Source organism: Prionailurus viverrinus, chromosome D4 (assembly GCF_022837055.1).
Source record: "Prionailurus viverrinus isolate Anna chromosome D4, UM_Priviv_1.0, whole genome shotgun sequence".
NCBI lineage: Eukaryota > Metazoa > Chordata > Mammalia > Carnivora > Felidae > Prionailurus > Prionailurus viverrinus.
The window spans coordinates 84952827-85189101 of NC_062573.1; the positions used below are offsets into that span (position 1 = coordinate 84952827).

Consider the following 236275-nt stretch of genomic DNA (forward strand, 5'->3'; position numbering starts at 1 on the left):
ACGCTTGTGCTTTCAGGCCCTAAAGTCGTTCGAAATCCGCATTTTGCCCCTGGGACCTAGAACCTGCAGCGGGTCGCGTCTCCGACCAACTGACTCCCAGGTGCGGAGAGCGCCCACACGGACGCCTGGTTTCCCCTCTGAGCCTCGTTCCACAGTCACTGGTACTGTCGTTATGGGGGTGGGACCCTTTGGAACAAGAGGGGCTTCTCTTGTTGAATTTGGCCAGCAGTGAACGCTGAGACGCCCGGGGCCATGAGCCTGAGCTGCGGGCCCCCAGCGGCAGGGACGGTCCCTGCAGCGGCCGCAAGCCCCCGGGAGGCAGGACCCCTGAGAGACGGTGCCCGACCATCTGGGCCGTGAGGCATATGTGCTGTCTGCTGCTTCCTCGCTCCTCTGGGCACTGCCTCCTCTTTCTCAGACCCGAAGCCCCGGGGAAGCAGACGCCTGATGTCCCTCCACACCCTCGGGATCCCAGGCTCCCCGAACACGGCGGGTGCACAGAGACGTCTCCCCCCTGCTCATTGCTCCCCCTCTGCCGCTCCCCCGTGCACCTGCTCTCCTCCAGCCATCCCAGCCCCACAGTACACTTAGCTAGCGGTCATTACCTGTGGAAGCAGATTTTCACAATAGCGGCTGTGAGTTTGGTCATTTTTCAATTTTACCACTTACGCTTTGTATTGTCTGTAATCTTTTTCCATGAAGAAAATAGCTTCTCCTCTGATGTCAGAGGCCTTGGTACGTTAGCTTGTCCCCTTGAGGACAGCTAGAAAAGCTGAGAAAACTGAAAAGTGGGGCCCGGGCAACACAAAGCAAATGTGTTGGTGAACACCTCGATGGAGCTCAGCCCGCAGGAGGCTGCCCGTAGTGCTGGGCTCGGCTTTTCCACCAGGCTCTGCGACCCCTCGGAAGCAGCGTATCCCGGGTGGGGTGTAGCATAGCCCATGCCTTGGAAGGGACCCTCCCAGGCAGTCTGGTGCCCCTCTAGACCTGGACCCCAGCTCCCAGTACATCTCAGACCCCGCAGGACACCGCGATCCCGGTCTTCAGAGCCAAAGAAAGGGCCAGAACTGAACCTTGGCCAGTAGTCACGGGAGAGACATCCTCTCTGCGGGAGGCTGGTATCATCTTCTACCTCTGTGTCGATTCTCTGGTTTCCAAATAGAGAATTCAGCACACAGGTGCAGCAGCAGCAGGGGAGGGAGGGGTGAGTCCCCGAAGGAGAGGGCAGGGGCTGGAGCACCAGGTGAGGCTGTGTGCCCACTGGGCTCACAGGAGGACACTCTCTGCGCTGGGCTGTGGGGTGTGGGGGGTCGTGTAGGGTGGTCAGCCGGCCCTGAGTTCCCCGACGACTGGAAAACCTCCTCCCAAATCCTGATCAATCACATGTCCTTGCTGTCACCTACACAGGTGACCAGAGGAAACCACTGTCATCCTCTAAGGCATTAGCATCTTCAGGATGAAGCGAGTCAAGGTAACGGCGAGGCCAATGGCTGCCTTCTTAGAAATCCTCAGGACAGCGTGTTGATGAGCAAACCCCTCGCATGTGAGTGTGGTCAGTTCCTGCCGACCTCACCGAGAGCTCTCACTGGGGCTGCGGGACAGGACTGGGGCTGGGCCCCGAGTCAGCCAGGCTCATGGTACCTGGAGCACGTTAGCTTATTAACTAGCGGGGAGAAGAGTCGGGGTGGGGACCCTCCTCGCCAAAGCGGGAGCGGGTGCCACAGCCTGACTGCCCACGGCCCCTGCCCTGCCTGCTTCTTTCCCCCCCCCTCCCCCACCTCCTCCGTCTCTCCGTCCCTCTCTAGAACGCTTGCGTTCTGGCCCTTGCCCTGGTGTGAGTCAGAGTGCACGGCCAGGCAAGTGGGTGCCTTGGGGAAGGGGCGGAGGGTGCTGTCCAGGAGACCGTGCAGGGCACACCCCTGAGCGGGCAGGGTCCTTCACTGTCCTGCTCCCCGACAAGTTCTAAACCCTGTGAGCAGGACCCAGCTCACCGTGAGTGCTTAAAGATTTTTGGCGAATAGATGAGTATAGTCTTAGATCGATTTACCTGGGTCATCAGCTCAGATTATATATATTTACTAATTTCCCTTTATATGTACTAATTAAACATACTTGCTAATTTATAATTACTAGCCAAACCTTATCATCTCTTCACCCAAGAGTGTTTACCCTCATGACATACCCCCAGTGGTCGATACTGGGGGTAAGATTTGATTTGGGGACTTGCAATGTTAGACTAGGACATTCAATCCAATCTTTCCAACGAAGGCAAGGGGAAAAGCTGGGCCAATTATTTCTAAAGGTCTGAAGGCATCAGAGAGCTGGCCAGGAAGGGAGCAAGTAGGAGACAGAGTCAAGAGAAGCCATATTTGCAGGGACATAGGCCTGGATTCGGGCGCTTTTGCCCCAGACGTGACTGAGTGGGTCAGCAGTGCCTTTGACGTCCTGAAGGGGGGGGGGGACATGGGAGTACGAGGACCGGGGGCACCCATGGTGATCTCCTGCATGTGGATTGGAACCCTGGGAGTAACACTGAATCACCAGTAAATGGCAGGAAAAGCAAAGACACCCCGAGGAGACCGTAGCCGGTGCAGAGACATCTGGGGGCTTGGAGAGTCACGGTTTCTGAAGTTGGGGTTAGGTGGTCTGGATTGCTAGTCAGGCCCCCCTCCGGGGGACCTGTGGGCCTCATATTATTTCTAGAAGGAATTTTTAAGGCAATGTCTAGGAAACGCTCAAATCTAGCCTGACATGGGAGGAGACCAGATGACATTAAAAGAACAAGCAGAAAGAACCAATGACAGAAATAGGCCCCCGGGGGATCTGAGATTAGAATTCCAATCTGCAGGGACAGACACCTGGGTGGCTCTGTCGGTTGACCGCGTGACTCTTGATTTCAACTCGGGTCATGATCTCGGGGTTGTGAGGTTGGGCCCTGCGTCCAGCTCCACGCTGAGCACGGGGCCTGCTTGGGATTCTCCCTCTCCCTCCCTCTCTCTCTGCCCTTTGCCCACTACGCACGCGTGCACGCACATGCCCTCTCTGTCTCTTTCTCTCAAAATAAATAAATGAAACATCAAAATAACAGGAATTAGAATATGCATCCTTGACTTCAGTCCAGGTCTTTGCCCCCCTGGACAGGACAGCCTGGCGAGACAGTCTATGGACACCTAGTAGTGGACCCCTTCACACAAAATGTGAGCAGGTGTAACTTAGCAACGACATTCCACACCACTCCCCTGCTGTCTCTCATGCTCCCATGACCATACGTCTATCTTCTACAATAGCCAAGCACTTCTGCAAAGGGTTTATGCCATTCTTCTTTATCTCTCCCTTTCTCCTCCTTTATTTCTCTTTATTTCTGCTGTGAACTGAATGTTTACGTCCGCACAGATTCCCATGTTGCAGCCCCCCCCCCCAACAAGTGGGATGGTGTCTGGAGGGGCCTTTGGGAGGTAATCAAGATAAGATGAGGTGTGCCAGCGGAGAGCCCTCACCAGAAGCGACCCTGCAGCACGCTGACCTCCAGGACCAGGATGAATAACCGTGTCGTCTGACCAGCTCAGTCTGCGGTGTTAGTTATGGTGGCCTGAGCCAAGACACCTTTTCAAACCTTTCTTTCTCTCCTTCTCATCTTTTCCCTCCTCCACCCTTCTTCTCCTTAATATTCCATCCGGTCTTACGCTCCCTTGCTCCTAATTATCTCAGCACGTTTCCATAGGTACGGCTGTCTCTGGGCCTGTGTGGGCCAGGGGTGGGGGGGGTCCCCCACATGCATGCACCTCCTTGGCTTCCAGAATCTGTCCCTATTTGGACTGGACCTGACTTGCTTTAACTCGAGTGTGTCCCACCCGATTTTCTAGATCGGACCCCAGCTGTCCAAGCATGATTCGCTCTGGGCGTTGAGTACTGCTTCCTTTTTGAGCATGGCTCAGGTCCTAACCAACGTCTGCGGTCCACGTCTGTGTCCTTGTTAGAAGGTCGATTTTAAATGGGCGGCGATCACTTTAGAGAGCATCCCACCGTTTGCCCATTTCTTCTCTCACTTGGACTCGAAGACCAGGGTGTGAGAGAGGCGCCCATATCCTCATTTCCAGGGCGGGAGCGCCAAGGTTTGCAGACCTGAAGGGCACGTGCTCAGGGTGAACAGGCAGCTCGGGCTGGAGTGGGGAGGAGCACCGGGTCTCCTCCAGCTGATGAGGAAGAAGCGTCTCAGTGAATCACACTGGTCCCCCCAGAGCCAGCATTGGCCAAAAAAGGTGCGATACTTGCCTATATTTGCCAAGAGCCTAGAACGTGGAGTTTTAAAGAAGACCTGTTGTCACGTTGTTCTGTGACCGGAGGATCAGTGCTGTGGCGGTAAACCTCCAGTAACTGCCTGGACGGGAGCCCTGACGCCCAGATTCCTGTGGTGTAAACGCTCCCTCCGTGGCCCACCCCAAGCTGCCTTCATGACGTCACTGGGGCCGAGGGGGGCAGAGAGGCAAATAGCCCATCGTTGTATTCTTTCTATCCCACTAATCCAACGGAGGCGAACATCCCCAGGAGCATGGATAATAGTAAAACAATTGCGAAGACATGAGTTTGAGTGTTTATTACCTTGGTTTTCATACGATTTAATTCTAAGTTTATACCATCTGTTTTTTCATGACAGGGGTGTTTTAACAGCCGACTCGTGACTTTCCTGAGAATTCCACCACGAGCCGGCCCCGCCACGCCATTGGCTCTGAGGTCAGCACGAGCCAGCCCCGGCACGCCATTGGCTCCACGGGCAGCACGAGCCGGCTCTGGCACGCCATTGGCTCTGAGGTCAGCACGAGCCGGCCCCGGCACACCATTGGCTCCGCGGGCAACACGAGCTGGCCCGACACGCCATTGGCTCCCCCCGCAGCACGAGCCGGCTCCGTCACGCCATTGGCTCTGAGGTCAGCACGAGCCGGCTGCGGCACACCATTGGCTCTGAGGTTAGCACGAGCCGGCCCCGGCACGCCATTGGCTCCACGGGCAGCACGAGCCGGCTCCGGCACGCCATTGGCTCTGAGGTCAGCACGAGCCGGCCCCGGCACGCCATTGGCTCCACGGGCAGCACGAGCCGGCTCCGGCACGCCATTGGCTCTGAGGTCAGCACGAGCCGGCCCCGGCACGCCATTGGCTCCGCGGGCAACACGAGCCGGCCCGACACGCCATTGGCTCCCCCGGCAGCACGAGCCGGCTCCGTCACGCCATTGGCTCTGAGGTCAGCACGAGCCAGCCCCGGCACGCCATTGGCTCTGAGGTCAGCACGAGCCGGCCCCGGCACGCCATTGGCTCTGAGGTCAGCACGAGCCGGCTGCGGCACACCATTGGCTCCGTGGGCAGCACGAGCCGGCCCGGCACACCATTGGCTCCGCGGGCAGCACGAGCACGAGCCAGCCCCAGTGCTCTCTCCGCTGTGTTGTCGGGACGAGCCAGCTCCAGCGCTCCGTGGGCTGCGTTAAGGTGCTCGGAACCAGGAGACACGGGAGCAAAGGTTAGGTCACAGAAGTCGACACCAGTCCAGTTGTTTGGGTTGGTAGTTTGGGCGGTTTCTGCTGCAGCGCACCACGTGTAAACGCACAGGGCGGGCGCTCCTGCAGGGGAATGGCTCAGGGCGCCTCCCAGGCGACACACGCCCAACGCCTGCACAGCTCCCCCTGGGAGCCTGGGCGCCACCCGCAGCCTCTCTGGCCTCAGGCTCCGAGGTTGCGCCCCCTCGCTCGGGAAGGGGTGGAAAACTGCGCCCCGGGGGAAAATGAGGACAGAAATTATCGACGTAGAAATCAGACCTGGAATAGAAGCTCATGAAAAAGCCGATTGAGAGGCATGAATTGCCACTTAGGTAAATATTTACCCATCGTGCGCTGCTTATGTTTGTGATCACCGTGATTGCGTGTGGAAGGGCTTCACCGGGTGTTTATGTAAAACACTCAAGAGCTAGTGATACAGCCATTTGTGATTTTAATGAAGTGTTCAGAAGCGTTTGAGTTTGCAATCAGCGTTTCAAATTTTAGGGACACCTGATCTTTGATGCACCAGCTGGAGAGTGGTGCGTATGGAGAGAGGTGGTTCCCAAAGTCTGGTCTCCGGACCAGCAGCGTCAGCATCACCCGGGAACCGTTAGAAATACAAACTCTCAGGTTCTGCCCCAGACTTGCTGACCCGGAACCCCCCGCCGAACCCCCGCCGGTGTGTTTCAGCGAGCCTTGGGGGTTCCAGTGCATGCTCGAGCTTGAGAACCGTTGCTCCGTGGGGGGTTGATGATGACTTTAGGTAAGTAAACTAGATGTTAGGTAAAGCGCAAAAGGTACGGGACGGCCCTTTTCATGCACTTAGCCTCTGGGACGTTAAGGGGTCCGCTATGGTCACCTGGAGATTTCTCCCAAGCCTTTGGTTCTCTGTTAGCCCTCATGACATGTTTCCTGACATCCATAAAGTGCAGGATGGAGCACATACCACAGCGGCTTCCTCCCCAGCTTTGGGGAGTGGTGGCGCTCCGCCGGGAAGGGCCAGCACTCAGACCCCCTCAGGGCTTGGTCCCCCTCCACCTCCCTCAGCCTGCTCAGAGCACGGCGAGCCCTTAGGTGCCCTCAGCACCTCGCAAGGGGCGCCGGGCACTGTGGAAAGTCAGTGTTTCGCTGTGTGCAAAGGGTGTATAGCTGTTTTGTGTGTGAGTGTGCGGGGAGGGGTGTGTGTGTGGCTCCTGGTGCGTAGGATGGTGTGTGTGCATACGTGCGTGCGTGCGTGGCGTGTGCATACGTGTGTGTGGTGTCTGTTTTAAACCCTGTGTCCTTGGAGAGGTGCTGCTGGGCAGACTGGTGGAAGGGGAGACCCAGGACAGAAGAGGACACAGCGGGTCTGAGGGCCGTGATTCGGTGACCACCGTGCTTGCCGTGACGGTGCCCTGCGGAGTGACACGGTCCCCAGGGGAGCGGCCTGTGTTGCAGGCAGACGGCTTCCATCCTCAGTCAGGGGCCGGGGTGGGTGCTGGGCAGGACATCCGTGTGTGCCCCAGCATCCCCGAGACCTCGACACGGCCCCACGTGGCAGGAGAGGGGGACTGAGGGCCGGTTCAGGGCCAGGTCCACGTGGTTTCCTTGCATGTCCGTGAGGGCATCTGGACTTCTGCCAGCCTTGGTTGGTTCTTGGGGCCTGGCCTCCTCGCGGCCACACACCTCGTCTTGCTTCTCTGCCCAAAGCGGGCACCCTGGGCATGCCCTGCGCCGGGCGGCTCTCCTCCCTCTCGTTCTGGACGGGGCATCGCAGACTCACGCGTGAGTGAAGACACCCTTAGTGGCTGCAAACCCCGCCCTCAGCGACTTGCTGCTTCTCCCCTGCAGGTTGGCGGGGCAGAGCACTGATTCCCAGGGCGAGGGTCTCCAGGAGAGCACGGACCCCGTGGCCAACAGCCTCGGGGCTCATTCCCACAGCCCCGCACGCGGTGTTGGCTGAGCCCCAAGTGACCTGTGTGTGTGCAGGAGACTCTGGGCCCGCTAGCGTTTTACTCATCGGTTCCTATCCTTAAGCTTTGGAGAAGTGAGCCCCCCCTGCCACAATCGGAGCAAAATTCTGTTTGGGGCTTGCCCTCTGTCTTCTCCCCGGATTGGCTGTGTCCTGAGTGCATGGGGCAGACTAAGCCAAATCAGCCTCGCTTTCCCTGCGTGGACTTTCCCACCGCTCTTGTTCTCAGACAGCCTTTCCCCACACCGAAATCGGTGATCTATTAACTGCTTGTCCTTCTAATCGTTTTGTGGTGTGGCTAATACACAACTAGGCTTATTTTGGTGTGCGCAGCACAAGACAGAACTCAGACGGATCTCCTTTGCCTGACTACGTGGCCGACACCCTCACATCATTTGTCAAATGACCCACTTTTTGTTCCTTTCTTTACCATTTTTTTTTTCTGGAAGACCAGCATAACGCACACACCACACAGTTCACCCGTGCCAAGCATACTGTTCAACGCATTTTAGTAAGTTTGTGGATTTATGTAATTCTCACCAAATTGCAGGTTGAGAACATTTCCCCCCCCCCCCACCAGACATGCCCTGTGTCTACCTGCTGCCTGTCCTCGCTGACACCCGCACCCCCAGGCAACCCCTGGTCTGCTCTCTGTGTCTGTGAATCTGTCTTTTCTGGGCGTTCTGTGGCCGTGCAGTCATGCTGTACCCAGCCCTGTGGTCCTGGCCTCTCCCACGTTGCATTACCATTTTTCAGGTTTATCTGCATTGTAGCGGTCTGTTCCTTTTATTTTTTTTTAATTTTTTTTTAATGTTTATTTATTTTTGAGACAGAGACAGAGCATGAACAGGGGAGGGTCAGAGAGAGGGAGACAGAATCTGAAAGAGGCTCCAGGCTCTGAGCTGTCAGCACAGAGCCCGACGCGGGGCTCGAACTCATGGACGGCGAGATCATGACCTGAGCCAAAGTCGGCCCCTTAACCGACTGAGCCACCCAGGCGCCCCGGTCTGTTCCTTTTAAATGTGGAATAGTATTCCAGTTTTTGGATAAGCCAGATTTACCTCCTCATCGGTTTGTTGGGCATTTGGGTCGTTTCCGCCTTTTGGCTGTTGTGAATAGCGATGCTGGGAATAGTCACGTACAGGTCTTCGCGTGGACGGATTTTTTTTATATCTCTGCAGTGAGTTCCCGGCAGTAGAATTCCTGGGTCATATGGCAAGTTTATGTTTAACTTTTCACAGGAACTGCCAAGTTGTTTTCCAAAGCCTCTGCGCCCTGCTACGTCCCTGCGTGGGTGAGGGCTGGAGTCGCTCTGTGTGCTCATCGGCACTTACTGCTGTGCACCTATGAGAAACGTTTGCACCCGGGGCTCCTGGGGGGTTCAGTCGTTTAAGCGTCCGACTTCAGCTCAGGCCATGACCTCTTGGTTTGTGAGTTCAAGCCCCGTGTCGGGCTCTGTACTGACAGCTCAGAGCCTGGAGCTGCTTTGGATTCTGTGTCTCCTTCTCTGTCTGCCCCGCCCGTGCTCTCTCTCTCTCTCATTCTCTCTCTCTCTCTCTCTCTCTCCCTCTCTCTCTCTCTCTCAAAAATAAACATTGAAAAATATGTTTGCACCTGTTTCTTTTTTATACTTTACGTTAGCGTGAGGGACATCGATTTCAAGTTATGGTCTGAGAGGTCCTGTATTTTCAAATCCTTCCCTGGCAGGGCACCAGGGGCCTTCCCCACCTAATGCATTCTTGTCTCAGGCGGTGCTAACTCTCATGGAGTGTATGTCCCTTAGAAGATGAAGAAATGTTAAGTATTTATTTCTCACGCCTTGCCCAATGCCTGAAAACATAATTTGAATTCGGAACCAAGTACATTTTGACTTTGACCCTTGAGCTTACTTCTTTGGGCTCTGGAGATGACAGAAATATCACCAAAGTATCCTGAGTCTTAATGCCACAACGTCCTTTTGGACACTGGGGTCTGAGCAAGACGTTCCTCCCTGTTAATCATTCAGGGGGTGCTCCATCGAGCCTGTTGTTCTGGGACCTTGACCCCAGCTTTGGAGCTGCCTGCCAGGCCCTCGGGCTGCTCGGAACAGGTCCTGGGAGGCTGGTGTCCACGCAGAGACGCGGGCGCCCTGGCCACACCCAGCTCCCAGCCAGCTCTCGGCGTCTGCTGGAGTGCCTCGCCTGGGCTCCGCCACGCTGCCCTTTAACAAAACACTGTCTCTCCGGCGAGGGATGGAACTTTCTGTTCCCTTTGATCTCCCGTCCACAGACTATGTGCCACCTGACTGGAAGGGTCAGGCACAGAGCGCCCTGCCCGATGCCTGTCCCTTGGTCGCTGTTTCTTGCCGAGAGCTGTCTCTCCAGGACGCGTAGGTGTCTCCCTCACAGCAGGCTCACAGAGAGCGAGGCGGATCAGTCAAGAGCAGGCATGTGTCACTTGGGAAGCTGCTCTTTATTTCTGCAAAGTCCTGTGAACACCAGTCAGACGGCATAAGTGGGGCAAGAGGTGTTGAACGGTGGGTCCTCCTCCTGCGTAGCCCTGAGCTGGAAGCCCGGGTCCCCGGATCGCACAGCGGGCAGCCCCGCTCTTTCCAGAGCATCCTGTAGGCAAGTGTTAGAGACGGTGAAGAAGCTTTTCTGCTCTTAAAAATACAGCTCTTGGGGCACCTGGGTGGCTCAGTCAGTTGAGCGTCCGACTTCGGCTCAGGTCATGATCTCGCCGTCCGTGAGTTCGAGCCCCGCGTCGGGCTCTGTGCTGACAGCTTGGAGCCTGGAGCCTGTTTCAGATTCTGTGTTTCCCTCTCTCTCTGCCCCTCCCCTGCTCATGCGCTATCTCTCTGTCTCAAAAATAAACATTTAAAAAATAAAAAGACAGCTCACTTATCATTACCATCTATTTAAAAACAATAAGCCACTTCATCCATGGTTGCAGGATTTTTTAAAGTATCATACAGCTGACCCTTGAAAAAGACGGGTTTAAATTGCATGGGTCCACTTCTACACAGTTGTTGTTTTGATAATTACAGGACAGTACTGTAAATGTACTTATTCTGATTTTCTTAATACCATTTTCTTTCCTCTAGCTTCCTTTATAATAAGAGAACAGGACATACATGTACAAACTATGTGTTAGTCGACTGTTTATGTTAAATCAGTAAGGCTTCTGGTCAACAGTCAGCCATTGGTAGTTGAACTTCGGGGAAGTCAAAAGTTATACTTGGATTTTTGACCACACTACGGGGGGCGGCTCCCCAACCCCTGGGGTTGCTCAGGGGTCAACTGTGTATGTATTTTCACATCTTCCTGTTGGGGAATAAGATACGCATCCAGAAAAGTTGAGAACACTCAGGACCTGTGGCTTCACCGCTTAGTGTAAACCGACCCCCTGTGTCAACACCTCCAGTTCGGGAAGCTGCAGGCGGCCAGCGCAGTGCCCCTCCGCGTCCCTGTCTCCTGGTTACCCCACAGGCTGCTCAGGTGGACGTGGCGATGACTTGTCACCTCCCCAGCTGCAAACTCCAGTCACCCGTTGGTGCTTTCTCAGTGGTCAGTACTGAGGACCAGAAGGCTTCATTTCAACACAGGGAAGATTTCTCAGCATCTTCTCTGGTGCTTGCTGCTGCTTCTGTGTGGTTCGAGAAGTCCTTGCCGACCCGAGGCCTTGAAGGTAGGCCCACGACCCCTAGAAGCTCCCGTTGGGCCCCTTTGCAGGTAGACGCCCGCCCCCTGGAGGCACGTGAAGCAGGGACCATGGCTGGGGCTTGATCCCGCCACTTGCTGTCCCCCCCCCCCCCCCCCCCCAGTGCTCTACGACCCCCTGCCCGGGACAAAGTGCGGCCTCACTCAACCCTTCTGTCTCTTCCAAGCCCCAAGCTCATATCTCAAGGTGTTAGTTCCTGAGCCCTTCTCACAAATCCCGCGGTCCTGTCAAACAGGTTCTCCCGCCCACGGGCCCTGCCGCTCTTCTTCCCCACACCACTGCTCTCCTTCCTCAATTCTAGAACCAGCCCGGCAAGTGCCACATGCAGGTGGTGAGGTGGTGTGGAACCACGCTGACTTCACAGCGTGTTGAGAACTGACATCTCCCTGCACTTACTTAGGACGTCTTCAAATTCGTAACGTTGTTTTTGCTTCACTGTCTGGATTCTTGCTCCTCGGGGTGTGTCTACGGGCGCCCTCTGGGGGCTGAGCGCGGCCCCGGAGCCCCCACCCCACTTGTAGGGTTGCCCCTCTCGTTTCCTTCTCTCCCCTTCCCACCCTGACTTGGGTATGAGTCTTGACTAAGAAGGCTGAGGACAGGGCAGACTCCTGGCCCCTCCAGGCCTCGGTTTCCCTGGCTGTAAGATGCAGAACCTAATGCCTGAGTGGCGGACACGGGAGGGTAAGTGTTTAGTTCAGAGTGTGGAATGCGAGACGCACTCAGTTATTGCTAATCAAAATAACACAAGACATGACCAGGGAAACAGGCGATCTGTAGGGTGGGCACCATTCAAAGGGAACCGGCCCCGCGTGAGGACACAGAGATGTCTGGGGGCCACTTTCCAGAGGACGTGGTCCCGGAAGGATGGATGGATTGGCACGTGGGACTGAGGGGGGAGCAGTCCAGGGCCAGGGCCTCCAGTCCGCACCCTCAGCCCTGAGGAGGGCTGTGGCTGCAGCCGCCGTGGCGAGCAGAGCCGTGGGGTGGGTGGGTTGTCCCGTCGCAGGAGGGTGGCAGCCGGCGCTGGGCGTTCTGACCCTGCACAGGTCGGGGACCTGCTGATGTCACCGTGCACCCCCTTAGTCCTGCAGGGGCAAGGAGGGTTTCAGTAACCACAGGGGAACCGAGTCACGGACTGTCTGGGACGCTCTCAAGCCCCACTCCTCACGCAGAGAAGGAGCCGGAAACTCTGGCCTGGCTTCACGGCATTTCCCAACTTGCCAGGGGATTTTACAGGCAACGCTTAAGCTCACGGTCATAATGATGATTCTGAAACAGAGGGCGTTTTATAGCAGGAGAAATGGAAGGGCGCGTCGTGGGGGGCGGAGCTTGAGCTGGAGCTCGTGAGTCCAGGGTGGTCCCCTGACAGCGTGGCTGCCCAGCCCCAGCAGGTGTGTGCCCCCCAGGGCAGGCCCTGTCCCAGCAGACCCCTGCTTGTGCCCCCCCAGGACACCTCCTGTCTGTGCCCCGCCCCCCGCAGAACCTCTGCCCCCAGCCTCCCAGACAGAACCTCCTACTGCTCCTCATGGTGTGAAGGTTCCAGGCACCCCATGGTGTCGAGGGGTCTCAGGAGTGGCTGCTTTGGCTTCCAGATGAGAAATGTCGACTCGGGGACAGCGTGACCCCCGCCTGAAATGGCGCGGGGAACGCAAGTGATTCCCATCCAGGCAGGGGGCGGGGAATCTGTCTCCACTCACTCCTAGGGACCTGAGGCTGGCTCAGTGTGTGAGAAGAGGGACTTGGCGATGCTAAGGCTTTAGGGGAAACTTGGCGAGTGGGCCAGCTGGCCTCGGGCAGCCATCCCTGCACCACAGACCCCCGGGGCACCCCCGTGCCAGACGGGCTGGTGAGCACTGGGATGTGGTCCCCAGCCCCCGGCAGATGGCCACCCTGCGTGTCCTGACTCCCGTGGCGTGACAGCTCACAGAACAAGCGATACACAAGGGCAGATGAGGAGAAAAACAGCCAAGGGAAGAGGCCAGCGGTGTGCCGAGTTGCTATTCAGGAGCCCCGAGAGGGGGCAAATTGACAAGTGCGCGCACTTGACAACAGAGCCCTGAGTCTGTCTCCGGTCTCTGGACCCGGGCATCTCTCCCAGGAGAGGCACAGGTTCCGGCCATCGGGAGCCTGCAGGGGGAGCCTGGAGAAAGGTGAGTGCACAGGGTCCACGCAAACGTCCCCACTGTGTGCCCAGGGGTCAACACGCCTTGGGAAGCCAGTTCCCTCCTTTGACACATTTACAAACAAAACCCAGTTGTGGACAGATGCCCATGTCCTGGACCCAAGGTCGGAAGGGACCAGAGAAGCGACTTCATTCTCAGACGTCCTGGAATCTGTCTGACTTTCCGAGCCAGGCAGGACACCAGACAGCCTCTCAAGTCAGCAGACACCGAGGGACCGTGGGATCCAGGGGGGATGGCGAATGACACAGCAGATGTCCTGCCCGGGGCTCGGAGCACCCCCCCACCTCGGAGCCCCCCCACCTCGGAGCCCCCCACTGAGCTGTGACATGTAGGCAGGCGTTCTTGACGTATTCTTGAACACAGTCCTTTGTCAGATACGAAGGATCTTCACTGTGTGTGGATTCCACATCTGAGAGTTCACTTGCTCACTTTAACGAATCTAACCCCAAATTAATCCCTCGGGTCTTACCCCAGTCACTTGTGAACATGCACAGAGCAGGGAAAATCGGTCCCTTGACACGCAGTTCATACTGCCTGTGTCCCTTTTATGGTCTGTTTATTGCCTCTGTGTGTGTGTGAGATTTTGTGCCTTTTCTCGGTGACACTCAAGGACTGTGGTGCAGTGCTGTCCCGTGTCCCTAAGCTCCAGAAGGCTGTCATGGGTCTCGTGCAGATACGTGTGTTTCTCACATAAGCTTCCTGCGGGCATGAGTGTCGTGGACCCTGAGATTAACATTCACGAATCGTCAACAGTCATTAAATCAGGCGTCCTTAAACAGAAACACACATGAAACGAGGCCACGCGTGTGAACTCGGCGTTCGAATGACCTGATAGACCACAGCTACTGTGGGTCCCAGGAATCAACTGTGTCTCCCAAATGTTTTCTCCCCATAGGCGACTTACCTGTTCTTTCTTTACTGATGTCCCCTGATGAACGGTGGCTTTGCATTCTGATGGAGGCTGATTCACCAATATTTTCTTCTGTGGTTTTGCTTTGTGTGTCTTGAGAGGTCTCTGTCTACACCTTCTCTTCTAGAAGCCTTATGGTTTCGGTTTTACTTGGGGCCTAGAAGCCATCACACGCTTACCACCGTGTGTGTGTGAGGCAGTGTCCACACTGAAACAATGCCATGATCCCACTCTTTCCCCCGGACACACGAGGACGCACAACCCACTGAATGCACCTCCTGTTACTGAATGCCTCTGACTGTGGCCTGTAGGATCAACAGCACATTTCATTGGGAAGAGCTGGGCCCCATGCTTGTGACGTCCCCTTTGCCAGACATTAACCCCCCTCTAATATGCATGCTGGAATCAGGCTGTTAACTTGTTCATTGATTTAACCAATATTTATTCATCTCCTACTACGTGCCAGGCACTCCACTGGTTCTGGGGGTCATCTAGGAGCTCCCATTCCTGTGGGAGGGTGAGACACCAGGTGGTGAATGATCTGACTTATGATCTATGTTAAAATAGTGATAAGTGGTTTGGAGAAGCGCAGAGAGCCACGTTCTGGTCCTGCGGGGAAGGCAGGGGAACCTCAGAGGCAGTGACAACCAAAACTAAGCTCTAAAGGGAGGTGAGGGATTAGCTAGATAGGGCAGAGCATGTGCAAAGGCCCTGGGGTGGGAAGGGATCCTGAGCACTAAGGATTAGAGTACTAAGGAGGAATGATGGCTGTGGGTGTGAGGAGCACTGGCAGAGGGTGGCTTGGAGAGGCTGGTACTGTCCGGCAGAAGGGAGCGGTCCACATCGATGACATCCAGCACGGTAGCCATCAGCCACATCAAGCTGCAAGCCCTCGAGGTGTGGCTAGTGGGACCGAGGAGCTGAGGTTTCGATTTTAAGTAAGATTTAAGGAGCGTGCGTGATGCGCTGGTTTCCGAGCAACAGCGGACAGTCAGGAGCTCAGAGCGGGCGGATGACACGATCTGACCTGCACCTCACGTGTTGCTTGTCTCTGGCGCCAACGTGAGCAGCGAGCGGACCTGCGGGAACGTAACCGTGGCTGTCTGGGGAGAAACGGCGGCTTCCTGACCTCAGAAATGGGTAAATAAGTTCAGGGGTGGATTGGAGAGAAATGGGTAGATTCGTGCGTGGACACGGCCCGCTGACCAAGCGGCAGGAGGAGGGGCTGTCCGGCCCCTTGCCAGGCTGCTGACCACGAGGACCAGGAGATCCCCATGGGCCGGGACACTCAGTGTCCATGTGGAACAGGCTGTCGAGCTCTGAGGCAAGGCTGAGGCTGCAAACTCTCTAAGCGTTCAGCAGAAGCTCGGTGCTGATGCATCAGCGTGGAGGTCACATGAACACAAAAAAGTGCGCTGCAAAATCCAGACTCCTTGTTCCCCGGATTCCTGGGCAGCGCCGGCTGTGTGCTCACATGCTGTGCCCCCGGCTCCGTGGTAGGCAGTTGCCGGAGTCCCGTTCGAGGCTCCGAAACACCCAGACCCACGCAAGAGCCTCGCGGTGCTAACGGCACGTTTCCACAGAGCTGGGCTCCACACCACTGCTCCCTTCACGGTGTCCGAGTGTCCCGTGTGTGCCCGTCAGATTGCCTCGGGCTCCTCCTCCCGCTGGGGCGCTTGACCCTCCCCAGCACCGTGTCCCCACGCGGGGCAGGCAGTTGACAGGGCAGTTGGCGAGCCCGTCATTCACAGCTGTGGGAATCATTCACAGTGGTGACCCCTCAATGCAGGGCCAGGGCATTGTCCCAAAGACCGACGGGAAGCGAACGTCGACTGCAGGCAGAGGCTCGCCGTGGCCCATCTGTGACAGGGACGCTTCCACCGGCTGGCCCAGCATGCACTGGGGCAGCCCGAGTGCACACCGGACTGCAGGGGACAGAGGGACTTGCAGGACCCTGGAACCACATGGCAAAATGCCCTCACATCGCCAGGGACACGGGAAGCAGCCCCACGATTACAACCGTCTCTCAGGGGTCCTGCCTCCCGGGGGCTTGCGGCCGCTGCAGGGACCGTCCCTGCCGCTGGGGGCCCGCAGCTCAGGCTCATGGCCCCGGGCGTCTCAGCGTTCACTGCTGGCCAAATTCAACAAGAGAAGCCCCTCTTGTTCCAAAGGGTCCCACCCCCATAACGACAGTACCAGTGACTGTGGAACGAGGCTCAGAGGGGAAACCAGGCGTCCGTGTGGGCGCTCTCCGCACCTGGGAGTCAGTTGGTCGGAGACGCGACCCGCTGCAGGTTCTAGGTCCCAGGGGCAAAATGCGGATTTCGAACGACTTTAGGGCCTGAAAGCACAAGCGTGTGCAACTGGAAGGGCGGGGACCGCACGTTTGTCCCCTGCACGGTGGCGCTGTGATAAAGAGGACGTGGCCAGCGGACCGGCCGCGGGGAGCCTGAGCCGGCACATGCTCCTTCCCGTCCTGGCCACAAACGGCTTGCGCTCACAGCCCAAGGACCCGGCCCTTTCTTTGGCTCTGAAGAGAGGAAGCGAGAGGGACATGGGTTGATCGCTCACCGCCCCGCAGAGGCTTGTCCGCCACCCGCAAAGTGGGGCCTCTTCTACGGCTTTGTCCCAGTTTGGGACCCGACTGCCGACAGCCCCTCATCACGGCCAGTGAGCGCAGGGGGCAGAGACATCCTCTGGACGAGACCGAGCCCCGCGTTGTGGCCTCAGCTCCCCGATGTAGACGGCGGGCAGACAATCCCCCCGAAGGGTCTGCATCCTCCCAGACCCCGCACAGCCTGCAGGCATGAAGCAGCTGGGGGCTCAGAAATGCCCAGGTAACGGGGCTGCGGTGTCCCTACCATGTGGAGATGACACTGAGCTGGCCTTCTCCCCAGATTCTCCCCCCTCCCTTGGACCTCAGACCTGCTCGGACCCTGCATCTCCTGTGGTTCTTTGAAGTCAAACACCTGATGACGTCCTGGTGGCCACTGTCACCACCTCCTGCCTGCCATGCTGAGGGACAGCCTGTTGGCCATTTGGGGCTCCCTGGGCAGGGGGGCATGGGTGTCCCTGGGGGCTCACGGCCTGCAGCCCGGGCAGGAGTTCCTCACACCCCTGAGCCTGCCCTGAGCATGACACGGGCTTGGCCGTGACACCAACGCAGCTCCCCGGGAACAGAAATGTGCCCGTTATCATTGGAACAACCGTCAACGATGTGTCAAAGCTCGGTGTCCATTGTGAGGCGTACCGAGAGTTCTGCACACACACACGCCCTACACACCCATCGGGCTCAATCCAGGCCCGTGCTTCCCGCAGTGTGAGCAATGGTGTGCAGCCCATGCCCCGTCGGGAACACCCAGGACCCTCAGGAGCTGCCCCCGTGGGCCCGAGCGTCACTGACTTGCTCCCTGTGACCACAGCCTGGGGGGGGGGGGCGGGGCTGTTCCTGGTGGGGGTGAGGGTGAGCCATCACGAGGGCGCCTGGAACAGGAAGAGACACTGTCCTGACCCAGGGGTGAGTGCTGGGGGCCCAGGAGACTGAGGCCTTGCCGGAGATGGACATCTGGGTGAAACGGAGCCCTAGAGATGAGTGTGTCGTGAGGAAGGCGACGTTTTCGGTCTCCACCGTTGTCTCTGGCGTTGTCCGTATGACCCATCATAAATTGTGCAAACTTGTGCAGAGTTATGGTGCAAACATATGTTTATGTAGATCCTGGGAGGACCACACACACAGGGAGAGATTAGCATCTACGTAGGGGGCTTTGCTTCCTTACCATCCTATCCCGGGAGACTGTGATCTAGGCAAACAGCTTCATCGTTCGTGACGAGAACTTTGCCAGAAGACCCATCGACTCTTCAGTGGAAAACGTCCAGACAGTTTGGACACTAAGATCCTGAGATTGTTCGGCTTGCTGTTCCCCGGATCCCTGCCTGTCACCCAGTCCTAACCGAAGCCACCTCACCCTGGATGACCGATTCTCCACGGACTCTGACCTCACCGCTCCTTGGAGACATCTTTGAAGCCCTGGGGTCTCCTTCCCCGAGCAGGACGCTCGGCTCTCCTCACCTGCAGGTACTGGTGAGACATCTGGGGTCTGGCCCTCAATGCTCGCGTGCAGATCAGGGGCCTGGCTGTGGCCGGCTGTCTCAGGATCCAGCATCACCATCCTGGGCTGCTGGGCGTGGGGTACCGTGTGCCCCACATGAAGGTGACCCACCCCGCCTGACCCAGTGCCCTGGGGGGGTGGGGCAGCCTCGGGGGTGATGGGGGACACCTGCTTCGCTAACTGCCTTTCAGGTGTGTGCGTGCCCATGGCAGGTGGCCGTGTCGATGACATGAACACTCACGGAGGGCTTGTGTGCCAAGCAAAACTTCCGGGTCAGAATTCAAATTACAAGTGGCCACCTGTGTCGTCAGCATCGTGACAAGCCATCCTGTGCCTGCTCAGATGGGCGGTCGTGTTCCACTGCCCTGGACCGCAGTATCTCCCCAGGAGCCCAGGCTCAGCCGGGACGTCCTCACCAGCCCCGTGTTACCACCGTGACAGCAGGGTCCTACCCAGGGGCCTCCGTCCCACATCTTCCTCTGGGACCCCCTTGCCCGGGTTACAGGGCGCTGCAGTTGGAGGGAAGAGATGCGAGGCCGAGCTCTGGCGGGGAGAGCCGGTGCACCTGCAGGGAAGGACCCCGGGCGCCACCTCCCAGGGAGGAAGAAGAGGTGCCCAGGCCTGCGGCAGGTGCGGCGAGCCCCTGACACCCTGAGAGGCTGCACAACACGACTGGAGCCGGAGAGGCTCTCGTCCAAGTTGGATCATGACGGGGAGAGTTTCCCTCGGGATCCATCTGGATTCAAGCCCTACGTTGCTGGAGGTTTATCTCAGCGAAGAGCCCGTGAGTGAACTTGTGACTTGTCCCATAACGTCCTCCCTGGAGGAGAGGAGCAGTCTGCACGGCTGACAAGATGGTTCTTCCCCGTGGCGGTGGGGGCTGTGGGGCCTCCAGGCGGGCGCTGCTCTGCCCTCGTGGTGTCCCTGCCCCCTCCCACCCTCCCTTCTCCTGGTGTCCATGCAACAAGCAGAGACGTGGAAGAGGCCGCGTCCCCCTTACGTGCTCGGTGCCGTCAGACCTGACGCACAGGTGATCGCGACCGTGCGTGTGGTCAGAGGAAACGCCCACGGACCCTCACGGGCTGTGGCGCGGATCATTACTGACGATCAACCGTCGGCAGCTTCAGGGTCTGGAGCGGGTCCCCCTGAGACACACCGACGTGTCTGATGGCCTGCTGCCCGCCAACGTTCACGGCGGCTGGGAAGGCGCACGTGGCAGGGGCCCGGGAGGAAGCCTGGAGACCTGGCGCCCGACTCGGTGACGTGCCGACGGCCCTGGACCGAGTGTGCGTGACCTCGGGTGCCGTGACCCCACGCAGACGGTCACCGAGTGGGGAGAAGGCGGGTCCAGAGCTGGGCTCCAGCCATCACGTCGCTGGTCCGTGTGCCTCACGTCACTGTGCGAACACCGTCCGCAGACGCGGTTCTCGCTAAAATGTTTTAAGCTTTCAAAGTGAAACGAACCAAGCAGCCTGTGTGGGGATTTTAGGGGCACAGGTGCCAAGTCCAAACGTCAGGCCCTCGAGAGTATGTCTCTCGCGCTCACTTCCGTGCCGAAGGTGTCCCGAACAGGCGGTGCCGTTGCCGCCCTGCAGGGACTCCAGATAGCCAGGGAGACGTGGGTCGATGCAAAGGCAGGGCTGTCACCTCCTAGGACTGGAGTCACCCGTGAGCTTCTGTATGCTGAGCTGGGGGTGACGGGAGGGAGCGGGCACCCCATCCCGGCCCTCCTGGAGATCCACCTGCGCTGGACCAGATGTGGACCAGATGGGCCGCGGATTCCGCCTCAGCAGGCGCGTCACCTGTGCTGGTCCCCGCACTGGCTCCTCGGATGGGAGGGGGCCCAGGGGACACCCCCCCCCCGAGACCCCTGCTGTGTGGGGAAGCTTGGAACTGGAGACCCCTTGCGGGGAGTTCCTGACATGTGCGGGGCCCCTGACACCCCACTCAGGCCTGCCAGGGTCCGGGGGAAATCGGCGGGGACCCGCTTGCCACATACAGAATCGTGCAAAACAGATCGTGCCATTTGCTTCCACCTGGGCATTTCGGTGGTTTGGATGCCGTGGTGAGTGACCCCGGGAAAGCCCAGTTCGGGGGTTCCAGCTCAGCTGCCCTCGATGGCATACGTCCCTGTGGCTCTCTCACCAGCCCTGCCCCCACCAGAGCAGCTTCCAGATGCCTAGAGGGCGGGCTGAGGGGGGAGGGCCGCGTGATGGATCAGCTATCTTTGCTCCACTAGCATCGGGACCCCCAACAGCCCGAGATGATTCTCGGCGCGGTGGCCCCAGCAGCCCCCCGGGACACAACACCACGTCCCCGGTCAGCAGGAGCAGCCACCTGTGTGTCTCTCTCAGTCTGTCTCTGTCTCTATCTCTCCTTATGGTCCCTCTGCTGGTGCCCGCAGAATCCAGCTTGTCACATGGACAACTACCCGATCAGGTGTCCCAAAGGAAGCAGGCACAGCCGCAGGGCCTCGTCAATGGAGCCTCAGGAGTCCCACGGGCCACAGAGCCCGCCTGGGGAGCTGTGGGGGGGATCCAGGAAGAGGTTGGCCGTCCCAAAACCCTGCCCCCCCCCCCCCCGCCCCAGCACACAGCTGTCTGGTTACATCCTCCCCCACCTGCAGGTGGATTCTGCAATCCACAGGGCCTGCGGACAGCTTCCCGGTCCTCCTGCATCTGGAGGTGACACCCCCAGGTCCCCTGCTCCTGCCCTGTCTGCTGACAAACGATGTTTACAGGATGAGGGATGGAAAACGCAGCAGTTCTACCTGGTTGGACAGGAATGAATACGTCTGTGTGAAGCAACACGTACTCAGGCTAATGTTTTGTAAAGCCATTTCCAAACAAGAGGTTTGGGCTGCAAATACGAGAAAGCCCATCTCAGAGGGGCTCTTACAGCAATGGCATTTAGTGGTGTCACAGAAGAAGCAGACTGAGGCCGGAGATGAACGACGCCCCACAGCCGGACACGTCCTGACCTTCTGTTTCGATTCCCAGCACAAGGACTCTTAACCGTCATGCTGGCTGCCTCCTAGTTACAAAATAGCTACCAGAGTTCCAGGCATGACACCAACATCCCACACTGGAAGGAAGGGGCAGGGGGAAAGTTGATGGAGTCCCCAGGTGATTTTTTTTTTTTTTTTACCACGCTCGGTCCCTTTCACCCCTGGAACAATCGGTGGCAAAAGAAAGGGGCATTATTGCTGTGACTAATTTACACTAAAGGGATGTGGGAACCTTCTCTGAGCTCAAGGGCTCTTTGCCAGCTACATAAATGCAGAATTGGGTTCTTCTGGTAGGTGAAGAAGTGGGGAGCCAGTGAGTAGGAAAAGGATGGTTCTTCCATGAGTGTAGGCTTGGGTGGGGAGGGTCCCAGATACGGCTTCTTATGTTAGGCAGGGCCTATGTTCAGAGCTCGTAAATAGGTCCAATCTCGACTCTGTTTGGATTAGAGAAGGAAGAACGTGGAAACGTGAGCAGTGAAGCCAACGGTAGCCTCTCATTTGAATCCCGCGTCCCGCACTTTGTCTTTGAAACAAAAGCGACCCAAGGAGTTCGTGCCCAGTCTCCCCCGACCAGAATCCTGCTGAGGCATCGATGGCCTTGCAGACCCTCTCCGGAGGGTAAGATGAGGCCAGGTGGATGCAGGCAGGGCCAGCTGTGAGGACAGCTTCTCCGGGAGCTCCCCAAAATGGGGATCAGCCAGCACATCAACTTCCAGCCAATCTGGGTCAGAACCCTGTGCAGACGGGTCCGAGACTCGGATCCACCTGTCAGCAGGGTATGCCAGGCTGGTACGTTTTCTCCCACCGCAACTGTGAAAATTTCCGTCACCATATACAGTTGGGAAATGCCAGGGGCCTCTCCCCGGACGTAAGCCCCAGCACGGATGGACGTGGGGCAAGCCAACAGCAGGTGCACTGGCCAGGACCCAGCAGCGGAAGCCGAGTGCGGATGTGAGTGTAAGCGGTCGGGCCACCCGGCAAACAGCTGGCAGCTTCCCCTGGAGGGAAGGGCTCACCTGGCCTGTTAACCGGGAAAAATGAAAATACGTGCCCCCCCCGACCCCTGCCAAAGACTCAGGTAAGAAAACGTAGAGCAGCTGTCCTTGTAGGAGCGAAGACGTGGAAACATCCCGAGCCTCCAGGTAAATGGGAAATGTTTCTGAGTATCTCAAAACGTGCAGGCCAGGATGCTGAGCAGGGAGCTATAAATGCCCCAGTAGGCGGCAGCTCCATGGGGAGGCCCCAGGGCAGGACACGGGCCCCCCTGACAGGTGCCGGAAACGGTCTACTGGTCTACCTTGGCTGTCTCGGATGCTGGGACGCACAGACGCTCGTGTGTATGCGAGACTGGCTGGAAAAGTCTCGAAACTCGGCCCCAGATAACAAGCATGCACTTCAGTAGGACCTCCTGGGACGTAATTCCTGAGCAATGCTGGCCGCCCACAGCTGTGCTTCCCAATTCCAGGGCTCCTGGGGGGCGGGTCCCACTGGGGCGTCCTCCCCAGCCGTGCGGCAGCCTGATGGTCTTCTGTGGTCTTTTCTCTCCGGGCTCTTCTTCATTTCCTCGCTCTGGTCTCTCTTCCACTCCCGAAAGGACCTTTCTAGGACCCTTGTAGGTTACGTGATCCCGAGAAGGCACTGGGATGAACTCACGGTAGAGATGAAGTCGTCCGCAGAGCACACACGTTTTCCTCGTCTGCACGGGCTTGTGGGAGAGGAGAGAAGCCTCAGATGCAAAAGGGAGAGGGCTCCAGCCCGTCCCTCTCCTAGTGCCCCCCGAGCATCCGTTGTCCCAGACCCTCCTCAGAGCCACCGAGAGGGGGTAAGATCCCGGCACAGATGCACTCAGAATCGCTGGCGCTGTTTGCATCAGAGCCCGAGCCCTGAGGACATGCGCTCCGCAGGGTGGAGGAGGCCTTCCCGGCTGCCCTAAACCGGCCACCTCGAATCCGGGACCCCCAGAGAGGCCAAGGGCTGCTCCCTGGCCCTGGCAGAAGAGCCCCCGCAGGCTGCGGTCAACGTGCTGGGCCCCCCTCGGCACGGAGGGAGGGAGGAGGAAGAGGAGCATCCCCAATGAGGGCATCTCGCCTCAGGAAACCGGAAGGAGCGAGTCCCGAGCAGCAGGAAAGCAGCAAACCCTAAGGGCAGCAGGACCCTTGGTCTCAAGGGTCACCACCCCCCCCCCCACTGATCTCAGGGACAGCACGGCCTTTGGGCATAGAAACGGGATGGGGGCAGGAAGAGAGGGGACGCAGTTCCAGCTCGGGCCAGCGGCACGCTCTCAGTTACAGGGGCGCAAGAGTTGGTAATGACCAACGAGATTAAACGTGCAAACCGTCCGAGCAAGTTCGCCCAGAAAGTGTGTGTTTTACAGACCACGGATGGGTCTGTCTTTTGCCCCCAAAGTGGAACCAGCATGCCACTACAAGGTGACCTTTGTACAGGGAGCAACACTGCAGGTGGCGGCATCTGGGGACCCTCGTCACCTGCAGGGCTAGTCGGGGCGGGGCCGCGGGGACCGCCGTGGGGGCTGGAGCAGGTCCCCGAGCCGTGAGGAAGCCCCCCTCATGTGTCCCTGGAAAACACATTTAGAAGGAGGGCTGCCCCCGTCGAACTGGATTTGCTCCTGAACAACCTTTGCAGTGAATAGACCTGCAGCCTCGTCTGTGACAACAGTCACCGGGCCTCTGCTGGGCCGGCCCCGCCCAGCTGGGCTCCACTGTCCCGGGGCCGGGGACGCTCAGACCATCAGCACATCCACTTGGCGGCTCTGCAGACTGCTTTCCATGCCTCTGCACACAGGAGCAGCTCAACCCCAGGCAGCCCGCAATCCCCCATCTGTCCTGAAATGTTTCCAGTTTGCACCTGCAAAGATTCAGTTGTGTGGTGTAAGCCAGTGCGGTAAACCCTTGGATCGCAAGTAACTTGTTCTGTGAGCGTTCCGGGAGGGCAAACGTTTCCGATATATTTTAACTTGATAAACAATTGATCCCTTGAAATACAAGTAGTACGTGATGCTGAATGTCACCGGATCACAACTGGGCCAATGGTTCCTCTCTCTCTCTCTCTCTCTCTCTCTCTCTCTCTCCCCCCCTCTCTCTCCAGGATTGTGATTGTCTCCCATGCTTGGATGCTTGGTCTCAGGCTATAGTGTTTGGCAGAAATCGGTGGTTTTTCAGAACATTAGAAGGTGCCCCCAACTGGCACTGGTGTATTTTTTGTCACTTCAGAGCACTTATGGACAGCCCTTTGCTTTTCCATACAAGAGTGAGCTTAGGAATGCTTTGCTTCATTCTAGGTCAGGCTGCCTGCAGATAGAGACCCTTTCCTCTGCTGCCTTATTGCCAGTTACATTAAATACAGAATATGACAAGAGCTTATCAATGCTGTAATGTAGTCAACATTCGTGCTAGCGTGCGAGCGTATACATCGGCCCCCACGCAGAGAAAGACTCCATTGAGCCGACAGATAGCAGTGATTCCGTTAGTGATAGTGAAAGTCGTTCGGCACAGTAACCCTCCTCCCTTGTCTCCCATCACACCAGCCATGAAGGTTTTCGAAGGGAAGTGCAGGTTAATTTGTTTATTTTTCTTTGTATTTTCTTTATTATTTTGTTTCATCATATTGTAGTCATTTTTATATGAAGATTTTTGGGTTGTGAACGCACAAATCTTCTGAGTCTCCATCACAGTGAAACCTTGGACTGAGAGGAACTTGTTCCACGAGTGTTCCTCAAGGCGAGCAAACATTTCTAATAAATTTTGACTTGGTAAACGAGCGACGTCTTGCAATACGAGTCGTTCGTGACTCTGAACATCACGCGATCCCAACTGAGGCAATGATTCTTGAAATTCGCCTTGATGGATGAGTGCTTTGGATTACAAGCATGTTTCCAGGACGAATTATGCTCGAAAACCAAAGCACTTGTGTACTTTAATTTTTTCTCTATCTGCTAAAAAACAGCTTTTGTTGAAAAAGAGAGGCTGGGGCTGAGAAGCATCTTCACTAAATATTATTTACTAGAGGGGAGAATATTTTGAGGTTCAGGACTTAGTCTTGCCTGGGCCTTGATAGTTACTTCTACGTCACTCACGATGGGCATCAGAGAAAACATCAAGCATCCTGAGCTCAACAGTGTATAACCAAGAGCCCCAGTACAGCACCGTGGACCAGAACCCTGTCCGTAGGAAGTCTGGCGAGGGCACATTCGTCTCCCTTTTTGGGCTCTACAGTTTCCCGAGAGCTCTCGGAATGTGACAGTTTGAACAGATTGTGACAACAGATGGGGAAAAAATCACCATCTGATTTTGGCGTGACGTGGAGAAATGGGAGGTGGTGAACAGTAATTAGAGAGGCCGCGTGCAGCCAGAAGAGGCCGTCTACAGACAGTGAGGTTCCCCAAGGCTCACAGGAGGCTTGAACACTGTGAAGGAGGAAGGGAATGACGTCTGCCTTGCCACCTTTCACACCCAGGTCCCACTGACGTCCCCAGAGAACCCCCGAGCTGTTTTTATACAGTTCAAAACCTCCCCAAGAATGCAAGAGCCCCAGGGGGCGCACAGACCCTCAGCCCTGATCACACAGCAGCACAGGAGACAGGCCTCCCCCGAGTTACCTGGGGGAGGAGAGAGGACAGGGAGGCAGGGAGGCAGGGGCTCCTGGGGTGGCCGTGGCCGTGCTGGCAGCCTTTGTCCTGCACGCAGGTACCGGCTGCGTCCTTTTTCAATACCGTTTGTATGTTGTAAACGCTTAGTGGTGACATTTAAATCTTTGGACACGGAGTTTACTCCGGCGTGTGGACCCTGCGTGCACTCCGTGGAAACGGTGCTTTCGGCTGTCATCAGTCTTTCACATGCAGGTGTGCAAAGGCACAGGCCACCTGAACTCCTCAGACACTCAGGAAAACCCTCGGCGTGGGCGCTCGTGGCTCCGGAATCCGGAGGGAGCACAGAGGAGGAGTGGAGCTCCCCGGTGTCCAGGGCAGGGCGTGACAGGGACAGGCAGTGCTTGTCCAGACTCGCAGGAGCTTGGAGCCAAGACCCAGGTCTGCGGAGTGTGATGAGGGCCGCCACTACTTGAGCGAAGCCCCGGTTTCACTGGGCAGGCAAGTAAGTACCCTGACTCATTAAGTAGCGGGAGGTGCATTCACTTAACACAGCAGGCGTGCCACCATCCGTACCGTGTCCAGAAACGAACACGTGGGAACCGGGAGACTGAATAGAGGCATCCCTGTAAAAGTGAGTTCAAACTCTCTAGGTGGTCACATCGGTGGGCGCGTGGGGGGCGGGGAGGGGGCTGCGTCAGGAGCACAGGACCCCGGGGGCGGCAGGCAGGCACTGTGGTTTTGCCTCTTCTGGGAGAGCGCGAGGACAGTCACGGTCTTTGGAGCCCGGCAGGTGCATGTGACGGGGGTGTGCGGCAAGCTGCAAGCCCGGGGTGGGCTGGCCCACGACCTGCCCTCCCCACCCGGGGACAGATAAGCCGAGGGAGCATCCGGCCAGGGAAGTGAGACCAGGGAGGACGGGTGAGCTGCGGCGAGGGGCGTCCTCCACCCCTCGGAGCCTCGCGCTCTCCGTGCCTCACTCTGCCCCCCCCCCCCAGCGGTGTGGCCCACGCTCACCCGCGCGGTGTGGGGGGGCCTAGCCGTGGGGACTGCATTGTGCCGCCCACCCCGCGGTCTGGTGGAGTCCAGCCGCCTCCCTCCCCGCCGCCCCGCTTGCACACCCCCAGCCTGGCCCGAACGGCACCCCAGGAACCTCCCCACCGGGAAGGCTGACCCACGTGCCGGAGGACAAAGGAGGCCACGCCAGCCGCGGACACGTGTCACCCTCCTCTTCTGCTGACAGACGACAGACGACGGAGGCTCACTGGGCAGCAGGGAAGACCCCCAACCCCCCGCCCCCAGAGAGGAGCTGCTGGAGCCTGGAGGAACCCTGAGAACTGGAGAGACGGAGGAGAACGTGCGTCCCGACCGGCTTCCTCAGACGCGGGAGACGTACCGAGACCACGACGGGACACAAGCTGAACTGGAAACCTGGGGGGCAGTGCAGCGCATCCTTAGTTCAAAACGCGGGTTTGAAAACCGGACGGGCTGGCGGCCGGAGACGCGGCTGCAGGGAGGCGCGACCCAGCAGGCGTGGTGGCGACTGCGGACGAGGAATTCCCGGGATCGCTGTCCAGCTCCTGCGGCTTCTCCGTCGGTCTGGAGGTTCTCCCGCGCGAGAAAGGGGCAGTCAGGGTGTGAGAGAAGAGCTGACGGCAGTTGAAACACCAACGGCTTTTTGGGAGCTGGAAACAGCTGGATACGAGTCGCCAACGTGCAGGCCGGGCGAGCGGAGGGCCAGAGTCACGTGGTTTGGCCGCAGAGTCGAGGAAAGTGTTGGGGATCGCAGGTCCCTGAGCACGGAGACAGGGGAGGCCCGTGGCTGGGGGCTGGGTCAAATGGACGAAGCAGTGGGACTGCCCACGTGCACTCAGAGACACGGAAAACGGGGCGTGGAGGTGACAGTCCGCTGTGGGGGGCGGGGCTTCCTGCCCAGGCTGCGGCGGCGGGCTGACCCCACCGCCGTCCCCGGGCAAATCACGGCCGCGGAGGAAAGACACAGCGTTGGGCCCGAGGAGTGGCCGGCCCCTGCCTGAGTGCGGCACTGTGGGTCCTTGGTCACCAGTCAGGACGTCAGGGCTCACGCCTGATGCCCCGGGTGAGCGCAGGGTCGCCGTGAGGCGCTGCTTACGGCTGAAAGAGAGAAACAAATCAGCCCGCTAGGGAAGGAACTTGGAGGAGATAAAGAAGGTCACGTGGAATTTAAAAACCTCCCCAATGAGGAAAATGAAAACCCTCGGAGGAAAGAGATGGAGTGTGTCTGTGACATTAAAACCAGACACAAGAAAAGGGCACCTTCGAAAGCAAGAAGGACTCTTGGAAATTGAGACTCGGATCTCGGAATGACAAGGTGGCAGAAAGCTGGAGGAGGAAACAGGAGTGCACGAAAGGTCGGGCGGCAGACGGAGAGGCGGCCGCGAAAGCAGAGCATCGTCTCCCGGGGACCAGCATCTGAGCAACGGCAGCCACAGAACGACGGGCCCGGGGGGAGGAAATCAGGAAAGGAGCGATCCAGGAGGTCTGCCTAGAGACAAACGCATGGCAGGAGCCACCCACCCCTGATGTGTCACGGGACAGGACCTCACGGAACTGGGGACAGATAGAGGACCCCGAGCAGTTCCATCAGGAACCAGATGACAGTAACTGCACTGTCAGAGCAGGCGGTCACCCCTTGAGTGTGTCCACCGAGGATTCTGCCCTGGGCATGCCCTGGGGGTGGGGCGCTCCGTCCAAACCAGCGAGCCAGCTAGGAAGGGGCAAGATGGGCTCCAGCCAACAGGGGAAACAACCCCGGACAGGGGCAGTCTGTCCAGGGTGGCCCTGCCAGGAGCGTGACAGGGCGCAGCAGGTCTCCAGGACGACTCGGGGTCACAGGTCAGGCGCGGTCTCAAATTGATGGGACAGAAAATCTCCACTGGGTGGAGGCGTGCGCTCGAGTCCAGGAGAACAAAGAGGCAAGCACAGAACAGCTTCCGGGGCGACCCCAGGGGGCGTGGGGGAGGGTCAGGAGCCCTGCCGCCCTGGCGGGGGGACACCCCTTCGCAGCCCAGGTCGGTGGCCCAGGGCCGCCACTTCCTTCCCCGCTTCCCTGGATGGTTCTGGCCCTCCCCCTTTCTGCAGGCGTGGTGGCTGCGAACGAGTGATCCCGCACGTGTTTTTTCCCACGTTGTGTTTTTATAGACACTTCAAGACACGTTGTGTTTTGCAGACACTTCAAGATCCAAAAGCGACCCTGTGGCAGGTGGATGGGGTCAAGGGAAGGTGAGCGTATCAGAGGGCAGCTCTGGTCTGTCACCTCATTCGGCGAAGCTGCCGTGGGGGGAGAAAGCACCCGTTGGGCCCAGGATTGGACAATGACACACACATATGTTCTAAAATGTAGGGGGGACCAGAGACGTGAGCCGCTGGGTGTGAGGTCGCGTCTCGTCCCAGGATGCGGTCAGCTCCTGTCTGAGGCTGACGCCCCAGGGAACACAGACGGCACCTTCTGTCGGGCGTCCCCGGCATGGAAAAGGGGCTCCCCCGGAGCATGGCTGGCAGGCAGGGTGAGAGGCGCTTCTCACGGTACTCAGGGCGTCGGGTTGAACCGTTCTTTTCCCCGTGCGCGTGGTTTGCCCTGAATCCAGAAGGCATGGAGCAGAGCCGTGTGGCTCACTGACGGGTGAATTGCAGGGTGAAGTTCAAATCAGACCGTCTCACTGTTCAAACGAACAACAGACGGAGGGAGAGAAATTGAGGCCAGCCCCGTGGAGGGCAGGGGGACGCTGACACCTCGTCTGCGGGGCAGCGTGGGCTGGAGGAAACGCACCAGGCGTCTCAGATTGCTCATCCCGGGAAGCGCGGGGAGGAGGGCTGGCCTCTCTGGGCCTGCTCACGTCTGACGCGTGGGTGAGAACGGTGACGCGTGCGCAGATGGGTTCCACGCGGGACACAGGGCGATTCCTGTCGAAACCGAGGCTTTCCCCAGCATCTCCTCGCAGATGTCTCCTTTACTCTCACTTGTGTTTTGCCTCCACAGTAGAGAACCGCACCTTAATTCTGCTTTAAACTCAATCTTCGCGAAAATACTCTTTCAAAATGACTTTGGCCGGGGCCCCCGGGTGGCTCAGTCAGTTGAGTGTCTGACTCGTGATTTTGGCTCAGGTCACGATCCCAGGGTCGTGGGTTTGAGCCCCGCATCGGGCTCCACACTGACAGCGCAGAGCCTGCTTGGGCTTCTCCCTCTCCCTGTCTCTCTGCCCCTCCCCTGCTCATGCATGCTCTCTCTCTCTCTCTCTCTCAAAATGAATGAACTTAAAAAAAAAAAAATGACTTTGGCTCTGTTTGAGTAAAATGCCAGTCAAGCGTTTGCAAGGAAGCGCAGAGAGCTGACCCCTGCAGAGGTGTCCTATCCCCGAGGGAACCAGGCCCGGGGCCGCGGAGGGGGCCGGGCCATTGTCCACGCCACTACGACAGTGGCCTGACTCGGAAGTCGCTTACTTCTGCAGGCAATCCCAGAGTCCGTACAGCGCGCTCCATCAGCCGGGCTTCTTCGTAAAACCCTCCTTCGGGGGCGCCTGGGTGGCGCAGTCGGTTAAGCGTCCGACTTCAGCCAGGTCACGATCTCGCGGTCCGTGAGTTCGAGCCCCGCGTCAGGCTCTGGGCTGATGGCTCAGAGCCTGGAGCCTGTTTCGGATTCTGTGTCTCCCTCTCTCTCTGCCCCTCCCCCGTTCATGCTCTGTCTGTCTCTGTCCCAAAAATAAATAAACGTTGAAAAAAAAAATTAAAAAAAAAAAAACCCTCCTTCGGAACAGGATCGGAACAGGCAGGCTGGGGTCGTTTGCGGGCATGCGGCGTTTCCATTCGAGGCTGCTTCTTCCTCTCCTCCTCCTCTGTGCCGGGGAAACGAGCCACACAGCGTTCTCAGCGGACGGTCGGCGCCTCCACCAATATGACTGAGCATCTCGAAGGGAAGGAAAACGGCAGGTGCAGAGACCCCTGGGACGGGTACGAAGTGAGCTCGGCCGTGCGAGGCGAAGGCTGTGTCTCAGTGCGAGGTCATAGCAGTGGTGCAGAGGCCTCCGGTTTTCTCTTGGGAGAACCCGGTTCCTCGTGCTGTCCAAGCCCTGCTGAACCAGAGGGGAGTCTGGGTCACTGAGGTTGCTGTCCCCGGGGTCCGCTGACCCACTGGTGGCCGAGGCGGGTGCGAGGTTGCGGGGCAGCCTGCGGTCCCTGGGCAGGAGACTTTACTAGCACGTGGTCCCATCATTGTCCACGTTTGCACAAACCCTCCGATGTGTCTGTGTGCAGAGAGGCACCAGCAGGAGGTCTGAACACCGGGGTCCAGATCCTGCCTCAAAAGGGCACAAACGATGCAGAATAAACGCAGGCCACCCGCCCCCCGTCTGGACAATCACCCGACAACGAGGCCAGCACGCCTGCCTGCGTGCGGGGTCACGGGGTCGCAGGGAAACCCAGCCCTGGGATGTCGGGCACAGTGCCGGCTGCCCACCGGGAGCGCTCTAGTCGGGGTCGGGCCTCTAACGAGACGCGATGGACGTGCAGACTGCACCTTCGGGTGGGACTCCTCACACTCAGAACCGCGTCTCAGAGGTTCCTCCGTTTCCTGGCGTGGACCCTTCCTTTTCCGCTGCTGAGCGGTGCTCCACCGTGTGGACGCCTTTCTGCTGTCGTCACTTGGATGGTTCTTAATTTGAGGCTACGATAAAGCCTCTACGAGCATTCTTGCACACGCCCCGTGGTGAACGTGTGCCCTCAGTTTTGCGGGGGAAACACCCAGAAGAGGGACTGCCGGGTTAGAGAGCACGTGCCCGTCTGCCTCGGAGGGAGCTGCCGAAGCGGTTTCCAAAGCGGGCGGCCGTTTCACGCCCCCACCAGCTGCTTCACAGCCTCGCCAGCACGCGGTATCGTCAGCTCTAGAATTCTCGTGGGCCAGCAGTTTCAACGTATGTTTGTCACAGCGCTAATTACACTAACGTGCGGGGGGGCAGTTCCTAATTGTGCCCTCGGATCTATTTCCCCTTCCTTAAGGCAGTGTCCTTGTAGCCGGGCTCGCGGTCACTCAGCTCGCGACCGCACGGCCCAGCTTCCCTTTCAGCTGCAAGCGGCCCCATGACTAAGTTCTGGTCGCTGGTGTGTGACAGAGCTGATGCGTGCCACTTCCTGTCCCACTGAATCGGTGAGCCTGCCCTTCCCCCCACAGGTGCCCACGCTGCCCACGGTCGGCCTGTCCACCCTGGCAATGTTATGTTAGGAGTAAAGAGGGGCGGGGGCGCCTGCGTCGCTCAGTCGGTTAAGCGTCGGACTTCAGCTCAGGTCATGATCTCACGGTTGGTGGGTTCCAGCCCCACATCGGGCTCTGGGCCGACGGCTCAGAGCCTGGAGCCTGCTTCTGTTTCTGTGTCTCCCTCTCTCTCTGTCCCTTCCCCATTCGCACTCTGTCTCTCTCTCTGCCTTTCAAAAATGAATAAGTGTTTAAAAAATGTATATATATGGGGCGCCTGGGTGGCACAGTCGGTTAAGCGTCCGACTTCAGCCAGGTCACGATCTCACGGTCTGTGAGTTCGAGTCCCGCGTCAGGCTCTGGGCTGATGGCTCAGAGCCTGGAGCCTGTTTCCGATTCTGTGTCTCCCTCTCTCTCTGCCCCTCCCCCGTTCATGCTCCGTCTCTCTCTGTCCCAAAAATAAATAAACGTTGAAAAAAAAAATTAAAAAAAATGTATATATATATATACACATATAAAGAAGTAAAGAGACGTCCACCTTCGTTAAGCCCCTGTATACACTTCAGGTCTATTACGGCAGTAAACCGTGCCCCCAGAGGGTGCACTGTGCTTGCACGTTCGGCCTCTGGCTCTAACACAGTGGGACCCGTGCTCGTTCTGTCTGCTCAGCACCATCCGTTCACCAGGGTGCTGCTCCCACCCAGCCCCGAGGTTCTGTGAGATGGTGGACACACCCTGCCCGGGCGCAGGCAGGTGGCCCAGGTCTGACCGGTCATGGCTCCCCATCCTGTTCAGGGTTATAAGTTCGTGCGTGGGGCCTGAGACCCAACCCTAGCCCTCCCATGAGACTCTCAGTATGGTGATGAGAGTCTTTGTCATTATTGTGGATTGCGGCGGGAGAGGGAAACCAACACCCCAGCAGAACCAGAGGCAATCAAAGAGAGGGGAGGAGGAAGCCTCACAGAGAGGGGAGTCTCAGCCCCCGCGTCTAGCTGTACCTGCAGCACCTTTAGACGTAAGTGATCCACGACTGTGAGCTGAACTTCTGTCTCTTGTGACCAAGAGTCACATCTCCTTCACTAATAATAATATAAACACGTTTGGGAGTGATTTTGTGTAAGCATTGTGCTAGGTGGGTATATAAAGTCTGGGGATACCTTTGAAATGGTCGTTCCTTTTTTTTTTTAACGTTTATTTATTTTTGAGACAGAGACAGAGCATGAACGGGGGAGGGTCAGAGAGAGAGAGGGAGACACAGAATCTGAAACAGGCTCCAGGTTCTGAGCCGTCAGCACAGAGCCCGACGCGGGGCTTGAACTCACGAACCGTGAGATCATGACCTGAACCGAAGTCGGACACTTAATCGACTGAGCCACCCAGGTGCCCCACCTTTTTTTTTTTTTTAATGTTTATTTATCTATTTTGAGAGAGCCAGAGTATGAGCCAGGGAGAAGGCAGAGGTAGAGAGAGAATCCCAAGCAGGCTCCACACTCAGCACGGAGCCCGACTCTGGGCTCGATCTCAAGACTCTGGGGTCATGACCTGAACTGAAATCAAGAGTCTGATGCTCAACCGAGTGAGCCACCCAGGCGCCCCTAAAATAGCAGTTCTTAATCTGGAGAGACTTTGGAAGGTCTACACAGATGGAATGGATGGGGGAAGAGAGCTATATTTTTACCCCCTACTAACCCTAACTAAAATTAAGCATTTCCTTTGAGTGTCGATGTGGCGACAGAGCCCAGCCACGTCAGCGGGACGTGTGGCCTGCCCCCGGCAGGAGTCACAGGTATCTTCACGTCACATCTCAAAACACCGAGGAGCTCACTCCCACTGCAAAATTACAGGTTATCACACCCGATCGCTGCTAGAGTGTGTTACTCAACCTGTAAACAAAGAAGCAAGTCTGTCACCGTTTAACACATGCTGATAACCGGATTTCAGTATAACAGGTTTGCTTTCCAATCCTGCGTTTTATCTTATACATTTAAGACCATTATTCTGAAAAGAGGTCCACAGAGGTCACTAGGCTCTAGAAGCTTAGAAAAAGACCAGACGACAAAGAACACACCAGGACTCGGTCGTTGCGGCCCCTGGCGCAGGCCGTGATGGAGAGGGGTGATGACGTGGCCGTGAGCGGTGCGCTGCCCCGCCCGGGCCGTGGTGGGATCGGGCTGGGGACACGATGCTGGGGCTGAGTCTTGGCGCTCAGTAACAGCGGGCGGGCCTTGGCAGGAGGGAGGGACACAGGGAAGCGTCACAGCTCTGTTGCTGGCTCAGCAGGCGGCTCTGGGGGTTCAGGAAGGCACGGCTGGTGCAGGTCAACCGAGGACAGCGGCTCTGGTGAGGCGACCGGTCAGCTAGGGCAGCACGCCAGTGGCCTGTTCAACTGTCCCCGGTTCCCACTCTCTCGGATCCAGCTGGAGAAGTGCTGGGCAATCTGCGAGCCCCGCTCCCTGGAAGGTTTACGCCGTGTGCGCATGACAACGGAGTGAAAAGTGTGCTTGCGCGAAGGCTGGATTATATACTCCTTCACCAGAGGAGGCTGGCGCTCGGTGGTCGGACAGCTAAAACACCGGGGGCGCCCGAAACAACTGCGAGGGTTCAGCAAGGCTTTCATTTTACGCGGCTGCCTGAACGCAGCCTTCTAGAAAAGAACCCTTGCATCCGGTGTGGTCCTCTTCCGCTGAAAAGGGTGCTCTGACAGTGAGGTGACCGGTGGAGACCCCGGAGGATCCTTTGCCTTATGGGGGGGGGCACCGGGGAGGTGGGCCTGATGGGCGGAGGGGGATGGGCAGGGAGGGGTGGGGTGGCCATCATGGCGTCTGCAGTCAGCACTTATCTGCACCGAGGGCCCGTCTCCGCAGGGCCCACGCGTAAGCCCTGGCTCACGGCCCCGGCGGGGGATACACCTGCAGGCACAGGTGGGCCACAGCGCACCAGCCCTTCCAAAACACCTCCTCCCTCGCTCGAACATTCCCCGCGTGGCCGGCTTCAACCTGCTCGGAGACGACTGCATCCGCGTTCTGCTGTGCCTGGAGGCACTGAGGTGGAGGGGAGGGTGGATCCCCTCACGTCCACACCGGCCAGGGTGGAAGCCCAGCAGAGCCCGTGATACTTGAGCAGCCGCCAGGGACCTCTCTTCATAGAGGATGTCATATCATCTGTGCCGTCGCCATGCTTCCCCCACAGAGATGGTGCTCCCCCACGTAGACGATGCTCCCCCCCATGGAGATGATGCCCCTCCATGGAGATGGTGCTCCCCCCCACGTAGACGGTGCTCTCCTCACGTAGATAGTGCTCCCCCCACGTAGACGGTGCCCCCCCCCACGGAGATGGTGCTCCCCCACGTAGACGGTGCTTCCCCTCCGGAGACAGTGCTCCCCCCCCATGGAGATGATGCCCCCCCATGGAGATGGTGCTCCCCCCACGTAGACGGTGCTCCCCCCCACGGAGATGGTGCTCCCCCACGTAGACGGTGCTCCCCCCACGTATATGGTGCTTCCCCCCTTGGAGACGGTGCTCCCTCCCCCCATGGAGATGATGCCCCCCCGCATGGAGACGGTGCTCCCCCCACGTAGACGGTGCTTCCCCCCTTGGAGGCGGTGCTCCCTCCCCCCATGGAGATGCTGCTCCCCCCCACCACGTAGACGGTGCTCCCCCCACGGAGACGGTGCCCCCCCACGGAGACGGTGCCCCCCCACGGAGACGATGCTCCCCCACGTAGACGGTGCTCCTCCCACGTAGACGGTGCTTCCCCCCTTGGAGATGGTGCTCCCTCCCCCCGTGGAGATGATGCCCCCCCATGGAGATGGTGCTCCCCACCTCAGAGATGGTGCCCACCCCCCCTCCATGGAGACGGTGCCGGGGAAACGCACAGATGCTCCACACTCCGTGACCTACGTGTCCAAGCCCTACATTTCTGGAGACGCTCCAAACACATTGGTGGGGAATGGAGAAGGTGTCAGTGATTCGCTTCAGATTAGCACTGGGGGGGCAGAGGTGGGGCAGAGGGGACACAGGATCGCTACCCTGTGCACAAGGCTCATTTGGCTACTCTCACGCACAGGTTTAAGATGTCCCATAACGGGGGGCGCCTGGGGGGCTCAGTGGGTTCAGCGTCTGATTCTTGATTCCGGCTCAGGTCATGGTCTCACGGTTCGTGGTATTGAGCCCCGCATTGGGCTTCTCGCCGAGCATGGAGCCTGCTTGGGATTCTCTCTCTCTCTCTCTCTCTCTCTCTGCCCCTCTCCGCCACTCATGCTCTCTCTCTGAAATTTAAAAAAAAAAAAAAAAAGAGTGTAAACTGGTGACAAGAACAAAAAGACAAAGTGGGTCACTCCACGTGCCCCCGGCGGGGCCGCTGGGACCGGAGGCCCTCTGGGGGCCGGGTGGTGGGGAGTGACGGTGCTCACGCTGTATCCTCCCCTCTCCCCCCACACAAATGAGGACACAGGCCGCAGAGGGTCACCACATGCGGTGCTGACCCGGACGCACCCGCTCCAGGTCAGGGCGCTAACGAGAGCGTGGCACGGGTCAGCGGCTGGGACAGGCTCCGGAGGTCACCCCGATGCAGGCCCATCCGGCAGGCTCAGGCGGTGGTGGCCCCAGGTCCCGTCTAGACGGCCGCCCCTCTGGCGGGCGGATCGGCCAGCAAGCCCTCACAGTGAGCGGAAATCTACGCTCTAATCTAATTTCCATCCATCTGTCCTCCTCGTCCTCCTCCTGCCCTTCATAACCCCACAGGGTAATCCTTCTTCCCGGACGGTTTCGCAAATATTTGGATTCCGCCCTCTCGTGCTCACACATCCATTTTTCAGGCGGAAGGCTCCTGATGTGGCGACTCCCCTCCTGCGGCCTGCTGGTGGCTGTCCTTGGGCGCCAAGCAAGGGCATCATGTTCCAGACGTGTCCAATGAGTCAGGGATACAGGGGAGCGTCGCCCCCACTTCTGAGTGGGCCCCTGCTCAGCCCCTGGGATGCTGTCAAGACAGGCCCACCCGAATCCCTTCCTGCCGAGCTTTAACCCCGATGGGAAGCGGACCTAGATTCACGCCCCCTCCAGCCAGAAGGAGCTTGGAAAGGACGTCTCCCCACTTCCCCGTACTGTCACCAGCACTGAACGTGGATCACGCGGGGCCGTTCTCTCGGCAATGCCCGGCCAACCTCGGGGATGGCCACCCTATCCTCACCTTAGGGAAGGCGGGACAAGGCTCCCAAGGTCACCTTAGAAGCATGGAAGGAAAGAACTAGAAACTATCAGATTCCAGGACATGACCCCCGCCACCACTCCAGAGGGAGGGGGGCGAGGTCCCACCCACCCCCGCCTGCACCCTCAGCACTGGCCTCACCGTCTTAGCCTTTGCTGGCCCTCATGGGTCCACTGGTCCTAAGGCCAGGCTCCTGGGGCCCCTGCTGGGAAAGGCAAGAGGCCCGTGAAGGGGACTGAGGCTCTTGGGCTGTTGCTAATGGTTCAGGAAAGGGTTCGTTTTGTAACTGTCACTCTGGCTCTCTGCAGCAGGTGGTTCCCTGGAGAGCCGGCTCTGGTTCCCTCGTAGGGTGCTGCAGCCCAGGCAGCTCCGGCCAAGCCCGGGGAGGGAGCCCGACTCCTACGGGTGGCGAAATCCCCGCTGTTTCACGGGGAGCGGTGTTCCTCTCTCTGGAAAGCGTCCCTCGGCAGTCCTGCTGACCCCGCCAGCCACCTTCCCAAGGTCACGTCTCCCTCCAGGGCAGAAGGGAGCAGCCTTCTGAGGGTGCCCAGGGAACCACACCCCTGCATTAGTACAAACGTGTCACCAGGGGCCACACTGGGGAACTCTTTGCCAATCGGCGCACAAGACAGTGGACGCTTGGCAAACGGGGCACGGGGCACAGAAGGGCTGTGGAAAAACCTAGATTGGAGAAGGTGACTGCCCACCTCACCCTGGGGAAATGCGGGGTGACCTGTTTGGAACCTTCTTGCCCATAGATTTACTAAGAAGCAAAGGAACAACCACACCCGCCTGGGGGCCCACATAGCTTGTCCACACATCTGTGCACGCCAGGTTCCCAGCAGAGCCACAAGAGGGCCCCCGGGGGTGCAGGAAACCTCGGGGGTCTGGGGGGCCTGGAAAGGGTGGGGTCGGGCCAGGCTCCCAGAAGGGGCAAGCTGGTCCATTAACAGGTGGGGAGGTGGAGGGTAACCCGGCACTGGGTCAGAACTGGTGCCGCACCCTGCAGAGGCCTGGCCGGAGCCGGAGCCGGGGCCGGCCTCCGGGGCCCCGCGGGCGGAGGAGGAGGGAGGGAAGAGGAGAGGTGGGAGGAGGGAGAGGAGGAGTGGAGGAAGGTGAAGAAAGGGGAGGGCAGAGGGGAGGGAACGAGACGTGGGGGAGGAGGAGTCGGACGGGAGTCGGGCGGGGAGGAGGCGGCGGCGGGAAGGGGGGGCGGGGAGCGGGGGAGGGGCCTGCGCGCGGCCCCGCGCCCTCCCTCCCGCGCCGGCCTCCGCGCCCTCGCGCGCCGCAGCATCCCCGAGTCGCCGGCCTCGCTGCCCCTCCGAGCCCGGCCCGAGCCGCCGGCAGCCCCCGCCCCGCCGCCGCCACCGCCACCGCCGCCGCCGCCGCCGCCGCCATTCCTGCGTCCGCGCTCGCCGGGCCGGGCTCCGCCGGGACGCGCCACGCCAGGTAAGGGCCGGCGGGCGGCGGGAGCGCGCGGGCCCGGCAGGTGCGCGGGGGCGACGGGCCCTCCCGGAGACTGCGGGTCCCCGGTGGCCCCCCCGGAGCCCCCCCCCACCTCGCCAGACCCTCCCGGAGTCCCCGCTCCGGAGCCCCCTGACTCCTCCCCGGACCCCCGGACCCTCCCGGAGTCTCCCTCGTCGGACCTTCCCAGAGTCCCAGCCCGGGACCCCGGGACCCCCGGACCCCTCCCGGGACCTTCAGGGCCCCTCCCCTCCCCGGCACCCTCCGGGCCCGGCGCGCAGGTGGCCCCGGGGGGCGCAGGGCGCGCAGCCGACCCTGGCTGGCAGCGGGGGCGGCGCGCGGACCAGGCCCGCCGCGCCCCTGGCCCCCGGGCCCCCGCCGGCTCCGGCCACTTCGGCCTGGCCCGGCCTCCGCGGGCTTCTATTTCGGTCCGGGGGCCGCGTCCCCCGTGAGCCGACCGGAGGCGCGCACTCAGACAGGTGGGGCAGGTCAGGGCCCTGGCGGTGTGAGTGCTGCAGGCCTCGCCTTCCTTCAGGGTTTTGGCAGTGTGATTCTAGAACAGCCAAGGAGACTCCCCAGCCTTAGCTGGGGCTGCACCTGTTGCAGCCGCCTGGTGAGCTGCAGGGAGCTGAATCCACTGGGGTTTTGCCAATGCACGCATGGACAGGAGACTTGGGTGGTGGTCGTTCTGTTCATTTGCTGGATTTAGTGTGTGTGTGTGTGTGTGTGTGTGTGTGTATGTGTGTGTGTTGGGGGGGGAGGTGCATGTCAGTCTGTAGGTGGGCAGTGCCCTGGAAACAAGGCCTGTTGTCAAGGGCCAGGCCCTGCTTTCCAGCCCTTTGCCATCCAGAGCTGCTCTGCTTTTGTTTTAAAAATCTCCCCTTACCTTGAGCATGTCCAGGCCAGTGGGTGGCCAGGCCCCTGCAGGCCAGGCCGGACCTGGGGCGTGTGGCCAAGCAGCTGGCCCTCCTGTTCTGAGTCTATTCAGATCCACCAGGCGTCACCGAGAGGAAGTTTCCTTTGCAGGGGGTGAAGTGACATCGTGGCCTGTCACCTCCTATCTGCCCCAGGCCTGGGGCCAGCCTGCTGGCTGCCTGGGCACCGTTATTTGGGAACGTTGACTGTGTCCCAGAAACAGGCTGCCTCAGCCAGCGCCGGGGCCAGGATTCTGGTGGAGATAATGCCCCGATTGTCACTTGAACGGTTGGTGTCTGTGCACATCGTCTGCAAAAATAAAGAAGTATAAAGCCGGCCCGCTCCGAGTGTCTTCGGCACCATGCGTTCCCAGGGATGAAACCCCACGAATGAGGGGACGGTGGGGGGACACACGGGGCTGTTTCTGTGGGCAGGGGCTGGCCGCCTGGGACCCTGACCTTCACTTCAGACTGAAGTTTGTCTGCACCTGCAGATGAATCGAATGAGGGGATGGAACTAATCAGCGACGCTGAGAGGTAGCTCTGCTGGGTCCCTCCCTTGCACGGTGTGGAAGGACCATGAGCTGGGTGCCGGTGGGGGTGCCCAGGCCCCCTTATGGCCTTTGTCATCTATTCGTCTGCCTTTGAGACAGCACCATGGAGCCCAGTTCCCTGCTCAGGGCCCTGGCAGGTGGCGTGCTCGCTCGGGCTGGGGTGTGGGGTGCAGCACCACACCACACAGCTGTCCAGTGGCTCCTGGGAGGCGGGAAGATGACCTTAATGACATCGTTCTCTTGTGATCCCCACCGCGAGGGTTATCTGAGGCAGATTGCATCTCGACGGCCTTCCCCGCACCAGGCAGGGCTGTCTAGGCCGGTCTTGGGAGTGCACACTAATGGCCGTCTCTGGTGCCAGAGCATACAGCAAAATCAATAATGCATTGCAAAGACCGAGAGCCCTCTGTGCTTCTGGAGAGAGTCCACCTCTCCCACACCCAGTGTGGACGGGCCCAGGCCTCCGGCCCCTCCCTCTGGGCCCCGTTTCTGGTCGTGGGGGAGGGACGGGCAGGGCTGCGGGGTGGCTGCAGGGCCTTCCCTAGACGCTGTGTCCTGTGTGGTGAGTCTGGGGCAGAGCTCCCAGGTTGGCAGCTGGGACCCCGTCCCCGGGCATCCCCACTGCCAGCTGGGGTAGGCCCCTGCTGTTGTGGCAGTGAATTCACTTCCTGATGGTTCATAATTTACAGTGACTTTCCTTTTCGTGCTAAGACTTTGCCTGGTTGAAAGAACTCCCGGAGGTCAGGTAGGAGGCGGCGGCTCCTAGAGCCCCTGCGCCCCCAGGCTCCTCGGGGAGCAGCCGCGGTGGGCCGTTCACTGGCCAGGCATGCAGGGTGGCTGCGCAGGGAGGCTGGCCACGCAAAACGTGCAGGTTAATTTGCTGTCGGCCGATGGTCGAGGGCCGGCGCTGGGAGAAAGGCAGGCTTTGCAGTCCTGAGGGTGGCGGGGGGTGGGGGGCAGTGATTTCTCTCTGGACCTGTCACTGTGGCGGAAGGGAGAATGGAAGGTAAGAAGGAAAATGACCGAGCAGAAATGATGGGGCCCCGGAGGGAGGTCCCGTCTTGGGTCTGCCCCAGGCTGGGCGGGTACAGCTGCCACAGTTCTCCCGCACCACCGGGCCGTGGCCGTCTGGGGACATCTCGGGGCGTCGCCCGAGAGCAGGGCCAGTCAGGCAGGCTCCTTGGCACCTGAGACTGGGCACAGCTCACGGCCATTTCCAGGCCACTGGCTTTCAAGGGGCTGACTCGGGGAAGCCAGGATTTACTAGGAGGAAATACCTGCTGATTCGAAAGGGCGCGTGAGCGGACCCTGCCTGGAGCTGGGGTGGTGTTTGTCGGCCCCACGATTAAGGTGATTTGGGGCTGAGCGAATTGGCCCATCCCAGGTCTTTGATGGCTCACTTTCCAGCTTGCCCGGCCCTCTCTGAGCGCACAGACGATTTTGCTGGCGGTGCTGTGACCCGGCCGGCTCTCCGCTGCCCTGTCACAGCCCCTGGGCATTGCAGCGGCCCGGGGCTGTCCTGGGTGCCTGGGTACGCCTCCACTGGGCTGGGGTCCCGGATCTGGTGGAAAAGTCTCAGATGCTGCCCACGAAGGCACAGACTGCCTCTGCCCGGTTACTTCTAAGCAGCATCCTGGGATTGCGGGTGGTCAGACCAGCATTTGACTCAAGAATCGTTCCTTTCAAGAGTTACGGTGTTTATGAGACAGTTGATGTTTTTTGAGTGAATGAGTTTTAAAGAATGATCATGTTCCTTAATAACAGTGCTGTGGTTTTATGCTGAGATGACCTTCACCTGTTAGCACTGGGCTCAGGAGTGTGCGTGGGGCGGGGGGTGGGGGGGGGGGAAGAGAAGGTGCTTGGGGTCGGCTTCCATTAGCATGGCGGGGGGAGTGAGTGGGCGTTGAGGGGCCCCCTTGTCTGTGGGTGGATGGTTGTTGGGTCTGGGGAGGGTGCCTTACGGTTTGCCGTTCTGTTGTGTCCACTTCCGTTTATTTTCAGAATTCTCAGTGATAAAAAGTTAATGGTAATCTAAGAACTATAAGTCCCCTCTCGGAGAGACGCCGAAGGGTTCTTCCCTTCATGAAATAGCTCAGGGGTTTACTTCAAAAGAAGTGCCCACATGTGAAGTAAGAACACTGCTTCTTAGCATAGAACGTATAGAAGGAGCCGGTTTTCGAGTGCGTAGCTGCCGAGAATTATCTGGAAGAGGACACGGCGTTTGTGGAACAGATAATTATGGAGCGAGGGCTACGGACAGCAGTGCTCCAGGCCCTGGGGCCAGGGGTGGGGGCGGGCGTGTGCGTGTGTGTGGACTTGTGCGTGTCGTGTGCGCATGTGTGTGTGCATGAGTACATCGTGCATATGTGTGTGTGTGCGTGTGCACGTGTGTGTGTCGGAGGAGGAAGTGTGTGTGAGTTTTGAGGGAGGGGCCGGCGGAGGAAGGGGGGCCTGCACTCTTCCCTTCTATATACTTCCGTGCGGTTCATTTCTCCTATAAAGGAATTATTTTTGCAGTTTAGGAGTTAATTTTTAAGAAGGGCGTCTCCATTAGGTAGTATAATATAGCCTCTTGTAAATGTTCTCAATTTCTAAATCTAAATTTTTAAAAAATGGGATGTGATTTGTTGCAATCCACGTTCCTCCACAACGTAATAGGTGGTGTGGCTTACGTGAGACACTCCTGAGTCAGTGGTCAGCAGCCCCTGAATGTGTGCTGGGTGGGCCATGAAAAGACAGACCTCAATGCCTTGCCCTCGGCAATAGGGGAGACAAGACCCAAACCCTGAATCCTAAACACCAGCAGACCACCCGGCAATGCCAGAGCTCAGCAGAGGTTAGTCTGTGTGGTCCTGGGTGCTGAGTGCTGGCTGGGTCCTGAGTCGTGGGTGCTGGGTACTGAGTGCTAGGTCCTGGGTGCCGGGTGCCGGGTGCCGGGCCCTGGGCCCGGGGGAAGAAGGACCTCGGCTCAGGCCAGGCCCAGTCCTGGTTCAGGTGGAGAAGATTGTTCCCCTCCGTGGCCCAGAAACAAAATCAAAGAGAGTCGAGAGCCTTTACCAGCAGGTGTCCACGGCTGGTGGATGCCCGGCCACTGTGGACAGTTCCACTCGTGTTTGGTGGTGGCTTGTTTTTTTCTTTTCATTTAGTAGAGGGCATGTTAAATAACTTCCGTCTATGCTAACAAAACAGCATCAAGAGTGGAAAGCCTGCAAAGTAAAAAGTACAAATTGCCTGGCATTCTAAAGTTGTTTTCTTTTCCCTATTTTCCTAGTAGAGAAATTCCAGTGGCTTTAACAGCCAGAACAGAGTTTGCTTTGATCTGGCAATTGGGGCGGCGTTTGGCTCTGACGGGCATGTGTTTTGATTGTGCACAGAAGGCCGCTGGTCCCGGGGCCTGCCATCTGTAAGGCCGGTGCTGCCCCCACCCCCCCGCCATGTTCCCACCGCGTGTTCCAGAGTGCTGTTTATTTGCCAGTGTTCTCTGGGGCCGAGGGGGTGCATGGCAGCGGGGGTGGGGGGTGCCGCTCTGCGCCCAAGGTGGTGTCTGTGGGGCTGGGAGCTGCCGCTGTCGCTCTGGACGAGGCCTGACCCCTTCTGTCCTTTGGATCGGTCCGCTTGCACATCCGTCCGCTTACGGAGCGCGTCCCCCGGCAGGTGTTTATTGAGCACCAATTAATTGCAGGGAGAGAGCGAGACACAGGGCTCCTGCCACTTGGAGCTTGCGGTCAGGTGGGGGGTGGGGGAAGCCAACAAGGGAAGGAAGGGATCGGTGCTGAAGGGTGCTTGGAACAACGGAGGGGTCGGGGTCCGGGTGACCCCGAGATTCTAGGTTCAGGCGACCGGAGGGGAGCAGTTGTGGGGCTCCGGGGGGGGGGGGCAGCAGGCCCCACGGGTGGCGCTGTGAGCGCGTGCCCTGCAGGTGGAGGTGACGAGCCTGCTGGGCGGGCGGCCAGGGCACAGGCATGAACCGTGAGTGAGCGCGGGGGCAGAGATACGTGGGCAGGAGACTCATGGACCTCATGGGATGGAGGGCGAGGCGGGAGGGAGGCTGTCTAGCTCGAGGGGCCCGGGGCACAGGGACTCAGGACTGACGGTGGCAACCTGGAGGTCACGGGTGACCTGACTGATGGCTGTCTGGGGGTGGGGGGTTCACGAGGCAGGAGGGGACCTGGCCCCTGTCTGCCAGCTGGTCTTGCGGGGCCTGATAATGGGGGACGAGAGGGGGGTGGCCAGGGTGACATTCAGGTCTCTGTCCCAGAGGGAGGGATGGCCATGAAGGCAGTGTGGATGGGGCCCTCCAGGGGGGCCAAGGAGGTGGCCGGGGCCCTGGGAGTCTCCCTGCCAGGGCAGCTGGGCCCCTGCAAGTCCGTGGTGTGGCCCGAGGTGTGCAGCGTGCCTCTGTTTGGGCCCGGGGTGCCAGAGGCTGCCGTGGGGGCTGGTGACGCCTCATCTGTGAGCAGGGCAGGTGCGCACGGGTTCCCTGGAAGGCCGCCTCCCAGGCTCTCGGGCAGCGTGGGCTGCCCTCCAACTGTGCGGGGCAGGACAAGGGAGAGGGGTCAGGTCTCGGGGTGGCGGTGTGGCCGCAGGCAGACTGTGAACATCCTTCCGGGCGTAACCTGGCATTCGTACGGGTGGGCGCAGCCGCCGGCGACTTAATCCCAGGTCACCTGAGCTGGGTGAGAACAGGTGTCTGAGGGCGTGTCCCCGGAGCACATCAGGTGCACCCCGGACCACCAGTCCGCAACTCTGTGTTTCCCAGGCGGCCCAGGGGCTCGGACTGGCCTCGTGGTGGAAAAGCCGCCGCGCTGAGGCAGGGCCTGTCCCCGGGCGAGCGCTGGGGTGGACGGGACGGCCGAGACAGGTGCGCGCCCCCCAGGCCAGCGTCTCCTTCCCAGCTTTAGTGAGGCGTGGTTTCCATATGGGAACCGGTGCTCGTTTTCAGTGCGCGGGTGAGAGAGTGAGAGCTGGGCACAGCTAAGCACCTGTGCCGCGATGGTGACACAGGCTCTGGGTCGCTGTCCTCGCTTCCCACCCCCCACCCCCCGCCGTCAGACCTGCCACGCCCACGCAGGCACTCACACGAGCGCCCAGCCACGGGGTCGCGTGGGGGCGACCGAGACCGTTCGGCCCGTGAGCGCTCCCCACATTCCCTCTTTCCCTTTGCACTCAACCCAGGCAGTCACTCGTCCGCGGAGGTTAGATGGTGGCCCGTGAGATTTGTTTCTTGAAGGGTACCAAGACGGGGGCACGGGTTACACGTTCTGTGTGTAGCTGCCTTCGCTCAGCGCGGTGTCTGGGAGGTTCGTACGTGTTGGGCACGGGAGACCTTCACGTCTGTTTGTTGCCGAGTTCTGTGGGATTGTGGGGTGTCCCGGGGTTTGTTGATTTGTCCACCTGTTGCTGGATGTTTGGATGGCTTCCGGTCTGGGGTTATGGTGAGTAAAAGTGCCCTGGGCTGCAGCCGACGCACAAGGAGAGGGAGCCCGTGAAACAGGAGCACCCGTGTCTCCAGAGAAGATCCAGAAATGACGGGAAGCGCGTGGAAGGGTGTTCACCGTCATCCGCCACTAGGGAAGTGCAAAGCAAAGCCGCGATGAGACACCACCCCCCACCCACCAGAAGGGCTTTTACCCAGAGAGGAAAATAACGAAGGTTGGGGAGCGTGTGGAGACCTTACAACCCCCGGGGCTTGCTGGGGGGAACGGGAAATGGCGCAGCTACTCTGGAAAGCAGTGTGGCGATTCCTCGAGGCGTGAAATGTAGGGTGACCCTGTGATGTCTGGAGCGGGCAGGTCCCCGGAGACAGAACAGCAGCAGTTGCCTGTGGCTCGGGGGGGGGGGGGGGGGACGGGGAAACTGTATAAGGCGTGTGCGGTTCCTTCTGGGGTGAAGACAGTGGTGATGCTTCCTGGGCGCTGTGAAGGTACTCAGTGTCACTGAATCGTACACTTTGAAATGGTGAATGTCGGGGCGCCTGGGGGGGCTCAGTCGGTTGAGCGTCTGACTTTGGCTCAGGTCATGATCTCGCCATTCGTGAGTTTGAGCCCCGCGTCGGGCTCTGTGCTGACGGCTCGGAGCCTGGAGCCCGCTTCGGATTCCGTGTCTCCCTCTCTCTCTGCCCCTCCCCCGCTCACGCTCCGTCTCTCTTTCTCTCAAAAATAAATGCACATTAAAAAAAAATAATTAAAAACATAAAGTGGTAAATGTTAACACCATGTGTACTCTGTAGCAAAAACCGATACGCAATGCTTGTGTGCGTGTGCACGTCTTGCTGCTGACGTGTGCTTTCTTCCTCCTGGGCAGCTCCGCACGGGTGCAGCATCTGTTTAACCGTCTGAGGAACAGGCAGACGTGTCATTTCACATCCCCGCGCTGACGTGCCAAGGGACGGTTTCCCAGCCCTGCCGACGCTGGCTGTCACCATCTTTAATCTTCGCTCTTCTGGTGTGTTGTGTGCTGTATGCTTAAGATTTTGGTGGAACAGCTTTACCTGCGTTTACTAGCTAGCCGTGAATATTCATTTAAGTACCTGCGCAAAACTCCTGCCCGCTTTTGAGTGGGGTTGTGTTCTTATATTCTGAGAGTTGTTTACATACTCTGGATTCAGGTATTTTATTTGTATTGCAGATATTTTCCCTGCCTTTAGCTTGCCTTTTTTTTTTTAAGTTTTTAAAAATGTTTATCTATTTTTGAGAGAGACAGAGCATGAGCAGGAGAGGGGCAGCGAGAGAGGGAGACACAGAATCCGAAGCAGGCTCCAGGCTCTGAGCTGTCAGCACAGAGCCCCACGTGTGGCTTGAACCCACGGACCGTGAGATCGTGACCTGAGCCGAAGTCGGATGCTTAACCGACTGAGCCCCCGAGGCACCTCACTTTTTTTTTTATTCATGAACTCTTTCGAAGGGCACATGTTTTCAGTTCTGATTAAATCCAATTTTATCTGTTGTTTGTAGTAATTTGTGTCCTGTTGACGAAATCTTTGCCAAAGGCGTGGTCAGGAAGATTTTTCTCCTGGGTTGTCTTCTGAAAACATTATGGTTTTATCTCCTGCGTTTGGGTCTCATCCATTGTGAGTTAGTGTTTAATTGGAAAGGGCTGAGGATTGGGGTTCGCTGCTTTCCACGTTGGATAACTGGCTGCTCCAGCTCTTTGGAAGAAACGGCCCTTGTCGTGGTGTTCTCTTGGCATGTTGGGAGGTGACTGAGTTTATCCGAGTCGTTTTGTTTCTGGCCTTGATTCTGGCCCATTATGGCTTATTCCTCATCAGCCCCCAGCCGCTGTGTCTTTATGATTGCTGCCTTATAAAAAGTCCTGAAGTTGGGTAGTCTCCCAACTGGGCTTTGTTTCCAGGATGGTTTTGTCTTCTTCTAGACCCTTTGCATTTCCATGTGAATTTAAAATCAGCTTGTCAACTTCTGTAAAAACGCGTGCTTGGATTTTTAGGTGATTGCCTGAACTCCTTAGAGCGAGTTGGAGGAGATTGACATCTTAACAGGACCGAGTCTCCCAGCCGGCAGGTATGGCCGCCCTTCTGTCTGTGCGCACCTCCCCTCGTGTCTCTAGTGACCTGCCGTGGCCCAGGTGCGGGTTTTATACGTGTTTTATCAGATTTGTTCATAAGTAGTCCATGTTGAATGCTATTATGAATGGATTTCTTAAGGTTTTATTTTCCAGTTTCTTGCGAGTGTATGGAAATATAGTTGATATTTTTATATTGTTTGTCCTGTGACCTTTCTAAGTTTACTTGAGTAGCTTTTCACGGAGCCCCTTAAGATTATGCACGTAGATAATCCTGACGGTTACGAAGAGGCACCGTTTTGCCTCTTTCTTTCCAGTTGGAATGCTTTTTGTTTTTCTCTTTTTATTCTGTTGTCTGGGGTTTTCAGTATAATGTTTCGCAGCAGTGACGGAAGTGGATGTTGTTCCCAGTTCCCAATTATGGGAAGAAAGAACTTAACGCCTTTTTCGTGAAATATGATGTTAGGTGAAGATTTTATGTAGACGCCTTTTATGAGGGTGAAGAAGGTTTCTCATTTGCTGAGTTTCTATCGTAAATGGATGTTGAATTTTGTCATATGCTTTTTCTGTATCTTGGAGATGACTGTGTGGGTTTTCTTTTTTTTTTCCATAATTATGGTGAATTATGTTGATTAATTTTTGCATGTTAAACAACCATGCCTTCCTGTTACAAACTCCAGATGGTCATGATGTATTATCTTTTTTATATATTGCTGGATTCAGTTTGCTACAATTTTATTAAGGACGTTTTTAACTATACTCATGAGGTATCAGTATCGTGTTCTTTTTTTGTAATACCTGTCTGGTTTCAGTATTAGGGTAATGTTGAACCTACACAATGATTTAGGAAGAATTCCTTTTTCATTTATTTATTTATTTAAGTTTATTTATTTATTCTGAGAGAGAGAGAGAGAGCGGGGGAGGGACAGAGAGGAAGACAGAATCCGAAGCAGGTTCCAGGCTCCAAGCTGTCAGCACAGAGCCTGACGTGGCACTCGAACTCACGAACTGCGAGATTGCGACCTGAGCCGAAGTCGGATGCTTAACCGACTGAGCCACGCAGGTGCCCCTTTATTATTTATTTATTTATTTGAATGTTTATCCAGTTTTGAGAGAGAAAGGGAGAGCATGAGCAGGGGAGGAGTGGAGAGAGAGAGAGGGAGACACAGAATCGGAAGCAGGCTCCAGGCTCCGATCTGTCAGCACAGAGCCCGAGGTGGGGCTCGAACTCATGGACCGCGAGATCATGACCTGAGCAGAAGTCGGACGCTTAGCTGACTGAGCCACCCAGATGCCCCTATTTATTTTTTTAACAAAGAGCTTGCATGGGGCAGTGTTGTTTCTTCCTTCAATGTTTGATAGGATTTACTAGCAAAGCCACCTGGGGTTCTCTTTTCAGGTATGAATTTGGTTTCCTGACCTAGGGCTGATGACATTTTCTGTAGGTGAGTCCTGGTGATTTGTGTGTTTCAAGGAGTCTGTCCATTTCCTGCAAGCTGTCAAATTTGTTGGAGTCGAGTTGCCCACAGTATTCCTTTATTATCCTTCGAATGTCTGTAGAATCTGCATGAGGCTCCCTGTCCGGTTTGAGCCCGGAGACTTCCGGTGCCGGGCCCCGCACCCACCCAGTCACATCCGAGTCCCGATGGGAGGGAGGGCACGGGCCAGTGGTTTTGCCCAGCTGCTCGGGTCATTCTGACACGCGGCCGGAGTTGAGCACCTTAAGGAGGAGGGATTCGTCTATAGTTCCCGGTGGTCCAGCAGGTGTCCCAGAGTGGGAGAAGGCAGAGCTGAGAGAGCCGAGCGGGACACGGGGCCCTCTCTCTGCACACGGGTTCTGTCTGGAGAGCGCCAGCAGAAGTGGCCTTGGGGGGCGGGGGGGGGGGGGGGGCGTTGGGCTGGGGCCTCGGGTGAGGAGTGTGTTCAGGACGTGCCAGACCCTGGAGGCCACAGGAGTGGGTGCCGAGGCCTGTGCTGCTGGGTGCTGGTTTGTGTTTTTAAGTCAGATTTCCTGACGTGTAATTTGTCTGGAGCAGAATTCACCCCTTGCCGCGTCCTGTCGTGTGAGTTCTGATGCACAGTCATGTAACCGCCACCGAATCAGGATGTGGAAAATCTCCTTCCGCAGACTTCCTCGTGCCCTCTGGAGTCAGATCTTTCTCCCCCCGCCCCTGACCCCCTGCAGATCCATTTCCTGTGCCCGTAGACTTTTCCGGAACATCACGTAGGTGGACTCATACAGTTAGGTTGCAGGCGTCAGAGCAGGGATTGGTGCCATCAGGCCCAAGTGGAGGGGTGCATCTGGCGCCCCTGACTGATGCATTGGAAAGGCGGGGATGGGCACGGGAGGCCGTTACGGGAGGCGTTATGGCTGTTTCCGTGAGAACCACATTGTGAGCGATGTGCCGGATGCATTCTGTCCCCATCTCGCGGAATCCTGGCCACAGGACTCCCCTTTTTTATAGGTGAGGCCCTGGAGAACAGAGAGAAGGAGAAAGTTTTCACGGGGTCACTCAGCCAGGAGGTGGCGAACCCCCGATGCAGGCCCAGGGACTGGGACTTGAAGCCTGCAGGGACGTGTGCTTTCTGCACACAGCGTCTGAGGCATTTATTGGAGAGGGCATTTGCCAGTGTTTGTAAAAGCAGAAGCCACCGAGGGAGGGTCAGAGATGAGCAGTTACAGCGAAACCAGCGAGTCTCCAGAAATCACAGTGTGGAACGTGGCCACGGGATGGGAGATCAGCAAACACGTCACATGGTACGACCCGCCCGTTCCAGGGCCGTAGATGCAGTGAGGGTCTGTGGTTCACCCTGGAAGTCATGGCCTGTGCTTTTGAAAATATCATAAATGCGCCTCGACCTCTCTAAAGCTTGGTTTTCAACATGACACTGAGTTCCCCGCGCCTCCCGTTTCCAAGTTTGCCAAGAAGGGGCCTTGCACTGTTGTCATTCCGTGGAGCTGTGGCCACAAGGTGGGTCTCGACGTCCTCCTGTGTTGCCCTTGGTGTGTGTCACCTGTCTCCCATTTCTCTTGAGCGTGTTACACACACACACACACACACACACACACACACACACCAGTCCCGAGAGCCCAGCGCTATTCTCGTAGGCTCGTCATACCTGCCTCGCTGAAAGAGCAGGTGGGTGTTTTACTGTTTGTCGAACTCTTAAGTGGCGAACATACTGTGGGAAGCCGAGCGGCCACATCGGCTGGTGGGTGAGGGCCGGCTCCCGAGCGGGAGCGTGCGGTGACCGTGAAAGATCTCTTCTTGGCAAACTTGGAAGTGGGAGGCATGTGGCACTCGGTGTCATGTTTGAAAAGGAGCTTTGGAGAGGTTGCAGTATCTGTAGTATTTTCAAAAACATTTTCTGTTAGAACATTAAGGGGCGCCTGGGTGGCTCAGTCGGTTGAGCGTCCGACTTCGGCGCAGGTCACGATCTCGCGGTCCGTGAGTTCGAGCCCCGCGTCGGTCTCTGGGCTGACGGCTCAGAGCCTGGAGCCTGCTTCCGATTCTGTGTCTCCCTCTCTCTCTGCCCCTCCCCGACTCACACTCTCTTTCTCTCTCTCTCTCAAAAATAAACATGCAAAAAAAAGTTTAAAAAAAAAAAAGAGCATTAAAACTTCACGGCAGTCAGGAAGCCTGGCTGCATTCAGACCCTGACGGTGACTCACGGGTAAGACGTGCATTTTATACTGTGACCAGTGCACAGGTGTGCACGCACAGCACACCCATGCACACAGTACATGTGCACATGTGCATACCTGACACGCACACACGTGCACACACAACACGGATGCACACAACACACACGTGTGTACAGCCGCCACCAGAACCAAAGTTTTCCTCGACAGAGCACTCGCCCTTCACTGCAGACAATACCTCTGATGTTTGCTCGGTCGCATCTTCTTTAGAAGCTGCTTCTGCCCACCCCCCGGATTGAAGACGCCCCCCTGGTGTCCGACTCGGGGTGCGACTGCGTGGACGGTTAACACGCTGGCATGACGTAATCTACGTATTTCTCATTATCGTTGGTCTGTCTGTGTCTGTGGCCAGGCGTGGGTTGGGACCACTGGCCACCGTGGAGCTGCACGCTCGGGAGCCACAGGGCTGGGAAACTGGGTCACGGCTGGGTCCCGGAGCTGAGCAGGCAGAACCAGACTCCCGGCAGGCCTCTGAAACCCGAGGGAGAGGCTTGGGTTTCAAATGTGGGATCCCGCGACTGCTCCCGGTTCCCTCGGGCCTCCTGTGTGGGGCCCACGGTCCCCTGGCTCTGTGGACAAGACCACACGGGGACGGGCTTGGTTTCCACAGCAACCCCAGGAGGTGGTGGGAATGTGATTTTTAAAATCGATTCTGAGTGCTGAGGTCCTGGAGAGTGGCCTCTGGGGAGAGGCAGGTCTCCGTCACCTGCACGGGCCCCGTGACAAGCCCCGAGCCAGGCGCGGGCCTGCCGGGAGCAGAAAAGAGCTCCATGTCCGATGAGCACACCTCTTTGTGCGGAAGGAATAGCCAGCTCCGCCCTCGTCCCCTTGTCGCCAGAGCTAATGCTGTCCCTCCTCTCGGCCAGAGAGGAAGCCGCCGGCACCCCGTGCGCCTCGTCCCGGGTGAGCGGGAGGCTCCTGCAGAGATTCGGGCCACGGCTGTTTGCAGGCCTTTGCTAGCACTCACTAGGTTGCAGATGCTAAACCAGACAGGAAGCTGTTTTCCAAACACAGCAGCTGTCGGGCTCCCCGGACCCCGGGCCAGCAGGAGGGGCAGCGGCCTGGCTCGTTCGTCCAGAGCTGCCTCTGGAAGGGGCTTTGCCGGAAGCTGATGGACTTTGCGTGGCGGGGGCTCCCCGGAGACAGGAGCTGGGGCGACGCTGGTAAATGGTCTTTGCCCCTGGAAGGTGCAGACGCCTGTGTGCTCGGAGACGAAGGGGGATCGGTCTTGGAGGGAAACGTGGCCGTGGCCTGGGTCGTCGTCTTCGCCCTCAGAGTGACCTCCTCCTGGCCATCCTGCTGTGGGGCAGCGAGAAGCAGCAGCCGCCCACGGACAGCAGGAGAGCTCGTTCCCCCAGCAGGGGCCCCCGCCCTCCAGCCACCCCTGCCCGCGGCCACCCACGCCGCCTTGTGGTGCGTCCCCTGCCCAGCTTGGTGGCGGCCTGTCCCCGCTTCCTGGCTTGACTTGAAATGCAAGGGAAGGTCACACCAACAGAGAGGGGCAGCCGCAGAACCATCCGACTGCCCTGCTTCCCTCTCTCTCCACCTCCCTCCGCGGGGAGAGGTTTGCACGCTTTACGGTAACACGCACACAGCCTGGCTTTGCTCCAAAAGGAGCCCTGCCGTGCGGTGCCCAGAACGCCCTTGGGCTTTGCTCCTTGTGGCCTCTGCAACGCACACCCCCGCGTGTCGCCCTGCCCCCTGGCTCTGTCCCGTTGCTTGTGTGTGTCCCCGTTTCCGCGTCCGCTGGGTGGCCGTTACAGTGTGGCCGGCGGGTGTGAGTGGGGACTCGCGCAGAAGCCGCAGGGCGCTGCGTGGGGACGAGAGCTGCGGTTGTACCTCCGCCGTCGCTGCCGGTGCGGGCCCGCGGTCTCCGTCCTCCCTGCGGGTCTGTGGCCTCGTGCCCGCTCAGAGCCTGGAGCACTGAGATGCCACACGAGGGGCCCGCGGCCCTGTGGCTGCCGTGGCCTGAAGGCCACGCCGTGGGGGACAGCGTGGCGCGCCGTCCTGGCCTCCGCGCCCTCCCTGCCGGGGCCTGCCTGACACACGAGGGGACCAGCCGGCACGGACCGCAGCCCTCGGCGGGCGGATCTCCCAGCAGGGGCCTCACACGTGGGAGCCCGGACGGATGTCCCTGCTGTGGCCCACGGAGCCGCGAGCCCACGCGGGTTTCAGGGTCGGGGGTCCTCGGTCGTGCCGCGGAGTGGCGGAGGCACGGGCTCCTGGGAGAGGGCGGCGGCCGGGGGGTGCGGTGCCCCGGGAGGAGTGGAGCGTGGCCCTGACAGGTGCCGGGAACGCGATACTGTGGGTTCATCCCGCACGCTCCCCGGCTCTGGTGAACCGGCAGTGAGGGAACCGTGCCCACGCCTCCTGGAATCACGTGCACACACGCGTGGTCCCGGGGCCACCGTAGCAAGGCGTCACCAACGTGGAGGCTTAGAGGACAGAAATGAATGCTCCCCCACCCCCAGTTCTGAGGCCAGAAATCCAAATCAAGGTGGGGGCAGGGCCACGCTGCCTCTGGGGACCTAGGGGAGGGTCCTCCCTGCCTCTTCCAGCTTCCGGAGGCTCCAGACGTCCCTTCGCATGGCCCACAGCCTGTGTCTCCGTCCTCAGCCGGCCACCTCCCCTGTGTCTGTCCCCTGCGTGTCTCCCGTCAGGACACTTGTCAGTAGATTCGGTGACCACCCCGATGACCCAGGATGCTCTCATCGTAACTCCCTGATCTTGACCTAATTTCCCGTGCAAAGACCCGCATCCACGGGCTCTGGGTGGGTGCTCTTGGCGACCTTCCGTCGCCCACCAGAAGGCCAGGGAGACGGTCGTGGGGCTGGTGGCCCCGGGCTGGCCGCCCTTCACTTTCTCCAGGATGTATTTCTGCGGGGCTTTATCAGCAGGAAAATGGAAACCGCGGCTGCTTTCTGCACCCGGGGGGCGGAGGGGGGGGGGGGGGTTCTACCAGCGAGAGCGCCGTGGAAAGTCGTTGTTTCATTGACTCAGAGGGGAAACAGGAAAGGGCCTCTTGTCTTTTGATGCGAGTTTTATCTCTGCCGGTGGGGCCTTTTCTGTTAAGTGGCGTTTCTGCAGAAACACTTGTTGAATTTTTGGTGTGAACAGGAAGTCAGATATGCTGACTAACTTTTCCTTTATTTTAATGACATTTTTCTTCTCTGGAAAACGAAGCAAGACCGCGCCTCCTCGGGCCCAGGGTGTGTGCCGTTGACAGCTGCGTTTCAGAGTTCTGGCCCGTCACACACGTGTGTCTTCCCTGTCACACACGTGTGTGTGTGTACACGTGCGTTCATACAACATGGCGGTTTCCTGAAGGTGTGGTCACACCCTGGAGGGCGCGGCGCTGTGGTGTAGACAAGCGTGCTCGGAGACCTGCCGGGAAGCCGTGCGTGGCGCCGTGAGGGCCCTGCGCTTGGCGTCCCTCCCCCATGGTGGAGATTTGGGAGTTTCCCAGTCTGCCACATCCTTGACCACTTTTCTTCGTGTACCTCGGTGAGTGTTGTCCTAGGGAAGAGTCTTCTGGGAAAGCAAGCAAAGCCTGTTTTTTTTTTTAATGTTTATTTATTTTTGAGAGAGGGAGAGAGGGGAAAAACTCAAGTGGGGGGGGAGGGGCAGAGAGAGAGGGAGACACAGAATCCGAAGCAGGCTCCAGGCTCTGAGCTGTCAGCACAGAGCCTGATATGGGGTTCGAGCCCACAGACTGGGAGATCATGACCTGAGCGGAAGTCAGACACTTGCTTGACCGACTGAACCACCCAGGCGCCCCAGAAGCAAAGCCTGTTTGAAGGCCGTTCACCTGGAAGTTGTTTAACAAACACAGATGAGTCCAGATTGGAGACCAGCAGGGCCATTGCCTGCTTCCTGTGGCCCATCGGGGTGGGGTGTCCCGAGGGTACAGAGCCCCTCATGTCCAGTGCTCTCCGGCAGGCTACGGTCAGCCTTGGCTGTGCGGGCTGGGCCCCGTGGATGGTGGGGCCCAGAGAAAGGAGTTGGTGTTTGTCGTTGGCTGTGTGCGCGTGTGTGTGCATACGTGTGGGCATATGTGTGTGCGGGCACGTGTGTGCTCCTGGAAATTAGGGCGCAGCACATCTTGACTGCGTTGGAAGAGGCCTTCACAGGTTGAGGGGTGTCTGCCTGATAGGAGGCTCGTGGAACTTGTTTTCGTCCGTCTCAATTATATTTTAGCCCCATGATAAAACTCATTGCCCACTTGCCTCCGTGCCTCTCGCTTGTCTGGAGGGATAGAGAATTGATCTCGACATTGTACGTGATGCAGCATGTCTTTCTGGGGGACAGCCGTGCGCCCACACGCTGGGTTGTGAGTCCCCTGTGGTCCACACACGCGGCTGTTCCTGGAACCGTTCATGGGGCGCCGGGTGCTCACAGGGGTGAGGTTCTACTTGGGAGTGGGGTGGCTCAGGCTGGGTGGCATCTGGAGGGCTGTGTCCCATTATATCAGTCAGTCAGGGTTCTTTAGAGAAAAGGAACTGACGGTGTGTGTGTGAGAGTGTGTGTGTGTGTGTGTGTGTGTGTGTGTGTGTAGAGAGAGAGAAAGAAGCAGAGAGAAATGTGTTTTTAGGGAGAGGCTTACGTGATCAGGGAGGCTGGCAAGTCTGAAATCTGCTGGGCAGGCCAGCAGGTGGAGACCCTGGATGCCTGGAGGCAGAATCCCTCTCTTCGTGTGTGTGTGTGTGTGTGTGTGTGTGTGTGTGTGTGTGTGTGTGTGTAGGGGGAGGGGGGAAGGACTCTTTTTTCTGCTAAGACCTTCAACTGATTGGACAAGGCCCACTCACATTCTTGAGGGTGATCTGCTTTACTCAAAGCGTCCTGATTTAAATGTTAACTCCAATCCAAACATCCCTTCCCAGAAGCCCTTGGAATTGCTTGACCAAGTATCGGGCACCGTGGTCCAGCCAAACTGACACATAAAATTAGCCACTGCGCCAATCAGTATCCCCAAGTGCCTCAACCCCGTGGCAGGCCACAGGTATGGTGAGTGAGCTTGCTCGGGGTGCTCACCGGGATGACCTACCTGAGTGGGTGCAACCCAGGGCTCATCCCCAGACGCCAGGGGAGCAGCCAGCCCTGGCGTGGAAGAAGGTGACATTTCTAGTCTGTGGGTGTTGGGAGCAGGCCGAGCCCGCGCTCACTGACCCGGGGCCTCCCTGGGCCTGAGCTTATTCGGGCTGGCGCTGAGGGCCTCCCCGTGAGCCTCCGGGGATGATTCCTGTCCACCTCCCTCCAGAACGCGCCGCACTCCCCACATGGACACGGGGAGGCGTGTACTAACCAAAGGCCTCACTCCCCATGTGGACTCGGGCAATCCTCGAGAACACGCCTCACTCCCTGCTTGGACGCGGGCGGGGTGTGTACTAGCTGGAGGCTTTGGTGCTGTGCCTTCTGGTACTTTCTTTTTCTGTGAAAAACCTTTGTTCAGGTTGAGGTCTTGCCGTTCTGTCCCCACCCCTCGTGAGCTTCGGAGGCTGGCCTCCTGTCCTCCTGGCCCCCTCTTATCCGGCCTCTTGACCAGCCTGCTAATTTGATGATAAATAATCAGGGTCAAACAGAAGACAAGCAGTGTGGTGTCCTGGGGCGGGCACGGCTGGCCATTTTTGTGGGTTTGGAACTGACCCCGCCTGGCGGGGAAGTGGAGGAAAGCAGGGAGCGGTGCTCCGGGCCCCCCCAGAATGGTAAAGGAGGTGATTTCTCCCTCTCTTCCGTCAGGTCTGGTGTTGGAGGGGAGCAAGTGAGAGAGTGGATGGCAGAGGGAGGAGGCCGGTCCCGGAGCCTGGAGGGGCTCAGCGGGGCAGGCAGTGCGGCGGGCACAGGTGTCGGGGCCCGGCGCTCGGCGTGTGGCTCGGCTCCCCCACGGGCGAGGCTCAGAGAGGAGGGTCCCCCGACACCCAGGTCCACAGGCCCCCCTCACTCCTGGGTCTGCGAGGTCACCGTGTGGGTGCCGCGTGCCCCGGCCTCGGACGCGTCCCGCGAAGCCTCTGCTCTCCCTGTTTCCCGGCGGCCGGGGTGTACCTGTTTGTGGCTGCTCTGGGGTCCACGGGCGCGGACCCTGGTCCTTCTGCAGGGCTGGTGGGCCGCCCCGTGGGCACCTGAACCTGCCCCTGCCCGCTGCGGGGGGCTGATTAGAATGTGCCGGCCCCGGCGCTGGGGGACAGGGGCCGATGGTGACAGCAGGTGCCTGAGCGAGACGGCAGCTCCAGGCCTGCCCCCAGGGTCTAACGCCCTGGCTACTCCTCTCAGGAGTGCCTTCTGGAGTTTTCCAGGGTGGTCTGGCGGGGCATCCGGGGCTCCACAGCCGGCACCCCTGGGGGCACACCGGGACAGACCTGAGACCTGACATCAGCCCCCAAATTTCACCGGGAAAGGTTCAGCAGGAGGAACGGGGCAAATTAAGTGAAAACGCCTCCTGAGTCTTGCTCCTCTTTGAGGGACACACGTCTGTGCGGACGTGTGCCTGCTGGTTCCCATGCTTTCTGCCCCAGTCTCGTCCAGGATGTTCTGGGCAAGGTAAAACCTGGAGGGGCTGACGGTGGGTGAGCTGGTCCACGTGCTCTGAAGCTGGGGTTCTGCGGGGAGGTCTCGGGGAGAGCGGCCTCGCCCCCCCGGAAAGGAGGGAACCAGATGCAGTTTACAGAGATTATTTGCTGGGCCCTCTCTGTGTACGCAGGGGCGGGTGGGGGGGGTGGTATTCCTGGAAATGAAGAACTTGGAGACGTTCGGATCAGTGTGTGTCCAGCACAATGTTTGTGATGTTCTTATTTGGATTAAAAGGACGCGATTTCTTGACTCGGGCACCAACGCAGAGTTTAAGGGGAGGTTGATTCCTGCAGAAGGCTTGCACCACACAGAGCTGGATGCATGAGTCATACTGTGTTTATCCGTCGCTGGTTCTTGGTACCAGGGGTCCGTATGCTGCAGTTCGCATTTGCCCATCTTTGGGGCTAAGTTTCTCGGCAGCCAGTGGGGCGACAGGAGGGCTCACGCCCAGAGGCTGGCGCCCGGGGGTCTACAAAGTGGCTGCAGGTTTTCCAAATCTGGAGTGTGGGCCACACCACACGGTGAGGCTGCTGGGGGTCCGGACCTGCTGCGGTGGGGGCACCACCCACCTGCTTTCTCTGCCCCCTCCCCTGGGGAGAGCCCCAGGAGGAGAGGACGCAGAGGGTCCGACCATCTGTCACGGACTGATTTGCCCGGAGTCTCTGTGGCCGTGTGTGTCTGCATGAGGTTCCGTGTTCTGGTCCGCCCAGTCGTGGCTGAAAGTGCAGGCTGGTTCGTCAGACCTCGGATGTGTTTTACTTAGGTTTTGGTTGCCTCCTGTAGGGAGCAAAGAGTGAGTCTTTGAAAATCCAGAGGATTGGACAGAGTGACCACCGGTCTCTGCTTTGGTCCTGGTGACCGTGTGAGCAGACCCCGTCCCGTGCGTAAGGGAGCCTGCCGGCTGGACAGAACAGCGATGCGTCTCCAGCGAGAGCTGCCTTCAAGTCTCTTCCTGCTTGCTTTTATGACTCGCTGTATTGTTTTATTTTTATGCAAGTACAGTTTGTAAACCTGCCATTGTAGCCATTTTTTTTTAGTTTTAGTTATTTATTGAGAGGGAGAGAGAGAGATGGCAGGGAACGAGGGACGGGGAGAGAGTTTCTGAAGCTCTGGGCTGAAAGCAGAAAGCCCACCACGAGGCTCAAACTCAAGAGCCGTGAGATCACGGCCAGAGCCAAAGTCGGACACTTAACGGACTGAGTCACCCAGACGCCCCTCTAACCATCTTCAAGGGTACAGTTTGGTGACATTAAGGACGTTCACGTTGTTGTGAAACCACCGCCACCATCTGTCCCCAGAACTTTCTCATCTTCCTGAAACTCTGTCCGCATTACATAATAAGTCCCCAGCCCTTCCCCGGCCCCTGGCGCCCACCATGTCTCCGTCTCTGTGAGCTTGACCCTCAGGGGACCTCGAACAGATGGAATTACAAAGTATTCGTCCTTCTGTGTCAGGCTAAGAAACGAAAGCGTTTCTGAAAACATCACAATCCCACGTGCACACAGGCACACCTCCTTTTATTGCACTTTATTTTCGCGTGCTTTGCCGATAACCGCGTTTTTTACAGACTGAAGGTCTGTGGCAAGCCTGCGTCCCACGGTATCTCCCGCCCTTTCCTTATCATGATATGTGTCACGGTGATCCGTGGTCCGTGCCTGCAACTCACCAAAAGCTCGGATGACGGTTAACGGTTTTCAGCAGTAACGCGTTTGTGACTAAGGCGTGTGTGTCGTTTTTAAATTAAAAAAAAAAAAATTTTAACGTTTATGTATTTTTGAGACAGAGAGAGACAGAGCATGAACGGGGGAGGGTCAGAGAGAGAGGGAGACACAGAATCGGAAACAGGCTCCAGGCTCTGAGCTGTCAGCCCAGAGCCTGACGCGGGGCTCGAACTCACGGACCGCGAGATCGTGACCTGAGCCGAAGTCGGACGCTTAACCGACTGCGCCACCCAGGCACCCCTGTTGGGTGGCTTTTTTTAAATTTTTATTTTAAATTTTTATTTATTTTGAGAGAGCTAGAGAGCAAGCAGGGGAGGGACAGAGAGGGGGAGGCAGAATCTGAAACAGGCTCCAGGCTCCGAGCTGTCAGCACAGAGCCCGACACGGGGGCTCGAACCCACGACCTGCGAGATCGTGATCTGAGCCGAAGTCGGAGGCTCAACCGACTGAGCCCCCCAGGCACCCCGAGGGGTACAGTTCTATTATGAGCGTTAGAGCATGTATAGACCTGTGTGACCACCACCATGGTTGGACACAGAACAGTTCCATACCTCCCCCCGCCCCCAACCTATCCTGTTCTCTCCCTTTGTGTTCACCCATAACTACCCACTATACCTGATCTTCTCGGTCCCTGAGTTAACCTTTCAGGAACAGCTAATACGTGGAGCCGTGTGGTGGGTTGCCTTCCGCGCTGGCCCCTTCCACTCAGCATCGTGCTGCGTGAGGGACAGTGCATCTGTTTCACTATAGCATTCCATCGCATGCTTGAACACTTGTGGGTTCCCTGAAGGCACAGCTTTGTTTCCTTGGGATGAATGCCCAGGAGTAGAATTACTAGATCATAGGGTAAGCACGTGTGTTACTCTATCAGAAAGCACCAGAACGTCTCCTGGAGTGGTTGCAGCATCTTACGGCACGACGGCATAGTTGTTCAGTCTGCAGACCCAGCAACCATTCAGTAGCTCCACATCCTCACCTGCACTTGGTGTCGCTACTTATTGCCTTTTCGGCCATCCCCGCGTGTGGACGGTGTGTCTCATTGTGGCTTTCATTGGCACGTCCCCATGGCTGATGACGTTGGCCATCTTCCCACGTGCTCCTTTGCCATTTGTACATCCACGCCGACCCAGTGTCTGTCTGGGGTCTTTCGCTCACGTTTTAACTGGATCGTTTGTTTTCTTCCTGTCGAGTGCTGAGAGTTTGTCACGTGTTCCGAATACAAGTTCTTTATCGGATACACGACTTGCAGGTGCTTTCTCTGTGTTTGTCTTTTAATTCTTGTAACTGGATCTTTTACAGAGCATAGCGTTCTAATGGCGGTTAAGTTCAGCTTAGCAGTTTACTATCATCGTGGAGCACGCAGATGCAGGGCTCATTTCACATTGGGGACCTCGTGTCCTGTGACTTTGCTAAACTTTCTTGTTGATTCAGAGAGCTCCTTTTTAGAGATTCCTTAGGCTTTCCAACATGAGATAATAAGGAGATGCCACAGACAGCCCTGTGCACACACGGCCCACACCGTGGAGGGGGTACCCCGATTTCTCAGTAACCGCAGACCGCCAGAACTCACCCGCGAGGAAACAGACAGCCTGCCCGGTACCGTAAGCGCCAGAGCATCTGAATTCACGGTGAGGAACCTTCTGAAAAAGCCATCTCCAGACCCGGATGGGTTTACCGGAAAATTCCACCAAACATTTAAGGAGTAACAGCCATTTCACACAGTCTCTTCCAGAAAACCAAAGAGGAAAAAAATAAAAGAGGCAATCCTTCTGTCTCTTTATTTCATCTTTGCTAACTTGTATGTATTGTATATATTTTTCTTGCCCCCTTCCCTGGCCAGGCCTCTGCTGCAGAGTCAGGCAGGGGCAGGGAGAGGGGACACCCGGTTGTCCCTGTCTCGGGGGAGAGCGTTCAGTCTCCCCACTGCGGTCCTTGTTGGCTGTGGGTTTCTTCACAGACGCCCTTTATCAGGGTGTGGGGTCCCCGCCTTTCTGTGCCTCGCTCGCTGATTTTATCTTGAGTGAACACCGAATTATTTCTGGGGCTTTTTCTACATCAGTCGATACACTCGGGTGGTTTTTCGTACGTGGACTCCCAGCAAGCTGTGTTACATTTACTGATTTGCATATGGAGCCAGCCTCGCGTCCGGGGATGAACTCTATTTGGTTGTGGCGTACCTTTACGTACACATCGGATTCTGTTTATGGATATTTTCTTGAGGATTTTTGCATCTGTGTGTGAGGGATACAGGTCGGCAGTCTTTCCGTGCAGTGTTCGTCTGGTTTTGTTATCAGAGTGATCCCGGCCTCATCTAGGTTGGAAACCTTTTCTTCCTCTTCTGTTTTCTGGAAGAGATTGTGTGAAATGGCTGTTACTCCTTAAATGTTTGGTGGAATTTGCCGGTAAAGCCATCCGGGTCTGGGGATGGCTTTTTCAGAAGGTTCCTCACCGTGAATTCAGATGCTCTGGCGCTTACGGTACCGGGCAGGCTGTCTGTTTCCTCGCGGGTGAGTTCTGGCCGTCTGCGGTTACTGAGAAATCGGGGTACCCCCTGCACGGTGTGGGCCGTGTGCGCACAGAGCTGCCTGCATTTCCTCAACTGTTCGTGTGTCTCTGGAGTCCGCAGTGATGACACCTCTTTCTCCAGATACTGGGAATGGGAGCGTATTCGATCTCGTGTTTGAAATGCAGCCTCTGGAAGGAGGCGTCATCGCAGCCGGGGGCATTGCCCCATCTCCCTCAGCGCGGTTCCCTGGGCCCTCAAGATGTCCCCCGGGAGTAGCAAATGAGGGGCGGCAGGAGGAACAGGAAGGCTGTTAAGCCGCTGGGGCAGCAGTTGGTGCCCAGGGGCAGAAAGTGCATACGCGCCCCCCAGTGACCTGCACGTCCTCGTGTGTTTCCAGAAGCGTCAGGCTGCTCCCGGGGAGAGTCTCCCCAAAGGACGGGGGACGCTCTGCGCCTGGTTCATGATGCTCAAGGGGACCCTTCCGGGCGCGGTGGCTGCAGAGCTCATCAGTTCCTATTTCATCCGTTTCCGATCAAGGCTCACGAGCTGGGTTGCTCTTGAAACCCTGGCGAAGTCAGTCCACGTGGAGCTTTCTCTCCGGGTTCACGCAGAGCTTGCTGGTGGTGCTGGCTCACCCGGCAGGGCCAGGAGCCAGGGTGTCTGCAGCACGTCCTCCCTTATGGGATGCCTCGTGAGCCCTAGAGTAGACGTTTCTAGGCTGACGGGCTGTGGGTTGGGGCTCAGTCCGCTCGCGCCGCTGTAACCAAGCCCCACAGGCCGGCGGCCTCTGAACAACACAGCCTTGTTTCTCATGGTTCTGGAGGCTGGAGGCCCGAGACCAGGGTGCTGGCCCGGCCGGGCCAGGGCCTGCTTCCAGGTCTCAGGTCACAAGCTTCATTCACGCTGCATCTTCACATGGGGGCGGAGACCTGGGGCTCCCGGGGTCTCTTCTAGAGGGTACTAGTCCCTCTGCTGGGGCTCCACCCTCACGACCCAGTCACCTCCCAAAGGCCCGCCTCCTGACGCCATCACATTGGGGGGCAGGATCTGACACGTGAGTTCTGGAGGACACAGACCTTCCTCCAGTAGATGCTGATATTGTAGCATCTTCCTATATGAGGGAAAAGGTCAGAGCTGGGGAGCGAGTCACAGAGCAAGATTAATTTTGCTTCATTTAATTAAACAGTCTGTGTCTCGGGGCTTTAGAGTAGGAGAGGGATTTATAAGCAGTCGAGGGAACGTGTTTTGCGCGTGCGGAAAGACTGCTCCGGGCACGCCAAAGCACTGTCCTGCGTGCGTGTGCAGTTTCCTACGTGATTTCATGGCCGGGCGACCACCCTGGTTGCTGGGTTTGGGCCGCCGTTGGCCTCGCTGTCCCGTGGCAGGTGCATCCTCCTGCCGCCCGTCTGCTGTAGGCTGCGTGTGTGGCGTCTGGGGCGGGGACGTTCCAGGCGGGGCGCCGGGAGGGCCGTGCGGGGTGCGGGGCGCCCCCTGCGACCTTGTCCCTGCAGCAGCTGATAGGACTTACCGCCCTTCTGGGTGTGATTTCCGGCCTTATTCTAAGGTAGCACATGTTTCCCGCACAAGTGCAGAAAGGAGAGAAATTAACATCGGCTCCTTGGCCAAGAGCGTCGGGGGGGAGGGGCATTCCTTTGGTGCCCACAGCCCCCATGTCTTTGGGGCTGAATTGTAGGCACTGAACGCCGGCCTGCTGCCTCGAGGGGCGTCCATGGGGGTCTGAGGTCTCAGAAGACGGGCAGGAGGACCGAGAGGGTGTGGAAGTGCGTGGGGGGCACACACTCCCAGGAAGGGGCTCCGTGTCCGCGTCCATGCGTGGCCACCAGGAGGGAAGCAGGCAAGGGCCGTGGGTGGCGGTCTCTCCAGGAGAGGAGGGCCCACGCCAGGTGCGGTTAACTCTGGGGATTAATAATTCACCCTCTTTCCAGCAGGTCGGCGACATTTTAGTCTTGTGTTGTGATTGCTTGTTAAAGAGGAAGGGAGCCCGCCGTAAGGCCGAGCTTTCTGGAGCTTGTGCCTTAGAACCTCGTGGTTCCATAGTAACGAGAGGGCTGGGGGCCGTGGAGACAGAGCCCCATCTTGAGGAAAGTTCCAGTCGCTGACGTCGGATTCACATTTGTCAGCGCCCTCCGACACACCCCGGAAGGCAGCCGCCCCCCTCAGCATCCCAGGAGGACGGAACTCGTGGGAACGCACCTGCCGTGGGGGCCCCGTTCCGGGTATGGATGAGCACACACAGCGCGGTGGGGGGTGCCGTCTGGCTGTGTCCTGGAGGGGTGCCCGCACGCACCGGCCAGCTCGGGCCCTGACACGGACGTTCCTCAGCGTGGCCCCACACAGAGGAAGCCCCCGCCGTCCCAGCCAGACCCTTGTGTGTGTTCTGGACAGGAGTGACCTCTCTGTTCCCCAGACGGCCTCCGGGGTGAGCGTGTGCCCCGCTGGAGCGTGCTCACCGTTGTCATGCGGTCCGTAGCTGTCAGCGTGTCTGGGGAGATGCACTCACGCTGGCGAGGTCTTAGGGGTGTGGGGACCCGGGCGAACGCATGTGGCTTCCCTGGCAGTGGTCTCACAGAAGGGGAAGCCCTCCCTCTGCTGTGCAGGGCTCTTAGAGATGTAACCTGGCGGAGAGTCACAGATTGGCGGGAAGAGAAGGCCTTGAGCCGCCACTGTGTTTGTGTGAGAAAGAGAGATCTTTCCTTTTGTTCATGCCATTTAGCCTTTTATGTGTCTGGTCCCAGGCAGCTCAAGGCGGGGGGAGGGGCTGGTCCCCAGCTCCCCACCCCGACTCCCCTGCAGAAACACAGGAGTCCTTCTCGACCCCACCCCTCCCCATCTCCCCCTGCACCATCGCCTGGCTGGAGACCCCTTTCCTCCCGGGTCTCAGAGCCCCGCCCCTCCCCACCCCCGACCTGAGACTTGGGAATGAGCAGCTTTCTGGGGGAGCCTCTGGGGTGAGTGTTTGCACAGTTTGGTGCGATGCAAGAAATCAATAGCCACAAGGACAGCCCTCCTTGGCAGGTTGCAGATGAATTCTGTCCTCTGACCGCACAGTTGACTCCGTCCCGTGGGAAAAGCCATTCTGGGCCTGTCGGAGATCATTCCAGTATATTCCTTTACTCCACGTAATGTTTTATGGAGCTGAGATTCACATAACATAAAATGGGCCACGCTGCCGTGAACAACCCAGGGGCATCCAGGACATTCACAGCGTGGGGCGACCTCCACCTGGGTCTGGTACCAGGACACTTGTCACCCCAGGGGAGCCCCGTCCCCATTAGGCAGTCACCCCCCCCGCCCTCCCCCACCCAGCTCTCCACTTCTCCTTCGAAGAGAAGTAACACCTCGTTGGTTCCTCATGAATAATGAGTCAAATAACATTCTTCACATGTCATTTTTTTTACAACGACCTTTTAACAACCGTCCTGCCCTTGGCTGAGCCTCAGTGCCCTCCATGGGGTGCGGGGGCTGAGAATCTGGTCATGGTGGGGGGGAGGGGGTTGGTGAGCTTCCCACGTGGGCTTTCCCCGTCTTGTCGCCTGGGTGAAACTGAGTCACCGTCCTGGCTGGGGCTCTGCCCCCCCAGGCGATGCGCACTGGTTCATCTTCCCGTGACCGGTGGCGTGTAGTGTGTGAGAGGTTCACAGCTGTGGAGAGGGCTCAGTGCCAAGAACAGAAATATATCTGAAAACAAGAAAGAAATCCCATAGCGTTCGGAGCCCACGGGCGTGCGCTGTAGCCATACGCGGCCGCCGAGCAGGGCAGAACCTCGCCGCGGAACGGTCTTGGCCCCCGTGGTGGTGGCCGGGACGTGGCCCGGCCTGTCCCCAGAAGGCTGCGGGCCGCCTGCACCCCCTGCTCCCGGCAGACTCAACATGAAGCGTGATTTTATTTAAAGCCTCCACTTGGTGAGGGCTGAACCTGTAAGTGGCCCGAGTCACGATTAGTCTGACTCGTGGGCCCTCGCCCTAGCGGGACCGGCAGGTTTTGAACTCTGTCATCCACGACCCTGGCTTTTCCCACCCCTGCAGCCGTGTGGGGACGTGGGGACGGGCCTGTCCCAGCTCTGCAAAACCGGCAGCTGCGGGCGGGGGGGTGCCGACTTGGAGCAGGAAGAGAAAGCCCCCGGGGAGCCCCACGGAGTAGATCCGGCGTTCCGGGAGACGGAGCCTGTCTGTGAGTCGGGCCGGCTCGTTCGGAGGACAGACGGCTGGCGTGAACTTCAGGGCCATCCTCAGCTCAGCGCGGGCTGTGGCTGCATCGTGGGCGGCCGTGGAGGGCGACGTTGGTCTGCGGCCCTGAGTGACCCGTGTCGCCGTTAGCCAAAGCCCGGGATCTTAGGACATGTTCGTTTCTTCAGGTTTTAAAGAAAAAAAGTTTATTTATTTTGAGAGAGAGAGAGAGAGAGAGAGTGAGCGGGGGAGGAGCAAAGAGAGAGAGGGAGCGAGAATCCCAAGCAGGCTCCGTGCTGTCAGTTCAGAGCCCAATGCAGGGCTCGAACCCACGAACTATGAGATCATAACCTGAGCCGAAAGCAAGTGTCAGACGCTCCACCAGCTGAGCCACCCAGGCGCCCCGTTCCTTCACTTTTCACGCATTCTGTCATCTTGTAAAAACCTGTTTTGTAGGAAAAACAGGGCTCACGTTATGCAGGTGTGCCCCAGAGAAAGGCATCTCCAGGCCGCGTGACTGCTCCTGCGAGCTTAAGGGGAGACCGTGGGTGTCAGCTTCCCAGCTTTGCAGGAGACACAAGGACCACAGGGCTCGTGACCCTCCCTCTGGGAGTTAGGAAGGCACCCTGTCGGAGTCATGGAGCGGAGTTCCCCACGCGTCCCGGCGTCTACACCAGCGAGAAGCTGAGTTTCCGGGATTTGCGACTCAGCGTGGCCGAGCCGTTTCTAGGCTTGTCCGGACCAAACCGAGTCCGGCCAGCTGCTGGGAGAGGCGGGTTGCTGAAACTCACCCCACCCTCTCTTAAATCCAACCCGCTAATCCACGGCTGCTGCAGAAACACACATCAGCCCCAGGGCCAGCGGGACTCCTGGGTCAGAGAGGCTGAAGACAAGTGGTTTCTGTGCACAGGCCACTCCCCACGGGAGGAGGCAGATGGGGGCGGGGCAGCTTTTCCAGGTTTGTTTTGACAGCTTTCTTGTGTGGACGCGTCTCGTGGAGGCTGGCGGGCGTGCCCGTTGTCCCTTGGCTACTGGACAAGGTACGGCGGCCCAAAGGACACACACCCACAATTTGGTGGCACTGTGGTCTTTATGTCCCCTTATATATTTAATTCTTTGGGGACGTTGTTAGTTTAAGCTGTCGAGGGTCTGCTGGGAAGGGAGTTTCGCTGTGAACACCTGCCCGTGTCCCATCCTCATCCATAGCTAACACAGGCCTCTGGAAGGTCCCGGATGGTCGTTGGCCATGTTCCTTCTAGAAAATGCTTCCCGCTGACAGTGGGGAGCCCTGGGTTAGAGGCTCGTGCACATGTGTCTGCCTGAGCGGGAGCCCCAGAAGTTTTCCATCTGTGGGATATTTAAGTCACCCACCACGTCCTCCTCAGAAAGCCTGTCATGTGGACTGCACCACGTTCGGGGAGAGAGCGTTCTGCGGTCCCAGGGATCCTGGCCAGGCCTTCCCTGCCTCCGGGGGCCCAGGGAGCTCCCCTTCCGTGTCAGGAAACCCCCACCGTTGTTACCTTTCACACTGTACGTAGTCTGCTTGCAAAAGGCAAATGAAAAGGAAATGCTTAAGAAGATTTAAAAGCATATTCTAGAATGTGTGTCGAGGTGGAAAATCAGCTCATTTAAGGGATCACCTTTTCCAGTTTGGAGCGGTTCGTGAGTTCCTTGCGCGGACGCAGAGCGGTTGTGCTCTTCTGTTCCCGCTGCGGCCCATCCGTGGTGAGGGTCCGGGGGACGTGGCCTGAACCCAGGAGGCCTCTGTGAGTCGCTGACCGCTGGCTGGGGTGTCCTCCCCGTGAGGGCAGGGACCGGGCTGTCCGCGAGGCTGGCTTCGAGGCTCGGATGGTCGGGGTCACTCACTCGTGCTTCAGACCTGTGCCCTCTGGCGCTGTGTCGACACCCTCCAGGCGCAGGCGGTCCACGTGTGGCTGGTCAGAGCCGCGGGTGTGGACATGTGCCTGCCACAGGCTGGGAAGACCTGGGCTCAGGAGGGGCTGTTCACTACCCTGTTCGTGGCTGTGAGTTGCTTGTGATTGTCTTCGGATTTGCGTTGGGCTGAGTGAAAGATACTGTAAGAACTAATTTCAGCTGTTTGTTTTTACTCTTTCCACATGACTTCTGGAAACATCTGAAATTGCACACTTGGCTTGAATGTGGCTCACCGGGCGTCTCGGTCGGCAGCACGGATCCAGCAGGGGGACCCTGTTTCTTTCGGTTCCTGCATCTGCCAGGCCCGGCCCGGGGGGCTGGGAGGCCCTGACTAGAAACAGACACTCAGGCTTTGAGAAAACCACTAGACCCGCGTTAAGCGCCACCGTTTCCCCTTTTCTGTGGACATTTACGGACAGATGGCCGGCCCTTATCAGACAAGTGGGATCGGTGCTCGTTTGTGTTTCTCCGGCCCGGGGGACCCAGCACTCTGCTTGGCGAGCGCGCTTGGGCCCCGAAAGGCCCCCCAGGTTCCCTGTTCTCCAAGCCTCCGTATCCCTGTTTCCCGTGGACGCAGAAACGTGCGGCGCGGTGGCCCGACGCCCCCCGCCAGCTGTATCCTGCACGCAGCTGTTGGTGAGCCGAGCCCACGCGGCAGTGACGGAGGGACCTCCGTTTAACCCTGTCCTGCCCCCAGATGCGCGGCTGCGTGGGCTTCCCTGGGTCCTGCTGACGGGGGCCACCGTGGGGGCCGCTGTGGGCCGCGTGGGAGTCCCGGGAAGAGGCCCGTGGGCGTTCCCACATCTGGCTGGGCTATTTATATCCCACAAAGGCCCGTTTTCCTCTGAAAGCGTGGGCATGTGGCAATGCTGTCATGCACACGGGCAGAGCCAGTGAAACGAGCCTTTCATTAAATGACTAGCTGGTGCGTCCAACACGTTCTCATCCATGTGCCCCGGCCTCGGGGCGTCACATCTGCCCTGCTGCGTGCTGCTGGCACGTGTACTGGGCGTGGGCGGAGTGCGGCCCCCCGGGGGGCCCCACTCCCAGTGTCCTGTGTCTCGATGGCATGCCCACGCCCCCCCCCCCCCAGGGGGAGGACAGGCCCCTGCAGACCCCCTGTCTGCACTGCAGTCCCGTGCAGGGCAGCGAGATGGTCCGGGGTGCACGGGAGGGAAATCCAGTGGGGAGGGGTGCGGAGAGGAAGAGCCTCATTGAGAAGGGCGGCTGAGGAAGGGAAGACAGCACCATGCCTGGGTTGGGGAGGAGCACTCCAGGCAGAGGGGACAGCAGCTGCAAAGGCCCTGAGGCAGCAGTGCGCCTCCTGTGTTCAGAGGACGCGGGGAGCCTGGGGGCTTCTTGGCGCTGGGGGCCCTGAGATGGGAGCCGTGGAGCCAAGAGTTTGGAAAGGCCCGCAGACTTCCGGGGAAAATGGAGCACCTGGGGTGCAGGGTGCCCGCGTGGGAGGCCGTGAGGTGGTCTGGAAAGAGGATGGAGACACAGGCGAGGGTGCAGCAGCCGGGCTGGGACGATGGCCCGATTGCCTCTTGCTGAAAGGTGGAGCCTGGGGTGGGTGGGGGTCAAGGATGCCCTTAGGTCTGGCCGACCGACTGGAGAGTGGAGGCCAGCCCCCCACTCCCCCAGGAGGTGTCGGTGGACCAGCCGGGACAGAGGGCCAGTCTTCCGGAGGGTGGGCAGCCTGCCTGGGGAAAAGCCTCATTCGTTCGTCCATCAGCTGAGGTTGGCTGTGCGGGACGCGGGACGGGCCAGCCCCCGGGGAGCCCCCGCCACAACTGGAGAGACGGGTCAGGTGCATGAAGGTACGAAGGTGGGGAGTGGCAGGGTTCCCAGGGGTCTCAGCAGGTGGCTGTGCGCCGGGTGGGGGCGGGGGTGCGGCAGAGGTCCTAACGGGCACCCACTGAGCTCTGCAGGGTGCTGGCCGCCAAGGCATCTAGAAGCAGGGCTGGGAGTGTGGGAGAGGCAGAGGCCACCCATGGGGAGCCCTGGCCTGGTTTTCGGAGTCTGTGCAGCCTATGTGGTTGGGGACAGGAGTGGCTTTAGGAAGGAGGTGCCTCCCTCCTCCAGTGTAGACCTCCTACCCTACCCTCCTCATGCCTGTCCCCCCCCCACCCCCCGGGAAGGGCAAGTCACCACCCAGGGGCATGGACGGCCCCACCTTTGGGTCAAGCGGGACCCTCCTTTCTGCAGGCACATCTGTCTGCTGCCTCACTGTAAACCAGGAGGGGCCAGGTTGTGTTCATCACAGAGGAGAGTTCGTGTGTCTTGTGGTCTCGGCCGTATTTGAGGGAGGGGATAATTACTGACCGGCCCGGGCTCCCTCGTGAACTTGGACCGGGTCCCACTTGGAGCCGCCCACCCAGGCTCCGGGATTGGTGTTGTGGTCCCTTGTAGCATGCTGAAGAGTGGCCCCCAAAGAAGTCACGTCCCAGGCCCTGGAACTTGAGTGCCACCTTGTCTAGAAACAGGCTCTATGCCGACGTGATTCAGTTATGGATGTTGTGGGGAGGTGACCCTCGGTTGCCGGGTGGGCCTGAAATGCCATCACAGTGGCCTTCTGGGAGGAGGTGGCAGGGGCGGGCAGGGAGGCTGAAACACAAGAGAAGGTGACGTGAACACAGGAGCTGAGATTAGAGTGGTTTGGGCACAAAGGCCGGTTTTAGGTGGCAGCTTGATGGGCCGCCGGTGCCCACGTACTTGGTCTGGCAGCCTTCTGGGCATGACTGTGAGGGTGTTTCTGGATGAGATTAGCGCTTGAATCAGAGGGCCCAGGAAAGCAGACTCCTCCTCAGTGGGGGTGGGCCTTGTCCAATCAGGTGAGGGCCTGGATGGAGCAGAGAGGCAGAGTAAGGGAGAACGCCCTCTGTGCTAGGCTGCTTTGGGCTGGGTCGTGGTTCTGTCCCGCGTTCAGGACTGGACTGGAGCTGGGACTCACACCATCTACCCTCCCGGGTCTCCAGCTTGCCGACTGCACATCTCAGGGCCGATCAGCCTGCACGACTGTGTGATCTGATTTATTATACTAAATCTCTTTACATGTACACGTCCTGTCGATGCTTTTCCTCTGGGGACCCCGACTAACCCAGTGGCCACAGATTAAGGGATGCGGGCAGCCACCAGACGCTGGCAGGGGCAAGGGAGGGTCCCGTCCGGAGCCTGTGGAGGGGCCGCGGCCCTGCTGACACCATCGTCTCAGCCCGGTGAAACCGATTTCAGACTCGTGACCTCCAGAACAGCAAGAGAATAGATTTCTGTTGTTCTGAGCCACCCAGTTTGCGGTCCTCTGTTCGAGCTGCCACAGGAAAAGAAGCCAGTATACACAGCCAGTATAAACAGTGCTCCCCTAAATACCCTGGCCACACGCACAGGCTGTTATTCCGTGCGTGGATTTCAGGGAGCGGGACCACTGGGTCAGGGCATGTGTCTCTTTGTTTTGGAGATCTTGCCAGAGAGGTTTGCCAGCATATCTAACGGCGGGTCTTTTCCCCGTGAGGACGCGCGCCTGCCCTGAGCCAGGCCTGCGTTCTCAGCAGTGGGCGAGCAGGGTCTGTCCGACTGTCAGTGCGCAGGGGACGCGGCCGCGGCTTTGCTACGTGACGCGTGTGTCCCTGCGTGCTGGTGAGGTAGGGTCTCTGCGTTCTTGTTCCTCCCGGGCTGTGTCTGTGTCGCCCATTTGTAGGGCTGTTTGTTACAGGGACTGGTGATCTCTTGCCGCCTTGAACATGCTTGTTCCCTGCCCTGCTGTTCGCTGCTCACTGTCGTCGGTGTGTCCTTCATCATCAGGATCAAGTCCTTTTACGCTTGACTGTGTCTGCGTGTCTTCTACGACTTCTGGCTCTGGCGTCTGGGAGGCGGATCACACGGCTGTCCCTTGATTGCCTGGCTCGCACCGTATCGTCTTGTGTACTTGGGTCCAGCCCTCGAGCGTGTCTAGGATGCTTCTGTACAACGTGGAATGAGGTTTTCGAGGGAGGGGAGTCTGTGTTTATGTCCTTCCGGTGTCCCGGCACGAATCGATAATCCACCCTTCCACCTGTGAATCGAGCTTCCGCTCTGCTCTGCGTCACTCCCCCGTCAGCGGGGCCCCTCTGGGGACTGTCCATCCACCCCCCCACCCCCGCCCCCAAGCCGTGCGCCGGCACCTGACGGGTAGCAGCCGTACCAGGTGTTTCCGTGCGGGTGAAGGAACCCCCTTCCCTGCGCTCCGTGACACGAGGGGGCGTCGCATGAGTGCGTGTGCACGTTGACGCGTTTCTCGTGGCCTCTGGGCGGATGGCGGTCCGGGTGGACGTACGATAGTGCGGCCAGGGGCAGCAAGGAGGACGGTGTGGTGGCGATGGGAGGGAGAGCCAGGCAGAAAGGGACACGGAAACTGTCGCGTCGTGTACGATTACCCCTCTGTGCACACAGGTTATTGAGCAAGGGGAATAGTATCTGAGGAACGAGGCATCAGACAGGCAGCAGGGTTATCCTGGGGGAGAGACAAGACAGCACATCCCACTGGCTCCGCCACTGTATCCGGATGTGCCGTGGCGTGGGTTTCCTCTGGGTGTGGGTGTTCTTACTTTGTGCACGGTGAGGTGTGCGTGTGGATGGTACGGGTGTGTGGGGGGGGGGGGAGTGCACGTGCACCATGAGGGTGTGTGTGCAGGAGCGTGCGTGCATGGTGGGGTGCGTGTGTGGGAGCGTGCGTGCATGGTGTGAGGGGAGTAGTGCACGTGCACAGTTGAGGAGTGCGCATGCACGTGAGGGTACATGTGCGGGTGCATGGTAGGGGGTGTGGGGGGGAGTGCGTGTGCACCATGAGGGTGCGTGTGCAGGAGCGTGCGTGCACGGTGGAGGAGTGCGCATGCACGTGAGGGTGCGTGTGCGGGTGCATGGTGGGGGGTGTGGGGGGGAGTGCGTGTGCACAGTGAGGGTGGGGGGGGACTGCATGTGCACCATGGGTGTGTGTGTGCATAGTGGAGGGCTGACGTGCACGGTGGGGCGTGTGCGTGCACGTTGTGTGTGCAGATGTACCATGTCGTACACAGGTACCACGTGTGTGACTTTGGCTGCCCTCGCAAACTCATACCCAGGCACTGACTCAGAGCCTGTGAACAACGGTTCCTTGCTTCCCCGGATGCCCTCTGTGCCCTGCTGTACTGCCCGAGCTGGGAAGGCCCCACCCCTGCTGGGAGCCCGGTGAGGTCAAGGCCGGCACTTACCCGCCCGTGACCCCGGCCCCACCCACAGCACAGGGGCAGGGGTGCCTTGAGCATCATGCCCGGCACCCACAGGGCTGAAAGCTGGCAGGTCCGCAGGAAGACACCGGCCTGAGCAGGCGTGGGGCGGGGTGGGTACGGGTGCCGCAGGCCAGGGCTGTCCAGTCCCGCTCTGCCCCCGCAGGCCCTCCTTTGGTGGCTGCTGGTGGCCCAGCCTGCTCCACAGGTGGCAGGCACTGGTGGGTGGGGACCAGGGTACACATGCCAGGCAGGCTTATTTCTTTCCCAAATACCCGTGTGACAGAGTCTCCACAGGAGCAGATTGTGGTACATCTGCTCCAAGGTCAGTGGAAGGTGACCTGGGAGCCTCCCTAGGGAGAAAGATGGGGAGCAGGCCCCGTGGGCAGGAGAGGAGGATGGGGGGCAGACCCCATGGGCAGGAGGGGAGGATGGGGAGCAGGCCTCCCAGGGAGGAGGAGAGGACAGGGAGCAGGCTCTCTGGGGAGGACGGAGAGCAGAACCCCGTGGTCAGGAAGGGAGGGTGGAGAGCAGACCCTCTGGGCAGAAGGGGAGGATGAGAGGACAGGGAGGAGGCCCTCTGGGGAGGAGGGGAGGGCGAGGAGTAGGCTCTCTGGGAGGAGGAGAGGATGGGGAGGACGTTCTCTGGGGCGGGGATGGAGAGCAGGCCCTCTGGAGAGGAAGGGAGGATGAGGAGTAGGCTCTCTGGGAGGAGGAGAGGATGGGGAGGACGTTCTCTGAGGAAGAGGGGAGGGTTTTGTGCAGGCCCAGGAGGGAAAGCCAGGAGCAGGAATCACTAGACTGGAGTCTGAGATGAGAAGGGCTGTGATCAGTGATCAGGAAGCAGCCGTGAACACAGGGGGTGCCTCGGGAGCCGGCATTCGGGACCCTACGGCCCTGAGGAGGAGCCCCCAGGCCTGAGGGGTTGGTAGCATTTCCCCTCTCCTCTGGGTTCCCCGTACCCCCTTGTCCAGCCAGAGAGCTGTCCAGGCTGTGCCCAGAGCCCAGGGTCCCCCTTGAGATCAGTACCCCGGCCACGTGGTCCCCGGCCCTGCTGTGCTGGGCTCTCTCACCTCAGGGCCTCTGGGTTCTGTGCCTGGGAACTCACGTTCTGGCACGTGACTGGACGACGGCCCACCCACCACACAGACCCCCTGGAACATCCCCCGCGATGGCCCCTCCATCGAGGCCTTGGATTTCCTGGGGGGTCAGGGGCATGGTACTCGGAAGGGCCTGGGCTGTGTTTGAAGGGTGTGGAGCATGGCTCGCGTGCATGATGTGTGGAGGGTGCCCCAGCAGAGGGCAGGGACGAGGGGGAGGGGGGTCCACGTGGCCGAGAACGGCAGTGGCGCTGCATGGGCTTTGTGCAGGGGAGGGGTCTCCGGGAGAGAAGCCTGTGCCCTGGGTGGGCCCAGTGAAGGTCAGGTTCAGAGAGAGGGTGATGGCCCATTGTCTGTCTGAACTGTTCTTGGGGACGCTGAGGCAGGATGTGCTTTGGGGCCGTGACTAAGACCAGAATTATATATGGTGTGTTGATGGGCCAAGTAGGTTGAATTAATGTTTAAGATTGATACTGAGATGTGGTGAACCCGAACACAAGTCTGTTTTCATTTGGCCAAAATTTGTGCAGTGAGTTCTTTGCTACTTTTTTTGTAAAGGAAAGTCAGTACAGTACCTGGCCTGCAAATATGCTTTTAAACAGTAGACACTTATGGGGCGCCTGGGTGGCTCAGTCGGTTGAGCGTCCAACTTTGGCTCAGGTCATGATCTCGCGGGCGGTGGGTTCGAGCCCCGCAGTGGGTTCGAGCCCCGCGTCGGGCTCTGTGCTGACAGCTCGGAGCCTGGAGCCTGTCTTCGGATTCTGCGTCTCCCTCTCTCCCTGCCCCTCCTCCGTTCATGCTCTGTTTGTCTCTCAAAACATAAATAAACGTTAAAAAAAATTAATAGTAGACACTTCTCTTGCTTCTTACTGAGCTCCGGGTGAACTCCGGGGCCGGCAGTCGTCCTGAGATGTGCCTGCTGAGCTAGCCTGGAGTCAAGTGCACTTTTTCAATGGAAATGGGATCCAGTTCAAAACATCCTGTTCTTTAAGTAGCCAGCGCAGGACTGTAAGTCTGAAAACATCCTCAAATTGCAACGCATACTGCAGACCTCATAAACGTCTCAAGATAGGTAAATTGTATGCAATTGCAGTCAAAGAACATAATTCTGGAGTTCGTTGTCTCAAAATAGCTTTGAGGCCAGAAACATTCTTGGTCTGTCACAAATGACAGGATAAAGCATGTTCTTAACGCAGGTGTCCCTGGGGCCTCTGTCAGCCTGCGATGCGGGGGTTTGCGTCTGGTTTCCTTGCGTCTGGTTTCCAGACCTGCTCAGCGCCCCCAGCTCCCCGGGCACCCGCCGTGGAGTGCGCCTTCTTGGACTTCCCACGCGTGCCGTCATGAGACCGGGGAGGCCGTGAAAGTTGCCCCAAACCCACGGGAGCCCGTGTGAGCTGCACCTGCTGTGGCCACCCTGCCTTTCCTTCTCCTCCCCCTCCCCCTCTCCCTCCCCCCCTCCTCTTCCTCCTCCTCCTCCTCCTCCTCTTCCTCCTCCTCCTTCTTCGCCTGGTGCTGGGGGTGTGGTCACCCAGGCTCTGGGAGGGCGGTGGAGGAGGGAGAGGTCCCGGGGACAGGGGCCTGGAATCAGGCGGCCTGTTCTGTGCAGGGCCTGCCTCCTTCTCATCACCATCTTACTGCGTCTCCTGCCCCGGCTGCCTCGTGGGTTCCTAGGCGCCCAGTTAGAAGGGGCAAGGGCCGTCCGCTTCCCGGCTGGGAGGGACCTCATCTTCGTGTGCTGGGCACAGGGATCTTAGACCCGGAGGTGGGGACCCAGCACGTGTCTGTCCTGCCAGGCTGCACCCTGCACCTGTAGCACGGCGTCCGTCCATCGCGCAGACGTGGCCAACCCCTTTCTTGCTCATAACCAAGGCTCGAGCACTCGGCGTGTTGTGATGGTCACCTGTGCCCGCCCAGGTCACATTTCTGCTTCCTTCAGCGCTGGACACGTCAGCCAGACCTCCGTCCTGGTGACCGCTGTGACGGGAGTCAGCACAGGCTGTAGGGGGCACACGCAGGTCAGTGTCCAATGTCACCGAGCACCGCTGTGTCCCAGGCCCGCGTCCTCCTCTTGTGGAGGGTGGGGTTGCCCGCGGCTTCTGTGGGAGCCTGCCCGCCCACTGCCCATGTCCTTGGGCTTGTTCGAGACCAGGGTGGGCGCCACCGTCCCCTCCGGGTGCCTCTCTCCAGGCCTGCAGGGTCACACGGGCGCCAGTGCTGTGGGTGAGGTGCACCCACAGGGGCCAGGAGGCGGCGCTGGTCCCTCGCCAGCACTTGGTTTGGTTCCCCGGGTGAGTCGCGCTCTGCCCAGCTGTGCCGTGGCCCGCAATGTGCAGGTGCTCTGCCTACGTCCCTGCCTCATCTGCCCTGACTGCAAACCCAGGCGCCCCGACCCTCCCCGTTTCCAAGGCCGGATGCTCGGAGGGGCCGAGGGGCTTCCTCAGGGCCCCTCAGAGCCTGCATGCTCGCCTGTCCTCGTCCCGGAGCCCCAAGTCCTCGGTAACCGCGGTGGCCTGGCCTGCAGGACCCTCGGGCACTTACTGTGTGTCCTCACGTGGCTCTAAGTGGCCTTTCTCCTGGGGGAAGCACACCCCTTCTCCTTCCTCGGCCTGGGCCCTGAATGGGCCCACACACAAGAACAATCGAGCCCACATCGTGCACAGCCCGCCATTGATAGGGACGAGAATGGGGCAAGCGTGTTCCACGGCCCGAGGGAGGCTCACCGCACCGCCTTGTCCCGCTGCTGAAGGGCGCCTTGTGGTCCCCGAGGCTGGTCCCAGCGGCCCCGCCCAGGCTCGTCCCCGAGACTCCCCCTCCTCCGCGTCAGGACCGAAGCCCCTGCAGCAGAGGTCCGCGGAGGCGCCGAGGGCTGGGCCGGCGGGGTCCTGAGCGTCGTCCTCCCGTGGCCAGTGCCCGGGAGAGGTGAGGCTGGCCGGGCGGGCGGCAGGGGTTTGGCGGGCGGCCAGACGTCCAGTGTGCTTCCTTTTTTCCTGTTTTACAGAGGACATGACTTGTCACGTTCCAGTAGAAAACCCAGAGCTCGCTCAAAGCCCTGGGTACGAGAATGTGTGAAAATCCGAGCTCTATCTTGCTGAGTGTTTGCCGCCTGTGGTGGTGTTTGACCCCTCCCCGAGGAACGGGGGTGCTAGCGGCCAGCCCCGCCTGGCTGGCCGGGGACTGTGCACAGGGCGGCTGGGTCCCTGGCGCACCTGTGTGTGTCATCAGCCCTGCGGACGGACGGACGGACGACGGGCTCTCGTTTTCCCGGCTGTCGTGGCTCAGGGGAGGAGGAGGAGACAGCTGAGTTAAGGAGGCCGGCATCCTTCTGGCCCCCGTGACCGAGGCACGAATGGCCAGCCACCCTTCCCGAGGACCGGAGGAGCCTGTCCGTGAGAAGTCCGTTTGTCTGTCCCGCTGGCCAGCAGGCGTGATTCTGGGCGGGCGCTCTGCTGGCCTGGACGTTGTCCCGGGTCCCCGCCTGGGGGGCTGATTCAGGTCCCCGTGGACGCATCTCGTGCATACTCTTCAAGGAAGCTGGTGAAGGCCGTGGGCGCCGTGGGAGTGGCCGGGGGCAGGGGACACCAGGCCTGGCTGTCCGGGGACGGCGCTGGGGAGGGCCGGTGTGGGTGGAATGTGTAGGCCAGGCTCCCGACGCTGGCAGCTCTGTGCAGGGGAGCGGTGCGGCTGCCGTGCAGGGTCTGGGCTGGGTCGTGGTGGGCACAGCCACGTGCACGCCAGGCGCCCTGTCCAGTCTGGCCTGGAGACCTGGGGCAGGTGCAGTCCCTGGGGGGGCGGGGCTGTGGGACAGGGCCAGAAGCACCAGGAAACCCGCAGCGCCTGCTTGAAGAGGCCGCCGGTGTTTAGGGGCCTCCTGAAAAGATGCTGTGCGGGGAGAGCCCGGGGTCTGGGAGCTGCTGGAGCTTGTTCTGAGCTTGGAATTCAGGCTGGAGGGGCTCTCCACAGGGTGCTTGTTAGCCTTCTAGAATTGGGGTAAAATTTGCATTTGAATGACCGCTCTGGCCAAGATTGCCTTGGAATGTGTCGGTTTCCTGGTTGTTTTGCATTTCAAGTGAAGAGTCTCTTAGATCTTTATCCTACCAGCAGTTCTTAAAGCTAACAAACCCTACCTGAAGGTTGTCCTTCTCCTGATCTCCCTGCGTGCCCATCTGTGTTGGCACCTCCCACGCAGTGCAGGAACCCCTCCCCACCGTCCTGCAGGGAGCCCCCGGGGGGCTCAGAGCTCTCAGAAGGCAGACCGGTTATGTTTGGACTTCCCAGAATGAAAAATCACGTGTTGATTACCTCTCAGCATCAAGAAATCAGAAGTCCACCAAAAAAAGTAATTTGTTTTCTAGAAACAGAACCCAGGAGGTGTGCCCGTACGGGGCCACATTACCAAAGAGCAGGAGGGGTCTGTAGGGGCCTGCAGGAGGCAGAAGATTGGCTCCTGTGGACATCCATGTCCAAATCCCTGGAACCTGTGACTACAGTTCACCCTTGAACAACGTGGGGGTTGGGGGCACCGACCCCCGCACGGTTGGAAATCTGTGTAGAACGTTCGTCTCTGCAAAGGCTTAACCACTAATATACTGAGCGTTGACCAGAAACCTGACTGATAACCATCAACAGCCAATTAACACTTACGTTGCACGTTGCTTGTATCCCTGTGCTGTGTTCCTAGAGTAAAGGAAGCTGGAGAAAAACCGTCATTAAGGAAATGGTAAGGAAGAGAAAAGACATTTACAGGAGGAGACTGTATCTATTGAAAAAAATGCACGTGTAGGTGGACGGTGCGATTCAAGCCCGTGTTGTTGAAGGGTCAACTGTATGTTGCCAGTGGAGGGACTTCACATGTGTGATTAAGTTCAGGCTCTTGAGATGGGGAGATTATCCTGGATTCTCTGGGCGGGGCCTAAGTGTAATCACAAGGTTCCTAAATGAGAGAGAGTCAGGAGGGCAGAGAGGAGAGGGGGGGCTGCTGGTGAAGGGAGAGAGAAGCTTTTCCTCTACTCTCTTAGGTCCTGTCAGTGGGGCCTGTGAATTAAACTGACAAATGACAGATTAACAGGAAAAAAGGCACCTACGTTTTAATACCGTCACATGCGCAGGAGCTTTTCAGAAAAGAAGTAAAAACCCAAGGAAGCAGTTAGACTTGGGGTTTGTGTAGGGTTGTAACCAAGGGCAATAAATTGGTAAGCGACGAGATAAAGGGAAGGCGGTTTGGGCTCCTAGGGGCCGTAAATTGTGGGCAGGTGACTAGGAAACTGGTAAGTAAGGGATGTTTCGTAAGGTCCGGTCTGCAGAGTCATCTTGGTGCCTTCTCAGGGACGCTTTTACGAAGGGAAATCTGTGTCCGGCTTTTATGCAGGATGCTTTTTTCTCAGTTGCCTTCAGCTGAAAACAATCCTTCTGCCAAAGTGGCCTGCCTGGGCGTGGCCTGTTCTGACCCTCTTCACTGGCTCCTGAAGACAGAGGAAGGGACGAGATGAGCCCAGGAAGGTGGTGGCCTCAGGAAGCTGGAAAGCCAAGGGAATGGATTCCCCCCGGAGCCTCCAGAAGGACCCAGCCGATTCGTGGGTGCTGGCCCAGCAAGGCCCACGTCAGGCTTGTGAGCTCGGAACTGCTGTGTAACAGATTTATGTCGTGTGAAGCCACTGAGGTGGTGGTGATTTTCAGCCGTAGGAAACCAACGAGGCCCCTCGGGGTGCGGTCTTGCGCTCAGAGAAGCTTCGCGTCCATTTACAGGGACACGGCCACGAACGTGGCCACGCAGCGGAGAAGACGCGAAGGCCAGCGTGCAAGTGCATCCTGCGGGCCGGTGGTGCTCGGACCGTAGCGTGTCTCAGGATCACCTGGAGGGCTTGTGCAGACGGGGGCCGTGGGGGGCGACCCATGTGCGTGTGCCCCCAGGACCCCGCTCGCTCCTGCTGCTGGTCTGGGACGGAGCTCTGAGCCACTCCCTGTAGGCGTGGGCGCAGCTGGTGCGTAGAGCGGCGGCAGCAGCTCGGGAGGAGCCGACGTCCCGCCTGTGGAGGACTGTACCCCGGGAGGGGACGGCGTGTGTCTTGGGACGTGTGTGGGGCTCGGCTTCTCTGAGAGGGATGGGGCGGGAGGGCGGGCCGTCGCTGGGCCAGGCCGGCCAGACCCCTTCCTGCCCCAGGGACCGGCCAGCGCTGTGCACGGGGTGTCGTGCCGTCAGGGTCAGTTGGACGGGCAGGCCCCCCCCCCCCCCCCCGCGTGCACGCGCAGAGGAGGTGTGAGCCGGGCCTGGGAGAGCGCTTCCCCGGGGCCACACGGGCAGCGGCCGATCCGGGCAGACGCAGCCAGCAGCCCCCGGTGCGCGTGAGGGCGGCTGTGGGTTCCAGATGCAAGAGCCCGCGGCCGACCCTGGGCGCCCCGCTGCTGCCACACTGCCCTGGTCGGATTGTGCCCCGTCACGGGTCCCCGTGTGTCCTCGCCCGTGAGGCCGGCTGGCTTGTACGTCCGTCAGCGCATCCTGACCTTTCAGTTCCACACGCAACCCCAGTCGGACCCCAGATGTCGGACCCCCTCCTTCCTCGGCCACGGTTCACGACTTGGGGTGCCTGTTTTCCAGCTCCATGTTTGCGGGGGACACGTGGGGGCTGCCATCCTTGCGGCTGAGGACTAGCTCTGTGTCAGCAAGGCCAGCGGATTTATTTCCTTTACGGTTGCTTCCGGCTTCTTCTGGAATGTCCTGAAAGCCAGATGGTTGGAGCCTTTCTCCAGCACCCGGCCCCCGACCCCCTCCTGCGGGCCCGATCGCAGGACGCGGGACCCCCACTGTCCCCGAACTCGGGTCTGGGGGGAAGTGCTATGCGTAGGGTACGATCTGAACCTCGAGTTTGGGGGAGGTGGCATCATATAGGAGCGAGAAACGTGACACTTCCTGCCAGTCACTGTTGATGTCCCCACGGGGCCTTCGGGGGAAGCCCACGTCAGCTGCCTCTCCCAGACCCGTGGAGAACCACGGCTCAGCTGTCCCCCAGCTCTGACCCTGGACTCCCCTTGCTTGTCAGCTCCCGCCCGCTTCCAGAACACGCACACACAGAGGCACAGACCCATGCCACACACACACCCCACACACCTCCCACACGGCCACCGCGCACATGCACACCAAGCACACATATAGTGGCCGACCTCCCCTCAGGGCTCTTCTGGACCTCACCCTGGAGTGTGTGGCCGGGAATCTTGGTGGGAAGAAGGGTTCTTGTTCCCGAAAGCAGCCAGCACCCTCCTGATGGCCTCACTTCCTGGAGTCCGGCCTACACGGGGGCGGAGACCCTGACCCGCCCTCCACTGGGCGTCCCTGGGGGTGGTGGGGTGGTGGGAGGGGCAGCCATGGGGCAGGAACCAGGTGGACGAGGCTGACTGTGACTGACCAGGCGGGCAGCCCAAGTGATTTTTCAGAAGTCTTAACTGTGTCTCCCGGCCAGGGTCTGCCAGTCCGGAAACTCAAACGGCTGGCGACAGGTGTCAGCCCTGGCCCCCGAGGGCAGTGCTGTGTGCGTTCTCCACTCACGGAGTTGGCCCTGGCGGAAGGGCAGAGTCACCGGGAGCAGAAGGTTCTAGAAGGGAGCAGACCCCGCTGGACCCTGCCCCTCGCTCCACGTGCAGGGAGCCGTGTGACCTTCCTGCCACTCCTGTGTCCCCTCGAGACAAGTCATGGAGAGGTCAAGGGCTGAGTGCTGGGCCCTGGGTGCCTGGTGCAGGCTGTGGAGCCCGGTCACCTTGGAGGGCACGGGAGGCACCTCTGACGCGGGGTGCCCGTTCCTGCAGGAGGGGACATGATGCTCCAGCGATCTAGAATCGGCAGAAGACGTGTCAACAGGAGGAAAGCAAGTGGAATTTCGTGAACAGGGGAGCCCCAAGGATCTGAGACGCTAAGAAGTGACCGAAGCAGCCTGGACAAAGAAACGGGGGGCTTGGGCTCTGGGAGCACCGTCCCGCTCTGCAGCCTTCTAGGCCCCGTTCCCGGTCTCCGGCGACGCGGGTGCCTTCCACCTCCTGGAGGCGGGGGGGGGGGGGGGGGGGGGGGGGTCCTTCACACGGGGAGTGCATTTCCCGCTTCAGAGGACAAGGGGCCAGAGTGTCTTTCTCGCGAGGGCGGTTTCTCAAGCCCCTTGAATTCAATGTGTGCGGACGCCCTCACCTTGTGTTTCTGCCTCCCGGAACGTGGGAGTGCCAGCACCCGTCTGAGCCCGTGTCCGCTTCTTCCGGCGGGCTCTCCACCTGTCTCGACTTGGGGCGCCGAACCCCGAATGGGGGCAGGAGCTGCGGGGAGGAAGCACTGACGGCCGCGGTCTCGGGGCTGCACCTGCTGTGGTCCGGGCGTGTATTTCTGTCTACACGGCCGGGCTCACCTGTCACGGGGTACGCGGTCAGCCCGGCTGGCTTTTTGTTTGCTCGCGGTGCTGTCGTTAGGAAAGGCCCCCACCGCGTGTGCCTTAGTGTTTTGGGCTCTCACTGAGGCGGCTGTGATTGTGCCCCCTGTTAACAGCACCCCCTCAGATCTGGGCCCCCAGGTCCCCCTTAGGGTCCCCTCCTGGCTCTCCTCCGGGTGTGCGAAGCAGCAGCCCAGAGCATCACGGAGAGGCCACCCGGTCTGCTCTGACCACAGTCTGCCGGCCTGACCCCTGATTCTGCCTTGTTTGCAAAGGCCAGTGTGTACCCGGGTCCTCCCGTGATGGCCATTCAGGGCTCCCTCCCCCGACTGCAAGTGTTAGGGGTGGGGGGTCAAGCCTGCCTCAGGTGGGTAGGCCGGCGTGGGCCTCGGCAGATGTGGGTGGAGGGATGGAGAAACCAAGGCAGGGCAGGAGCTGTGCCTGGCCAGCCTGGGGCAGCCCTGGGCCTGGCTGTTGGGGATGGCCCTGTGCCAGCCCGCTGGCTGTGTGGGTGCTGGTGACACTTTCTCTCTTCCGAGGCTCACGGTCCAACCACTGACCAATTCCGAGATCCCGTGGCAGCCACGCCTGAGAGTGGGGAGGGCCCTTTGCTTTATAGCCCCCGAGAGACTGCCACGTCCCGGGGAGCCGGCCGGCTCATGCCCGTTACTAGACGTCTCAGGAACGTGCCTTCTGGGGAGTGCAGCGTCCGAGGCAGCCGGCTCTGCTCCCGCAGGCCTCACTTTCCGGGCCCCGGGGCCTGTGCAGGGTGCGCCCACGGGGGACCTCCCTCCTGGCCTCGGCCTCCACTTGGCTTCCTGTGTGACCCCGACCACCCACCCCACCCCACCCCCGGGTCTTCTCCCTCTTTCTGCCTTAGAGTGTGAATGTCAGGTCCCTGCCTGGGTCAGTATTCACGCCAGCATCTCCGGCTGTCAGGGCCCCTGAGTGAGCAGGTGCCGCTCTGCCCGGTGACATCCCTTAGGACTGGACCTGAGGGTCAGAAGCGGAGACAGGAGCACACAGAAGCGTGATGACGAGGTGGCTTTCCTTGGCACTGAGGGCAAGCTCTTCCGCTCTGAGCTCTTTCCTGGGGGTGGGGGGGGCGGGCAGGGAGGTATACAAAGAGCTCAACCTGAAACCTGGCAGGTGGTCATTTTGCAGCTCTGCTGCGATGGGACCCTCTCCCCAGAGGCTCAGCAGACCCCGTTTTGTGCTGGGTCTGAATCACGTCATCACGGACAGCAGCAGTTCCGTCCTCTGTGCCGAGTGAGGGGTCTTGTAAAAGCCTGCACACGCGTGAGGCCAGCTCTGTCTTACAGCTCAGAACCTGAGGGCCAGAGCACGTAGGTGGCCAGGGTCACACGGCTCGAACCTGGGTGGCGGCCAGGCTCTGATGCCCTGGCTCCTGTTCATCCCTCTTGGCGGGTAAATGGGTGGCCAGCCCTCGGCGGGCGGGGCAGGGCACACAGACGTGGAGGAGGAGGAGGCGTTGACCACGGAGAGATGAAGCCGTGAATGCCCCCTCCCGGCAGAGGGGGCCACGGGGACAGAGGTGTCCCTGAATGTGGCGGGAATGCGCTCCTGGGAGCTCAGGCCACCTCCCCATTCACTGCAGGGTAGCCTGAGAGGCTGAGAGACAGTATCTGGGGACACTGCAGATGTTTGCAAACAGCATGGTTGTTCTGGAGGAGAAACGCTGAAAAGTGCATTTTCGAATATAAGAGAAATCAGGAGGTAGAGTCCGAAGAAGGTATCAACGTTTATTTATTTTTGGGACAGAGAGAGACAGAGCATGAACGGGGGAAGGGCAGAGAGAGAGGGAGACACAGAATCGGAAACAGGCTCCAGGCTCTGAGCCATCAGCCCAGAGCCAGACGCGGGGCTCGAACTCACGGACCGCAAGATCGTGACCTGGCTGAAGTCGGAAGCTTAACCGACTGCGCCACCCAGGCGCCCCCGAAGAAGGTATCTAGAAATGCCCCTGAGGTCGCTGGCCCAGAACTAGGTGCTGCTTGCAGCTGGCACCCATCCCCGTGACAGGTGGTCTCGCCTGGCGCCGGGCCCGGAGATCAGGTGCACCTGGCCGCGGCGGGCTCACCTGAAAAGCAGGTAGCGCCGCCCCGGCGGGATCGCGGAGTCTGCGTGAGTGGGTGCTGGGTGCTTGGGGCGGGGGCCAGCCCGGGCCACGCAGGGCGTGAGCCTCCCCGACCGCTTTTGACGTGAGTAAGCAGACGTTCGGTGCTGTTGTATCCTGTTCTCCGTGCATTTAATAATACATTGTGTCCATCCGTCCTCGTCCGTAAGCGTTGACCGGATGGTTTGTGTCGCCTGCATAGCGTGCTATGATGTTACTTACTTAGCCGGGTCCTGACGGCTACGCATTTAGATGATAAGTCTTCGCTGATGAGGCCGCGTGGACGTCAGCGTTCCCGGCTGGCGTCCTTCTGAACTGCTGAGGCCGAGGACACAGGCCTCCGGCGCTTGTCGGAGTCCTCGGGAGAGCCTGGCCGCCGCTCCGCCCTCACCGGGTGGGTTTTACAGCCTGGCGGCAGGCACCCCCAGACAGGCAGTAACTTGTTTCCCACTCAAGATTGAGGGGCCCTTGGGGCGCCTGGGTGGCTCAGTTGGTTAAGCGTCTGACTTCGGCTCAGGTCATGAACTCCAGGTTTGTGGGTTCGAGCCCCGCTTTGGGCTCTGTGCTGACGGCTCGGAGCCTGGAACCTGCTTCAGATCCTGTCTGTCTCTCTCTCTCTCCCCCCACTCTCTCTCTGCCCCTCCCTTGCTCACGCTCTGTCTCTGTCTCTCTCTCAAACATAAATATTTAAAAAAAAAAAAGATTGAGGGGCCCCAGTTCACTGACACAGGGTCCATGCAGGTGTGTGTGTGAGGAGCCGCCCAGCGTGCCTCTCCTCTGGCTTTTCAGGGCAGAGGAGATGCGGCCCCAGGGACTGGATCGGGGGAGGGGTGGAGAGGGGGGTCGGGCAAGCTCGGGCAGGTGCTTCACATTTGTCTGTAAGGTGACAGGCTATTGTGGAAAAATCCATCCGGCTCTGAAATTTTGCGACGAGTGCCCTCTCTGTGGCTGGGATTGCCATCCCAAGCCTGGGCCTTTCCTGGGCAGCAAGGCGTGCCCACCTCCCTCAGGGCCACCCTCTCGGCCGCCCCCCCGCCCCCCGGCCCCCCGCCACCACCACCAGGCCGTCAGGGAGGAGCGGCAGCCTTGGAGGCGCTGATACAGCGTTTGTTTTAATGAGGGTTTATTGTCATCTGAGCGTACGTCCCCGTCTTGAGACAGCTTGGCATCGAGCACACACCTGGGGACCTCGTTCTGAGCACGAGACCTGTTACCCTTCATTCCCTGTGCGGTCGGTCATCTGTTGGGGTCACTTACTTGGTCGTGCGGTGCCTGGTGTTTATTTGGAAAGGCACGCTTCCCAGACTCCCGGGCGGGGGGGGCCCTGGTGCGCCGGCCGCGCTCAGGCGGTCTTTTATTTATTTATTTGTCGTTATTTTTTTAATCTTTATGTTTGAGAAACAGCACGAGCGGGGGAGGGGCAGAGAGAGCGGGAGACACAGCATCCGAAGCAGGCTCCAGGCTCCGAGCTGGCAGCACAGAGCCCGACGCGGGGCTCGAACTCAAGAACCCTGAGATCATGACCTGAGCTGAAGTCGGACGCTTAACGGACCGAGCCACCCAGGCGCCCCCTCAGACCGTCCTTTATGGCGCACCTGCTGTGCCCCTAATTTGAAGCACGTTTAAGATATTGGCGAGAAGCTGGATTTAAAAGTGCCCAGTTAGGCCAGGTGTGTTTCCTAACTCGGGTCAGGGTCTCCCGCATAGGAGGGGCGTTTGCTCTCCGGCCCTGGGGAGTCCTAAGGTGGTGCTGGGGACAGTCCGGGGGCAAACGCCAGGTTTCAGGCTCTGAGTCCACTGCTGGCTGCTGGCATGACCTCCGGAAGTGTCCAGGGCTTGGTTTTCTTATGAAACAGGGATGGCGATGAGGACAGTGGTCCCTGGTTCATCGCGTGGATGGAAGAGCCCCCAGAAGCAGTCGGCACGTCCCTGGTGTCATTCGGTGACCTGACCAGCTCTTTTTCCCACCCGAGGAGGCTCGTGCTGGGAAGATGGGGAGGTCCGGCCCCCAGCTGTGTCTCCTTGGCATCTCACAGGCTGAGGGTAAAGGCACCGGGAGGGTGGGGGGCGGCTGCCTCCTGCGGAAGCTCGGGGGTTGGGGGTGTGGGGAGGCGAGGACGGGGGCTGCCTCCCCGCCGGGGCCTGGTGGTCAGGGGCCTGGTGGTCAGGGGCCTGGTGGTCAGGGGCCTGGTGGTCAAGGGCCTGGTGGTCAAGGGCCTGGTAGTCAGGGGCCTGGTGGTCAGGGACCTGGTGGGTGGATGTGCTGTGTGCTCTGCGGGCCTCTCCCCGCCCCTCCCCCACACACAGCGCATCAGCTTCCGGGCCCAGAGCTTCCGGGACTAGAGGGTCCTTGAGGGACCCGGAGGCAGGTGGGGCGGGGCCACGACAGCCCCTGGGGAAGCCGCAGGCTGCTGACCAGGCCCAAAGACCAGAGGAGCCGTCTGCTTTTCCCGGTCGCCCCAGGGCCAGCCCGGCTGGGGTCTGGTTCTCTCTCCAGGGGTGCCCAGCACCCCGTGCCTGGAGGTAGGGCTGGACGCGCTGTGGGGTCCCTGTACAGGTGGAGGGCCGGGCGGGGGGCCGGGGGCTGTGTCTCAGTTTCCCCCCCATCTGGAGCGAGGCTCGGGGTTCTCCTGCATCTGCTCGCATTTGAGCCCTGTTGGGAGCCGTGCCTGGTGCCCGGCGGAGGTCCGCCTCCCTCTCTGCTGCCCAGCGGCTCCCCTGGGGCGGCCCTGCCTGCACTGGGCCTTCGGTGGGCAGTTGCAGGCCTGGCCCACGTCCCTTGCTGTGTCCGGCACGCGGCTGCACAGGTGTCCTCGCAGGGGCGTGACTGGGAGGCACTGAGCGTGAGCCCAGAGGGACTCCCGGGGAGCAGTGGTGGCGCCTTTGTGTCTCGACCGCGTCCGCTTGTATGTGGTCACGGGAAGGGAGAAGTGCCCGGGTGAGGCCTGGCAGCGGGTGCTACAGCCAGGGAGGGGCCGTTCACGAAGGGGGACACGGCCGCGTTAGTCTGTGGTCAGCCCCCAGGCGTCCCCAAGTCCACAGGGCCTCAGCCCTCCCCCCAAGGGGCCCTGCACAGGCCGACCTGGTCCCACGGGCCAGGCCCCCGTGCCCTGCACCCTGTACCTGGTGTGAGGACGGCGGGCTGGACGCAGGCTCCCCGGCAGAGCTCTTCCTGGGCGGTGGCCGTCAGGGACCCGCGAGGCCCGAGCCGCAGCGCTCACGGCCCCGCGTGTCCCCGGGGCCCATCCCTGGCCGGTCCGCATGTATGCTGGGAAATATGTACCGCGCTCGCAGAGAGGGTGCCCAGGGCCGGGAGTGGGGGGCCCCGTGGGCGGCACGGCCAGCTGGCTAGGCTCCAGGTCCAGTTCTGCAGGAAATGGGGCCTCAGGCCAAGGCCCCCCCAGTCGCCAGGCCCGTAGATGTGCGCGCGCGCGCGCGCACACACACACACACACACCACTTCCTGAGTCCCTGGCAGAAAGCAGGAGAGCAGCATGGAGGGTCACATTTCCTCAGCCGTCACCAGCCCACGTGTCTCACCAACAAGGGGCCCAAAAGATGGGAAACAGAGGCCTCTCCTCGGGCTGGTGCTGTTCCGGACCCACATTTGGGGTCCCCTCTGTTGTGTCCCCGAGTCCCTATCCCTGGATGAGGGTGCCCAGCCTGCGTGGCCCTGCTAAGGGGCCACCACAAGCGGGAGGCAACCGGTCGGGGCCAAGACTGTCCTCCAGGGATGCCCCGGCAGGGCCATAGTGGGGGGGGGGGCAGCCCCATTTATCCTGGTGTGAGAATGTTCTAGAGGCTCTTCTAGATTTTTCCGTTGATTTTGGTTCCCGTGGATCATGCCTCCGTGCCTCTGGCTCCTGCCTGCTCCCTGGCACTGGTCCCGGAGGGGGGGGGGGAGGGGAAGGCGCCTCCATGGGTCGGTGGGTCGATGAGAGACCATGAGGGCCAGGTCACCTCTCAGCTGGGGTTGTCCCACCTGGAGCTGATGCGTGACGGTGACACAGCTGTGGCTACATTTCCCTGTCTCGTGCATTCTGAAGCACCTGGGAGGTGACACGGGGCTCAGAAAGGGGACGCCCCGCCTGCCGTGGGGGTCCATGCCATGGGAAGGACTGTGGGGCCAGGCTCCAGGGCACGTGATGGGGGATGGGACCGGGGTCCAGCGAGCCTGACCCGGGATATGAGGGGTAGACAGACCTCCTTCCTGTGTGGAGGCCGCAGAGTGGATTCCTGGAATCTGGGGTCTGGGCTTCACTTGACCTTCAGCAGAGGTCCCTCGCAGGCACCTTCCTGCCATCTGGAGGGACGCGGGCACTCGATGTTTCCAGCGTTTCCAGTACTGTTGTCTCAACTGCCCCCCCTGCATCATTTGATGTGGCCCTCTCCTATCCCTGACACTGAAGCTGGGCCTGGAAACATCTGGAAGCTGAGAACCACAAGGGAGGGTCGATTGGAGGAGTGAAGCGGGCCCAGCATGGGGGCTCCTAGCGCTCCCCTCCAAGGTCACTCCGTGGTCATGCTTACACTGGGGTGTGCGTCTGCTGGTTGCTCGGAAAATAGAATTATGATGGAGATTCTGGGTGTAGACCGTACGCGGGTGGCCGGATGGTGGGCGTCTGAGCGGCCGTGGAGAGGCCGGGACCATCCCAGGCGCCCACAGTATTTGTGTCCTTCTCCTCAGGCTGGGGGAGTGGCAGTTGCCTCGTCTCGTTCCGTGTGCCAGTCCACCTGCCCACAGTGGCCGCATGACCCACCGTCGCTGGGGTGTGGGTGTGGTTTGAATATGGGTCGGAAGAGGCGGTCATGAGCTTTGCTGCAGGGCGCTCGGTCAGCTGCGTCCAGGGACCCGGCTGGCATTTCCGGGGGTCCCTTTGAGGGGCGTAGAAGATGGTGGGTCGGAGCAAAATGTTTGTGTGTGGAGCGTGTGCCCAAAATAGCGCAGGGAGTTCGGCGTGGCGGCCCCGCGTGATGGCGTGGTGATGTTCCTCGTGTCCTGCCTGGAGGGCGGCCCCGGGGCCTTCCTGGCGCGTTTGCCAGCGCGTGTGTGGTCCCTGACGGGTTTTCCCAAGCGGAGAGCAGAGTCCGCGTCCCGGAGGGCGGCCAGGTGCACGGACAGGGCCTCGTCCTGGCTCAGCCTCTGTCGACGTGAGCTGGATGGCGGCCTGCGATCCAGCTGGCCTGGCTCCGCAGCCCCGCTGTGTATTTTTGAGGAGTCGCTAAACACGAAGGCGAAGAGAGTGGCACTTTGTGGTTTTTTAGACCTAAAAAAGAAATCCCCGCCCGGACCTGGGCTTGTCTGGGCTCCAGGGCCCATCCCTCCCGCTGTGGTTGGGGAGAGAGACGTCTTGGCGGTTCTGCAGCTGGACTGAGGCCCACACGAGGGGCAGGAGCAGTCTGGTCCCCCGGAGAAACTGTGTGCACTCCCCGTGTGGACACCCTGTGGGGGGCTTGAGCACCTCGCGGACCGGACGCCGCCCCGGGTGGCCCAGGGTGCAGTCCTGAGCCAGCCCCGGATCACGGACGGTTTCGGGCAGATTGTGCGACACCTTCACTCCCTGGCAAGTGGCGAAGAGAAGGAGCCACCATTTCTGGAGGACCCGCTATGGGGTTGGGAGACCCGTCATCTCTGCCCTGAGCTCCTGGAGACATTGGAGCCAGAATGTGCTTCCGTAGAGCGTGGCTTCCATCGCTGCCTGCTGAGCCGTGGTCCGCCCTGTCCCCCGGGGCAATGGGCAGTTCCAGAGCCTGGGGACCTGCTGACCAGCCCTGCGGACGATTGCAGGACGTGGGAGGGAGGGAGGCAGTCCCAGCTCTGCCGGAGGCTCGAGACTCATACGTGCCTTTGTGAGTCTGTTTCTCCTCCTGGACAAGGGGGCCTAAAACCTGTCCCCTCAGGGCTCTGAGGAACTGGGGGCAGCAGGGGACACACGGCTGGTACTCCTGCGGGTGGTGTGGCAGGGCTGTGGCCTTCTGTTGCTGACTGAGGCCCAGACTGAGGGTTCCTTCAGAGGTCCAGCGTTTATGGTCAGACATGTGTGCACTTCAGGGCGTTGGATACGGATAATGTGGGCAACCTTCTGTCTTACAGCCATAAATGCCTGTGGGGGGGCTGGGGGAGCAGCTGGGGGTGGCGGAGGGGCTGATGGAGGGAGTAGCTGGGGTGGCGGAGAAGCTACGGGAGTTGCTCGGGGACTGGAGGGTCAGTGACCTGTTCTAGTCCCCACAGCTGGGAGGTGGCATCCCTGGGCCTGGATGGGCAGGCTGGCCGGAAACCTGAATCTCCCCCCCACCCCCCACCCCGCTGCCTCTCCTGTTCGAGGAGAATAATAACCAGTGGAGTGAGACATCTGATTGGCTTGAAAGAAGTATAAAATAGATGTCAGCTCTGTTTTATAGCAGAGAACATACGCCTTTTCTTTTTTTTTTTTTTTTTTTTTTTTAAATTTTTTTTTCAACGTTTATTTATTTTTGGGACAGAGAGAGACAGAGCATGAACGGGGGAGGGGCAGAGAGAGAGGGAGACACAGAATCGGAAAGAGGCTCCAGGCTCTGAGCCATCAGCCCAGAGCCCGACGCGGGGCTCGAACTCCCGGACCGCGAGATCGTGACCTGGCTGAAGTCGGACGCTTAACCGACTGCGCCACCCAGGCGCCCCAGAGAACATACGCCTTTTCGAAAAGAGCTCAACTCAGGGAAAAGCTTAGCAGAGTAGAGTGAAAGTAAGTTCTGGGGATTATGCGCGATGTTTCCCGTAGAGGGAAGCAGGCCTGTCAGGGCGATGGGGGTGTGCTCTGAGCCTGTTTGCTGCCCCCACTATTAAGGGACACAGCCTTAGGACCATCTTGTGGCTTCCCCTCTGTGGCACCTGGACCTCTGGAGTTAGGCTCTGCATTTCGGATGGAAGAGTTTCTGGGTCGAGTTTTGCTGGTGGTTAAAATCACTTTTAAAAGGAGGGTTTATTTTTTAATGTTTATCATTTTTATTTTAGTTTCCGAGAGACAGAGACAGAGTGCTAGTTGGGGAGGGGCAGAGAGAGAGGGAGACACAGAATCCAAAGTAGGCTCCAGGCTCCGAGCTGCCAGCACAGAGCCCGACGCGGGGCTCGAATCCAGGAACCATGAGATCATGACCTGAGCCGAAGTTGGATGCTTAACCGACTGAGCCACCTAGGTGCCCCTAAAAATGAGTTTTAAGGGGTGCCTGGGTATCTCAGTAGAGCATGCAACTCTTGACCTCAGGGTCGTGAGTTTGAGCCCCATGTTGGGCTCAGAGCCAACTTAAAAAAAATGAATTTTAAGTGGGAAATTGGCAAAGATGTGAATATCGAACAATTATCCTGTTTAATTATGGAACATCGAACAGCCATCAAAGGATGCTCTGGATGCTCACAGGATGCTGCCACACAGGAAACCCCAGAGAGCAAGGCCCAGTTCACTCCGAGGCCCTGCACTCCCCTCCGGCCAGCCCACAGGGAACACCTCTCCCACCCCTGCGCCCTGAGCTGGGATTCACCCGCACCCACGGACACGGCATCGCCTTCCTCTGTGTCAGAGTCCCTTAGGAGCAGGAGGTCCCAACAAATGTCAGATCCACCAGAAGGAATGTAAGGTCGGTCTGCCCTTCTTGAAAACTTGGGTTTTGATGAAATCCACTTAGTAAACTTCAAAAAGGGAACCACATTTTAATAGCGTGTGGCGTCATGATTCAACACGTGCTCACCATGACGAGTGTCCCCATCTGCTCACCACGCTGCGTTGTTACAGTATCACTGGAGATATTCCGTAGGCCATGCTTTTCAGCCCCGAGACCCACTTCGTTACAACTGGAAGTTTGGACCTCTTCGTCCCCATCACCGGTGCCACCCACCCACCTTCCCTCTGAGGCCCACCGGTTTGTCCTCTGTGTTTAAGAGTCTGGTTTCTTGTTTCTGGTCTGGTGCTCAGGTACCACTTGTAAGTGAAATGTAGCATCTGCCTTTCTCTGGCTTACTTCGCTCAGCATCGTACTCTCCAGCTCCATAAACGTCTCCAACGGCAACGCACCAGGGTGCCCTTAGCCACTCTATTCTTCTTAGCAGCCGCATAGTATCGCGTCCTGCGGATGAGACGATTTACATCCAAGTAGCTCAGGCACACACAGTACACGTGTGCATACTCCGTTTCCAGAGCTTTCCTATTCAGTAGTCTCCTCCTTGGCATCTCGCGTGCGTGGGGTGTATCCACCTGAATGCCCGGGGGGAAGGCTGCTGGCTCAGGAGTCCTTGGCATGTGGTGCCCAGTGCGTGTGGACGCGGCACGTACAGCCAGCCTGTCTCAAGCCGCCCTTCTCAGAAGTGGGGAATAGCCTCTGGCTTCAATGGACAAACTCACAGTAAGGGGAAGGATAAGGGACTTTCGGAAGGCGAAGTCACATTTGCAGAACACAGGCCACATGCATGCAACACCCCGCTTCGCCTCTGCTCCGTACTGTGGTCGGAGCGTTCGTTGGACAGCGGCCACCAGGGCTTGGGCGTTGGGGCTCCCACACCCACCTGCACCATTGGGAGGGGGCGTCGGGGGGCAGAAAAGGCCAAGTTTCTCCCTAGTGAGAGGGAAACATTTCTGCGACTTCTGATTAATTTCGTTCCTTTATCTTGCAAAAAAAAGGCCTGTTGAATTCTTTTTATGTGCCTCCCGAGACGTTAAGCGTAGTCGAAGGAGGTGCATAGTGAAAACAATACGATGTGTGCTTGCGTGAGGACGGTCTCTCGCATTCTTCAGGATGGCGGTACCTAATTATAGCTTGTGGGTCCTTCTGTCAAGAAATAAAGAACAGTCGTGGTGAGGAGAACTGGGGCCCAGGCCTGGCCGTTGACTGGGCCGGAAGCGTCTATTTTTACGCAGGAACCGCAGCATCAAAGCTCCTTGGTGGAGGGTGGAAGTGGTGATGCTGTGTCCTCGAGCGTGTGAGAGGACGTTTAAGAACACGGACATACACACAGGTGCCCAAACCTGCCGTGGTTGTTCGACGCCGTGAAATTAGGGTGAACACCACGCACGCCTTGTCCACCCGCAGAATGCGCCCCCTGGGCTTGTGTTTATTGAAAAGACACAGGCTTATTGAATTTCTAGCAGGGAGGAGTTTTCTCAGTTTTAAAATTCTTGGCATTCATCTTGTTTATCTAAACTTCCAGCTTACGTGTGATCCGCTTTCTTTGTCCCCGTGAGTGTTTTGGGGGAGTGTCCAGGTGGCCACCGTGCCCCGCCTGCCTGTGCAAACAGGTGAAGCCGGCACCCTGGGGTCTCATTTGCTCGGGGTTCACAAAACGTGTCAGCAGCGAGGGGCCCCAGGTGATCCTGGACGTTGTGTGTTATAGGTGGGCATGTGGGAGCCAGGTACAGGCGTGTCTCCGTGCCGTGGGCGGGACTGGTCCCACTCGGGGCGGGGCGGGGGGCACGTGGGAGGGACGGGGCATTGGCCGCTTCTAGGGAACGCCTCCCACTTCACAGTCTGTCTCCAGAAAAACGGCTGTACCAGCTCTTCAAGCACAAGAAAACCTAAGCTATTCCAACCACAAGAAGGTGCTAGCATCTGACTGTGAGGTTTACAAACCGTGCTGGCTCCTGCGGTCATAGAGGGGTTCCTGCGTGGATTTCCTCTACACCTTGGCGCATCCTGTGCCGTGACTTGCTGGGCTGCCCTTCTGATTCTCTGTGACAGTTTGTCATGTTCCTGGACTCCGGCTCCCCATCCTGAGGGCTCCACCCCGACTGCTGGGTTTCGGGGAGGGGGAGTTCTAGATACATTTCTGAAGTTAATAGCTGATACTTTTTTGGCTAATGGTTAACCATGACTGTGGGTCATACTCAGTTGCCTTATTCTGCAGGTCAGTGGTTGGGGACCGGCCAGCTTGCACTTCCTTTATGGGTGAGCGGCCACACACTTACCCCCTTCCCGTTTGCACAAGTGCAGGAATGCCACGCCCATCCTGGGTCAGAGCCAGCTGCTAGAGGTTAAAAAGAATTGCAAGAGTTTCTTTCCAGTTCCTCTCCAGAGGTGATGCTGGGCTCACGTGCACGGGGAATTGAAGTGTTTCAATTTTCTCCTTTCCCGTCATTTCCTGAGCTAAGATTTCTGAAGACTCCGTCCTAGAAAGGATTGAGGGACGTTTCCAGAGGCACAAGATACAGGTAAAATCGCTTCGTTTCTACACCTGTATCCCAGCCTAGCAAAGCTGACACCTCGTAGAAGCTTCGGTGGGATCCAGCAGAAGGTGGGTCCCAGTTCCGTGTGCGTTCTCGGGGGCAAAGATTAGGGTACGGCCCGTCTTGCCACATCCCACCCTGACCCCGCCTGCCCTGTGTTTCTTTTTTGGCTCTCTCCGGGCCGCCAGCCCCTGGAGGCACTGAAAAGCTCCATTTTCTCTTCCGGGGGTGCAGGTGGGTTGTCGGTGAGGTCCAAGGAGAAAGGAAGGTTCTGTATGCCACGCGTCCCTCGCTGGGGACTATTTTGTGATTAATCTTCATTTCCACCATGTGTTTCCAGTTTTAGGGGAAAGAGAAAAACCAGCTTGGTTTAAAAACAGAAGGAAAGCCCCTATTTCGCTTCCTCCTTTTACGTGACTTCTGTTTGGTGGCCGGCCTGGCAAGGCTGTGTCGCTCTGGCCTGGGTCTGCCCCGTGGCACTGTCACAAGGACCCGCTTCACCGGTTTGCTGGGGCAGTTTTGGTGAGCACAGCTTTACCTCTAGGAGTACTCAGCGCTTTGTGTGTTTATTGCCTGGTCATACACATATGTGTTTTTTTTATTGTTTTTAATGTTTATTCATTTTTGAGAGAGGCAGAGCAAGCGTGAGCAGAGGAGGAGCAGAGAGAGAGACACACAGAATCCAAAGCAGGCTCCAGGCTCCAGGCTGTCAGCATAGGGCCCAACGCAGGGCTCGAACTCATGAACTATGAGATCATGCCCTGAGCCTAAGTCGGATGCTCAACCGACTGAGTCACCCAGGTGCCCCCACATAGGTGTTTTTACTTACACCTGCCCTGTCGGGCTGGGGCGCTGCTCTGCTAGGCTCCTGTGCCCTCGCTGCGCCCCAGGGCTGCCCGAGCCCCTGGGAGGTAGGAGTGCGCTCCGTGGGCAGGAAACTGAGGCTCGCCCTTGGTTAACCCCCACCCTGCCCTCACCGGCACCTGCTAGCCCCCAGCCATCTTTTAAATTTCTCTCCGCCTCGTTGCAGTCTGTGGGTATTTTATTCTTAATTTTTTTAACTTTTATTTAATTTTGAGAGACAGAGACAGAGCACGAGCATGGGAAGGACAGAGAGGCAGAGAGAGGGACACACACACAGAATCCAAAGCAGACTCCAGGTTCCAAGCTGTCAGCACAGAGCCTGACGTGGGGCTCGAACCCGTGAGCCGTGAGATCAGGAGCCGAAGTCGGACACTTAACCGACTGAGCCCCTCACGCGCCCCTGTGGGTGTTTTATTTTCATTTACGTTTCCGTATTAGGGAGTTAAGCATGCTGGGGCTCATTCGGAGGCGGGACGGTTTTGTAAGCTGGGAAAGAAGGACACGAGTAGGTTCCAGTTAAGGCAGTGCTGTTCCAGTGTTTTCCCTAAGTGCCTCTCACGCCTCCACCCGTGTCCGTGCAAATGACCTGCCGGTGTCAGTGCTGTCCTCTGACACTCTGGAAGCCCGTCTGGGGGTGACGTCTGGGGCTGAGACCCGTGGCACCGGCAGCCCCGTTGAGACGGCCGGGAGGCACATACTCCATGGGGCGGGCCAGCCACTTCCCAGGGCGGCCCCACTGTCCCCCACGAGCCAGCGTCCGGCCTGGACGGTCCAGTGGCCTCCCCGGAAGGAGCCGCCGGGAAAAGTCAGGCCAGTGGAGGAGAGCGGTTTATTGTCCCCAGAGCTGAGCCGGGGCCGGGGACGTCTGCAGGAGCCACACACCTCCCAGGAGGAGATGTGTTGTCTACGGCCGCGTAGGGAGGGTCTGGTGATGTCGTGCAGGTGGCGTGGCCTCTTTGCCGGGGCAGTCCCCGCCGCCCCTCTGCAGGCCCCCCGCCCATCTCTGCACCTGCCGGCCCTCCGACGGGTGGGCCGGTTGGTAAGTCCACGGCCCCACTGCCGTCCGTCTGCTCCCGGAGGCCCGTGCTTGGCACACGCGTGGCCGGGTTCAGGCGAGGGAACGAGGGTCGAGGCGTGTCGGGACGCCCCCGTGGCTTGTCTCTGCGAGGAGGTAGAGGGTGAGCAGGCGTCCGGCCGTCCCGCCAGGTGGGGCCAGTGGGATCCGGCTCCAGGGCTGAGCACACGCCTCGCGGTGGGGCTGGGTCATCGTCGCAGGGCTTGTTGTAAGTTCTGGGGAAACGGTGAACTGTTCTGCACGGGACTGAGGAGCCTCTGCGCCCCGCCCTGAGTCTTGAGGGGACAGGGCCAGTTTTGCAAGGTGGTAACATCGGCCCCACAGCCAGGGGTGGGGCAAGGTTGCTGGGGGGTGGGGGGGGAGCCAGCCTGGGGGCAGGCGAGGAGGGGCGGGGTTGGGGCGTCATTCAGGGAAAAGCACGGCGAGTGTGGGGGGGCAGCTGTGGAGTGGGAGGTCAGTCTGGGGGCAAGGGCAGACACGGGGGTGTGGGCCAGCCTGGGGGAAGGGATGGGGTGGGGGGGTCAGCCTGGGGGTAGAGATGGGGGGGTCAGCCCCGGGGCAGACACCGGGGCTGTGGGCCAGCCTGGGGGCAGGGATGGGGGTGGGGATGGGAACTGGGACGGAGGGGGTCAGCCTGGGGGCGGGCAAGGGCGTGGAGAAGGGCCCGGGGTCACAGGGTCGGGGGTCAGCGTGGGGGCAGGTGAGAAGGCTGATCCCAGCTGGGAAGGGAAGGTGTGGGCAGGTGCGTGTCCCGTGCTGTCTGGGCTGCGGGGTTTTCAGGGAGAGTGACTTCGCCGGCCCTGCCTGGGCAGACCCGAAACGGGTCCTGAGACACTACCCACAGCGGTCCCCCGGAAGCCCCCTCACAGACCCCCGGCAGTTCAGGCTGGTCAGTGCCCTTTCAGAGTTGCTTCACCCCTGCTGCTGATGGTAGCCCCGCCCTCCGTGGGGGAGGAGCAGTGTCCCCTTTGTGACCCACCCCTGTTGCCAGAGACGGTTGGTCCCCTGGTGTCTGTCTCACGGGTCCCCAGCTCGCGGTCGCCGATCACATCTGGGAACCCCAGATCAGAATTTTTATGGTGTGGCAGAGTGCACGCACACCTCACGTGCGTGCACACACACACATGTACATACACGTGCACACGAACATATGCACACGTGGGTATGTGTTTACGTGAACGCACACAGGTGCACATACACGTGCGGGTGTGCGCGGGTGCATTGCACACAGGTGTGTGGCTCACACATGCGTGTGCACGCACAAACGTGCGTCATATGCACATAGATCCGTGCACGCACACACCCACATTGCACGTGTGTGCACACACACGTGCAGACGCGTGCACACTTGCGGGAACCAGCCCTCACCCTTGCTGGTCCGCGGTTTTCTCTGCTGTGGGCCCCTGACTTGTTTCAGGGCCAGTCAGGAGTGGGACAGGCGCGCGGACGGCCTGAGTGAGGCTCTCAGTTCCATTCTCCTGACATTAGAAGGGGCCGTGCACTCCTCGTGAACCAGCACAGTTACGTGTAGGTAACGGGAGCGACGTCGCAGAACTCCGTCCCGCTGATGGGCTCCTGCCTCAGTGTCCCTCATCCCCACGGGGGACGGGAAATCACAGCCCTGACACCCGGCTCCCAGCAAGACGCCTCTGCTTCTCAGAAGCGCCCAGGAGAGCCACCACGATGGCACTTTATCCAGGTGTTTCCGTCCTGATGCCTAGGCTGTGATTCTTACCGCCTCCCGGGTTCCCGCGGCGGCACACGGTGGCGTTGTGTCCGGGTGCGCGTGGTGTGCACCCTGCTTAATGGTGCTTGAGTCCCGCCGAACAACGCGCGCTTGCTGAGAAGGAAAACGTCGAGCCCTTCCGATGTCATAAAGCAGACCGTGCAGCCCCCGCCCCCCCAGGGAGGGCATCGGGGTGGTGGGGGCCCTCTTACCTTCAGCTGTTGGTATGGATTTTTTAACGCCCATTCTGGAAGGAGAGGCAGCGTCGGGCTGAGGCCATCGGGAAGCCCGCTGGCGCCGCAGCACCGGGAGCTCGCTCACGCCCTCCAGCGCGTCGGCGGGGTGGCCGGGAGCAAGCGGCCGCCGGGCCCCTGGATGGCAGTATCTGGGTGGGTCCAAGTTACAGGGCAGTTAAGAAAAATGCTTCCTCTTCTCACAGTGACCAGCATGAGCAGCCCGCGCAAGCGGCATGCGCTCCTGCCGGCAGGAGTGGCCCTGGGGCCAGCGTCACTGTGGGGTAGGCCCGGCCACCAGGGTCAACGAAAGAATGTTCTGGAAGAAGGGCAGCTTGTGCCCAGGCTGGGGGCACCTGTGGGGTGGAGCACAGGATGGGACATCGGACTGCCGTGGAAACGAGGGTGGGGTTCTTTGCCTCCCCGCCCCCTCTAGAGTCACCTGCTTCACCTTCTGCACCCTCCGGGCCTCCGGCCCCGCACCCTTAGCACCCGCTCTGCACCACACGGGGTGTCCTGCTCGGAGTTGTTCTTCCTTCTCGGGAAGGGACACGCGAAGCGGCTCCCTTGTTTTGCTGGAGCGCATCCCTCAGTAGCTTTCTGAGGAAGGGCGTCAGGGAGGTAAGAGGCTTGGGAAACGTTTCTGTGTACGCTCAGCTCACGTGTCGATAACTGGGTTCGGGACAGGATTCTGGGTGAGAAGCCTCCTCCTCCGGGATTCTCGAAGCATCCCGCCGCCTCCTGGCCGTCAGGGTGGCTCCCGAGAGGTCATTGTGGAAGCTCCCGGGACCCCCTCTGTCTCCGAGGGTCTCCGAGGCCGGCACAGTGCTCCGGGTGCGGTGGCCTTCATTCATTCATCGTGCTCCTGGGGACTTTCGTCCTGTAAACACGTGTCTTCCTGTTCTGGACACTCTCTTCTTCTTTGTCGGCTAATCCCTATGTCTCTGCTTCCCTCTGGAACATCCGCGAGCTAGGCGTGGGCCTCCGGACTCCAGGATCCAGCTCCCTTCTCTTTTCTCCCCTGGTTTTTATCTGAGTCACATTGTGCACCTTTTAGGAAAACTGATTTTTATCTTCCTGACCTTCAACTGGACATTTTGTGTCTTTAACCAAAATTTTAAGTTTTTTTTTTTTTTTTTTTTTAAATTTTTTTTTTTTTTCAACGTTTATTTATTTTTGGGACAGAGAGAGACAGAGCATGAACAGGGGAGGGGCAGAGAGAGAGGGAGACACAGGATCGGAAACAGGCTCCAGGCTCCGAGCCATCAGCCCAGAGCCCGACGCGGGGCTCGAACTCCCAGACCGCGAGATCGTGACCTGGCTGAAGTCGGACGCTTAACCGACTGTGCCACCCAGGCGCCCCCAAAATTTTAAGTTCTAAGTTCACTTTCATTTGCTCAGATTCTTGGTGGTCTCCTGTCACGGGGTCTGGCCACGGCTCTCCTTTGTCCACAGAGTCCCTTAAATACCAGCTGCGGTATGCGAGCACTGGCGGTGGGCGCAGACCTTATCAGAACCGCACCACACAGACTTTGATGCACGGTATTGCAAACAAAGAACTTGCCGTTCCCCGGTGCACGTTCCTGTTGCCTGTGCTATTACCCATCAGTGCCATGCTCTTGAAGCCACAAGCCTCCCGTGTCCGTGTGGCGGGAGGGCCGTGTGCTGGTGGCCACCGTGCATCCGTCCTGTCTCTGTGTTCGGTGACTTTGTACTGGGAGCACAGAGGCGCCATTTACGCCCCAGAGATGGGCACGTGCTGCGAAGCCGGCTCCGCACCCCTGCCCCTTGTCCCCAGTTGCCGGCACACCGCTGACGATGTTCCCGTGTCCTCTTTCCAGTTCCCAAGCTCTGTTGGATTTTCATGGGCTGACGTGCTGTCCCCATGTTTGCCCTTACGGTTTCTGTCCCTTAGATGCCACTTGATTGGGCCTGAGAGGAGACTGAGATGAAGCTCTGAGTGTGGGTGCCGTGTTGCACAGGGATTCTGCCGTCCCCTGCGTCTGGGTTCTTAGCCTGGCTGCGGTGTGCGTCCCGGGATGTCCCAGGCCAGTGACTTCTCTCGGGGACCTGAGTGGGAAGTCACTGTGTCGTTGGGCCCTTGCAAACATTTCTGCCAACAGAGGGGGGGAGGGGGGTAATGAAACGTGTCCCCGGACCTCGGGTCTGCCACCAGAAGGTGCTGCGGGCTGTGGACACGCTTGCCCAAAACCTCACACGCGCACCTCTTGTGATCAGGAAGCGCCCCTGCGCTGGTGTGTGTTTTGGCTTTTAATGAACTCTGTTTTTCTGAGCACTTTCAGAGCCCCAACGAAACCGAGCAGAAAGTACACAGAGTTCCCTCACACCCCGTCCTCACACACACACGGTCTCCCTGGGTCAGCAAGGATCCTCCAACCCAGCACTTAACCCCTCCTCCCCTCCTGCCTGCCCTGCAGCCCCCGGTCTCACCACCATCCTGGTGTGGACCATTCCCGGAAGCCCTCACCCGAGCGGGAGCTCAGAGTTACGGAGGCTCTGGGAGCCACTGCCGGGGACCGATCAGCCGCACGGGGAGAACGTCTTCTCGGGTAAACGAGACCGTGCCGTGGGCTTTACACGCATGATCTCTGGAGCAGATGCATTTGGGGATGTTGTGAATGGTGCTGACAGGTTGCAGACGGGCCCGTTCAGTGTGTCCAGCTGTGGCCTGGACAGAAAGGTGGGGGGAACATGAGACGCAGAAGCTGTAAGGGAGGTGAACCATAGCTCCCCACTCAGGTTGAATCCGAGAGAGAGAGAGACGTTTTGTGTGGGAAAGTGACACGCTCTGATTTACGTTAAAAACCTTACTGCGGCCACTGCTGCTGTTTCCTAAATGTACTAGAAGTGCGTTTGGAATTAATTGGACTGCTGGTAACAAAAACCTGCAGAACAGTAACTTAGAGATTATTTGCTTACTAACAAGTGAGGTAGGCAGAAGAAAGCAGGTGTGAGGTCTTCCAGTATGTTGTGAGGTCCCCAGTGGATTTCCACTCGGCTGGTTTTAGAATGAGACCCTTATCTTCATGTTCACAAGGTGGCTGCCAGAGCTCCAGCCATCACATTTGAGCTCCAGGCACCAAACAGAGGAAAAAACGAAAGAGAAAAACCCGCAAACACTAGCTGAGTCAGCCTTCTTCAAGAGCCTTCCTGGAATTCCTACCGAATAGCTTCTGTTCACATGTCTTTGGCCAGAATGCCCCAGGGGAAGCTGGGAGGTGAGGCTAGCTGGCCACATTGCCATCCCGGGTACAGTCAGGGTTCTGTTCGTAAGAGCGAAGGGACGCGGGTGCTGGACAAGCGGGTGGTTGTCTGCAGCACGCGGTAAGGACGGAAGCGGGGCGAAGGCCTGGGCAGCCGCGCAGAGGTCCGGCTGGGGGTGGGTGTTGCTTAGATCGCATCGGTGATAGGGGTGGCCCTGGGGGCGGGGAGCCAGGGGGCGCCCGGGGCTCGTGAGCCGCCAGCAGCATCCGCACAGACCGCTGCTCCCCCGGGCCTTGTGGGATTTCTGCAGGGGTGTCGAGCGCTCAACGGACACTGAGGTTGCGTCACGAGCGGGTCACGTCGGGGACGCGGCACAGTCGAGTCCCCCCCTGGCCTGGGCTTCCGGAGCCGCCTCGTTCCCCTCCTGAGGGCGGGAGGGCGTGGTCCCCGCCCCCGGTGAGCGCGTGCCGAGCCGCGGGGAGCCGGCTCCGTGGGCCACAGCCTCCTTCCCTCCCCGCGTGGGCTTCCCGGCGCATCTTGGGTTGCGCTCAGAGGCGGCCCCGCCGTGCTGCGGATCCCCGGCGCGGGGCTTGGCTTTCAGACCGGCGCCCGTCCCTGTAACTCGTTTTATTGGCACGCAGCCACCCTCCCCCGTTCACGCAGCGGCTGGCGCTGCTTTTGCACCACCGCGTGGACCTGAGAGCCGGGACAGAGACCGCAGGACCCAAGACCCCCCCAAAATAATGCCCCCCCGGCCCCCGCCCAGGAGGTGCCCGTCCCTGCAGAGAACGGGCTCCTCGCCTTCAGGGGCTGATGGTGGCCTCAGGCCGAGGGCAGACACTGGGTGGATGGGGCCCGCTGGGCGCGCCTTCTGCGGGAACAGGAGGTACGGAGCGGGTCCTCCCCCCCAGGGAAGGCGGGTGAGCAGCTGAGGCCTGGCTGTGCCCGGGGTCAGCCCTCTCGCGGAGTCCCCCCCAGGGGGCAGGAGCTCAGGACAGGAGCCCTCCCCTCCCCGCCGTCAGTCCTTCCCTTACCAAGTGCACCCCGTGCACGCGAGTGAGAAATAGACGAAGTTAAAATAGAGAAGACCCCCGTTAAGTCCAGAGTGATGCTGAGGACAAGCCGTGCTGGGCTTTAAGGCTCAGACAAGGATTCCAGGGGCAGGATGAGGGAGGAGCCCCGGAGGGCTTCCTGGAGGCAGTGGCTTGCCTAGGTGAAGAGAAAATGAAAACTTCTCCCAAGACTTTCTTGGGAGGTTTGGTTCGCCTGAAGTGTCAGGGAGCAGCAGGGGCTGGTACAGCAGGTTGCAGGGGCCCCGGGGAGGCTGCGCAGGAGAGGACTGTCGTGGGGGTGCGGAGGTGCGGGCCGCCCCTTGTATGTCCCTGAGGGGTGGTGCCATCAGGGGGCTGAGGGGAGGGCTCCGGAGAGGGGCCCAGGGCTCCGTGGGACTGGGAGACCTGCGGGGGGAAGGAGAAGGAGGTGAGCCGTCCTGCACGGCAAGGTCACGTGTGCGCGTGCATGTGTGTGTGCAAACACGCCCACGGCTCAGCCTCCGTGCGGCTCGCTGCTCTTTCGCCCTGGCTGACCTCGACGGGGTTTACGGGAGCTGGGAAGCCAGGGTCTTAGAGGGAGAGCGTTCCCTGGTTCCACAGCTTTCCATCACGTCACCAGCTGGCCGCGCAGGGAGGAAGCTGGGCGGCCAGGCGGGCAGTGGCCCGGTCTGGGTCCCCGCGTCTGTCCCACGCTCTGCAGGCCCGAGGGGCGGGAAGCTCTGACCTCCTGGAGCCCCGGCCGCGCCCCAGGTGACTGGGGGACGGGGTGTCAGTGTGGTCAGTGCGGGGCTGCCCCCGAGAGCAGACAGAGCAGGGGGCAGGTCGAGGAATGGAAAGCTGGTGTCAGCACACGCCTCCTGAGCCGTAACCTTTCTTCTCACTTGCTTCCAGAATTTCTCCGTGAGGCCGGAAAGAAGCATACTGTGTAAGAACCGGCTGGCCTTCAACGTTCGCGGTGGTGACCTTGCCCGGCGCCCGGGAGATGCGGGTCCTCGGGGCGCATCCCGCCCAGCGTCTCCGGGCTGTGCTGTGGGTCACAGCTCCTAGGCTCTGAGCAGCGTCTGCCGTGACGCCCACCGTGGCCCCCCCGCCCACGAGCGTTTGCTGCCAGAGCCCCCTCTGCTGCGCCCTCCCGTGAGGATGTGTGTCCCCGTCGGGGGGCTGCTGGCCACCCTGGCCACGGCACTCGGGGTGGTGGTGGCGTTTGCTCCCGCCCCCAGGATCACCTGGGAGCACAGAGGTAAGGGCCCCCCTGCTCTTGGGGTTGACAGGTGGGCGCCCTTGGGTAGGTGGGTGCACGGCCGCGTGGGGGGAGGTGCCTGGGTCACGGGGAGCACGTGGGGGCTTGCTCAGGGCCTGCTGGCCGGGTTTCTAAACCGGGGCCCCTGGAGAGGACGCGTCTCTCCCTCGCGCCTGACGGCCGAGCACAACCACACTGAACGGCCTGTTTTTAGGACATTTAACCTGTGTGGCTGAGCTTCCGGCCGGTTGCTTTCATTTGCCCACGGTTCGTTTCTGATGTATTTCCCCTCCCGGGGGCTGTGTCTTGAGACCCCTGGCTGCTCGCAGGGGGTGCCGAGTGGTCTCGAGCACAACCCCAGGCAGCTCGTGCCGGGAGGGCCTACGTCCGCGTGCATCCGTGCCCAGCACGGGGAGGTCAGGAGAGCAGAGAGCGTGAGCCCCAGTGACACATGGAAACCCAGGTTCAAGGCTCACCCAGGGGCGCCTGGGGGGCTCAGTCGGTTAAGCGTCGGACTCTTGATTTTGGCTCAGCTCACGGTTCGCGCGTTCAAGCCCCACGTCGCGCTCTGCGCTGATGGTGTGCAGCGTGCTTGGGATTCTCTCTCTCTCCTTTCCCTGCCTCCCCTGCACGTGCACACTGTCGCGCTCTCCAAATAAATAACCTTTTAAAAATCTACATAACGAAAGATAAAAAGATACGCTGATGCCGGACGGACAGAGCGGAGAAAGCGCTCTTTCGGAAATAACGCCCATGCGTTTATCCTCCTCCTGAGGAGCTGACTGTTGAGTCTCTCGTATTCGGGGTTACGGATGCGGTTACCTGATAAGTGAGAATTCTTACTTGTTTCTCTCCTTGACAGGTTTGTGGTGGTTATGCCTGAAAAATGCTTGGGTTAAGGGGCAGATTTACTGAAACAGAGTGTTTTTTAAAGGTTTTGAGGTAAATCAAGATTTTTCTCAACAAGAAGAGCTTAACTAGCTTTATTCTTCATACACCTGTTGCGCGTTACGGTTAAACACACGTAGACGAGAGTCTGGGAGACACGGCGGTCGGCAGCCTGAGGCGTGAGGACGGCCTGCGGTCTCCTGGGCGGTCACACGCTTGATGATCACGTTCCTGGGAGGTCACGTGCTTGGAGGTCACGCTCTCGGGAAGTCACATTCTTGGAGATGACTCTCCTGGGAGGTCACGTGCTTAGAGGTCATGCACTAGGCGGCCATGCTGCCGGGAGACCACACCGAGTGCAGGGCTCGAGGGAGCTCAGGGGATGTCGGGCCACGGTGCCGGTCGAGCGCAGTGGCTCTGGGGCCTCGCGGGGTCCCGCGCTCTGGGTGACCGTCCTAGCGGGTCTGCTCTCGCACAGGCGCCCGAGCTCTGGGGCAGCGAATCCGCCACGGGCCTGGCGACGTGAGTGTGCGTGGAAGCAAGACGGGGACTCGGGAGGCACCCGGGCTCATGTCCTCCCTTCCCCCCAGAGGTGCGGCTGGAGAAGTTCCACGAGCCGGGCATCTTCAACTACTCCGTCTTGCTGCTGAGCGAGGACAAGAGCACCCTGTACGTGGGGGCCCGGGAGGCCGTGTTCGCCCTGAATGCACTCAACGTCTCTGAGAAGCAGCACGAGGTGAGGCGAGGGCGCCCCGCTCTGCCCCCCGGGGCCGCTCACTGCGCTTCTCCGGGGGCGTCAGGCCCCTTCCGGGCCGCGGCCCCTCACCGGTCCCGCACGCCCACGGGCCGGTCACCCGGAAGCTTGCGTCCGGGCCGCGTGTCCCAGGTGAGCCGGGCGGCCTCTGCCCTCCCTGGGCCGGCCACTCACCCGGGCCCCCCTTCTCCTCTTGGAGTTTTGCACTTCTCATGACGGCAAATCTCGGCCACCCGGAGGGCAGAGGAAGCGGTGACCGTGAGGCCTGTCCCCTCTCGGGTCCTGCAGCCAGGTCGCCCCCTTCCGCCCCTGTCCTCGTGCTCTGCTCCCTCTGGAGGCTTTGAGACTGGTCCCAGGCGCACTCTTCATCATAGGGCTTCCCCAGGTGTCTCCCAAAGGAAAGGACTCTTTTTGTGCACGTAACCCAACCACCATGGTCACGTCTAAAAGTGTCATCAAATAGCTGATGTTCGGGTATCAGAGACTCTCCTAAGGATGCTTGAATGCCGTTGACGCGGGGCCGTCCGCGAGGCCGTCCGCTCTGCCCGTCACATCTTGACATCCAGCCGCCGTGCTGGCCCCTTACTGGGAAAGCCACCGCTCTGCGCCCTCAGTGACAGGCCGGCCCCTTCTCCGAGGCAGGGTCCTCGCCCCAGCCCTGGGCTTGTGCAGAGCAGGGCAGGGCCACGGGTGCCTCCAGGATCGCAGAGCGGGATTTTCCGGCTCAACGTTCCCTTCTGTGTTGGGAGCAGGAAGCTGTCGGTCTTGGGGGGGGGGTGGGGAGGGCACACCTATCTGCTGCTCACGTCCCGCGGGGCCAGCTCCTTGGAAGTGGCTGGATCAGCCCTTAGAATCTTGGCTGTTATTTGCCAGTTTTTAATGAGTTCCTTCCCGCCAGAGGGAGAGAGTGGCGTTGGGATATTTGGTTTTTGAGAATGACCTTGGGGCCGTGTTTGAAGGGCCTGGATCCACGGGCAGCCGGAGCCGCCCCGGATGCTCAGACCGTCCCTTCCCCGGCGGGCGGCCTCTCCCCCACCGCTGGCTGCTTAGCCGCCACCCCAGCGGCTGGGGTGGGCTGCTTCTCTCTGGAATCGAGAATCTTGATTCTGCCCCAGACCTCTGTTTTGTCTCGGCCCCCCGACCGCGTGCTTATTTCTGCCTGACTCACGGACGGGGTTTTGTGGTCATCAGCCTTTGAAGATAAGGGGAGTGCTGACCCCGTGGGTGCCCTCAGAGCCTCACTGCTCTGCTGATGCGTCCTTGTCCCCTGGGGGCCTAGGGCCTCGGGGACGTGACAGATACAAAGGGAAGCCTGGGTGAAACCCTAGGAACGTGACCGGGCCCGTCAGCGTGCGCGTCCCGGGTCCTCGTGCACTTCACGTAGGCATCAGTGAAACGGTTTGCGCATCAGCCTCCGAAGGAAGTCGCCCGTTGCCGGGACATTGCTTTTGCATGTTCCGGGTAGGACTTCCGCTAAGACGTCCCACACTGCGGATGCGGGAGGTGAGTTAGCGCAGGACCGCGTACACGGGGACTCGCCACTCTGCCAGCAGGCAGCTCCGGGCGCGTCCTGGCCTCTGAGGACCCGGCGACTGGCTTCGTCTGGGCACCGGCCATGGGACTGTCACACGGGGAGGTGGGACAGCTTGGGGACAGGGGGGCAGGCGTGGGGGAGCCGCCGTCCTCTGGAGGGTGAGGGGCTGGGGCACGTGCCGGCCCCCCATGACGCGTCCCCTGGCTCAGATGCTGGGAAGGGGGGAGGGGGGGAGCGGGAGGTCACCCCCTCACGGCCACGGTTGCGGAGCTGAGGGAAGCCGGTCCTGCCGTCCACCGACGGCCAAAGGAAACGCAACCCGTGTCCTTTTCTTCCCGCCCTCCGTTCGCTTTGGGGCGAAGGAGCCCGCGCTGCTGTGTGAAAACACCTGTGGCTTGGCTCGCTGTGACGGACTGAAAACCCGACTGTCAGCCCTTCGAGCTTTCCTGCTGCTTTGCGGCGACTGACGGGGTGCTGGGCGGCCAGGGGGGGCTCTGATGGCTCCGGACCCCGGCGTCTGCCGGCCCAGCCTCACTTTACAAAGCCTCGCTTGTGCGCTCTTTGTAAACTGTGCATTTTTACGCCGTGTCCCCTTCCCCCTTGAACGGGAGCATGTGCTGAAATGGATTCTCCTCTCTCCCCGCAGGCGTATTGGAAGGTCTCAGAAGATAAAAAGGCAAAATGTGCAGAAAAGGGGAAATCGAGACAGGTAATTTCCGGTCTCGGGACCCAGCAGCCCGGTGACGTGGTCGCGCCCCATCCTGCCAGGCGCCCTGTGCCCAAGCGATGAGGCAGGGTCGCTCTGAGCAGGTGCCAAATGTGGCGGGCATCTGAGAGATGTTTTTAAAGTTTGGCTTCGTTGGATGCATTCAAGTGGCCCCAAAACTTGGTGCCCTCTGGTACCTTCTTCTGGTGCCTGCTGGCCGACCCCCGCTGCATCCCAGAAGCCCGAAGGGGCGCCGTGGGATTTCTGGAGTTTGGGCAGCAGCCACCCCTTGAGAATCTGCTCCTCCCCCCGGGGAGATGCCAGGCCGAGCGTCTGCCTCCCCCCGGGGCTCTGGGCGCCCCCCGCCCCCAACCGGCACCGGGCCCGTGTCAGAGTCTCCGAGCATCAGAGCCCATCTTCCGTGGCAGTGGGGGGGCCGGATAGCTGAGTTAAGGTAAATTTCAACAGTTGGCTAATTGCAGAATAATCAAAAATGAGAAAAGAGAAAGTTTTTGCTGAAGTTTTTTTAGCAGAACATCAGACACCTGTACTGAAGTCAGTAGATCCAAAGTTGCCCTAGGAGACCGGGAGAATGCGGGCTTTGTGACGTAATGACTGGGGCCGGCGGGGTGGGGTCTCCTGGGGGCGAGGAAGGCTGGCGGGATCCCGCCTACTTCCCCCTCTGCCGCTCTGGCCGCACGTGTGAGGCACGGGCTGTGTGTCGGGTGCGAGTAAATGCGGATTTTCGGTGGCGGGTGTCCGGCAAGACTTGAGTCCGTGTGTCTTTGCTGAGTGTCGATTGGCGGCTGAGGTGAAATCCCGTGGCCCCTGGCGGCCGGCGGGGGGGACGCCGCGGAGAGCAGAGTGCTGGGTCCAGCGGGCAGACGCAGGTCTGTCGGGGGGCCTGGGGCTCCGAGGCTGTGCCCGCCCCCCAGGCAGGGCCGGGCCAGCACGAGAAGATGGGGGTGTCCGAGGTGGCAGGTGAGGGGCGGCCGGGAGGCAGGGCCGTGAGGAGCCCGCATCAGGCACGGGCGGGTGTCCCCGGGGGCCGGTTGACGGCTCACGGGCACGTTTCTCTCCCGCAGACCGAATGTCTCAACTACATCCGCGTGCTGCAGCCGCTTGGCCCCGGTGCCCTGTACGTGTGCGGGACCAACGCCTTCCAGCCAGCCTGTGACCACCTGGTGAGGCTGTGCCCCGCCCCCTGCCCCCCCCCCCCCCGCCATCTCGTCCAGGGTCGGTACTGCAGCTGGTGGGGCCCAGGAGGCGTCAGGGGCTCCCCGCTCTGCACAACAGCGGGCGTGAGGGTGTGGCCGCTCACCAGGGCGGGACCCATGGGGCCAGTGGAGCTGGCAGTGGGGGACCCGCTGGGAAGTGTGCTGGCGACACAGAGAAGCCCCAGGGTGCCACGGTCCGTGTCCTTTTTGCCACGTTTTGTGCTCTGCGGGGAGCCCTGCCGCGGCCTGCGTCCCGGTCAAAGGGGGGAGTCAGGACTCTGCCCCCAGACTACGTGTTCTCGGTTCACCTGTGTTACGGCCCGAACGTGTCCCCCACCTCCACACCTTGTAGCCTGAATCCCGCCATGTGTCGGCATTTGGAGGTGGGGCCTCTGCGGAACTGTCACGGTTACATGTGGTCGCAGAGGCGAGGCCCTGATCCCGCAGGATTGACAGCCTTCTGGGAAAAGCCGCCAGAGCCCCCTCTCCACCACATGAGGACAGAGAGAAGGGGGCCCTCACCAGGCACCGGCCTTCCGGATCCCTGACCTCAGCCTGCAGCCTCCGGAGCCGGAGGGAATGGGCGTGTGTGCGGAAGCCGCCCGTCTGTGCCCGCTGGGACGGCCCGGCTGCTGTCCGCTCCTGGGGCCTCACCATGTGGGTCCGCCGTGGACACGGAGCCGCCGACCTCGGCCCGGAGCGCACCCCCTCCCGGGGGCAACAGCACCGCACGACTGTGCGAGCACCTCCCTCGCCGACCTGCATGGGTCCTGCTGAGCCGGGCGCGCCTGCTGCTGCACTGGGGCCTCTGCAGAGGGGCCCCCACGGCGTCCTCCCAAGGCCCTCGCTCCCGGGGCACGTTGGACGGCAGCGTCTTGCTGGGAGAGATTCCTTTTACTCGGGCACCTGATGAGCCATTTGTAACAACCACCGGGAGAAGAGAAGACGCGTTTTAAACGCACGTGGGGATTCAGAGTGAGGCACGTGGTCTAGTGACCGTCCCCGACTTGGGACACAGAGTGTGCGTGCCTCAACCAAGAGCCTCGTTTGCTGGAACCCTGAATTAACTAGAATTTAAAGAAGATTCTCCAACCTTGAGTCAGAGATAAACGACAGCCCAAAGTACGGGTAGACGGAGTTTGCGCACGGACCCCCGGGGTGGGCTCACCCTCCACCCCTCCGCATGGCCGGCTGGCCGTCTGAGCCCGCAGACGCTGGCTCTGTGGGGTGCGGTGCTCTGAGCTCTGAGTCTGGGTCCTCAGGACAGACGTCGCCTGGTTCTGCATAAGGGAAGAGCGTGCCAGGTCGTGTGAGAAACGCCCACACGTCACAGGGTTTGCTGGCTGGAGTCTAGCCCCTCCGAAGCTGAAAACGGATGGAGACTCCAATCCCGTAGTTGTGAGGCGGTCAGGTGTTTCCTTTAAATCCGGGCCTGTTGTTCGGCCCCGTATTTTCAAGAAGGACGTTCACGCCGACGGGAAAGTGGATCCCGCCTGTGTATCTGGCGCCTAGATTGCGTGGGAAGGGACACACGTGGGCGTGCGGCACCCTGACCCGCGACCCCTAAACGCCTACCCGACCAACGGCAAGCCTGTCGTCGCCCATGAAGATTTACAGTCATTGCCACCGCCCTCTCGTGTCCGCTCTGCCCCCCTCATTCAGGCGGCCTCCAAACCTCCCCTAGACGGGCCATCCGTTCATGCCCCAATTTGTGCTTTGAGACCTGAGAGGGGGGTCTGCCTGGAGAGGTGGGCCCAAGGTCCCCCGGCCCGTGAGCCCTCCCTCCGACGGGCGACGGGCCCGCACCCACTCCCACCGCTGTCCGTGTTCCTCACCTTCTCCGCGCTGGAAGGCGGGAGGTGGTGCCCACCTTCACTCGCGCAGGCCCGTCCCGTGTTTCTGGCAGCAGGCGCGTGACTTCCCGCTCTGCCTCCGCGGTGGGTTTCTTCTCTGACCCTCCGGCTTCCCTGCACTGTGCGGGCACGTTCCAGCCGCTCACCTGTCCCCGGGCTCGGGGCCCCGTGTCTCTGTGCACAGAGCTCGCTCGTTCCTCACGTCTTGGGGCTGCTCCCTCCTTCCTCGGCTGGTTTTGGGCTCTCGGGTCAGGCCAGGAGGGTCCCCGACGCTGAGGCCGTCCCCCGTGCTTTCTGTTAGTACGGGATGGGGTGGCAGGAGGTGGGGACGCCGCTGCTTCTGCCCGTGGGTCCGGTCCTTGTTGGACGTAGTTGGCGCACGGCCTTCCGATGGCTCCCTGGGTGCCTCCCGCCTCCGGTCTGCCCTGGCCGCTCTGGGGCCCTAGAGCCGCCAGCATCTTACCGAGGCGTAAACCGAGGCTCCGAGGTCCCGCGCGGCTCTCGTGGCGCCGGCGTCCAGACCCGGGACTCGCGTGGCCGCCCACGCGTGCTCTCCCCTCCGTGCCCCCGGGTGGCGAGTCTGTGAACGCAAATGGCAGAGCAGGAGGGTGCTGGGAGACTAGGAATTCAGACACCGCGTGATGCCCTTTCCTCTCGTTCGCTCGCAGAACTTAACGTCCTTTCGGTTTCTGGGGAGGAGCGAGGATGGCAAGGGCAGGTGCCCCTTTGACCCCGCACAGAGCTACACGTCCGTCATGGTCGGTGAGTCCCGCCCCAGGTCAGCACGGGCTCGGCCGCCTCCCCCTGTCCCGGCGGAGGAGACGCAGCCTCTCCGTGGACCCCTGTACAGCGCTCGGATTCACTGCAGAAGGGTGACCGGCCACCCCCCATGGCCAGAGGTCACATGTGTGGGAAGGGGTCATTTTGTGTCCGTCCCCTGTGCGCGTCCCGTGGCCCCTCTTACACCCGAACGTGTCACTTCCCGGGTGCGGGTCCCCTGGGGTTCCCGCCCCAGCTGCTCGGGAAGCAGCTCTCGCGTGGAGCGCACAGTCGTCCACGCGAGGGACCGAGACGGAAGGCTCGCGACGCAGCATCCGTGGCCTCCCCGCTTCCCTGGGCCGGGGGCTCGTGTCTGGCTGCCGACCACCCCTCCTCTCCTCTTTCTTCCGGGGCCGCTTAAGATGGGGAGCTGTATTCCGGGACGTCCTATAACTTTCTGGGAAGCGAGCCCATCATCTCCCGAAACTCGTCCCACAGTCCTCTGAGGACGGAGTACGCGATACCGTGGCTTAACGGTAAGAGGCAGGTGCCCCTGGGTCTGTCTGTCTGTCTGTCTGTCTGAGTCCCAGCGAGGGGCCGCAGACACCTCCGGGCTGGGACGGCCCCATGTGGGGTGCTTCTGGAGCTGCCGGGGCCCCGGACTGGGGCCTTCCTCTCCCTGAACACAGAGGTGGTGGTTCTTTGTGACACGAGAGCCTGGTGGTCCCTGCACCCAGGCTGACCGGCTCGCTCACCTTCGGCTAACGTGTGCGTGGTGGATTCTCGCAGCTGCTCACGCGGGGCTCTAGTTGGCGCTGGCCGGCGGGCCGTGACCTCCTGGAGGCGGGCGGTCTGGGGCGGGGGAGGAAGGACCCCTGGCTGCCCCTCACTGCGGGGCGGGTCTGCTGGTCGGGGGTTGTCCGCTTGAGGCACGTGCTGTTTGCACCAGCAGATGCGTGTGTTCCGGCGGGTCTCTGGGATCTGGGTCCCCAGGGTCCCCAGGGTCCCCAGGCTGCCTGCCATCGGGAGGCGCAGCCTGGGTTCTCGGGGCCGGCCCAGACCGTGTGTGTTACAACCGCGATCTCCGGCACCTCCTTATGCCGAGGAGGACGGATGGGCACCGTGCCCGCCCCGGGCCCTGGGGTTTGTCTGGGGCATGGTGCATGCACTAGCTTGCGCCTTGGCCGGGAGGTGCCCGGGCCCCGCGCTGTGGCGGGGGGATAACCGGGTGTCTCTTGCCCGCAGAGCCAAACTTCGTCTTTGCGGACGTGATCCGAGAGAGCCCGGACGGCACGGACAGCGGGGACGACAGGGTGTACTTCTTTTTCACCGAGGTGTCCGTGGAGTACGAGTTTGTCTTCAAGCTGATGATCCCCCGGGTGGCGAGGGTGTGCAAGGTGAGCCCACTCCCCGATTCCCCTCTGGTCCCGGCTGCGCGCTTCGTGCCTCTGGAGGACCGGTCTCGTGGCCCGGGCTCCAGGCCTCCTCCTCCGAGATGTCTGTTCACCTACCTCGTCGTTCTCCCGAGCCAAGGAGGGGTGTGCGTGGCCTGCCCCCGGGCAGTCCGGGAGTCTCCCTGCGGGCCCCGGAGCATCGGTGCCGAGTGTGGCCAGAGAGAGGCCCAGCCTCAGCAGGCCTGCTCCGGACACACCGTCCTCGGACCTCCCGGGCCATATAGGAAGTTGGCTCGTGTTCGCCGCGTGAGCTAAATTCTGCTAGAATTGGGATTTCGGCGTTCCTGCATCAAGGCGGCGGGGGGGGGGGGTGTGCGTTCACCGCCCCCGAGTGAGGATGCTCTGATTCCAGAATCTTTGGCATCCAGATTTCTGCGTTTCGGGGCTCCCTCCAGAGCAGGTCACGTCAGGCGTGTCTGTGATTGTCCCGGGGGGGGGGGCAGCCCACAAAACCTGTCTGGGGGGGACCTGGCCGAGGCCCTTTGAAACGACTAACTCCCTCTGGGACGAGGAACGTGTCTGGGGGGACCCCCGACGTGTTGGCCCGAAGCAGACGGGAGCCCCCGCTCCGTGGCCCTGGCTCCAAGGCTGGCTCACAGGGGCGGGGAGCACGGGGAAGGGGCGCGAGGCTGGCGGAGGTTCTGCCGCTGTGACACCGTGCGCGGCCCGCTGGCCCCTCCGGCCGCCTCCGGGTGATCCGCGAACAGGCCTTTCTTGGTTCTGTGTTTTAATCTGAGACCCCACGCCTGGGTGGCGCAGTCGGTTAAGCATCCGACTTCAGCCAGGTCATGATCTCGCGGTCTGTGAGTTCGAGCCCCGCGTCGGGCTCTGGGCTGATGGCTCAGAGCCTGGAGCCTGTTTCCGATTCTGTGTCTCCCTCTCTCTCTGCCCCTCCCCCGTTCATGCTCTGTCTCTCTCTGTCCCAAAAATAAATAAACGTTGAAAAAAAAAAATTTTTTTTAATCTGAGACCCCAGTCGGCGCAGACCGGCTGCCGTGGCCACGTGGCCATCCACGGCCCTTCTTTTCCCACCGTGGCCTCCGTCCACCGAGACGGGGACGCTCGGGGCCGCGTACGTGACTGACTCCCAGCTGCCTACGGGGAGTCAGCCCTCCCCCCACTACGCACGTCTTTGGGGTTGCAGGGGGACCAGGGCGGTCTGCGGACCCTACAGAAGAAGTGGACGTCCTTCCTGAAGGCCAGGCTCATCTGTTCCAGGCCGGACAGCAACCTCGTCTTCAACGTGCTGCAGGCCGTCTTTGTCCTCAGGGCGCCGGACCTGAAGGAGCCCGTGTTCTACGGGGTCTTCACCCCACAGCTGTAGGTGCCCCGGCGGGCCGGCGGGCGGGCGGGCTGCGTGCCTTGCGCTCCCCCCACCCAGGACGGTCACCCTGCCCCCTCGTCCCCAGGAACAACGTGGGGCTGTCAGCCGTGTGCGCCTACAACCTGTCCACGGCCGAGGCGGTCTTCTCCCGCGGGAAGTACATGCAGAGCGCCACGGTGGAACAGTCCCACACCAAGTGGGTGCGCTACAACGGGGCCGTGCCCACGCCGCGGCCCGGGGCGGTGAGTGGGGGCGGGGCGGGAAGGGTGGGCCCGCTCCCCTTGCCGCGTTCCCCTCACCGCGTGCCGTGGCGCGGCTGTCCCTGACCGGGCCCGCGCCAAGAGGCTCTTCCGGCCGGCAGGGGTGTTTTGTGGAATCAGCGTTGTGATAAAAATAGGTCTGTCTCACGTGCTGCTCCCCCCCCAAAAGCACGGTTTCTCGGCAGTGGGCCATACCCCCCACCCGGTAACGTGAGTCACGTTTGTGTCTTCCCGAAAGTAGTGACTCTTGTGTGGAAACCGGCATCTGCCCGTCATGTGGCTGGTGTGTGGGGCCGTGGGTGTGGCCGCGGTGGGGCCGTGGCCCGGGCGAGTGGCCTGGGGCTCCTCCCTGGGGGTCCACGCCTGCCAGCAGCCGTCAGTTCCCTCCACGGGTGTCATGAAGTAAATCGTGGTCACGCGATTACGAATTTCGGTTGACCTTTGTGCTGTTTGGAACCGGACCGTTTTTAGTGATTTTAGCAGAGATGTCGAGGAAGAGCTATCAAGCGATAAGCCGTTATTTTTCAATTTCAAAAGCTCGATACAGTTTTCTCATTTACAAATAGACACCAGCAAGTTCGCTGTGTGTCGTGAAGCGGGATTAGATCTCGTGGACACACGCACGGCTGCCCTTCCCGACCGGCTTTCGGGCCACGTCTTCGGATTCCTGGGGAAAGGTCGCCGCTCACTTTCCCCGTTGGCAACAGCGCTCCGCGTGGCGTTGTCACAGTCTGCGCCCCGCGGGGGGCCTGCTTGCGGGGCTCGTGCGGGCCGTGCGTCCGTGAGCACGCGCGTTGACGGCCGGTCTGCCCCCCGCAGTGCATCAACCGCGAAGCGCGGGCGGCCAACTTCTCCAGCTCCCTGGGTCTGCCGGACAAGACCCTGCAGTTCGTCAAGGACCACCCCCTGATGGACGGCTCCGTGACCCCAACAGACAACAGGCCCAGGCTGGTCACAGGCAACGTGAACTACACGCAGATCGTGGTGGACAGGACCCGGGCCCTGGACGGGACCGTCTACGACGTCATGTTCATCGGCACAGGTGGGTCCGGCCCCCCCGAGGACGCCGGCAAATGCAGCTCCTTCTTGCCGCGAGGCCAGCGTCTCCCCGGGCGCCCGGAGGGGTCTCCGGCAGGGTTTCCGAGAAGCCGCCACCCCTGGCTGGCTTCCGCCGTCTGACCGTCAGACCGCTGGGGCGCTGACTGAATGGCCGAGTCCCGGCCCCCGTGTGGGGATCCAGGCCCGGTGGGTTGGGGCTGGTGCACCGGGAGTGGTGCCCGTGTGGGCCGGTTGAGAGCAGGTGGCAGAGAAGTCCCACATCCCTGCTGGCTCCAGACGGGTACCCGCCTGGGACTCTCACGCAAGCGTTTCTGGAAGGCGGGGGTGGGGGGGCTGGGGGGGTTGGGGCCGCAGCAGCAGCGGCCCGAGGGCGCCGGGGTCGTTCCTGGGGGCTCCAGCGTGCCCTGAGCCCTCCCCTCCCCGGGGCCTTCACCACACGGCGCCCCGGAGGGCTGCTGATGCCCGAGAGCCACCTCTCCTGTGATGTGGTGGCACCGTGTCGTGGCCCTGACTTCCACGGGAGTCAGCAGTGGGAGGTCCGTTTCTCTTCCAGGAAACAGCGGAGTGACCGGTGCCACTCACGCTGTCGGCCCGTGTCGCCAGTGGCTTCTCCTTCCCACGTCCAAAGTGCGGACGGCTTCGGCTCCTCAGCGTCTCATTGAGGGGAGGAGCCGAGAGGAAGAACGGGGGCTGTCGGCCCCGTGACCGTCCAGGCGCGTCCCTGACCTGTAGCTTTGCTCTTGCAGACCGGGGCGCCCTCCACAAAGCTGTCAACCTCGAGAATGACGCCCACATCATTGAGGAGACCCAGCTTTTCCGGGACTTCGAGCCGGTCCAGACGCTGCTGCTCAATTCTGAGAAGGTAGAGAGGACAGGCGGGCGGCCTCCCACGTCCCTGGTCACCAGGCAGACAGGTGGCCTCACGCATCCCTGGTCACCGGCCAGGCAGGCGGGCAGCTTCACACGTCCCTGGTCACCAGGCAGGAGGGCGGCCTCACACATCCCTGGTCACCAGCTGGGCAGGCCGATCATCTGTGTGGTCCAGATGAGCTGACCTCCGGGTTCTAACAGAGGGCCCCGTGAGCCCTGGGCTTTGGGACAGAGGGAAGGCTAACTGGGGAGATGGAACAGTCGCCTCAAGTTGACCGAGCGTCCCGAGCTGCTGGGGTTGACGCCCATCCACAGGTGCATCTGTGGGCGCAGAAGAGCCCGCCCCAAGGGACGATGGTTACGTCTGTGAGCCTGCTCCCCCAACGAGGCACCTTCTCCCCCATCAGGGTCAGGATCGCAGCACCTTTGCCGTAAATGCCGGGAGTGAGCGTTTGGGGCTCGGGGGCTGTAGGGCCCTGCCGTTGTGCACAGGCAGCCATGGGACGTCCGCACACGGGTGGGCCTGGCTGCCTTCCGGCAAAGTCTTTTTTATGGAAATAGAGCTCAGGAGATCATGTAATTTTTGAATGTCACGGAATATTATTCTTTTGATTGTTTTCCAACTATTTATAGAAGACATGTTACTGGGTAGCACAGAAACAACCAGGGCCCTGGGTCCGCTCTGGAGGCCATCCCCTGCCGTCTACCCACGTGGCCTTGGGACACGTGCCTCCCGATTTACAGCCAGGGTGGAGCAGGCTGGGGCCCCATGATTCGTGGCTGCGTGAGCCTGGCAGGCCAGTCCTGCCTTAGTCTCCTCCTCTGCATCCAGGGGTCAGCAGACCCAGGGTGGCCCGGCCCTGTCCTTTGACTGTGGCTGACGACCTCACTTCCTGTAGAGCACCCACAGGGCCTCGTGGGTGTCCCCACGCCGCGAGCCCTGAGCCGACGGGCTCTGGGGACTTGGCAGAGCCAGGGTCAGGGCCAGAAACGGGAAGCCCGGCTGCGAGCCTTTTCCCTGAGCTGCAGTCTGGCCGTCACCTGTACCCTGCCTGTAAAGCCTCGCTCTGGACACCAGGCCCACTGCCCTGCCTCGCAGGGCGTGTCCCCGATGCCGAGGGTCTCCTGTCTGACCCAGCACAGTCCCCAGCCTCCCTCACACCTGGAGGGGGTCGGCCCGCAGCCCCTCAGGGCGGCCTCCCGGCCTGGTTCCTGATGGGGGCAGCGGGCAGCAGGAGGGGGCACCCGTAGCCAGGAGAGAGAGAAAGGCAGAAGTCGACTTGTCGGTCAGAGCCACCCGTGGGTCCTGCCATCGTGAGTGTCAGAACTTGGATCTGGTTTTCAAACTTCCGGGGTCACCCAACAGGGTCGTCTCCGCTGCCGGAAGGGAAGGAGACCACTGAGCGTAGGCGGGCTCTGAGCCGGCAGAGACGCGGCATCGGAGCCTCGCGGGCCCGTTAGGCCGCCCTTCCCCACCCCTGCTCCCCGGCTTTGCTGTGGGAACAAGGAAGTCCTCCCGGCCGCGGCCCCGCTGCTCGGGTGCTCGGCCGGGCTGGGGCGCGTGCCCTTGGGGCCCCCAGATTGTCACGTGTGCACAGAACAGAGGCTGGGCCCCCGGTGCAGACACTCGGTGAGACCACAGCCCCGCTCGCCAGTGTCATCTGGGGACGCGGGCTTCTGGGCATGTGGGCGCCGGTCCTGCGGGACGGGTGAGGTTGAGGAGGATCTGGGTCAGCCCTGTGCTCACCCGTCTGCCCGCTGGCCATGCGGGGAGCCACTGGCCCGTCCTCCCAGGAGCCCTGCACCGGGGCGGCCTCGGCTGTCTGGCCCTAGCGGGAAGGTGTGCGGGCCGCGGCCCCCGCCCTCTCTTCGGGCTGGCGGGCCTGGGTAGGCTTGGGATGGCGTGTGCGCCCCCGCAGTGGCAGGAAGCGGCTGTTCGGGGTGGAAAAGACGCCCGCCGGCAGGTTCCTCTGGGCCAGGACGCTGGCCTTCGCTGTAGAGGCCGGCCAGCAGCCACCGCTGGTCTGGGCCGGTTCCCCATCTGTCCTCATCTTGGTGGCCTGCTTGGTTGTACAGAGTTTTATGGAATGATCCCGGTTTCCTCGTGCTCAGATGGGGCCGAGGGTGTGGGGACGTGCCCGTGGAGAGCACGGAACCCACCACGCGGGGCCAGGCCGCGTGTGCTGAGTTGTGGACGTGTGTTCAGACCCTGAGGGGCTGATGTTTGTTTGTGGAGGGACCGCAAGACTGCCCCCGTCAGTCCGTCCTGTCTGCTGACTTGTGCACCCACCAGTGGTCACGGCCACCCCCTTTCAGGGAGCTTTCCTGTCCCCTCCCCTCCACATCTGTTACTTGGTGGCCGTGTATCACGGGAGCCCAGCCCTGGGGTGGGGGTAGGGCAGGGATATGGAGCCCGCCCTCCCCACGGCCACGCCATGCACACAGGTCAGCGTCGGGCGGGGCTTCCCCGGCAGAGTCGGCGTCCTCTCCCGGGTCCCTTGACCTCTGTGAACCAGACTGTGATCTGGGATGGCGTCCCTGGTCCTGACAGCCTGGCAGGCACGTGATGTCACGTACCTGGGTCCCTGCTGACCGCTGTCTCTCTCTGCCACTTGTCACGTGAGAATCTGTTCCAGAAGGGACTTCCTTCCTCTCGGCTGCACTCGCGCACAGTGGGTCACGGGGCGGGCGGCCCCAGGGCCTCAGAGCGGAGCCGGACTCGAAAGTTAACTCACAGCCTGTCCTCCAGGGGAAGGGCTGCGTGTCGTCTGGGTCGAAACCACCAAGTTCTGTGGAGCTTGGGAATGGCCAAGGTGTGTGCAGACGTCGGGGTGAGGTGTCGTGGGCAGAGGACGACGTGCGCGCAAGTTCCGGAATTGCCACCCCCCCCCCCCCACCCCGCGGCCAGGGCTACACGGCAGGCGGTGTCCCGTGGGGGATCCCCCGTCCCAACTGAGCCCGGGAAAGCAGCCGCCCCGGGTGGGGGGTCTCGCACGTGCTGGGAGCTCGAGGGACCCCGCCTGGCCCTGTGCCCGGAGCACGGCTGTGGGTCTCCCCGTGCCCGTGTTCCTCCCCGCACAGCTAGACGCGTGCTGGAATCCGTGCTCCGCCCACGCTCGGTGGCCCCTCCTTGCCTGGATTCGGACCCTGACTCGGGCTTCTGTGTGGCTCCCGTCGGGTGGGCATGAAATGGGGCTCTGACCGTGCCCTTCGGCCTCTGTCCTGTGGTGGGGGGCGGCCCTCCACACGGAGCGGCTGACCCCCGGCCCCAAAGAGGGCAAGGTCTCGGACGGAGGCCCCGAGTGCTCAGTCAGCGCGTGGGCGGCCGTGACGCTGCCGCGAGGGTTTGTCTCGGACCCCACCCCGCCAGGCTCTGGTTCTGGAGGCTCCTGGATCAGGCGACGTGGGCACGCGGGCCGAGAGGCGCACGCCGGCTGCCCCCCCACGCACCTGTGCCCTCTGTTTCACACCTGCAGGGCGGAAGGCTTGTGTACGCGGGCTCCAGCTCGGGTGTGGTGCAGGCCCCCGTGGCCTTCTGCGGGAAGCACGGCACCTGTGAGGACTGCGTGCTCGCCCGCGACCCCTACTGCGCCTGGAGCCGGGCGGCCGCGGCCTGCGTGGCCCTGCCCCCGCACCGGACGGACGGCCCCAGCAGGTACCGAGGGCGGGGGACCCGCACCGCGCACACCCGTCGGGGGGAGGGGGCGCGAGCCTGACCCGGGCCCGGTTATCTTGCAGGACTCTGATTCAGGAGATGAGTGGAGACGCGTCCGCCTGCCCGGGTAAGTCGGCCGTCCTCGCCGAGCTCCCTCGGGGGGCGGCCGGTCCTCGTACCCATCTCGGGGTGCTTCGGTGTCGCGGCGTCGCGTCCATGCGGGTTCTCTTTCTCTGCTCCGAACAGAGGTCAGGTATCCGTGAGGATACGGAGGCCGACCCCCCGTGATCCCGTTTTATCGCAGAAAAGGGCGTCTGAGGTCGTGGGGGGTGTGTGTTTGTTCCACAAACGGCACTCGGCGTCCACCCTGGGACACCCGCTCTTGAGATGCTCCTCTCTTGGCTGAGCTCGGGGCTGGTTAAACAGACCCTGAGGGTCCCACGGTGGGCGGGCGGCGCGGCGGGAGGGGCGTCCTCACCCCTTCGTCCCCTCCCAGGCAGCCGTGCCCCGGGCTCTCGCGTTCCCATCCCTGACCCGACAGCTGTCGCCAGCTGGGGCAACTTCGGGGTGGGCCCCTCGCGCCCAGAGAGGCCGCGGGCCGGGAGCCACGAGCAGAAGCCTGGGGCGCGTGGCTCCCGTGTCGCCGCTCGGCCCCCGGGGGAACCGGGACGCCAGACGGGGTCCCTGCCGCTCGACTGTCTCCGACTGTCTTGTCTCCGACTTCCTTGTCCCGCTGGGCCGCCATCCGGGGCTCATCTTTGCTTTTCTGTCACGCATGTCTTTATCTCCTTAGTTGTCCTGGAAGATTCCGTGTGGCTCCAGTGGGTGGAACTCTCGTGTCCTCTTGTGCGTGTTGACCTATTTTTAGAAGGAGCTGAGTAGCGAGCCGCGTTGTTGATGCTGTGCACGTTTATTTTGATGTTCCAGATAAAAGTAAAGAAAGTTTCCGGCAGCATTTTTTCAAGCACGGCGGCACAGCGGAACTCAAATGCTCCCAAAAGTCCAACCTGGCCCGGGTGGTGTGGAAGTTCCGGGACGGCGTGCTCGACGCCGACGGCCCCAAGTACAGCCTGGTGGGCAGGAAGCACCTGCTCATCTTCAACCTGTCGGAGGGGGACAGCGGCGTGTACCAGTGCCTGTCGGAGGAGCGGGTCCGCAACGGGACGGTCCTGCGGGTGCTGGCCAAGCACGTGCTGGAGGTGAAGACGGCCCCGAGGGCCACAGAGGCCCCCGCCTCGCCGGGCGCCCGGACGGAAGGCGGGAGGACCACCGCCCGGGCGGTGACGGAGCCCGCCCGCGGCCCCCCGCCGCAGACCTCCGCCGCGCGGGTCCCCGTGCCCGGGGCCGTCGCCCCGCCGCCCAGCCCCGCGCCCACGGGCACGTCCTGCGAACCGAAGATCGTCATCAACACGGTCCCCCAGGTGCACTCGGAGAAGACGATGTATCTGCAGTCCAGCGACAACCGTCTGCTCATGTTCCTCTTCCTCCTCTTCTTCCTGCTGTGCCTCTGCCTCGTGTCCTACAACTGCTACAAGGGCTACCTGCCCGGGCAGTGCCTGAAGTTCCGCTCCGCCGTGCTGCTGGGGAAGAAGCAGCCCGTGGCGGACTTCTCCGAGTTCGAGCAGAGCGCCAAGGAGACGCTGGTGGAGCCGGGCAGCTTCTCCCAGCAGAACGGGGGGCAGCCGCGGCCGGCCCTGGACACGGGCTACGAGACGGAGCAGGACACCATGGCCAGCAGGGTGCCCACCGACAGGGAGGACTCGCAGAGGCTGGACGACCTCCCGGCCAGGGACGGGCCCTTCGACGTCAAGTGTGAGCTGAAGTACGCCGACTCGGACGCGGACGGGGACTGAGTCACCGCCGGGAGCCCGCGTCAGCACGCCTGTCCTGTGTCTTGTCTCTTGCGTCGAGCTTGTGATTTGGTCTTCGTCCTTTCGGAAAACGGCGAGCATCGCCTCCCGGTCCCCCGCCGGGCCGCGGCGTGAGACGCCCCCGCGGGCGGCACGTGGGGCCCCGGCTGTCCCCGGCCCGCGGAAGCTCGCTCGCGCCTGGAGCGTCCCCTCCTCAGAGCAGCCACTGAAAGATCCTTGAATTCCAGATTGGAAATGACGTTTTTGTTTATCAGATTGGTAACTTATCGCCTGTTGTCCAGATTGGCACGAACCTTTGCTTCCCAGGAATTATTTTTTATGGTTTTGCTTTTCTCGTGTTAGGTCGTTTCTGTTTTAAATCACCGAAGCAGACGTTCCAATATTGCGAAGATGTGCATCTTCCAGGTTTTGTTGTACGTTAGGGGAAAGATACAGCTTACGTTGCTTACGATTCTCAGGGATAAACTTACTTTGGGTAAATGTGTTCTCTACCTTTTAGACACGTAGACGAAACCATCTCTTGAGCACACTTTTTTTTTTTTTTTAATTTTATTCCTTGAGGGAAGCGTCCTTTTCAGAGAGATTTTCTTTCTGTGGTTTTTTTCTTCCCCCCTCTTGTTTTAACTCTTTCAAAGAACAGAAGACGGTGGAAGGCTGGCCCGTGAACCAGGCGGGGCCTTGAGCGCGGGTCGGCGGAGCCGGCTGGCCCCGAGCGGAGGGAGCGTGCGTTTTGCCATCGGATGCCCACGGCCACGGCTTGAAACCCCCCGTGCAGATGGACGGACGGACGTTCCCCGGGCATCCGCAGTCACGTCTGGCTTCTGGCTCCCGTCCACCGCCCACCCGGACGACCCGCTCGGCCGAACCGAGCTGTCCGCGCCTTCCGGCAAGCAGGACCGCGGTGGCCGGACTGGCCTGTGTCCCCACGAGGCCTGGCGGCTCGTGACCCCACGCCCCACGGCCCCGCGTGGCCCGGCGCTATCCTCGAAGGTGCGAGTGGGCGAGACGGTCCAATCTCCACCTGTTGCTTGCCGTGCGCCGAGAAGGCTCTCTTTCCCGTGGCGAGGAGCAGTGACCTCTGGATCTGTGTGCCTGCGTGGACAGTGTTGTCTTAAGCATGATAGGACTCGACCGTTGTGGTGTACACATTTGTGTTTTATAAGATTTCCTTTGTTTTTATTTTTCTACTTCGAATTGTATACATTTGAAAAGTAACCGAATAAACGAGCAGCTTATATCCTCGGCGCGGGCACGTGGTTCGCTGCGGCGGGGACGGTGTGCTGACCGGCGGGCGGGTCTCGGTCCCCTTTCTTTTCCTGTCTCTGCTTCCCTTCTCTGGCGTGCAGGCCCCGAGCCTCGTGACGTCTGCCTCAGCGGCCTCTCTCTTTTCTGTCCTCTGTCTCGCAGCCTCGTCTCTGCCCTTCCCTCCTCCGGGGTCCTCCTCCCTGTCCTGTCGGGGCCCCGGCTCATCTTCCTCTCCCCGAAGCCCCTGGCCGGCCTCGGCCTCGGGGCCTGACCGCAGCCCGCGGGTCGCCTTGCTGCCGCCCTTCCTGAGCGACCAGGCCCAGCACGTGCACGCCCTGGGGACCTTCCACCTCTTCTGCCAGGCCACAGGTGAGCAGGGCGCCTGTCGGGGCGGCGGGTGGGGGGCAGGGCCCCTGACAGAACACCCTTCCTGCGGCTTCTCCCACGAGGAGCCAGATGTTCACCGTGGCAGGCCCGGCAGCCCACGGTCGGTCGGTCGGTCTGTCGCGGATCTCGGCCTCCTCAGCCCCAGGGCCCCACGGTGGGCCGGGCTTGGCCCCGAGACCTCGGTTTGCCAGTCGCCCGTGTGCAGGGCTCCTCGAGCGTCTGCCGACAACTCGGGGGTCCGCCTCTGTGTCATTTGGAGGTTGCAGACGTCGCTCCGGAGCCTCCAGAAGGGGCGTCCCCATGGCTCGCGTGGCGATGCTGACGCGCACGGCGGGCTGGGAGGGACCCGGAGGCGTCTCCGCTGTGCCGCGGCCGTGCCGCTGGTCAGTAGCTGCAGGGAGAAAACGGGCGGTGTGTGGTTGCCCCGAGGGGACGAGTAGGGCCACTGAGAGAAAAAGAGCAAACCTGTTTCTTTTTGAGACTTTCGGCGGCGAGAAGCCGCTCCGGGTATGAGCCGGTCCCACGAACTCCTGCGTGCCGGGGGGAGCGCGGGGGAAGTTGCCCGGTGGGTGGGGCGCTGTGGAGACACACCTTCAGGGCGGGTCCGTGTGGCCCCGGGTCGCCAGGCCCGGGCCGGGGCCCAGCCTGTGCTGGGTCCCCCACAGGGCTGTTGGGCCGCGCGATTTCCCGAGGGGCCTCCCAGGCCCTCCCTGCAGGGGCCGCCGTCCTCCACGGGCACACTCGGGGGCCTCCCCGTCGCTGGGAGAGCAGGGGTCGCACGACCGGGGGAGGGGCCCAGAGCCAAACGCTTTGAAACGTGGCTTCTCTAGGAGGTGCCCGTTAGCGGGCGCAGGTGCACTCGTGAGCCGTCCTTGTGACTCGGGGGCTGAGAGCGGTGTCTGGGCCAGAGCGGGGAGCACGGGGACCCCGTGCAGGGCCGTGGTGACGGGGCTGGCGGCAGCCGGGGAGCAGAGGGGCGCGGTTCCCAGGCAGCCGGGGCAGGGGGCACCGCTGGCCGTGGGGCGGGTCACCTGGAGCCACTCCACGCTCCCTGCCCTTCTGCTGCTGAAGTCTGAGAGCCGGAGGGGCATTTCTTCCTCCCGACTTCCCGGCTCTTGTCAGGCTCCCAGGTGAGGCCCCGGGGGCCGAGGATGGGGCCCACGGTTGGCGGCTCACAGCCCGAGGGGACGAGAGAGGTGGGCAGCGTGGGGGGAGAGGGCAGTGACGGGGTGGACTGAGCGGAGGGACCGCAGCCCCCGCCCCCGCCCCCCACGCCCCCGTGCTCCTTGCTTTCTGTCCCACCTGGACCTCCCGTTCCACGAGGCTCCCCCTGAGGCTGTGAGGCAGCCTGGGAAGGACCGGCTATTCCCAGGGGTCCCGATGTGTCCTGTGCCACCCAGAGGGAGGGCAGTGCATCCTCGTGAGGCCTGCTAGGCAGCGGTGACAGAGGCGGGTGCTAGAGACCCTGCAGTGGCCACCCCAGCCTCCCGAGCGCTCGCTTCTTTCTGCTTGGCCCGCCAAGCTCACTGGCATTGGGTCCCCCGGTGACACGTGCACATCCAGACACCTGTTCCCCTAAACCCAGCCCACAGGACAGCGCTAGCTGGTTGTGCGAGCGGCTGTCCAAGCATGTGGTTTCCAAAATGAGGGCGTCTCTGGCCCTCTCTTCCCTCGGGTCAAGGAAGGGGCTGGAACTCGGGACCAAGTTCCAGGCCGCTCTGGCTGAAGGCACCTCTCTCTCAAGGGTACCGTCCAGGCGGTCCCCAAGTGGTCTGCAAGCGGTCTCCCTCCCGCCTGGGGGGGGGGGGGGTCACTGGTGTCACAGTGGCAGGGGCTGTGGCCCGAGCAATGCCACGTGGACTGTTGGGACGGGCACGGCCTCGGAGCCGTGTGACTCAGCGGGCTTCTCTGCTCACCGTGTCCCCGGTCCTCTCTGGGCTGTCCCAGCAGAGCGCGTGTGTGCGTGCGTGCGTGCCGCGGCGGGCTGCGGGCTGTGCTTTGTGGCCACGTCTCTGTTCGTAGGGCCCTGGCCTGAGCGTGGGGAGGAGCAACCCGGGGTCCGGAGCGGGTCTCCCAGCCGCCCGCTCCCTCGGGGGAGCCGTGCGCGCGCGCGTCGGGAGGTGGCAAAACACGGGCAAGGGGAGGAGGGGGTCTCGAGCCGCAGAGACTCGGGCAGGCTTGTGGTCGTGTTTGGCGTTCCAGAAGTCACGAATGCGTGTTCCTCGTGGCGGAATTAGCTCAGATAAGCACAGAAGTCACCCGCACTGCAGGCGAGCAGGCTGAGCGGCACTCGGAGACACGGGTGTAAATCGCGTCTGAGGACGGAGCCCGTGCTTCTTACACAAGCGGAATCTGTCGTGTCTGCCCCGCGGGCCCTGCTGCATCCCTGACGTGACCGAGCTTCTAAGTCAGACGCGTGTCTCTTTTAAAGCTGAGGACGATCCCCTGTACTTCAGGGGCCGCGTGGCTGTTCGGGGTTTTGGTGGCTTTTTAACTACGGTGGTAGAAACAAGCGCCCTTTCGGGGGCTGCAGGGGTAGCAGAGGGTGCCCGGCCCAAGTCCCTGATCTCCCACGGTGGCCGTGGGTGCTAGTGTTTTGGGGCGCGGCTGGGCCCTGGGGGTAGTTGACGTGAGCCGGTCATCTTCCAGAAGGGTCAGAAGCCCGTCCGTGGGTGGGCGAGGCAGATCTGTGACCTTGCCGGGGTCTCCGTCCTCAGCATGGAGGGCGTGGTTTCGCTAGAAGCTGTGTGTCTTCCGTCGTGACGACACGCGTGCCTGTACGCAGCCGTCCTCGTGTGTGGGACGGCCACGGTGGCTGGCACCTAAGAGGCTGGGCGACTGGGCTGCTGCCCCCTGCCCCCCACGGGTTTGTCTGTAAAGCGCCTTTTGCCACATGCAGTTCCAGAGGTCGGGACCTGGATATTCCGGGGGTCACTCTTCAGCTGGCCCCAGGGTGTGGATAGCTTGTGACAGCGAAGCATGGGGCACTCTGAGGAAGAAGGTGGGACTCTGACAGAACTGCGGTGCCGGAGGCCCAGGAAGCCCCCCCCCCCCCCACACTCCCACGTTTGGATCCTGATTTTCTGTGCAGGTGTGGACCCGGCCCGCAAGACAGCGCCCGCAGAGGGTCCCCTCCAGCGGGAAGTAGCGCGCGTGGGGACACATGCGTGGGGACAGCTGGAGGAAGGATCACCCCTGGGGCCCCTACCGGGGATGTGGCCCAAGGACAGGGGCTGCACCCATCCCACACACCCCCTCAACTCGGGGCTCTCCCAGCCCCCAGGGGCTCTGGTTTTGTCACGGAGCAGGGTCAGCTCTGCGCTGGCGGCCCCCTCGGCTGGCGTGGGTGGAGGCAGCGGCCCCGCCGTGTCCCTCATCCCTCGTGGCTGCAGACCCGGGGGCAGAGGGATCGCCGTGCCCGGGGGCATGTGCTGGCTCTGCAGCCTGGTTGTAACTGTCGCTTTCCCTCCCTGCCCTCATCTGCGTTCAGGAGCCGGATAGCTTTAAAAAACAGTAAGTGCAACGTAAGTACTCTTAAACATTTTTAGTGCTTTACTGTGCCGAACACACGCTGAAAGGGTGTTTACCAATGCTGAGTTTAAGGGTTTCGGGATACAAGGGCACGTGGTGTTTCCCGATACAAGGGCATGTGGTGTTTCCCCTACGGGCCATTCTCCAAGGCACCTTGGGTCATCTGGGGATTTTGCTCCTGAAGGGTCCTGGCCATATGGCTTGGGGTGACAATTCGGCCCTGGCTCAAGCCACCCCAGCTCTTTGTCCTAAGGATGCAGGAGAACCTTCCAGAAGCTCCTGTGACCCATGCTGGTGGCTCCAGTCCTGGGCGGGTCTCCGTGAAGGTCACCATTGGACAGTGGGGATGAGGGGGAGTCCAGGCCTCTCTGGAACCGACTTCGGTGTCTATTCACAGAAAACTTCACGTTCTCGATCACAGTGCCTCATGAGAACCCCTTTTAAACTTGACCCCACCGAGGGGCTGTCCAGGAACGTGGTGGCGGGCGGTACGCCCAGCAGTGAAGGAGGCTGTGTGTGCCAACTGATGGGCAGGTGCACGCAGACACGTGTGTGTATGCAAGTCTGTGCACACACCTGCAAGTGCCCTCAGGTGTGTGTGCATATGTGTGATACACAACATGGAACTATTCACAGGTAGAGGGCAGAACACTTGGGGAAAAACAAATGGTGCAGGTGGAAGAAAAACCCAGAAATCCTGCCCAGGACACAGTCCACGGGGGCCTGTCCACGAGGCCAGGGGGGCCAGTGCACTGCTGCGCGAGACCCTTTTGAACGCCTTCTGGAATTTGTTTTAGAGCCTGCGGCACATTCTTTCCAACAGCGTGTTTTACGTCGGCTGTAAAAGGATGCGTCCTACCGCATCCGAAGCTCCAGGAAGTGGTTTAAGCACCTCAAATTCTCTGAGGGCAGCACCACCAGCACGACGGCCACGTAGGCCTTCTTGGCGGGCCCCCGCGGGAACGTGCACGCGCTCCTGCATGCACAGCCATAGGCAAGTAGGCTCCTGCACACAGGCTCCCCCCGCTCCCCTGCACACGGGCTCCTGTGCACACGCTCCCGCGTGCACACCCTTACATGCAAGGACTCCCACACACACACAGGCACACCCCCCGACACTCCCCTGCACATGCACTCCCGTGCACACGTGCTCCTGCACACCCAGTGCTATTGCTTCGTGTACTGGGTTTTAGCCCTTGGCCCCACGGATTCCTTCTTGCTCCACATACAGACCTAGTCCTTCCTCTGCTGACCAACCTCCACGACACTGCAGTTCAGGTCATCCCTGGGTGGTTGGCAACTACATGCAATTTTTTTTTTTTTTAAGTTTATTTTTGAGACAGAGATTGAGAGAGTGTGTGTGTGCATGAGCAGGGGAGGAGCAGAGAGAATCCCAAGCAGATTCCACACTGTCAGCACAGAGCCCAATGTGGGGCTTGATCCCACAAACTGTGGGATCGTGACCTGAGCTGAAATTGAGTTGATGGTGACCTGAGCTACCAGGTGCCCCAGAATCTTGATTTTAGAAACAGGGCTCTCAGGGAGATCATGGCCAGGAGGGGCTGGCTTTGGTCTAGGTCGGCTCACAGCCCACCCCCTGGTGCCGTGCCGCCTGGCACAGGCAGAGAGGAGGGGGCGGTGGGGACGGAGGGGGTCTTCGGCCCTTCTCAGTGCCCTGCCCCCAACTTAGGTTCTGGGGAGGCAGGGGCGGCCCCCACGGAAGCAGAGGTTCTGGTCACAGATGGGAGCAGGGCTGGGAGGTGGAGTTCCCAGGCACAGACCCTCCGTGCAGAATGGACGCCTGGCCCAGGGCACGGTCACCGGGCACTCCATGGGGGAGGTGCCCCCTGACGGCCTCAGCGTGTGCTGCACGGCACCGAGTTTTGGTTTGAAAGAACATCTGAGGTGAAGGAGCAGGGAGCCCGGGGGAGGGCAGTGAGGGCCCGCCTCTTCTCCCAGGGTCACGGGGGCACACGCCTCCTCCGGGGACACAAGGACTGGCATGGAAGCTGTCCTGCCCCTCACCGTGGGTCCAGCTGGGACAACAGAGGCCCCTGGCGTGGGTGGCTCCACACCGCCTGTCCCCACCCTGGTTCCCATGGGTCCTCGGTGGGAGTCCGGGGGCCACCGGGTAGAGATGGTGTGTGTGTCCCCAGGGCCCGAAGACGTCCACTTTGTCTGGGAGAAGAACGGCCGAGAACTGGAGATGTGCGTCCCCATGCAGACCCACGCGCTGCCCGACGGCAGGGCCCACGTGCTCAGCTGGCTGCGAGACGCCATCCGAGAAAGCGCCGAGTACCGCTGCTCCGTCCTGTCCTCTGCGGGCAACGGGACCTCCAAAGTGCGGGTGACCGTCGTGAGACACGGTGAGCGGCCCCCGCCCCTACCGCGCTCCCAGCTCCGACGGCGGGCGTGCTGGTGCCCTGGCGGCCGGCAGAAGGGAGGAGCGTGTGGCCCGTGCCCGGCCAGCCTCCCCGGCACTGGTGGTGCTTCCGCACCCACCTCCTGCCACCCGTTTACTCCTTGGCGCGTCTGGGACGCCGGTCCTGAGAGCCCGCGTCTCCCTTCTCTGTCCCCAAGTCCCCTCCCCTGCCACGTGGAGGCCTGCCTCACGTCACGTCCGCATGCTTTGCGCACGGCCGCCCAGGCCTGCTGGGGGTTTCCCACCCGGCCGGCCCGGGGGGCCGCTGGAAGCCTGCTCCTCCTCGGGGAGATGTGGACACTTGTTTCCTCCACTCCACTCCACTTCCTGTGCTCTTTCTGGACCCGTTTCCCGAGCCGTTGGCCGCCTGTGAGGCAGCGCATGTGCAAAGGGCCCGGCCCCCCACCCGAGCGTCTGGCCTCCCCGTGGCTGGCCTGGGGTCCCGCTTTCTCAGGTCTGCTCAGTTTCCACGGGTGCCTCTGCTTTTCAGATTCCAGGTTTTTGGGGTTTCCTCTTCTGTCCGCTTGCGAGAGTTTACGTTTAGGGCCCTGCTGAAAAGGTCCCTGTCCTTCCAGTACAGGAATGGGGGAGAAAGAAGTGATTGCAAAGCTCTCCCGGCGGGAATCCCTGTTCTTCCCCTTTCTGGAAGGTGTCCTGCCTGCCTGCGTCAGGTAAACTGAATCTTCACGTGAACACGGGGGCAGCACTGTCCGCAAGGAGCTGAGCGGAAACACAGAAACCACCATGCTCACCCGTCACCCCGGCTGCCTGGGAGGCAGGCTCTGGTCCTCGGTTCCCAGACGGTGACCCGACCTTGATCTCGGGTGGCGGGCTAGGACGTGAGCACAGTCGGGACATCTCGGGACGTGCCTGCCTGCCCACCCAGCCTGTCGTGTCTACTGACGGGGGTGCCAGGGCAGGGGTGTTAGGAACGCAGGGACTCTCTCAGGACGGGAGTCCCTGCAGGGTCACTTGGGGTTAAGGACCCCTGAAGGTGCCTCTGGAGCCCAGGCCCCGGCCCAGTCCTGCTCCAGGAGTAAGTTCCGCTTTATGTCTCATGGGCTCAGGTCCCTGGCGCTCACTTCTGAAACGAGCAACACGGGCCACGGGCAGAGCAGGGACATGGTGCGTTTCTGCTTCCAAACAACCACAGCTGTCTGGCCTGTGCCACCCTCACAGCCCCACAGATCAAGCTCCCGTGGCCTCCTGGGGGAGGTCCCTGCATCACCCCAAAACGTGGAGGGAGAGCGCCTTTCCTGCCTGGACAGGACTCACACAGGATGAAGACGGGGCCGGCGTGACCCTGGGGCTGGTGGCCTGGGGAAGGGCAGGAGGGGGCTGCTGACCGTGGAAGTCCCCACAGCCAGGAGGCGAGGCCAGAGGAGTGAGCGCCTCACCCGCTACCGAACCAGAGACCCGGCTCTCAGAATGGCCTCGGCGGCCTGCACGCACCCACCGTGCCTCAGAGGCCGGCAAGGCTGACAGCCGGCGCCCCACTTGTCTTGCAGAGGCGACCCACCAGGAGCAGTGGACCAGAGAGCTGGCCGCCTGGAAGGCTGTGGCTGGGGAGCACGACCGCATGATGCACAGCTGGAGGAAGGCGTGGGTGTGTGGCCGGGCCCAGGGTGGGCAGGGGCTGGCGGGGTGGGTCCTGCTGGGACCCCACGTGTGTGCTCTTGGCCCACAGTCACTCTGCTTTCTGTAACCTGCAGCCTCTGGGCTCCAGGCAGATCCCTGGGAAGGGTCAGCGTGGCGGGGGGGGGAGAGGGGGGAACAGATGCAGGGGAGGGCCCGCTGGCTGCACCCCCTCTTGGTGGGGGGACTGCTGTCCCAGCAGTGAGGAGATAGGACAGGTGTCCCCAGCTCCCGGGTCGCTAATGCAGCCGGGAGGGCAGCTACAAGGCCAGAGATTTACCGGAGGAGACACCCTGTGGCTCGAACACGGGCCTTCAGACGTGAGCTCTCTCCTTGCTGCCAACACAGGCTGAGCGTTTGTGAGTCCTGCAAACTCAGCCCGCATGGGCCCCCTTCCTTGAAGGCCCTCCTAGACCCAAAGGAGGTACACGTGGTCCCGTGTCTACGACAGTGGGGGGAGCGGGAAGGGCACGTGTTCTGCCAGGAACTCACAGTTCTGCACTGTTCTTTCAGGAAAGCTGTGACAAGGGCGCCCTTTAGGCCCCAGGACATGGTGCGGACTCCCAGCCGAGCCCGCGGCCACTGGAGAGACCCCAGGACAGTGGCTGCCACATTGCCTACTGAGATGTGACCATACCCCAGCTTCTGTGACAGAATCCAGAACCTGTGTTAAAAAGTTAGGTGCTTATGTGGGACAGAAGGGTCTGGCAGAAACAGGAAGCCAGGACAGTTCCTGAGCTACAGACAGACCTGGAATAGGTAGACGGTGGTGTGCGTGACGGGTCCTCTTCCAGAAACACTGCTGTTGCGCTCCGCGGCCACTCCGCGTCACCGGGGCGATTTCCTGGTTCAGCACGGGCAGGAGCCCCGCGTTAGCCCGGCTGCTGCTTGCCACCTTCCCGCGGGGCTGCTGAATTGCCACATGGCAGGGACAGGGCGTCCAGGCCAGTGGCAGGAACTGGCCTCCAACCTCGGGTGACCACGAGGTCCGACCCAGGGACCACAGGGACTGAAGGCCTCGTGGGCTTCTTCCCCGGCTCCCTCATGGTCTCAGGACGCCGGGCTGCTTTAGAAAGTTCTGCGGGACCCGAGCTTGCAGGAGGCGCAGCAGCCGGCAGGTCGGTCCAGGTTCCTCCGGGTGGCGCCACCTGGCAGGTGCGTCCACATGGAGCCTAAAAGCCACACAGCCTGACCTCAAGGACACCTCCCTCCCGCTTACGGAACGACGGCTTTTGGCTTTTAACGGAATGCACGTACCAGAAAACCAAAGCCTCTGTTCAAAGCAGAGCTGTGGCTCCCCATGACCCAGCACACGGACACCGCCTCCGCTCGCAACCTCAGCCTGCGGCCAGGCCCCTCGTTACGAAGCCACACACGTGTCCCGCCGGCTGCGTGCGGGATCCGCCGCGAACGCGACTTCCTGAGGACGGCCGGCTGGGGCCAGATCCGCCCCGCTCACGCCATTACCCGTGGCGACAGCATTTGCCGTGGAAGGCCGCGGGCGCGCAGCGTGGGTTCCCGAGCAGGTGCGGCTCCGGCCGCCCGGGGAGGCCACGAGGGCTCTGAGCCCGGGACCTCCGGGTGCCGCTCGCCGTGTCTGCGAGGCTCGCCCACGTGCGCTGTAGCCCGAGCGCTCTCGTGCCCAACAGAAAGCGGGACGCGGTCAGCCCCCGGGGAGGGCTCTGCTGGGAAACGTGGTTAGGAGGCATGTGCTTCTCTGCGCTGGTGAGAAAAATAAAACTAAACCGGACAAGGTGTGTGCGCTTCCTGCGGCACCGTCGGCATCGCGCGGGCCGCCGTGTCACCTGTGGCAGGAGCCTCTGCTGGGGAGGTGATGCGACCAGGCCAGCCCCAGCGCTGAGTCACACGAGGAGCACCAGACCCCCTCCCCTGAGATCCACGCTCCACGGGCCCAGGGCTGGGGCTCTGAACACAGGGCCAGCATCCCCCGCCGAAATTCTTCAGTTTAACATTCTCCCTATAGGTTACCTCTGGAAACGTCTCTCTCCATAATCTGAGTTCCATACCCATGACAGCAAACTTGGGACATGCTGACCGGGGACAGCAGGAAAAGCCCTGCCCACGCCACTCCTCCTGGCCCCCAAGGGAGAACCCTGGGGACAGGACTGAGGGCCTGGGCGGCCTCACTGCACGTCTCCCCACTTAATTTTAATTAGTTATCTACTTAAAGTTTATATATTTTGAGAGAGTAAGACTGTGCAGAGGGAGGGGCAGAGAGAGAACATCCCAAGCAGGCTCCGTGCTGTCAGCACAGAGCCCGACACAGGGCTCAATCCCATGAACCAGGAGATGGTGACCTGAGCCCTGAGCCGAAATCAAGAGTGGTCGCTAAGCCGACCAAGCCCCCCGTTTAAACAGCTCAGGACGCAAACAGAGAAGCAGACACACACTAGAAACAGCCAGTGACCAGAAGACAGGACAGCCTGGTGTCTGACACGTCCACACCACAGGCCGCTTCTGTCGTCACTCACTCTGGCTCGCCACAAGCCACTCGCCTCTCGGGTACAGCACGTGACGTGACCGATCTCACCTAAAAGTGTTTGCAAAGCCAACGCGAGTCGTTGCTGAGCTGAGCACCAGTGAAGCCCCGCCTGTGCCGCTTGCTGGGTGACAGGAGAGGAGCAGGCCGGGCAGGGTCCGGGCACACAAACCCCGCCCCGCTCGGGCCCCTGCCATTCAAGCCACAGCACCGAGGGGCACGGGCCAGGCCGTGGGGGCCCCACGAGCCTGAGCTGGCCAGAGGTGCAGGGCTCTCAAATCATCACTCTTTATTCCAGATAAATACGCCCTCCTACAGGAGAGCACGCGGGCAACATCCTGCTGGCCTCCCAGACAGAAACCACGGTCACAATATGTTCGTTTACGAGAGAAAGAAAGGATTTGTAGATTATCAAAACTGAAATTTAGGAACTTCAATATACATCGCTTCTTTGAAAAATAAAGACAAAAAGGAATAATCCGGATCAAGAGGTCACAGATTAAAGAACCAATTTTCCCTCTGAGGCTCATTTTAGCAAATCCTCCAAGTATCCCCACATCTTCCAGCCAGAAAGCCAGGTCCCCAGCAAGTCCCCTGCCTCAAAAGCGGCCCCGCCCCGCCCGGCTACTGCTTTGCGGCCCTGCTGGGTCCGTGGTCAAGAGCAGTGGCCAAGAGCAGCGGCCCGGCCGTGACCCCGCGGCTCCTTCCACAAACGAACGTGGCTCAGCTCTGCCACATCGGAGGCGGTTCCTTCACGGCAAAGAACTCCGAGCAGCACACACATTCCAGTCCTTTCCAGACTCCGCATGCTCAGAGACCCAAAGCCACGACTTCGGAATTTTTGGAAAGGTTCCCGCCAGCACACCCGAACGCCCGTCCCCGGGATGCACATCTCGGATTCGCCTCCCAATCGAACAGCCACACAGAATACACGAGGCCAAGAAGAACTGTGAAGAAGGCCCCAGAGTCTTCCACACCCCCCTTCCTCACCCCAAATACACAACACACCCCGAGGAGTCTTCCTATAAGTTCAGGTTCATCATCTGCGAGGTTGAAGCCTCCAGAGAGTCCTCCAGCTCCAGGGCACCCCGACTGTAGGCTTCTAGGTGTTCTCTCCAGATTTCCACTAGAAGGGAGACAGCGGCATAGCTAAGGGACAGGCTCCTCCGGGAGGCGTGCCGCCCGGGGCTCAGTCCCCACTCGGGCCTGGCACGGACTCCCCCAGCCAGCCATCAGCACACACTGGCCTCAGGACAGCGCTGTCCTCACGGCCACACTCCACTCAGGTGCCGTCTGCCCCGAGGTCTGTGTGAGACCAGCTCTCGGGACACCAGGCGGGACCCGAGCCGGCCTTCAGCAGCGGGCCCTGCCGCGGGGTGGCCGTGCTGCTGTCCTGGGCGCTCCGCCCATTCCCACCTCTCCCCGCCACGTCCCCGCACATCTCCGCCCCCGGCCCCCCCACACTCACTGTAGCGCGGCTCATCTCTCCCGGCGGCAGGAGCAGGGGGGCCCTGCGGGGGCGGGCTGCCCGGGGCGGGGGGCCCAGGCTCCCCCGCCAGCTCCTGGCGTGCGTTCTCCAGCATGGTCTTGTACGCCTGCCGGGCGGCCATCGTCAGCTCCACCATCCTGTGGAACTGGTCCTGGGACGGAAGCGAGGGCACAGGTGACGCCCCCTCCCCACGGGGGGGACTAAGGGTCTCTGCCCGTCGGGGACGGCGCCCTCCCTGGGGAAGCAGAGGGACGGCCGGCGGGGACGCTGGCCACGTGAGGCGTCTCTGAGCAGCGGCGAGCTCAGAGCCGATTCAGAATCGCCGCACGTGCCCTGTGGGCCCCGGGCTCGGGGCTGCCCTGCCGGGGACGCCCGGCTCACCTGGGCCCCGTCGTAGCTGAAGATGCCCACCACGCTGACAGGGACGGCCTTGTTCAAACTGCGCCCCAGAGCCTTGCGGTTGAGAGCGAACACGAAAGGGATGTTCTGCTCACAGGCACAACTGATGATGGTGTGCAGGGTATCGTCCAGCCCGCCTGGTCAGGGACAACAACCGACGGGAAACGCGTCACACGCAGCGTAGCAGTGACCCTGGTCGCAAAGGGCTTTTTTCTACAGACAGCAACACGGGCCAGCCACTCTCTAGTCAAGCGGGGGCCCGTGCCGCACGTCACCGGGACGAGCCGGTCACTGCCAGGGCGTGGCCACCCTCGAGGCAGAGCGCAACTCTCCAAAAGAGGCACTCCCTCAACGTACTAAAACACGTCTGCGTCGTCATCCTAACGGACGGTGAAGTCTCAGTCTTCTAGAAGTGTCTCTGGACCCAGTTCCCACATGGGCGGGGGCCACGCCACCAAGCAATTCTGAGACAACACTGGCCGTGCGAGAATTCCGCCCCTCCCGACACTCTTGCCTGGAGAGCGTGTCAGACCGCACAGGGTGGGTCTGTCCCAGGAGACCCCCCTCCCCCCGGCCCCACCTCTGGTGCCCGCACACGTCCCTGCGTTCCCCAAGCTCTGGACCAAGGGGCGACACGCTGCGGGGCCCCACACCCTCTCCTTCCATTCTTCTAAGTTGCTAGAGGCTCACAGCGCTCACCCCAGAAAAGCCTTGCTCACGTTTGCCCAGTTTATTAAAGGACGTGACAAAGATCTCGAGTCGCCAGCGCGGGAAGAGACGCACGGGGAGGCCATGCCCACTCCGGGTGCGCCACTACCCGGGCGTCTCCTGTGCACCGACCGGGAAGCTCCCCTACCCCAGTCCGGGCGGGACTGTGGAGGCTTCCAGACTAGTCATAGGATCCACTAAGTCGTGGGCTCCACCCCACCCCCTCCCTGGGGGCCAAGGGTAGGGGCCAGACTGGGACCCAGGTTCCAACCCTCTCATTTCTCGGCTGGCTCTCTTGGCAACCAGCCCCAGCTTGGGCGGGGTCCAAAAATCACCTCATTAACGTAACAAAACACCTTTCTTGTGGTGCTGGGAAACTCCAAGGATGTGGGGAACTGTGAGCCAGAAACCATGGACAAAGGCCAAACAGGAAGGAGAAATCTATTCTGGTCACGTGAATGAGCCAACTGCGCTTAGTGTTCACTCAACACTCGCTGTGTTTCAGGCCACTGGTCACCTGTCCCCTGTGTATCAGCTCCCGTGTGCAAGGGACGGGCTGCACCCCACATACAGAGGTCACTGAGGGTCCTACACCAACGGGCGGGCCGCGGGCTCACCACCCACCCTGCCTCCGAGCGAGGCACCAAGGACTCTGTGTGCAGGTGACGCGCCCGCCACCCCAAAACCTTTACTACAAGACAGCTGCACGTGGGTGTCTGTGCACAAGTCACACACACCTAACGAGTCCTCACGAAGGCCAGCCAGTGCCATCAAGGGTGGGTGTGGACAGCCACCAAAGACCACAGCAGGTAGGACCAGGTTTATCAAGATCTACAGAGCAGCTTCAAGGTGCTCCGGGAACAAAGATTACAAAGGGGCCTGTGCTCTGGGACACAGTGGTCCCGGGACCACACACCACTTCTGTGTTCACCTGAAACTTCTGAGATACTCTCACTACAGTTAGGATTTTGTTTTTTTTTTTTGAGGAAAAATAACATGACAGAAATATGCAAGTGAGAAGAAGCCTTTTGAAAAAAGGAACTACCTTCAGGCTAGCCTCACCAGGTAGGAGAGCTTGCTGTAATAAGGTGGGTTCCAGAAGCGACCCTACTGTGTGGGACTGACCGCTGTTGGGGAGAGCACTGTGAAGCAGAGGAAAGAGGACAACTGGGTCGGCCTCTGGAAAGACCCATCTGAAATGAAATATAGCCTACCTAAACACAAAAATGAAAACGTGGAAGAACTAAGAAAAATGATGTAAAAAAAACCTTTAATAACCTTGGAGTGCTGTGATTGAGAAATGGCATAAAACCTAGAGCCAATTAAAAAAACAAGAATAAAAAACACCAACATCATAACAACACCCAGGATCCTCACGTGGCCAAAACGATGTTTTGAAAACAGGCAAATGACAAACCAGGAAAGTACAACTCTTACCCAAGGAGCTTTCCTATTATATAAAAAGGCACACGTCAGTACTAAAAAGATCAACATCCCCAAACACGAGTGGGCGAAGAACATGAGCCAACAGTTCCCAGGAAAGTGCAAAGCTGCCCCCCACCTACACAGAAGGTTCTGGGTGCAGGTGCGTAACCCACACGACCCCCAAATGCACCAGCCCTTTCGTCCTCGAGATGTCCCCACCAGAAAGGACAGCATGCACAGCGCGTCCCTGTGCAGCACTAGAGACGTCCAGAAACCACCAGAACATCCCTAAGTCCCGTCCGAGCAACACAAGTGTGTGCAGAGTTACGAGCTGGCTCCCCAGACGGACCATCAAGCTAAAAACCAAGGTGCCAACAGGGCCAGGACCAAATCTCTCTCTCTCTCTCTCTCTCTCACACACACACACACACACACACACACACACACACGCGCGCGCGCGTGCGTGCGCGCAAACACCATCAAGGACACGTCAAATGTGGGAATGGTGGCTCCTCTGGGGGTCAGGAGGAATCTGGAGGGCTTACTCCTCAAAAGAAAGGAGCGCCAGCACCGGGCTTGCTGCGGGGTCCTGGCCCAGCTCCTCTGTGCACAGACAGACCCCCGTGTGGAGCACCTAATATCTGCCTGGGGAGAAAACGTTGCCCATGTCCCCCAGCACCTGGCCCCTAGTTACGTAGAACTATGTGATTTTCTTCCGAGAGAAACTTCTTGAAAGCATACGCCGCAGCGCTGGGAACCGGGTCAATCTGCAACCAGTCTGATTAACATTTAAGCTCCACATCCCTCCATTCTGCCCAGACCCTGGCCCAGATGCATGCGGGGACCAGGGAAGCATGCTCTGGGGGCAGAACCATCCAAGGACTAGCACTTCTGGGCCGACAGGAGGTGAGCGCACAGGAGGGGAGGTGGGCGTGCTCCTTAGCCACAACCACAGCGAGCTATTCCCCACTTACTGCTAGAAACTGCGGGAGCCCCCTCTGGCCCGTGTCCCCCACCCCCAGAGCTGACCACAAATGCCAGGGCCCCTCTGGTCCATGTCCCCCACCCCCAGAGCTGACCACAAATGCCGGGGCCCCCCTCTGGCCTGTGTCCCCCACCCCCAGAGCTGACCACAAATGCAGGGCTCCTCTGGTCCATGTCCCTGTCCCCCACACCCGGCGTTGACCACAAATGCTATGTAAGCAGCGACACCATGGGCACTGTCCCTTCAAAGGGCTGCTTCTCAGGGGACCCATGGCCAGAGCCACAACTTGGGTCTCGGGAGGGCTCCCCACACACCGCCGTGAGAGGGGCTATGGGGCAGGCACGAGGGGGCTCATGCTGAACACCACCTCCCTCTGTGAGTCAGGCTGGGCACAGGGTGTCCACAACCAGCCGCCCATAAATCCCCTGGGAGGGACACCCCTGGGTGCGGATGGTGAATGGGCTCCCCAGGTGGACGACACCCCCCGCGTGTGTTCCATGTGACTCCCCGGGAGAGACTCTGGGATGGTCCGCTGCTCCCAGCCCCCAGTGTCCGCGAGAGCGGAGAGCCCCCCCCCGCCCCCAGGTGTGACCTCCCAGTGCTCAGACGAGACAACCGAGACGAACAGAACGCTCAGACAGCTGCCACTTAAAACTCAAGTTCAGAATCGGCAGACGAAAGGCCCCTTGAGCAGACGCGGCACTCGCACACAGTCCCAGGCCGCCTTACCAAGCTGTCCCTGTAAAACGACCACAAGCCGCCGGCTCCCTCTTCCTCGGACACACGGACGAGACGCAGTAAGTTCCTCTGGCCTCAAAGCAAAGAGGCTGCAGCCTCGGCGGGAACACAGAGCGGGGCCCCGGGTGGGCAGGTGGCCCCCTGGAAACGGCCCCCGATCACAGGCGGGGAGAAGCCGCCCCGGCTGCGGCCGTGCAGGGACGACACGGCCCAGCTCGTTACCTTTCGACTGGATCTTCTCACAGTTGGGGGAGATGATGATGCACTTCAGCTTCCTGAGCTTCAGGTGCTTGAGCACCTCCCTCAGCCCCAGCACCAGCCGGCGCTTGGTCTTGGCCTTGACCGGATCCTTCTGGTACATCCGGTCTTGGAAGCGCACCAGCTCTCTGAGCAGGTCCGTGACGCAGGCGTCCACCTCCTTGCTCAGCATCTGGCTGCAGTAACTGAAAGAAAGGGGCCGAGGCAGCTGCGGAAGCCGCACAGCCCTCCGGGGGCCAAAGACGCGGGGCTCCCGGCCCACTGGGTTTCGTGTCCTCCCTGAGCCCCGACCACAAGGGACAGAGCCACTGTGCCCGGCTCCCCCAGCGGCCCGCCACTGAGCCCCACGGCAGCTGCTGCTCACAAAACCCACACCCCGAGTGTGGACTGTGCCTGGGAAGGAGGCGGGCTCCCGAGAAAGCAGAGCACGAGACGGAGCCGGCCGCTCCCCGCTCATCCCCCCACAACGCCAACCTCGACTGCACAGCGCCTCTGCCTTCACACCAGCAGGACAAACACCCCGCAGATCAGGTGGCCGGACGTGGGGTCAGGACGAGGACGGAAACCGGGCCTGGCCCCACGGCCGGGGCACGTCACGACAGGAGGGCCCGGCGCTCAACGCCAGAGCAAGCACCACCCGCCCCGGACGGTCACTCACTCCCGGAATCTCCGGCTGTGGATCCTGGGGCAGCCGGCGCCGTCGGGGACCGGGCAGAGGCCGTCCGCCTCCTTCTGGGACTCGGTTCTCGGCGGCTCTTCTGACTTGCGTTGCCCCGTGGGAGTGGGGGCCGCCGACTCCTCCGTCCCCTCTGCGACGCCACAGAGAAAGAGGCCGTGGCACGCACCTGCGGGCTGGGGTCTCCAGAGCAGCCCCATCACAATGCCACCGCTGGACGCCACACCGGGCGGGCTGGTGACGCGACGCATGCTGACGGCTTGGGAGAAACAGAAGGACCACCTCCCGCTCTGCTCCCTCCCCAACCCGACTTAGCCACTGACGATCGCTGGAGGGACACTCCTACAATTTACCATGTTAGCCGTCCCGAAACGGGCAGTTCAGTTGCCAGATTTAATTTTGAAATTTAACCTGAAGTTCGTATCGCCCAGTTTTAAATTACACAGTTCTTGACTCTTCATACAAAACGGTTCAGACGGCTTCTTCAGCAAATGACCCTTTGGTGAGATCCAAACTCAAACATCCCAACTACGAGCTTCAAGCTCATGGTCCCCGTGACTTCTGGAGACTTCCAAGTACACGGGAGGGGACACGTCACCAGAGGAGTCTGCCCACCAGGACAGCACATGTGACGGACGACGTCTGGGGGGCGGACCCGGAAAAGCCCCGGGAAGCCCGCCTGGCAGAAGGCATCTAAGGGTGGATGGCAGTGGACCCCCAAGCCCAGAGGCCCTCCAGGCACATGCCGACAGGAGGGGGTGCCCACATCCTACACACACACACACACACACACACGCACACGCACACACACTGCCGGTGCCCCTGCTTCTGGTGACCCCAGAGCAGAAACTCCCTGGACGCCCACCTGCCACGTGGCCTGTGAACACACCCCAGTGCCACGCGGCAGGGGACTACCGCCACAGGCCACAGACACGCCGCGGGCTGGAGGGGCAGAGGTGGCAGGATTCCCCTGGAACAAAGTCTGGGTGAGGCCCCGGGCCGAGGGCACGGGGGCTGCTGTGCTTCTGAGCCGGGCGCCGTGCTCGCTCTGTGAGAAGTCCGCAAACCGCAGGCTCACACTCCGTGTCCTGCTCTGAGCGCGTAGCTCAGTAGAAGCTCCCGAGCGTGTTCTCCACACGGCACCACGACCCACGCTGCTGGGAGAACTACCCTGCACTTACTGGCGGTCACCGTCACGGCCACTTCAGGTCGCGGGAACCGTTCGAGGACTCACGGATTGCCCTGGGGACCTCGCCCCGCTGTCCCCGGAGCCTGGAGCGCAGGCGCCGGGAGATGTGTCCGCCCACGGGGGCTCCGACAACGACCCGCCTTCACGACCGGGCTCCCGATGGCCCCGCACACGGCCGCCCCCGCTGGAGCCCGCGGGGCAGCAAACGCGCTCCGTACCTGAGGGCTCGGCTTGTTCCAGGGCCTCGTCGCCACCGCTCTCTCCGTCCAGCGCGGCGTCACTGGCAGGAGCCGGGCTCACGGCGTTTTCTTGGAGTCGCTGCTGCTTTCTCTCCTGCCGTTCTTTCAAAATAATCTTTAAAATTAAAGAAGCGATTAAAACACCTACACGCTTGTCCTCTCAAATGAAAAGCTCTCCTGCAAAACACGCCACCCGAGGTCAGCTCGCGGACACCGCGCCTCCCCGGGGCCTGCAGAGCCGGGCACGCTGGACCCGGGCCACCCTCCGCCGGCCGCGACAGCCCCAACGGGACCCGCATCCATGGAATCTGAACGGCAGGCAGATGACCCCAGGTGGGGTGAGAAGGAGGACGTCACGGCCAAGCACTCCCCGCCTGCAGCAGCAGGGGTGCCCTGCCACGTCCCCTCTGCCCTGTCACCCGGGGGGGACCGCTCTTCAGAGAACCACACACGCCTCTTCATAGGGCACATGCAAGGGGAGTCCACATCCACACGTAAAACGCTAGGGGCCGGAAGACGTAACGCACACACAGGAGAGTCCTGGGTTTTTCCGCGCCCAGTTTCAAATGGCCACCCTGTACCTTCTTCAATGACGTCGGCTTCTTGGCCTTGGGGACCTCCCTCTGCTTCCCCTTCTTCATCAGCGGGGCGCTGGAGTCCAAGGGGTTGTGTGGGGTCTTCACCTGGCTGAAGTGGCCCTTCTTCCCCGACGCGGGGTCTCTGGAGAGAACCGGCACCGCCCCAACTGCCACACGGAGGGGACGCACTCATCAGGTCGCCGCCACACTGCCCGTCCGCCCGTGACCTCCCTCGCCCTCATCCAACGGATGCTCACACAACCCTGTCACGGGCAACGGCTCTCAGGGGAGTTCAGTGTCTTCTGGGGGAGATCCGAAAGAGCCATCAACTGATCTGGGGAGAAGCGTCATCCTATCCCTGTGATGGCACCTGCACGCTGCCCGGGAGAGGGCAGACTGGGGGTGGGGTGGGCCCCCACCCTCCTGACACTAGGTATTTCCAGACAGCGCGTACTCACGACGGCTCTCCCAAGGAGTGCCTCCCCATTTCCAGCTGACCCTGCCTCTGCAGAAGGGGCCATGGGTTTCCACACATCCCTCCTCCCTCCCTAGCTTATAAGATTCTAGGAATTCTTCTGGCGGATTCTCGAGTTTTCCAGACATAAATGCACTCTCCTCGATCAGCTCCTGTGCAGCTGGTGACATCAGCCCACCATCCACACAAGATCACAGTTGTGCCTTGCCCATCCTGCTCCCCTTCCCAGCTCGTTCTGGCTGCGAGGAAACCCTCTTCCCTTTCTCTGGGACCATTTCCTCACACACACCCCAGAAAAGAGAACGGGACAATACCCCCACGTCCCCACCATCCAGCGTCAAGGACCCCACTATCTCCCTGCCCTCCTCGGGTCTGGAATACAGAGGTTACTGGCGTCTTCCCTGGCGGCACGCCGGGTGACCTGCTTCGGCACACAACGGGTCTGCACTCCGGCTCCAAGCCACCGCCAGCCCCGTGCAGCTGCTGGGATCTCCGAAGCTGTGCTCCCACGGTCGGTTTGAGACGTACAAGCGACGAGCCGTTCTTGAACCACCCCGTGCTGACCCTGCTCACATCCGCTCGCTCTGTCCCTAATGCCACCTCCCAAGGCAGGACCTCCGCCGGGCTCCTGTGACTCCCGCCACCTGGGCCCCTCCCGTCTGCCCTCCGCCAGGCGACTCTCCACACACGGCACGAGCAGGTCGCCTGGGATCCCTCCCACACGCACAGTGAAGACGCCAACCCCCAGCCCCAAGAGCAGCCACCAAGCGGGACACAACTGTCATGACCGATCACGTCAGCCCCCTCGGATGCGACCAAAGGCTGACAGCAAATGACACAGCTCCACCGGTGCTCCGTCGAGGTCCGGTGGGAACAGCACGGTCTGGGGCATCCCGTCCGGGGTGCTCCCATTCTCCCCCTGCCAACAGCTGGCTGCACCAGGGCGGAGGAGCACCCGCGAAAACCTGCAGCTTCACGGTCTCTGCCGGAAGGGGCTGCTGGATTCAGAGCGTGAGCGTTCAGAGAGGTGACCCGGCAGCAGGCAGGGCAGGCAGCCTCGGCGGTGGTCGTCTGCGGGCAAGCGGCAGGGCGAGAGCCAGGCCGCCCACATCCCTGCCGGCGACAGAGCCCTCGTGCGTGTGCAGGCATCACACGAGTCCCAGGGCCCCGAGCCACGGCCGGCCTGAGCACGGCCCGCAAGCGAACACACACCTGTGACCACACGGGTGGAGGCGCCTGTGCGATCTCCACGCGTTTGAGCACAACCTCCGGTGTGTGTGCCGTGCAGATGCAGGAGTGACCCCTGGAGCGCCACAGACAGTAGGAACAGGGAAAAGCCACCGAGCTGAGACACCAGCGAGCTCTCAGATTCAGACCTGCGCAGTTACTAAAAAATCCCCAACGAAACCACTGCCATCACTGCTCTCGGGGGTGGGGGTGGGGGGTGGCGGGATTCAGAATCCCGAGCTGTGACAACATGCTAACTAAAATGTTCGCTATTCTCAAGAAATTCTGAGACTTCCAGAAAAGGATGAGAAGAGAAGCCGGGTGAGCGCTGCTAGCTGCGGGACGTGGCCGACGAGGGACTCGAGGCAAATGTGTGAGCACATCTGAAGCCAGGGATTCGGTGAACAGAAACCGTAGAGAGGGCCCCGCAGTAGGCCTGACACGGCAAAAACGCCAGTGAGGACGAAGAGGAATCAATACAAGCGATTCAGTTCCAAGAAAACATTCAAAGGGATTAAGAAACGCGACCCGACCTGAGGACAGTGGGGCGACGGCCCGCAGACTGATGCACGCATAACGTGGGGTGAGGGAGACGAGAGAAACGGGCCTGAAAGTTCCCGAGTCTGAGGAGAGCATCGGTGTCCAGAGCCAAGGCACAGCCAAGACAGGGCACACGGAGATAGATGCACACCACACTCACCCGGGCCCAGTGCCGAAGGTCGACCACAGAGAGCAGGGGGACAGCAGTTCACCACAACGGGAGCGGGACCAGGGGCACCTGCCGTCTCGCGGACGACAGTGGAGGCCAGAGCGCGACGGCACCCGGAGCACGGGCACTTGTGTTGGCCAGTCTCCCGGCGCCATTTTTCCAGTCAGATTTGCACCCCGTGTCTCTCTGCAGCAATTCACACAAGATCTTAATCTTTTTCATCATTATTACTGCTTGTGGTGACCTGTGACCAGTGATCTTGGGACTTCCCACCGCAACTGTTCGGGGCCCCACGAACCACGCGCGTGTAAGACGCGGAACCTAATCGGTAAGTGTTTATGCACTGACTGCTCTACTGACCGGCCGTTCCCCGGTCTCTGTCCCCTTCCTTGGGCCCCCCCAGGCCCTGAGACACAGCGGCACTGAGATCAAGCCAGCTGACAATCCCGCCAATGGCCTCTACGTGCTCAGCCACAAGAAGGCCCGGTGAAAGCCGAGACGAGCCAAAGGCCTAGAGCTCTTATGACCGCCACGGTGGTTCCTGAAGGGCGCTAACTGCCACTCCAGCGAACGCACGGACAGTACGAAAGTAGAAGCGGGAGAGCCTGGGTGGCTAGGCCGGTAAAGCGTCCGACTCTTGATTTCGGTTCATGTCACCATCTCACAGTCACGAGATCAAGCCCTGCATCAGGCTCTGTGCTGGGACCTGCTCAAGATTCTCTCTCCCCCCTGCCCCTCCACCACTTGCATGCCCTTTCTAAATTTTTTTTTACTGTTTATTTTTGAGAGCGCGCACGCCCTAGCAGGCTGGCTGAAAACAGGCCTAGGGTATTCGGAAAGGGGGAGGGGCAGAGAGGGAGGGAGACACCGAATCCGAAACAGCCTCCAGGCTCTGAGCTGTCAGCACAAAGCCCAACGTGGGGCTCAAACCCATGAACCGAGAGATCGTGACCTGAGCCGAAGTCGGACACTTAACTGACAGAGCCACCCAGGTGCCCCTCTATTTCTTAACAGAAAAAAAAAAAAAAAAAAGGGAAAACAGCCTTACTGCTGATGCAGAGAACGTTTTAGTGGTCTGGACAGAAGATGAAACCGGCCGCAGCCTTCCCTTCCGAGAAGCCTAACCCAGAGAAGCCTAACCCAGAGCGAGGCCCTGACTCTTCAGTCCCGTGAAGGCTGACAGAGGTGAGGAGCCTGCAGAGGACGAGTCTGAAGCAAGCGGAGGTGGTTTCCGGAGGTCTGAGGAAGGAGGCCGTCACCCCGACATGGAAGTGCTGGAAGGGGCAGCTGCGGCAAGTTCTCTAGAGCATCCGGCTGAGGGAATCACGACGACGGCCGCACTCACCGGCAGGTGTTCGGGGCCGAGGCCAGAGCCTCCCATAGGAAGAAGATGCCACCTAGGACTTCCCGTGGCTGGAGAGAAGTCGGCGCCTGGCTTCAAAGCTTCCAAAGACGGGCCGGCCGTCTCATCGGGGCTAATGCGGCTGGTGACTTTAAGTTGAAGCCAATGCTCGTTGACCATTTTGAAAATCCTAGGGTCTTTTAAGGCTAAATCTTACTTCTGGGGAAGACAGCAGAGTAGGCGGGTCCTAGGCTCAGCCCATCCCATGGTTACACCTAGATAACAGCCGCGTGAGTGTAAATAACCCAGAAAAGGACCTGAAGACAGGCAGAACAGACTCTCCACAGCTAAATGTATGGAAGAGGCCACATCAAAGATGGTGGGAAGGGTGGAGACACGGCCTGGAGCCAAATGGACCTGTAGGACCGTCCACAGGAGGGAGAAATGCACCAGGTGCAGAGTGGAGAAGAGAGACCCCACACCAGACACCCAGAACCCACAGTGGGAAGATGAATCACCATACTTGGCTTTGAAAACCGGACAGGTCAAACACTGTGGGGTTCTTAGTCAAGCAGGGCACAGCACCTGAAACGTTAAGAATCAATAACTCTGCGCCGGGAGAACTGGAGGGCTACAGGAGACGGAGACCCACCCTCACAGAGACAGCACGGTAGCCTTGCGGAGATACAGCCTACAAGCAGCAGGCTGAAAACAGGCCTGGGGTATGCGGGAGGAAGATGCGTTTACTGATCTCAGAGCATGCGCCGGAGGGGCAGGGATCCTCGGAAGACTTCCCCCAGAACAAAAGAGCTGGCAGGTGCCATTTCCCTCCCCCACCCCCCAGCCGAGACACCCAGGAACCTGTGGGAACCAGCACAGAGTGAACACTCTCCACCTTTCTTGGTAACACTGTGTCCTGCCCACACCCCAGCCCTGCCCTCTCCTGAGGACCTGCCCCCCGACCCTGGCCTCGGCAGCTTTCTGGGGCAGAGATGCAGGCCCCCTCCCACAGTGGACTGGACCTTGCCAGCACTGAGCCCCTCACTCCCATGCTCTTCTGCAGACCTACCCCCTGCATCCAGGCCCGCCTCCGGGAGTTTTCCTTGTGCACCGCAGGTCCCCAGTGGCAGCGGACCAGCAGGGACCTTGCTGGTATCAGGAGCTCCGCCCCAGAGCTCTCCGGTCAATCTCCCCCTCCAACGTGCCCTGGGCCCAAGCCCATCCAAACCAGTGCCACAAGCCAGGCAGTGAGCAAGCAACTCCACAAGAGCCCAGCACCACTCCCAAGTGATTCCTGCCCCAGGACAGGGGACAATCACCACACACACACAGGTCCGACCGTGGCCCCAGCAGTGCAGGGGTCGGACATCTGGTCTGATTGCAGGACCCACCCACCAACACAAGCTTCTCAGGAGACAACACAGGGAAAGCTCCCTGCAGTTCGGTCGGTGCTACCGCATTGCTGGCAAACATCCGGTCTGACTCAAGCCTACAGCAGCCCCTGACTGGTGAGCTCACAACACTCACAACACTGTTTGGGACCAAACACTGCCCAAAACAGGCACAGAGAGCCACTGCAGACTGAAGGAAAAAGTGCCTAGGCCACAACAGTAGGGCACATGCAACACGTGCAGGTGACGTCCCTGAAATGCCAGGCCCTAGGGAACAGGGGACACTGCACCACAGGGCACTGCAGAACCTCTTCCTCATAAGGCCACGACTTCCAAGAGCAGGAGACACAGCTGACTTTCCTAACACACAGAAACAGAATTAGACAAAATGAGGAGACAGAAGAGTATGTCCCAAAGAAAGAACACGGCAAAATCGGAGCAAGAGAGCTAAGCGAAATGGAGTTAAATGATATTCTTGACAGAGATTTAAAGTAATGGTCATTAAAAAAACTCAGTGGACTTGAGAAAAGAGTGGAGGACCTCAGTGACACCCTTGACAAAGAGAGAGAAAATGTAGATAAAGAACCAATCAGAGACAAAGAACTTAATAACTGGATTAAAGTGCACGAGATGGAATAAACTGTAGACTAGAGGAAGCAGAAGAAAGAACCGATCAGTGACCTGGGGAACATAACAATGGGAAACGAAAACCATCAAGTAGAAAAGGAGAGAGAAAAATAATAAAAAATGAAAAAAGACTAAGGGAAGGAACTTAGCAGCACCATCAAGTGTCATAACATTCATATTATAGGAGTCCCAGAAGAGAAAGGAGGGCAGGAAGCTAATTTAAAGAAATAATAGATGAAAACTTCCCAAATCTGGGGAAAGAAACAAAAATCCAGATGCAGGAGGCACAGAGCTCCCCTGCCATACACACAAAATAAACCAAGGAGGTCCACCCCAAAATACTTAGTAACTAAAATGGCAGAGGGGCACTGTGTGGCTCAGTCGGTTGAGCGTCTGACTTCGTCTCAGGTCATGATCTCACAGTTTGTGGGTTTGAGCCCCGTGTCGGGCTCTGTGATGACAGCTCGGAGCCTGGAGCCTCCTTCGGATTCTGTGTTTCCCCCTCTCTCTGCCCCTCCCCTGCTCACACTCTGTCTCTCGCTGTCTCTCAAAAATAAATAAATGTATAAAAAACAAAAAACTTAAAATGGCAGAAATTACTGATAAAGGGACAATTTTAAAACCAGTGAGGGAGAAAACAATTACATACCAGGGAAACCCCATAAGGTCATCAGCTGATTTTTCAGCAGAAGCTCTGCAAGCCAGAAGGGAGTGTGGCACGATCTAGTCAAGATGCTGAAAGGAAAAAACTTGCAGCTGACAACACTCTAGCCAGCAAGGCTGTCATTCAGAATAGAATGAGAGATGAAGAGTTTCCCAAACAAACAAAAGTTAAAGGAATTCATCACCATTAACCGAGCCCTACAAGAAATTTTAAAGGGGCCTCTGTAAGTGGAAAGGAAAAACCACATAAGCATGAGTAAGAAAGGCAGGGAGCACAAAAGCAGTAAAATTAAGCATTATCTATAAAATTCAGTCAAAGAATTCACAAAATAAAAGGATGTAAACTATGACACCATATACCCAAAACACAGTGGGAAAGGAGTAAAAATTTAGTGCTTTTAGAATGGATTCAAACTTAAGTGACCAACAACTCAATACAAACTATGTATAAGATATGATATGGAAACCTAATGACAACCACAAATCAAACACTGGTAACACATATGCAAAAATAAAAAAAAAGAACTCTACATATATCACTAAAGAAAGCCAGCAAACCATGAGAGAAGAGAGCAAGAGAAGGAACAGAGACGATCTACAAAAAGAATCATAGAACAAGTAACAAAATGACAACGCATACGTTTCTATAAATAATTACTTTGGGGGCACCTGGGTGGCGCAGTCGGTTAAGCGTCCGACTTCAGCCAGGTCACGATCTCACGGTCCGTGAGTTCGAGCCCCGCGTCAGGCTCTGGGCTGATGGCTCGGAGCCTGGAGCCTGTTTCCGAGTCTGTGTCTCCCTCTCTCTCTGCCCCTCCCCCGTTCATGCTCTGTCTCTCTCTGTCCCAAAAATAAATAAAAACGTTGAAAAAAAAATTAAAAAAAAATAAAAATAAAAAAAAAATAATTACTTTGGATGTAAACGACTAAACGCTCGAGTCAAAAGACATAAGATAGAATGAACTAAAACAAAACAAAACGCTTAAATGTTGCCTACAAAAGCCTCATTTCAGACCTAAAGCCACATGCAGATTGAAAGGGAAGGGATGGAAGAGTGTTTATCCTGCAAAGAGAAATGAAAAGATAGCCAGCGTAGCAATGCTTTTATCAGACAAAATAAACTTTACAACAAAGACTAAAACAAGAAACAAAGAAGGACACCCTATACTCATAAAAGGGACAAGGCAACAAGACAATAACTGTAAACATGTACGCACCCAACGTGAAGGTGCCCAAACACAAAGCAGCTACTAAAAAACATAAAGGGAGTAATCAACAGTAACACGTTAATAGTAGGGGACTTTAATGCTCCACTTATGGCAATGGGCAGATAATCCAAGCAGGAAATCAGCAAGGAAACAATGACTTTGAATGACACATTTGACCAGATGGATCCAACAGATATATTTAGAACATTTCATCATAAAACAGAGTGTACACACTTTTCAAAGCGCACATGGAACATTCTCTGGAAGAGATCACAGATTAGGCCACATAACCAGTCTCATCGAATTCAAAAAGAGAGAAGTCATTCCATTCATCTTTTCTAACCACAGCACTATGAAACCAAGAATCACAAAGAAAAATTTGGAAAGACCAAAAATAATTGGAGGTTAAACAACATACTACTAAACAATGAATGGGTCAACTAAGAAATCAAAAAGCACGTGGAAACAAATGAAAATGAAAACATGATAGTCCAAAACCTTTGGGATGCAGCAAAAATGGTTTTAAAAGCAAAGTTTACAGCAATACAGGTCTACCTTAAGAAACAAGAAAAGTCTAAAATAACCTAACCTTACACCTAAAGTAGGTGGAAAAAGAACAAACCAACCCCCCAAATCAGCAGAAGGAAAGAAATCATAAAGATTATAGGAGAAATAAATGATATGGGAACTAAACAAAAAACAAAACAAAACAATAGAACAGATCAATGAAACCAAGAGCTGATTCTTTGCAAAGATCAACAGAAGCGATAAACTTTTAGCCGGACTCATGGAAAAAAAACAGAGGGCTGAAATCAACAAAATCAGAAATGAACGAGGAAAAATAACTAACACCACAGAAACACAGAGGATTATAGGAGAATATTATTGAAAATTATATGCCAACAAACTGTACAACCTGGAAGAAAGGATAGATTTCTACTAACATATAACCTCCACTAAACTGAATCAGGAAAAAATACAAAATTTGAACAGACCAATTACCAGCAAGGAAATTGCATCAGTCATCAAAAACCTCCCAACAAACTCAAGTCCAGGACCAGAGGGCCTCATAGGTGGATTCTACCAAGCATTTAAAGAAGAATTAACACCTATTCTTCTCAAACTATTCCAAAATATAAAAGAGGAAGGAAAGCTTCCAAATTCATTCCATGAGGCCAGCATTATGCTGACACCAAAACCAGATAAAGACACTACAATAAAAGAGAACTGCAGGCCTCCATCACTGATGAACACAGATGCAAAAACCCTCAAGAAAATATGAGCAAACTCAACAACACATTAAAAAAAAATCATTCACCACGATCAAGTGGGGCTTATTCCTGGGATGTAAGTGGGGCTCAATATTTGCAAATCAATGAATGTGATACATCACATCAACAAGAGAAAGGATAAGAACCATATGATCATTTCAACGAATGCAGAAAAAACATTTGACAAACTACAACCACCATTCATGTTAAAAAGCCTTAACAAAGTAGATCTACAGGAAACACACTTCAGCATAATAAAGGCCACATATGAAAAATCCACAGCTAACAACATCCTCAATGGTGAAAAACTGCGGGCTTTCCCCTAAGGTCAGGAACAAGACAAGGATGTCCGCTCTCACCACTTTTATTCCACAAAGTACTGGAAGTCCCAGACACGTTAATCAGACAACAAAAAGAAAGAAAAGGCTTCCAAACTGTGAGGAAAAGGTCAAAATTTCACTATTTTTAGATATGATACTATATACAGAAAACTTTAAAGACTCCACCAAAAACTACTAGAACTGATAAATGAATTCAGTAAAGTCACAGGATACAAAATCAATGTACAGAAATTTGTTGTATTTCTACACACTAAGAATGAAATAGACTAAAGAGAAATTAAGAACAGTCCCATTTACAACTGCGGCAAAGATAATAAAATACCTAGGAATAAAGTTAACCAAGGAGGTGAAAGACACATACTCTGAAAACTATACAACCCCAGTAGAAGAAACTGAACATAACACACACAAATGGAAAGATATTCCATGCTCGTGGGTGGGGAGAACAAATATCGTTAAGACGTGCATACTACCCAAAGCAATCTACAGATTTAATGCAACCCCTATCAAAACATCAAAGCATTTTTCACAGAACTAGAATAACCCTAAAATCTGTATGGAACAACAGAAGACCCCGAATAGCCAAAGCAATCTTAAGAAGAATCAAACTGGAGGCATCATAATCCCAGACTTCAAGCTCTACCACAAAACTGTAGTAATCGAACCAGCACAAAAACGGACACGCAGATCAATGGAACAGAATAAAGAAGCTAGAAATAAACCCACAATTGTATGGCTCACGGACCTTCAACAGTGGAGACAAGAATATATAATGGGAAAAAGTCTCTTCAACAAATGGTGCTGGGAAAACTGGACAGTTACACGCAAAGTAACGAAACAACTGCTTTCTTACACCATACACAGAAACAAGTTGAAAATTGATTAAAGACCTAAATTCAAGACCTGAAACCATAAAAATCCCAGAAGAGAGCATAGGCACTAATTTCTCTGACACTGGCTGTAGCAGAATTTTTCTAGATATGTCTCCTGAGATAAAGGAAATACAAACAAAACTACTGAGACTTTATCAAAATAAAAAGCTTCTGCCCAGTGAAGGAAGCAATCAAACTTAAAGACAACCTTCTGAATGGGAGAAGTTACATGCAAATGACATAGGCAATAAAGGATTAGTATCCAAAATACATAAATAACTTACACAACTCAACACCAAAAAAACAAAACAAAACAAAACAAAACAAAAAACCAAAAAACCAAATAATCCAATTAAAAACAGACAAAAGGAGCGCCTGGGTGGCTCAGTTGGTTGACTGTCCAACTTCGGCTCAGGTCATGATCTCAGTCTGTGGGTTTGAGCCCCACACCGGGCTCTGTACTAATAGCTCAAAGTCTGGAGCCTGCTTTGGATTCTGTGCCTTCCTCTCTCTCTACCCCTCCCCTGCTCATGCTCTGTCTCTAAAATAAATAAAAACATTAAAAAAATTTTTAATAAAAAAAAAAGACAAAAGACATGAACAGACACTTCTCCAAAGACGACATTCAGATGGCCAACAGGTGCATGAAAAGATGCTCAACATCACTAACATCAGGCCTCTAAAAGCCCTCCCTTTGCTCCTGCCCTGTGCCTGCCGTCTACCCTGTTGCCAGCCAAGGCCACACCTCCTGTCTCTAAGAACCTGGGAGTACAATAAACTGTGTTCTCCTGAGCCTCTCCTCTGTCTCCTCCTGTGGCCACACCTGACTCACCATCCCATTAAAAAATACAGAACAAGGGGCGCCTGGGTGGCTCAGTCGGTTAAGCATTCGACTTCAGCTCAGGTCACGATCTCGCGGTCCGTGAGTTCGAGCCCCGCGTCGGGCTCTGGGCTGATGGCTCAGAGCCTGGAGCCTGCTTCCGATTCTGTGTCTCCCTCTCTCTCTGCCCCTCCCCCATTCATGCTCTGTCTCTCTCTGTCTCAAAAATAAATAAACATTAAAAAAAAAAATTAAAAAAAAATACAGAACAAGCCCAAAGCTAACTGCCGAGGAAAAGCGGACTTTGCCCACATGTAAAGGTAAAAGCAAATTACCAACTTCTACCAAAGCACCTGGGTTGGTCTGAGACACACAGTCAGAGCCCTGCAGACCTTTCCCAAACAGACGAGCTGAGACAAGTAAGGCTCAGGGAGGGCTATCCGAGGGGCAGCGGTCCCGGGCGTTGGTGTGTATGTGCCCAGACTGGTGACGGATCCAAGCGTGGATCCTGGTAAGAATGCAACTACCAGCATCACTGAGACAGTCCAGGAAATTGAAATGGAGGCTGGACGTTCGATGCTAATAAGAAACAAGCCCTCACACCGCTGGAGGACGGCAGAGTGGTGTGGTTAAACATACAGCCACCATCAGCCAGGGCCGCCACCGAGGTCCTCCGGCGTGCAATGACATAAAGCCTACCGGTTGCTTTAAAACACCTCAGGAGGGGCGCCTGGGTGGCGCAGTCGGTTAAGCGTCCGACTTCAGCCAGGTCACGATCTCGCGGCCCGTGAGTTCGAGCCCCGCGTCGGGCTCTGTGCTGACGGCTCAGAGCCTGGAGCCTGTTTCCGACTCTGTGTCTCCCTCTCTCTCTGCCCCTCCCCCGTTCATGCTCTGTCTCTCTCCGTCCCAAAAATAAATAAACGTTGAAAAAAAAAATTAAAAAAAAAACAAAAAAACAACAAACACCTCAGGAAAATAAAAGGTAGGGTCAGAGATGCAACAAGACCGACACAGCGCTGACAAGTGCCGGAGCTGGGTAAGGGGCACGTGGCGGGAGGGTGCACCACCTTCTCTCCCTTCCGTTACCCTCCACGATAAAAAGTGAAAAGCAAGAACCAAACAAAAAATCCTACCGAGTGCTCCTTAAAAACACCCCCCCCCCCCCCAACAGTGATTCTGGTGCCCCTGACGCTCAGCCTGAGCCGTGCCCGGAGTCCGCGCCTCCTCCGCACTCCCCACTGGTGGTGCCACGGCAGGCGGTCCTAGGGACGCAGCACGAGGGAGGGACACTGGACGGGGGACATGCTGCCTACTGGTGCCTCAACCCCTGTACTTCGGCTGAATTAACTGCATTCAGATATTTCAGGACTGTACACTGGGCGTTTAGTAAACGTCACCATGAAAGTAGCACACAACCGTCCTCCTGCCGTAGCCACAAGAATGCGATTCAGAAATGCTCAGTACGTACCACTCAGCGGCCCGTACAAAAACGATCCACAGGACAGACAGCATTTCCAATTTTCAGCTTCAAAAATACGCCACCTGCACCCCCCACCGCCCCAAGAATGGCTGGAATGAAGACCGACGTGACCAAACGTCGGTGAGAACCAGAACTTTCACACGTCACCGGTGAGTGCAAAACACACACAAGCAGTACGGAAAACGGTCGGGTACGTTCACCGACGAGGTATATCCCTGCCACGTGGCCCAGCGATTCCACTCCCAAGAGAATCAGAACCAGATACTCAAGTACTGGTTCGTGAACATTCACAAGAGTATCATTCACACAGCCAAAAGGTGGGAACCACCGGCATGTCGGTCGATGGGTAAGTGGCTACACCTGTGGCCACCGGACTACAAGTCAGCCACGAAAGCCAGTCGAACGCCCACAGGAACACGGACGAACCCCAAACATGTTTTGCTCCGTGAAAGCCGACCGACACGAAAGGTCACACAATCGCACCATTCCGTCTATCGAGCACGTCGGAACGGGCAAACGCACAGAGAAAATGCGAGCTGGTGGCTGCCAGGGGCTGGGGAAATGCAGGGCTGACTGGGTGGGGTCTCCCTCTGGCACGATGGAAACGTGGAACCAGAGAGACGAGGACCACACAACGCTGTGGATGAACTCCACGCCACCGAACGGTGTCCTTTAAAATGCGTACTTTTGTGGTACCTGAACATCACCTGAATGAAAAACAAACAGGAACGACAGACACACATATACAACGTGAGTAAATCTCAAAAACAAACACCCTGACGCACGAAAGAAGCCTTACACGAAGGAGCGTGTACCACCAAGTCCCTTCACGCGAAGCTCTCGGACAGGAAAAACGATTCCGTGGCAGACCTAGAATCCACACGGGGCTGCCTGGGGCAGCGGCAGGGACGGGCTGGGAGGGGCCGGAGGGAGCTCCCGAGGATGCTGACGGGAGTCTGGGTCCCACAGGTCTGCGTGTGCCAAAACCCTGCAGAGGGCCTACCCAGGATGTGCGCACCGCACCATATGCATGCTTCGCCTCCAAAGACAAACGACCCATAAACGGAGGCTGAGCTCTAGGTGATGACGTGCACGCCCCCACAGGCAGGGGCAACGTCGGCAATGTGCAACTTGGAAATACAGCAAAAAAACAAAACAAAAACAACACAAAAAAAATGATGGGCGGACGGGCCAGGGTCCGCTGGGGTCCCTTTCTTAAAGGGCCAGAGAGTAGACATTTCAGGCCCCTGAGCATCCGAGTGTTGCAATATTTAACCGTCACTTCTAAAGTCATCACGTTTAAGTAACTTGTAAAAATCTAGTCTCTTAACCATTCCGAAACGCACAACCCGGGGCATCAATCACGCGCAGTGCTGCGCGACCATCATCGCTCCCCATTGCCCAAGGATGTTCGTGCCCCCACGGAAAGTCTGTCCCCGCTCAACCCCCACGGCCCTCTAATCCACTCTCTGCGTCTTTGTCTACTCCGGATACTTCCCGCACCACGTGCCCTTCGGAGGCTGGCTCGTTTCGTCAGCACACCGTCGTCACGTCCACCCACGTGGGCGCGGGTGGCAGGGCCGCCTTCCTTGCCAAGGCTGAGGAGCGGCCACCGGACGCCTGGACCCCGCTCAGTAGCCGTCTGCGCGGGTACACACCCGGGGCGTGGGGGCTTCCGCCTTTAACTGTGGTGATAAAGCCGCTACGACACCGGCTTGCACGCGTCCGAGTTCCTGTTTTCAACTCTTCCGGGGGCACAGAGGAATGGAATTGCCGGGCACGTGACAGCCCTCCACTTAGCGTTCTGAGGAGCTGCCAGCCGGCTTCCCAAATCAGTCTCGGCATCTCACGTCCCCGGGAGCCCCCCATCTCTCGACATCCCCGCCAACGCCTATTTCCCGTGTCTGACTGCGGCGACCACAGCAGGTGTGAGGAGCCAGCTCGCTGAGGCGCTCGCTTGCATTTGTGCGATGACTGATCCTTGGAGCATCTTTTCACGGGTTACTGGTCCCGTGTGGATCTTCTTGCGGAGCCGAGTCAATGCCTCTGACTGTTTTTCAGCAGGTGTTTATCGTTGAGTTGTAGGAAGAGTTCGTAGATCTTTGGACATCAAACCCTCATCAGATATGTGACTTGCAAACATGGTCTCACATTCTGCAAGTAAATTATCTTTCCACTTTCTTGAAAATATCCTCTGGGACACAGAAGTCCTTGGTTGGTTTTTATTTACGTGGTCCTGTTCGCTGTCTAATTACGAGTCACGAAACTGACTTTTGTTTTCTTCCAGCATTTTTACGAGTTTAGTTCGCACACTTAGGTCACTGCCCCATTTTGAGGAAAATGATGTATATGGCGTGAGGCAGAAGCCCAGTTTTCTGTGGTGTGTAGAAATCCAGCTGTCCCAGCACCATCTTTAAAAGTGTTCCCTGTTCTTTTAATGAACGTATTTGGCCAAAGATTCACCACCCATAGATATGTGGGTTTATCTCTGGACTCCCGATCCATCCTGCTGGTTATCTTTCTCCTTATCCCACTACCATGCACTCTGGATTCTACAGAAATACCTCTGATTACAAGATACAACAGTCACAGAGCAGTCGGGATGAAAAAACCCTTACCCGAGAACACCACCGGCTTGGAGGACGCTCTTGCGCTCTGAGCGTGCTGCTTCTTTTCCAAGGCTGCCAGCATCCCCCCCAAATCCAGCTGTACTGGAACCTGGCTCTTCTTTCCACTGTTTTTAAAAGTATTCTAAGGAATTAAAAAATCAGAAGTTTATTTAGAATACTACTTCTCACAACCCTTTACTTTGTGACAATCCTCTACAAGATAAAATGAAACAGATTCAGAGACCGTAAAAATCTTCTAAAAATTAAAGAAATCCCAGACGATGCCACGTTATCTTTTTTTTTTTTTTTTAATGTTTATTTTTTGAGAAAGAGACAGAGTATGAGCTGAGGGGAGCAGAGAGAGAGGGAGGCAGAAGATCCCAAGCAGGCTCCAGGCTCTGAGCTGTCAGCACAGAGCCCGACACGGGGCTCGAACTCACAAACCGTGAGATCATGACCTGAGTCGAAGTCGGATGCTTAACCGACTGAGCCACCCAGGGGCCCCCCACGTTATCTTTCGGTACTACTGCCACAGTTGTTTATTTCCTCCTTCTCTCAGAGCCCTGGGTTTATAATGAAACCAGCAACATTTCAGTCTACAGCTACACTGTGAATAAGAGTGCATACTTATGGATAAAAAACCAAGACCTGTAGGAAGTCTGGCAACAAAAGTTTGTGTGAGGCTAAGTGACTGGGGTCACTGACTCACCCATCCAGTCTGCAACTGCCCAGGTGAGTCAACTGAATGCCGTGAAGTCATGGGGAGAGGATTCAAGATACACACAGCAGGTAAGTATTAACTTTAGGCACAGAGTGGGATATACTCAGCAAATGTAAGCTCTGTCTGGAAGACTGCTGCATGCATGCACTCCAGCACCCCCACTGCTGCCCTCCTGCCTGGACGAGGGCCCACGTCAGGGGCGAACACAAAGGGCCCCACAGACCTGCTACAGAGACCTCCGCAGGCAGGGATGGAAGGTGACCCAGTTATGACACGGGAATCCCGTTAATTTGCACACGGGCTGAGAATTTTACTTCTCGCAAACGTGAAATTATTCCACCTCAAAAGGCGAAAGGACAACGAAGATGCTGGAGACGAGAGAAGACACCGGCCACGTGCAACCTCTCCATCTAGGTGGCGAATCCCAAGTTCAGCCCTGAATCCACCGGGGGCGGGTTCAAGGGGACCCAGCTCTTCACTTTGTACGAACCTTAGAGGCTCTCTTATTTTGGTTCCGTTAGACACTGCTGCCTCACAAAGGAATTCTTGTCCCCCCGTACCAGCAGCCTGTGCCCCTCCTTTCTGACACAGCAGTGGCAGTCAGTGACCAAGTCTCGGCACAAAGATGACAAAACATTTGAGCTTAGATCACGTTTATGTCAACATGCTGGATGTGATTCTCCAGTGAAGGAATGAATCACAACAAACCACCTGTCTTGGTACATAAAGAAATCTGGAAAACAAGGTTTAGCCGAGCAAGAAAAGTTCAGCCTGGAGCGGTGACGGGTTTGACCGGAACATTACCTGTGGCTGCTGTCTGGATTGAAGTCGCGGAGATGCCCCTCGGTCCCTGCGCTCAGACGCGGCAGCCAGGCTGGGAAAGTCCTCGGCGTCCTGAGCAAACCACACACCCTTTAGCCATCCGCGGACCACGAGGAGCAAGTGTGCCTAGGTGCAAGCCCTTCCTTGCTCACGTCCTTCTGTCTGTAACGAGCCCCACACAAGTCCTCAAGGGCACCCACACCAGCCCCACACTGTCTGGCTCTTAGATTTACGGAGCAATGTTGTAATCCCCCCCCCCCCCGCCCCGCCCCAGAGGGCAGCGGGCAGGGTCCTGAGGACATGGGGGCCCCTGACCCCCTGGGCACAGGCTGCAAGCGTGTTGGTCAGTCTAGACTCAGGAGACAGAACCTCCCTGTCTCGTGTGCTGACCCCAAGCTAGAAAATAGGGCAGGGGGCCTCTAACGACGACGTTCCCGCCATTTAAAAGCACCTCGCGTGCTTCTGTTAACATCTCAGCTGAGTCGCAGAAGTTACGTGGGAAACGAGGGCACAAACACACGAGCTCCTCGTTGGCACAAAACAACGCTCTACAGGGTCGTAGGTCTTCAAACGCGCGACCCCAAAGTCCTCGGGGGGGAAGTTCCAGGAGCCCCGGGAGCCCCTAAGCATGCAGGAAAGTGTCAGGTCTGGCCCTATGCTGGATGCTGAGACACACTTCTGCCAGCGCCAGGAGCCAGGCCACTGAGTCTGGAACGGAGTCAGAAGCCAGCACGACTCCGTGCAGGACACGGGCTTTCTCGGGGCGCCACAGGAGAAGAATTTACAGAGCAACGCTGGAAGTTGGATGTAACTCCCTCGGCCAGGGCCCCCGATGGAGTTGGGGCACTCTAACTTTCTCTCCAGAGTAAAGCACACGAGAGTAACACTGCTGGACAGAAAAGCAGACCCCACAAAAGCCAGCGTGTCAGGGCAAGGGAAGACCAGGTGAACGAGATACTGAGGGTAAACGTGAGCCCCACGGTACACACGCTACCAGGCCCCAGGCGGCAGTCCGTGTCTAGACCGCTCGCGCACTCTCGCGCTCGCTGGGCGCCCGTGCCAACTCGGGGACTATGCCGGGCCACCACAGTGAAGGAGAAGGGGGACAACTATTTTCTGTAGCACTGGGCAAAGACTATTAAAGAAAATAATGGAGACTTTCCCTTCGGAAGCCAGCACGAACCCACGTTTCTATCACAACAGACCCACTGTTACGTCATACGAGGTGAGTCATAAATATAAATGTACTTCAATCCTTGGCGGCTCTTGAATGGTCAAAACTTCGTATTTCGATTTAGACTTTTCTTTCTTTTTCTTATGCTTTCTTGAGACTTCATTTTGCTCAGGATCGCCACCTTGTGACGCTTTGGACTAGAACAAAAAACAGCAAAAATCATGGGTTTTTAAGACATTCACTAGAGTGCTTACTCCCATGAGTCAGCAAACTTGAGATATCAGGTTGTACGACCACAGGGCAGCTCTGCTCCGAGTCTGGCTCCTCGTCCCTATTTTCCAGAGAGCCAGCGTTCAGCAGAGTAATCGAGGAAAAGAAGTCTGCTGAAATAGTTGTCACATCCGGTTATTTTTAAACTGATAGACGTGGACAAACCTACTTTTGAGCCAAAGAAGATGAATGTCTCTAATACCGACTCAGAAGTCTTTTCAAACACTCGCGTGCCCCTTCCGGCACCACGGCCCGGTGGTCCCTAAACTACACATCGGAACCCCCTGGGGAGCCTCCGGATGGGAGAACTGCCTAGGCCCATCCCACACCGGCTGATGTGACGCCACTGTTCCCACGCCCCCTCAGTCCCTTGGCCTTTCTTCAATCAGGTCAAATGCACCTTGGCCTCAGGGCCTTTGCACTCGCGCCCACACTTGGATGTAGGCTAGGACTGTACCGTCACTCCAGCTCAAGAGCAATGGCATCTCCTCGGAGCCTCTCCCTCTTCTTCCCTTCCGAGGCACTAACAGTACCTGTCTGCACAGCGCCGGACTGTCAGGACAGAAGCACTAACAGAGCAGGGGCTCCAACAGAGCATCTGGGGTCCTGCCTCATCCCCAGCGGGGACTTGGCCTCCAGTGGTACTGAGAAGAAGGTTTACCTACTGACCCACGGGACCTGTCCATGGAATCTTGTTCGTGAACAAGGCAACTGTGAAGGATGATGTGTACAGAATGACCCCATTTTTGTCTAAAAGAAAAAAACCTCAAAGAGCAAAACAAAAAAATCTCTATCTGTTGATGCTCTGGGGACCGTGAAGTAGCTCACATACCAGGCTGTTGACACAGGCTTCCCTGGGAGGGAACAACAAAGGGAGGAGAAGATGACCTTGTTCACAAGCAGGTCTTTGTGGTATTACGTTCTGATGTAACATTATCGTGGTAATAAAAATTCACAGCAGAAGGCTTCAGAGGGAAAAACCATTGTGACCCCGTCATCTCCGTTACACACGAGACCACGCCCTCTGGGTTATCAGACCACAGGCGATCCCAATTTTCTCGTCTCTGGCTTAGAACGCTTCTAAAACTTTCCTTGTGCCTATAATCAAAATAGAATTTTAAAAGAGATTCTGGGAAAACAAAACCTCTCCACTCTAAGAATTTAACTGAGCGCCAGGAAAACTGGTTCAGATGGCGAGACGGCAGCAGAGGGGAAGCAGCAGCCAGAGGCCCACGCGCCCCATCCTGCGGCCTGTGCCCACGCGCCCCGAGCTGGCGGCACCGAGTGCAGAGGGGACTCGGCCGCTGCGCTGGAGTCCTGCACATGGTTCACAGAGCCGTGAGGGCAGGCACACAGGTGTGACCTCACCGTACCTGTCGCCAGCACACCTTCTCTCCCTCAAACTGACCGTCAACGCACAGCTCCCGTTTGCGGGGGACAGTCTGTGACACCAGGGGTACGAGAGAGTATCCTCGCCCTCCAAAAGACGGGACATCATTGCACTACACAAATACGGCCACGTTACAACCTGAAATAACGTACCAGTACACAATGAGATTCGAGAACAAAATCTAGACCCATACAAAAGGCTCTTTAAGAAATGAAACGAAGGGACCAAAAAGATGACAGCTTCAAATTATTTGAGAGGAGAGAGAAACGTGGATTCTGAAATGCTATCTCACAACAAGAAAGCTGCAGTTAGCCAAGCATCACTGACACGCAGCTGATCCCACAGCGTGGAACTCAACTGTTTTACTGTTGAGTAAACAGGGAGAGCAGCTGGAATTCAACAGACGAAGGACGGGGGCGGGGGCGAAGGAGCAAGCCTTTACACGCCAGAGCGTTACGCTTCTGCCGGCGTCACTCCCTCAGAGACTTCACGACGGCTCACGGCCACGGAGACCACGGGTCTGAAACGGACAGGGCCCCTCCCTCTAAAAGCTCCCGCTCGTGTTCCCGGACTGGGGTTCGACTTTCTCTCAAGGCAGATCGGGACTACAGTATAGAATGGGACACTCCCCTAGGTGCTGAGAAGAGATGACGAGACTACCCGGTCAGTGGCAGAGAAGACCAACGTAGCCCACGTGGGACACATACCTTCTTAGTAGGGTGGACGTGTTTCTCTTTGCAGGAAGGGTCCGCAGAGAAAACTTCAGAGGGCGACATACTAGCGCTTTTGGGGTCTGCTGATGAAGCAACCGTCTTTAGGTTTATCATGGAAGTAACGTTTTTAGGGGCCGGTGGCCGTTCTGTAGATAATGTCTGCCGAACAACATAACCCATTGGTGTCCAAGATAACTCTGCTCAAAGATAACCAAAATCGTTGAACAATCTCAACAGTAAAATAAAAAGACTCAGAAACTGCAAACACGTCATCATGTGAGGCGACTACTCAGGCGTAATTACACTCAGACTAGAGCTCTACACCTTCTCCCGGAGACGACCGTACTCACTAAGCTCTCTTCCTGGAACGGGCTGAATTCACTTGTGAGCCTAGGTGCTCTGCCCGGAAACCGGATTTCCAACTTGGGGGTGCAGGTGGGGACACAAACTGTAGTTCTGATTAAAAACTACTCCACGGTTAAGTCCATACGGTAAACACACGAGATCAACGAGGCAGAGAGGAAATCTTGGCCCTGACCTCGAAATGGACCTTCAACGCCACAGGTCAAAGATCACGGATCTGAGCCACCACGGTAACTGGGATTTCTTGCTTTTTAGGTCTCAGGCCTAAGTACGGCAATGCCGCTCCTCAGGCGCCCACCAGACTCTGTGCGGGCACAACAGGCCCCAGGCAGGCTGTGGCTCCCCCCGCCCCCGCCCCGAGGACGCCAGACTGAGCCGCACACCATCCGAGTCACCTCTTAAGTGAAAGCCATTACTGAACCACACACGTCCCAGACGTGAGAAACGTAAAAACGTCTTCGGTCAGGACAAGCTCCCTAGACAAACCGAAGGCAGAATTACTGAACTCTTCGTGAATGTCACTTCTGGGACAGGCCGACAGCTCTCAGTGGGGTCTGAGGCTCCCAAGACCCCGGCAGGGCCCGCGGGGTCAGAACCGACGCCCCGACACACACAGCGGGCCCGTGCCTCCCCGCGCGCTCTCCTCCGGGCCACGGCCGGGCTTCCGGACAGCCGGGAGCTGGCTCAGCCCGCCCGACGGCCCGACGCTGAGGCCGAGCCTCGGGGAGCCGGTGGTCGGTGGAGAGCTGCGCAAGTGCAGAACGAGACTGCTCTCCTCATCGTGGGGTTTTCATCTTGAAAATGTTATTTTTCACAAAAACACACTGTTAACAGGTACCGGGGGACCAGGGTTACTTGTAAGGGAATGACTATTTTGAACCGAGAATACTGCCGATCCGGACAGCGGGCACACACACAGCAGCTCCCCAGGGCTGGAGGGGTCGTAAGGGGTCCTGGAGCCAGAACCTCGGAGAACCACCAGGGCAGGTGATCGTTCAGGAAGCAGGTGTTCCTGAGTCCATATAACGTCTCACTTCATCGGACACGCCGGACGCATCTCTCTAGAATTCTCTGCTCCCGCTTCACAGCCCCGCGCGCAGACGCGGGGGGCTCGGGGCTGGCGTCCGCCTCCCGCCCCCACGAGGTCTCCGGGATGGCGTCCGAAGGGGCCCCGGCAGCCGAGGCCCGGCACCCGACGGAGGCCGCGGCCGCTCTTACCTCTGGCGCACGAGGAGGGCCCGGCCGCGGCGCCGGCGGCCACGGACTCGGCCGCGCTCGGGCTTCTCGTCGCTCCTTCACCCTAAAAGGCAAACCGGCATTTTCCTGCTGTTGCAAAGTGAAAGCAATTGCTTCATTTCTAAATACAGTGTCCCTTGCCGTTCTTAAAATCTGCAAGATACGCGCGAATGAAAAATTCCAGATAAGTGAGGCTCCTGGGTGGCTCGGTTAGGCATCCGACTCTTGGTTTTTGGCTCAGGCCACGATCTTACGATTTGTGAGTTCGAGCCCTGCATCCGGCTCCGTGCTGACAGTGCTGACCCTGCTCGGGATTCTCTCTCTCTTCCTCTCTCTCTCTGCCCCTTCCGCAATCTCACACTCAGTCTCTCTCAAAATAAATAAACTTAAATTTTTTTTTTTTTTTTTACAAATCCAAATAAATAATAAGTGCGAAATGCCAAACCTCACTCCTGTCAGAAGCCGCCCGCCGAGCTCAGCTGAGCCCCCAGAGCTCCCTTCGCTGCCAGGCGACAAACACCTATGCGTCGCTTTTATGTGCACCCAGTAAGGGGATCGCAGCACACATACCACACCCCTTGTAAAAGATCAGTGTGACACGACTTCCGCACCAGCACACAAGTGTCCACACCGCCTGCGGCCGGGGGCCCCCGAGAGAAGGCGGGAGCCACGGTTCCCCACACCCAAAGTCCACCCGAAGGTCCAGAGACAACCCATGTACGTCTTGTAACCCACACACCCTTGTGTAAAGCCAAAAAGGGCCACGGAGCACGAGGCGGCAGACGACACGGGGGCAGGTGGGCACACGAAGACTGCCAGGTGACAGGCAGTGCTCAAGGCAAAAGGTAAGTGACACATTCAAATCAATGGGTTTAAAATAAATTCTAAAGCTCATATCCTTCAAGAATTTTCCCACTTTGCCATTTCATTAAATCTGAGCCCAGTAATAAAAAATAAAATTACTTAAACACAGCCTGTTCTTCTAATAAATATAACTTACACGCTCACCGAGGCCAATGAAACACCAGAAACCGCTTTCAAGAACAATCATGTAAATTACACATATCAATAAAGATTCAGCACCACCGGTTTTCACAAGATACTTACGACAAGGAAAAATGCCCAAAGTTTTAAAAACTCAAACATGGGTGCCTGGGTGGCTCAGTCACTTAAGCATCCGACTCGTGATTTTGGCTCAGGTCATGATCTGTTTGCGAGTTCAAGCCCCGAGTTGGGCTCTGTGCTGACAGAGCGGAGTCTGCTTGGGATTCTCTCTCTCTGCCCTTCCCCTGCTCTTTCAAATTGAGGGGAATCCCCTTAGTTCCCACAACGTTCCATTAAAAAAAGATTTAAGTGCTTAACACAGTTTTCTCTTGTACAACTTCAGACAAATACAGATGTTGAGCAACCTGAGGGTTGGGGTGCTCACCCCTGGAGTTCAGTTAAAAATCCACATGTTAACTCTGGACTCCCCCCAAAACTTAATTAGTAATAGCCTACTATTGACCGGAAGCATTATTATCGACCACATGAAGGGTTAACACGCACATCCCACATTAGGCTGTATTCTTATGACGAAAAGAGCTGGAGACAAGAGAACATTTTAGAGAATTACAACGAAGAAAAAATATGTTTACAGTACTGTACTGATTTTATCAGGAAAGAAAAAAAAAAAAGAAAACTCCACAACTAAGTGGAGTTCAAACCTGTGTTGTTCAAGGTCAACTGTTTTTTCCTTGTATTTAAAGATCTACTACCAAGGAAAATCTTCCTTCTAGAAGGAAAAATTTTAAACTCCACATGTAATTTGAGTGTGAACATGTCACAAGGCCATGAGTCTGTAAATGTCCTGACACAGCACTTGTGCCTCACTTCGTCCAGATCCGCAGTGCTCAAGCAGGAGCAGGTGACCACGGCAGAACGTGTCAGACCCTACCCGCTGCGGCCCTCCTCGGAGTCCTGTCCCACTTCCCTAGAGTGCTCACGGGCTCGGACACGCACAGAGCAGCGGTGATGCAGACGGGGGCCCCTGGACGCTCGGCTATCACACACACCCAGCCGGGGCCACACCAAGCGGAGAGCCTTGTACGTGAGGCGGCCAGCCGGCCCTCCCTGTCACGGCTGAGCCACCAGAAAGCGCCGCGGTGCGACAGGGACAGGGGCCACGTGGGGGAACAGTGGCTCTTCTGCCCGCCTCGGCACCCAAGAGCGTATGAGGAGGCAGAATGCCCGCTCCGCTCAAGGGGGAAGTGGACGGGGGGAGCCGCCCCCTTCCTGGTGTCCGTTCTCCTGGCCTTCCCGCCCTCCCACAACAGATATTTGTCACAAGCCGTCTTAGGGACTACTGACCTGATCATGTTTTTCCTGGAACCTGGATGAACTCAAACCGTGAGACCGAACGTGGAACACGGCATATGTTAAAGTCACTAAGCGGCAAACAAAACACACGTCCAGCCATCATTCTGCAGAGTCTGCGGACTCATCAGCGAGAGGTACGGGTCAAAGGCCAGAAAAAATCGGAAGCTACTCCCTGCAGTCCGAGACACTACTGTTTGACTACAACGACTTCTGTCGGTACCGCTAAGCGAGCTGCCCAATGCCACGCTGGCGCAGATGCTCTCGAGGAGCCGTGTGGGCAGCGGGACGCTCACCAGAACTGAGCGCAGCTGAAGCAGCAGGCAGCAAACACAGAGCGGCTAATCAGGGGATTCTTCTAGAACAGCAGCTGTACTCGGGGCCGCAGCCCACACAGAAGGTCCTCTGGCGACCCGCACACCAAGACCCATCGCCCGTGACAGCCACACGGGGGCGATGGGGGAAGAGGAATGGAAGGGAGAGGAGGCCCCGCACTCACCTCTGCTGTCCCCGCGGTGGGTTCCCCCACCTCTCCCAGGAGAGAGAGGTCAGCTGAGGCGGAGCGCAGAGGCCCCCACCGGGGCTGCTTCCGTGTCTCTGCGCTCTCCCTGTTCTCTGGACCCTGCAGTTCAGGAAAATCCATCCTGGTAAATTCAAACTCTGGTTTGGAGGCAGATGCACTTTTCTCGATGATTCTGGATTTCCTGTCCGTTCGTCTGTGATAACCATCTGTGTTTGCAGAATGAAAAGCGGGGTAAAGATGGAGGGGCCGCACGCTGACCCGCACTCACGCTTCAACCGCACAGCAGCAAGTCTACTGCGGCTGACGCGGCGACGCGGCACCGTCCAAACGCCCTCGCTTTTGCTAGTGTTGCCAACCTGCGAGACGGTGGAAAACGGAAGGGACCGCAGGGGCCAGCTGCTCTGGCCGGGCCAACGGGCAAAGCAAAACACACCGCCAAGCAAAGCACACCGCCAAGGTCGCGCGCAGTTCTAAAGCCAACGAACGAGTTCCCTCAATCTAATTATGCTGCACCTATAGAGTTCTGCAAATTTACAGGGAGGCCAACGATTTTCTTTTCAGTGTCAAATCTTCCACACTAGAGAGGAATTTTGAAACACAGCAACTAAAATTAAACTCGGAACCTCTTTCCCATTTTTCTCCTTCCAAAACCGACGAATCCTAACGTGGGCTGCGACACCACGCAGCCCCCGCATTTAATTATGAGACCAGAGTCATTACGGTTGACTGTTCAACTTCCCTTTCACGTTCCCACGTGCCAAATGGTTTTGGAGTAAAGTCAACACAAAGAGAAAAGTTTGTATACCAAGTAATGTAAGTTACACATGTAAAGAAGTTGACCGTTCCCAGAAAATAAAGCTACTACAAAGGCTTTAACTCTTTGGGATGCCCAGGTGGCTCCGTCAGTTGAGCATTCCAACTCTCGGTTTCAGCTCAGGTCACGATCTCACAGTTTGGGGTGTTCAAGCCCCGCATCGGACTCTGTGCTGGCAGCGTGGAGCCTGCTTGGGATTCTCTTTTCCTCCCTTCTTCCCTCCCTCTCTCTCTCTCTCAGCTCTTCCCCTACTCATGCTGTCTCTTTCTCAAAACAAACTTAAAAAAAAAAAAGACTCTGACTCTACATAAATAAGCCATTAAACTACACTAGTACATGATTTACAGGAAAAAGCACCACGCAGAATCGCTAACTTTCGGCCACAGCCTGGAACAGCAGTTTCCAAGGCCAGAGTAGACATGTCCCCTGGGTAACTACACCGCCCAGGTCTGCTACTGCTCACGATGGGATGTAAACAGGAAACTCTCCCACCTACTAAAAAGCGTCCCACATGAACAGCAGAGAAGCGACCTCAAGAACGAACATGGTCAAACACAGTAGAGGATGTGGCTGCGATCTGCTTAAGGACATGTTCCGAGGCCTGTGGTGTCACCTACTCGCCAAGTGGGTTCTTGCACAGGAAAGGGCACATCATGGAGCCTCCCCAACAACAGGTCCTTCCCCGGGGGGAGAGGCCTCCAGGATCCCACAGGAGCCCACTGGCCTCTGCTCTTCTCAGCGAGCATGCTCACAGGAACCGGTGTACAAAGGACAGTGGCGTTTCTGGGGCGAACGGGGTAGGACGATATAACATGAGAGAGTCTGTCACCGTCACCTGATTTCAAATTAGCATCCGCGAGAATGTAAGTAGGATGTGAGCCTCTACCCGATTTTACATCAGATGGCAGAGATCCGTCAGCCTTCTTGCTATCAAACTTTTGTTCATCATACGTTTTTTTCTGCAGGAAAAATTAAAAAGTTAACATGAATTAAGGAAACCTACCCTCATATAAAAGGCTTAAAATTGCAAATCTGTAACTACTCACAACTCAACCATTTCAAAAAAGCTTAAACAAAAATCAATTCTTAAAGACACAAAAGTGATAAGCGACACTTAAGTATCACGTGAGAATCGACCAACTCTGCGTCTTAAACGCTCAAGCAGCCGACACACCACGGCACCTGCGAACCTTAAACACAGCTCTTGTCCCTTGAGGGAGAGCACACACCTGCTCGCTCCGTGGCTTCGGGGTCTGAAACGCTCGGTAACAGCCGGGGTGGCCGTAAGCATACGGGGCGCCGGGCACCGGGCACACGCGCGGTGTAGACTCCACGGGGTAAGGAGAGTAGCTGCACGGATGGACAGCGAGCTCAGAGGACAGATACTGAGGTGGAAAAGCTGAAGCTCCAAAGGCCACATCTTCAGTGTAGAGTTTCTGCCTAGATAAAAAGGGCAAATTGAGTGACAGGTTTCGTACCACAAACCAAGGAGCACTTCTGGACTAGACACGTTTCAACTTCTCACTGCTGTTGAGGTCATTTGTTCTAGCACCGAAAGGTCTGTAATAGCCAAATAAAACCTCCCAGCATTTCTTTCCTGCTCTGCAAGGACAGACGAAGACCCAGTCCCACGTGCTCCCAGCAGCACTGAGGCATCCGTGACCGAACTGTGTCACACGTGCGGCAGAGCCCAGGGACGCCCCAGCTCCTCCCCAGCTCCTCCCTCCCAGGGGATCAAATGCTGGAGCAAGACTCCCACAGCCACGCTGGCCAGCAGGGCCATCCAGACCACTCTCCCTGTAGAGGGGGCTCTAACAGGCCCTGCCGCCCAAACCCATCTGCCAGCCCCACCCAGAGCCTGCAGGCAAACGGTGGCCCAGGAGCTGCAACCCTGCCAACGACACGGGCACCAGACGCCCCATCTGCTCGGGCTGCCGAGATGTGACTTAACGCCGACTCTGTTAGCAAACGTGGTTTTCAGCCAGGGGTTTCAACCACCTTGCAGTGAAAGCCGAACAACGGCGAAATGCTACGCAGAAGAGTTAAGACACACAACAGGACCTTCTGAATCCCACAAATAAGCACCAGATGTGTCTGTGACTTCCCAGAGCTGCAACTTTTCTGGTGGAAAATCAGGGAAATCCCAGAGTGTGCGGGGCCACTGAAAGGCGGGAAAATCAGAGCTGACCAGCACACACCTGCATCACCTTCTCGCTGTTCAACGGCCAGAAGGTTCAGGCACGGGTTCAGCTCTGCTGCAAGGAGGAGCCTGCGCTGCAGGAGAAGGGAGTCACCGCCCAGGTGACAAGGCTAGACCTGCTACACACTTACCAGAATGTCCACTACATTCACGCCCACACGGTACCTAACTGTGGACAGCCTGCTATCACGGTCTATGAACCCATGACATTTTATAATAAGCTCAGACCTTGTAAGATCGTCCACTAATTCTAGCAATTAACTACTCCTCGTGTACCTGCCTCTGTGCACCTCGTCTAGTGCTGTTCTCTGCAAAGAAAAAGATTCAAAGCTTCATCCCACTATGCTAACTCTAGATGCAAATCCGTTTTATTCTATCTGAAGCTCAGAAAATCTAATAGGGAGCAGATAAAAGTGAAGAATCTGTTCTTCAGAAGAGAACACGGGCGAAGCAGACGGGTTGACAGCAAAAAAAAATAGTAAAAAAGATGACGGCCCAAGTCCCAAAACAGGATAAATGAAAAGAGTGATGAAACAGGTTAGGAAGAAAAAGGGACGCAGGATCCGGTGGTTTTGAAGGCTGTGGTCATCCAGAAAATGTCCATCCAGGAGTCCAGAGACCTTGGTCCGGGTCCCGCCTCTGCTCACAATCTAGTCCCGCTTTGCACAGGTCACCATTGGTCTTTCTTCCCACCGGAAAGTTGGTATTTTTCCTTCCAATCCAAGCCCAGTACAATTACGTGCAGAGAGCACCACACAATCAGATGTCACAGAGACATCCCACGGCATCTGTTGGGGCTTCAAATGGCTTGTCTGTAAAACTCCAGTTGCCACAAACTGCCCAGATGACCCTAAACCACAGAACACACCTCCCTCACACCCATCGTCTCATCCCACCCCCCGCCTTTACACTGGCAGTGCTTCTACAGCTGGTCTGCCCCCCCCAGTCCCCATGCTCACACGATCCCCACTGAGCTCCCTGCCCACTTCTCCCTGCCCCGTCCCTACCAACAGTCCCGAGTCTCCAGGACATCCTTCCTGCAAGCCCGGTCGCCTCCTCGCCATGCCATCTTCGGGGTCTGGCCCTCTGCCACATCACTTCAACAGCTCCACTGGTCCCATCCCACCTTCCAAAAGCTTGTCCATGGAGGGTGCTCCCCTGTACTTTCCCTCCTCTCCAGTCAGACTCGGGAGCCCACACCTGCCCTCCTTCCCCCCAAGACCTCACCCGCACCTGCAGGCCCTTACCCTCGCCAACTCCGGGCCCTGCTCTCCCACCTACAGGCTGTCCCACCGAATGGCTCACTCTTCCCCAAGTGGCACTGGAGCACCAAGCTGTACAGCTAGTCCCCAAGCAGCCCCTCTTCCCACCCACACTCCCAGGAGAGACCCCACCGCTGTGCATACATTCAGCCAGAAATCACCACAGCCTCTCTCCCACCAACACCCACACGGACCACTGAAGACTGTTCTCCTTGCAGCAGGGCTCCCCGTATTTTCTTCTCTAGCTTTGGTGCCTGCAACCCAGTCAAAGCCTTCAAGCCCCTCTCCCTGAGTAGAATAAGAATCCAGGAGTGAGCATAACAACACCATTTAAAACGCAACCAACAGTTCCCTACCGCCTGCCTAAACCATGCAGGCTTCTCCCAAGCCCTACACCTGCTCCTTTGTCCTTGATGGTCGTGCAAAGTCTTGCCCCCAGTCCCTGCAGCCGGGCCAGGATGTGTTGGGCTCCAGCCACCCAACAGACCTGAGCCACACTCTGTCCAGGACTACAGGTTCTCACTGCTGAGAGATTTTAACTTAAAAGCACCCACATAGGGGGCACCTGGGTGGTTCAGCCGGGTAAGCATCCGACCCCTGATCTCATCTCAGGTCTTGATCTCAGGATCATGAGTTTGAGCCCCACAATGGACTCCACACAGGGCGTGGAGCCTACTTAAAAAAAAAAAAAAAAAAAAAAGGAAAAAGCACCCACATCTCACAGCACACTGCAACACACTGAAAGGCTCAACACTTGCCAACATCACAGCAGCTTTGGGGACTATGCGTGAACACAGGTCAGGACAGACTCTAACTCTGGTTTGGGCGCTACCTACTGAATAACTTTGAACACATGCTTCTAGCCTTGGTTTCTCAGGTGTACACTTCCCCGCCACCCCTTGGGTTGGGACAAGAGCATGGAAACAAGTTCCTGATGGAAAATGCTATCCTTATTTTCATCAGAGGAGATCCCCATTTACACAAAACCTGGCTCATGCAAAGACTTCTTAGCCTCCATGAGAACAGACCAGATAATCAGTTCTCAAATATGTGTATCCCCATTTTGTCCCCTTCAAAGGCCCCTGTCTTTCCTGACCCCGCCCCTCTGCTTTCGTGCCTTTGTCCTTGTTTTTTTCTCAGGAAGGAATACTGTCAGCCAATCTTTTCCTTGCTTATAAAGAACTTAAAAAAAAAAAAAAATCAAAGCTAAAAAAGGACAAGAGATAAAGAAACTTCATTTTTAAACTTAGCAATCCTATAAGCCTCAATTTCATCTCCATTCATGCCACTGCCAGAACATTACTTTAGCTGCAGGAATGTTTTCCACCTTTATTTTGGGTAACTGGAATCCCACCCAGTACATGGCTTCGAATCCTCGCCACTGAGTGAAATATATCTCCTACTTTATCTTGTGAACCACCTAAGGTACGGAACAGCTCAAACGTGATCCATGCCAACCTTCCTTTCACAAAGGATGAAATTACAATGGAAAACCTGGGTATTCCTACCCTAGCACATACAGGTAGAACCTCCAACCCTGTCAAAAAAAATACAACCTAGGGGCGCCTGGGTGGCTCAGCTGGTTGAGAGTCCGACTTCGGCTCAGGTCACAATCTCGCAGCCTGTGAGTGAGTTCGAGCCCCGCGTCGGGCTCTGTGCTGACACCTCAGAGCCTGGAGCCTGCTTCGGATTCTGTCTCCCTCTCTCTGCCCCTCCCCCACTCATACTGTCTCTGTCAAAAATAAACATTAAAAAAAATTTTTTTTAATTAAAAAAAAATACAACCTAAGTACATCAGACAACTTGATAATTTTATTATTTATTCCAATTCTCATCTTTGAGAATACCACTGTAGAATTTATATGAAGTTTAAACTAGTTTCAGACATGGAAACTGCATGGTATGCAGACATGGAAAAGAAACAAGTATGACCCACATTAAAGGAGTGTAAAGACGATTCTCACATGAAGGGGATGCATACCTTACAAGTAAAATCTACAAGTACTCTACAGAACAACACAAAACGTTTAATACATGTTTTTCTAAACTCAGCTAATAACAGAAACCATTTTCTTAATAAAGAATGAAATCTCAAGAAGGAAAAGGAACACTTAAAAAACAACATAAGCCTCCTTTCAACTCAAACGTAGAAGAATTTTATAACCCAAACTCGAAGAATCCTTCTCCCCAGGACGCTTATAAAGAAAAATGGTTAAAGCAAAACTCCACAATTTCCAAAGTACTATCCACACAAAGCAGCAGCCATGTTTGAGAGTCCCCACTCCTCCCCAAGCATGATTTTGAAATGTTAAACCCTAAACCCAAAGAGCAGGTTTCTTTGTCTGGGCTTCTGTCTGCCGCCCATTCCCTGTCCCATCAGATACCTGATATAGTTTCAAACCCTATGCACAAATGATCCCTGAAATTAAGTTTCCTACTAAAGAATGCAACGCAATCCCCATACTTTCTTTGCCCCAAATGATGGCATGAGTGTGGAGAAAGGAAGGGAGAGTTGAGGTTTCCGTCTTGATTCAGGGCACAGTTAGGTGGTGCCACTGGCTCAGACCCTTCTCGGCTGAGGAGCATCCTCCAGTCTTTCGACAACTTTAAACAGGTTAGGTGCGGTATATATCGAAGTCTAACCTCCCTCTATCGGGTCCCCGGGTACCACAAGACATTGAGAAGGGTACGTACTCAGGCCCCGGCAGCTCCTGAGCACACGGATAATACGGGGCTGCACAGCCAGGGAACACATGAGCTTCCGAAGACTCTGACCACACCACATTGAGCCCAGCAAATTTGGGGACAAACGGTTTGACATCTGCTGACAACTTGATGCCCTGAGGGAAAAAAAAGGGGGAGAGGTGGTTAACTACAGACATTCTGAGGCAAGCCAAATGTGAACCAAAGAAACCCAAGAAAGCGGCTCGGTTCTAGCAGCCCCAGAAACGCTAATCCCAGTACCGTCCGTTGTTCAAATACCTCGCGCTCATAAAAATAATAATTTGTTCGCTAACAACTTTTCCCCCAACGCTTTTTATATATAAAAAAAAAAAAGTATTCTACCAAATATTACAAAGGGCGAGGAGGGCAGGCAGTGAGAGCGGAAATAAAATCCCATCCAGAACACGTAGTGAGGACAACGGACAGCGCCCCCTTCGCTCCCACCCGCAGTGCGGGGATTCCGACCTCTCTCCGCCTGAGTCCGGGAGAACCCACAACCGCCCGCCAGCGGCCAACGGAAACACAAACGCACCGCGCAAGTTTACCTCCACCGAATTTCTCAAAAGTTACATAAAACCGTTGCTTTTCGCTCGGCGAACCATTAAGAGCTGTCTTGTGGGGACGCAGAGGCAGGCTTTGCTAGAAATCGTCCTAGCGCCCCACACCCTTGGGACTTGGACGTAAAACCCGCTCTTTCGGTTTCTTGAAGCGCACTAACATTGACTTCCGCGGACGCGCTTACAAAGCACACTCTTCCCTTCGCGGCGGGCCGGCGGCGGCTACCGCTCCAGCGCACGTTCGCACCGCTACTGGAAGCCGACCGCTCCCCTCCACGAGCGCGGCGAGGCGGCGCGGGGTCGCCTCCCCCGGGCACCAGGACGGCCTCCCTCCAGGGGCCGCGTCCTCCCCCGCTTAGGAGGCCGCCCCGCCGCCCCAGTGCGGGGCGCCGTCCTCACCTCGCCCGCGGGCTCCCGCGGCCCCTCCGACGCCATGGCGCACGGCTCGGGGGAGACCCTGCCCTCGAGGCCAGCAGCCGCCCCGTCGGCAGGTGGCACGGACGCGCCGCGCTCCTCCTCCCCGCTTTTCCGCCTTCGGAGAGGACGCCGGGAAGCGCGTCACAGAAACGCGCCCGGCCCCGCCCCGCTCCCGGCCGGAAGTGCGCAGGGCGGCGGCCGCGCAGGCCCGCGTGGGGCGGGAGACACCGGAGGTGGAGGAAGGGGCCGCGTACCACGTGGTGTGTGGAGCCGAGGAAAGCACGGACTTCCAGCACCCGGGAAGTGAGCACGGAAAAGTCAGTTCACGGCTGCCGCGTTCCTTCCGGCGGACAGCCGGTGACCGCGAGGAAAGGAGTCAGGGAAAGTGGCGTGGTGTGGCCGTGGCGGGCGCGGGCGGCCTGGGGGTTGGGTTGGGTTGGGCACCACCACCCCCCCGCCCCCTGCGGGCTGTCTGGCCAGTAGGGGTTAATTAGGAGCCCAGCCGCAGGTTTGCAGCCCCCAGTATGGACGCTTGGGTTCGCGGACCAGCAGGAATTTAAGGCGGGAAATGGGGACGGCTAGGTTCACCAGGTTTGGGCCTAGGAACTGGCAGCCACCGCTGCTGGAGGCCGAGGCCGGTGTCCCCTCTCACTCTGTACCGTTTGGTTTACCCACAGGGCAACAAGGCTCACACAGCAATTGTCATCTTGCTTGCTACCCCTGGGCCCCCAGGGGCAGAAAGGAGTTCTAGGCTGCTGCTCAGCACCACTGATAGGATTTGCAGTCCTCATCCACGTATGAAGACAGAGGAGCAGAGGAGGGACACCAGACTGTCATCTGAAAGTGTTCCCCAGCACAGCAAAGACAGTGTGTGTTTGCATCCACCCTAGAGTACCGTAGCAGCTGAAGGCAATTTGACAGACACAACATGTATCTGGAATAAAAGGTGTTTCACAGTGCCTTTCAACTTTAAAACTGCGGTGATATTTTCTGGGGAGCATTACGCCTACTTGGTAAATGGAGCCGAACAGGATTCAGTGGTTTCCCTTAAGGCCACCAGATGGGACAGTTTTGTTTTTTCCAGATGGGACAGTTCTTAGACACATTGGACCGTTCTCCAGGAACTAAACTAACAGCAGAGCAGTGAAATCTAATGTCTCTATGAAACTTAGTCCTGCTTTTTTTTTTTAAGTGAACTCATGGTACCCTCATCAAACCAAGCCTTTTTAAACCCATTTAATATTTCTTTACATTTATCTCCTCCAGACCAACATTGTAAAACTGAAATCATCTAACCACCTCAGTAGACACAAATTAACCTTAAGAAAAACCCCTTGGGGCACCTGGGTGGCTCAGTTAAGCCTGACTCTTGATCTCCACTCCAGTCATGATTCAAGGTTTGTGAGATCAAGCCTCCCTCCCCCACCCCCTCCCCCCTGACAGCCAGGAGGCTGCTTGGGATTCTCTCTGTCCCTCCCCCATTGGCACTCTCTCAAAATGACTGAATAAACATTAAAACAAAAATGGTTTTAAATAAACAAACCCCAGTAAATAAATGCAACATATAAACTTTATTTAACAAAAATAACAGGCAAAGTCAAACAGGCACTTATATTAAGAGAAAAACTGACTAGAAGCAATTTATCTTGAATACCTTACAGTAACCTACTTGCAGTTGCATTTAACTGAGCTCTGTTGCTGTGAAGAATACAGCTGATGCACAGGTATGGATGAACGATTTGTACATTTTTCAAGTATTCACTGAATACTACCTTATATACACATATACATTAAATTTGAAAAAGATTTAATTGACCATCCCCAGATAGACTTCATTTTTGTTGTTCTTTTGGAAGAGGTCGTCTAAAGAGAAGAATATGTGGTTCTGTGGAAACAAAATATTTTATATAATTTTAATACAATACAGTTAATTTTCATTCACTAAATCCAAAATTCAAATTCTGAATTGAAGCAAAATAAAATCAATCCACGATCAACTGTTACTTATTGAAGTATCCGAAATACATTTTGCTTCAAGTCACTGTCAACTGTAAACAGAAAACAAGATGATAATGTCAATATTCCCCTCCAAGTTTTTTTCATTTTACCTACCCTGGAGAAAGAGACGCTAACTAAGTAGAGAAATCACTTTGAAGAAAATGGTTCCTACCTTTAGAATCTCCATTCCGGTGGAAAAGAGAAAGGTTACCTCTCTCCATTGGAAAAAGACACCGAATACCAAAATCAAAACCCACCGGCCTGTAGAAAGTACAGATCCCTGGGGCCCATTCCCAAAGGTTGTTTCTTTGTAAGTGGGGGCCCCGGGTTCCCTAGTTCCCCAGTTTGCTCTGGTATTAGCTGGAGAAAGAGCTTTTGAACTGGGATACAATTAAATGCCCCAATCCTTTAATTCAGTTTCTGATGCTGCTACTGCTGATTTTCTTCAACAAGCAGAAAACAAGACTGCTCTAGTTTCACCTAATTCAGCTGCTATAGTATGCCTTCAAATTTTGTCGAAAGCATTAGAAGTTGTTTAAGTTAGATTTATTAGTAACACAAAGGTAGAATTTAGCCCCACAAGTTTTACTTTACCATCTCATATCTGGAAAACCTCACACATCAACGCAAACACTCATAATGCACCACACACATAGCACGGTTCACTATGTTATCTAATTTCATCTTAATGTGGTAGATAACAATTATCCCTTACTAGAAGGCTAAACAAAAAGTCAAACCAAAATCACTTCAAATTGCATTAACTTCTATGCATAGAACTTGAGGACACTTTAAAGTATCTTAAAATAAGTTCCTCGTTTTCAAAGGCAGGGGTGGGAGGGAACACCAGCATTATAAATATACTCCTGGCAAAATTAGATACTATTAATAACAACACATTAAAAAAAAGACATTTTAAAATAAAACAGAATTGCCTATTTGTTTCTACTCCTTGTCTTTTTGCAGGTAAAATAACGTGTTACCTTCACTCATGTATTATGTACTTTATAAAATGGAAATTCTTTCTAGGGAGGAAAGCAATCGGCCATTCAAACTCACTGGTTACTTTGGGATTATCACTCAGTATCAAATATTACTCAACAATTTTCAACAAGTGCAACCCTACTATTTTATCTCAGTTAATGCCTCCCTAAATGGCAGAACTTACCCGGCTCATGAATCATGTAGTGGACCCAGCCTAGACTCTGCTGGACACCGAGTCTCCTCCACTCCTCTTCAGACATCAGATGGGTTTTTGGTACTTGTTTGGAAAGTTCTCTGGGTAGCATGACATGCCTGTTAAGATACAGCCAAGAATTAGTAAATACACCTTTCCTACAATTATGAGCACTTTAGAAATACATTTTCAGGGTACTCAAAATCTGAGTTCAAAATAAAGATTTTTCAAGCAACTCTTGTTATGTTACTGTTGGCATCAATCTTCAGAACCATCTAATATCTCTAATTCTGATTTTTGATGGCCTATGTTCAAAATAGGGAGAGAAGCATATATGGTCGAAAAGCAGAAGACATTTTTTTAGGACTCCTCTTTTCTTCTCCAAGAGACTGCTTGCTACTTGTCCCCATGTTCTTCAGGAACAGAAGCCCCATACCTGAAATCAGGCTCATGGTTCTCCAAAACATCCCAACCAGCCCTACAGCTACCTCTGAGGACTTAAATCCTGGCCAATAGGGTGTAAGGAGAAAATATGCCACTGATGGAAACTGTCTTCAAAAGGGAAGAACGTGCCCAACTCTCTTCCTCGTTCTTTCCTGTTGGTTATGAAGCCGACTGATGTGATCAGGGAGCCAGAGAAGCCATCTAAGACCACAGAAGCCTTGTAAATTGGAGATGGTTTCTGACTGTAGAACGGTCGTCCCAGACCCATGCAGCCTTTCACAGAAGAGGGAAAAAAACTAATTTGTTAATTGGGTTTCCCACTACTCAACGTTATAGATTTGCAGCACACACAAGTCCTTATGTACCCTAGAAGTTTTTTCCAAATCCAAGTCAAAAACAAACCCAAGTCCCACATATACATGTGCCTGACAACCTTACACAACGACCTTCAGTTTTCCATAAGTTACAGACTTCTAACCAGATGACCTATATCCAAAACTTACTAAGTTTTTTCAGGAAGGCTTGCAATACTCTCCAATGTCAAACCATCAAGAACATAATTGTAACTTCACACAACTTAAGAACAAATGTGCACCCTGCTTAATTACAGTAAAAAAATCTTTATAAACCACCATTCCCAGTAGCAGTAAAGTTGCACAGTCATCCATAACCACGTTTCTTGACCTGTGTAAAATATCTACCACCTGAGTCCGTTGGCCAGGTGGGGTGACCCTTTTCCGCACGGGAGAAAACGGAACCCAGAGCCCATTAGCACTCAGTCATCAACTTAAGTCTGTGACTGGTGAATTAAATACCCGTTTCGTATTATTTACAAAAAAGAAATGAGCCTCAAAACAACTGTGTTGCCAGACCTGCCACGAGGCTGCTGAACCCAATTATGCTCTTTTTACCAGTGCCAGTGAACTACAGTTGACCCCTGAACAACACGGGGTCAGGGGCCCTGACCCCCTGCGCGGTTGAAAACCCACAGGTAACGTGAGACCCCCATACTTACTGATAGCCAACCTCTGACCCGAAGCCGTCCTGCTAGTACAGCCAGCCAATAAACGTGTGTTTTGTGTTCCCTCGAAATGCTGCTTTAACAGACACGTTCAAGGCTCTACAAATGTCTCCGCCTTCTACAGCAACGGCTGTTCCATTTCTCCCAGAGAAGCGCAATGGAGCCAACGCTACGCACAACCGCGGGAACAGGCTGTTTCCGGCCAGGTAACACCGGGAGGTGGAAGCAGCCTCACCGAGAGAACTGCGGCTGACTGCACAGGGACCGACAGGCCGACAGGACCTGGTCTGCAAGTCCAGGCGCAGAGGAGCCTCAGCATAAGGAAACTAGGAAAAGCCACGTCTGTACCTACAGCACAAACCAAACACCCAACAGACCCAATTTGCCGCTGCCCTGTCCCCCCACGAACCGCTCGGCTAGCTGGGCTACGAGCCTGGGGGGGGGGGGGTCTACCTTGCGCGGTGCTCCTCACTAACCGCGCCGGGGTCCGGAAACCAAGGGCGGAAGTACCGCCCCGAGTCCCGGAAAGTACCTTCCCCACTTGGGGCCCCCCGGTGCAGGAGGCCCCGTCCCAGCCCCGATTGCCCGCCGTCGGACGCCCGCAGCGCGCCCCTGCACGTTAGGCCCACGCACCACGGGAGAACCGTGTCTGTGCTCTTCCTCTACAAAACTGGGCGGGCAGACTTCAAATCCAAGTGTGGCAAGAAAACCGCATTTTCTAGCCGGGGCAGGAATGACTAATCGGTAGAGCTGCCCGGAAACACGCCCCGTTTTTCCCCAGAAAACACATTCCTAAGACCCAGGAGAGCGGAGAAACACCGACTCGAGCCCCGCCCCCGAGCCCCGCCCGGAGGGTGCCGGCCCCCCGCACGGCCACGGCCGGAAGTGCCGAGCGCCTCCCAGCCGCCGCGTCCTCGCTGCTGGTCCCACCGCCGCGGGGAGTCCGGGCGCGTCTCACGGCGACTAGGGAGCCGAAGGCCCCCCTGGCCGGCACACCGAGGCCGCGGGACACGGCCTTGACTAGAGGGAGGGGTAGGCGCCCCGCCGCCTGCTCCGGTCCGCCGAACCCCGACCCCCCAGCCAGGCAGCTCGCCCCCTGGCCCGCTTGGCCTCCTCGCCTCCGCGAACAAAGGGCGGAGGCCGGCGGGCCGCACGCGCCCGCCCGGGCGGGGGCGACCCGGCCTCGACCCCGGCCCCCCGTCCTTCAACCCCGGCCCGACCCGACCTCCGACCTCGGGCCCCGACCCGAACCCCGGCCGCCGCGCTGCGACCCCGACTTCGGTTCCGCCCAGAGCCCGGCCGGCTGGCCCCTCACCGGTACTCGTAATGCTCGTCGAAGTACTTGTCCGAGTAGTAGATCTGCTTGTGAGCCATCCTGCGGGCGGGCGGGAGCGACGGGGCTCGAAGAGCGGGCGCAGCAGGACCACACGTCCACGTCGGGCCAAGCCAACGACTCGACTGCGACCAACCGACCGCAGGCCGAACGCTCCCGGTTTGAATCCGACAGCCCACCGCTGATTGGACGGAGGCGTCGGCCAATCACGCTTCGCGCAAACTGCCGGGAGGCGAGACCGGCTCACAGCCTATCGTCACCCCCCATCCTAGGCGTTGGCTCCCATGATGAGCCAATCAGAGACCTGTTGCGAGGTCGCTCCAGGGAAGAAGTGGATGATTGGCAAGACGTGGGGACGAAAAGGTCCCCGAAGGAAAGGGGCGTGGCCGAGGAGGGCGGAGCCGGGATGTTAAAGGTCGCAGGGCGCGTGCGCAGAAGTTTAGAACGTTCCAGGTCCGCCGAGCCGTTGGGGTGGGCGGGTCGGCGCGAGGGGTGAGGTATCGCGGGGCTTGGCGAAGCGCGGTGGGGTTGCGCGCCTAGCGTCCGCCTTCGCGCAGGCGCAGTCTGGGCGGCCCGAGAAGGGCTTTGGAAGCGTGGGAGGTGAGGCAGTCCGGGCGTGGGGAGGGAGGGGAGCCAGCTTCCCGGCCGCCGCGGGCCTGGCCTCGGGACCGGGAGGTAACGGCGCCCGCGGCGGGCGGGCGTGGCCAGGCCCTGGGCGGCGCGGTCCGGAGCCCACGTCGGGCAGACTGAGGTCGCCGGAGGAAGTACGCGGACCCGTGAACCCGCTGTCTGTAGGTGGCAGAGCGACCTCGTGGTGACTGACGCCTCGCGTTCCGCACCGGGCACACGCCCTGCGCTTCGGGACCGGTGTGGATCGCCGCTGGAGCAGGAGCATCGGCGGGCGCAGGGCGGGGATCCCACCCGGTCCCGCACCTGCTGGTGCCCCCGCCGCCCACCTGCGCGCCGCACCTGCTGGGTCCCGCCCCTGCCCAGCGCCTCTGCGGGCCACCTGTGCCCAGCACCGGGCGAGCATCCGGAGGCCTGAATAACTGGGGGTAATGAGGTGCGGTGATGGTAAAGATGTGATAAACCGTCACGGGAGGTGGACAGGGGGACCTCTGGCTTTCTGGCAGAGCCTAGGAATGAGTAGCTTTCTAGGAGATTTATTTTTACAGAGACGTATCGAGGAAAATTTTAGGCGGAAAAGTGGAATAGTATAATCACGCCCGGGGTACCAGTCACTGAGCTTAGCGGTTAATGTTCTGGCCATCTTGTTTCACGTACTCCCCTCTTCCTTTTTCCCTGCACATCTTTAAGGAGAGTCCCAGGTATAATGTCATTTCGCTTTAAAAGGGTGCTTATGAGTATATCGCTGTATTTATGGGGTAGGTCTTAAGAAAAACTTTAAGAATATTTAGCGTCATGCCACTATTACACTTATATAATTCTTATGATCCTCTGAGGGCTGGTTTAGAGTCACATTTCCCTGACTGTCTCCCTTTTGACCTCTACATCCAGACCTGGGCCCCAACATGCAATTTGGTTGGATCCATCCCTCACCCCCCCCCCCCCCCCCCACACACACAAGGTGACCCACCATCCTTTATAATAGAGATTTCAATGAGAAAGCAGGCCAGTGGTGCCTGCGGAACAGCAAGCAGTCTGGATTTGGGTAACTGCTTCCTTGTGGTGTCCTTTACCTTTTTCCCTTATAATCGTATTTAGATCCAGGTGAAAACAACACCAATAACTACTTGTCCAAATCCATTTAGCAAGTAAGTGGCAGACACTGATTTGAACCCCAACAGTCAGACTCCAGAGTTTGGCCTCTTAACCACTACTGTGCACTGTCAGGGACCTGCAGGTGGAAACCCGGTATGTGCTGGGAATGTAGAATGCAGAGGTCAAGGGAAGGAAGGCCATGGGGCGTGAATCTGGGAGGATCGAGGTCATAGACAAAAACAGCCCCAGAGATGTCCATATCCCGATCCCCGGAACCTGTGGATATGTTACCTTGTCTGAGATGGTGCGATGACCCTGCGTTATAGTGGCTGGTCCAGGGGTATCACGAGGGTCCTAACAAGGGAGGCAAGAGGGCCAGAGGAGGAGCTGTCCCAGAATGAGAAGTCAGAGTGGCACGAACGCAGGTGGCCCCTTGAGCCTGGAAAAGGAATGGATGGCTTCTCCCCGAAAGTCCCAGAAAGAACACAGGTCTACAGACTCCTTGATCTGAGCCCAGTAAAACCTATTTCAGACTTCTGATCTCTGTTACTGTCAGATAATAAATTTGTGCTGTTTTAAGACACTAAGTTTGTTGTAATTTGTAAAAACAGCAATAGAAAACTAACTGAATTGGGCCAGACTGGGAAGGGATTCTTGGACTCCTTGCTGATAAGTTTGGGCATTTTGATGACTGTGGGGTGGCTGATGTTCTCAGCAAGATCAGGTCAGATGAGATGTGATAAAGGTAACTGGGAGGAATGGGGGGATGGGGCGGAAGGAACCCCCTCACCAGGGGCTCCCCGTTAGAAAGAGACTTCGCTTGATAGGAAGAGGGAAGCTACTGTACCCTGCTCATGGACTGAGCACAGTGACAAAGAGGTCAAGGGCAAAACTAGCCCGTCGGTCCATATTCAGTCATTCAGACCAGGCAGTGTGCTAAGAGAGCCTTCCTCCTGGGGAATGCATTCTTTCTTTCGACTGCTCCAGTTATTAACTGCCTGTCTAGAAGGCACCGTACAGTTGGCATAAACATTTTTTTTCTTTGTCCCTTCTGGGCCTCCACATCAATCATATGAAGGACAGCAGTGCAAGTACAAAGCCTGCCTTGACCCCAATTTCCCGTTCTAAACAAGCTGAAATTTTAAATGTACATATTATATGAAAAGCAGTTATTCACCACATCAGTGGAAGACGCTTCCGATGATCAAGTCTGTGTGTAAGTAGGACTCAGTATATTATTTGAAATACGAGTTTCTCTCTGTTCCACTAATACAAGCACAAGGTCATGACCTCATTCAGGACCGACAGCACATAGAACAAAGCTCAAGTTTGAGCTCTGAATGCTTACTCTCCATCATCTTGACTTTTCTGTGAATAATTATACGTGAGAAAGCATCAGATTGCATATGCCAGCTTCAGCGACCGCACCCACTGCTGTTCAGTGTTAGTGTACTTTTGAATGTAATTCTCAATTCCCACCAAACTCCTAGCGCTCTTCCTAGGAAGTTTTATCCCATTTATCTTTGACAATTAAAGAAGTAAAAAATATTTATTAAAAGAAATAAGGTGTCCGTTCGTTCCTTTCTCAACAATCCTGTATCACAGATTTAACCACTGATTTAAACACCATGGATTATCCACATAGACTTTTTTGTACACCTAATACAGACGTATCAGTGTCAGAATTAGGGACTCATCTGTACATCCTTAGTTTGTAATATTCTTTATAAATATAATAAATTCTTTATAAATACAATACTACTTTATAAAATATTCAACGGTTTGTTTTTTTTTTTCACCCTCCTGGGACTCCGGTAACGTGAATGATCACTTCCGGATCTTGTTGAGGCCTTCACTGTTTCGTTGAAAGGGTGTTCAAGACTCTCCTTCCATCAATGCTGGCCCTTCCTGGTCTCTGTTGACTCTTCTGCCTGAGGGAGCTCCACAGGGCTCAATCCTCGGCTCCCTGTGGTTCTGCTGAGTTTTGCCGCGTGGATTTGGCGACTTTGTTAATTGGTTGCACTTAAGACGGCTCTGTCTCCATGGCAAGTAGACCATCGTATTAGGTGACGCCCTCCTTGTCTTGGCAATTCTCTTTACTCTGAAGTCTGCTCCGTCTGATACGAATATAACCTCTTCAGCCTTCCTTTCAACAGGGTTTGTATCCTACAGCTTTTTCCATTCTTCTATATTTAACCTACCTATATCTTTCTATTTGAAGTGAATTTCTTGTAGGCACCGTATAGTTAGGTAAACTATTCCATCTCTTAATTGGTATTTAAGGCCTTTCACACTTCATGTAATGACTGACTTTCGGCTTTAAGTCTGCCATTTTATTATATTTTCTATTTGGTGTCTGTCTTTACTGTTCTGCTTCCCCTTTACTTTCTTCTTGTACTGGCTCAAGAAACAAAGAAAGACCGAAGGTTCCTATATCCATTACACTGAAGCAGTAACTAAAAGTCTTCTAAAGAAAACCCTGGACCCACACGACTTTGCAGAAGAGTCTGTTCTATCAGGCAAGAAAATGTTGATTGAAAAACCAAACGCGGACAATATGAGAAAGGAAAGTAATGCCCCTCTCACACAAACAGATACATACGTGTTAACACCCTAAGTAAAATGCTGGTCAACTGCACCCAACTGCATTTTTAAAGACAGCCTGCCATCCTACAAATGTAAAGGTAGCGTAATATTAGAAATGTTAGAAAATTAGCAGCACAAAGGAGAAAAAAGATGCTCCTCTCCAACATGCAGAAAAAAAAAATTGACAAATTCATCACGCTTTTAGAATATAAACAGTAAACTCACCACTCACTGGTGATACCTCTCTTAGTGATAAAAGTAGGAGGAAGCTTTGTTAACCTCATAGAGACCACTATAAAAAACATTTAACAGAATTCTTACGAAGAAATATCAGAAATATTCTCTTTAAAATTTCCTATGATCTCCAATTCTATTGAGCAATGTCCTTCCTGAAAGTCAGAGCCAGCACAATAAAGGAGAAATTGAAGTTACAGTAATTGGAAAGGAAGATCTAAAACTTTGCAACTGATACACTTATCTTTATATCTGGATGTAAGATCAATGCATAAGTCAATTGTATTCCTACCTACCAGAGCAAATAACTAGAAGACATGCAAAAAGAAATATGATTACATTAGCATCAAATGTCACATACTGGGGATAAGCCTAAGGGGGAAAAAAAAAACAACGTAAAACACAAAGTCCTGATAAGCAAAATTGTGAACCTTTAAGAGAGAAAAAGACACGTGACTGGAGAGATACAGTGTGTTCATGCTTGGGAAGCCATAATGTGGTTAAAACACAAATTCTCTCCAAACTGATCATAATGTCAGTCTAATTGCAATAAAAACACCACATTCAGGGAATAAGTTCCTTGGATGAGAAAAGGGCCAAGAGTAGCAAAGACACTTCACTGGACTCTGTTGATGCAAACTGACCAGTAAGCACTCTAATAAAAGAAGCAAACACTTTTATTTGAGCCCAGATTAGGACATCTGTCTGGGAAATGTGATCTTCACAGGGAGGGCACTGCCCTGGTGAAGGAACAGTTTTTTACATGGCTATATGCTTTTTTGCGTAAAGATCCATAAATCAATATGTCAGAAGCACATTCTTGCAAAGGTTCAAAAAAAGACTATAGAGTAATGCGTAGGCAGGAATCATGAGTTTTATTTAACGTCATGGAAAGTAGGGAGTAAGAGCACTGTTTGTTTTGGGGGGGTTGTTTTTGTACAGAGGGAGAGGGAGTGTGCAGGGGAGGGACAGGAGAGAAAGCCAAGTAGGCTCCCTAAAGAAGGCTCAATCCTATGACCTTGGGATCATGACCTGAGCTTAAATCAAGTCCAACTTCAGCTCAGGTCATGATCTCACCATTCATGAGTTCAAGACACATGTCGGGCTCTGCTGACAGCTTGGAGCCTGGAGCCTGCCTCGGATTCTGTGTCTCCCTCTCTCTCTGCCCCTCCCCTGCTTGCGCTCTGTCTCTCTCTCTTTCAAAAAAAAAAAAAAAAAAAAGAGTTGGCCACCTAACTGACTGAGCCACCCAGGTGTCCTGCATTGATCAATTTCTTTTATTTTTTATTAAAAAAAAATTTCTTTTTAAATGTTTATTTCTGAGAGAGAGAAAGAGCACAAGGAGGGGAAGGGCAGAGACAGAGGGAGACACAGAATCCAAAGCAGGTTCCAGGCTCTGAGCTGTCAGCACAGAGCCCGATACTGGGCTCAAACTCACAAACCATAAGATCATCACCTGAACCCAAGTCGGCCCCTTAACCGACTGAGCCACCCAGGCGCCCTGATCAATTTCTTAAGGACAAGATGTTCCTCAGGCTAGTCATTCACACAAAGCGGATGGACAATGCACGCTTGAGGAGCCCTGGATCAGTCATTTGGTTTAAACAAAGTTTATGTACAGTCATGCTGACTTAGGAACCTAAAATGACTTCCCTTGTCTTTCAGGCCTTTAGAGAGTTTTTCTGTCCTCAACTCTGACAGAGATCGTGATCTATGAAGAAACTGTGATCATGAAGACTGTGGCAGTAGCTTATAGAAACTGCAACACCATGGTACAAAGTAGACCAGCTGCCTTGGGGATGAGCCAGGCAGCCCAGGGTGATGTTCCCCGCACCCGCACTGTCACGGATAGCCTTCACCATTCTGGGGATGTGCTATTTCACTCCGGTTAGCTAAATTTTACTCATAAACACCGTATTTAATCAGACTTAAACCTTTCTTTTTTTGTACCTATGACTGACTTTTTTTAGAATTATGAATATAAGTGGTAAATACCGTAAAAGAGATGAAAAGGTATTAGTAACTGCAGCCTTAAGGATGAGTCAAATAAAAAAAAAAAAAAATGCAACAAACTGAAAGCACCGTGGACACTAAAGAACAAATCAGCGAGCTAGAAGATCGGGTTGGGTAGCAGTCCAGGGAAACATCAGGAAAAGACAAAGAGATGATAGATATGAGGTAATTGCCATGAGGAGAGGAGTCCCAAAGGGGGAGAAAAAATAGAGAGCAGCAAATTCTAGTACAAATAATGTGAACCCCCCAGTTTTAAAGAAGATAAAAGACTTCAGGCTGGAAGGGCTTGTAGATTGCAGAACAGTGTCGATAAGAAAATATGACCACAAAGGGGCGCCTGGGTGGCTCAGTCGGTTGAGAGTCTGGCTTCGGCTCAGGTCATGATCTTGCTGTTGGTGAGTGCAAGCCCCGTGTCGGGCTCTGTGCTGACAGCTCAGAGCCTGGAACCTGCTTCCGATTCTGTGTCCCTCCTCTCTCTCTGCCCCTTCCCCACTCATGCTCTGTCTCTGTCTCAGAAATAGATAAACATTAAAAAAATTTTAAGAAAATATAACCACAGAGAAACTATAGTGCAGTCAGGAACACCAAAGACAAAATAAAGTTCTAGGAGCTTCCAGAGAGAAACCAGACCGCTCCTACAAAGCAACGAAGGATGCACAACGCCAGTCTCAAAATCGGCACTGCATTCAGGAAGAAAATGGGTTGCTGTTTACAGAGTGTTGAATGAAGGACTAGAAACAAATTCTGGACAAAGTTCACTATATATCGGAACTGACTGAGGATTTGAAACAACGCTTATTAACAACTCAGCAACCAGCGTGCCCAGAAGAGGGAGGACGGGAGGGAAGTGAGGACACACTTCCTTGCAGCTGCCGAAAAATTTCAGAAGGTGGCAGAGACTGAGAACCCATCACTAGAACGGTCCGCTCCAATCGCTTTCTTCTTGCCACCAACTGCCGTAGCAAAATTAGATGCTTCAGTACCACGTCGGAAAGCTTAACTTACGGACCCAACTACCTCCCATCTCAGGATGCATGCCCTTGGTTCACAGTATGACTTTCTCTTTAGACCCCCATCAACAGGTGGAGTCCTCTTCTCCACCCTTGGTCTGGTCTTGTGACTTGCTTTGCCGAGCAAAACATGGTGGAAGGGACATCATGGGACTTCTCAGGCTAGTTCTTGTGAAGGATGGCAGATTTTGCCCTCTCCCTCTTGGAATGCTGCCCTGGGATGCGCTTCATCATGTGAACAGGTCAGGAGGGAACTATGTGGCCCAGCCGTCCACTGGCACCAGCCACCAAACCTGTGCCTTAGGCGCTGAATGCAGCCTCCGAGTCGAGTGAGACAAGAAAAATCAGGATGGAACCGCCCAACCCCCACCCCGGGGAATCCTGGGGAAAAAATCAATCATTGTTGTCAGTCACTAATTTGGGGGAGGAGGTAGTTGACTAGGCAGCGGCAGTCACCTGACAGTCTCCCCTTTTATCTTTGTTTTAGATTCAAGTCTCACACGAGTCAATCTGATTAGAGACAACGAAATTACATACAGCATCGCAGGTGCAATGAAATCCATGAGGTGCTTTTAGTTGTCCAAGCCCGGTCGCATTGGCTCACATTTGGCTCAAAAACAAAACAGCTCTGAGTCTACTGGCAGTGAGCCAATCTATGAATGTAATTCACACACAGTGGACAAAAGGAAAGAAAGCACCCTGTTAATACACGCAGAAAAATCATCTGATGAAGTTGAGCCCTGATTTATAAAACAAATTATCAGCACAGAAGACTTCCCTACGTGATGGAAGCTACATACCAAAATCCTACAACAAACACATATTGAAAGGAGACACTTTGGACACGTCCCCTTGAAGATTGGAAATAGTGCAAGGTTGCCTGGATCACCACTTGTGGATCATTTCCTAGGGGTGCCATGACGTGAAAATTTGAAAACGCTGCTACAAAATATCTAAGACAACCTAGCAACGAAAGCACAAGATCGTTATGAAGACAACAGAAGACCTATACCAATGGAAAGTACCACAATTACGGTTATTGCCAACGTAACACTGCGAGACGTTAGCACTCCCCGAGTAAATTTGTACACTCATTGCCATCCCAATAAAAATTCCAGAGGTTTTGGGGAAGCTGCAAAATGTTTTCTAAAATTCATATGGAGGAGGGGGCGCCTGGGTGGCCCAGCCAGTTGTGTATCCGACTCTTGATTTCGGCTCAAGTCATAATCCTGGGGTCCTGGGATCAGTCCCCACAGGGGGCTCCATGCTGAGTGTGGAGCCTGCTGAAGATTCTCCTTCCCCCTGCCACTCCCCTGCTCGCTTGCACTCTCTCTCTCTCAAAATCAATAAACAAACAAAATTTATATGGAGGAATAAAGATCCACAAATAGCTAAATCAATTTTGGAAATGATGGGGAATCTGGGAAAAACAAAACAGTGGAGCAGATTAAGGAATGTGGAAATAGATCCACGTAGAGTGGGGGTGGAAACATAGTGCCATACAGCAGCAGGGAAAGCATACAGTTGACAAAACTGTTTCACTGTGTGGAGAAAATGTGAAAAAAAAAAAAGTAAACTATGAGGCTAAAGATAAAAATGTTGGAGGAGGTCTTTATGACCTTGGGGTCACAAGAGGCAGGATATTTATGCAACAGTAACCATAAGCAAGCAACTGATGGTTTTGACTACAAGAAGAGTGAATAATTCTGCTCAGTAGGGACACCCAGATTGGACAACATCAGTCGGGAGACAAAATACATTGACATCAACTTCATCAGGTGTTTGCACAAGATATTTGCAATACAATTCCAACATGAAACTCATATCAAGATTCTACTAAGAACGTCAATAGAACAATAAAAAAAAAAAAAACAGAAATTCAACAGAAAGTTGGCCAAAAATATATCAAGATATGACCACACTCCTCTATAATCAGAGAAATACAACTTAGAAAAACCACGGCTGCCTCCTTAAACCCATCGTATGGGCGAAAATCATAAAGCCCAAGTGTTAGTAAGGATGTTAGGGTGTGGGAACACTCCTGGTCCATGGTGGAGTATAAGCTGATACGTCCCTTCTGGAAGCAGCCTGGCAGTATTTAGTGAAATTCGGGCTGTGTATTCCCTATGACACAGCAAACCCACTGTAGGTTCGACATTCCAGAGCACAGCTCACCCGGATTCATAAGGTTCACACCTGTATAGATCTCTGTATCTACCTGTCTCTCTACATGCCAACGTGATTAGATCCAGAAAGAGTTAAGCAAAAAAAAGTTAAAAAAAAAAAAAGAATTAAATGTACAACTCGAAATCACTTTTGTAAATGAAAACCATAATTTTTTTCCATACTGAAAATACATGGAAAGTAACATTATGTATTTTACAAACGTGATTTATATTCATATCCCCAGGTTCGATCTAGAACACGTGCTCGTGGGTACCTACAGGGAAGAATGAAGTGGGAGGAGAGAGGGTGGGTGATGGGGACCACAATAACGGGGATTCCCAGGGGCCAGTGGTAACACAGTTCCACCACCTGAGAAGTGTGAGCAGTTCAGTTCTCCACCCATCGGGTCCACACACGTCCCCCCCCCCCCCCCCCAAACTGAAGGTCTGGCTACCTGATCAAATTGTTACTGTTGTTGTAACATCTTCTGTTAATTTTTCATAGGCGAAAAAGATTTTTATTAATTACTTATCCGGCTACGGAATCTTTCTTATAAAAGGTGTTCTAAGATGTGAACAGAAGATGCTAGGAAAGAGCGCCCATGGGTCGTTCTGCGGTTCCCCGGGCTCCCTGCCAGACCGCTTCCATTTGGGGTGGGTCCATGAACAAATTAATTCTGCGTCACCAGTAGGACTTCTCCACTGCAGCTTGTTTTTTGTCCCTATTAATGGTATGGCCGATGAGAACCAAACACAGACCGTGACTAATGAAAACAACACGTGGACCACGGGCAGGTCTGCAGTTGTCCGAGAAAGTAAGAAGAGAATTGTCTTTGTTCCTGGTCACCGGTCCCAGCGTGCGGGGAGGGGTGCCCGCCCACCACCGAGTCGTTCTCAGACGCCAGCTGGGTGTCTGTCCTATAGGCCAACTCGGGTCCGACACCATCCACCCAGCGACGGCACAGAATCAGATCCCAAGAGACCACTGCCCCCACCCCTCCCACCCTCACTTCACCTGGTTGTCCCCCCTGTGCTTCTGACCAACCGGCTACGGGATAGAGGCTCCAGCAGCCTCCTCCAACTCAGGATGAAAATCACAAGCCACGCGGTCACCCGCGCTCCTGGCCGGTGGGCTACAGATCCCAGGTTCCCGCAACCCCTCCTAGGGTTCCATCTGTTTGCTAGAGCGGCTCCCGGAGCTCAGGGAAACGGGTTACTTACTAGGTCACCAGTTTATCATAGAAGGACAGAAGTCAGGAAGAGCCAGAAGGAGAGCCAGCGACGGGGAAGGACGCCCAGCTTCCCCGCCCTCTCTGGGCGCACGGCTCCCTCCAAACCTCCAAACGTTCACCACCCCTGAAGCCCTCCACACCCAGTTCTTGTGGGGTTACGGAGGCTTCCTTACTCAGGCCCTAGGGATTAAATCATTAAATCATTGACCCAGAGGTCAGGGGGTGGGACTGAAGGTTCCGACTCTCCAATCACGTGGTTGGTCCTCCGGGCAACCAGCCCCCGCCCTCGGGTGACCCAGGGGCATTCCAAAAAGTGCCTCATTAACATAACAAGAGACACCTTCTCCATTCTCTGCACTTCGGAAATTCCCAGAATTTTTGGAGCTCTGTGCCGGGACTAGGTTAGACCAAGCATGTTATTTTTTTTTTTATTGTAAATCACAATATCACAATTTGAACAATCAATAAGCCCAAAGGTGATGGTAAGTCACGCCAGCCTCCAAAGAGCCCACCCTTACTACTCTACTATATGTGTGTTGATGGTCAATGACTGGTTTCAGCAAAGCAACATTGCCCATCACATTAAATTTAAGCCAATTTAGTTTGTATTTAAATTTTTTAATGTTTATTTATTTTTGAGAGAGAGAGAGAGAGAGAGAGAGAGAGCGAGAGCATTAGCAGGGGAGGGGCAGAGAAAGAGGGAGACACAGAATCCGAAGCAGGCTCCGGGCTCTGAGCTGTCAGCACAGAGCCCCACGAGGGGCTCAAACCCGCGGACTGCGAAATCATGACCTAAGTCGAAGTCACCTAACTGACTGAGCTGCCCAGGCACCCCCAATTTAGTTTGTATTTAAACTGAAAGTTAGCTTGTGTCTAATTAATATTTTTTATTGTTTTTAATTGTTTAAAAGAGATAAACCTTATTCCGTTATTATAAGTGACATTATGATAAAAATGCGGAGATTGGATATTAAATCAGAACTGAACTGATCTGAGAGACGTACTTCCCTTTAAGTGATCTGTACACATCTGTTTGGAACTCTCTGGACTGGCGGGTGCAGCCCGGGCAGCCACGGGGCATCCTTAGGTCAGGTGGGCAGTGCCCCCTGGAGGAGTGCAGAGGCCCGGCTGCCTCCACCACACGTCACACAATCCTTCCCCTGAAGGGGACAAATTTCACCCAGAGACCTAACATTCAGAGGTTTATTTGGTGAAAAGTAAAGTTTTAGGAGAAGGCAGATGCTGGAAGCTTGAGGAACTGACTCCAATTAATCATTTTGCCACGGGCTCACCGCTAAAATGCACCACACCATGAACAGAGGCTCAGATTTTTAGGGGGAGAGAGGGAGTACATCAATTTCACTGGAGGAGAGAGAGGCCTACCTGAAGAAGATTCCTTGGAGGAAGTGTCTGCATGTCTGGAGATTCTCAAGGAAAGGGAGGGAACCTGCCAAACAGGATGAAAATTCTGGATCAGCATACAGCCTCAAAAACACAAGACTTAATCCTGGGGCCACGAGCAACGGACGTCTGTCATATAACCTCATATAACCGTGGAGTGCCATGATGTCCCCAGTCCTGATCCTGTTAAATATTTCGGGAAGTAGTTTTTGTATGCCTAATCACTTGCAGAGAATGTCTTCACCTTCTTCTGATAGTTCGGTAGGATGTATGACAATTTGCCGGACAGATAGGTTAATGGATCACAAAAGGGAAAAATCGTAAAGAGGAAAACCGGACGACACCTTAACCAAGTGATCAAAATTCACGTGGCCCCTGTGGGGCAGGCGACAGTCCTGTGCCTTCAGATGTGCCCCTGAGAAGCCATACCTCCACTTAAGCCGCGAATGTGTAACGTCGATCTCACAGCGAGGCAACATCGGAGAAGAGGGGTAGTCTATTAACAGGAAAGACAAAGGCTGAGGGACAACTCCCCATTGAAGGAGGCCACGGGGACGTAACTAAATGCAGTTACACAGAATCCGAAGCACCCAGAAGACGACATTTATAAAGGACACGGAAGACATTTTTTTTTTTAATTTTTTTTTCAACGTTTTTATTTATTTTTGGGACAGAGAGAGACAGAGCATGAACGGGGGAGGGGCAGAGAGACAGGGAGACACAGAATCGGAAACAGGCTCCAGGCTCTGAGCCATCAGCCCAGAGCCTGACGCGGGGCTCGAACTCAGGGACCGCGAGATCGTGACCTGGCTGAAGTCGGACGCTTAACCGACTGCGCCACCCAGGCTCCCCGGAAGACATTTTTTGAGACATCCAGGGGACGGTGGATTGGATGAAATGTCAGTGTGAAATTTCCTGAATTTGCTAAGCGCGCTGCGGCTGGGTGAGAGCGTCCGCATTCTTACCAAGTAGCAACTTGGGTGTGAAGGGTGAAGGAACAGCGTGTATGTGTCCGTGGTTCTCACAGGCGCTGAGTCATCACATATTAAAAATCGCTACGTGCGCACACACACACACACACACACACACACACAGTATGTCCTCGGACGAGGCCGTTCCTCTACACGTGCCTGTGAGTGTACAGAGAAAGAAAGAGGCAGGGAGAAAACGACAAAGTGAATGGTGCAGGATGTAAAATATTGGTCAATCAGCGATGAAGGTTGTGAGAGGGTTCTCTGAATCATTATGGCGACTTTTCCCATAAATTTGAAATCATTTGGAAGTAAGACATTAAAAAAAACTCAGTACGATTTATAAACTTAAGCGTGGCTTTATAAAATAAAAGTTGCTGGGGTGCCTGGGTAGCTCAGTTGGTTGAGTGCCCCATTTCAGCATCAGGTCATGATCTCGCGGTTTGTGGGTTCGAGCCCCATGTCGGGCTCTGGGCTGACAGCTCGGAGCCCGGAGCCCGCTTCGGATTCTGTGTCTCCCTCTCTCTCTGCCCCTCCCCTGCTCATGCTCTGTCTCTCTCTGTGTCTCAATAATAATAAATATTGAAAAAATTTTTTAATAAAAGTTTCTGTATGTGCCACTAGAAATTCCTCCGTTAACGCTGGTGTAGATTCGGGGGATTTAACACGGAAGCACCAGGAGAGGTCCCGGTGGGCAGGCCCTAGCCCCAATGTCAGTGGGAACCGAAAAGTTCTGGTGCGTCTCCTCTGGTTTTGTGCTTGAAGGCAGTCTCCTCAGGATGCCTTAAATCTAATCAGAAATGAGGAAGCCCTCTTTGCTGTGTCCGGGTGGACCCCTCGGACCGCCAGAGCCCCAGGCTGGGTTGCCCGCACTTTGGTGGGTGCCCGGGGGGCTCCGGGAAGCGCTGGGGCCCTGGCCCAGGCTGGGAGAGCCAGCACTGACCGCAAGCGTGTCCAGTACTTGTCATGGGTCCACAACCTGTACCCACCCACGGGGATGTGCAGACGTGGGGAATGTGCCCCGCCGTCACTGGTTCTGAGCACGCTGTCCTCTCTCCTACACACCCCATGAGGGACTGAAAGCCTGAAGCCCAGTGGTCTGGTGACCCCAGAGCAGGCTGGGTGTCCTTCCCAGAGACCCCTGGCTGACCCCTCCTGCTCTCTGACCTGTGAGCCACTCGGGGGCAATCTCCTTTCTGGGATCCAGCCTCCAAACACCCTCAATGACTTACTTCCTTTTTTTTTTTTTAAAAAAAAAAAACAAACTTTCCCTGGGCGTGACTGCAGGCCTGCGGGACCCCAGGAGCCTGGGGGTGCAGGAAGTGCCTGTCTTCGGGGGTGGAGGGTGGGGTGGGCCAAGATCCCAGGGTGCTGGGAAAGCCGCGGGTGCACAGGGTGGGGGGCCACGGCTGCAGTTCCCCCAGAGGAGCTGGAGCCCCCCACCTGGAGGTGGGACGTCCCCACCTCAGGGTTCCTCGGGAGGGGCTGATTGAACAGGGGAAAAGAGCTCTGTGCACCTGAGGGCCCCTGCCAGGCAGGACGTAAATCGAAGGTTGCTCCTTGCGTCCGTGGCCCTGACACCTCTGGAAAGCCCACCTTCAGACATGGATTTTGTGGGACTTGACATGGGGGGGGCCCACGAGGGCCCGGTCAGAGGGCTCGGGGACCCCAAGTCCCCAGGCGCTCTCCCGCGCCCTTCCCCCATGCTTCTCTGGCTCCTGGAAGCTGCCCCTGCTGTAGAGACAGCACATTCCTCCTGCTCCACCTGTCCCCGCCCCCAGCTGAGTCACCGGGACTCACATGTAACCCGCCTGGGGTGTGCACGTGTGGTTTGTGTGTGTGGTGTGTATCATGTCTATGTGTAGCGTGGGGGGTGTGCCTGTGGTGTGTGGAGGACAGCGGCCGGCACGGAGCAGGGCCCGCCGGGCCCCGGGAGCACCAGGCAGCCCTGTGTTGGGCTGACAGGCACCCAGTGACCCTGACCGGAGAAGGCTGGGCGCTCTCACAGGACGGGGATGTGGGGTGCACGTCCTTGGGGCTCTGGTGAGTGCAGCTGTTTCTAGTTTAACCAGAACTGGAGGGGGGGGGGCTGTTGCTAGGTTCATGCGCTCTGGGGTCTTTGGGACAATCCTGATACCTGCTACTGGACAGGGAGGTGGGGCGCACGGCGACAGGAAGGGGGAAAGGTGGAAGCCGAGAGTGCAGTGGGGACCCGCCCTGTCTACGCGCGTCCTTCACACGGGTCCTGTCCGTGGTCACTGTTCTGAAGGCAGCCAGCCTTGAGCAGGGACCTGGGACTACGTCACTGGTGGGAACAGACACAGGACAGAGAATGTGAGCGCCCGGTGGATGCTGACCCCAGCCCTTCACTGGGGGCGGACGGATAATCACCAGAATCTGTTTCTGCTCTCCGGGGCTCACACCACGCAGGCCATTTGCTCCAGTCGTGTGTCCTGTGTGCCACAATCAATCCCGCGTGTGGCCCCGGGCTGGCCCAGGTCTGGCTCTGGACGCACCCGCCAGGCGTCGGCTGGTGAGCGCCCGGCCGGTGAGCGAGCTTGCGGTACTCACAAGGTGTTCGTCGAGGCCCCTTGGACACGCAGCGGAAAGACAGTTCTGTGCGCGTGCTGGAAGGCGCACTTCCGCCCTGACTCCGTGCGGTTCCTGGGACTCTGTCCCCCAACCACAGGCCTCGATGGCACAAGTTAGAACCAACACATCTTTTCTTGCTGGAAAGTGAATCTTGAACGGAGACACCCAGACACAGGAGGTAGTTGGAATGACAGCGACCTTAGGTGACGGTGTAGGAATCTGGTCACGGAGACCTTGGGTTGCTGTGGTTTCTGTGCCTCGTGATGCCTGATCGCCTCGATTGACCAATAGTTTCGTGCATCACCCAATACCAATGCGGCAAGTGCCATTTTTGCTCACGTGGACTTCGACACCTGTACCAAACAACCACAGCTGGCACGGTGTTTTCGTTACCTTAAAGTTAGTCATTTGTATGTTAGTCTAAACATACAGACTGTGTACGATGTGGAGCGAGGGTCCATTTTTGTCTCCCCAGGGCCAGCACCTTGCCTGGTGTGTTGTGGGTGCTGAGTCGCTCCTGTTCCTGGCTTGCTTGATCACGGGCAGAGTCATTTGTCATTTAAGTGGTCGCCTCTGTCCCCATCTATGCTCGTCATCAGTAAGAGTCGCAGAAAACCAAGCAAGAAGAGTCCGCGTGCTCTGAGGACGGTGGGAGAAACTCTCACGAGGTTAAGTGCAAGAATTCTGTGCGATTTATTATCACTATTATTTACTATCACCTTTACTCTTTCTACCAGCATGCTGGTTGCTTGGGATTTGGGATTTGCACTTCCAAAACCTTCCAGAAAGGTGGAGTATTGCCAGGGCCTCCCTGCGGCGTTGTAGCGAGCAGCCTGGGGGACAGGGTGCACGTGTGGAGGACGGCCAGTCTCCCCGGAGCAACACCCATTTTGCAGGCAGCGCCGGCGGGAGATCAGTCGTCCGAGGGGGCGTGTGGGCAGGTGGGCGGCCTTGGATTTCGGCCCAGGACCGATTTCCGCCCCAGGTAATGTTCATTGTTGTACAGTTAACGCCCTCTGTGCTTTTCAGGCAGCTGTAGCATTCAGAGATCGTCCGAGATGACTGGTGGCCAGGAAAAAGACAAACGCAAACTATCCATAATGACAATACCTTAACTCCTGTTTGCAATCATTATCAAGTATTTTCAATTACATGTGTTGTAAAATGTATTTGCAGTTGGCTGGCGCTTTTGTCTGCATGAACGTTTGAGTTTTCACACCCACTGCTCGAGAGAACATTCCAACGTATGTGGCCTCATTCGGTGCCGTCATTACGTGTATAAATTACTTATTGCTAACTCACTTAGGCTTTCACGGCTTGCTCTTTCCGAGCGTCCGGTGAAGCTTTGCTTCTAAAACCACGTACCAGGACACCGTCGAAACGGAAAGTGTTGGCGAGGGTCTCCGAGCACCATGCTTCAAGTCTCTGGTTGGCTGGGGGGGACCTCGTGCAAGAGAGACCTCGCACCTGCCAAGCGGCCCGTCATCTGTCTGCCAGCGAAAACCAGGCTCAAGGACAGACTCACGTGAGGTCTGCCTCCGCCCGGGCACCGGAAAGGCAGTCCCGCGGAGAGGACTGGCGTGTGGGTTTCGTGTGCGATGTCTCCGGGCAGACGGGCTGCTCTCTGCCTCCGGGAGACCGGGCCAGGGAGGCACCCGGTGTGTGTGCGCTTCTTTGTCCTCGGGACCCCGGGGGGCGTTTTTCCATAGAGAAGAAGGTCGGAGGGCCTCCACCTGGGCAGGATGAGGATGGCAGTTTGCCCAGAAAGACGTCTTTGGGGGGAATTAGTCACGCTCTGAGGCTCGCCCCCGGGGCACGGCGGTTCCTGGGACCCGCCCAGGCCGCCCCCCACGGGAGGATTCAAACAACTGTCCCAGGAACCCGCCCAGGCCGCCCCCCACGGGAGGATTCAAACAACTGTCCGGAAGCTTTGCTGGCCTCTCACAGGCTTTGAGCAACACGAGAGGAGTCACAAGCCTCATGGCACCCCGTGGGTAGTCTCAGAGCGCTCGCATTGTATCCACTAAACAGAGATGTGAGATTGACCTTCTGAAGTGTTTGGTGCCATCAGTGAGTCATTTGGTGCCACACAGTGAGTGTGCATTTATACACCTATAAATGTAAGCAGCGGCCATCGAATCCCTTCCCCTGTGGCTGCTGGGCTGCGGACGCCGGTGGAGACCTTCCCTGACAGTAACTACTCTCCCCTCAGACGTCAAGGAGAAACAGAAATGCTGGAGAATACTTCTTTTCAAAATAAAACACGAAAAACTCAATATTTTGAGTTCTTATCCCAGGAAGATGTAATGTAAAAAGAAGCCCATGAATAAACTTATTTTAGGAATCGAAATGACTTCCAGTGGGAAGTTGCAAGCCCTGCCAGCAATGAGTCACGCGTGCGGTGTTTGTAACACTTTATTTCTGCGATGACATTTAAAATTAAAAAGCGCTACCTGTGAAATGCAATGTGATCCTGTTTTTTCACACGGTGTCGCGTGTGTATTTTAAGGGGCAAGTCGGATACGGACGGACAGGCTAAGATAGGTTGATTCTGCTAATTCAACTACCTTTCCTTTTGAGTGTTAGGGATCATCTGCAAGTTTACTTGTGTTCTCCAGAGGAAGCTAATACATATATATTTGAGCATCATTGATTTTCACCATCATTCCAGACAACTGTGTAACCAAGCTGATGGGTCTCCCAGGATGGCGACATTAGCTGCTAGGATAAGGGCCAGCCCCGGGCGAGCTGGGCGAGTAGGTCACCCTACACCGGGTTGGGGGGCTGGTGGATGCTGGGCTCACGATTCTCTCGTCTGTGGACGCCTGTAGCCTTCCGATGACTCACACCAGGGGCCTGCCATGGGGGCAATGTTGTGAGCAAGACAAACACGGGCCTTATTTCCATGGAGTTTCCAGCGTCTGTTCTACTGGGCGGTCAGACGGCAAAGACGGAGACAGGGTGATTCCAGGTAGAGGTAGGTGTCAGCAGAAAACCAGGCCGGTGGTGGGACCGATGGATGGGTGGGCGGATGGGTGTTGGTTCAGAGCGGGTCCCCAGAAAAGGCCCACTGAGGAGCAGCTGTGGAGTTTACCGCTGCCCAGAAAGGGGACAGCCAGGGGAGAAGAGGGCGGAGCATGGGAGCCACAGGACCTAGGTCTCCAGGGACACCGGGCTGGGTGACGAGTCTGGGTTTTATTGTAGATACGGTGGAGAACCATGCGGGGGATGAGAGGGAGGGGTGGCCTGATGGGGCAGCAATGACTGGTCTGCCCTCCTCACACGGGTTCATGGGATGGTTAGGGGACACAGAATTTCGGGGCACATCGCCTTGCCTCTGGCACACCCACAATAACCCACGGAAAATGCAGGCGCGTAAAAAAAAAAATAAAGAAATCGGGTATTCCTTCTATACGAGAACAAAGCATGCCTACTCTTCTGAAGAAGGCACTTCTGGGGCGCCTGGGGGGCTCAGTCGGTTAAGTGACTCCATTCCAGCTCAGGTCATGATCTCACGGCTCGTGGGTTCGAGCCCCGGGTTGGACTCTGTGCCGACAGAGCAGAGGCTGCTTGAGCTTCTCTCTCTCCCTCTCTCTGCCCCTCCCTTGCTCTCTTTCTCTCTCAAAAAACAAATACACTAAAAAAAACAAAAAATGGCCATCCAGCTGTTGAAAGAGAGATGTGTAAGTGACATCCTCCGGCGGCGGGAGGCAAGTCGCCTCCGAACCCAGCCGTCCACACGGGGGTGTTGGGTCCTGTAACCCGCCTCCGCTGCAGTTCCGGCGACGGCCACGGGGCGGCCCGCGGCTCGTATTGCCCGCAGTTGATTTGGAGCCGCGGGTCCCTCCCGCTCTAGGGCTGTGAGCAGCGGAGGGAGGCCGGAGAGAGAAGACCGCCGCTCCCAGGGACAGAGAGCTCTGCCGCGGGGCCGTGGCTGGGAAGGGTTATCCCGAAATGTGGGCCTTTCTCATCAGTACCTCTTAAGCTAGCAAATAAAAGGAAAAAAAAAAAAAAAAAAAAAAAAAGAACAGGTAGCAGGAAAGCAGAAAATAAGAGAACGTGTTTCCTGGATCCAGGATTAAAGATACTAAGAAATGATGAGTCGTCGGTAGGAGTAGGGACGCTGAAAACCTGGATCGTGGCACCGAACATCCACGTGCAGGGAAATAAACACTGATTTCACTTGTCATAACTAGGCTTATTCCCGACTCTGTGTTACTGGTTCAGTACAGAGCTGAATCCACGGAAGAGGTTCACAGAATGTCTGTTCAATTTTGGTAGATTTCATATATTTCTTCATTTAAACATTTTTAATGTTTATTTGTTTTTGAGAGAGAGAGAGAGTGAGGGAGGAGGGAGGGGCAGAGAGAACGGGAGACACAGAATCCGAAGCAGGCTCCAGGCTCCCAGCTGTCAGCACAGAGCCCGATGCGGGACTCAAACTCACGGACCGCGAGATCATGACCTGAGCCAAAGTCGGACACTCAACCGACTGAGCCACCCAGGTGCCCCTCATATATTTTTTATTGCAGTCCAAACACAACATCTCCAGTACCTTGGAAGAAAAGGAAAATCCTGTAATTGTTGGATTTCCCAGGGATCTGAGCCTGTTAACTGGGTCGTGTAAAACTCAAAGTCAGAACAAAAATGAAATTAAAGGGAAGACATCGGAGGGAAAGGAAAATGAAGTGAGTGAATTTTGTTGTTCACAAAAATATGCTGCGTTTGCACGTAGAAGCCACCTGCCCAGGTGACCCAGAGGTCGCAAGGCACGAATCCCCGCGGGGGGCCCCAGAGCAGAGGCAGCAGCCCCTGGGGGCTTGCTGGAAATGCAGATTCTCAGGCCCACCAAGACCCGCTGGTTTAGCAACGCCAGGGCTCGTGTGTTTCAACAAACCCTCCTGGAGAGTCTGACAGTGGCCGGGTCTCCGGAGTTGGTTTTCGTCTGGCCACTTGTACTTTCCCTACTCGAGACTGGCCCAAGACCCAGGCCTTATGTGGACTTCTTGTACCTGCTTTTCTTTTTTTAGAGAGAATCTTTAGCAGTCTCCATGCTCATCGTGGAGCCCAGCTTGGGGCTCGATCCCACGAACTGTGAGGTCATAACCTGAGCTGAAACCAAGGGTCAGATGCTTAACTGACTGAGCCACCCAGGAGCCCCTATCTATTTGTTTTTTAACATAAAATTTCATTATGAGATAAATCTTAGATGCAAAACACAATATCTAATCAGTGTGTAAAATTAAAACAAGAATAATAAGACCAACACTCAATTTAGGAGCTAGAGTATCTCTAGCATGTAAGACTTCTTGCCTCCCAGAGGACTCGTTCTCAGAGATAGAGGCCAGGGGACAGCAAGGCACTGGTGGTTTTTTATGCCCCTTCTGCCTCAATGACTTCAGAGTCCATACTATTTATTAGTTAACCCTTTCAAGAAGGAATCATAACTTTGGGCACCTGAGAGTCTCAGCTGGTTGAGCATCTGACTCTTGATTTCAGCTCAGGTCACGATCTCATGGTTCATGGGATTGAGCCCTGGGTCGGGCTCTGTGCTGACAGCACAGAGCCTGCTTGGGATTCTCTCTCTCCCTCTCTCTGCCCCTTCCCCGCTTGCGCTCTCTCTCTCTCTCTCTCTCTCTCAAAATAAATAAACATTAAAAAAAAAGAATGAACCATAGCTTTAATGCATAGCTTCCAATTTGTGTTCTCATTTATAGTGTCCTCATCCTCGATAATGCTCTGGATGAGTCAGTTCCTTAAAAATATTTCATTTTTGTAAACTTCAGAGTCCACATGACTGGTTCGTTTTGAGGCTGCAACATACCAGTTTCAATTACCCACAGCTTCTAACTTTTGTGGTAATTCATAATGTCCTCATTAAAATTCTATGATTCAGTCCTTCCTTCCTTCCTTCCTTCCTTCTTCTTCTTTTTTTTCTTTTTGTAAAAATGTCTGGTGTTCAGGCAGAGACTGATTAAACCAGCTACACAGGCATTAAAAGTTAATGCCTTTTTGTTTCATTTTTATCCACATATCAGGAGTTACCATGGTTACCGAGAAGGGTCCAGGTAGCACCAACTTGCCGATGTGCTATGTTTTCCCTGGCTCGGTCTCTTGCTTACCGCCCCATCGCAGTAGCTAGTTCTCAGGGAAAACATTCTTTTCTGTCCTCGATTGGTTTGGGGACCTTGTTGTCTCTTACCGCACGCCCTAGATTCGCCTTCTCCCGGTGCCCGGAGCACTGTTTCAGCTACGGCGGGGCAGACACAGGCAACCCACACAGAACTCGTAAGAATGGCAATCCTTCTTTCCTCTCACCTATATATTCATTTATTTTTCACCAGTAATGCCTCATTTCGACAGTGAAATGGGACCACATTCTCCATGATCTCCGTGGGGGTCTTGGAACTACGTCGGTCGCAAGCAATGGAAACCATCCGGAGAAAGGGATGTTTCATGCGGCCAGGGGTCGGGATGCAGCTGGAACAGAGGACTGGAGATTCTCTGTGGTTTCCTGCCATTCTTTTCATTCTTGTGGTTGTAAGAAAATGTATATGACACAGGGGCATCTGGGTGGCTCAGTCGGTTAAGCGTCCGACTTCGGCTCAGGTCAAGATCTCACAGTGCGTGAGTTTGAGCCCCGCATTGGGCTCTGTGCTGACGGCTCGGAGCCTGGAGCCTGATTGGGATTCTGTGTCTCCCTCTCTCTGTCCCTCCCCCTCTGGCACCCTGTGTCTCTCTGTCCCTCTCAAAAAAAGAATACACATTAAAACAATTTTTTTAATGTACGTAATACAAAATTCACCATTTTTATTTAGCATTGTGAACGTACGGGTCTGTGACCACCACCACCATCCGTCTCCGGAACTTTCTCATCTCCCCAAACTGAAACGCCTAATGCACGTGTAGCCACCCTAATGGGCCTGAAGTGATGCCTCGCTGTGGTTCTGATTTGCATTTCCCCGACAATGAGTGATGTTGAGTGTCTCTTCATGTGCCTGTTGGCCATTTGTTGATTGTGTTTGGAGAAATGTCTATGCGAGTCTTCTGCTCATTTTCCAATTGAGTCGTCAGATTTTCTGTTGCTGACTTGTGGGAGTTCTCACATTTAAGCCGTTGGTCAATTTCAGCATCATTTGTTGAAAAGACTGTCCTTTTCCTGCTTTTCGTGTCTTCTTCGAAGATAAGCTTGCTCTGCATCGTGGATCCCCCTCACAGAGATAGGGCTCCCGGGGTACATACTAAGGGTCGAGTCAACTGGACGGAGACTATCATTCTTTGTTATCCCAGTTCCAAATAATGATACCTTAATGGACTGCGTGCTGACTCAGTAGCCAGAGGCTTGGATCATCCGATGAATGGGGACACTCCGCTGAGATCATTAATTAACCAGTATTTCTGAAGGAGCTCGTACTGTTCCAGGCGCAGAGATACAGCAGTGAGAACAGTGATGTCCCTGCCCTCGGGGGGCATTTGTTCTAGTGGTCACAGGAAGGAAGAGGAGAGGGTAACTTCCAAGAATGCGGTTGGAGAGACCCCATGTAAACAGCTGTCCATACTAAGCCATATACCACGCATACACATTATGTGTGAAACTCATATTCTCGGGATAATTTTTTTTTACGAGCATTTTAATAATCAAAAGTTACATTGGGGCACCTGGGTGGCTCAGTCGGTTAAGCGTCCGACTTTGGCTCGGGTCACGATCTCGTGGTCTGTGAGTTTAAGTCCTGCCTCGGGCTCTGTGCTGACCGCTGGGAGCCTGGAGCCCGCTTCGGATTCTGTGCCTCCCTCTCTTTCTGCCTCTTCCTGGCTCACGCCGTCTCTCTCTATCTCCCCAAAATAAAGAAACATTCAAAATATATATATTGTTTAAAAGGTCACACAAACACCATTCCTAAGTGATAAGAAGAGCTTTTGCAAGGCAGAATAGAAGAATTTGTAATAGGGGATGAGCAAAACGATTGGGTACCACAGAGCGGTTAATTTTGAGGGAAATCGGGTTTGGGTGGAGAAAAGTCAAAGACCAGAGCATTTTGGTAGGACTCTGGGTAATTCACGGGTGTGTGAAAGAGGATCACGTGGTTATTCCTGCCTGGGAAAGAGAGAGCCACTTGTGCAGAGAGGGCCCAGGGACTTGGATGGGGCAGGTAGGGGGGACTGAGCCTTGGCCCCGGGCAACGTGCACACATTTGTCCGGGAGAGTGGTGAAGGAGCATCCCGGAGTGGCCCGAGGGACCACTGCTGTCCCCAGGGAGATGGGCTCTTATGGTGCGTTACGGAGGGCCGGTTACACGTCAGATGATGTCGTCTCACGCGCTGGCGAGGGCTGGGACGGTGGGCTGTGCTTTCAGACCTGGGTGGTGGGGGATTCTGGTTCCACCACCATAGAGGACCTTAGACGAGTGATTTAATTTTTCTGAGACTCGGTTTCCTCGTCTGTGAAATAAACACGAGACTCAATCTGCTGAGGTCACAGGGGTTGGTATTTCATTTTTCCTTTGAAAAAACTAATCATTGTCACAACTCTACTTCAGTAATAATAAACAACGCTGACCATTTATTCCGCTCCCAAACCAAGAGCCGGCAGGCGGGCGGAGGTCTGCTGGGGCCAAGTGCGGGGGTCCACTCACAGGGTTAGCACGAGGCGCTGGCTGCGGGGTCGTTGAGCAAATTATGGCTCATTCATACACTGAAATCCTAGCTGGCCATTAAATATGGTGCTACCAAAACATATTTAGCATCCTGGAGAGCGGTTAAGTGGAAACACTCAGATTAGAAAATAGTTGGCTTGACATAATCGTTACTTTACTTTTAAGTGCGTTGTGTACGTGTGGGGTGTGGGGGGTGTTGATGGAGGATGACAGATATACACCAACGTTTAAATATAAGCAATAGGGGCACCTGGGTGGCTCAGTCGGTTGAGCATCTGACTTCAGCTCAGGTCATGATCTCACGGTTTGTGGGTTTGAGCCCCGCATCAGGCTCTGTGCCGATGGCTTGGGGCCTGGAGCCTCCTTCGGATTCTGTGTGTCCCTCTGTCTTTGCTCCTTCCCTGCTCACACTCTGTTTCTCTCTCAAAAATGAATAAAGATTAAAATAAAAATTAACAAAAAAAATAAATATAGGCAATATGTATTTTCTATGTTTGCTTACCTTTACTTGTTATGGCTTACAATGAGATGCCCCAAATACTGGGTTTGTTTTTAATTTTTTAAATGTTTCTATTTATTTTGAAAGAAAGAGAGAGAGAGAGAGAGAGAGAGAGAGAGCAGGGGCGGGGCAGAGAGAATCCCAAGCAGGCTCCATGCACTGTCACAGCAGAGCCCAACATGGGTCTCAATCTCATGAACTGTGAGATCATGACCTGAGCCGAAATCAAGAGTTGGATGTTTAGGGGCGTCTGGGGGGCTCAGTGGGTTAAGCGTCTGACTTCGGCTCGGGTCGTGATCTCCCAGCTCGTGAGTTCGAGCCCCATGTCAGGCTCTGTGCTGACAGCTCAGAGCCAGGAGCCTGTTTTGGCTTCTGGGTCTCCCTCTCTCTCTGCCCCTCCCCCACTCACTCTCTGTGTCTCCCTCTCTCTCTCTCAAAAATAAATAAACATTTAAAAAATGAAAACAAAGGAGTCGGATGCTTAACCTACTGAGTCCCCCAGGCCTCCCACAAATCCTGTGTTTTAAATAAGGCTCTAGCCAGCCCTGAGAACCGTCCCTACGTGTTCACACCTCCTGACCTTACAAACCATCTCCTAGCAGCAAGGGCGTCAGACTGGAGGAGTCACCGCTTGCCACGTGCTCGGGGCATCCCTCACTGTCTGCACTAACACACTCTGGGTCCCAGTTAATCTAGAGGATGACTCCACCCTGCACTCGTCGTCCTGGTGAGCCAACGTGGAGACCCACGAGTGAGTGTTGGTGAGCCACGTGGAGACGTGAGCCACGTGAACCATGTGGAGATCCACGAGTGGGTGTTGGTCCTCAAGGACTCAGCTCCGCAGGAAGAAGCCGCAGCTCCCCATCCGCCAGCATCTGGGGGCTCTCCCCGCACCCCGCCTCCGGGGTAGCCCAGCACCTAGCTTGGCCGCAAGTCCCAGATGACCGTAGGACTGTCTCTGCTGGGGCATCCCTCCCGTGTCCGGCTCCTGGGCTGCCCAGCCTTCTGACTTCCACCGTGGGTGCTCCCTGGCCCCCACCCCTGCATGCAGAGAGCAGGCTGTGCTCAGGCCATCCGAGTGGGGAAGGAAACTAACCTTCACTGCCCTGCTGGGGAGCCAGTGTGGGGTCCTCGTGGGCTCTCTCCACCCAGAAAGAAAGGGAGCCTCCTCCTAGAAGCTGGAGGTGAGTGCTGGGTTTCTAGAGCCCCCAGAAGAGGGGGAAAGGGATCACAGGATTAGAGGTGCATCTGGGTCCCAGGCTGTGAACCTCCCTGGGAGCTCTGGGGAGAACCCGTTTCCCCGCCTCCTCTGCCTTCTAGAGGTCACCTGCACTCTCTGGCTCTGACCTCCTCCCTCCATGTCCAGAGCCAGCTTGCCAGGTCCTCCTAGGCTCCTGCCCTCCTCCACCCCTTCCCTCCTCCTTTAAGGACTCCTGAGCCAGGCTGACCCCACCTGGGCACAGGGCACTCTCCGTCTCGAGATCCGGGCCCGTGATCACACTTGCTAGGCGGGAAAGCAGTCTAGGGGCCGGACTGTGGGCGTCCTTGGGGCTGGGGAAGCACATGGCTTGGCCTGGGATGTTCTGGACTCGGGTCCAGCCCTGGCTCGAGGTGGGACGTCAGGTCTCCCTTTCCTCGCTGCAAGATGATAACAGTGGCTGCATCTCAGGGCCTTCAGGAGAGTTAAGAAGACCGAGTGCAAGAAGGTGTCTGGCCCAGGCCTGGTGCAGGGCATGTATACCATGGACTCTTCTTCCAGGAGCCCGTGGAACAACAACCCCCAGAGCTCTGCGGGCCGGGGACACAAGGCTGGCCTGAGTCACTCCCCTGAGGTGGGACTGCCACTTGTAGGCAAGAATGTTGATTTTGGATTTTTATTTTTTATTTTTATTTTTTTTCAACATTTATTTATTTTTGGGACAGAGAGAGACAGAGCATGAACGGGGGAGGGGCAGAGAGAGAGGGAGACACAGAATCGGAAACAGGCTCCAGGCTCTGAGCCATGAGCCCAGAGCCCGACGCGGGGCTCGAACTCACGGACCGCGAGATCGTGACCTGGCTGAAGTCAGACGCTTAACCGACTGCGCCACCCAGGCGCCCCGTGATACTTGTTTTAAAAGCAGTCTGAGTCCGCTGAAATGCAGTGAGTTCAAGAAGATCAAGCGAATTAGCTCACCTGAGAAAACTCATTGAGGCTCTACAAGGAACGGATTTCGGTTCTGTGTCCAGGCTGTTACGTCCCCACGGGGCCACCACGCGCGGAGCTGCTTCCATCTGCCTGGAGGTCTGGGCCACAGTCCTAACTGGACACCTCAAAGAATGAGAATTGAAATTGTCTTCATTCCCCGCGGGGCAGGGAGCGTCCTCTGCGTGTGGCCCGGCAGCCCATGGGCAGAGCCAGGCCGCCCGTGCCCGCGTGGTCAGGCCACCTCTGTCCCCTCCCTTCGCTCTGGGGTGGCCGTCGTCACCTGCAGCGATTCGGCATAGGACAAGGGCTGCAGGGAGGAGACGCTCGGCACCCGGTCAGGCCCTCCTTTCTGACCTTGTTCTGCTCCAGGGGGCCTCTGATGGCCACTTGGGGCCACTGAACGTTTCCAGAAGTTGCATATTTTTCCTTTTGAGGTTTAAAAATGAGGGCATACACGTACGCGTGAGCACACGCACACACACACGTGTGCACACACACGTGCACCCGTGCGCACACGATGCAGTCTCGGTCACACCAATGCCAGGCCTCAGCCCTAGACATCCTGATTTCATTGGTCTGGAGCAGAGCCTCAGTATTATTATATTTTTAGACCAAACACACACAAAACAGAAAAATATCCTTAAGACCGTGACTACAGACTCGTGACAGACACTCCTTCAAACCCAGATGACGAGCGACATTTCACACTGTTTACACATGGTTTTCAGGGTCGGATCGGCAGTGGAACCATAAATGTTAAACGTCAACCCTACGACTCTGAGAGATCTGATGTCAGTGGGGGCAGCCTCTCAGGAGCCGCGTGCGTGTAGTGCTTTTGGGTGACTTGAATTCGTAATGACAGGATGGACTCCGGCTTAGAGCACGGCCGCGCCACGACCTTCCATTGGCTCCTGGTGGGGTCCCCAACTGTGTGTGATGACTACACCAGGTCCTGCCCCCTGCCCTCTGATGGGTCCCCCGGGGGAAGATCTGAGGGGTGGGAAGCAGGTGAGGGATCGGGCTGCCTGTGTCCCTCTGCTGGTGACCATGCTTCTGCCAAGGTGGCCCTCTTCACAGAACCCCCACCCCCGGAGGCATGGGGACACAGGTGGGCACAGCTCTTCCGTCACCCCACCTGTGGTTTTTGCTGCGCAGAGACAGAGATGGGCCGGGCTCCCTTGTCACCAGACCCATGGTTCTCCGTGGTTATGGACAGGGGTGGGAACGGCTTCTCTGTCACAGCCCCATGGTTCCAGGCCAGATGGTCACATGAGCTCTTCATTAACCCTCCTGCGGTCACCCTAGTGGATAAGTTTTCATCTGAATGGATACTACTGAAAAGGGGTATGTTGACGTTGTCTGTGAGACCCCCCGGGAATGCCCATGCAGGCTGAGAAGGGGACACATGCCCAGTGCTCATGGCCGTGGGGCACAGCAGGGTGTCGCTGCATCCCACACGCCGACCTTGGGGAGGGTGCATGATCACAATGGCATTGGGGTGTGCTCAGAGATTCATGGATAGTGCTAAAATACCATGGTGTTGGGGAGGGGATCCAGAGGGAGAAGGTACAGAACGATTTATGTACCTCAAGTACACACACACACACACACACACACACAGAACCATTTATGTACCTCAAATACACACACACACACACACACACACACACACACCACAACAGGACAACCTCACGGGAGCACGGTGAGCACCACTGCAACACAGACCAGGGAACCGCAGAAGGGGCTGGAGGGGACAGCGGAACAAGAGAAGCTTCCTGCACAGACTGGTCCCAATTCGAGTCCACAAATGAAAGAGTGTGATGAACTCAGCTCACTTAACCCAAGCTGAGAAACGTGTTTAGTAAAGGTCCGCCCAGCGTAAAACACCCGAGCGGGGCGTCTTCAGAACTACCTCTCCCGATAATTTTATTTCATTTGTGTTTCACACAAGGCTTGATTTTGCCCAGAGAACCTGGAATTCATTCCTCCACACTGTGTTATGGCAAAACATGTGTTACCATGGTTTCTTAGAACAAAATTTCGATTAGCAGATGGAGCTACTGAGAGGGAAGCGTGTTCCTGGTGTAGGAATTTGGAGCAGCATTAAGGCTAAAAGAAACACGCTTCAAAAACTCCTACCATTTAGAATGATCGTGAATGGCTGCCAGCAGGATGGTGGGACATTAATTACTGTGTTGTACATTCTTGATTGATATGCGTATCGTGCAGATGAGAGAATTCAGTACCAACGTTTGGTTTACAATACTTCTTAAACATTTTATCGATACTATTTTTAAACTTGGAGAACGTTGGACAGAGGTAGATGACATCCAGAATTAGAATGCACCGTGGGTGATCATGAACTATTGGGAATGTTTTGAAAACGTTGAAATGAACCAAAGGAGATGATCTAAATCATCCCCAGAATTTAAACGTTGCTATCTCTGCAGGGTATCTGAAACGCCGCGGGATCACGGGGCGCCGTACCAGATCAGGGTTCATCACCACCGGCGGTCTGTTCTCTCGGGAGGGGGGTCTGGGGGGCTCGCGGCTGCTCGGAGGAAAGACCACATTTCCCAGCATGCCCTGCAGCTACCCGTGGTCACGTGGCTCCGGGTCCTCGTGAAGACTTCCTTAGGACGCAGCAACCTGCTCGCCTTGCCGTCTTTAGTCATTTCTCCTTGTTTCTGGAAGATGGGTGTTTCCACCTGCGAGAGAAATCAGCATCTACCCGGGGGAGCAGACAGGTGTGGGGTCTGTCACTTACAGAGGAGCCTCATCCCAGTCACTGCACGTCCTCTCTTCCGTAGATACAGTTTTGAGATGTGCCCGACAGGTCCTCCCAGACACATACCTTTCACGTCTCGGTCCCGAGTGTCTGCGGTGATGCTGTCATCTGTCTTCCCACCTTCGGGCACCCCAGATGGGGCTTTGGGCCTGGCTGTTCCTCCCGTGGGGCGAGCCGAGGATCAGGCGCCACTCTGGGTCGGAGAGCCTCCCCGAGCCCCGCCCCCTTTACCCCGTTTCTGGGTCACACCCCGCTCTGCAGAAGCAGGAGACTGTGGTCTGGGGCACTCACCTCCTGCCAGGCTCCTTGAATCCTCTCTGTGTCCCTGGTCTGTGTCTACACAGAGCATGGAGACCACATCACTCCCTGCTCAAAAGCCTTCAGAGACTTCCACATAGGAACAGGGCCCAGATCCTTCCACGTCCGTGGAGGCCTTACATGGCTTGCCCTGCTGGCCTCCGGGATCTGTTCTACCCTCCCCTTCTCTCTGCTCTCCAGCCACTTGGCCTCATTAAGTGCTTCCCACACTCCTAGCCCCTCTGGCCACAGGGCCTTTGCACATGGCTCTCCCACTTCCAGAAACACTCCTCCCAGTCAGGCTTTTTAGATCTCAACTCCCACATCACTTCTTCAGTCCCTCCAGATGAGGTATGGTCCCATTGTTCCTAGACTTAGCACAGAGCATGCTCAGTGACGTAAGGGAGCTTAGCTGGGCAACCCCAGGCCTCAACCTCACCGACCTGCGACATTTGTGTGAATACAATTTGATGTATTTACAGGAATACCCATATTCTTACAATAAGGAACTCTCTACCAGGCTCCACTACATGTAAATATCGGGAGGAGTCATTGGAAATGCGGATGATTGCAACATGGACAATATTGTCCTGCCCCGTTTTGGTAGCACAGGCATCCTCGTGCTTATCAAGCCTGGTAGTGCCGTTGAAATGCAACCTATTTGCTGGTCTAGTGAAGGACGGCCCCTGGCTGACCAAGAGCCTCTGACGGCCAGGCCCCTTCGCACTCCCTCTGATTTCTGATGTCAGCACCGCGCCGGCCCCATGTTACATGTGCAGAAGGTCTTTTTTAATCATTGGGGTGACTGAAGAAGTTGGCCGTAAGTTCACATCTGTCCATCCATCCATCCTTCCATGGATCATCTGTGTTTCTGTCCCTCTGTCTCACTCTGTCTCTTTCTCTCTCTGTTTCTATTTCTCACTCTCTTTCCCTCCATCTCTGTCTTTCTCTGTCCGCCCCCCCGTCTATCTCTCTGTCCCCCTGCCCATCTCTCTGTCCCCCTCTCTGTCTCTCCATCCCACGCCCACCTCTTGTCCCCTCTCTCTCTCTGTCCCCGTCTGTCTCTCTGTCCCTCTATCTCCCGTCCCCCCATCCATCTCTCTGTCTCCCCATCTGTCTCTCCATCCCCCTGTCCGTCCGTCTGTACCGAAGTGTGTTGCACACACAGACCAGGCTCCAAGCACCTTCACAGATGACCCTCTGAGTCACCAGCACCAGATAAAGGACAGGAGCTTGAGTGGTTGGGCCCCTCGGCCTCTCGTCCATTGCTAATCCTCTAATGACACCAATTACTTTTGCCTGTTGGGAATGCTGTGTGCACTTTCTGAGGGTCTCAAATGTGGCTTCGGTCTGGCGCCCACTGAAGGTAACTAGGGTGGCCAGCTGACCGAGTTCACCTAGGACGGAGGACAGCAGGGACAGGACTTCGGGTTCGACACGGGAACGGTCCTTGGTACCAGGGACCTGTTACCTGCCGAGGTTTGGGTCCATGGGGCTCCGGCGTGAAGAAATGCCCAAGGTCCCGGTGAGACCCCGGGAGGTCACGCGAGCGTGTTCCACGATGCTCTGCCTGTCCTGCCCTGGGTCTCGGCTCACTGACGTGCGGCTCTGACTTGCCTCGTGCAGATGAGGTGTTTCCACGAAGCACGTGTGTGAGAAGGTGGGCCTGGCCTGACGGGGAAGGGGAGGGGCCGGGCTGAAGGCTGGCCCAAAGGCTGAACTTGAACTTGGCCCGCACCGCAGGGGCCTCTGGCCTTGCCCTCCCAGGGTATGTGGGGAAGGATTCAGGGGCAAGAACACAGCCCTTGCCCCTATATCTTCTGTCCCGGGAAAAGGGTTTTGCCGACGAAGGTGCCGGGGCCTCAGACTCTCGTTAGGAACATCTCTGCTTTGTTTGTGGACGCTTCCTCTTCCGAAAACAGGAAGCAAATTTACAACAGGTCTGATCTGGGAGAATAAGGAATGTGATTAGATGGCACAGATAAGTGAAGTGGAGGAGAACCTAAAACACTTAAAAGAGAGGTGACCAGCGTCAGAAAGCGAAAATGACACGCTTTTTCCTGATGGACTCGGTCACCAACAATTGACTCGACACTTTCAAAGTGCTTTCCGCGAGTGTCTGGGGCTGTTACAATGCAGATACGGTGGTAAGGGAGGAATGTGGGGGCACAGGGCGTGGTGCCTTCGGGGGGTACCGGCCGACCGTCCCAGACCCGGCGTGTAGGCAGTGAAGCTCCCGGACTGGCACAGGCACACGGCCCCGGGTGGGGGGGGGGGGAACACTGGGTTTCAAAAACCTTTGCAGTGGGGGTTGGGAGCTGGCGGGATGGCACGTGTCACCAGGTCGAGTCTGCTGGTGGGGAACCGCGTGGTGACTGTCCCCGAATCGCCCAGGCTCGTTCCAGAGGAAGGAGGCCCGTGAGGCGCCCGTGCCCTCTGCCCCAGGAAGGTCAGGATTACAGCTGAGGAGCAGAAGTGCCCCGAGTCTAGATGATTCTAGATTCACCTGCCCATATGGCTAACGGTGACTGAGGTAATAGTTGCCCCTGGGACCACTCTCCTGACGCTGCTGTCTGCAACCAGGCCGGGAATCGGGACCCTCAAGGGTCTGTCTCGTCTTGCAGACAAGGAAGCCACACGAGCCAGTGTGATTCAAGGTATTAGGCAGAGTTCTGGGGAGGAGCAGTGGGCACCGAGCAGTACAGCCAGGAGGGTGCCAAGGGTCGGTTCCGGACTCTGCCCGGGGCCCTCGGTGCCAGGACGCACACCCCAGCTGCCCGGGGACCTTCTGGACGCACCGCCCTCACCTGCGCACACCCTCGCTCTGGATGAAGTGTGAACCACACGGGCTCCTTCTAACTCCGAGCCAGCCAAGGCCGCCGCCCTCCACCCTTCGCCGCGCTTGGGAAGTGCTCCACGTACACAAGTGTCCTAGCCCATCCCTCCCCACAGACTGTTTCAGGGAAGCCTTCTAGAATAGCTATGAGGAGAATCTTTTTTTTTTAATTAAAAAAAAATTTTTTTTTTCAACGTTTATTTATTTTTGGGACAGAGAGAGACAGAGCATGAACGGGGGAGGGGCAGAGAGAGAGGGAGACAGAGAATCTGAAACAGGCTCCAGGCTCTGAGCCATCAGCCCAGAGCCTGACGCGGGGCTCGAACTCACGGACCGCGAGATCGTGACCTGGCTGAAGTCGGACGCTTAACCGACTGCGCCACCCAGGCGCCCCAACTATGAGGAGAATCTTAATGGAAATGAAGAGGTGGCTCAGTCGGTTAAGCATCCGACTTTAGCTCAGGTCATGATCTCGCTGTTTGTGAGTTCGAGCCCCGCGTCAGGCTCTGTGCTGACAGCTCGGAGCCTGGAGCCTGCTTCGGATTCTGTGTCTCTGTCTCTCTCTGCCCCTCCCCCGCTTGTGCTCTGTCTCTCTCTATCAAAAATAAATAAATAAAATGTAAAAAAAAAAAAATTAAAAAAAAAAGAAAGGAAATGAAGATTCCGGGTCGCCTGGGCGGCTCAGTCAGTTAGACGTCCGACCTGGTCTCAGGTATGATCTCACGGTTCGTGGGTTCGAGCCCCGCGTCGGGCTCTGTGCTGACAGTTCAGAGCCTGGAGCCTGCTTTGGATTTTGTGTCTCTCTCTCTCTGCCCCCTCCCTGCCCCACCGTCAAGAATAAATAAATATGAAAAAAAAAAAACCACCCAGAAACGAAGCTTCCTGCCCAAATGCAGCAGAAATATATGCTATTAAAGCACAGAAAGATTTTGTTCCTAATTCCAAGCCACTTTCTTCACCTCCACTGATTACAAGTTCTCATCTTCCTCCTCATACATCATCTTAATACTACACAGTCTTACTGATTTAGTTATCACCAAAGCATTGTTTCCATAAATGCATACGGCTTTGCTCCTTTTCGGGTGCACACGCTCCAGGATTCATCTGTTCCGGGAGAAGTCCCTTGCGACTAAGATGCTGTCACAGACAAGTACGATTCTGATGTCACTGGGGTGGAGGTGCCGGCAGCCCTTCCTTCCGGACGCGGATCCCAGTCCCTTCTCCGTGATCCTGGGCATCGCCGGCCAGCCCCACGCCCCCTGGCTGACGTGCGGCCCGAGTCCAGACTGGCCAACCAACGCCGTCGCCGGGACTGGGGGAGATGGCGTGCCACGCTTCTCTCTGGACATGGCGCCGGGCGTCTTCGCTCCCGAGTGCAGGGAGCAGGCGGGCAGACCTGAGACAGACGCACAGATGTGACTCCACGGCAGGCGGCAGACCCAGGAGGGAGCGGGTACGCCCTGCCTGAAGCCCTGAAGCCCTGGACCAGCCACGCTGGGAACGCAGACCCACCCCGTGGCTTCCCAGCTGTGTGAGCCCCTGAGTCATTTCCCGTTGTCCTTCGTGTAAGCTAGTGTCTCGTTGGCTTTTTGATGAAGCTTAACAAAGTCGCATTGTGGCGAGATGCGCATACCGTAACATCTATCATTTCGGCCGCCTTTAAGCATACAGTTCGGCAGCCTCACGTCTCTGCACGCGGCTGGGCAGCCACCGTCCATCCACAGAACTTCTTCATCTCTGGAAACCATCCACTCCCCGTCTCTATGAGTTTGATGACTCTGGGGACCTCGGACCAGGAGGGTCGCATAGCACTTGTCCTTCTGTGACTGGCCTGTCCCGTGCAGCGTGCTGTCCTCAGGGTTCGTCCGCGCGGCAGCCGGTGTCGGGATCTGCTTCCTTCACAGGCTGAATAGTATTCCATCTGTGTGCCCAGCATGTTTTATTTGTCCGTCCATCCGTCCGTGGACCCTGTGAACAGTCCTCTTGGCTGCCGTGAATGACACCGCTACGAACACGGGGGCGTTATGAAAACGTCCACGTCGAGATCGTCGTAGATTCACATTCCGTTGTAAGAAATGGGAAACGTGCCAGGTTCCCTCTCCCCGGTTCCTTCCACGGTCACTCGTGGAGGGTTTTACTGCGTGCCAGGCGGCATCGTGAGAGCTTTGTGTGACTGACTCCGGCTAACTCAGAACACGGGAAACTGAGGCGAAGGGGAGCCGGATCACTCAGGGGCTGGCAAGCTTCTGCTGTAAAGGGCCAGGCGGGGAATCTGCTGGGTCTCATCTGTCCCAGCCATTCAACTCCGCTGTCATGGAGTGAAATAGACAGTATGCACGCGAGGGACAGGACTGTGTTAAATAAACGTTTATTTGCAAGGATCAGGCAGGTGACTGCCTGTGGCCTGTGGGCTGTAGGTCACCAGCCCCTGTACTAACCTCTGCCGGGGCAGCCACACTTCCAGCAGATGCGGAAGGACAGGGAAGACTGAGCCCACGTCCGGCCACACGGACGGGCAAGTGGAGGCTCTGCAACGGGAACACCACCAGCCGGGCTGCGATGTGGTGTTGGGCGGGGTGCGGCCGCCGTGAACAGTCCCGTGGTGGTGTGACGGCACCCCAGGGTCTCGAATGACGTCCCTGATGAGCGAGCGTGCGGACCCGTGTCGCCATGGAAGGAAGGCTCCAGCGGGGAGTTTGCATTTTAGTCTCCCCCGTTGTGGGCGGTCGGCTGGGAGGGAGCCCAGCGTGGTGGCGGACCAGAGCTGGACTCCCCCAAGGGAGCCAGGGAGCAGCCCCCCTCGGCTTCGGCACCACTGAAGTGTCTGCGTGACCAGGCGTGTGACGACCACCTGGGAGCCGGCATGTCATTCCAGCCGTCCGTGCGGCCGGGCGGCGTTGGCATGAACGAACCCCACGACGTCACAGCTGCTAGGAAGGCGCGTGGGGTGGGAAAGCAGCGTGGGCTGTGCCGTCCGTCTCCTGGGGGGGACCGAGGGCCGCGAGCCCGTCGCACCTGCAGAAGGGGTCTGCCGCCAGCACGTTTCCCAGGCCGCTCTGTCCGGTGACGGGAGCGGTGACGTTTCAAGATGAAGGTGCTCTAAGGGAAGAAACGGGCAGTCAGATCTCGGGGAAATACGGCCGTAATCGGCTGTGGGCGGGCGGCGTGCACTGAGGCTTAGAAACAGCAGCAGAGGGGCGCCTGGGTGGCTCAGTCAGTTGAGCGTCCGACTTCGGCTCAGGTCATGATCTCACGGTCCGTGAGTTCGAGCCCCGCGTCGGGCTCTGTGCTCACAGCTCAGAGCCTGGAGCTTGTTTTCAGATTCTGTGTCTCCCTGTCTCTCTGACCCTCCCCCGTTCATGCTCTGTCTCTCTCTGTCTCAAAAATAAATAAACGTTAAAAAAAATTAAAAAAAAAAAAGAAACAGCAGCAGAGACGTAAGAAGGGGCTCTTCCCCCCGCTGCTGCTTCTACCAAAATGTAATTGGCGGCCTAAAATCAACGTGCATTTGGACACAGGTGCAATGCTGCTCCAAGCGGGCCAAACAGTCCACATGTCTCGCCAGTAATCGCACTATTTTGCAGGCTCGGGGTTTTGTTGTTTTTTTTCCCCCTCGTAATGAGAACGTTAGTAAAACCATTCTCAACAATGCTTTAAAAATACAAAACAAATGGTTTTCTCGATGTATTTCGAAAACAGGCGCCATGTAACAGCCTTAGAATACGTTGCGGCAAATAGCTTTCTGAATGATTTGTACTTCGAAAAAACATTCTCATTTTAAGCCCGAGGTTAGTGTGTGGTTTGGGAAAAAAGAAGCGAACGTTAAAAATAAACGTAATCCACATAAAATTCATCCTGTGTAGGTAGCATGTAAAAGACATGTGACTTTCCTTGCTTGGTCCCTGAATCCGTGGTTAGGACTTGTCCCCACGGGGTGGAAATGTCCCTTCTTTCCTCTTCATTTCCGTGACAGTCCCCCCCCCCCCCCGTTCATTCACAAGGTGAGATGATGAATTAAAAATTCTTTGTATCACAAAAATCTTTTCTTTTAAATGTTTATTTATTTTGGGGGGGGGCAGAAGAGGGGCAGAGAAAGAGAGAGAGGGAGAGAGAATCCCAAGCACTGTCTGTGCACTATCAGCACAGAGCCCAACACGGGGCTGGAACTCACAAACTGGGAGACCATGACCCGAGGTGAGATCGAGAGTCGGATGCTTAACCAGCTAAGCCACCTTGTAAATAAGACAAAAGATCGTCTCCTAAAGTTTGGAGAAAACCATTTCGAACACCTTCAAGTCTGACGTTGAGGCAGTGTTTCACTGCAGCCCCCTCTAACTCCCACCACTCCCCTGGACTCGCCTTTCCCAAATTGCCGGTTTTCTTTGCCGTCCACCTTTGTGTGGGCACACGTCATTAAACACAGAGACAAAGCACGGTTTTTACAAGGTTGTTTATTAAAAAATAAGTACAGATTCTTGAAATCCAACCCTTGCCTTCCTGGGGTTGGCTTATATTTTCATTCTAGTGATTTTGGAAAACTCTGCTCCCTCAGGGAGATGTCGAGGCATTTCCATCCCTGCAGGGGCCGGGGCTCAGGTGTCCCGGCACCTGCCGAGAGCAGGGCCTGTGTGAGGGGGCGTGATTTGTTTCTGCTCCCCGAGAAGGGAGTGTGGACTGTGGGCACCTAGTCTACAGGTTGCTGAGGGTGCCCGTTTCTTCTTTGCCCTCTTTCCCTATTCCGGCAACGTTTCACACACGGGTATACGTACCCTTTAGCAATATGGAAAACAAATATTCAACTAATTAAAAAAATGTTTAATATTTATTTATTTATTTTGAGAGAGAGAGAGAGACTGAGCATAGCAGGGGAGGGGCAGAGAGAGAGGGAGACACAGAATCCGAAGCGGGCTCCAGGCTCTGAGCTGTCAGCATAGAGCCCGACGCGGGGCTCAAACTCACGAGTCATGAGATCATGACCTGAGCCGAAATCAAGAGTCGGATGCTTAACCGACGGAGCCCCAGGCACTGCTCAAGTGCTTAGTAATCTTATGAGCACAGTGAAGAAAGGACAATCTAGCCACGGATCCAACGAAGTGAGAACAGGGTCCATCCTGGGGACTTTGTGCGCAAAGGGCTTCTTTCCCTGAAATTTCAGAGACAGCAGGTGCTGATGCAGTCACCGAGGGGCTTAGAGCCCAGGAGATGCAGGTGGCTGGCAGGCAGGTGTCGGCAGTGCCCAGGGCTTTGCAAAGCCCGTCTTCTGGAGAAGAAGAGCCGAGGAGATGGGCAGCAGGGGCCGCGCGCGCCTCGGGATGCAATCTTTAGCTGCGGTTTCTCCGGACATCAAGTGATGAGGCGTGCCAGAGCCTGGATCTTCCTCAGGACGGAGCCACCATGGGCTGTCAGGTGGGTTGTTCATTGCACCAGGGCACCCGGCTGAAGGGGAGGTGGGGACTGACTGCGTGCCGTGCCCTGGCCACTGAGAGGGTCGCATTTCAGGAAGGGCCCTGGCCCAAGGTAATGATGCCTCCCCCCCCCCCCGAGTCATGAGTCACGGGGAGCTCCCTGTGCGGCCCTCTGAGCTGGCCGTGGGAGCTCCTCACCCCATCACGTCCACCACACCCCGCCCCCCCACCCCACCTACGGATAGGAAGGAAGGCCCGGCGGGGATGCTCGGGATGAGAGCGGAGGGCCCAGGCGGCACTGGGGGTGGCGGCTGCGAGCTGGGGCACGACAGGTGTTTCCCGCCCAACACGGTCTCTAAGTATAACTGTCTCGACTGTTCCCTCCGCCCGCACCGAGCGCCACATCAGATGGTGCTTTACTTCAGCACAAAATATAATTACAGAACTCGTGAGGTGAACGGCGGTCTATTATGCACACCTCTATTTTTAGCCCTTCTGTTGCTCTTTTTTTCATTGCTGAAGGAAGGTCCCAGCTCGCTTCCGTTGCCGGTTCCCTCCTGTTTGGAGAGCTCTCCTAATTTTTGTTGTTGTCGTTAGTACGGAACGATTCGTGAAACTGCACGTCGTCCTTCCACGGGTCCCTGTTGGGGTCCCCACTCGGCCCGGTGGGCTTCTCCTCGCCTGGTCCTTTGGCCACAGAGTGGGCTTTCCTGGCGTCTGTCCTGGCCCCCCTTCCGGGCCCCGTGGGAGACACAAGAGCATCCACGGAGCTCCCGGGGCCACCCCCGCTCACACTCAGCTGTGTCCTTTGTTCTTTTCATCGTCCGTTAAGTCGTTTCCGGAATTTTAGCTGCATTTAGAGAAGGGGAGCAGTGTCATCTTGTTCCAGAACTAAAAGTCGGCCCCTGACGTTTTTCAAACCTGGATTATTAGTTTGCATAATGCGTCTACTGTGTGTGTCCATTTAAATTTTTTTTTTCAACGTTTATTTATTTTTGGGACAGAGAGAGACAGAGCATGAACGGGGGAGGGGCAGAGAGAGAGGGAGACACAGAATCGGAAACAGGCTCCAGGCTCCGAGCCATCAGCCCAGAGCCCGACGCGGGGCTCGAACTCACGGACCGAGAGATTGTGACCTGGCTGAAGCCGGACGCTTAACCGCGCCCCAGTGTGCGTGTCCATTTAACGAGTTGGGGTTTTTTTTCCCCCTTGGGGAGAAGCAACTTTCAAAAAGAGTGCATTTCTCCAAATGACTTCCCGAGCTGACCCTTAGGCTCAAGGCCAGAGGGCAGGTTGGCGTGGCGCCTGGCGTCCCCGGCCGCGCCCCCCTCCACCACCCCCGCCCCGCGGACGCGGGGCTCTCCTTCTGGAAGCTGGCCCTCCCCTATTTTCCGACGCTCCGATGACACAGAGTGGAAAAGCTTCTCATCTCAAGCAAAAGAGGCCTCAGGCGTGTAGGTGCACTGGGAGCTGTCTCACTTTTAACTTTTTCCTTCTGTCATCGGCAGTCTTTGACTTTTCCAGAACAGCCTGTGTGTTGCGAGGTCAGACTTCAGTAACTTTCATTAGTTGGGAAGGCAGGGAACTAAATTGACCGGACTCGACCCGGTGAGAGATTCTGGGCCCGTCCAGCCAGGCGGGGTGTATCAGCAGGGGATTCACTGTGCTGACCGAGGGAGGAGCATCCTTGAGTTAACTCGGAAAGGGTCACTCAGCAGGACCCAGAGAAAGGCCCACGGGTCAGCAGGCTTTGGAGAGGAACAGAGGCACGTGGCAGGGGAGGAGGTGGAAGGGTCGACCTTCACAGCCGCAGGGATGGTGAGAGCCGGAGCTGAGCCGGGGGCTGGTTGAGCAGGCAGCCGCATGGTTTCCCTGGCAACAGACGCCCCCCACTCTCTCCCCCCCCCCCCCATACTGAGAGTCTTAGGATTTGATAAACTCCAAGCAGACGAAGTGTGTGGTAACAGGAGAAGAGCATGCTGGTTCTAAGCCCCGCAGAGAAGGGCTGGGAAGCAGCCCTATAGGGAGGCGATGACGCGGGAGCCTCGGGGGTAAGGGGACGGGGAGCTGTCGGCCCAGCTGGTGCACACCTGTCATGTTGTCTGGTGTCGGGCACGTGGGTGCAGGTGTCAGACTGAGACTACAGGAAGCCATCCTGGTTCCCTTGTCTCCTGCTTCTAGCGTGGAAGCGAGCCCGGGGGACAGGCTGGGAGTCTGTCCCCTCATTTTGTGTGTGTGTCCCCTTGAGCTGCAGACTCCCCCCGGCAAGGTGGACCTGCCTCCTCATTATGGATGTGGAATTAGCCCGGGCGGGTCACCTGCACACGACCACCCAGCCAGCCAGCAGCGGGGGCAGGGCCCTTCCAGACCCGTGGGCCTGTCAGGAAGACAGAAATAACACGCCCAAACTCTCTTCTGTGTTCCGTTCTGTAGGGGCAGCCCGTTGGTCTCTCTCTCTCTCTCTTTTTTTTTAAGTGTTTATTTTTTTTAGGGCAGGGGAGGGGCAGAGAGAGGGAGACACAGAATCCAAAGAAGGTTCCAGGGTCTGAGCTGTCAGCACAGAGTTCGCCGCGGGGCCCCAACCCACGAACTGTGAGATCGTGACCTTAGCCGAAGTGGGATGATTAACCGACTGAGCCCCCCAGGCGCCCTGGTCTTCCTTTTGAGCCTGTGGGTTCAACATGCAGAGAAGTCCGGGCTGGCGATTTACAGGGTCTCAGGCTGCTGGATTGGAAGTGAGGGCGAGGGGGAGGCAGGTCCCGACAGGTGGAAGGCAGAGGATTAGAAACATGGCGAGAATGTGTGCACGTTAACTTGTAAATTACCGCGGCCTCAAAGGGTGCGTGCAGCGTGCTCTCCATACTGTGACAGAGGACAATTTGCCCCTTGATAGATCTCAGAAAGATCGCATCCACGGAGATGGAGGACAGAGTAGATGAGCCCATGATTTTACACCTGAAACATCCACCGCCCCGCATTGTATGGCTTTTTTTGGATACATGAAAGGAGGGTCCATTTTCTGCTGAAAATATGAGAACCTATAGCGGAAAGTTCCCAGGAAGCTGTCAAGAACGTCCAGTTCGTGTGAGAATGTGGACTTGTCCTTACGGACACCACCGTCCCTACAGCGTGCTGGGAGTGCAGCACTCGGGGTGACTTTTGTGGGGAGTCCTCCCTGGCCCTTCTATCACCATTCTTCCCCATCCGTGTGGTTTGTGAGGCACTGGCCCTGATGGGCAGAGTGCCCGCCCTCTGGCCACAGTGATTGGCTGGGAGTCTGGCCATCCTTCATACCAGCCCAATCATCATCTTCTCTGGAAGGTGAGCCGAAAAACCCCTCTCTCTTTCTGGAGGAAGAGGGTTGAAAGGACCCCTTGAGGCGGGAGTCAAAGGGGGGCCATCTTGCTTCCACGTGGAGAAAGTCTGCCCCAGAATAAGGCCAAGAGCAACAGAGAGAGAGAGAGAGAGAGAATGGTGATACCATTTGAACACCTGGATCCAGCCTCACCTGATGCTAAGGACTTCCCAGTCACACGAGCCAACACATTCCTCTATTTTTAAAAAGCCTTATTTGAATTGGGTTCAACTGAGCAAGTCCTGATGAATGTCGTCAGTGTAGAACACAACCGTTGTGCCAGAGGGGTGGGGTTCTCAGCTGGTTTTTCTTAAAGCGATTCCGTTAGCCAACTAAACGCACAATCACCCTTTCACAAAGGCTCTATGCTGCTCTCAATAGCAGTGTGGCTGACTGGCCGGAGTCGTGATGGCTCCCATCGCTGATGGCACCAGGGCCACTGCCTGCATAGGGGGTGCTGTGGGCTGAACTGTGTCCCCAAAATTCCTAGTGAAAACCTGAATCCTGCCCGTGATGGGATCAGGAGGCGATTTGGTCTCGAGTGCAGGTCCCCATTAGGATTAGTGCCCTAACAACAAGAGCCCGGAGGGCCTGCCCTCTTTCTCCCTCCAACTGTGAGCATGCAGAGGGAAGGCAGCCGCCCACAAGCCAGGAAAAGGGCTCCCACCCGAGGCTCCATCCCAGGCCGCCAGCCGCCAGAACCGTGGGGGAAGTGGTGGGGTGTGGAGGCCACCCCTCTGTGCTGAGGCGGCCCGAGCCAGCGCCCATGGGGGCTTCGCGGGGTCCCCACAGCGGGAACTGGCCTCACAGACCCTCAACGCACACAACTCTTCACTAGGGAGGCACAGCCCCCGCCCTGCAGAGGGAGGCTCCCCGGGAGGAAATGCTAACTGTGCGTCATGGGGTGAGCTGCTACTCCTTCGGCCTTTCCCCCGACCGCCGCCTCTTACCCAGTCTGCCTCGTGTCTTCGTTCTTGAGGAGAGAGGGGTCAGAGCAGGAGCTGGCGCCAATGGGGGGCAGAGGAGCAGCCCGACCCTGCAGAGGGAGGAGGCGTTGGGATCCCAGCGTCCGCGACTCCCGCTGACTGATGTCCCCGTAGGAGAGGCGGAGCAGCCGTGTGGGAATGCTCTTCCTCCTCCGCCTTCCGGAACCTCTGCCTTCGCCCCACAGCACCACGTCCACCGCGTCCCTGTGGCCACTGAGGGGGGTACAGACAGTTGGTCGGCCTTCCTCCTATGTCTCCGTGAAGACGTCTCCCTGTTAGCAACACGCAAACTGTCCACCGCGTTTGCTGGGTGTCGAGCACATGGTGGCAAGCTTTCTCCGCGAAGGGCCAGGTAGGAGGTATTGTAGGTGTCGCGGGCCACACGGCCACTCGCTATGCCCGCCGTGGGTAAGCAGAGCAGGCAACACGTCAGCAGGTGGGCATGGCCAAGTTCCAGTAAAACTTTATGGTCAGGGGGCGCCTGGGGGGCTCAGTCAGTTAAGCGTCCAACTTCGGCTCAGGTCATGATCTCACGGTTCATGGGTTCGAGCCCCGTGTTGGGCTCTGTGCTGATGGCTCAGAGCCTGGAGCCTGCTTTGGTTCTGTGTCTCCCTCTCTCTGCCCCTCCCCTGCTCCTGCTCACACTGTCTCTCTCTCTCTCTGTCTCTCAAAAATAAATAAACATTAAAAAAAAGGAAAACTTCATTTATGGCCAATGACATTTGGATTTAATTTCACTTTTATGCGTTATTATATGGTATTATTCTTTTGATTATCCCCCCCTAATCATTTAAAAATGTGAAGACCATTCTGTGACATCAGGAGGAGCCCAAGGAGACAGGATGTGTGGATGTGTAGACAAGGGCGTGGCAGCCTGGATGGGATCCCGGGACAGCAAAGGATGTTAGCGGAAAACCGAGGCAATCCGAATAAGGTGTGGACTCTGGTTACCAATAAAGTAGCAGGTTCATCGACTGTGACAAATGTGCCCTTCGAATGAGAGACGTTAATCACAGGAGTGGGTGGGGGCTGTGTGGTCTTGTCTTGCCAATCTCTTGTACGTTAAAAACTATTTTAAAACATCAAGTTTATTAAAGAACAACAACAAGCATTTTTAGCTTACGGATGTACAAAAAGAGACGGTGAGCTGATCTTGGCCTGAGAGCAACAGCTTCTCCGCTCCTTGTATAAAGGATAGGACGGAAGGCTGTGTGTGACAATATGGTAGCCCAGAAAGTCTCCCTGATTCTGTCAGTGAAAAAGGTTAAACGTGATGATTAATAATAAGAAATACTCTGGGGTGCCTGGGTGGCTCAGTCGGTTAAGCATCCGATTTTGGCTCAGGTCATGATTGTGCAGTTCATGAGTTTGAGCCCCGCATCGGGCTCTGTGCTGATGGCTCGGAGCCTGGAGCCTGCTTCAGATCCTGTGTCTCCCTCTCTCTCTGCCCCTCCCCTGCTCACGCTCTCTCTCTCTCTCAAAAATAAACATTAAAAAATTTTAAACGTTTAAAGAAATAGGTCCCTGAAGTCTTCAAATATTTTAGACACAGGATACAGAGTAACTGCAATTAACACGTTTAAATAAAACACAAGGAAGTTTGAAAGCAGAGTGATGGACGAGGAGCTGTAGAATGACCAGAGCTGCTTGACCTGCTGGCACGGAGAGCACCTGCCCGTCTCCGAGCGTCAGGGAGCGTCAGAGGCCGGAGGTCACGCGCCCGCCCCACGGTCCCCGGCCGCGTTAAGCCAGGTGTCCTCGGCTGTAACATGGGGAGCTGGCACTCTTCTCTTACAGGTGAAAAAGCCCCGAATTACGAGCGAAGCACACGGTGGGTCAGCGTCACACGTCCCTGGCTCCTTCCTTTGCAAAGCACGAGTTTCTTATGTTCGACGTGCGTCCTGAGATGGCGTCTGAGTGGAACAGGGGACCGAGTGCACGGTGGGGGGGTGGGGGGGGTGGGTGGAGCACAGACAGGAGGTGGCTGACCTCAGGGTGTCAGCATCACCAGGCACACGTCACCGGCCCCCCAGGAGGAGCAGAGGGGTCCTGTGACAGAGGCTCTCAGGCAGACGGGGGTGGCTGGTCACCCGAAGGGCCAAAGCCTTCTGTTCTCCAAACCTTCCTTATGTGGCCAAGTGCTGAGGGAGCAGCAGGCGTGGTCCTGCTGTGGGCTGAATGCTGTGTCCCCCCAAACCCACTCCCGGTGGGATGGTGTCTGGAGGGGGCTCTGGGGGTGATCAGGGTAAGACGAGGTCACGAGTCTGGGGCCCATGATGGGATCGATGCCCTCAGGAGCAGAGACATGAGAGCCTGCTCACCCCCCTCCACCATGTGAGGACATGCGCGAGGGCTCCATCTGCCAGCTGGAGAGCCCTCACCAGGTCCCCCACGCTGGCCTCCACAGCCGTGAAGGCCTGTGGCCGAGCTGACCGAGAGGTCTGGAAGTGGCTGCGAAGGAGAGGGCTCCCGTGGGGCCCCCGGAGACCCAGGACTCACCCCTGCGGGCCCTCCCTCAGCCGCTCGGGCTTCCCCGACCAGTGAGGCCGCCTCTCTGGGGCTCCGCCGGCCAGGCCTAGGGGGGCTTGCCTGGGGGTTGAGCGCTGTACCTGGAGCAGCTGGTGGGGAGGTAGAGGCTGAGATTCAGCGTGGCCATTCTGGGTGGCGAGGGCCGGGCCGCCAGGACTGGCTTCTGGAATCTTCCAGCTGGGCTGGGCCACCTGCTGCATGAGGTTCTCGGTCCCTGTTTCAGCCAAGGACAGCTGCCTTGGTGCCATCATGCCATCAGGAAGGTCCTCCTTCCATACGCGGAGCTCAAAAGCTAAAGAAAAAGGAACCAAGAAACTTGGACCACTTTAAGAGATGGTCACTTACGACAATATAACTTACCCCCGCAAGTGAAACATTCAATCAGAGTTGGCTTGATGGAAGGTTCTGGATTCCGATCAGGATTCTGATGAAATGTTACAATCTGCCAGAATATGATTTTGCAGACATTGAAAAGGAAACTTCAAAAATATTTTGATTTGCTTCATTTGGGGCTTTCTAAATATTTAATGTTTAAAATCTTTCAGATTATTGATTCAAAATGATGTTTATTTCCTACAACTTATGTTTGGTTTATATTTGGCATTTATAAACACTCAACAAAACCAGTCTTATGTGGCATTTGGTAATGTTGGTAATTGCTATCACTGTTTTTTTTTTTTTTTTTTCCTTCCTAGAATTCCGGGGTTTAAGTCACAGGAGGCTGGTGAAAATGAAGGCCAGTGTCATCCAGGGGACATAAAAGCTCGGGGGCCACCCTTCTCCCTCACACGGGGACGGCCTCTAACAGTCTCTGCCGAATTCATTGTGAGGATAGGAGGGAAATGGCCCTAAATGAAATCTCAATATTCCAGCCAGCCCCACTGCTCAGGCTAACAGCATCTCAAAGTGCAGATAACTCGCTGATGCTCACGGGTCCCCCTTAGCAACTGGGTTGCCATGGAAACACACTGTGACTCGCTGAGAGGGATCGGGCAGAAGCTGGGGGAGTTTGCCAGCATTTCTCATTGAAATAATTGCAGCTGTTCTCACTGTGTTTAAGAAATGAGTGCACCACGACCTCTTCATTTCCCTCTGCAGAGCCTGTTTGTGACAAGTCTTGCGTCCAAAGAGTTCCGCTTGAGACTTTAAATCTTACCGATACTGTCTATATATTTTAAAAGCCATGTTTGGGAAGCCCTCGGCGGTCCATCATTTGCTTTGGGACACAGAATTCTACGTGCATTTAGAGGCTTGTCCAGACATGAAACTCCTGTGGAGGAGATCCCATGATCCTGCTCATACATGCGAGAGGCAGAAAGGACGTGGGCACAACCCGTGTTCGTAACAGGGCCGCGACAGATTTGACATGATCTTGCGCCAACTGATTGTGTGCCCTGCATGCTTTTGTCCCACAGTATTTATAATGAATTATCATTTTGGGGGTTGGATCGTATCGGTTCTGTAATAAGTACCGAGCCTTCCACATGTCTGATCTTTTGGGAAGTTTCTAGGGCTGCTAAGAGAGATTTTATTTCCATTTAGGACACACTATGTGTTTCTCTGAAGCAGAACTAGGCAATTGTTCTTAAAGAATCTTTGTACTGGGGACCTGACTTTTATTTTTAAAAGTAGCCTTTTATTCTGGTGAAAAATACACATGTGTTCCTGATAAAACTGTTAGAAATTATGGAAAACCATGAAGACAAGTATAAAGATTCCCCAGAAATCTCGCCTCTGAGAGATACTCATCATCGAGCTTGGCATCCTTCCTTGAAGCCTTTATTTTTAGGCATTGGGGTTGTTTTTCAGTTTAGTGATCGGGGTCAGGACAGCATTTAGGAGACGTGTATTCAACTACAAAGCAAAAAAAAAAAAAAAAAAAAAAAAGCCAAGTTCTTCAGCTAAGAAGAGAAACCAAAGCATAAACCATGCAGGTTATCTGACACACACAGAGGTTAATTCTTAACTGGAGGGAGACGGTACTCCGTGGAGAAATTAATTAACATGTTCACTATGGAAACACTATTTTAAAATTGATGCTGGCTGTCATATTAACTTCAGAAGGTGATTTTCCAGGGGCCCTGCGCCTGGGTCGGCATTGAACCTGGAGCCCTGACACATCTCTGTGCTTGTTGATTGAGTTTTGTAATTTTCATCTATTTCGATGTAAAAATGTCCAGATTTTTCTAAGGCATAGGATCTTAGAACCATCTTAGAACTCATTAGGACGGTGACGAGCTGAACATCTAACAACATAACTCCTCTAATAACAGCGTCATATACACACGGTGCAGAAAATACGACTGGGTCTAAATCCTCCCACATCCAGGGATCCTGGGTGTGGGGTTTTTGTTCCTCGCATTAACCATAGCACGGCTAATTTGCTGAGGGTTCCGAGAGCAGGGACACTGGAGGCCGAGGGTACCATGTCCACTGGCTTCTGGGAGCTTCTGTGGGTTCTGTCATCAGAATACAGACCTCAGAACACAAAACACGGGGACCCCAATCTAAAAACCGAGGCCTATGGAGCCCTGCAGATCGGGTAGTGATAGAACCGTCTCTAGACGGGTTCCTTCTTCTTTGAAGAAACTTTGGAAGCTGGTTGCCTTACTGTGGACGTTTTATTGAAGAAAGTCACGTAAACATGGCTGCATGGGCTGCAAACAAATGCTTCAGGCAATTCATTCTTACCCCATCCTACCAGCAACAGGACAAGGGAGGAACTAAAATACGTATCTGTTTATTGTGGTAAAGTATACATAACACAGCATTGGTCATTTTCACCATTTCTAAGTGTACCATAGGGGCGCCTGGGTGGCTCAGTCGGTTAAGCGTCCGACTTTGGGTCAGGTCGTGATCTTGTAGCCCGTGAGTTCGAGTCCTGCATTGGGCTCTGTGCTGATGGCTCAGAGCCTGGAGCCTGCTTTGGATTCTGTGTCTCCCTCTCTCTCTGCCCCTCCTCCACTTGCGCTCTGTCTCTGTCTCTCTCAAAAATAAACACCAATTTTTTTAAGTGTACAATGAAATGGCAGTAAGTATACCCATGATTTGTATCCATCAGACCATCCATTTCCAGAACACTTTTATCATCCCAAACATAACCCCCAACCCCTTAAACCTAAGTCCTCACTCCCCTCCCACAGCCTCTGGCATCCACCATTCTGGCCTCTGTCTCTATGAATTGGACGACTCTGGGGCCCTCATGTAGCTGGAATGTTAGAATGCTTATCCTTTTGTGTCTGGTTTCTTTCGCTGAGCACAACGTCCTTAAGGTTCATCCGCGTTGTAGCAGGGCGCAGAATTTCCTCCCTTTCTGAGGCAGCATAACGTTCCACTGTGTGGATGTGCCTTGCTTACGTGCCTCCGTGATACACATGTGGGGGGCTTCTGCCCTCTGGCTGCTGTGCACACCGAAATGCAAATACCTGTTGGGGGTCCCTGCTTCCAGTTCTTTGGGGGTACAAACCCAGAAGCGGAATCGTGAGATTATCATAGCAAATTCTGAGTCAACTCAGAATTCTGATAATTCGTGAGATTATCATAGTAAATTCCGAGTCAACTCACGGGACCAGCTGTCACATCTGCTGGGTACTGTGCTCCCTGGGTTGGGGGGTAGAGGGGTTGACAGTTGCCGGTCTGAGGAAGCTTGTGGCCTCCCATCCCCCCATCGGCCACCTTCCCTAAACACAGGATGCTTTGTTGGTTTGATGAAGTCCAGGAGGAAAGCCAAATACGACCAGTTTGTGACTCTGACGTGTTCACACAAAAACGATCCAGCTTTTTAAGCAAATTCCTAACAGCAACTTTTTAGTAGGTCATGGTAGATAGATGATGGGCACGGGTTTCTATTAATTGTGGAGCGAATTACTGGTCTCCGATTTATCTCTTTGTGAATGTGGTTCCACGTTTGTGGGCTCCAGCACCCCTCCAGATGGGACTCCGTATCATTGCGCTTGACTGACCTCCGATGTGCAGAGTCCCCTGAGACTTTCCGTCGCAAAACTTAATGTCATGGGCATGACTCCTCGGAGGACACTCAATGTATGGTATGCCCCATTTTAAAACCTGGCAATAATTCTCTTTTGCGAAAATTGCAGATCCTTTCTTTTGCTAGATAGCCACTGTTCGGCGGTTATGAATAAAGATGCCGTGAACATTCGTAGATGTATAGTTTCATTTCTCTCTGGGGAAGATTCCGAGGAGGTGGCCTGCTGGGTGGGCGCGTAAACGATGTGTAACCTCGTAAGAAACCGCCCCGTGGCGCATCTGCTTCTGCTCTTGCCTGGTGGAATTTCTATAGGAGTGGGCTGCGTGCCCTCCTGCCTTAGCAAACGGCACTGCCCTGTCCTGACCATGGATGGGCATTGGAATGCCTGCCCCAGGAGCGGCCCACAGATGAGCCAACACGGAGCCTGGCAGAACCCCTTGGTTGTCAGCGCCCCGAGGCCAGCCATCCGCTTTGGCCGACGCTCACCGTGCGGACCGACAGTCACAGGAAATTTCATCCCGTAGGACATTCACTTCAGTAACTGGAGACCTATTTTCAGCCAGGTCCTCTCAGCAGCACCACAAAACTCAGAGGCTTAAGGGAGAATTCATTTTTTCCTGCTGGGCTTTCTGACGACAACACTTGATCCACAAACCTCTGGGCAGAAGCTACTTGGGCACGAAGCTCCGGGAGGCACCTCAGGAGATGTGGCCCTGCTCCGTCCTTTGACTTCCTGCACCTCAGTAGCGACGAGGGTCTCCTCCACCCCTCTCCCTTCCTTCCTTTATCTTGTCTTATTTCACAGATGCAAACCTTACCTCCTTGAGGACATATTTTTTTAAACTTCTTTTTTTTTAAACTTTTAAAAAAATGTATTTATTTTTGAGAGAGAGAAACAGACAGACAGAGCATGAGCCGGGAAGGGGCAGAGAGAGACGGAGACCCAGAATTGGAAGCAGGCTCCAGGCTCCGAGCTGTCAGCACAGAGACCGATGCGGGGCTCGAACCCACGAACCGCGAGATCAAGACCTGAGCGGAAGTCGGAAGCCCAACCGAGCCCCCCCAGGCACCCCTCTTTGAGGATATTTTTAATAGGTTTTAAAAAATGTTTTCTTCTCTCTGCAGAGTCTACTGCCTCCAAGTTGCTTTTACCTCTTTGTTTCGATCCCATTCCCATTTCATGTGAGAAGTTTCGCCGGATGGCCTGCCTCTCCATTTCCCTCCCGCGGGCCCCGCCGTGCCCGGGGGTGGTGGGGGCCCTCCTCTGGCACGTCTCTCCTCAAGGCTTGCTGCCTCTGCTGCTCCCTCTGCCTCGTGGAGCCTGTGTAACAGACCTCTTCTTTGCCGCCCACCAGCTCCCATGAAGATGGGGAACTCTGGGAGCAGCCCCCTCACCCCCGAACCTGGAACAGAGTCCTGTCCTTGCCAGAAATGCTCCCCTCCTGCTGCGGGGGGGGGGGGTGTCTGTGGATCTGTCACTTCTAATCCTGCATTCAACACCGCCCCCCCCCTACGCCGATCCCCCCCAGGCCCTGACACAGGCTCTCACCCTGCGGTCCTGAGCCTGGAATGGAGGTGGCCTTCCCTCCCCTGACCCATGACCAGTAGCAGACACGAGATTCAACCCCTGTCCTGTCTGCCTTCCAGGCTCTCCCCGCCGAACCCCCAGCCCCAGGGTCAGTAAGCACCCAGAATCCAGGACAGTCTTGCACAAGGAAAGGCTGTTGGAGCTTCTTAGACTCTACTGTGACTCAGATCCTTACCCCATGGCCATGGCGATAATGACACTAACGGTGGGGCTCAGGCTTAATTATATGGGAAAAGTTCCTTCAGACTCCCTTTGCTCTCCAGGGGCGCGTTAGCTGGTGAGGGAGACAGGGATGAGACACAGAAGTGTGCAGGTTCCTCCAAATTGTCCGTCTGGGTTTTTTCCAGGTGAGAGAACATAGACTGCAGCATTCTTGCAGGGAAAAGAAACAATCCGTATGCAATTTATCAAATGTATTTAAAAAATTTAGCCATTGTTGTATTTGAGCCTCAATATTAAGTGGTAAAGATTTCTCTCTGAGTGTACCACTTAACTCCACGTCAAAAGAGACCAGTTCTGTTTTCTTTTTCAGTGATGCACGCTCCGGCAAAAGGTCGCTTTGACTTGTGGCTCACGTCTGTTGGGAATGACGCTCTAGACAAAATACCGCTGTTGCCACCTCAAAGTCCTTATCGATAAGTTGCATGTGTTTTCAAATTGTAACGCAACGTTTATACAGAGAAGAAAATATAAGTAGTTCACTTGTAAGGTTAATATGTAAGTAACGTTTACCAAAACTGCCTTGAGAAATGTGGTGTAACGAGTCAAATTCAGTAAGAGATTTGTCTCTTAAGCACGTTTCTTTCACTGCTAATATGGGAGAATCCAAACATTCTGTGCACAAAGGGAAATCTCCCATTTCTTGGTGTGTTCTGGGCAATCTAATCTCTGGATTTGAAGAAGTGGTCCATGAAGGAGCTCATGGTGGAGCCCAGTACGTGGAGGTGAAGGATCTCCAGCTCAGAGAGGGGGTCTCCTACACCCACTGGCCTGAGTGATGGTCAGGTGGGGGTGGGGGTGGTCAAGGCAGCCTGGCAGCTGGAGGCCCAGGGGAGGGGAGGGGACAACGCTGCTCCAAGACCCAGGCCATCTCCAGGGGGAGGAGACCACCAAGGCTTGGCTCCTGGCCTCCGGGAAGGTTAGAGAAGCTCCCTGCGTTATGGCGATTCTCATGACCTCTTCCAGGAACTTGAACACTTTTGCCATCTTTGCCGTCACCTCCTCTGGCTGTGAGCGTTTGGCTCTCTCTTGGTTCAGTTCTTGAACCAGGGAGGTGAATTCCTCCACCAGCACCGAGTTGGCCCTCACCACCTTCCTGAAGGCGTCTGCAAGTATCCTGAGTATACTTAAGGACGCTTTCTCTAGTCTGGCATTCTCTAAAGATGCCTCCAGCAGGTCAGATTCCTTCTTGGCCGCACAAAGCGTGTCCGTGAGTTGGCATTTCCTCTCGATCCACTTTTGCGAGCTGCTCTTCACGTCTTGTGTAAAGCTGACTTCAAACGGACTGAATGAGTCTGGACGTAAATAAGAGAGCCACTGCCAAGCCAATGGCAGGCAGACATGCCTCGGTCTCCCACTGGAGGCTGTGGAAAGTGAGGTGTAGCCCCAGTTCACTGGGAAGCCGCTCCACGACGGCATCGCCCAGCTGCCCCCGGAGCAGCCCCAAGCCACGCCCCAGTGGGGACGGCCGCCCCTCCGGGGCCCTGCTGCACGCAGGGTGTCCCGTCACCGTGGAACCCTCAAGAAACCCCCTACGTTCCCCCCAGAACCCAACCAGCCACTGGCATCGCGGATTGGTCAGTCATCCAGTGGGCAGTGGGCAGTGGGCAGAGGGCAGAGATCCACAAGTAAAACGTGTTCGTCTCTATTCCTACCTAATGACCCTTCTTCACCTCTTTGTTTATGCTGTTGTATCAATATAAAATTAAAATGTAGTGAGAACGCCAAACTTAAGTGTATGAGTCGACAAATTTTTAAAAATGTATAACCCCCCACAGTATCCAGACACTCTATCAATGGGCAAACTATGTTCATAAACAAGAAAATACACCACTGTAACGTTTCAGTTGAAACGCCACCAGCCTCGGCACTGGCAGCCTGTTCTAAAGTCGATGAAAGGGCTCTGGTTTGCGGTGGCTGAAAGTCAGAACAATGAGGTAGATCACAGTGTGCACTTTGATGCCTGTCTCTTGCGCAAAGTAATGTTTTTGAAATCCTCATGTTTTGGGGTTTTCATTTTTAGAAAGAGAGAGAGCACGAGTGGGCAAGAGGGGCAGAGGGAAAGAGAGAGAATCCCAAGCAGGCTCTACATGGTCAGCCCAGAGTCTGACATGGGGCTCGATCCCATGACCCTGAGATCATGACCTGAGCAGAAATCAAGAGTCGGAGGCTCAACCGACTGAGCCGCCCAGGCGTGCCACGTGTTTTCATCTGAATGAGTGGTACACCCTGTTTTTTAAGGCTGAACAGGGGCGCCTAGGTGGCTCAGTCGGTTAAGCCTCCGACTTCGGCTCAGGTCATGATCTTGTGGTTTGTGAGTTCAAGCCCCACATCGAACTGTGCTGACAGCTCAGAGCCTGGAGCCTGCTTCAGATTCTGTGTCTCCTTCTCTCTCTGCCCCTCCCCCCCCCAAATAAATAAACATGAAGGCTGAATAATTTGTCCTTGTAAGACTATATCACATAATATTTATCCATTCTCTCAATTATGGACATTTGGGTTAGCTCAAGTATCCTTTATGAATGAAGACATTGTAAATATTTATGTACACATCTTTTTTTACAAATAAATCTGTCTTCATTTGCCCCAGGTGAAGAATGTCTTGGGATAGAAATAGTGGTGGATGTGTGCTAGATTCTCTTTTAATTTGAAACTGAGTTCTTGAGGTATGACTTATGTCATCCATCCATGTACTTAATCTACATTCTTTGTGTGAAAACGTACCGTTGTGTATCAGCCACAATCCCATCTTATAACAATTCCATCACAGCGAAAAGATCTCTCAGTCTTTGCCGTGTTGCCTTCATTGGACACAGCCTTCCTCTCTTTGAAATGTGTCCATCAATCCATTTCTAGAACAATCCATCCTAGAATTTTCACGGTTGCGTCTTTCTGTG

At 57.0% G+C, this 236275-nt stretch overlaps 3 protein-coding genes and 1 long non-coding RNA gene across 15 annotated transcripts; 2 read left to right on the forward strand and 2 right to left on the reverse strand.

Moving 5' to 3' along the window:
- Positions 1 to 38785: 38785 nt before the first annotated feature.
- SEMA4D (semaphorin 4D) lies at positions 38786 to 124409 on the forward strand. Of its 7 annotated transcripts, none has more exons than XM_047829867.1 (15): positions 38786 to 38865; positions 104615 to 104963; positions 106442 to 106587; positions 108786 to 108848; positions 109931 to 110029; positions 112584 to 112677; positions 113097 to 113210; positions 113920 to 114071; positions 115273 to 115448; positions 115538 to 115694; positions 116532 to 116754; positions 117518 to 117633; positions 121118 to 121296; positions 121380 to 121423; positions 122224 to 124409. In XM_047829867.1, exons 2-15 carry the CDS (start codon positions 104864 to 104866, stop codon positions 123147 to 123149), a joined length of 2589 nt encoding a protein of 862 aa, XP_047685823.1. In that variant the 5' UTR covers positions 38786 to 38865; positions 104615 to 104863; the 3' UTR covers positions 123150 to 124409. The 7 variants fall into 7 exon arrangements, with proteins under 7 accessions (XP_047685823.1, XP_047685826.1, XP_047685824.1 ...); XM_047829870.1 differs by lacking the exon at positions 38786 to 38865 and adding an exon at positions 47849 to 47865; XM_047829868.1 differs by lacking the exon at positions 38786 to 38865 and adding an exon at positions 54937 to 55073.
- Positions 124410 to 135300: 10891 nt separating this feature from the next.
- On the reverse strand, positions 135301 to 176286 carry SECISBP2 (SECIS binding protein 2). Of its 6 annotated transcripts, none has more exons than XM_047829873.1 (17): positions 176130 to 176286; positions 175144 to 175289; positions 170217 to 170427; positions 169874 to 169946; positions 168150 to 168379; positions 165278 to 165359; positions 163691 to 163893; positions 161398 to 161520; positions 160132 to 160221; positions 158616 to 158748; positions 143575 to 143738; positions 142973 to 143108; positions 141548 to 141698; positions 140854 to 141074; positions 136758 to 136912; positions 136356 to 136527; positions 135301 to 136013 (listed from the first exon to the last, which is right to left on the reverse strand). In XM_047829873.1, exons 1-17 carry the CDS (start codon positions 176163 to 176165, stop codon positions 135910 to 135912), a joined length of 2430 nt encoding a protein of 809 aa, XP_047685829.1. In that variant the 5' UTR covers positions 176166 to 176286; the 3' UTR covers positions 135301 to 135909. The 6 variants fall into 6 exon arrangements, with proteins under 6 accessions (XP_047685829.1, XP_047685828.1, XP_047685830.1 ...); XM_047829872.1 differs by having other exon boundaries at positions 169823 to 169946; XM_047829874.1 differs by lacking the exons at positions 163691 to 163893; positions 165278 to 165359 and having other exon boundaries at positions 169823 to 169946.
- A 37-nt stretch (positions 176287 to 176323) lies between these two features.
- Positions 176324 to 177354, forward strand: LOC125150253 (uncharacterized). Its single transcript, XR_007146289.1, has 2 exons — positions 176324 to 176522; positions 176825 to 177354. It is a non-coding gene; the product is annotated as an uncharacterized LOC125150253 (long non-coding RNA).
- Positions 177355 to 177699: 345 nt separating this feature from the next.
- CKS2 (CDC28 protein kinase regulatory subunit 2) lies at positions 177700 to 182275 on the reverse strand. Its single transcript, XM_047829879.1, has 3 exons — positions 182103 to 182275; positions 179314 to 179441; positions 177700 to 178032 (listed from the first exon to the last, which is right to left on the reverse strand). Exons 1-3 carry the CDS (start codon positions 182159 to 182161, stop codon positions 177980 to 177982), a joined length of 240 nt encoding a protein of 79 aa, XP_047685835.1. The 5' UTR covers positions 182162 to 182275; the 3' UTR covers positions 177700 to 177979.
- Between the last annotated feature and the right edge of the window lie 54000 nt (positions 182276 to 236275).

What these genes read in the sequence shown, in the direction of transcription:
- SEMA4D (XM_047829867.1), top strand. Translation starts at nt 104,864, where the DNA reads ATGTGTGTCCCCGTCGGGGGGCTGCTGGCCACCCTGGCCACGGCACTC. An exon ending in GATCACCTGGGAGCACAGAG is followed by an intron (nt 104,964 to 106,441) that starts GTAAGGGCCCCC and finishes CCTTCCCCCCAG; the next exon opens with AGGTGCGGCTGGAGAAGTTC. An exon ending in CGGACGGACGGCCCCAGCAG is followed by an intron (nt 121,297 to 121,379) that starts GTACCGAGGGCG and finishes GTTATCTTGCAG; the next exon opens with GACTCTGATTCAGGAGATGA.
- SECISBP2 (XM_047829872.1), bottom strand. Translation starts at nt 176,165, where the DNA reads ATGGCGTCGGAGGGGCCGCGGGAGCCCGCGGGCGAG. An exon ending in CACAGCCGGAGATTCCGGGA is followed by an intron (nt 141,075 to 141,547) that starts GTGAGTGACCGT and finishes CCTTTCTTTCAG; the next exon opens with TTACTGCAGCCAGATGCTGA. An exon ending in TCAGCTACGACGGGGCCCAG is followed by an intron (nt 136,528 to 136,757) that starts GTGAGCCGGGCG and finishes CTTCCGTCCCAG; the next exon opens with GACCAGTTCCACAGGATGGT.
- CKS2 (XM_047829879.1), bottom strand. Translation starts at nt 182,161, where the DNA reads ATGGCTCACAAGCAGATCTACTACTCGGACAAGTACTTCGACGAGCAT. An exon ending in GACGAGCATTACGAGTACCG is followed by an intron (nt 179,442 to 182,102) that starts GTGAGGGGCCAG and finishes GTATCTTAACAG; the next exon opens with GCATGTCATGCTACCCAGAG. An exon ending in CTACATGATTCATGAGCCGG is followed by an intron (nt 178,033 to 179,313) that starts GTAAGTTCTGCC and finishes TTGTTTCCACAG; the next exon opens with AACCACATATTCTTCTCTTT.